This window comes from Metopolophium dirhodum, chromosome 4, assembly GCF_019925205.1.
Source record: "Metopolophium dirhodum isolate CAU chromosome 4, ASM1992520v1, whole genome shotgun sequence".
Taxonomy (NCBI): Eukaryota; Metazoa; Arthropoda; class Insecta; order Hemiptera; family Aphididae; genus Metopolophium; species Metopolophium dirhodum.
Window position 1 is genome coordinate 13,528,535 of NC_083563.1, and position 233,651 is coordinate 13,762,185.

General features: G+C 27.8%; 8 protein-coding genes across 9 annotated transcripts; 5 read left to right on the plus strand and 3 right to left on the minus strand.

Annotated features, from left to right (window-relative positions):
- Window positions 1-7,950: 7,950 nt before the first annotated feature.
- On the plus strand, window positions 7,951-10,139 carry LOC132943427 (RNA-binding protein squid-like). The gene is made up of 3 exons (XM_061012416.1): window positions 7,951-8,238; window positions 8,401-8,688; window positions 9,297-10,139. The coding sequence occupies exons 2-3, from the start codon at window positions 8,407-8,409 to the stop codon at window positions 9,888-9,890; spliced, it is 876 nt and encodes a 291-aa protein (XP_060868399.1). The 5' UTR covers window positions 7,951-8,238; window positions 8,401-8,406; the 3' UTR covers window positions 9,891-10,139.
- A 4,756-nt stretch (window positions 10,140-14,895) lies between these two features.
- On the minus strand, window positions 14,896-18,911 carry LOC132943236 (ADP-ribosylation factor-like protein 4A). Its single transcript, XM_061012124.1, has 3 exons — window positions 18,065-18,911; window positions 15,972-16,275; window positions 14,896-15,884 (listed from the first exon to the last, which is right to left on the minus strand). The coding sequence occupies exons 2-3, from the start codon at window positions 16,247-16,249 to the stop codon at window positions 15,557-15,559; spliced, it is 606 nt and encodes a 201-aa protein (XP_060868107.1). The 5' UTR covers window positions 16,250-16,275; window positions 18,065-18,911; the 3' UTR covers window positions 14,896-15,556.
- A 7,089-nt stretch (window positions 18,912-26,000) lies between these two features.
- On the plus strand, window positions 26,001-31,646 carry LOC132943458 (uncharacterized). 2 transcript variants are annotated; one of them, XM_061012467.1, is made up of 13 exons: window positions 26,001-26,257; window positions 27,027-27,104; window positions 27,274-27,368; window positions 28,203-28,280; window positions 28,402-28,542; window positions 28,731-28,806; window positions 28,910-29,094; window positions 29,191-29,335; window positions 30,405-30,578; window positions 30,653-30,774; window positions 30,852-30,945; window positions 31,008-31,125; window positions 31,406-31,646. In XM_061012467.1, the coding sequence occupies exons 1-13, from the start codon at window positions 26,087-26,089 to the stop codon at window positions 31,570-31,572; spliced, it is 1,644 nt and encodes a 547-aa protein (XP_060868450.1). In that variant the 5' UTR covers window positions 26,001-26,086; the 3' UTR covers window positions 31,573-31,646. The 2 variants fall into 2 exon arrangements, with proteins under 2 accessions (XP_060868450.1, XP_060868451.1); XM_061012468.1 differs by having other exon boundaries at window positions 26,120-26,257; window positions 27,050-27,104.
- A 1,348-nt stretch (window positions 31,647-32,994) lies between these two features.
- On the plus strand, window positions 32,995-37,472 carry LOC132942869 (nucleolar protein 11). Its single transcript, XM_061011545.1, has 7 exons — window positions 32,995-33,330; window positions 33,403-33,567; window positions 35,197-35,412; window positions 35,497-35,638; window positions 35,768-35,938; window positions 36,144-36,432; window positions 36,499-37,472. Exons 1-7 carry the CDS (start codon window positions 33,202-33,204, stop codon window positions 37,025-37,027), a joined length of 1,641 nt encoding a protein of 546 aa, XP_060867528.1. The 5' UTR covers window positions 32,995-33,201; the 3' UTR covers window positions 37,028-37,472.
- A 1,286-nt stretch (window positions 37,473-38,758) lies between these two features.
- On the plus strand, window positions 38,759-40,728 carry LOC132942955 (beta-1,3-galactosyltransferase brn-like). Its single transcript, XM_061011677.1, has 2 exons — window positions 38,759-39,799; window positions 39,882-40,728. Exons 1-2 carry the CDS (start codon window positions 39,030-39,032, stop codon window positions 40,198-40,200), a joined length of 1,089 nt encoding a protein of 362 aa, XP_060867660.1. The 5' UTR covers window positions 38,759-39,029; the 3' UTR covers window positions 40,201-40,728.
- A 7,935-nt stretch (window positions 40,729-48,663) lies between these two features.
- LOC132942593 (ionotropic receptor 25a) lies at window positions 48,664-60,808 on the minus strand. The gene is made up of 17 exons (XM_061011147.1): window positions 60,689-60,808; window positions 60,436-60,588; window positions 58,923-59,082; window positions 58,196-58,338; window positions 56,052-56,278; window positions 54,398-54,579; window positions 53,977-54,094; window positions 53,675-53,902; window positions 53,242-53,383; window positions 53,105-53,160; window positions 52,843-53,042; window positions 52,580-52,718; window positions 52,014-52,264; window positions 51,120-51,319; window positions 50,733-50,993; window positions 48,875-49,094; window positions 48,664-48,787 (listed from the first exon to the last, which is right to left on the minus strand). The coding sequence occupies exons 1-17, from the start codon at window positions 60,789-60,791 to the stop codon at window positions 48,751-48,753; spliced, it is 2,820 nt and encodes a 939-aa protein (XP_060867130.1). The 5' UTR covers window positions 60,792-60,808; the 3' UTR covers window positions 48,664-48,750.
- A 1,928-nt stretch (window positions 60,809-62,736) lies between these two features.
- Window positions 62,737-185,396, plus strand: LOC132942595 (prolactin-releasing peptide receptor). The gene is made up of 8 exons (XM_061011148.1): window positions 62,737-62,853; window positions 69,183-69,585; window positions 133,827-134,006; window positions 134,074-134,168; window positions 143,678-143,788; window positions 176,650-176,808; window positions 183,736-183,870; window positions 185,213-185,396. The coding sequence occupies exons 2-8, from the start codon at window positions 69,199-69,201 to the stop codon at window positions 185,346-185,348; spliced, it is 1,203 nt and encodes a 400-aa protein (XP_060867131.1). The 5' UTR covers window positions 62,737-62,853; window positions 69,183-69,198; the 3' UTR covers window positions 185,349-185,396.
- LOC132942596 (transcription factor SPT20 homolog) lies at window positions 185,366-188,004 on the minus strand. Its single transcript, XM_061011149.1, has 2 exons — window positions 187,664-188,004; window positions 185,366-186,149 (listed from the first exon to the last, which is right to left on the minus strand). Exons 1-2 carry the CDS (start codon window positions 187,691-187,693, stop codon window positions 185,502-185,504), a joined length of 678 nt encoding a protein of 225 aa, XP_060867132.1. The 5' UTR covers window positions 187,694-188,004; the 3' UTR covers window positions 185,366-185,501.
- Window positions 188,005-233,651: the final 45,647 nt, after the last annotated feature.

Genomic DNA, 233,651 nt, shown 5'->3' on the forward strand with positions numbered 1-233,651 from the left:
TAAAATAGTAATTGTCAAAACCTTGCAAATGTGCTCCAACAACATTAATAGATACTTACTATTGCATAATGTATTCATGTGTTTTAATTTTTAGTTTATCAACGAGCCTCGTTGAAGGTTAAACCAGCCACGTTGCACCTACCTATATATAGGTAATATGATAATTGATAGAACAAACAATTTACGTAGGTACCTACTACCTACACCTACCTATTCAATATTTTCTATCATAATATGTATATTTACATAGTTACGTATATAGTATGTACCTAGTATGGCTTAAATTTGGTTTTAAATGGCAAAGGGTAGCGTGATCTCTATTGACTCTATACTGTTTCGACCATTTCATATAAACATAAATTATTATTAATTATAAATTTTGAATTTATTACGTACATTGTGCGACAGTAAATTAATTAACTGATACTACCCCATATTATTAATTTAATAAAATGTACATGCAAATTTCTCATATTTGTTATTATTTTTTAATCTTTTGAAATATTTAACTCTTGAACTCTAGCACCTACTTCTCCAGAATTTAAATTGCGTATTGATTAGATATATAAAAAAAATATTAAATCATAAGTAATAATTAGTTATGTTTTAACTGTACTTATAACTAACTTGTACAATACCAATAAAAGAAAAATGAATTATATTTTCTTTAAGACTTATTTACATTAAATACATTAGATGCGTATGTGTATGTACATATACATGAAATAACAAAATAAAATACAAATATATTTATATATGTTATTATATTAAATACAATAAAAAGTATATGGTTAAACATATGAGATAGTTACATCTTATATATTATATAAAATATATATATTAAATAAGCATATAACTGATAATAGTTAAAAGTTAAAACCATAAATAATTATATATTAATTAAGTATAAAAAAAATGCTGATTATTAAGGATATACCTAGGCTTTTGATGTAGTAATATTTTTGTACACATATTGACATATTGTGTACCTCAAAGGCTTATAATACTTCAGTTCATTAAGTTATATAGTTTATTTTGTTTTGTTTTGAACTGTTTAAAAATTATATTTATTTTATAATTCTTATATGGACTGAATTCGTTAACACTAATGAATAATGTACCTATCTAGTATCTACTATAGTTAGGTATATATAAGTTATAACTATGTATATTTTTTTTATACAAACAAATATTAAATACGAAACAGAACATTAAAAAACTGCAGCGTTACACTTGTAAGCATACAATGTAAAGCATACATTACAAAAACAAAAAAAAAATACAGTAACTGGTGGTTAGTATCCATCAACAGACTAACTGTTATAGCCTTATATAGTTATATAGTTGTATAGGTATGTAGAATACTATCTAGCCTGGTAGTTTTATTTTAATACGGTATAGGACGATTTCACAGATTTTCTTGAAAATGTGACAAGGTGTAGATTTAATCACTATTTGTATATACAAACACGAATCTGCAACCACCGTCCACTCGGTTACCCGACTACACGTGATTTTAAAAATTCAAACTACGTTGCCAATTTGTCATTATATATTTGTTTGCTTTCATAATTATAAATTAATAATTATGAAAAGCTAACTATGTATAAATGTCAAAACTAATTAATTGTATACGTAAACTGATCATTATTTTTTAAATAGAACTTAATGTCTTAATGGTATATCATTGGGTCAATATATTGTATAACACTTAGGTACTAATCGCGGTTCATCTGTAAATGTTAGGACTTGTGAATATTTATTTGGTTTGATAATAATTTTTTCTATAGTACAGTAGAAAACTATAAATAATATTTATAGTTATATATATTTTTATGACGTAATTTGCAGATATCTTATATTCGCATACTTCATCTAAAAAATTAAATGTATCAACTTTTGACATTTGATAATGCTAGCAAGTAGTGGCAACCGTCGTACAAAAAACACGTGATGTTTTGGTATCAACTTAAAGCTTATGAAATTGTTTGCATCGATAATTATGATAACTCCAAAATATAACTCTTTTCATAAGGACATAATATAAGCCATAACTTACTCAGTCATAATATTAAATACGATAACTCCAACTATATAATATTATGTGTTAAGTGTAAATAATGTATTTTCCGAGTTTTTTTGTATGATGCTAGAATGGTATATTGCACTACTCGATACAAAAATATTGGTATTTGTTTATAGGTTTATGTAGCTGGTGTATCTACATGTTTTTCGTTATGGCAATGTTGCATTTAAAACCATGCGGAATTGAGTTTGTATAAATCAAATCTACACGATTCGTCAAATTTGCGGATTCGTATTGCGCAGCCTCCTACGATTCTAATAGGTAGGTACCAATTATTATGGGTAATTATTGGTACCTATTGTAATTTGTAGAATACAGTTACGAAATATATTAATGTAATAGTCCGTTACAAAAAATTATAGTATAAGTTATATTATAAATTAAAATAAAATAAAAATATTTAATATTATATTTAAAATTATATAAACGCGTGCGTTGGGTACCTACTTACTAATTAATTATTTAATTATGTCTATTTTAACATTTGTTTGCATTTTGCAATGAACTAGATAAATGTTTCTTATCGTTTTTATTAACAGAATATTTGTAATATCTATGTTGCGGAATGTCAGACCATTTACGTGTGTTTATATATATTTGTTATACTACGATTTAAAATTATATAGAGATATGTAACCACTATGGCTATTAGCTAATATTTTTATTTAATGAGGTTTTAATTTTCATAAAAGTTAAAGAAGTTTAATAATACGTTTGATGTAGATGTCGCTCTTCAAATCATTCTACATTTTAATACCTATTTTAAATTCAAATTCCAATTTGTTTTTATTTTTACAATCTAGAGGTGATGCAATACACCGCATGCATAATATGTGTTATACGATTGATGATTACGATTGTGGCCAAGAGTGTAGATACACTAAAAATAAAACTGGAAAAATTACATCATAATATTCAAATATTTAAGAGTCGTTTGAACGTGTTTTTATAAAATCATCGGCCACGTGACCGCGATTTCAATGACTTGTGTGAGTACTATTATGCCAGACATATAATATTACCTACCATTATAGTTGTTATATTCTGGTAGATAAGTTGCACAGCCCAAATAAGCACGATTACAAAGTGTTTGATTCCAAACTTTATTCAGACTTTAATTTTCTGTATACTTTTATCAATATTATTGTACACTGTAAATATGCGTATAATACTATAATTAGTTTTGTACCTATATTATTTAAAGTTCTTGCAAGATTTTTGCATTCAAATAATTTCCAGGAATTAATTTATTTTAGGGGGAGTGGGATAATAGGAGCAGCATTACAACTTTAAATACCTACGTTGTTTTCTTAAATCGTGACAAAAGCTTGGCGCGATGTTAGTGAATATCTTCAGAGTGAGTCTGCAACATAAAAGACAAAAAAGTAAGAACAGTGATAAAATGTATAAATGTAAAATGTCTAAAAATTAAAATCAGCATAAACATTAAACATAAAGAATATAGTATATTATACGATGTACCAAACATAATATTATAAATTATAATAGCACGGAATTTAAGCTAATTATAAAAACACTAGTGTTGCAAGACACAAGAAGATATAGTAAAATAATTTGCAAGTTGTTATTAGTAGAGCTAGGATTCGTATACTCTACAAGATCACAAAAACAACTATAAAAAGTATAAGTAAAAATGATTTAAAAATCTAAAAAAAATATGCACTGTATAAGAATGTGTTTAAAAATGTATTTCTTATAGTTATAAAAAATTTATTTTTAATAATATTTCAATTATATTGGGTCTTCTTAATCCGAAATAATTTATAATAATTGGAAATATTGTTTCAGCTTATATACTAATCAGTAATCTTATATTTGTCTTATAGTACTATTATACTATTTGCCTTAATACTAGTACCTTTAGTTATTATACCTTTTCATTTTTATACTTTTTTTAATAAAATAATATTGTCTTCACTAATAAGTTTATTGACAATTTGTTTTAGATTCTGAGCGAAGCGATGGATGTATTGATTTTACAATGATGTGTGTTTTTTTTTTTCATTTTTTTTTTCATTTTTTAATTTTTTTTTAAATTTTTTTTTTTTTTTAGGACAGTAAAAGTGCTTGGATTTTCTTAAACAGTAACTTTTCTGATAGGAAAATGAATCTAGTTGGTACTTTGGGGGTAAATCAAAAGTAAATATTTCCCAGTAGTTTTTAAAAGCGACGTGAAAAACAAAAGAAAAATTAAGGAAAAACGGGAATTTTTACGCAAAATCTGTTTTCAAAAAAATCGATTTTGGTTTTTGGTGTAACTCTAAAACAAATGACCGTAGGGACATGAAATTTTGACCGAATGTTTATAATTGCATTTCATATACACCATAACATTTTCCAAATATTTTGACTTATTTTGTACTGTTTACGGACATTGTCAATTTCCATTTTTTTTAGTTTTTTTTTCTATAAATATCAATAAAATTTTTTCTGTTGAGTAAAAAAGCTGGAAAATTTAATAGAATGCTCCTAGGTTATTGTTTCAAAGGCAGATGAAAAAAATTAAAAATCCTTAGTCACAGTTTTTATTTATAAGCATTTAAAGTTCAAATTTTGACAAAATACGGAAAAATCACGAAAATTAGCAAATTATTTTGAGTTGAGAATTCATAAATATTTTTCTTTTTAAATCTAAGATTTGAAAATGTAATATAAGATTACTCATAAGTTTGTCTACCTTTATCAAAAAAAAAATGTCTACAAGAAACTTAAATTAAATTTTTATGAGCGTCTGAAATTTATATTTTTACAACATTTGATATTCACTCGATATCTTATGTAACGATTTTCTTATTTTGTTGTAATTAAAAAAGAATGACTGTAGATACTTGAAAATTTCACTGAATGTTTATATTAGCATTTTCTATACACCATAAAATTTTGAAAATAATTTGACTCTTTTTGAACTGTTTACGGACATAGTCAGTTTTAAATTTTTTAGTTTTTTTTTCTATAAATATCAATAAAATTTTATTTGTTGTGTAAAAAAGCGTGAAAATTTAATGCAAGGCTCCTGATATAATGTTACAATTTCAGTTGAAAATATTAAAAATACATAGGCAAAATTTTTTTTTTAAGGATTTAAAGTTCAAGTTTTGACAACATTTATCAAATTTATAATTTATTAATTATTTTGTAGTTAAAAATGTATAAAATGTTTAACTTTTATGGCTAAGGACTGAAAATTTAAAACAAGGCTCCACGTAAATAGGTTATATATAAATTACTTTATTCACAATAATATCATCAAATATACTTATTTCATAGGCTGACTGACCGTTTTCGCTCAGAATCGTTTTCTTATACAATGATATTATATCATTGAATTCAAATTTAACACCATCCATTACAGTGACCCACTTGTAACCTACTGTACAGCAGAGCGACATCCACTTATCCACCTTTTTTAGATTCAAAATGTTCGCTGAAACATATTAAAACGTTCAACTACACTTTTCCCAACGGGTTGTTTTTTGTGGTGGCGATAATATTTTTTCGTGGGAAGGTGCTTTTAAAAATATAATATTTATGTAGAAAAAACAAACATAAAATATCAAAAAAAAAAATATTGGGATTTTTTTCCCGGGTAGTTTTTGATTAAATTTTTTATAATACCTTTTAATAATTATGTGTAGATTGGACAGTGATTTCTTAAATTATAGGATCAAATTTAAACATTGTAAACGAGTTCAAATAGTTTTTATATTTGAGAATCATTTCACATTCCCCAGAGAACATACACTACTAAGCTATATTCTTTATTACATTTCCATTATAGCCTTCCAAAAATGATTGGGTTTTTTATTTTATTGAAAAATTTATGAAAATTACTAGTTGTAGATATTTACTAATAGATATATCTACAATTTGTTTTTGTTTAAAAATTATAGTTATTTTTTAGTATTGTAAAATAATTTAACTTTATATAGAAAGCTACCAAGACATGTTAATTATACGCGCGTAGGTGTTAATTAATTTAAATTTAAATTTCGCAATGTTTATATTTTTATGCGTGTAACAAGCAACTTTTGAAGACCGAACTGTATTAAGTACTAAATTAATAAATTAATAAATAATAATATTCAATATTTTCTAAAAATTCAAATTAACGATAACATTTTTGACGGCCAATCAGATAGGCAATTTAGGGGCATTCGTGCGTAGAATGCAAATTGTGTGTTCAATGTTTCATATTATATCATTTTATCTTTTTTACTTTACCAGACACACTTTTTTTGGAAATTTTTTTTTTACGTATTTAGTTAAGGTGTTAAGCCTTAAGTATACTGAAAATCAGAATTTGACACTCGGACTTAGTTTTGAAGTTATAGCTAATTGTAATTGCATATACACCGGGTGTAATCACTCACTCACTGGAACTGTTATATTGTGTATGACGTGTCCTCATTATATTTCACAACAGTACGTTTATTAAAAACAAATATTGGTGTCATAATTAATATATATATATTTATATTTCAAGATCACTCCATATCTTACTATGTGATTTACTTTTTTTTTAACTTCATTAATTTTATTTATATATTATGTTATCCGTATTTTAAAATGTTTTAATAAATATGTATGAATGTTTACACTGTGTCATAAATTATGATTCATAGTATAGGCAACCCAACAGACGGGCAGTTTGTTTAAAATAAAGTTGTTCCTCTCTATTAGCATTGACAAATACATATACAACGTTAGTGTATATAATGTATACATGTAGTGTATATAGTGACTGGTAACACTTTTAATCATACCTATAGGCTATAGCTTTTCTAGACAGTCCTATGTCTGTGTAAAATGAGAAGGAAATTGTTGTTGGTTGAATATCATAATAATTTGAAAAATGAATTTAACATGGTTGTATATTATCATTATGAAAGCTCATCATCGGAATCAATTCGTGTATTACCCTTAGAGAATCTAGGAACCAATTCGTATGTTGCCTGTAGTCAACCCGGGAACCAATCTGATAATTGGGAAGAGGAATCATTAGCCAACTCGTTTAGTCGTCCGATTGAAGGTTACTGAAATCAGAAATACTCGATTCTATAGCAGCATAACCGGATGACCCACCTGCTGTATTTAGAAGCATACTTAAATATTATGGATTATATTATTATGTACCTGTTGAATATTATGGGCAGCTCTACGCAGTACGCACTGTAATATAATATAAATAATGCATAATTATTCATAATATTCACGTATATTTATTATTTTCTAATTATTCGTTTGAATTTATAGTGGGCCAGTTACAATTTGTTTGATATAATTATAATCAAACATTCAAACAAAAAATAACGCAATCGGAATTTCCATTTATATTAATTTATGATTATTCAGACTAAAAAAAAAAATAAAGATTTCAACAAATGCACGTGGATTTATTCAAATCTGTGCACGAGCCTATGGAATTCAATAAATGCATTATATTTAAAAAATATATGTTTAGCTATGTCATATATTACCTTCAATATTTTATATACTGCAGTATAAGAACAGTGCATAGTATAATAATTACCATATAGGTATATAGTTTTCGAATTAATCCATCCGTCATCACACATTCCATCAGTTGAATGGTGTGGAAAAAATCAACACAATCGTCTGTTATTATAATATATTGATATAATTGTATAAACGTATACAAATAATTCAGTATAGTGAAAAAATAAAAATTGCCTATTCAATGTTTATCTATTTTTTTTTTTTTTAATGCGACACCGGTTTGCCGCCAAACGTGGCACGGAACAGTCCGACCAGTTGGCGGCACTGCGCTCATTCCCTCCATTTTGTTTTATTTACTTGCTCTCTTTTTCTCCCGTTGGCAACCAACAGACAACAAACCCGGTTAGAGTGAGAGATAAATGGCGTTTGCCGTTCGCATCTTGTAGCGTCGATGTGTGTGCGCTTGGCGTGTAAATAATAATAAAATCGTTACAATAATTCCCCGTTACGAGAAAAAACTTTGAACACAACACACACACACACACGTCCGCAAATACTCTAGTCACGTTTTACGTTTCTGTTCCCGTCGACGGTAGCAGCTACAACAGCGGCCGCCATCGCCGTACACACTTTCACACGCGGAGCGCGGCGACAGCCGACATCTTAGCAAACTGGTGAGCATATTATTTATTTCTCGAATGACGTATCATCCGGTGGTGGCAAACTGACGGCCGGCGCCGGTCAGCCATCGCCACTGTATAGCTAAGGATTCTCCCGCGAGCGTCGTTTGCAGGCCGATCTTCATATCCGAATTGTTACATTCTTGTGTGTTACAGGAGGACATGACGCAGCAACCGAACGCCAACGGCCGGTCCAATGGGCCCGGCCGGGATGACGACAAGAAACTATTTGTCGGCGGCCTAGGTAGGACCATTAGCGAGAAAGAATTACGCGAGTACTTCACGCAGTATGGCGAGATCGAAAACATCAACATCAAGACCGACCCGTTTTCCGGACAGTCCAGAGGGTTTGCGTTTGTGCAGTTCGTCAACGCCAAGACCGTGGACGATTTGTTGGCCGCTGGTGATCATTTTATTGCGAATAAAAAAGTTGATCCGAAGAGGGTGAGTTGTGTTTATTCATCTGAAGATGTTGGCTATTAATATTACACAATGCGTCATTGAATAAATAAAAACAGTAATTTACTTGACCTAAACTCATAGATACTCATTTTCTTTAGATGTATCTCATTATACATGTTACAAATTAAACATTATGTACTAAACTCCATTCCACGAAAGAAGGAACTCGTTTTTTTTGTCTGTTGCTGTGCATCTCCTACCACTTGAGCTTGTTCGGTAATGATCATCAAATGAACGTCACTGGGCCGTGAAAAATGGGCAAAATTTAACCTCTGTACTATTGACGACGTCAATTGTATGCGCAAATGAGTTCCTTCTCTCGTAGAACAGAATATGTAATATACATTATTAGATAAATCAATTGGATTAATATTTATTTAAAATCTGGAAGTATTTATTTTAGGTCATAATAAATGTATTACCTCATACATTATAATTGTTTTACTTGTTTATTTTTATATATTTTATTGCTTAAAAATGAAAAATAAAACATTATTTTCTATACATAACTTTTTATATCAAGCATATTTTATAACTGTCCATAAATAAATATTGATTTAATAATTGTAATTTATTTTATGTAATTACAGGTAACAAAGAAAGTTAATCCACTGCGTTGTAAAATTTTTGTTGGAGGCTTAACTACTGAAATGACTGAACAAGATGTACGGAATTATTTTGTTCAATTTGGTCAAATATCCGAATATCAACAACCTTTTGATAAAATGAAAAACCAAAAGAAAGGTTTTTGTTTCATAACGTTTGAGGATTCCGAAGTCGTTAATCAAGTTTTGAAAAATCCCAAACAAGTTATTAATGGTAAAGAAGTAGATGTAAAAAAAGTCAAGTTCAACCCTGAAACAATGACCGCTCCTGGAACCAGGACTGGTGGTCCAGTAGGTGCCACTAGAGGAGGAGCACCTGCTACTTTTGGCTTGAGACCAGCATATCCCGGTTATATGGCACCAGCAGCTGCTTCACCCTATGGTACTGCTGCAGATTATGGTTATGCAGCTAATGCTTATGATGCATATGGTGCATATGGTGGATATGACTACTCTGCGATTGGTTATGGAGGAGGAGGTGGTGGTGGCGGCGGCGGTGGTGGTGGTGGTTATCCAGCACAAGCCTATGGAGGTGGCAAATATCGAGAAACAACATATCCTCGACATGCGCCTTACTGAATTTAAGACGCAAGTATAACGTTTGACGAATAATCCTGGTGGACACATTAAGACTGTGTTATTATTATTATTCAATTTTCACCGCATTTCTGTATGATATAAAATACTACCATAAAAACATAACACAAAATTATATGTTATATTATACAATAGTTTGTTATATTTTATAACAAAATTATAAGCCTAATTGAACAGGTCAAATATTAAGGTCTAATAATGATGTAAATAAATATTTATAATTTTTTTGTATATCATTTTAGTAACCTACTATGAGGTACTTTGAAGTTAGTGACTATAAAAGTAACTTCAATTTAAACCTTTACCTAAATGGCATCCTTGACATCTGTAACTTCTGAGTTTCCTTAATATGTTGAATATTTGTATTTTGTTGTTGAATAATTTTGTATAAAGTCATTATATTTCTGGCTTCTACTTAATTCATTCTGGCTTTGTGAATATTAATCTACTATAGTAGATCTAAAATTGTATGGTCATAGACTTACTATTTCCATGTTAGTGTTGAGTGCTAATTGCTTAACAAACATAAATTATATTTTAATAGTCAATTTTTTCGTTTTTTTTTTTTTTGTGTTTATATATATATATATGTCATATATATATACAGAAATAATATATATATTCCAAAAATTGGAGTCTTTCTCGTGTGTTACCACATCTTTAGTATTATATTTTCAAGACTTTCCTATTAAAATATCAGTTAAAAAAATTACAAGGGTTTTATATAATAATTTAATCTGGTCTTCTGAATATATGTCTGTTCATTAGGTTGTATTAGAATTAAGTTTGATTTCAAATCTTTTCTTATAATATTCACGTTTAATTAATTTTTGTGTGCTTTTTCATAAATAATAAAAATATAAAAAATCCTAAACAAAAATAATAATATAATGTTTTTTTTTTTTGTTTTTTTCTTGGTCATGTTACAATTATTTGTCAAACTTTTTCCGTTTGTAAATAATGTATTGTAAATTATTTTTTTATTTTTTTAAACCTATTTTTACTTAAGGTTATTCGTTTTTTTTTTTGATAACTGAAACATTATTGAGTTAATCTCATTGTTTCATTAAATATCAATAAAGCAACTATTATTGATAGACTTATATATCTAGCTTATAATTTTTAAGTATCAAAATGTGAACACTACATAATTATTGCCTACATTGTACGTTATTTTATTTGTACAACAGTATTTCATTTTTCAACTATAAGTGAAAAACAATTGAACTGTCTATTGTTTTTAATTTATAATCTTGTGAAATTGGTTAATTAAATACAAAAAATGTATTGATTATTGTTTGTTAATAGTTAATAGAAATCAAATCAAATAATTTACTAGTATAACTATTTAAAAGAAATGATGTACATATATTTTATATAAAATAGGTAATAATTATTATTGTGATACAATTAAATGTACCTCAGTATTAAACATTATACATACTATGTTCCTCAATTTAATTTTTAAAATTTTGATTTTTTTTATCAAATTAATTATGGGCGATGTAGGTTTTATTTAGTTTAATGTACCTAGTGGCTTTATGTTATGAAACCTTTCAAAGATTGAATACCTTAAGAGAAAAATTAGCTCTAATCTAGGTTTTTTTTTTCAACATTCAATTGGATATTATGTTCCTGTATGTAGAAATAATTTTCCATTTTGAAAGTAGGAATATTATCAAGTGTTGAGGTACATAGGTAATAAGTTACATATATGCAAGACTGTTGATTCATTGAGTTTGTCTAAATTTTAATCATTGGCTGATAAAAAATAACTAGCAATCATGATAATATGTTAAATAATAATTCTGGCATGTATGTGAATATAAGTGTAATTTGTTTGAAAGTTACTGAGTTACTACCATGGTTAGTATCATTTGAAGAAAAAGATAAGTAGTTGTATAAATATATTATGTACAGTTGTAATATTATAATCTGCTGAAATTAAAACCACCAAACCTAATATCTCTGAATTTTTAAAAGATACTACAACTGATTTATGAACATTTTATTCATTCTCACATTTTAAAGGTGTAAAATTAAATTATTCTTATAACATATTATTGTCAACTACTGACATGTGGCCAGCCAAATCTCTAATTAATAACATTACATTTAACCTGAATAAATGTAACTGTAATTTCTAATATGTATTGAAACTAAATAGTCAATATGAATACAATTAGAAATGATTAGATAAATTATTAGCTACACAGCCCTTGAGTCTAGAAATAAAGTAGTTTTGTTAGCCCCCCCCCCAATTTTAATCCTAGTTGCGCCTATGATTACAGGTAAGTCATAATTCTACTAATTTGGTCACTTTAAAAATAAATTATTTTTTTTTGTGAGCTACCTCGGTATTGCTGTGTAGGGATTGTAAAAATGAACTATGAACACCCTCGTAAGTCTCCAGAAATCTATTGATATAACTTTTATTGAACCCCAGGTCCAGTATTTTTTTAGTATCAACTTTGGAGTTTGGATAAACGAACTTGGGTAACAAATATAGTAGCCAAATATCAAAATTAAAATTATTATATCCAATCATAATAATAATAAATTATATTAAACATAACCAGTGGCAACCATTTATATAGAAAAATACAAAGTTGTACTAATTTCTATATTTTAACATGTAACCAATGGCAACAAATTATAGACAAAAATCCCATAGAAAAAAAGGACTTAAAATCTTCCCAATTTTTCTCTGAAAAAATCTCATTTGAATTCCAAGAGATTTAAAAAAAAAAAAGAAGCAATTCAGACAGTTATTTTCAAGTGATGCAGATACCTATGAACAGCATTTCATTTTTATTATATAGATAGGTATACTGTAATAGGCTTTAGTGAAATAATAATAAATCATACCCAAACATCTAATTATTTTTTAACCTTTTAATCAAATTGTATCTAAGTACCTACCAACTATACTCAAAGGTAAATTTGTGTAATTTAATTTTATATATACTTATATTAAACTAAGTTATAGACAGTAAATAGGAATAGTATATTTTAAGAATGACAAAAATGTGTGAAGCTCGCTATGATTTTGTATACAGATATTTTCAAGAGATAAAGTCAAATGAAAAATGACATAAAAATCTCACTATGCAGACACTGCAAGCTAATAGACTGAAATTATTTTTCATATTATATTTATCAGGCTTTCTGGTTTCTAGATGTAAAGAAAAAAAGGTGGGTAAGTAGATGTCACTCTACTGTACAGTAGGTTACAAGTTGGTCACTGTAATGGATGGTGTTAAATTTGAATTCAATGATATAATATCATTGTATAAGAAAAACGATAAAAAGTGATGACAGACACAAAAAAAAAAAATAAAAAAAACATATTGTAAAATCAACACATTCATCGCTTCGCTCAGAATCTAAAATCGCATCAGTTCTAGGAACACCAATCAGCAGTTTGAAGAATGCATAAGGAACACTTGTTGGATTTTTATTTTATTTCATGATTTATTATTTTTTACCAGAAACAATAAATTTAGAAAAAACGTAAAAACAAATTTTAATGGACAAAAGAAATAATATGTATTACAATACTATTATTAACTTTAAACAAAACTAAAATTAGTTTTTGAAGGTGTAAAAAAAAATAATAAATTCACATTTAATAATATATAATATGACCGATTCGCGAATTTCATTCAATTTATATTTTAGGCCAAGACATTAATTTCTGCTAAACAATTTTCTAACATTTATAACATAATATATATAAATAAAAAAACATTAAAAATGATTGTTTCTTAATGTTAATGATAAATACTTACAATAATTGTTAATTAATGACAATTATTAGATTTATACACTTAATCATTTAATTGATGTAAACATAAAAAGTTAATCGATATAACAAAACACATAAACAGTCTCGTTGTTAAGTTATATAAACAAATTTACACATAAACAAAAACTAAAAAGGATTGAAAATACAGTCATTACAACAGAATAGGTCAACAAGGAAAATATTAGAGCATAAAAAAATGTAATAATTCTTCTTATTCATTAGATAATACAAATATAAATGAAAATAATTTAACTATTTTTAAGTAGTATGCTAAAAAAAATTGTAAATGAGTGTAGAAAATATAATAACAAAGCATTAAAAAAAAGGTTACATTAAAACTTATGCTAAAACAATGATAAATATAGAATAAAATATACAAATACATATTCAGAAAGATTCAAAGTTTGGTGAATTAATGAACTTGACCCGTATTCAGATAAAAATAATGATATTATACTCTATTTCAAATGCAAATATTTCAAGTGCGATCTCACTGCATGGTCAGAGGCGGCCAGCAACATGTCCCTACCACAAAATGAATAATTGCAGCTGAAACTGTCAGACCTGCGCGAGTTTCAAAGGGTTTTCGTCTACTGCCTGGCGTGTTCTCATTTGAAATAGAGTATAGGTTAATTGGAAACTAAAATATTTAAGAACTACCCAACTCACTCAAACTATACAATAATATAAAATTATTTTCTTATTAAATATACACTATAAGTAGTATTTGTATATTGTATATGTACAGTTAAGTTGGGCATAATAAACATTAGAACAGTTTTTCCTAACCTAAGAGTATGGGATAAAAGAAAATATAATAAAGATAATCATATCATGGTAACCTGATCGGGTACAGAAGACCCATTAAAAAAAAAATAAAAACGATAATAATTTGGCTAGCGTTGAATAATAATGAAAAACTGTTCTTATGTTTATAAATAAAATAAATGTGTACAAAAAACTGGGCATAACACCAATTTATCAGAATTATTAAACTAAGCAATGATTCATCATGTAAGTTATCAGTTATGGAAACTCAATTCCATATTTGTAACTGATATATATATATATATTGTAATAAATATTTAACATTTAAATTGAAAAAGGGTATAGTCAAAAACATAAACGGTTGAACCTTTCATTGAATACATTTTTTTAGTGCAGCAGTAATGTTAAACAAGTGAAATATTGCACTAAAAAAAAAATAATACAATATAATTTCAAAAATAATAGAGCACCATGGAGTGACAACAAACACATTAAATAACAAACTAATTGCTCATTACAGTAAATCAAATAACATTTAAGTGAAAATAATAAATGTCAAACATCCAGTTTTTTAGCTGCCATATTCAATAAGGCTACCAAAGTCCAAAAGCTACCATTTTTATAATATAAAAATCATACTTACAATCGGTGGGAATATTGTTAAAAATCAAAACATGATTTTAAAATTACATTAACACAGTTAATCACACAAATAAATGTCATATACTAAAAACTGTTCTACAAATGTAAGTAGTTACTGGGAATCAATGAAATAACACAATATTAGATTATTATAACCAGTAAGTTACAATATTTTAAAACAAAACGTCCATAAAGTATATTCATTATGTCATTTAAATAAAAACAAATAGTTAAATAAATGAACTTGGTATAAATATTAGCACATAATATTGTCAATATCAAAGCCAAAATGCATTATGGGTTGTCTATTGTTAAACATGTGTCATGGCAAGTTCATATTACGGTGCAAACAGAATATATTTATGTATTCATTATCCCAATAGCGCAGTAATTGTATATACAATATTAGTTACACTGACATATAACTAATTTATCGAGTTTTCTTTTTCACTTGTTTAGCTAATTTTCTGCGTTTTAATATCATATCATAAAGCGCATCCAAACCTTCTTGAAGACCATCCCCAGTTATAGCACAAGCAGCTTGAATATGCCACAAATGATTAAGTTCATTTAGACCTAAAAGTCTTTCTAATTCTGCTGAGTCTCGTGCTGCTGGCAAATCTTGTTTATTTGCTAATACTAAAATTGGTACGCCTGTGTTTTCTGGAGCTCTCGCTGTGCGGGCTAGTTCCATTTTTGCTTCTTCCATCCGTTCTACATCTACACTGTCCACAACGAATAATATACCATCAGTACACCTGAAAATAATTTGTTGAAGGTAAATAAAGAAGTAGTTTAACTAATTAACTTCAAATCAAAGAAATCAAATTAAAATTAATATTTACCTAGTATAACTTTTCCATAATGGTCGAAGTTTTTCTTGTCCGCCAACGTCCCACACAAGAAATGTTTGACCTCGGGCTCTACCGACAGTTCCTTTTACTTTTTCACAGTTAAACCCAATTGTAGGAACTGTATTCAGGTACTGGTTGAATTTAAGTCTGTAGAGAGCTGTAGTCTTACCAGCACTGTCTAGGCCCAACATGACTACATGCAAATGACTTTGTGGTGTAGGGAGTGCATCCAGCAAAGACGCTGAACTCTTACCCATGTTGGCCCCCATTGTTTTATGCTCAAACGCATAACACCCTGAAAAAATAAATACATTTAGTAAACACTTTAAAAAATTTAAAATAGGTGATTTAATCAATTTAAATATATTTTTTTAATACCTACCTAAATAACAATACAACTAGTACAACTAGTACTTTGTACATACAACTAGGTAATCAAATTCTGATATTTATATTACCTACTAAACTATTTCAAACAGACCAGTATCTAGATAACTCAATAAAATAATTTTAATAACTGAGAAACTACTCATTCAAAGTTTGAATTAGGTGAAATCAAAAATTTCCAAAAAATTATCAACTAAAAAATGTACAGTAAAAAAGTGACGTTTGGATAGCAAAAATTTGTATGACCGCAAAAACGTTTCTTAAGTTGTACTAAAAATTGAAGAATGTGAAAATATGGTCGTTGAGTATATTTAAAATTTCCAAATATCGGGTATTTTAATAATTTTATTATTAAGGCTGTTGGAGCATAGAATATTTTTAGTAAAATTTAGGAAATTGTGCAAAAATATTATTGGCAAATAATAAGTAGTAAATGAACCTTAGTGTGTGTAATCCATTATCTGGGCCATTATTGTATTATCGTAAATAAACCGTTAAAATCCGTTAAAAATAGCTATAAGCAGAAGACTAGTTTATGTACTGCCTGATGTTAGATTATTATTTACAAATATGTATGAACTCATTATCTCGTTTACTGGGTTATGTAGGAAAAATAATTGATGTTTTAAAACTGAATGTAAGTGTATAAAATAAAAATATATTCATAATTTTTTTAAATTTTAACATATTTTTAAGCCTTATTGAATACAAAAATCAAAAATCTGTTTCCTACGTAACCTAGGAGAGGAGATGATGAGTTCATACATATTTTAAAAATAATAATTCTGCTTATTGGTCTAAAATTACAAAAAATACGGTATGCTCTAACAGCCTTAAAGGAAAAATGGTGGTGAGTATCCTTCGTGAATCACCTTATATTTATAGTTGAAAAGTTTTGTAATGATCTAGGATAGTTATTTAAAAATAATAATCAATAAGTTCATATTTTAACAAGTAATCAGGTACCTCCTATATATTAATAATACAATACATAGGTGTCTGTCTACCTGAAATTAGTACTGATAACAAATATTATTATAAATTTAAGTACCTATATGAAATTTGTCTACTAAAATCTACGGGTACACATTCCATAATAAATTTCACAAGATAAACATTTTAATACATAAATATTGATTTAACTACTAGGCTACTTAGGCTACTTAAAAAGAATATCATTATGGCTACACGTTAATTCAAAATTGTATACCTAACAAGTTTTTGGTAAGACAAATGTATTTTGAAAATTTGCCAAATTAAAATAATAACCATGGCATACCTACTTTTATAATATAGAAAATTAACAATATTATTTAAAAATATTACAACACTTGTTGCTGTTCAATTTAAATTTTAAATAATGACAATACTGTTGGATATATTTTTCTTTTATTTTTTTTTCTGTTAACCTTATTGGAAATTTATCTGCACCTTGGTAAATAATTTAATTTCAAAAGGTGCATCGGAACTTGTAATAGAATAGGTGGATATAGGTAGTAGATATTATTTAAGATTGTTTTAAGATTATTTTTGAGAATGTCTTACGGAAAACTGGTATAGTTAGCGTTGTAAGCATTAAGTAATTTAGACGTATCTACGCTTTGCAAGTTAGCTCAGTGGTCGGTGGTCAGTGGATAACTGCACGAAATAGGATCGGACAAGACGAGTAACCGACAAATAAGTCGATTTTTTTTTACCTGAATCAAAATGTTAAATTGCCCGTCACGGGATCGCATAGTTGGCGGCGGCCGCCGAGTTGGACGTCAACTGCATTTGGACGACGGCTGGCCACCATTCGGACGGCGATGACAGTGGTGATGTCGTACGACTGCCGTGGTCGTGGTCGTAGTCGTCGAGTGTAGGCGGCAAACGGTCGGACAGCGACGGCAACAAAACTGGACGCGGCGGCGAGTGGAGACTGGCGAAGTGGCGAGTCCGTTCTTCTCGCTCACGCAAAAACTGGTCCGTTTCCCGTGCGCTGCGATATCCGGTGATCGAGATGCCCACGCGACGGACGGACAAAACAAAATCGATACGGCAAACCCCTTTTTAAAATCGGTTATCGGATTGATCGGTATTATTAAGAAACCGACGTCATACCTACTCCATACGTATGTTGTTTAATCGTTATTATTATTATTATTAATGTTAATTAGTAATTACGGTGGTTAACTCTGCCTTATAACTATAATTCTATCGACCGACGGCGGAGCACGACAACAGACGCACAAACGACGCATTCACACGCACACGCCTCACATCATCGTCATCAACATTCACGTCCCGAAGGCATCTCGAAAATATGTTGTACCTATTTTTTTTTACTTTTTTTTTATGTATATACCTGTTATTTGTTTACCAGCTGATTTCCATAATTTTCTTATCAAAGATTTCTGTAACGGGCGAAAAGATATTGTATGCCAGTGCCACCATGACAATTTTGTATGGACATATTAATGATTTTAGTTTTTATACATAAAAATAAAAGATAACATTGATTTTCAATTGATAGAAACTACATCTTTTTTGAATAGGTGCGTCACAAATTATAACACAGAATAAATTATTCAATAATTATACAATAATAATATATTCACAACAAATTTGGTGATAAGTGTATGATGATAACTGGTTAATTTTTATCCTAGAAAATAAACAATAAACATATGTTTAAATATTACGATTTACCGATTAGTGATAAGTGATAAGTGATAAGAATCTGACTACAACCGTCAACCATAGGGGCATAGGGCATAGACAAGAATACTAACTGACTGAGACGTCGGACGTCTGAGATCACTGACTACTGACTAAAATACTACAGCGCGACTGGCCTCGTTTTAAAATTTTTAATATTAGTTTCTCGTTAGTCGTTAGGTAATCTTTTTTCTATGTGTTACTGCGTTAGTCACTGAGTAGTTGGTCTTGACCATTGCTCCACAGACTTTATGATAATTTCTGATATTTATCATAAGTCATGTCTATGATCGTTAGTAGTCAGTAGACACTCTTAATCCGTGCTTGTTTGTCCGTGTAACCGTGTCTGACTAACATATAGGCTCTGTATAAACACGAGTTCTAAATAATAAATGCAGTAATAAAGTTACAAGTGGTTTTTGTGACGTGATGAAGTTGGTCCCTCCCCCCACCCACTCAACAGCATGGCAAATCTTCCCAATAAAATTGTTAGTTATTTAGTTTTCACTTATAACAATAGCCAGCCATAGCTCATAACTCAAAAGAAAAAATTGGGGAGGCTTGAGGGGAATGAACTCCCTCAAAACAAACAAACAGTGAAATTAGCCCAAAATTCCCCAAACAGCGCTCAAATAGTCAAACATACGGTATATGTATGTTTAGTAACTAAATGGTCACTACTAAACAATAATAACTGTAAAGTTTTTTTTTTTAATACAAACTAGGTATAATATTATGCACAGTAAAATCATTTATAAAATATTCAACATTTTAAACACATTATTTAACAACACATTTTTTTGATCTACTAATAGGGAAACTGAAAAAGAAGACATAGTTTTGATAGTCTATTGTGATCGTTATTTATTATTTGTTGCTGGAATTTGACAAGTTCTTGGTGGTGCATATTTTGAGCTGTTCTGTATACAATTGAGTGTGAAATAATTCTTATTATTCGTTGACATATAGAATTTCAGGTCTCTTCGGGCCTTAAATTGCTAATATTATTAATTTAGATTCTGAGTGTAGCGATGAATCATGAATGTATTATTATATTGTATTTACTATTTATAATGATCTGTTTTATAAATTTTCTTTTCTATCATCAACATTTGGGGTAAAAACAATTGCTCCAATTTTCGATATCAGTATCTTTTCTGATGGATAAACCAAAACAATGGTAATTTTTACGCAAAACCAATTTTTGAAAAAATCGGTAGGTATAGCCCATGATATAAACATGGTATGATCGCAAAAGTCCAGATTTGGTCCAAGTCCACGCAAACGTCACTTGCTTACCCGTATTATCAATATCTGGAATTTGGAGAGTCGAGAACCATCCGAAATCACAACTCATTAAAGGCGGGAAATGGTTGTGCAACTATACCCTACCAAGCACGATGTTCTTCCATTGTTTACCTGAGTTGTTAGGTGGCCGGCATAAAATGTTCGAATACATTTCCAACAATATTATTTTGTATAAATTTATAATTTTTTGAATATACAAACGAAAATTGAATAAAATTAGTTTTATACATTTTTATATTGATTGTCTATAACTCACTTTACCTACTACGTATTATAATTTCCAGTTTTATTTATTTTAAAACTATTTAATTATTTTTTTTTTAATATTTACACATATATTTTAAGGGATCTATACTTAGTGTGGAAAACATTTCATTTTGAGTTGGATCTGTTATGATTTTTTCTATTATACCATAATATTGCGGTTTAATAAAAATGTTGAGTACTTGCATTAATTATTATAATAGCCAACTCCGCTCGAGTTAAAATTTGTCTATTTTTTTATCGTTTTCTGTTTGGCTTCAGTGGAAATATATGATAAATACAAACCTTTATAAACACAATTACAATTTATTTACAATGATTACTTTCATCAAATAATTATCGCAGCTAACAAGCAAACTAGATCCCTTAATTTAATTAACGTGTTGTACTATATTATGAACTGCCTTGATAAATAATATTATAATATAATTGCCACCTACCTATATCGATTTGAAAATCAAAATTACATCGAATTGCAATTGCAATTATTTTCCAATGTTTTTAAATTCTAAAGTTAGACATTTATGTTTTTTAGAACTAAAATTACCTCTCCACGTCAACATGATTTGATAGGTGCGTACTTAAAATTAACAATATTGTATTAAAATATCTCGTAAATATGCTTCTAAATATAGAAATAAACGAAATAATTGTGTAAAAAAAGTTTTGTAGATTTTACTATTTAATCTAAATCATGTATTCATGACACAATGTGGTATGATCCCGTTGCGCTGAAATCGGAATAATTTTAAGAACATTCGTAGGTTTCATTCATAAAAATTATTTTTAAAGTATATTATAATATGATTTAATTTAAACTATTTGCTACTTACTAGCTGGCTTCAAGATAATTATATACTAGCCACAATATAACACTACTACCTTAGTAACTATAAATTATTTAATGTAGGAGACAAACAATTGTTCGAAAACCGTCATTAAGTGTTTAGCTCTTGTCCTGTTCATAGTTTTCTGTTCGCCGTTCGTTCATCACTCGTATATACTGCTGCAGATATGGACGCCACAGTAGGAACTGAACAATCCAAACAGTTGTATGCCAATAACGAGGAACGATCCATAGTTGACGTCCTAGATTTGGCAGTAAACCTCAAGATCGTGGCCGCGGTCGGGTCACCGCTACTGCAGTACCGCGGACACGCTGCAGAGAACAGTTGTAGTACCCGGTGTTCGTCGGAATTGATAATGAACTCTGCAGCCGTATACCTGCAGGACGTGCAGCTTGTGATTGGACCACCGTCGGAGGCATCTTTTTGCGTGACATCCAATACGACCTCGTTGATTGACGCGCTGGATCTAGCCGTGGATCGCAGGGTCACGGCGGCCGTCCTGCAGCAGCGACCGATACGGCGGAGCGAACGTTTCCGGTCCCGGTCGTCTCCCGAACTGCGAATCCAATCACCTGCAGTGTGCGACAGCGTGAAGACAGCTGTCCCACCGGTACCTGCGGAATACCCGGCAGCACGATCTGTCGATCGGCGGAGGTCTGCCTGGAAGAGGACCAAACGATTCGTTTGGAAGTTGTTGGTGAACATGGCACGCAGGGTTTGCTTCTGTCAAACCTTCGTAGACGTAGAGCAATAATATGTCCACCAAGTTTTCTACCTCTCCCCTACCGCCACCGTCCGCCACCCCCCTTAAAGTTTGTAAAATTGTTCGCCCGCCAACCGCCGTCCGTCCGATGTTTTTTGCTCCCGCGTTTGCGCCCGTTGGTGTACGCCGTTTTCCGCTGCACGCGTACTTCCTGTACCGTGCCACCAAAATTACCATAGTTATCTTGTTTTTGTAAATCAGCGTGTTTTATAATGTACCTCGGGGACAGTAGTGTAAACACCTCGTGTTCCTGTCCCGGCTGCAATCAGTGTTTCGATTTATTAGTGAAATCTTCGTTGTCAATACGCATTCGCGCGTATGCAATGTAAACTTGTCCCAATTGTACTTGTACAAAATTTGTATTAGATTTATTATATTTACGGACTCTGGTACGATAGCGCCGTGTAAAACGAAATGTGCAGTTCAACTATCCTATGAGTCGACCAATTATTTATGTTTATTCGACCGGACGGCGGGCGCTAGGTTTATATTATTATTACAATTCACTGGAAATTATGTATTATTATTTGAGACTTTTGTCTAAAAAAGTAAAAACTATGTATCATTGTATGAGACTGTTGTAAATATATATTTAGCCATGTATTTATTATTGCTTTGTAGGTATATGATAACACGCTCAACGTTAAGTATTCACTGAATTTTGTGTAGCTAGGTATATTATACTATTATAAAACGGTACTACCATTGATTTTGTATTGATTTTTATTATTTGATTAACACTAAATTATACACAAAGAGTATTGAAGGGAATAATAAAAATTATCTACGCCTTTAAGCTAAGCAATCTTCAATATTTTGATTACTAAACTCAATAATTCAAATAAAAAAAGTAAAATATCACAAGTTTTAGAGTTAAATATTGGACATTAAAAATTAAAATTCGTTTTAGAAAAAGAAAAATTTTTCAAATTAAAAAAAACCTCACATTCGTCTACAATACACTTATACACAAAAGCAAATTGATCGAGCTTTGACACGCAATCAGTTGTTGAATTCAGTGTAACTGACTACATTTCAGCCAATTTTACATGTAATAAACTGCAGTAGTTCGGTAATAACGATATTATTATAATACAATTCAAGTATACAATTGATTGTGATTTTCGAATAACAAAATAATGTCACATATTGTCTCATACATTATGTGACTATATTTTTGTCATAAAGCTGTTTATAACTTCATAAGTTGATTGTTGTTAATGTATGCGATTGTATATTTGTATCTATTTGTTGCTAATAAATAATAATGAATTAGCCATTTTTATATTATCTATAACGGTTATGCCGGACACTGATTACCAAGACCAAGTACCTACCTATTAAAATGACACCCACCAAACTTTTTGGTGGTTCAATGGATCACAAAATGCATGATCAAGCCGCCTCTGATTATCATATTGTCATTAAATTATTATTACTATACACTACTCTACGTCTCTACGTCACGTGCTTACCGAAGTATCTGACAGTCAAAAAGTTACGATCATACACAGCGTTTGGGATTTGGAGGGGAATGTAGGAAATGTTTGGGTGGCTTTGCCCCTAAAGCCCTCCTATTTGCGCCTATGGATAGGGGGAGTAAAAGTTTTGACAAGCCCAAATGGGTAACCCAAAAAACAACCGCTCGAAAACACATATATAGGTGTTAGGTATAAGTGTATAACATAATATAAATATATTATATGTTCCTTTTCCTTAATATATACATACGTCCACACCGCGAGTATATAAGGTGATTGACCAAGCAACTGCATGCTCACCCGGTCCCCCTTGGTCCTCATATATATACGATATACCTATCATTTAAAAATACATTTTAATATTTTATTCAAATACTGATTTTGGAACTTTTACATACATTTGAAGACCATATTATTTTCGATTTATTTTTCGTCAGTTAAGGGGCACCCAGTGGGATTACAAACTTCTATAAAATAAATGTAATATAGTCAAGTATAGGCACTTATAAAACTCAGTCACTCAGTCGACTCAGACAATTTTTACAAACTTTAATGTAAAATGTTAATAGATTAACATTAATTAGTATTAATTAATATTTACTATATTTATTATTTATTTATTTATAGGGTAAATTCCAATTACAAAAATATTACACAAAAACAAAATACTAAAGAGAGTTGGTCACCTCCAAGGCCATTCATTTTGGAATAAATTCACTTTGGGTACTTTTTTTCAAAAAATAAATATATAAACGAGTTAAGAACGATAGTGGAAAAATCATTATTTCGGAAGTTGTATATCAATCCAAAGTTTGTAATTTTACGTTTACACGCATACGCACGCCACTGTACTTTACTGCCACCCGGCAGCGCCTATAACGAATTTTGATTTTTTTTTATTACGAATTTTAACGAGGTGAAATGATAGTTTTTTTTTTTTTTATATTTATTAAATATAAGACTTTCCTAGCCTAATGCTATCTAAATCTAGGGATATTGAAAGTATACATAATTTTTAACATTATAACATGATAATTAATTTTTAAGTACTATGGATAATTACAATTGGTAATAAAAATATACATAAGTAAGGTGCATAAGTAATGATTACAATAATATTCTGATATTTACATATTTACAATAGTTTAACTATAAGTAGCTGAAGTCGTAGAGTGATCTGGAAGAAGCGCATGTGTGGGTGAAGATTTGAATGTTGGGAGGTGGCTTAGTGTAGGAGGTCGTGGGGACGACCGCGTTTTAATCGACGATGAGTTGGGTGGGTGAGGAGGTTATAGTGAATTGCGCCTGATGAGTTTGGAAGAGAGCAGTGGAAATTTTTTGCTAATGTTTTAATATGAGCTTGGATATCTTGGATTTGAAAGTCTTTGTGGAGATATGCATTTTTGACAAACCACGGAGCATTTGCAATGAAATGATAGTGAAATCATCGGCATATTTCTGTTTTACCGGAACTCCCCCTTTTTTCAATTTTATATGATTATACATTCAATATTTAAATTTCAGTATTATATTAGAGAAATTTAAAATAAATTACAAGAACTATTTATGACATATTTACATTTTAAGAAACTAAAATAAAAATCAACTTTAAACGCTCATATAACATATTATATCGAGTTTAAAAATGATTAATGAATTCTATAATATAATAATTATATAAATACCCAGGTATGTATTTGGTAAAATGTTATGTCTCTGCAGTTATTAATTTTTAATAATTACAACAAAAAAACAAAATCGATTTTGTCGAAAACTGGTTTAAATCATTTTTACTAGGTACTCCAAAAGGTGATGTCAATATTATGCCATTATGATTATATTTTGATAGGTACTTACTACTTACTACTTACTACTTTCATAGATTTCTCATTTGAAAAATAAACATAAAATAACAATACACAAATGTAAACGTTTATCAATTACACAATACCTATACGGCTAATGGCGATACAGTATACAATATATATATACACCATTGATTATAAATAGTATTTATAATCAATGCACACCCGTAAACAAAATGTATTATTTAATATCTTTAAATGTGAATTAAGAAATAATGTATATTAATTTATATTTTATCTATAGTTTTCGGGAAATTCAAAATAATTATCAACTATTATTGAAACAATTTATTAATATAATTTTTATCAGACATTTTGTTCGTAACTTTACTATGGTAGGTCGCTTCAGGTATTGTACAAATTATTTTCGCATAAGTAGTACCATTATTTTTTATACTAAGCTAGTACCTACTTACCTACCGTCCTACCTACCTATATCTAGGTATATTCTACTATTTGAGCAATTCAATTATCCACTTACTAACAAGTAACAATGCCTGGAGCATTGTTTAACATTGTAATTCCTACTAAACAACATGAAATCCATCTTTCTCAACAAATTGCTTGTGATTGTTCAATAAAAACCAAACTACCGACTGATGATACATACCATAAACAACCACCTGACCGTCCCAAATATAGTTTGTCAATAACTATGGAAAAAGTAAGTACCAGCTAGCAGCTAATACCAACTATTTACTATTTTACATGCAAATACCTACTATATATATATTTATAATAAGTGACGCAATTTCAATAAAAAAAACTGTGGATAATGGAGTCCATTACCCATGTTTTTAAGTAGTCCTTCCAAATTATGCATTTTATTTTTATGCTTATAACATAACCATAAGACAATTAGGTAGGTACCTATATAACATTTTATGAAATTTAACATTACAAATTTAACGCCGACCTGTCGATCGCGATCTTAAGAGAAATATTATTGGTTGATATAGATATTATTAAAAATAAATTATACCAATAATATCTGTTGATTACGTGCATTACGTGCATTACGTAACATTTAAGTTAAAAACACTCCTTATTTAGGTAGTCTTTTACGGTTTATATTATACAAAGTAAAGTATTTAAAGCGAAAAAATACATAACATTTTCCGATGAAAAATAATAATGAAAGAAGAATATTATTATAAAATGTATTATAATTTATATTTATTATGCAGTATGCTGCATGTAATAATAAAATAGTGTACCTACCTAAATTAATGATGGTAAATTACCAAATACTTACATAAAGTGTTTAATGTAGCTCACTTGTTGGAAAATCCAAAAGGTGGGCGACCCATGTACTAATGGATATACCTATATATATATATATATATATATATAGTAGGTATGTATACTACACATCTTAATTAGTTATATATTACACCATGAACTATAATTATAAATATTTATAAATGTCTAAGACATTGGAAGCAATTTTATGTAGTTTGCAGATTTCCAATTCCATATGGAATCAAAGCAGGGATAATAGATGTTATTCGGTAATTATATATTATGCTTAATCTCAAAATTTACAATTTACCTGCTTATAAGTTATAACCTTACTAAGAGGTAAAAACTATTGTATTGAAGTATTTTTAACTCTTAGTATATATTGTATACTTTACCCTCAGATCTACAATTATTCAAAATTGTTTCCAATATTTTCAGGTAACCTTTTCAATTGCTTCCAATGAACACTGTGAACATATTTTGAATTTATTGATGGAAAATGGCATTGGAGTAAAATTAAATTCAACAGTAGTGTAACTATATATTTTATAACATTTGTATTATTTATATACTTGTATGCATAGTGCATACATATTAGTTATTACAGAATATATCCTGCAGCGATAAAGCTCGAACTTTGTGATTATTCTGTTTTCCTCATATTGACTTATAAATAATATTATTGTATAGATACCTACAGAAATAGTGTTAGAGGAAATGATTGGTGCAACTAGATGGGTGCACAGGGACAGGGTACTTGTGTACCCAGTGGCTTATCTATAATTTTTTTAGGGGGCCTATGCCTCATTGTCTTTTACTAAAGTTTCACAACAAATATTTAAAAACTGTCCAATTTATTAACCTAGATGCTAGGTCAATGCCCCCCCCCCCCCATATATAGGTCACATATAATCATAATAATATTATATTGTAAATTGACGAAATATAACTTTGAAGTTTGAATACAGGCTAACGACATTTTTCTTTATTAAGTAAACAAATAAATTGGGTTTAAAACATTTTTAAGGTTTTTTTATGAAAATTAAATATTTTAATGTTTATATTACTACCAATATTATCTATTACCTACTTATGTTCTATAATAATTAATAATACTAAACAAGTAATAAGACCTATTGTACATACCAATAGTAATTTTAAAAAAACAAAAAAATACTCAAAAAGATATTTGGAGATCTAGATCTTGCAGTTTCAAGCAGTTCTACTTCCAATTCAAATCAGCCCGAGTTAAACAGTTTCTGTAACTCATCACGCATATTAAACACTCAGTGTGTCATTTGCATATATATATATATTAAGTTTCTTTATAGTCCTATATTAATTATTAATTTAATACATATTACTAGAGTCTTGCCTTGTTCATTGTATTATCAAGATACTGAAACATCAACTCCATCAGTTTTTGAAACCAATCAACATAAAAAGTAAGTATTGTTTTAGTGTAGGTATGTTTAAAATATATTTTTTTTGAACCAATCTGAATATAGATGTAATTTGTTATGGGCACTTATTATGATGTAATCACAATTTTTAATTGTCTTATAGCCCACCCAGTGTGTATGAATCATCTTGGAAGAAATTTCTTCATTCAGTTAAATCTCGATTAACCGTGGCACAAGTTGTTCAAGGGATAGAAACTGGTGCAATGCTAACTTTTGATTTTGTAATTCTTCTAATAATATCCGTGTAAGTATAATGTATATTTGTATTAGTACTAAATACAATGCAGGTATGTATATAATCATTAAATACCATCCTTTCTTATTAAACAAATAAAATATATTTAACTAATAATAAAAATGTATATTTTAAACTTTATTATAAAAGTTATCATAATTTTTTTTTAAGAAGTGATTTTTATTTATAATTCATAGAACGGTTGCCGCTCTTGGTCTGATACAAGGAGAAACTATTATATTTGTCTCTAGTATGCTTCTTTCTCCACTTATGGTTAGTGATTATAAAAATAATATAATATAAAAGATAAATCAGATATTGAACAACCTAAAAATAATTACAGTCTATAGAGTATTACAATTAATTTTATTTTTAGGGACCAGTTAATGCTGCTACATTTGGAACTATGATCAAAAATAAAAAACTGAGAAACATGGGGATTATAAACGAAATGATTGGTTTAATTATTTGCGTTTTAATTGGTTTTGGATATGGATTAATTGCTTCTTATTTTGATAATAGAGATTCTAGTCAGTGGATAACTAATGAAATGGCCTTTATGTTAGTACTCATATAATATATCTAAAATCTAAATTATTTTATCTTGTCTAAACCTAAAGTCATACTTTATCAAATATTAATTTTTTTTTATTTCAGGACAGATATTGGTAGTTTATGGGTTAGTATTGTACTTGCATTTCTTGTTGGAATTGCTGTGCCTATTGCTTTATTAGGAAATAATACATTTTCTTTAGTCGGAGTAGCAATATCTACATCACTTCTACCACCTTCCGTTAATGCTGTATGTATTTCAGTAATTATACAATATCTATTATATATATTATTTTATATATTAATAACTTTATAGTTTAAATCTGAGGTTTGATTAATATACATTGTTCTTTTAAACTGTATATATATGTGCTAGTGGCACAAATACTAAAAGTTTGCATGAAGCCTCCTCGGCTTAAGTCACATTTAAAATTATACCAGTTCATAATAAAGCTTACTGACTAATTAATAATTTTTTTTTATTGAGTATAATTGCATATTATATAGGCTACTGGCCATGTATAAAATACTTATATATATAAATACGAGATTAATTATTAGTTTTGTATTCACTAAAATAATACGTTAAACATTTATTTTTAATAAAATAATATAATATCATTCTATATTGAATGAAAAAAAAACCTTTTTAGTTAGCATATATACATAATGATATTAATATAGGTTAGGTACCCAGTACCTATATTTAACCGTTGGCAGAAATAAATGCATCTTTGGCTTTTAATACAGCAGTTGTGGTTTTCTTCACATATTTTTTATAAGTGTGAAAAATGTTCAAAGATTTTCATTGAAAATGTTACATATTTAAAAAAAAAAAAAAACGGGACAATTAAGTATCCCGAAAGCTTTTGTCGGGACACAGGGACGGACTTTTTAAAATATAGGATTTTCCCGTTTAAAATGGGATATCTGGCCCATTCTAATATTATAATTTATAAAAGTAGTATTATTTCAAAGTTTTCTGAATAAATAAACTGTAAAATTCATAACATTATCTGATTAAAGTCTACAGTAGTATTATTCAATTATTGTCAAGGCTGTATTTTGAATTAATTATTAGATCTTTGATTATAAATACTGTTTAAAATTTTCAAGATTTGATTTTCTACCATTTTTGCTTTTTAGAGCATTTAAAATATATATATACTGTTTCATGGATATTTTGGTAATTAAATACCGTACAATGTGTCAAAACAATATTTTGATTAACTATAATTATTTAAAATATTAGAATTTAAAAATGAATTTATATTTTATTCAATAGTCATTATGCTATAATAGTTACATTCATTTTTAAGGGACTGCTGTGGGCATTTTCAGTAAGGAGTATTAATCAAGATTCTTTAAATACCTTAAATTTACATTATTCATCTATAAGGTCTATTGATTTCGCTATTAAAGGAGCAATGAGCATGTGTGTAACATTCATTAATATAATATGTATATTTGCATGTGGCATTGTCATACTAAAAGTAATATACATATAGTTATTAAATAAAGATACTTGTATGTTTTAAACTTTGAGTCAATGTTATATTTATTATAGATAAAAGCTGTTGCGCCTAAACAAAATCTGCAGTCTACAACATTAATTAATGAATATTTAAATGTGTTGAAGGAAATAAACTTAGAATTTCCTCAAGAAGAAGCTAATTATCTTACACTAAGGTAATAGTATTCATTATTTTAGACAAATATTGACGTATCATCATAGTGCTGCCTTTACATTTAATGACTGATTAAAGGTTAAAAGAAGAATATCCAATTTTTGGGTTGTCTCCAAGTACTGTAAAAGCTAGAGGGTCTTGTAGTATCCCTCCTGGGTATAATCCTTTTGATGTAAGCTTACATATAAAATTAAAAATAATTATTACGTTAATAGCATTATTTGAATCTGACAGCTATCTTTCATTACTTGGTCACCGGGGTATAGAAGACAACATGGCCTGAAATCATTTTCAAATACTCCAACAGATATTAGAACTTCCAAGTTATTGAAGAATAAAATAAAAAATACAGGTAAATTTATTGAGTAGTCAATGTAATTATAAAAAAATGGTAGTTTAAAGAGGACATGATAGTTAATTATAACTTTGTGTATAAATTAATATTTAAAAAACAACTTAAAATTTTTTCTAAACGGGTAAATCTAAATGCAGTGTAGCTTTGTAGCTCAAAATTAATTCAATCTATCAAAAAAAGATCTGTTATAAAATTATCACAGATAAGTTGTGTAATAAAATATAAGTGCTATAGATTATATTTAGAATATTTAAATTATCAAGTTTTTTTTATATAGATCTATTCAATGGTGAAACTACACCAGGTTCACTTAATGCCGTTTTTAAATCTCCAATGGAAAATTATCCAACTACTGTCTCTACAGATAATAATACACCTTCAACAACAAGACGGTTTATTATAACTCCTGTAACGTTGAAAAATACTTCAAATACCAAAGAATAATATTATTTGATAGATTTATGTGTTTTTTGGATTTTCTGACTGTCATATTATTATGGTAGCTATATAAATATAAACAAAACAAGATTATTTACATACATGCATTTTAAATTGTATTTATATTTTATAAATTTAAAATTAATTTAAATTTGTTTTTATTTATATTATTTATATTATTATTGTTGATACAAAGAATAAATATTGTCATGTATGGAATATCTGAATGTATATTTTCTTAATTTAGTTTCAAACAGAAGTTATATCATATAATTTTTATTAACTCATGTACATTACTCATGAACATGCCTATTATACAAACACAGTGGCGTAGCCAGGGGTTGGGTTGGGTGTTTAACCTCCATAATAATAATTATTAAAATATTGACTTTTTGACTGACGCTGTGACATAATGAGTGTTTATCGATACACTATGACTATAGACCGCATAGACCTATAAACTAAAGTAATTAGTATATATTTAAACTTAGTTTATAGGACTATGATCAAAACTGCAAAATGCCAAAATGTAATATTTTATTTTATATGCATATTATCTTTGAGTATATTATGTTATATTATAATATATTAATATATTCTTATATTATCTATGGCAAAATGACGAAGTGATGACTCTCAGATATCTGTACTGTAGTATAGATATTATCTGTGTGATGATCACAGATATATAATAATATATACTATTAATATCACAGATATATACGGGCGCGGACTGGCTGAGATGCTGGGATGCCACAGCAGCCCTTGCCCTAAAATATATTTGCCTAATATTATTTATTATATATTTAAAGACTCTGGACACCTGATGAACAGCAGATTGTTACCAACTTACGATTACTATAATAGTAATCTATAATATTGTACAACTTTGATTGAAAGTCGGTTGTAACTTGGTACTTATTTACGTTTTTAACGTATATTCAATATTTTTTTAAAACAAAATAAAATATATTAATATTTTATAAATAATCTACATATTGTATTAAAATATTCGCCCCAACAATTTTTGTTATTTGCCCTTTAAATTTTGTAGCATCCCGTGCCCTATTTTACCAGTCCGCGTCTATAGTTATTGTATATATCTATGATTAATATTTACTGTTATAATTTATAGTATAATATATCTGTGGCGATGATCAATACCCAATTAGCAGTAATTGGTATAATATTATAAAATATAAATTATACCAAACTAATTAGTAATTATTGTTTAAAAAAACTGTAAAACAGGTAGGTATACTATCTTAAATCGTGGTACTAAAAGCTACCTTTTTTCCATTATTTCCTATACCGTGGTTTTTGAAAAACCAGTGCTGATAGATATTCAATAAGTAAATTACATATTTATTTACTGGTCATGCTGCTTATCATCTAATGCCACCGTATAATGATAACGGATCACACGTGCTTTTCTGTTGTACTTGTAAGTTGTTACTTGTTCTGTCGGACTGGGGTTCGTACTCTGTTGTCTGTACTCTCAACTTTATCCGGTCTTTACTTTTTTTATTGTAATATGGTACCTATTGATTGTTTATTATAGTTTCACTTCTGAAGTTCTGACGTGTAAATTACCACACTTATATTCCAGCAAATGATTTTTAAATTAAATACATCATGATAAAATTAGATACATCGTACAGTTTAGGTTCCATTATTGAATCCAATTTCTTGGGGATTTCAAATGATGCCGAGCCGGATAATGTTATTGTCACCTTATCGAAGAACATGGTTACTTGTTTTCACGTAAGTATACTTGTCAGTTGTCACCTTATATTACACACAGCTTCATCATGGTGATCTATGTTTAATGTTTAGATGCCAAGTCAAAATCAGGTGCATTGTTGGAGCAGTTCCGATAAATTGTCTTCTGGAGTGATATTTGATCCATCAACTAATTGTTATTATGGTGTTTTTAACCATACTAGAATTGGCAAATGGTTACGTAGCTCTTTAATGATGAAAGATATGAAGAAATTTAATGTGAGTTTTTTCATAGTATTTTATAGTAGGTATATTTTGTAAATGTGTCATTTTATCTGTTTTTATAATAGAATAAAAAAAAGAACAAACATTTAGAACAAATTCAATTTCCTAGTATCTAATCACTATGTTAAGTCAATACTTCTAATAATATTGAAATTAAAAAAAAATAAAGAATTGTGGGTATACCTGAGTTTTAGATGTTTTACATACCCACCTAAAAATTAGTTCATCAAACTAGATGAATAATTAACTTTGTATTACTATTAAGTTATATATTTAATAAAGTATCTGTTAGATTGGTTGAACTATTAATTAATTTACTTAAAATTATATATGTATAGTTTGGGTGGGTTGAAAGTAAAACAATCCTTAGTATTTTTCAATAGGTATAATTAGGGAAAACTAAAAACAGTATTATGAAAAAACAGGAGTATTTATGCAACACTAGTTTTTGTTTTTTAGGTGTTATTCAAGAATGAATAACTATTAGATTCTTGACATTTTCACCAAATATTTTGTACAAGAATCATTTAAAAAATATTGTTACTCTTTTTATAGACCTTTTAAATTGTTGACTCTTTTCAATTTATATTGACAAAAAAAATGTTGTAAGACAAAAAGTTTGAAAATGTAATATTATGTTCATAAGTTATAATAGTTTAAAAGTATTAAAAATATATTTGCTTAATTTTTTTTTATTGACGTTTGAAGTTTTAATTTTGACTTAGGTAATAAGACATTTTAACAAAATAAAATCTTTTGTCTTCAAACAATTTTAGTTTTTATGTTGTTATTAAAAAAATATTAACCATAGGGACTCAGAATTTTTTGCCATAACATATATAATTATTTTAAAAACATCTCTAGTAGACCATAGTTTTAACTTTTCAAACAGTTTTACGGTAGGTATATGTTATATAAGTCTTATCTTTTAAGTTAATACTATATTATGGTAATTTTATTACTATATAATAAATTTGATATTTAGGAATAAATTGTGTTCAACCTTTTGAATTACTAACGGAAAGTTGGTAAAAGATAATTTTGGTTGCACATTTATATAACAATTATTAATGCCACTGAATTTTCATCATACCTTGACATAAGTAGTACCTAACTCAGGGTTTGGCAACTTTTTCCTTCAAGCTATATTAAACATTTAAAGTATATAGTGATCAACAACTATTTATTTAGGTATATTATTTATATTATTACATGCAGCATAATATAAAATTGTATAGTGATATTCTTTTATTATTTCTCTTTCGGATAATTGAGTGTTTTTGTACCTACTTTGTTTATAAACCGTAAAAGTGTGTTTAAGATTACACATGTGATATTGGTATAATTTTTTTTTAATACAATCGACTAGTTGATCACAATTCACATGCTGGAAATCCCTGACCTAACCTGTTCGAAAGATACTATATTTCTCTCTTATGATTAATATATTATAGCAGTGCAATACAATTAATCGCAGTTAAAATATAATAAAGTAATTTTTGTCCTTACCAATAGTTATATACTTAGATTTGATTTCATTCATATAATCATATTGGTAATTTTAATCACATTTATGTAAGATAATTAAATTTAATAAATAATCATTCTTTATTTGTTTTACAGTTCACTGCAAAAATTATTAAACTTTTAACCAGATTAGATTATAAAGGAGCAGTTGCGGTTTTTGAAAATGGTCATTGCGAGTGTTTAAAAGAAGCAATTGGTAATAGGAAAAAAACCAGAGATGCTGTCATTAATGATGGCGAAACAATTGAGTTAGCTAAATTATGTATATTCAGGACAAAAGCTATATGTATTATTGTGTCTGTTGATAGCAAGGTAAATATAATTTTTAGCTAATTTTGTACAAATAGTTGTTTACATATTATGTATACTATAACTAATTGAATATTGTGATTTCAGAATATAAAAACATTACGATCTGTGCCATTAGAAGATACTTTTTTGCCAATTAATTTACAAATATCTTTCAAAAACAAAACTGACAAATTACTTGGTTATTGTGTTAGAGAAAATTCTGATTCACTTAATGTTTTAACGTTTTGTAAGTATTGTCATCTGTTATTTTTTCATTAAGAAATGTATGTATATTCATTTATTATTACACATTTTTACTTTGGAATATCACCTTTGTGTCTTGTTTTATTTGTTTATCAATTTTTTATTTGTATAGGGTCTAATGGTTACTTGTATTCTAACGAGCTATACGCCGAAACTAGCAGCAATGATTTTCCTGGTAAACAGTTGACAGAAATAACTTTAGTTAATTCAAACAAACAAGTAACTTTAATTCAACTAAGTTCAGATTGTATTGGTCTTTATGGAGCAGAACCAAAAGGCGATGGTTAGTAAAAAATATTATTACAGTTGTTTATACAGATTTAACATTTTCTTTAATCTCATTTAAAAAAACCAAGTACAAATTTGTGTTGGCTAATTAAAATTAAAGTTTTTCATTTTATATTGTACTTTATATTAAAATAAAATAGATATTAAAGTTCAAAAATATATTTGTTTTTATAAATTTACAATTATTTTTTATTTTTCAGGAGCTGCTTTAGTAATATACAATTTTCATTACAACATGGTAGTTGCCGTACAACATTTTAAAGTCTATACCAACCCTCCCAATTTATGGTGTTTTGGAAATCATTTACTCTTAGTAACGGGTCAAAACTTAGCAGTGATTCCTTTTACATGTGAAAGGAATAATTTATCCTTGTTAATGGATAATAATTTAATTAAAATAAATGATAAATATGAAGAAACTGAATGGGATTCTTATGCAAAACAAAAATGTGTAGATAGAATTTCAACTTCAGCCTTATCACAATCAAAGTAAAAATTATTATTATTATTTATTTATTTTTACAATATTTGACATTATTTATTTATTTATTCCAGATTAAATGAAATGATAATAACTGACCATATTAATAATAAAAAAGATAAATCATTGATTCGGTTACTGGTTGAAAACAACGATATTAGCGATACTTCCTTAGTTGAAATATTGTCGTATTGTAGTTTAAACATAACAAAACATTCAAATCTTTTGTTAAAATTATTTGCATATCCACCTTTAAATAAACCATCTTGTTTACGGCGCCAATTACCGTTTGAGAATATGCTGATAATTATGAATACTTTATATTCACTTATGAAGGAAAAATTAATTGAAGAAAGATTAGTTGATTGGATGACACTGATGATAGACTGCTCATTTCAACAAATATTATTGTCAAATGATCCTAACGTACTTGAACTTATTATAAAAGTTCAAAAAGATATTAATAGCAAATGTGACTATGTGGAATCAGTATATAATATAAACAACACAATGTGTGTTATGAAAAGTAAAAATATTAACAGTAAGAAACGAGATGGACCTGTCAATAATTTATATAAAATTGAAACAATTAATTTATATTGAGTAAATTTGTATTTTAAAAATAATACTTGTTTTTTTTTTACATCTACAAGTTGACCATAATACTATATGCATATATTCCAGTGCATTACTTTGCGTTTATTGCACTTAGTGTGAACTATTAGTCCATCTATTTTTTTTTTTTTTTATTTGAGGTCATAGTTTTTATGAGCCAGATTGAAAGCGTTGATATACAAATAATCGTGTTGTTAGTGAAGAATATTTTCATTGAATATATTTTAATGTTATTGAAAAATTATTTTACAGATATTATTGTTTTATTCCGAAATTTAGAATTTTGTTGTATTATGTACATGTGTTTAAATAACATGGCGAGATATATGTATCATTGATCAGTTAATGAATAATAATATTACCTACAAATAAAAGATTTTTAACTTTGTTATTATTTTTCAACGAGTCATATTAATAAAAATATCATGTCATACTACAGTAGAAATTATTATTGCCTAATAAAATGTTTGACTGATAAATATTTCATGCGATATCTTAGGACTTGTTTAATACTAGCATTTTATACACCTTATTGGAATTTGAACTAAATTTTGATACACAATACATACCTCTTAAATTAGAATTGCATAATTTACTTTTATTCTGCATTTTTTGTTTGTTAGGTACTCTATCTTGAATTATAATCTATATTTTAATTAAAAACTAGATTATGTATATTTATATATGGTTTTGTGGAGTATAGGATTCGTTTCCTCATTATAATATCTTCTCGAGTTCTGGACCATGTTTATATCATGCATAATTAATATGATTCATGATATTTACAACATGCACAACAGTCTGATAATTGAAGAGATCGACGTATGGTCTGAGACATTGCTCTGTGGTGAAATAGACATAATACTGTAACATGAGTACTTAATGTTATATTGTATGGTGAAATTTTCTTAGTGAGTAAATTTAGTTCTTTTTAAGAGATTTTCAACTTTTAAATTTTAATAATATCTTGTAGGCTTTTGGTTTTATATTATAGATTGTGGTGTTAATCACAAACTAAGATTTTAGTCATATATACAATTACATAAACTTATTAAATGGTTTTGATCTCAGAATATATGTTGTATATTGTATAATATTATGTTTATAAATTATACTCTACCCATAGAAGTACAGACTACAGAATACAGAACCATTCAAATTTCAAGTATTGAACCAAACTTTCTAATCATGGCAAAATAGATTCTTTATGACCATATGGGCATATCCACACATGATAATATAATAATAATTTTTAATTATTGTTTATATACTGTATCCAAGGTGGATGTAATGGATTTATATTAGCTTAACTTACAAATGTTAATACATGGTTGCCACTTTAACCTGCGTAGTATAGGGATTATTCGTGTTTTTTTTGGAAAATATATGGATTACTTTGAACCTAGACCCTTTTTAGATTTTATAGCTTGTACGATTACACAATAATACATAATACACATTGTGCATATGTGTATATTTCATAAATATTTTTTCTTATTATTGTGTTAATAGCTTATACAATCCGTCAACACTATACCTAGTTAATGTATACCTATATATCTGTGTACAAACTTCAAAGTATGTCTGAGCTCGATACCGGATACATTAGCGTATTTTCGGGGGTAGGGGGGGGGATCTCTAAAACGTAAAAAACATTAATAATCTCAATATTACGCGGGTTAATGTAGGTACCCTAACGTACGTAGCGCAGCTTGTGGCCGTTTAATCGTGCGACTCATTTCGGGACGTTATCAGCTGGAGTCAGGTTTCGTAATATAATATGATATTGTTCTATGATAATAATATATGAAATATGAATTATGTAGTTGTATTCCAAATTCCCATACCAATACCGTATATTTTGTCCAGTATCGGAGTCGGAAATTCGGCATACCCAATGCCCCGTGATTTTAAATTTTTCATCATGACTATAATAATAATATGAGTTTTAGTAGTTTTAAAATATGTTTTAATAGTTTTAATTTTCATTATGTTAATACAAAATATAATGGCCAACTCCATCTACAATTTGTTCGAATTGAAAAAATATTTTAAGTATTTTTTTATAATTATATTAGGGTTGATGTATTATTTTGGTGTTTTCACTCATTTTTTTGAGTTGGACTATTATTCTCAATTTGTTTATCCACTGGAAATTAACATTTCTAAGTGTGTAGTTAACGCACAGTCTGGTGAAACTGATCAACTACCTTGTATTAATATTAATCCATTAGAATATGATCTACTGTTATCAAATAATACTAAATGTAATAGAAATATTCATTTACTAGTATTGGTGAAATCAGCATTAAATAATTTTGATAGACGAAGGACTATTCGAAAAACTTGGGGATTTGAGAATCGATTTTCTGATGTACCAACTAGAACAGTTTTTATATTGGGAAAATCGTTTGATACAGATTTAGAAAAACGGATTAAAGAAGAACACGAACAGAATGGAGACATTGTACAGTATGATTTTGTTGACGAGTACTACAATAACACCATCAAAACTATGAATGCAATTAAATGGGCGTCAACACATTGTAATAGTTCAAGATTCTATTTTTTCTCAGACGATGACATGTATGTTTCTATGAAAAACGTGTTACGTTATTTGCGAAACCCTATTGAATATCCAGAATATTTAAGTAAAGAAGTTAAAGGAAAGCAATCTAAGCATATCTTGCCATCAGATATAGTATTATTTACTGGGTACGTTTTTAATTCTTCACCACTGAGACATCAAATAAGTAAATGGTATGATAATTTTATTTTTTACTAGTTTTTTATTTCGGTACCAATGTCAAACAATCTAAATTAATGTCTTTATTTGTTACAGGTATGTGTCCCTTTCGGAATATCCATATCATATGTGGCCACCATACGTTACAGCTGGCGCTTATATGTTATCCAAAGCAGCTTTAGTCAAATTTTATTATGGAAGTTCTTATACAAAGCGGTTTAGATTTGATGACATATATTTAGGATTATTATCAAAGAAATTAAATATAAAACCTCTTCATTGTGAACACATATATTTTTATAAGAAAGATTATTCTATGAGTAGTTATAAATATGTTATAGCTAGTCATGGATATGATGATAGTGAAGAGCTACTTAATGTTTGGTTGGAACAAAAAAGTAATGGAAACGCATAAGACTAATTAAAATTAATAAATTATTTTTGATGTTACCAACTTTAGACAATAAAACAAAATATATATTTTTTAAATTTACTTTTATTGTTGAAAAAAAATGTATCGTAGAACATAATTATTATATAAATTTATATAGCTATAAAAAAAATTGTAATATATTTTCAGTTGGAATCAATTACCTGATGTAAATAACCTGATGACTTACATTTTATTATTAAATGTTGTTTAATTGGAATCTTATTTTTGTTTTAAATTGTTAAGTCCCAATTAATCCTAACACATATTAGTCAATAGCAAACTTGTAAATAATTCTTATTTTTACAGATACAAAAGTCATTCTATTTGTTGTTATTTACCAGAAAGTATAATAAATTATAACATAATATAACATAATACATGTATAATTATATAATATATACATAGTATTATAATTGATCTAAGCATAACTGCATAAGACATACAGATAATTATAATTTATATCACTAAAAATGAACAGTACCTCTACTTCTTGGCTAGGCCACAAAGATTAAAAAACCAAGGCTTATTAAACTTTAAGCCTGAGTAATGTGGGGTGTCAATTTTGATTTCAATGATCTAATATTATCAATGTGTACGAAAACGATTCTGAGTGGTGACGGATCATCAGCCAAGAATATTTTATATTATATTTATATTATTATTATTATTATTAATACGGTGGTCGGTTAATTAATATTCTTTGTATATATAGTGTTCTAAAATTTCATGGCATTTATTTTTTTGAAATATTTCATTTTGATGAAAAATAAAAAATAAAATTTTAATTTAAAACTATAGTAGAAAGTGCAGTAACATCTCTACTTAGTAAAATGTTAAAGAAATATTGCTTATACATCGTATATTATATAAATTACATAAAAATTATCTATCTTCTATCTTTATGTCTTAATATTTTTAACTATAACACAAAAGTAAAATCGTTCTTCGTTAAATGTCTAATTTCGTCCAAACTTTAACTAATGGTAACTATATAAAAAAACTATGCTCATATATTATTTATATTTTTTGGTTACAGTATGAACTACTTACGTGGAAGTGTGGAACATTATTTTAAAATCTTAGATATAAAATAAAATATTTCATGAATTACCAAATTCAAAAAAATGTTTGATCCCACTTCTAACTTACAAGGAACTTAACATTCCATTTTCAAGTTTTTTGACCAAGTGAAAATTTCATGTCTATAATTAGCTCAACGTGAGACATAATATTTTGAAAATGTTATGTTGTGTAGAAAATGCTTTTATAAACATAAAATGGAAAATGCTCAACCACGGGAGCATGTCGCATGCCGACTGAACTTGACCAAAGCATTGTGTAATAAAATTTTCTGTACGCCGAATGCCGATTTATATTCCTTGTTATGTTTTTCTACGTTTACAGAATTATAGTAGATACATAATACTATTGATTATAATTATTATAATATTTAAATCAATGATAATAGATTTAGTAATATTACGATACTCACATACCATACCCATACCAGCCATTAATAATAATGATGTAAAACAATTAAAAAAAAACGTAGAAATTATTATGTTTGACTATTTGAGAATAAAATCCTTAAATTTCAGAATCGGAAATCTAGCTACCGAAATTCATCCAATCTGGTTAGAAAGCTGTCAAAGTAGCTCGTAAAACAATTAACAAATAATAACCCTATGACGGAAATACGGAAATACTCATTGACATCCATAGGAATGTTAGTACCTATTGCAACAATTTATGGGAATTCGAATGGCGGCGTACATCAAATAATAAACTCAAAGAAATCAAAAATACTACCATAGGTATATTGGCCTAAATCCCATTAATTTAATTGCAAATACGAAGTAGGTACTGAAGTAGTTATTAACAGACTACGTAAAGGTCAGTCAAAGAACATTAAATAATATTGTCAATATTATTTTGGGTTATATTATGACTCATACATTATTCAATATTACAATTAAAATATACAACTTAAGAAAAAGTGAGCAAAACATATGAAAAAAAGTGGGGAAGTGGGTGTCGTTCTGCTGTACAGTAGGTTACAAGTGGGTCACTGTTTAATGGATGGTATTAAATTTGAATTCAATGATATAATATCATTGTATAAGAAAAACGATTCTGAGCGGAGACGGTATGTCAGTCTAGGTATGAGACATAATATATTATACTTATCTATGGTATTAAAAAAAAAATTGACCTATAGGCTATAATAGGTACCTATAATAAATTCCAATGTGTACCAACCTACCCAATATAAAACCTACCAAACCTACCCAATATAAAACCTACAGTGCCCTCCCCACACCCAATGGCCTATGTTGCCGCGGGTTACCCAATAAAAAAAAAAAAAAAAAAAAAAAAAAAATAAATTCCAAATTAATCATATCACAATATCCATTAGGTAGGTACTTATAACGCATTATACATCAACAACAAACCGTGATACAATCATAGATATTATAGAATAGTATACTTTAGAAGTTTCAAGTACCCACGAATAATATTATACAATCACAACAAAATAACTAAAATAGGTAGTAAGTTATTCTAGGTTTTTTAATATGTAATTTCATCCAAATTTGAACTGAAAATGACTATAAAAATAAACGTATTTTTTAGATTTTTTGGTAACAGAATTAACTACTTACGTGGAATATTAATTCAAATGTTCAACCCTTTGATATAAAAGTTGAACATTTTATACATTTTTAATTACAAAATAATTATTCAATTTTAAATTTGATAAATCTTGTCAAAATTCGATTTTAAATGCTTATAAAAAAAAATTATGCCTATGTACGTAACTGCTATTGTAACAATATATCAGGAGCCTTGTATTAAATTTTCACGCTTTTTTACACAACAGATAACATTTTATTGATATTAATTCGAAAAAAACTAAAAAAATTGAAAACTGACAATGTTCGTAAACACCCCAAAACAAGTGTTTAAAGTTTTGACACGCGAGCGGGGTGGAGTGACAGAGCTATGGGTACCTCGCAAGATTTAAAAACCAAACTAATGACTTATAAAACACTCGTGTCCAAAATTTGATTTTTATATAATAACCCCAAGTACTCGTGCTATATTCTGCATAGGAATTAAAAACGTATGTCGTCATTGGAAAAAGTAAAAACTTAAAAAATTACAACAATAATACGGCAGTAAGCGTAATAAGCAGTACTTATCTCTAATATTGGTCAAATAATAAACAAAAATATTTAAAACCTTATTAAATCAATGCTATGCTATAAAATAAGTGTATGGACGTTTATTTTAGGATTGAGTGTTTATTAGGGGAATTATTGATTCCGCCGAAACTACCTGCTTAGGAAAAAGGTTTTTATTGATTCCGCCGGCTATTAATTCCGCCCGCTACTGTTTATAAAATCTAAATTTAATATTTGATAATTTAAAAAATAAAAATTTGTGATAATAACTTAAGGTAGGTCTCGAACTCTCGACCAACTTTAATTTAAGTATTAATTTTTATTTTCTTAAGCCAAAGTCTTGTTTATGAATGTTATTTGGCCCTAAATTGTATACAATTATATAATAAATTCTATGTAGGTAAAAAATAAAAATGCATAAATGTAAATATTTTTGATCATAATATTTGGTCACATGTCTAAATTGAATAAAATGATAATAATAGTATATCAGTATAAAATAAAAATGTATAAATGTAAATCATTTTTTTCTAATTAATATTATGTATATGATATTTTAAAATGTATAATGTAAATTGAATAAAATTATAATAATAATATATAAGTATAAAATAAAAATATAGGTATAAATCAAACTACTTTTGATAATATTTGGACACATGTTTTAAATAAGTGAACCTAGAAATTTTATTATCGTTCAAATCATTTGATAAATTTTTAATACTTTGTTTTTTTTTGTTAAAAGCACTAATTTTGCTATTTTTCTCGATGTTTATTCCGTTTATATGTATGTAAGTGTCAGTTTGTATTTTTTTATTTAAAACATGGGTGAATAGTTTTGAAGGCCTTTCCAATTCGTCTTCCGATTTTCGTTTGAGTCCATTAGAAAATGATTTTTTTGTTATACTTGATTCAGTTTCTTGGTGATGGTTGACATTATGTGTACTTTCATCTTTTAAAATGTTCTTAACTTGATCTAGATATATTTTCGCAGTACACTTTTTATGTATGCACTGCCATTTAAAAGCATCCAAATATTTCACGTAATCTTTTTTATAATATTTACTATTATTATACAAAATCAAATCATTTTTTCGTTCACTTGATATAATAGTAAAGTTCATTGTAATTAAAAATGTAACAAATTTTAATTAAGATCCTACCTAATACAAATGTGCGAGTGTGTGACACTTTATACTAGTGGAGCAATTTCGTTAGCTAGATGGATACTGTCGACACTGACCAGCAACTATGCGAGAAGTAACAAGGGAAGTCCATATTTTAACAAGCGGAACCGAGCCAACATAAATATACTATTATTATAGTCTTATATTTTATCTTAAAGATAAGATTTCAGTTAGAGTCATAGGTAGGGAATCAGTATAATAAATACGTAGCTTAATACGTTATAGCAATAGGTACGGTTTGAAATAAAATGTATTTACTCGTGCGCTACACGCATAATATTATAAGAAACCTGATGGTTGTAAAAACATTAATTTGGCACAATATCAAAAATAGATTTATAGATTTATAAAATTTATAAATTCACTTATTAACTGTTTCCAAATATTACCAAAAGTAGTTATACACTTTAATTTTGAACTATACAATTTAGACTATATACAATTAACAATATATGTATATTCACATACACATATTAATTAAATACTAATATTTTAATTTATAGTTGTATATATTGTCCAAATTATACTAAATAGACTATACATTTTAAAATACATATACAAAGGGGGGGATGAATAGTGTCCGGCGGAATCGATGTGTAAATATTGTAAACGGTAGCCGGCGGAATCGATATGTAGATATTATAAACAGTTGCCGGCGGAATCAATTGCCGGCGGAATCGATACAAAATCGGCGGAATCGATATGCGCCCGTTAATTATACTTGGTGCACGGATCAGTTTTGTGTCTATACCTGTTCAGTGGATTTCCGAACATTTTGGTTGGATGGAGATACTGTTAATCCACGTAGCACAGCAGAACACATGGTAAAAGATTGAATTTCCTTATTCAAAAATCTCGTTTTGCAACCATTAGACCTTAGGTATAATATATTAATATGTTATTCTGAGTTTAGGCCTTTATGTTTGTAACCGCCTATATGAAGTACCTAATTATATGTCAAAAAAATATTTTCTGAATTGATGTGTGTTGATCGATAGAATATATTATAATCACCAACGGTGTACCAACTATATATTTTATTATTATAACGTAATACAAGTGAGGCGTACCTACCTGCTGTAACTTTTCAGAGTTTATATTATAATATTATTACACATATCATTCGACACCGACGATTCTTATACTATAGTCGAGGCCATGTCTATGACGATTATTATCGGGTTACAAATATTTATGTTTAGAAAAATTTTCCTCCACGCGTCCACTGAAGTGATTGGGAGTAGATTTGGAAAGAGCCAAATCGTCAGCACTAAAGTCATCAGGAAAACTCTCACTTGAAGTTGAGCTTCTTTAAACTAGTGTGGAATAAATAAAATAACTAAAAATATGGAAAAATGACCTAAAAATATAAAAAAAAAATGCAAAAAAAAAAATTAATAATTTAGATTCACATGCTATAGAAACACATTTTGAACTAGCAGCTGAGCTAAGAAAGCATCGTCTAAAAAGTTCCAAAAAAAAAAAGAAAATTCCAAGCCCAAATAATAAGCTTGGATTTGTTTACTTGTTTTAACTGAAGCCTAAAGTCAATACAAAGACAGTCTTCTTATCTTATCGAAAAAGAAGGTATATATTTATAATACCATTAATTTCACTGATGACGACAACATTATGTATATTGAAACCGATATTAAGAAAATCATGACAAAATATTGCCATGAAGAAAATTACGAGCAAGATAAAATTTAAATTTAAAACCCGGAACGGAATGGACAGTTTATTTAATCATGGGACGGTTACCAGACGCAAAACAACGCTATCTTTTTGACGTAAATGAGACGATTTTGACGGGACATTTTCTGTTTGAAATTTGAATGATTATCATCAGATAGCGCCCTTACATTAGAATTTTCTAAATGCGAATGTAAGCTACTGTCTATCGATACTTATGACGACGTGACCGTTTATTTTGTTAAAATTAGATGAACAATAATTTTGAAGTTTGGACGACTGACGTATCACGTATCTATACGTATTATTTTTATTACATAAATATCATAAAAATAAACATATACACGGTTTATAATAATACCAAATATGCCCACACTTTACAATCTACATGGATGACTTAATGAAATACCAGGTAAAATGCATTTTAACCTGATAATTTTTCTCACATTATAGTAGGGATGGCCTAACTTTTTTGATTAAGATCTACAAAGTCCCTCACTGAGGTCTGAGGGTATATATTTTTTCTTTTAGGATCGACTAATGTAAAAAAAATGTTTTATATTAATAATAACATAAAACTGTAAAGTTATTTAAAACGAAGACGCTGCTCTAAATGATCATCAGAAAGTATAGGTCAGTGCCTATATTCAGATTTTATAACTTTCACATATGAGAAAATGCCCTTTCACACGAACCGGTTAATCTAAACTATATATTTAATAACTGTATCTATTAAAAGACAAATTTATAAAAGTAATTAATAAATTCTAACAAGGGGGATCGACTTAGAAATCAATCGTTTAACTACCCCTGCATTATGGGTACTTAAATACCTATAAGATGAGTCATATGAGACAACGAGACATTTTATTCTAGTGAATATATTACAGCAAAATAAGTTTTATGTCTAATTGACAATAAATTGTATTGGCTCCTATATTTGTTCCTCTCATTAATTTTTTTGGGTTTTGCATTACCTACCTAGTACAGCGTAGTACCTAACTTTAAAACACTAAACATAAGGTGGATAATACCTTAAATATTTATGTAAATGGTCCATGTTTTTGTGCATATCATATGAGAATTTAAAAATGATTACAAGTGGTTGAGAATAACATCACAGTCCTTATTTTCAATATTCTATATGCATTACTCATTGTATATTAGCCATTAGGTTGGTACCTACTGATATATACCCTATAGGATAGGTACAATTTTCATTGATAACTATACCTATGTCTATAATCTATATAATTATATGGACTATGGAAAACCTACCTTGGAAAATAAATAGATAGGTAAACTTATGTGTAATATAAAATTGCTCGATAAAAAGTTTATAAGAAATGGTACCTACTTAATAAAATCAATTCCAAAAGTAAACCATCTGAGTCTTATTTCTAATTCCAATGGCGGTCGTATGAAACTTTCAAAGTACACCCAATATCTTATCCAAAAAGGATTTACGTAGGGCGTTATACGTACATAAAAACACATATTATTGTCAAGATGTAGAACCAATTATCCTTATTTCTATCGGAATCTAAAATATATATTTTTAATATAAGTAGCATTTTTATGTTTTTTGATATTATTAATATAAAATAAATTATTTTGTTATAATGACGAACATTTTTTTATTAAAAAATAAACAGGCTAGGAGAGTACTATAAGACGTACCAAATATTGTCTTCTGTATTGTGTATAAATATAGTTTCTTAGCCATGGACTTAGCTTGAATGGCTCATATTTGCGTACCTAATATAAACTCAGGACCAAATAACAAATAAAATTGACGAAGATGTTCAATGTTCATTGCCCAGATGCATTATTCTGTCTATAGGATTGTTGCAACTTATATAGGTACCTACTCTATTCAGGATAAGAAATAAGGATGCTCAAATTTGCGCATGAATACTGATTGCTTACTACTTAGCCGCCGGAAGTTATCTTTATTCTTTAGTAATAGTATGAACAAATAGGTAGGATAGGTAGGTACTAGGTATAATATATATTATGTTATAGTATTTACTAACCTTATCTAAGATAACTAACGGTGGTTCAGTTATCTGTATTCATTCGCGAATTTGGTCATTCTTAATTCTTATCTTGAATAGGTAGTGGTATGAATAGGTAAGTACAATAAAAGAAATTTGAGTTTGAGTAAAACGGTAAGCCTGAAAATTTAATTTGGAGAAGCTACGAAGGAGTATCAACATGCATCAGCCTCCGCAGGAATATATCAGCAATTAGGTAGCCTCAACTTTTTTATCCATTAAGTGGATGATACCAAGCCTATGCGTAGGTAACTGGACAATAGTCGTAGGGCTTGTGGTAAATTTTTAGGATGAAGGAATTTATAAATCGTCTTTCTATTATTAATTTATTGTTCTATGTTATTATATTATGACGTATAATATTGGATTGAATTTCCAATGGCTAATATAGGTAATACATGCATGGTTCCATTATTTTTGTTTAGGCGAAGACTGACCAACAGATTGTCTAGAAATAAAATATTTTTTCTTATTAAAATCAAATTCTTATCTACACAATGGAAAATAATTATTGTAAATATATTATGTTATTTACCTAAAACCATGAATAATGCTTCTTGATCTCATTCCAGAATTTGCATTAAACGTCGGTACCACTGGATATGTAAATTCACCGCTTCTATTCATTGTCATTTGTTTTGGATTCATCGTGTTTGCAACTTTTGAGCTTTTTTTATATTTATACCACCAATATTCGAATGCTAACGTGAAACAAGCTAATCCAATTCCAACAAATATAACAATGAAAACTCCACCTATATATAATAAACAAAAATATCATAATACAATAGATATAAATATTATATAATTTACCTAATTTCGTGTTATTGCATTTTAATAGGTACTAAACCTATTGGCCTATTGGTATAGTGTAATATATTATGTTAATATAATATACAGGATTAAGTGTTATCCGTTGTATGAAGTACGAATGTGAATCCCAAAACTCATATTTACATATCTACGTATAGGTATTATACATAAGTACGAAGGTATTATAATAATCATTGGGTAGGTATATATGAAATCGAATATACCATGTATCTGCGAAAACAGGGTACATTGTATAATTAAATTACCCACACTACTCAGAACCCCATACATATTTCTGAACTCTGTTTGCGGGACATGAAACTAGGCGAATATTGGATCATCAATCTCCCGCAGAAAAAATTCTAAAATATGTATTGGGTAATGAGTAATGTAGGTAACTGTGCTATAGAGTGTACCCAGTTTTTGCGGAGACACAATAGATATATTTGATAATTATTTTTATTATAATTTTTTTTTTAGATGGAACTAAGACTAAAATAACGTATAAGATATTTTCAAGCATGAATAGATTGAATAATACAATAGGTTAAATAAGTTCTGTTGTATGGGATATTGGGATGCTTTAAGCAAAATGTTCATGCTTATCCCGCGCAGCTAGCCTACCCCCAAAAACTATTTATAAAGTTATGTACAGTACTACAATCGGTAGCTGTCTGGAAGTAAATGACTATTATTTCGAGTTTATCCTACTACATAATTAAATTTGCTTTTAGCTTATAATAGGTATAGGTACTACATAATAGTAATATACCATTTATTTACCTACCTACTTATATATTATAAAAGTTACAAATCAGAATATTCATGTATGATATGCAAATAAACATTAGATATAAAATTTAAAATAATTGTTCTATTAGATCGATGGAGTTAATTGAACATTACAGTCGTTAGTATCTACATTTAAGTATATACATATAAGTAATAATTAAATAATGCATAAACTTGTAGTCTGTTTTGTAGTTTTGTTTAGTTCAGTTTAGTACTGGTTAATAATTTTAAATATTAATACATTCGCTGTGCCCGTCAGCTGTAGTAGTCGACATACCGAGCATTTTAACGGTGCACTTGTCGGCTATATATCCGACACCTAGATATTGTAGCGGTGTTGAAAGTGCTTTAAGCGCACGGTGGAGACATTTCTATGTTCATACGTACATTTCTACTGAAAAGACTTATTATTTTCGTCGAATCCATTTATAAATTCCTACCTACTTTTGTTGGGGTTTTTCTTTATTGAATTTATTTGTTTTTTTCAAGACGTAGGTATATGTTGTATATATTTTGAATAGGATATTAATATTATTGGTAGGTGCGTATTTGATGAAAATACTTTTAATTTATTACTTAGTATCATACTGTGCTTTAAATAGTGTTTAGACGTTCCGCGTGATAAAAAAAATGAATTTTAATTATTTTAAGCATAATATAATATGTTTTTATGAAAGGTACTTTTAAAAAAGGGTGCCGATTCTCATCAACTATTTATGACGCGTCAAACGTGCTACCTATAATTTTTTTCTGACGCAGTGAATGTGTTAAGTAAAAAAATGTATGACCTATGTTATGGATACTGATGCCATCAGATTGATTATCTTGTTTTTCACATTGTATTCTTTCTGGGTTCAGATTCCACCACGTCTCTTTCAATTTTTCTAATTTTCGTTTATTGAGTAATAATAAAATTGCGTTATTGAATTGATCTTTTAACGGAGATCCTTGTTGAACAGCAATAGCATATGGTTTTCTAGAGAACTCATCGCCGACCATTTGTAAATGGCAATCGATCATTACTTGATATCTAATATCCGTGGCATCTCCTAAAATAAAAAATATTCTTATTTCAGTGTTAAGATTTCTAATACATTCAATATGACAATATGATATTATTTGACTATAATTTATAAAAATTATAAGCAGTATGTACGTCTTAAAAAACGTAATACCTAAGTAAGCGAATCCTTCACTAGATGATTTAGAACTTTGAACTCTTTCAATGGCCTCCTCTAAAGTGTTCGGTAGTTTAGCTTCTTTCATTGCTTGCCACATTTTTGTGTATTTATCACTTACTGGATAATCCCAAACAGCTAATTTCGCTCGCTCCACTTCACTCAGACTGTCATTTAAACTCATATCTTTCCATATTCTAAAATTATGTAAGTGTTTAATATAGTCAGTATTTTGACGTATAGTGTTTTTTACGTAACATTTTAATACATTTTAAATAGGTATCTATGATCTATCTATCATAGTTATACATATAAAATAATATATTTACACAATATTCAGCGCTAGCACACCTGTATATTATTATTTGAAACAATAATTATAGCGTGGCGCGGTGTCTGGCTTCAGTCACTGATGTGCTCTGAGTGCAGGCACCGGCCGGGTTCTAAACCAACCGTACCCTTCCCCACAGTAATAAACCTACTAAATAATTCAGGCTAATGACCTCAGATGTCGAAGCCATAATATCTTAATTTAAAAAAAAAAAAATATTATAGTGTTTAATACATGCATGGAGCTAAATTATTTCTAGGATATTGAAAAAAATCACTAGAGTACCTCATACCTACTTAATTATTATGTTTTTAATTGATTTGTGCCAACTAAATTGTTTAAAATAATCACTGTTCGTATCAATATATTATTATTTTGTTGGCACGGTCGTGCTCCTACGGAACGGAGATCGGCCCGATGACTCGGGTGGAGAGTAATATTGGGAAATTGGGTAACAACTTAAGCATATGTTTATACGAATTAATGTTCTATAAGTGTATCGGGTATTATAATCAAACAGGTGGATATATTAACATTTTTAAAAACTATTGCTACTCAACTCATAAAATCTTGTTTCGATATCAGCCATTCTTTGAAAATAAGTCATTGCCGATGATCCATTCAGTGGAGCGTATTGTATTTTATATTGCTTAGATAAATCGTCCAATGATTCTACTGGAGTGTCCAATCGAGAAACTGTTAAAAAAGCTGCTAAATTAGCAGTATAAGATGCTATGATTATAAATCCGAAAAGCCACCATGTAGCAGCAACTAGTCTACCCGAAAGATTTTTGGGAGCTTCACCTCCACCCTAAAAAAAATGGTAAAACAAAACAATTCCTTAGTTTTTGTAATTTAATTACAAGTTTCAATGACAAAAATGTTATTTAGACGAAGGTGGTGAGCTAAAAAATGTATAAAATAAAATAATGCTGGTTTTGGATATGATTCTCTGTGGTATACGCTAGCGTTACCGACTGTTCACTAACGAAGTTGTTACTTTACAATTAGATACTGTTTTAGTTTTTACATAATAAATTAGTTTTAAATATTTAAATAGTGATATTAAACTGTAGAAATTAATTTGTTTTACATTTAATTTGTTTATTATTATTGAAAGTATTACCTGTGGAGTCAAAGAAGTCATACAAAACCATAAGCATTCTTTTAAGTTGAATTCTCTTTTTTCTTCGTCATCTTTATATTTATTTCTGTTATTTTGGTAACTATATGGGCTCCAGCGATCAAATACCCACATCAAAAAACTAATATGGAAAATAATCATATCATGAGATCACATTGAAATTGTATGTATATTATATAATATCTACATCTACATATTTAAACATATATACGCGCTTGTAGATTTGTTACATGTGTGTCATTCACCTGGTGAAAAAGTAAGCTCCAAGTATACACATCCATACATCGTTTTCTAGAACTGTAAGAAATTTAAACAACGAAGTGGGCGTTTGTGGTTTTTTCATTAAAATCGTTATTCCGACTAAATCATAATAAGGGACCGTAAAATCGACAACATTTTCTCTCTCAGCCATAACTGATAGAGAGCCCAGTGCAATATCAGCTCTCTGAAAAATTGTATTGCAATAAAAATGAATGGACGTTATTATTTTAAGTTATGTACCTATACCTTTTCGACAAGTTCTTTAACCATTCCGTTCCACTGTCCATTTTCGTCCATATTACCTGAAGGAATAAAATATTTTATATCAATAATGAAATACAATTCTCTCTGGTTATATTATTACGAGATTTTTATAAATTTACCAAAATTGTTGTCTGGCGCTATATAAATTTCGTACTCAAAACCAATTAATTTTCTAATTTCTTCGATTAAATCAATACAATAACCTTTAAATTTTACACCTTTACCATCTTCGTCATCAATTTGTATCATAAATGGATTTTGCTGAAACAATTTATGTATTATAAATTATACCTAATATAAAAATGCAAAATCATATTGTTTTGAAAAATAATATTATTGCTTGAATTAATACTTATTATTGTAATAATAATAATAATAATAATCATAATTAATATATTATAGAAACCTATTTAAGAACCGATTTTGGTCCGGCGCGTTCTTTCCCGGGACAAAGTATAGATCGTATATATATGTATATTATATTCGACTGAATTTACCCTATACAATATAAAATAAATTTATGTATACTGTATAGCTATGAATATTATTTACCAACACAGTGACTACTCTGTATACAGTGACGGCGGAAAAATGTGTCATATTTGCTGCATCTTTTACAACGATCGGTGAATTAAGACTTGCCTTCCACGAGCCCACATTTTCGGCGCTTACTGATTGACTGTTTAATACTGTAACTTTTTCTAGTCTCATTGTAAACTCTTCATAACTGTGTCCATTTGTATCTATTAAAAATGGTGCGTAGGAGGGTGGTTCTGTCATCTAAACGTTATGAACAAAATTTGATTAGTAGGTGAAAACAATTATTATTGAGTTTTTGATTTTTAATCACTCACATCTTTTAAATATCTTCTTAAATCGACATTTCTTCTTGGGAGTGGATTTTCTTCATTGTATTCATCGCATGTAGTGTAAGTTACATTAGTTGGCCATTCACCACTGTTCATCATCGACCTATAAAATATATTAACTAAAATAAAAATAATACATTTTTAAACGTTACCTAACCTAACATTATAATATAGGTACATTTTAGATAATTGTATTAAAACATAAATTATGCTTTAATAGCTGCAATGCGTGTAGACTAAACTAAAAATTAATATATATTCTGTATTACAAACTTATATTAATAGATAATAATCATCAAGATAAAATATTGTACTTATAACAATTATATTATAGATTTAAATTCTGTTAAATTATGTATTAGGTAATGCATTTGAATGTGTATCACGATTGCAAATATTGTTATACCTGATTGCTAACAAGGATCGATAGTAAAAATCGAAGTAAAATGCTGCTTTCAGCTCTGGAGTTGATGTTAAACCATATGTAGTTCTTAAATTTGATAATCTTTCTCGACTTCCAGCATCTGGCTCGGGTTTTACGAACAAAATAGTAGCATTAGAACAGCCACATTTCAGCGATCCTTTATCCTATTCACAAAATAGATATTTGATTTAGCCTTTAGTTTAGTGAAATAGTTATTCAATATTGATACAGTGATCCATCGTAATTTTACACATAAAAAATATTGAATATAATAAATTAAGTAACATAAATTAAGAAACTACAATTAACTACTGTGTATCTTGATTTATTACTGACTATATAACGTTCTATAATATTAATATGTTTTATTGTAAACGTGTATGAACAGTATATGCAGTGTATATTATATAGGTATTGTATGTACCTACGTGTGATATTCCACAGAATTAAATTTTTTATATAGTTTACCAAATTATTAGAATAATAATTAGTCGTAAGTGGCGATCTCCCAACAGTCATTACCAGTTATCACACATGCAAAGTACAAGTGTTAGAATGTATAATATGTATAATTTTTTTTTTTTTTTTTTTATTGAACTTAAGCCCGGCGATTATGGCCATTAGCTGTTGTAGGGGTTATGAACTGTGGTAGGGGTAAGGTTGGTACAGTAGGTTGATTTTACGATTGTTTTAACGGTTGTTACGGTAGGTAGCAAACACGTGTATGTGTGGCAAGGTTTTTAACTACTATGAACCCGGGTGGTCACCCATCCGGGAGCTAGTAGCTGTGGCCGTTACTTACTCCCAGTCGCATTCCGCGACTGGTAGCAGCCAACGCTCCACGCCAAGCCACAATATGTATAATGTATAAGCGTTTATTCGTATATTATATTTTAAACTTAGTTTATCTGCAATAAGGGAAATTTAAACAGATTTGAATTCACGGTGAAGTCTACTCGGGAATCCACCAATAAAATTGTATTAGATATCTTAAGAATTTAAAAATTGTGAAAAAAAAATTAAACAAGTTTCAAAGTCGGTAGATCTTATTAAGTAGATTTCACAAGATATTTTAACCTTTACAAAGTTAATAATATTTTTACTAACTGCATATTATAATAGTTTAATATATTTTATATGTTAACATGAATGTACAAATTAACAACATTGTTAATCTGATAATTATTTATTTTTATATGATATTTAAACGGCTTCAACGTATCAATATAAAATAATGACTGTATAAAATACATTTAAATCATCTGATTTAATGTCTTGATTTTCTTGCCCCCTCCTCTTCGGAAACTGTCGGTTCTCTACCAGGAAAAAAGGAAAAAAAGTCTAAGCAATGAGTGGCATTAATGGACGATTGCTCACTTCAAAGCTATCGCATGTAAATGTCGTATTTTTATTTTTACTTCATTAACGATTAACGTGATTGATAATTAACATAGGCATATAATATACCTGTCCTACCCTTAAACACATATTATACTAACTGTGCTTCCTAAGTATAGATTGCATACCACAAATAAAAAAATTAAATAATAATAAAAAACAAAAAAATCATCTGATTATTTAATAATATGCATTGGAGCATATAAATATTTTTGTTCACAAGTTGTATATTTTTTACCTGTGTGATGACATGCCAGGCATATTTTCGTCCAAACAATTTATTGGAATTCGCGTGGTCCAAAACCGATTTAATGATTGATAATTTTCCCAATACAAAAAAATTGACTATGTCTACATCACGGAATCTAGTCAAGTGTAATTTAATGCTGGTAGTGTCATCGATAGCAGCTATAATATGCCTAGTCGGAATATTTTGTAGTAACGATTTATACTTGTGATCCATTACTAAAATACACAACATTATCAAATGTATTTAAAACATTAATATTTAATTACATTAAATATAACTACAGCTAACTGAGTATTATATTATTATGGGAAATAATAGAAACTATTTTTAAGGTATAAGTACTCCAATATATGTATGTAGAAAATCAGGTAGGTATATTAAATTAAAATAGATAGATACTTGGGTATTTTAACATAAAACGATAGGTAATAAGTATCATTATATTTACGTGTTTATTTTAAAACTATTATAAGTGTCTTAGAGCCTAGAGGTTATATACCTATATTTTTGTTTGATAAAATCAATGTCACCCTATTCTGTAAATCAGTGGCGTATTTAGGTTTTTGTCTAGGGCGGGGGAGGGTATGATTTTATCCAGTAGCCTTTGAAGTTAGGATTCTGAACATTTTTTAATATTATATATAAACTATAGGGGGATTAATACCCTCGATCACCCGTAAATACGCCACTAAATGCAAAATGTATTCAATATTTGCTTAAATTAGTATCTATAATAGTTATAAGTTAGTCTTAAAAAGCATAAATGATATTGTGTCGGGTGGTGCTGCTGAGTGCCTGCCCACAAATGTTAAATTCTGTTACTTTATATTATATTAAATATCCTATTTGCTCATTGTACATAATGTTGTATAGATTGTAAATTACTTAAATAAATGAAAAAAAAAAAAAAATGATATTGCAGTTGCGTACATTTTTCTCTGGTTAGTTTTTACATTAATTGAAATCTTGTGATATCTATAATTCAATTTTTAATTTACATTTCATTAAACATAATTAAATTGTACGATATGTATTTATAAGTGGTCCAAGTATAATAAATATTAAATACTATATTTGATATTACATATATTTTTATTTTTGTAAAACTATTTTAAGGACTATTATCTCTAGTATAAACCTTTTAATAACAGAAAAACTACTCGTTCAAATTTTGAACTAGGTACATACAATTGTAAAAACAATTATCCACTAAATAACTTATAGTAAAAATGAGAGTTATCATTTGAAAAAACAGAAGTTTGCATCTCCACAGGACACTCTTTAAGTTTTTATAAAAATATCTCAAGAATTTGAAAATATGGTTTTACAGTATATTTATAAACTCCAAAAATCAGAATTTGATAATATAAATGAAAAATGGGAGTTGAGCATGCTTGATGATCACACTGTACCTATACACAACATAAGTACTTATATCGAGCGATTCTTTTATCAGTAAACACTCATTATTTCAAATAGTCATCCTTAACTTTTTTTTAAGTTTTTACTTTTTTGGACGACAACATACAGTTTTAATTTTATATTCCAAAGCAGAATATTTTTCTCAGTATTTCGATACATACAAATCAAATTCAGGACGATTAGTTGAGTTATTAGTATTTAACGTTTAGACAAGTGGTGTAGTGGACCAACTTTTAGCGTTGAAGTAACATAAGTTAATACAGAAGTAACCCCACAAAATGTTGGTACACTACTACGTTCATCTAAGCTTTAAATACTTATAACTCATAAACTTATCATCCTAAATTCGATTGTTATGTGTCGAAATACTCAGGAAATTTTTCTGCTGTCGAAGATGAAATTTAAAACTGTGTTATAATTCAAAAAAGTAAAAACTCATAAACTTAATTATAAGGATAAAAAATATATTTAAAATATAATTTTGTAATAAAAACATTGTTTTGTAAAGACTTTTCAATACTTCAATACTTCAAAAACATCAATACTTTTTGAATAATGAGTGTCCTACGTTAAATGAATCACCCGGTATATTTTCTATAATTATGTTAAGACATATTTATTGAAAATAATAATCTAATCATTTCTATTCTTCTTGTACATTATTATATTACGTTTTTATGCAATCCTAATATACTTTTTACATTACATACCAAATGTATCATCAAACATTATGCCAGCATTTGTTATATTTTGTGCTACCACAATACTTCTTACTATTTCTGGTATAAGGTCTGCAGGTGGACTTATTTGTATCAGATATTTTTGTTGTTCTCCGTCTAAATTTCTCCATTGTCTACGAAAAAAAAAACGGGGTAGTTAATATTACTTTCAGAAAATAAATTTGAAATTATATGATCATGAAATATTAGAGACTTTAGTTTGGCTAGGATTGCTATGAAAGTAATGTAATATATTATTGTTAAAAATATTTTAAATTATAAATTTGAGTATCATAATTTTTTTAACAATTTATGTATTAGGTACAAGTTCTTATAACTTAAAAAGAATAAACAACGGATAATGCTATACATTTTTTGATTCCACAATATTATTTTGAAATATTCGTATTTTTCATTTGTTACAAGTTTAAGATATAATTAATTCTCGTGAAATTATCATAATTATATGAATTAAGGAAAATAATTGTTTAAACAACTTATCAAATTGAGAATTTCAAGGTTTCGATATTAGAAATGGACATGTGTATTTTAAATATACATTAAAAGTTATTTTCTTATATGTCCTATAGGCTATAGGTTATATGTACCTATATTGATTATTTTTGGGTAAATCAAGTTCCACTAATGTGGATTTTTTTAATACGATCATTATTGCAGTCACGTATACAATTTTTTATTATTAAAGTTAACTAATTACCTTATATCACCAGTTTGTCCATATGATGCACTGACAGTAGGTAATGCTAAAGCAGCAGTAAACGATTTCACAGCTTCTGATGCAACCCCATTAATTGTTGTGTCAATGACCAGATGTGGTGGTTTATTGTTGCGAATTGATGCATTATAGTTTACACAAACTAGATTTTATAAACAATATTTATACATTTAGAAAGGTTAATCAGTTTCACCAATAGTTAATTTATGTATAACGTTCTTTTGGAAAAAATACAATTTTTTGAAATTTATATTTATAATTTTTACGAAAATTTAAATTATTAAGCACATTATATTTGTACATAAAAGACGGAGTATTGGAGAGCAAGAAAAAAATAACGAGTTGGAGAGACTCTTCCAAATGGAGTGGCCTTCCATAGACCATGGCTAACCTGACTGGGAAACACGAACAGCTTATTGTGAAAATTGGAGGATTTGATAAAACGGTCTTAATGGTAGATAGAAGAAGAAGATAATTTGTACATAAATGGTACCTAGGTCAGGGACGAACGCAGAAAAAAATTTCGGGGAGGGGTTCACAAAAATATACATTGTAGGCCAAGCAATTTGTTTTTACTATTTTTGATGATATTACGATGGAGGGGGTGTGAAACTTGCTTCACCCCTGACCTAGATATTCATTGGCATGGTATTAATTGGTAATGTACAATGTACATTGTACATATTATACATACATGATTGTACCCATGTATATTGTATATTGTGTATTACTAAAGTTGGTTATAATCATATCCCGACCAGGTGGTTGAATTGAAAAAAAAGTACTAAACAGGCGAAATGTGTGTTTCTGAAGGCTTAATGACTCTTATGTAATTATGAAAAATTAGGAAGGGACATTAAAAAAAATAACAGGTAGTCTTTTCTCTTGCGTACCTACCTCTGAAGTATAATCACTAAAAATATGATAGATTCTAAAGTGTGTTTTTTATTTAAATTAAGCGTCTTTATTCTTGTGACTAGGTACTGACTTGTCAATTATGTATTTACGATATAGTTAAGTAAACTTTATTAGTTTCTTTAATTAAACCATATTATTTTTATAGCTATGGCAGTATTTAAATCACTTTTCCTATTAAAAAAATATATCTATTGAATTTTTATACTTTGACATAATATTATGTTATTTTATACAGATCACAATAATTTGATAGACCATAAATGTATTTATGAATAAATTTATATATGAAGGCAAACATTAAACGCACTACAAAATATACTAAACAAACAAATCAAAATTGATTTTTTCAACATTTATATTTTGGTATTAATTTAAGTTGTATACATTTAGTATGAAATAAAGTCAATTTTAGTATTTCGTTTTTGTTATTATTTTATGTTATTTTATAGATAATATCAAATATTATTGTTTTAAAAATAAATGATAATAAATATTATGATAATGATTTGATTTATGGATGTTCAACAATATATTTAACAATATGTAAGTTTAACTATTTTAAAATACAATATCATACGTGTTTCTAATATAGATGAAGCATCGTCTCCGCCAATTTTCACAGAATATAAACCATCAATCATCAGTCCAACCCTTGGATTTCTTCGAATATAATTTAACGCCACATTCAGAGTATCTTCGGCCACTTCGTTAGTTCGGTCATTTATGAAGACTATTGGAATCCCGAAATTAATTTAATATTTTATAGTTTAGTTAGTAGCAAAATACATATTTTTTATATTTACATTTTATGTAATCAAAAATTTACTCACGGATATTAACTGTCTGTACATTTTGTGACGTTCCTATATCAAATAGAGTATTAATCCATAGTAGAATTGTTATTCCTCGAATTGGTCTGTACATGGTTAACATCTTACTACAATTCAGAACTAAATTATTTTCGTTTCAACAATTCATAAAAAAAAACCTTTTTCTTAAGAACCATTGTTAACAGTCGCCCAGGGATACGTTGGTCAAAACACCATTAAACTTAAATGAATGCTTGTCTTGTGAAAATAAATCAAATTAAAACTTCATTTTTACTTTTTAATATAATTAATTTTTTTAGATATAATATTAAAGAAATATAGAATAATACACGACGCTCTAAAAAAATGACTAAATTTTAAACTAAGTATCTTAAAAAAAATTTAATATTTTTATTTGATAAGTTAATTAAAATACTGGGAATCTTAATTAAATACTTGAATCAATGCCGTATTTTTTGGGGGTTTTGGGGGTTTAACCCCCCCCCCCCCCCCCCCCTCCCCAACGAAACTTTTCGTATATAGTTATTGAATTTAATTTCTGAAACTAAAGGAATTATAATAATTTACTATGTTTCCCTAATAGTATGATACCTAACTATATATGATGTTTGTATTGTTATACCACTTATAGTAGGTATAATGGTATAAGCCTTGTACCATTCAACTATGGATAATCGCGAGAATACGAATTTTGTTGGCATTCATTTTGCTATGTATAATAAATATGTCACAATCGATATTTTATCGACGGATGATGATAATAATTGAGATAACTCATATTGAAGACTATACACGTACTACCGTTTTTACTTTTTACCCGAATTCGGTTGTTGAAGCATAAAGTACTAAATGCAATTCTGAACTTTTTCCAAATAAAACTTTTCTTTTCAAACTATTAGCTACATTACCAGTTTTGACTTCCACACCAGAACGCACATTTTCTACAATGAAAAGATTAAACAAATATTTACGAAACTCATCAGACCCAAGTATATAGTATATTGAAGTATATTGCCTTACAGGTCAGACTAGCTCTTTTGAGTGCACAATGTACATAGACAAATTTAAATCAATCCAGGTGATGTGATCGATCGTTTCACAAAAGTAAAAAATAATACTGCCTGACTTAATACTAAACAAATATGTTATTAACAATTTTCTCACATGTAATATTATAAACCTACATTTTTTTTTATAAATTCATTTTTTATATTTCGAAAATATGTAATTTTGTCTAAACCACTCCCAAAAATTTGTTCCAGCAACGGCCTTGCATTGAATGTATTATAAAACTAATAATTAGGTTTCATTAGTAATTTTGATTATACCAAACCTTGTTAAGTTGGTATTAATTTAATTATTGTACACATAGAAAATTTGTATTAATGTAATTTAATTTATGAATAATTCAAAATAAAATAAACATAATTTAAAATCATTGTTATAAAAGATATTTAAATCTTTACGTTTGATAATAGTTATTATAATTAATTATATTTTAAAACATAAGAATTTACATACAAAACTCATAGTGCATTGTTATTTGTTCAACCATTTTGAATAGTTGGTCAAAACTTCAAACTAACTTGTTAAATACATATAGTACCTATAATGTATTATATTATATCAAATATTTAATACAATGTTATGTGTATCGTGTTTTAATTAAATTTGAATATTATGATATATATTATTTATCATTTAAATGATTTCTGGTATTATTGAAATGTAATTATTATTATACCCAACTAAAAATAAAAGCACGTGATCAAATAATAGTTTCTTCACAATCACTTTTATTTTAACGCATATCAATTTAATTTTCAACTAATTACAACAAAATTCAATAATCAATACATACGTAGGTACACAATAGTACATAAATTTACAATTATAAATGTACGTTTGTTTTGAACAAAATGATCATTGATAAAATAATAATATAATAAATGGAATAAATGTTCAGTAAACTCGTCGAGCAAAAGCGCCACAACGCGTTGTACTGATGCCATAGCAACCATTTTCTGTTTGTGTGTGGTACACGACCGAGATGCTAGAGGTTTGCGTCAGCTTCACCTGTCAGTCTTTTCGGAGTGTTTTGCCCAAAATGACCTAAAAGTCAAGACGACCGTAACTTGTACATTTCATCTATTAATTACGTATCAGTAAGTTTATTTATTTATTAATAGATTTAAAACGAGATTATATTTAAAAAATGTATTATTTAATATTTGAATATTATTTAAAATATTATATTCGATCCAAATTATGAGTTTAATTAAATATTTTTTTATCTTAGTATTATTAACTAATTGTTATGGTATGATAAAAATAAAATATAAGTGTGATATTTAATTTGTTTATAAATTAAATATGTATATAACTTTTAACTTCATTTTGAGGATTTAAATAATTTTTAAGTCTACAATTAACATTTTTATTATATTATAGAAAAAGCAATTTTTAGTTATTTTTTCAGTATTTTAATATAAAATATTATGTACAGTAAAATATAATTAAAGGTTCAAATATTTTTTAATATTCAACTAATATAGTAAATCAGTTGAACATATTATACTGATAAAATATCTTTCATGTGATAATGACATAAATCGCATAATATATCCAACTATAGTATTTTTCTAAATTAAAAAATAAAATGACTATTCTGAAGATACAGCTTAAAAAAATTGTCTACAATTTTAAAATGTTGTATTATATAAATAGACATGCAAATTACACATTTATCAATAATCATAATTATTAGTTGGAAAAAAATGGTAAGTAAGTTAAATTGATTTTTATAAAAATAAGTCTAAAGTGTTGTTTTATTTTTTATTTAGTAGTTTTTTCTTTTACTTTTTCGTGAAGTATTCGGGAATATTCCAAAAATAACCTGTTTAAATATATTATCTATACTCTATAGTATAGAGTTTATACAACAATATAAAAAAATAATAAATCTATAGAAAACCGATCTGTTCTAACTTTGCATGGAATGTAAAATTTAGTTTGATTGAAATTTATAGTTTTTATAATATTATTAGTGATTATTATCGGAAATATACATTTATTATATTAAAAAAAGAATACAGAATGTTCTGGAAAATAATTCTGTTTCTATCATTTATAATATTATATGTAGTATACAAGTATACCTACTAATAATAATATGTGGTTAAATGCTTTAAAAGAATTGTTGACTTTCTGGTTATAAAAAACTGTATTTCACTGTGATTGGACTCAAAGATAAAAAATTTAATTTTAATGGATGCGGTGCTCTATGGAGTTCCCTTATCCATGGACATCGTATTTACTGAATATGATAATAATTCCTTTTAAACTTTATTAGATAACTGATAAGTATTAAAATTATATGAAGAGACTTATCTGCATCAGTCATATTTTCCCATGTACCTACAAAAAATCCACATTTTATAAGGAATTCAAACAAGTTTTAGAACTTTGGTTTCGACTATAAAACTCAAATCAGAGTTCGTCGTGATGATAATATTTTTTATTTATTTATGGACTATATTAAATTAGAAAATAATTTCGGAAATATCGTGATAAATGACTACCGATCATCACGATGTGCATAAGAGCTATGTTCGACTTCAATTTGCAGTAGATGAAATATAATAAATGGTATTTTATTTATGTACTTTATGTTTATGGAGTATATTGCTTTATTTTTATTGATACTGTTTATCCATTTTAGCAGGTATTTTAAAATGTTTAACACTAAAAGTACAAATAACTTTCACACAAGATTATAGAATTGATAAAGAGTTAAATATAAATATATTTGTACATCCACAATGTCTAATATTTTTTATTTTAAGAGTTCTTTATTCTCATGTAATAATACGAAACTGTTTTTATAATATGCTTTAATTCTTTAATATTTATATTTGATGTAATTCTAGATTTCATAATTTTACGAAGGAAAATAAATAGTTGAAACAAATAATAAGGATTGAGTTTTATTTTCATTGCACTTTTTTAGAAAAAACTGTTTGGGGTATTGAAAATACTTCTAAGATTTCGTTTAGGGTTTCCTTGTCAAACTATAATAAATGTCATTATTTAGTTCTCAACTTATTTGTATTCATTTCACCAGATTTTGTTTTATTAAAAATAATCTAATGGTGCCATTTAGCTCATTTATCATTTTTATGACGTAAAACGTTGAAAATATGCACTACCTTTAACTTTAAGTCATTATAAATATACAATAAAGGTAACTGCAAGCTAATACAAAAATAACATATAATACTTCTGGAATCAACTATAATATATACATTGATATAACTTATAAAATCGTATAAAGTTTTGTTTATTTTTTTAAATATAATAATTATTATAAACTAATAAGTCTAAAATTGGTCCTGCCTATTATGACATATGCGAACTTTATATTTACTTAGATACAATTTTGTATAATATACATCAATATCAGTTGGGTTACAAAATATATTAATTATATACACACTAGAAATGTAGAATCAATAAGCATACGCATTTAAAATAATTTTTTAACATTTCGTAACAAAGGAAAATACCAGAAAAATATTGGTATTAGTTTATAATTTATGACCCATAAGAAAGAAAACAAATTTTTAGTAGAAATTATTTTATTTTATTTACAATCTTGCTGACACATAATGCTCTAAATACCAATATAATTTATTATAAATTCATTGAAAAAATTCTTTAAAAAATAGGTATTATTGTACATGGTAAAATCAAACTCATAGGTAATATTTTCAATTAGTCAGTGAGAAGCAAAATCCTTAACATATTCAATAACCTACAGGATTGGCAATGTATGAGACATTTCCTACTTGTAATTTACCGAAATTTGAAAAACGTAATCGTAGATATAACTACCTATAATTACACTCGATGTGTTTTACTCTAATTACTAAACGTCGAATTCGGATGATAACATGTTATTGTCTCAAGTCTCAAACCATGATATGGGTGTATTTAGTTTTCACCAAAATAGACCCAAAGAAAAAGAAGGTGGGTAAATGGATAACGCTCTGCTGTACAGTAGGTTACAAGTGTGGGTCACTGTATAATGAATGGTATTAAATTTGAATTCAATGATAATATAATAGTATACATTGTATACGAAAAACGATACTGAGCGGTGACGATCTGTCAGTGTAGATATTTTATTTTATATTTATATTGTTATTACTTTATTATTAATACGGTAGCCGGTAAGTTGAATTAATAATATTATAAAATTACAACAAAATAACTTAAATCGTTATTCTTGGTTATTTGATAAGTAAATCCTCCAGATTTGAGCATAAAATAACTATAAAAAATTTTTGAGATTTTTTGGTTACAGAATAATCTACTTATGTGGAACCTTGTAAGTTTTTAATCCTTAGCTATAAAAGTTGAACATTTTATAAATTTTTAACTACAAAATAATTTTTAAATTTGATAAATGTTGTCAAAAATTGAACTTTAAATGCTTATAAAAAGAATTTTTCAACTGTTATTCAAGCAATATATCAGGAGTCTTATATTCAATTTTGACGTGCTTTTTGACCAAGCAAATAAAAGTTTATTGATATTTATAGAAAAAAAAAATTTTAATTTTAAATTGTCCGCTAATAGCTCACAACAAGGCAAAATATTTTAAAAATATTATCAAGTATAGGAATTGATAAAATAAACATAATTATTATGATATAAATCTCAAATGTTATTCGTTTTTGAATTACAACAAAATAAGAAAATTGCTACGAGTGAATGTCCAATGTCGTAAAAATTTGAACTTCAAACGCTCATAAAAATTTAATTTGACTATTACTATATGGAATCTTGTATTACATTTTAAAATCTTAGATTTAAAAAAATTTTTTTTGGAATTTCTCACTCAAAACAATTTGCACATTTTCGTAATTTTTACGCCTTTTGTCAAAATTTTAACTTTAAATAATTATAAAAAAAAATATTGACTGGATTTTTAATATTTTTCAAATGTCATTGTAACAATATATTAAGATATACCATATACCTATATTGTATTACATTTTCAAGCTTTTTTACCCAACAAATAAACTAAAAAAAAAAATGGAAACTGAAAATGTTCGTAAACAGTTCAAAACAAATCAATATTTTTTAAAATTTTATCGTGTATAGAAAATGCTTATATAAACAATCAGTGAAACTTTCATGTATGTACGGTAATTTGGTTTAGAGTTACACCAAAAACCAAAATATCGATTTTATCGAAAACCTATTTTGCGTAAAAATTCCCGTTTTTTCTTAATTTTTCATTTCATTTTCCTTTCAAAAACTCTAAGTACCAACTATTTTTACTTTCCTATCAGAAAAGATACTATTGAAGAAAATCCAAGCATTTTTACTGTGTTAAAAGGGGATGACAGACACAAAAAAAATTAAAGAGACACGACATAATATTATGTTGATTGTTATAATATTATGTATTTAATTAGGCTACCACTCACGAACGTTTTGCCTGTGACAATAACAATTACAAGGGCAGCATTTTAACGTCATAATATTTCAACTTCGAGAGTAAATCACATACATTGAACGATTGTTGGTATAGTATCAAATTATTCAGTATGACACTTTTGATATTTGGTTAGGTATTTTGTTGTAGACATACTCTATCTTTGGATTTAGGAAGTTTAGGAATCACGTTTACATGTGTATAGAGCGTGGAACATTCTAGTCTAGGTTTACATAGATAGAGGGGACGTAATGCTAACGGAGGGGATGTAATGCTAATTTGAGGGGACGTAATGCTAACTTGAGGAGACGTAATGCTAACCGAGGGGATGTAATGTTAACTTTGAGGAGACGTAATGCTAACGGAGGGGACGTAATGCTAATGCAGTCTCCCCTCCGGTTCTCGATACCACGGGGCAAAAAAAAAGGTTTACATAGATACACTGATAAGCGTGTAACAATAAACTAAAAATTATGGGATTCAACAAGGTTATACATCAATTCCACCGGATAGTATTGAAGTACACCCGTTGACTTATATCAATCGAGCCAGCACTACATTTACGTTTGCTATCTTCATGCGATAAAATAAGAAATTCATCACAACGGAATATCTAGGACCTAGGTACTTGAGTATTGTAATAAACAATTCCACCCGTTCCCGGTGTTTGAACGGGGGAATAAAAGGTAGTACCTACGAAAATCAGGTTTTACTAAAATATGATATCACTTTTTTCCAAAAGATCAGTATGCAGTAATATTTAGTTGTTTGTACAATCGTCTATTAAAATGTAAAGTAACGAAAAACATCGGTGGCTTTTCTTTTATCTAAATATTGTATGATATATTATGTGAATCGTGAATATTTTTGATTTGTCCGGGTTTACATTGATAACACGTTTGAGTTTTCGTAATGGTATTTTCCTGGCACAATTGATGTACCTAAGTAAATTATAAATTTTCAATTTGTAATAAACCTTCCGGCATAAAAGATGTATACAATTCGGCAAACGAACACTTATTAGTTATTACCGTCTACGTCTGTTATTTGGTTTGTGTACCGCGGACAAATTGTACGGTGGAAGTTAATTGGTAATAATTGATCACGGATATTTGTACGGTGATAAAGATAATAATTCATGATCTAGAGCACTTTTATGGTGAAAATAAACTGGGAAATATATTTTAAAAGACGAGATTAAATTGTACAAAACTGTTGATCAATCGCGTGGGATCACGATCAGTATTAGTTTGGTGACATTTGGGAGTACACTGTACACGCTTTAGTCTTACACTACGAACAATTTTAAATCCTCAAAATTAAATTTAATAATTTTTAAAAATAAGTACAAGAGCCTCTACCTATCACTAAAATAAAACAATAACTATAATCAACAATTATTTGAAATACTTTGCCACAATGCCATACATTTGACTTTTAAGTTGGTATAATATTCTGTATTTATAATTGATATGTACACTGTACATAAATACAAATTAGGCATGTAATGATTCTAATGACTATTTATTGATTTACGTTTGAAATCTACAGTCAAATTATATGACTACCGATACATATACCTATTTAAATTTTTAATAATAATATACCTAACCTAACCTATATGTAAACTACAGTCGGTAATATACCTAACCTCGATAGGCCGACAATTTTTTTTGTCCCTTGAAGTTTGTTTAGCTGTGTTTGAGGTAAATTACTCGAATAATACATAAGTGACATTTATTTGTAGTCTCCTTATTGAGATCCTAGTTATCGACTCTCGACTGTATACGTACATTTTTTTCTACCAGAAATATTACAAACGCCATATTGAACGTAGTCACTATACTTCTAATGGTGCGGACCGTTCACGCTTTTTATTTTATCTGTGTGACCGTACAAAGTGTCCATATTACGACCATACGACTAGGTTGTCTTGGGAGCCATTGGCGAACACTGGCTAATTTACGACCGTTATTCTGTTGAGTGTAGGACGGCCAGCACCGCGATGGACGAGCTGAAGTCCGCCAACCAGTTGGACGATTTGCCGCACAAATGGGTGGACGTGGTGGTCGACTACCTGCGGGGCTTCCGGAACGACACGACGGACTTCAACCGGCCACAGCTGCGGCCGTCTGTCCGGCACACTTATCCGGCGTTCGTGTGCGGTTACAGCGCGCTCATCATGGCCGGCGCCCTGTGCAACGCGTACGTGCTGGCCATCGTGGCCAGGAAGCGGCTGTACGCGGCCGACCCGGTTTACGTTTACGTGGCCAACCTGGCCGTCACGGGCATCGTCGAGTGCGTTTCCGTGCTGCCCATATCGCTCATGGTGTTGCTGGTCCAAAACTGGATATTCGGACGGTTCCTGTGCTTTTTCCTGCCAATGCTCCAGGTAGGGTGTCTACAAATATAACATTATTACCTCGTCCGCCGAAATAGACGGGATAACGATCGGCGATTTCACCGTTACATTACAATATTATCAAGTTATAATTTATAAGTCCAGGAGTGTATTATAATTTATAAGTCTATGGCCTCGATTTAAATGTCCAAAAACATTCAACGAATACTCTAAAAATAACCAAAAATGCCCTTTTAACATAATAATGCCCTTAAAAATTGTATAGGCACGCTACTATATGCAACCGATTGGAATACGATGGTGTAACTTCTGAATGTTTTAACACTTTATCTAACTAATCTAACAATAATACCAAAACTAAATACCATACTTGGGCACGCATAATAAATAAACAGTATACTGGAAATAAATAAGATGTATCTCCAACACAGACCAATTAGTTGTTATTTGTCTGAGTAAGACACCACATCCTATAATGGTAGGACATAAATAAATACGTTATCGTTTTCATTTATAGAACGATATTGACATTTGGTATGGATGAAAAAAACCTTAAAACAGTTAGTAAATATATTATGAAAACAATATTTCTTGATATAATATATTGAATTCCCTAATTTACACTAAAAGCTCGTACAGTGTATTATTAAGTATAGGTAAGTTTTACCTTTGATGTATCTGTTACACGAAACGATTTACAATGGTAGGATAATACCTACTTGAAATGTACCTGCTGTCCTTGAACACCTCAAAAATAATGTACTTTGCATTGAAATTCGAACCCTATTAACCGTACACTTTGAACAAGGTGATTCATCGAACATAGCACCCCATTTTATCCCCGAATCGAGGTTTGGTTCGGATTCTGGTTTTCGATTTTTTTAAGTACCTACACTTAAGCGCCCAAATATATCCTATATCAAAATACTTACAGTGGCGTAACTACAAATGTTTTATGGTAGGGATTTGAATATTTTATGACCACCTACTCGTGGACGGCTCTGCCCCTACACCCGCTTTTGGCTTTACTGCCTTACCACAAATTTGTTTTTCAACAAAATGCATTTAGAAAAAAACGGGTAAGTGGGTAGCGCTTTGCTGTACATTAGATGTCTAGAGAGTCACGGTAATGGATGTGTTAAATTTGAATTCAATGATATAAAATCATGGTATACGAACAACGATTCTGAGCGAAGACGATCTGTTAGCCTATAATATTATTGGTTCAATTTTATGATATTATTGTGATTAAAGTAATTTAATTTTACTGTTAGGCATTAGAACTACAGTAGGTTAAATTCATTTTCGCTGAAAAAATTGGATTTTAAAATGTCATTACTCATTATGTGTATAAAATATAATAATATACTCTAAAAGTTTCAATTGTCCACAAACCATTTACGAGTAACCTTAATTTGAATTTCAACCCTTAGCTATAAGAATGTAACATTTTATAATTTCTTAACTACAAAATAATTTGCAAAATTTTGAGATTTCGTCAAAATGTGAACTTTATAAATATTTAAAAAGATTGTCGTGCATATAGATCTTTAGTATTTCTCAACTGCTATTATAATTTATAACAATGTATGAGAAACGTTATATTCAGTTTTCATTCATTTCGACCAATTATAAAATGTCTATTGATATTTGTACAAAAAACTAAGAAAATTGAAAATGTCTATAAATAACTCAAAAAAATTCAAAATAATTTGAACATTTTTTCATGAAAATAAAATGATAAAATAAACAATTAGTGAAACATTTTCATTAGGATTAGGTTGGTAGGTGATAGGAAAAAAAATGTCGTTATCAATTTGACTTTTTTTATTTGAGTTTTCTACTACAGATGAAGTAACGAAAATTCATGATTTGTAAATATTATCCATATTCCTCACATAATTACGCCCCTGTTAAAATATATTTTGATTTTTTATTTCATGACGTTTGGGGAGTAATTATATTAATTTATATGTAAAGTTATGATGGTTTGAAAATTATAGTAGGTAATCAGTATTAATCTATTAGCACATTATTATTATTATTTGTAAAAATTGTCCGATTGATTATTACGATAGTACTACTTGTCTACTTAGTGATAAATATTACATACATGGTTTAACAATTGACTTATGTCTTATATAATATATATATTATAAACCTATTATTATCCTTAGTACATAATATATTATTATAAGAACTTAAAAACTACTTGTTCCAATTTTGATTTAGATACATTAACATTTTCAAAGAAATCATTTCCTTAACAGATTGTAATAGGTAACAATGGTTTTAACCATTTGAAAAATATATACTTTACTCGTTATCTAAATGTTAATATCATTATCAAGAAATATTGTTATTATTACACTTGAAGCACACTGAAGAAAAAGATTTCCTTAAATTTAAATTTAAATTAAAAATTAAATTGTATTGCATTTTATATTAATTCTCAAAACTACAACCTTACTAGTTAATAGTAATAGTCTGACCACTGATTTTTATTTTATTTTTCATTAAGTGTTCAAAACACTATGTCAATGATTGAAATAGTTAATAAACGTTGAATAAAACCTTCAACACTGCATCCCCCAAGGTTCTAACCTACTTTTGGTATAATTGTGAACAAATATATACACCGGCCACCGGTACCCTTGTCAGTCAATTGCTCAACGAAGGCATATGGTTGAGAATTGTACGTACCTTACGTAACACGATGATTAATTATTAAAATCAGTAAATGTTGTTGGTGTCAACGAAGACATTGACGAATTGTCGATCAGTCTATTTCCACCCGGAAAATGTTACACACTCCTGTAAAATAAACTGACAAAAATATCAAAATTCCATTCCATCTCATTCAACAGTGAAACTAAATTATAAAACCCAACTTATAAAACATTTTTACAGAATTTCATTTTTAGGGTGTATTACTTATTCAATGTTTGTCTGTTTACCAAATATCTTTTGTCAAATATAAATGCCAAGACTGTAGACATATTAATATATTATATTTTATGAAAAATGTGCTTATTCTATTTACGAATATTTACAGTTCACAGTATGGTTCATAGCCATTAGTTATACGAGTAATTGAGTTTGTGGTGTGTCCTTAATTTTAAATGGTTTTTTAAAAGTGAGTAGTGGTAGTGGTATTGTCAAAATTTGATTATTATCCATTTAAAAAAAATACAAATGTACCTATTTAAGAATTTAAAAGAAACTAATATTTTTATATTACTTTGAAGTTCTTTTGAGATAATTTAATTTTTCGTAAATTAAATATTTGACACAACAACTAAACATGCATAATGGAATTAAATATAATTTATTATGCATATTGAAATAAGAGTTAGAATGGTAATTTACTAATTTGTATATTTTAATAATATTTAAACACATTTATAACCACCAAAATATAAAACTAAAAGATAAAATTAAAATATGTTTTTCCCATGAGAAATTCTATTAATTTAATGACATTTTATATTCGTTCATAAATTTCTAACTTTTAAATGGTATAAATTATTCCTTTTTTGATTTAGGTAAGTATATTATTATTATACAATTATAATAATTAATAAGTTTATTTTTTAAAGTAACGATACAACTTATTTTTTATTTTAATAACTAAGAATTAGCGGTCTTTAATTAAAATTGTATTTGTTAAATAAAGCATATAGAACTATACTATCAATCAGCGGCGTGGCGAACTTCATTAACTTATGAGGCACAATAATTTATATTAATAATTATAAATATTTATATAAATAATTACGTATTTACTTAAATGATAACTGAGAATGATTGGCTTAGTCTTATTGTGTACTTAATAAATTATTTACTATATGTGAAATGCCCCTAGTCTCCAGGACACCCACCACCCTTTAAGCTGAGGCACGTGCCTCAAATAAAGTCTTTCGTCACGCCACTGCTATCAATAATGTACATAACTAAATTTTTTTTATAAAATATTTATAATTCGCCAAAAATATATATATTATAACTTATAAGTATAAGTGTTATCAAGGAAAAGTGACTTATAAAAGTTTAACATTTTTGCAGTCTGATATTTATGATTAACTTAAAAAATAAATTCTGTTAACTCAACTAGAATAACTAAACTGGCATACAATTAAGTTATTATTTGAGTAAACTTTCTCTAAATAATATTTATTTGAATGATTAAACATAATTTAATTTTAGTTTGGCGAAAGCAACATTTACCAAACGACTTTTAAGTTTAATAATAAAATAAATAATAAAACATAATTTGGTATTGTATACTAAATTATGACACGGTTTAAATAGGTAGTATAAATACAGGGTAATAAGATGTACTCATAACTATTTTGAACAATGCCTTTCTTAAGATTGCTAATCACCTATAGGTATTCAAATTGTTCACATACGTTTTTATTACTTGGTGATGATTTATTATATTATACTTAATACTTATTGTTTGCTCAAAACAGAAATATATTGTATCGTCTAAGATGTGCCTGCACGTACCTATATAGTATATAATATGAAACGGCCATTTGCACACGTATTTTAAGAATAACACGTATTGTACTTATAGCGCGTTAATTTAAAATTTTGACTTGAAAATTGATAGACCGTTTGTAAACTAAACAGATATCAAAAAATATGACAAAATATTAAAATAATAATATTTTTATCAATTGGTTAAAAATAACCCAAAATAATAAAACATGGTATTGCTTGGACATGACAATATGCTATTTTTATAGATTTTAATTTTCGTTGCAATATCAATAACTTTCGGATAGGCATCACCACTAAATAAAGTATGAACCTGACCTGTGACCTAACCTGTAGTATAAAATCAGACAAATTGATTAGGGCGCATTCAGTTCCATTACGGCTACACAAAAGTGCGTGTATTATATTGTGTCATTGGATTATAAATTATTAACGAACTGACAATAATGCATGTAGGATAATTTGTTAATTATCTATTATTATAGTCTATAGAAACCTAATAAAACTCGACATGCGGATTTCACGATTAATTTTTAAAAAAATTTTTCTGATTTTCTTGGCTTATTGGCTTATTGGTTTAAAGATCTTATACTACGAAAAATCAATTATTTAATTTAATTCTAATTTCTTAACTGTTTAAAATGGGCGCATCAAATTGTATATTCCTTCAAGGAACCGGTGGATAATAATGGTACATCCAACCTCGACGTGCTGCTAGAAAGGGCGAATGTAAGTTCATACATTGGTTAGTTCCTACACGATAGAAAAAAGTACATATTATTTCGCAAGTTCTTACGCAAGTATAAAAATGAGATGTGTAAGTCCCTACGTGGTAATAAATGGTGCGTATGTTTGTTCCTACACGGTGGTATAATGGCGGCGTGTGCTGTCGGGTCGGGGGTGATAAGGACTCGTTTTACAACCATAGATATATTCTTTAATATCTATGTTTGCTACGACATAAAAGTATAACCACAGACATACAACACATAACGCACTCAAACGGTGATTATAAAAATGGCAGGATCGATAAGTTTTTTGTGGTCGGGATTTCGTCACACTTTCGGACGTGAAAAAATAAAAACGAGATCGAGAATCGGATGGCGAAGACGGGCGAGGAAAAACCAGTCACGATGACCGTTTCATGCGATTTTCCGGCGACAAATATCGAGTTACCTGATCGTCGCGAGTATACCGTAAACAATATTATGGTCGGCATACTTACTGGATTTCGCAGATACGAATTTCGGCGACAACGCGTTGATCCGTGAATTTCATAGTGAGGTTTGATAAACCCGCAATAAGGCCTGGCTGAGGTGAGTTCCTTCATATACTAGATATTCTCAATCATTTTAAAGTGACAACCACTAAAATTAAAAATTAAATATTTTCCTTATTTACATGCAGCATAGGTTTTATCATGGGCTGACAACCTCCAACGTAGTTGCGACTCCCAGGTTCAGGATAGGTAGTGGTGCAAATCCCCAAGTGCAGGAGGCAGTACTTGCCTAATTACCACCCCCCTCCAAAAAAAAAAACAAAAATGATGGTAGATTTGTGTGTATAATATGTTGGGATCCCTAGTAGCTGGTAAAGGTTATATAAACCTAACCTCACCTAACCTAATCATATTATACATGTAATATTGTATACGATTATCTCATAAAACTCATAATGATTAATGATGGTGGGTGGGTATCATTTATAGGTTTTACCCTGTAAAAAAAAAGATTTGTGCCTCTTATGATGATAATAGGTACTATACTCTCGAGTTTCAGTGCCCCGGTAACTGTGATATTTTTTGTTAGTATTATTATTCATACGAAAACGTCGTCAATGTCCATTTTATCGACGTCAGTCTTGCAACCGTACGATTAACTGAGATTTTCGACTGGATCGTTTTCACACCGTCTGCGAGTATAATATGTTTATATAATATGAAACGTTTAGTCGAGGCAATGAAGAGATTTTTCTTGTAATACTAAAATGTTGAAACTTGGAAGAAAGTTTTGTCTTAGGGGGGGGGGGGGGAGGGCGCTTGTTAACCAAACAAAGTTGCCATTACTCAGAAGTTTTCAAAAGTGTCTTCCATCTTGGATATTTCGTAATAATTTATGGTTTTTCAATATTATTTTCAAAAATATTGACTGACAAAAAAATTGTTAATATAAAAATTGAAGCTTATTAAATTTTTAATAAGAAAGTTTATATTCAATATTAGCGTCAGTGTAATATAGTATATTAGGATATAATCAATGATATAGTTGACAAAATCCATCCGACCTTCGTACATTGTGATGTCACGTCCATTAAATTGGCGAATAGGTAGGCGACAAACGCATTAATAGCCATTAAAGCCGTATTTTTATAAAATCATGTGTGAATCATAAAACAATAATTTGTAATTATCAGATTTGTAGACAATTTTTACTATAAATTACCATTTTTTGTTATTTGTATACATTTATACAACCTTTCTTATCATTTGCATAGTTATTACTTATAACTAATAAGTAGGGCTTGGAAGTTATAGGATCCAAAAATCGAAAAAATATGCATGTAAATATGCACGAAAAAATTGTAAAATATGTAAAAAAGTTTGATAAATATTCATAATAATTTAATACTCGAAAAAAAAAATGATATTGTTATTAATTTGCACTAAAAATAATGGAAAATTTGGAAAAATAAATTTATAATATTTAAAATATGGTGGAAAACTGTATACAGTTTTGATATTTTATTGAACTGAAAAAAATAGTTAAAAAAATATATTCGAAAAGATAGTACATATTATATTAGCGCGATAGAGATTAGATGCAGATCACACAGTTGTCGTTAAATTAATAGTCGACTGCAACAATAAATACTTACCTGTATTAAACAATATTGAGTTATATATTTTCAATATTCTTATTAAAATACACAGCTCAAGAACTGAAAAGATAAATTTTTTTAGTAAATATTAAATAATATGCAAAATATGAGTAGGTATGAAAATCAATATAGGTATATGCACTTTTCCCCTAAAATTGACAAAATATGCAATATGCAAAGTATGCATTTTAAATATCCGATTTTTAAATTGACCATCGTGTAGCTCAGATTTATAGCTAGGTCTGCTATAAATCGAGAGCATATAGAATAATATGCAACTCCTACAACTTCAAAGCCCTACTAATAAGGCTTAAATAAGACTTATTACTTATTAGTCTCTGTAAATGTGTGCATATTAACGTTTGTAAAATATACTGAATAGTCTACATTTTAACTAGTAACTAATTTTTTCGGAAGAACGTTATAAATTAGTTAAATAAAGTAAAATAATTTTGAATTACATAAATATCATAAAATGCATTATTTATATATTTAAATATTTAAAATGATAAACATTAAACATGATTAAGAAATGGAATAAATAAAAAAAATCTATAGGTAAAAATAAAGACAACATACTTATAAATTATGTATATTTAAAATGTTTTTCTACATTTGAACTTTTTACTTTTTTCATTGTTGTGATCATAATTTTAATCACTCAACTCTTCATCTGAAATAAAATTAAACAAAATATTTTTGTGTACAGGCAGTTATACAACATTATTAGGTACCTATATTTTTTTGGTTTTTACGTGGTTTCCTATTCATGTTTAGAATCGGTATCGCTCAACTATTTGTCTGGTTGGACTATACATCATATTGTGCATTTACAAGCATGATTCACTGTAACATGTTTTACATGCAATAGGACATTTCAATTCTCGTTTCCTTCAGTCTTGTGTCCAATCCACAATTTTTTGACACGCAGAAGAAATATTTTCCAAAACACTATTTGGCGCCGGTTCATTATTGGCAAGTATAGGTTGTTATCCGCATTTTGTTAGTTTTCATCTCCAATCCTCTGCATTGATTTCACGTCCGTACCATGTCTGCACCTGATGTTACGTTCAGAATAAATATATTTTAAAGCTTCTCGTGTAAGAGGAAAGCTTGCTAAATTAAATTTTGTTTTGGATGCTTTTCTCGGATAAAGGAAAGGTAGTTGCTAATATAAGTTTCTTGTTCTGCAGGTGTGTCATAAAGTTTAAGTACATATTTTTCACCTGATTTTAAAATGGTAATGAATGTGGATTATTAAAGATGTAGGTGACATTTTGAAGTTCTGGATTTTATTGAATAGTTTAAAATGTTCAAGTTTCCTGATATTCAAAAACATGATACTGTATCGCAACCACTTACAACGCATGTAATTATGCGTGGGTTCTATGTAATCGTATATAAAACAGATTTTTACCGCATACATTTTTTGGAAATCAATTAAATAGAGTATGGAGATAATTCGTACTTAAAACACGTCTCATGTAATCCTTTGAAATAATAATAGTAGATCAATGGGTTTTTATATTTGTCTCTTATTATTCTTATTTTAATACATAAGTATCAATTTGTATGACGGGTGGGTGGATTTTGTCGATTATATATTACACTAACGTTAATATTGAATATAAGCTTTCTAATAAAAATTTTACGAAATTTCATTTTAATATTATAAACAATTTTTTTGCTAAGTCAATATTTTTGAAAGTATTATTATTATTGAACTACCATAAATTGTCACGTAGAATTCAAGATAGTTGGAACTTACGGACTTCGGAGCAATGGTGACTTGTTTTTGGTTAACCAGTGCCTCAAGACGAAACTTTCTGCCAAGTTTCTAAACGTTAGTATTTATTGCAAGCAAACACCATTTTTGGGTCCTTATTGACTGGACTAGTTGTGCAGTACCTACGACGAAATGTTGGCAAAACGAATATCTGGCCCGACGAAAGCACCTCAGAGTTTCTGAGGATTACGTGCCTGATGGCTCGTCAAGGAAGAATGCACATCAGTCACCTATATTATTCACGTTATTGATTAAGTATACATAATTAATATGTATATTTAATCAATATTCACCGGTTCCTTGTTAGAATAGTGACAACTTCGTATGTTACTAAAACGCTTAGAACTTATTGTACCTACCTATATTGTATTTGCATAGGTTTGAAAAATCGCAGTAAAATCTTACTTAGTAAATTTCCGTTTTGTCCAAATACATAGAAACAATATTAAGAGGTTAATATTAAATTATATATTATTAATTATTAAGAGGTATCTATAGTATAAATTATTATTTGTTACTACATTTATTTAATAAGTAACTACAAATTAAAAATTTTTATCTTTTACTAAAAATTATTTACTAAGTTATTACAAAATACTAATTATTTTAACTCTTTGCCTTCGCCACAAGCTCTGCTTAAAGAAGGTAGACCATATTTTATTGTAAAGCTTTTTTTTGTCCCGTTATTATGTTTAATTTCAATAAATAAATTGAAAAATTAAAAGAAATTAAATAGTTTTTTATATGTCCACATGTCATGCTTTTTACAAACCTTTACACAATATACCTATATTGTAATAATTTCACCAGATCTACATGAAATAGACGGTTTTTGTCATATTTTTTGTTTTTTTTTTGGGAGGATTTCTTGAGTTGGTATACGTTTAAGACTGTATGTCATTGCATATTCAATATTTAACCAGCTTATTATTAACAAAGCCATCATTGAATATTGATTATATACAACAACACATGTTTTACTATTCATACAAATATACGGCATGTATATTCATGCACTTATCTGTTATAGTAATATGGTAACTGGTAATTCCTTCATTCAATAATGAGCTGGTGTATTAAAATTTAATAGTGAGCAAGATAAATAAATGTTAGGTATCGGTAAATGTAGCCTTACGAGTTCGTAATAATCTAATAAATAATATCATCGACCATATAACCTTAGATTACTCGTATATGGCAGACGATAAATGTAATATTGTATTTCAACTCCTCATTCGAGTACTTAATACTTTTAAAGATAGTCTTTTGTAGATATTTATTGTGGTACTTAAAAAAAAAAAATTATGAAAATCCAATGAAAAACTTGAAAGGAGTCGCACAATGCAAATTGACGATACTTTCTACTTTTGGTAACTTAAATTTAGAAAAATTACATAAAATGTAATGTAGCCTATAGGTACTCCATAAGGTAAAGTACCCAGTAATAAACCCATAAATTGTACAAGGTAGATAAAAGGTCATTCAAAGGTTCTCAAAATATAATGGGTGTAGCCCATTTGCGCACAAAATAAAAAACTTAACGCCCTGATTTATATCTTAAATGCGCCTTTTCAATATGCAGCGTTGGCGTCAGTTATAATTTAAGAAAAATTCGAAAAAGTTAATCATTTCCGAAACTCTAATCTTTCAACGCGATTTAATACTATTTTTAATAAAAATCCATAATATTAATTAATACAATTAGATACATTTTTATATAAAATAAAAATTAGTAATAAATATTACGCATATCTATCTACAATCTACATAATTATAATTCACTATTTTGGTTTAAATTTGTTTTTTTTTTTTAACATAACTCCAACTAATCCTTCTAAAAACTCCCGCGGTGTTTAAAATAACGAACACATTTTTTTTTACTTGCAATATAATGGTAGGTACTTATTCAATTCCATTATTATTTTGTAGTTCTCACTACTCATGTGCAAATGCAACACAACACAGAAATTACAAATGATTAATTAATCATACAATTATGTTTATCGATTTGGAATTTTGATTAGCATAGGCAACGATAAAATATTATTTTAGATTTTATGGCTGCACCTGATATAGATAAATAAATACCATCTGAGAATTGAAATTTGCAAATAAATTTAGAATATTTTGTTTTCGTCACTGAAAATACCTAAAACGGGGCTTATCATCTTACATTTATATAGTATACCCACGTTAAAAATAAAAACAATAGAAGTCAGTATATTATCCCGTATACCCCCCGTAACCCTATCCACCACCACCATAACAATACACCATTGCTGTTGGCCAGTATTATATATTCTCGTATGGCCTTAAAGTAAATGCAAATACTTTATTACTATTTTCTATAAATTAAGCGGCAATACGTTGTGGTGGTCAGTCACCACGACTGACGTGCTGTTGGAGCGATATCGTGCCATCGACATGATTGCAGACGTGGTAGACACCGGTCCGCGTGGCAAACAACAATATCCGCTGTCGGGAAACCTCGACAGCCGCAAGTCGTGCCGGATACTGACCACGCTGGTATAACGTGATAATATCTCAAACTATTTACTTTAGCTGCCCGTCGTTGGTCTCGTTACATTTCCTTCCTCATATAACTCACCACTTCTGCTATTGATTCTCCCTCTCCTCTTTCACTCGTTAAATGTAAAGTGCCTTCACGTCTTATACAGTTAACGCCATAAACTCCTTTTCATATTCCTATCTGCTCAACAAATCATATGCCGAATGAACCAATTACTCGATTAATGAAATTAGCAAATGAGGACCACTCTTCCAGTCTTCCCTTAATAAATTAATATTGCTATATTTTTTGGATTAAGGCTTTGATGACTGAGGTATTAGCCTTTAAGGTTGGTACGGTTGAAAACACGTGTACGTGTGGCAAGGTTTTTGTGCACTACGAACCCGGGTACCACCCATCCGGGAACTAGTGGCAGCGGCTATTCCTTACTCTTAGTCACGTTGCGCGACTACTATTGCAAGCCAAGCCACTTTTGTTATATTGTTATAGGTACTGTATAATAGTATGTTATGTTTTAAATACCTACCTTATATACTTGGGTGAAAGCCCATTTTGTATACAAAATATAATAAAATATCAATATTGTAGTCACGTCGGCAGCGCGACCAGACATAACTTTTTTGAGGGGGAATGTTTTTGTTTCGTGCCAATAGTGTCATATTAACATAGTTAAATAACATTATTTTCACAATATTTATAATAAGACGTCATGGGGTGTACTGGTGTATGTGAGTCTAATCTGAAGATATTTTCGTCGCCCGGTCGAATGAATGGATTATCGGCGCACATGACAAAACACTTATGTATGCACAGAGACGTTTCAAAAAATATTATAGGCCATGGTGGTCAGTAGTCTGTCTCTATTATTTTTCGATCCACTCAAAATGACTTGAAAGTGTATAATAATGTCGGCTGACAAAACTCAGTCTCGGTGGATTTTGATTTTAAAACAAATTTCGATTCATTAACAAGATTACAATGTTTTTACAAGAGCAAATTTCAATGTTTGTTATTTCACCTAAAAAATAATAAATCAATTTTTATTTGTCAATTGTTTACAAATAAACATAGTGTAGTATTACATATAATTCTGAACAGTATAAAACGCTTTGATAAAAACTAAAAACATAGTAAACTAAAAATGAATCAATTTACGTTTTCAAAAATAAAATCTGTCCAATCTAATCTTACAGTCTTATCAGGTGATATTATATAATATAACAATGTATGGGTTGAAGATAATGACCACAATATTATTATAATAACAATATATTGGCATATGATTGCCGGCACGGAATGTTAAAAGTTAAAACCATTCATTCATTCGGGCGATAACAATTTTAGATCAGATTCTCACATATATACGAAATTGTTTTTTTTGGGTGAGGGCCATGCACCCTCATAATTCATCCAGTTTGTGAAACATGAAAAATTATTAAATATTGATCCAAAATCAAAAAACTAATTGAAAAAATAGGACGTTTTAGCACTCCAGTTTTTGATTGGAATTGTGAAGATATTATGCTCACAGACATTAACTTATAACGTTCATTTACTTATCACAAAAAGTCACCTAAATATACCGTCACATAAATTTACCTTTATTTGTCTCTTTAAGATAACAGTTTCCTAAAGTATTATTTTGTATTATCGTCGTTTCGTATTATTAAGTATTATTTTACAAATGTACAGTTAGGTCTTAGGTCATATAAAATATCATATATTGTATTTATTATAGTTTATTGATCGCATAATACACTAGATTTTAAACTGTGTTATTCCTATTGCTTATTATATTGTGACTGACATCGATAAGTAGGGTCGGTTACAAATTTTGTGAGCTGAAAAAAAGCACCACAAAACAGGAAGTTTTCACCTTTCTTTTTTTTTTATTTTTATTTTTATTTATTCATCAAGAAGATAATGGGCTCCACTGAACATGTTCGTGTGGGGACCCATACATATACCTTTAGCCAAACAGTTCTTGTATAGGTACCATCAAAATAATAATAAAATAATAATACGCAGTCAAGTATATACTTTGACAGAATGCTCCGATCAACCAAATGGCTTTTTTTTACTATAGTAATATTGTAAAAAATAAATCGTAGTCTGTGTTTAACCGTACTTAAACACTATACACCAATACTATTTTAATATTTGATGACCTAAGAATAAATAATAAAAACTATAAAAATTGATTAAATATTATAAATTTATACTTGTATTATTGTTATAGTTTTGAGTATTTTGAGTCCAATTTTTTATTTGAATAAATAAATAAACAATTTCATAAAAACGATCTTTTTCCTAAAAAAAAAAATTTGAAATACTTTTATCGAATTTAAATATTTTTAGGGGTAGAAATAAATTCAAAATATCGACAAAAAATTGGTATAGTGATTAGTTGTCAGTAAACAAACTACTAGGTTCATATAAGTATTTTTAATTAAATAATGCATCATGATTTATGATTCATAATTTCCTTCCAGTATCGATATTACTATAATAGGTATGCCAATGAGTCCCTAAAAAAAATCACTAATCAGTTTTTTAGCTTAATTGTCTTTTTTTTAATGTTTATTAAATATTTTAAGTAAAAGGAGAATGAATATTATATTTATTATTTTGTACAAGTAACATTTGAGTTAAAAATTTTGAAAAAAATCAAAGATAGTATTTTATTTTAAATTAAATTTGTTCTTTAGAAATTACTATCCAAAGAACTAAGTATTAAATATTTTAATAGTTTGGAAGACTTGTGTATGAATATTGTATTTAGAATATAATTATAAGACATGCGAGAAAGATAAATATTATAAAAGCCATACCAATTAACAATTTTAAAGCATATATATGCAAAATTACAGTAGAAACTTTTGAGATTGTTTATTAATAATTGTTTTATATTATAATATCAAACGTTATAACAATATTGACTAAATCAATTCATACTTTTTATTTATGTTCTAAAATAATGCAACTCGGAATATTATTTTAATAAAAATATGTATAAACTTTATAAAATTTTGAAATTACAATATGCTTTGTACTATTTCTAGTTGCATATAAACAGTAATCCACCTAATATGAAGATAATAATAAATATTAACTAAATAGTTTGAGGCTTTCATTGTAATTGAGTCTGATGGGTGTAAGTTGTAGATATTATGAAAGTGATAATATTATACTAACTATAGTTATTTCAATTACTTAAAATAACAAAATGTTGTTTTACTTTGTATCTTTGCAATTATAATATAGTAGATATAATCATTAAAAAATATAAAAAACGACAAATGTAGACTACAAGTATTAGTATTTGGTTTTGTATGCAAAATAAATCATATATTTTCTTTTAAAATGTAGATTTTGTAGGTAATTAAAAAAAAAACATTAAGAAGCATTTAAAAATGTCCGTATTTAACCAGCGAATCAATAACTGTAAAGGGTTCCAAAAAGTATCACGTCTTTATAAAATGTACAAGCAATAAATACTTGTTTACACTAAGTAGTTAGTCTGCTAAGAAATATAATATGTGCGCAACGTATTTTAAAGTCGATTGAAATGCCAAATATTTGTTGGTTCTTATCCAATTGCTTTCACTAAAAATAAGGTATAGAAAGGACATAGGTACCTATACTATCAAATTTTAATTTATTACTAGTAATAGAAAATTATTTTTTTAAATTATATGAGCACAATTTAATTTCTATAAGTTTATTGTTGAGGTAAAAAAAAATATTTATTATTTGGTACTCAACTCAATGATTATGATTATGTTTTGTATTAAAATGATAATGAATACATTTTTACACTATTACGGCCCATTGTAAAACAGAAAACCGGAGGAATTTTTTTTTTAATATTCCCATTAAGAATATTTGTACTTATTAGTTACTCAGTTATTCGTTATTGAATTATATTTCACTGATTGCATTAGTTTGCTTTGTACGACTAGGTAGTAGGTACTCACGTTTATGAAGTCATCTTTGATCCAACTAATTCCTTGGTTACGCACCACTTATTTATTTCATAACTTGGCTCATTTTAATGATTTGGGCATAATATTAGCATTCCTTCTTCTTAAATATTCTATTTAAAGTAACAGTATGCCAAGGAATAGGTTTATTATATAGGCACAGTTTATTGTTCTGCCTTTTCGACAAATTACGTATTTACATAATATTATTTTGTTCAAAATTGCGTGTTGTAGCCAATTTATGAATTTAATGATATTTAATTATGTTTTAGTTAACTTAATATTTAATTAGTTATCTGCAATTTTATAGTAATAAAAATTATATTATGAAGGCATAACTTTGAGTATTTAACTTTTGATGTGGTTATACATTTACAATTTTTTAATATAGAATGAATTGTTGTGATATATTATTATTTTTATTTTATTTTTATGGTTTTATAATAAGCAATCTTTTGTTTATTTTATTTTTGCATTGATGAAATCATAAAATCAAATGCAATGAATTTTTGTATTATTTCCATTTTCGAAAAATAAGATGGCTCTTTTAAATATTGTGTCATTCCTACTTTAAGATTTCTTTAACTTAATAACCATACGTAATTTTTTATTACTAAAAAAAAAATGAGGTATTTACTTATATTATTATTTATAAATATATTTTAGAACAAATTACAATTTATAGTGGTTGTGGTTTTAAATCTTAATAATATTTAGATAATATTATCTTCTAATAAGGCTAATTTAATTTTCCTTGAATGCTGAATTCAATTTAATATATTTGAGAAACGTATACACCCAGTTGATCATAATTTACACATTAATTTCTTCTTTGGAGTGCTCTTGTAGGTTATTGATTATTTATGTTTTAAGTAAATTCAAAATATGAAGCGACCCACCTAACCTTTTTTTTTTTGTAAAGTAGTAGAAGGTAGTGCATAATAATTTAATCACACACTATTACAAGTTAGTATGGTACGTTTACTACTACAAAATACAGGTTCCATTAAATCCTCTTTACGCTGTACGATAAAATTATAATCATCTCTTAGAGTTTATAGTCTAAGTTTATAATGTTTGTATGAAACATTGTTCTTTATGAATGAGATTATCCAGTACCTACTCATACAAATATTCGTTTATAGTATTGGGAGACTAACTGCAATGTAACTCGTAGACTATGTTCAGTTCTTAAACTTACACAGTCAATCATTATCTTAACAAATGTATAAATATTAAAATATTTTTTTTAGGTCAATTACAATCATAATCCCAGACAGCAATTTTATGATTAATAATATTATTATAACATTGTAATAACGAATATTATTAGTATAACTTTATTATAATACCATAATAATATTATCATTACAAAATGCTGTCTGGGATATGACGTAAAATAAATACACTATCGTCGGAAGTTTGCTCTGACTGAAAACAATAAACATTTTTAGTTATAGCGTATAATACTATCTTCAAGATTTATTATTTGAAATAATAATATGTTGTTTGTATAAATGAAAAAACACAGTTAATGAACAGTTTAAAACCGACATCAATAAGGTAAATTAATAGGTATAGTGAAATGAACAAAAACGGCTGAACAATTATTACTCGTTTCATATTTCTTTGAAATATGGGATCAGACGAAAAAGAGATATTATCAGGGATTAGATCTCATTTTTTATTTTTTTAATAATGGACGTGTGTGGAAGACCAATGTATGATCGAACTGTTGAATAAAAAGAGATAAGAAAAACACGATGAGTTATAGTTACACAGTCAACTCACGTAAAAGTTAGCCATTGTTTTCCCATTTTTTTTCTATCACAGTCACAATTCTGTAGGATTTTTTTTAACTCGTGCAATCTTAGGAACTGTTGGGATGTAAATTAGAAGTAATTCAATACAGACGAATTCTGTGAATATTTTCGTTTGATTTTTTTTCTCTACCCTATAGTTACAGTCCTGGTATTACGGCTATATTGCAGTGAGTTACGTATAACGTCCATGTCCCATCGTTCTTCTTCGAGTTTTACTGCATAAAATAAGGGATTCGCGACGTGCGTTTGACATATCGTTAATTGAGTTAACTTACCGTATGCAGTTTGTTTAATTTATAGTGTAAGTTTTTGGACGGGAACAATATAATATTGTATATAGGTATAAAAACAAAACGGTGGCTGTGGTCGGACAGCATAATATCGACCATTTTCAAAAACATCGACATAATCGACATTCGACAACTTGACTTAGTTACCGCCTATCAAAGACTACTTTGAACACATCAACCAGAAACTTAAACTTAAAAACTATCTATGTACAGACTTGTTGTTGCCAACATTTTTTTCACCTATGTTTTAAAATAAGTGTTTGCTCTCATATGGTTTACGACTCTAAGTTAAGGATTCAAATTGTTCGACTCTTTGATTCATGTGGTATGGATTTATGTACTAGTTTTTATTTACAGAAGTAATCAATAAGATAAAATGTCAATGTATTTAAATGTACATTTTATCATATTAACCAAAATTACAATTACAACATTTTTATTCAATTGATTCATAAAAAATATAGGCAGGGGTATATATGAATCTGATGAGAATTTATATTCCAATTGATTTAAAAACTAAAAAAAAGTTCGCACAATTTGTCATATTGTCATCCGAATATTGTCTGGATTGTAAATTTAAGACGATTAAAAAAAAAACTTTCCATTAAATCCTTTATATTTATATTTATTATACATAGTTAAATAATTTATGCATAGACGTTTTTAAAAAAACTTTTATGGGCAATAATTTAAAATTTACATCAATAATATTTACAATAACAGAGATTATAAAAAACCAAAAAAAAAATAATAACTATATTAAATAAATATATTAGTAATTAAGTGCCCAGTTTCCTAGTAATATATCTTTAACAATTTATATTTCAAAAATGTACCCAGTTTATTAATTATTATTGTTCACCGTGATTATTTGGGTGGCACACGATTCCGCACAATATACCTTATTACCTACCCAATTTCGCACATTTTCGTAATACAAAAGATTTTTTTTATTTAACCCAAATTTAACACGATTTAGCATAAAAATTGTTGCGACGTTGCCAGTTATGAGGAAAAGTAATTATATTAATAATATTATATTATAAAACAATTAATAATTAAAAATATATATACTCTATTGTTGAAATAAAAATAAAATAATACAAAAATAGTCAAATTAGTTAAAATAAATAATTAAAATAAGTAATTAATTCCAAAATTTTCCTTTGATATTGAAGACCAACTTGTGATAAAAATTGATTAATAATTATAATAAAAATATTTATAACACAAAGCGATAACAATATATACGTATGAACGGGTATCGAACAGGTAACTGATGAGTCCAGATAAAACATATAATATGTAATACACTGTAGACTATTCAGATAAGTTAGTATTTGAGGAAAAACCAAAATAATGTTATAATCTTAAATGACTTATACGTAATATTAATATCAACTATTGTTATGTTTAAAGTCATTTTTATAATACAATCGGCAACGTCGCAAATTAGTTTTGTGCGGAATCGTGCAAATGAAAAGGTATATGCGGAATCGTGTGATGCGGAATCGTGTATTGCCGGATTATTTTGTGTACCTTTATGCATTTGGTATATTCATTTTGATGTTATTATTTTTGTTAGTCAACCATAACGGGTTGGAAATATAATGCTTATTGATATCGAGTTATTAACTTGGCACATGAAAGCAGTTACTAGATGGTATTTAATGGTTTTTATAATATCAAACAAAATATAAGTGTTAATATTGAGCAGTGGCCAGTAGCCCAAATACTTTATATTAAAATCTATAAGTAGTATTGTAAAAATTTATATTTATCGCTTATATTATAGACTTGTTATATCATAATTTTTACCCCTTGTTTAGAACTTTTCTCTAAAACGTTTATTTGTTTACTTGAACGTTTTTCAGTATTCGGTACATTTTTCATTGTCAAGAATGAAATAAAAATATGACATTTTTCTCCACAAATCCTGAACTTTTAAAAAACCAAATTAATTTATATTACTAATCGGAAGTACATAGTTTTTCAAAGTCTGAAGCTTATCCATTCCCGTGAAACCAAAAAAAGTTTTAAGACTGAATGTTATATCGATAATATTTTTAGTTTAAAAGAGCAGATGATTGAACAATATAGGAAGGTACACTCCATAACCAATACATTAGAGTTATTCGGAGTTATTTCGGACTATAAAATACAATCCAGAAACATTTAAAAAATGTTCTTATGTCGATAGTATTTTAAATGTTTTAAAAACATTATCATTTCACAAATGCAATCTGGGACAAATAAACAATTTATTTTTGTTTGAATACACACAATATAACAATTTATTTTAAATATTAAACACATTGAAACCCAGTATAGAAAATAAATAAACAAGTATGATAAATATGAAACTTAATTTTACTAGTTGACATTTACTATATAATACATTTTGTTTCTATACCTACATAGGTGAATATCCCATGAGAATTTATGTTATTTATGTTAATAGTTTAACGTGTTGTAGTGGCGACTGGTTAGGTAATATAGTTCCCTTAACTATTTATTTTAATTATGAAATGTTATAGTTGGGCTTGGGAATATATATGTAAATAATAAATATAAATCTATTTATTTATAATAATTTATTACTTGATAATAATATTAAGTGCATACCAACTATATTTTCAATAAATCGTACTTAAAATAATCATAGTTAGGTATATGTTTTCTTTTAAATTAACCATATTCATATAAGACGATGTGAATTTATAATCTAATACTCGCACGTACATCATTAATTTATATTTTGAACATTTATTTGAATTAAGTAAAATATGAATTAAGTAAATTCAATCTGCAATAATGATTATAATGCATTTAAAATAATATTTTTGATTAAAGTAATAATTCTTAAATGATACATCTAATAAAAAAAGTATTTTAACATATGAATCAGAACTTTAATAACCATTTATTATTTATGTGAACTCTAAGAGTTATATTTTACACTGGTACAAAACTATGTTAAGTATAAAAGCTTTAATCAAACATTTAGACATTGGTTAAATTTTAAGTACCTACATATTCATATACTTATTTAGCTGAGTAAAATATACGATTATTTACATTAATCTTAATCAAATTAGATGTGTTTTTTATTACTTAGAAATACTTTGTAAGTAACTTTTGAATAATGTCATACATAAATTACAACGGAATTTTTCATTACGGATGAAAACTTATATAATGCTATTTGCTTTATAACGCAAAAATGTATTATTACTAAAATAGTTTGCTAATATTACGGGAATATATAGAATCCTAAATAGATAACTGAATCGTTGTTCAAAATCATAGTTAGGTATATATAATCGTATTTAGTAGAGTAAGAATTTTTTATATTTTATAATTTATTATATTAAACTCTCTGTAGAAAGTGTTCATAATTTTAGCTTCTGTTTGACCATTTACCGAGGCACTATTGTGTACAGACCAACACACATCAGAGTATATCGCTCCCATTTCTACTTCTACATATATATAAAAGGGCGTACCGTAAATTTAAATTTAATTCATTCCGGAAAGAAACGAATAAAAAAGTTCATTTGAATTATAGGTAACGACTGACCCGGGTCGTTACTGAATTCATATTTCGTACTTGGAAAACATGCTGATTTTTTCAAACTCGTTTTATTTCATTTTTGTTTATGGGATTTGTAATATTACTTTGGGAATTTAATCATTACATTTTGGATAGATATTGTTTTTCACTTTACGGAAACGGTAATGATTATTCATTATTGGATAATGGATATATTTAAGTTCATTATTGAGATTTAAATAGTATACGCTGCACAAATATTACTCACATCACGTAAATAAATAATTTAAGTTATAACAATTAGTTAGGTGAAAGTTTTGTTTTAAAAATTAATTTTCACTGTTAGTACACATTTTTTCTCATTTCATATTTGATTTTCACTTACTCAAAAGTTATAAACATTTCTATATTATGTTATTATTATTCTTAAAAATAAATTTCCTCTATGTTTAATTAAGTTATTTAAATTAGTCTATGTAATATTTTCGTAATACTATAATGGTAATAAATATATTAGAATTATTTTACGATATTATGGTCCTGGGTATACGTATATCTATGTATGTAATATAAAGCTAAACTATGTGTAGGTACCTATATTACTTTTTAGGACGTAGGTAAAGAACCTAAAATCCCTAAGTTTTACCCTCATTTACATAGTCACGAATTTCAAAGGCAACCACAGGTGGCCATATACAAAGATTCATATAATTTTAAAATTGTGTATTTCATTCGCATGCACGTATCTTCCTAGTAAAATATTATTATTAAGATGAACTTAGCATAATATATAATAGGTAATGCCGCAAAAAGTTGAAAATAATTAATACCCTGAGGTAAAAACATTAAAAACATTTAACTATACATATCTATTATATAACCTCCTATAAATGCATCCGTGCTGTAACTTGTAATTTATTATATATTTTATGATAATATTATGAAACATAATTTAAAAACAAGAACTTAAAATAACAGAAATTTTATAATTTAACTTAAATTTGTCAAAAGGACGTGGTACCCGCATGTGTTGTCTCCGTCTTACAAGTGAGTAACATAGCCAATTTTACGCTCAGCAGATCACGTTTAACTCCGTTAGATTAAAAATTAGTGTGAACTGACCTCTTATAAAATTTAAAGGTAAGATTATTATCTAGACAACCTGATTGGTTTTTTTTTATATTTTAATTTTAAAGCGAGTTATGAGAATTTTAAAATTGTAAATTGTCTGTACGTATTAAAATACTCATAACTCGCTTTAAAATAAAAATATAATAAATACCCTATGAGATTGCCTAAATAATAATAATCTTATCTTTAAGTTTTATAAGAGGTCAATTCACTCTAATTTTTAAACTAACAGAGCTAAACGTGATCTGATGAACTTAAAATGTGTTATGTGATACGCACTTGTAGACGGAGACAACACGTGCGGGTACCACGTCCTCTAGCATTTATGTTTGAGAAAGTAAGAAGAAATATGTAAGGAAGGTATATAGGTAGTATACTTTGTTATTTTTAATTTTTGGTGCACTAAATTTATTTGATAGAAGGAGACCCCCAAAAATGTCATATGATTCATCATAGATCAGAAATTGGATACATATCATGGTACATTAAGTAAGTAACTCAGTTTTAGAATTTCTTTTGTCCGGAAAAAATGAAAACGTAAGCCTAACAAGGACCTGGTTCTAACTTAACACCATCCGGGTTAACCATCCGTTAAACACAGCTTTTGAGTAAAACATATTTGTCTTATTTTATATACAATTTTAGATTCTAAGGGAAACAGCAAATGTCTTACTATAATGTTTTATATGTAACAACTTGAAAATTCGAATTATCCTGTACAATTTTCAAGAATAAATTTATTGTCAGTTTAATATTTGAATGACAACTATATGAATTAATCTATTAATTTAGTTTTCATTAATTTGTCTTTTCTATTATGCTATTTTTTGTTTGTTATTCGCTAATTGAAATGAAATTTTAACTTTGTTCAATAATATTATAATGAATTTATAAAAAACTGTCTAATGAGATATTTAAGTTGGATGGTCCTTTAATTTGTTAGCTATAAGATAAGTCATTGAATTTGAAAAACAATTGTCTATTAATCTTGATTGAACATTCCTAAGTCAACAAAATGTAATTGACATTTTTCGTCTAAAATATCCAAAAAAAAATATTTAATTCAAAATAAAATAAAAAAGTTATAACTTGTCGTGATTTAAAAATAAATTTAAAACATGGATAAATTATTTTTTATTATTATATTATAAATACGAATAATTTTGACAAATAATTACACTACCTATAAAAAGGATTGTATAATTAATTTCTAACGGAACTGGAAATATTTACTTATTTTTACGATTTTTGAACAATAATTAGAATGAGATGGATGAAAATTGTGTCTAATTTAAGATAATTTGAAAATAAAATGCCTAATTTATTAAATTGTAGTCAGCTATGAAAAATCTAAATATTTGAAGTCAAATAAGTTTCATACTGGGGTCGGAAACTGGTGGAACACGATCCGAATTTGGACCGTGAAAGGCAGAGATCCGGACAAAATTATTTAAAAACTCCGATAGGTACCTATTGTAATTTTAAAATAACGTGTCCTATTAGAGGTCATCAGGGTTAAAATTCCATATTATAAATTGCTAATACATTTTTATAACAAAAAGTTAAGATTTAAGTTTTGGATACAAAAATAAATCATTGGTATTATGATGACAGAATTTTTTTTGGATCTCGTTTATTTTAATTATTCGGACTCTAATAGAAATTACTTGTCAACTAATAGTTTGACACGTTGACAGTTTGAATTATACGTCAGTATTAAGACTAGAATTTAAATGCTGCTGCCTGCTAAACAATTGTATCATCAATAAGAATAATAAGGATATAAACATTAAACAATCTAAAATATTGTTCCTTCGATGTTAAAAACTTGAAAATAAATACAGTGAATTGAAAACAAAGAATAAAATAGAAATTATAAATAAACATCATTAGATATTAGAAATGTATGGAATAAATAAACAATATTAGTATTGTCTACTAAAAGTTAAAGTAAAATTATCGATAGTTTTGATTTCATAGCCATTAAAAATATTCGAAAACATGTTGAATATAATATCCAATCGACATTTTTAAAATTTGATTTGTATCTTATTGATTTTTCTATTAGCAAAATTAAAAGCCGGTCAAAATTCAGAGAATGCATTGGCTATGGGAATTTAAGGATTTTACTTATATCACTTGTGAAAAATGTAACATAATTTCTGAATCCTTCTTAAGAGAACTCATACTCATTTAGTTTTTTCAAAATTGTCTGATGGTTATCTGTAATTTTTTATTCACGCGAAATTTTCATTAGAAAATTTAAAAAGGTTTTCTGTAAATTACAAACTTGATTAAAACCAATACATTTTACATAGCTCAGCTTTTTTCCTATTAGGCACAAAAAGCTTCTTTATATACGTTTTAACAAAATTGTTTAATACGGACATGGTTTTAAATAAAAATCTATGAAAATATTGTAACCACTTATTTTATAAAATAAATCTTTAGGTAATACCTGTAATACTATTGAGGTTATACCTGTTATAGATAATTATCATTTATTTTAAATTTATATCGTCCATTATGAGTACAGTTAATATTATATACTTCGTTTCATATACATTGGACATTTTCTACAGACGTCGGAATAAGAGAGATTATTGAACGACATACATTTTGGTGGTGGCCACGTGAACTTTTTGAGTGTTTGGGGATAGAAAAGTTGTTGGTTAACCGCCAAAATCGAACTGCAGATTTATTACAGAAAAACTTTTGCAATGAACACATATACTTGCGTTTATATTGTTACTGTGTCGTTTATTAATAACCCCTTCGGGCTGACAAATATCATTGCTGCTTCAGTGATTTATGTGGGTAGATGTATACTTAGAAAAAAAAAAATCGAAAAACTAAAAAGTTCCAACAGCTGTAGCCAGAGACCTGCCGTAGGTACTTTTTTTTCGATCTCTAAAAGGTTTGTGAAAAAAAATATGTATACTAAACCCAAATATTTCTCATTGTATTCAGACACATATTATATTAGTATAACATAATATTATTATGTGTTTTGGGTAATTTCCGTTCAGATGTATGGCGGACTTCATCAAAGTTTTTAAATTGCTTAAGATTGTATGACATATTTTAATTATTTGTACAAAGTTAATAAGTTCTAAGTTTACAATTACTATTGTATTTTATGTATAATTTTACAATAAAATAATAGAGTTTTGAGAGTATAAAACTCATTACAGATACATGATATATAGGTGACGTTATAACTTCATAATAATGTTCATTAAAATTGTTTTATTTATTTTTAATTAACTGAAATTTCTGTTTAATATAGGTAGGTAATAAACTACTAATGTACCTATTATTATCAAATTGACAAAATATAGTACCAAATAATAAACTAGTAGTTTTTTGTAGGTATACTACTGTTAAAGTATCAATTCTGTATAATTTGTTACATTAATAAATTCAATCATTTAGATATAACTGATTGGAACGGTAAAAGTTATTAATTAAATTTTTTTTAATTATATATTAAATAAACTTGTTTATGGTAAAGTTATTTTAATATCGATAGTCGATAGAAATTTCAATGAGAAATTGCTTTGAGTTATTTATATGTAATTAATATTTAATATACACATAAATATCAATAACTTCTGTGAGATTAATATAAAATACTGCCAAATGTACGATAAAGCCTACATAACTCAATCATGATTTATGGTATTTATTGTATTAATTAAAATACTTACTATGGTTACACAAAATTTAGTATTATAAATGCAAGTTGCCAAGTTAATACTTGAAATTATTGAAACGGTGTGCTTAAAAATTATAATTAAAATACCATCCAGAAGGATACAGAAACCAGGTTTCGTTTACCTCGTCAAAAGATAGTTAGTGTGGCGGTGCATTATTTATTGTGAAATTGAAAGCCAAGATAATTTATTCAATTCGAAAAAAGATTCTTAGCAATGCTCGGTTTATCAACGTTTTTATAAATTATAAGTTTTTTAATTTTCAGTTAAATATACTTAAAAAATAATTTATGACTAATAATATATTATCAAAACATATTAAATATAAAAAATATAGGTACCATTGATTATAACTTTTAAGTTATCACATTGTATTAAAATCCTTATCCGTATACAAAACAATATATCTAATTGTAATAAAATTAACAAACTTCCCATAGTCCAAATTTTAAATATTCTTAATTATATTGTTTGTTATCTACGCAATTGTTGACATTGTTTTAAATATATAGTTAGAATGCAGAAAAATTACGACCAAGATAAAGTCTTCAAACTCATAAAAAATATGAAAATGATACTAAAATTATTACTTTTAATTAACAATTAAAATTTTAAAGTCACCATACATTAGGCTTCTTAAAATGTCTACTTGTGTACCTAACACATTTAATAAAGATTAAGTACAACAATCCGTGTTAATACGTATTAAATAAAAGAAAAATGTTTGATCAAACCGTATGAAATTGTTTATTAAAAAGTTTTATATTGGTATTGGTTGACAACTATAAAATACGATAGTTGATAACAATTGATTTGAAATTAAAAAATACACGCAGCTACTAAACATAAAGTGCTATATCATGTAAAATAGAATTACTTTTTTAGCTTTTTTTTTTTTTTTTTTGAAATATCAGTTTTGAATAAATATACTCGTTTGTTTTCTTTTTAATTTTTTCAGATTAATGGTAAATGTAAATTTTGAAAGAGAATTATATTATTGTTTATGTTATTTATGTTAAATAAGTTGTTGGGAAATGTTAATTTCATTTTATTTGAAAGTAAAAATACAAATAAAAGATGTAAGCAAATATTTATTATTTTAAGTGCCAGAAAATAATTATTTTCTAGTCAAAACTACTTTATTTGTGACATACCTACGTATTTTTAGATTTGATCATATACTTAATATTGGCAATAATGACTTATTGTTACTGATAACTAAAATACGTTGATAGTATTAAATGTATGAAGTAATCAGAATTTGATTCAACGTAACTGAATATATTATATTTTAATTTATTGATAAATATTCAAAAATACTTTATTTCATTTATTGCTAATGAACAAAATATAATATATGTAAAAATAATTTAAATAATATTCACTTCTTTAATAACTTTTGTTGGGTACTAAAATTCCATTTATTTGTTTAAGTGAGTAGTGTCCAACACTCATTAGCTGAAACTGAATTTGTAGAAATACGAAATGGCCGATAAACTAAATTGGCTGACATAAAAAAAAATTGATTTGATTTTGATAAATGATAATAAGTAACTATATTTTTAAAAAATTAAAATAAAAGTTAATAGTGTTATAATATTATGTTACATATTATGAATATTATATATAAAAAAAATGTTTAGTTAAAAATAATATATTATACTGAATTAAATTTTACTTAAAAAAAATTGTAAAAACAAACATTTTGTTGAAACAATTATATTTAATAAATGGAAAAAAAAATAAAAATTTTACTTAGGTACTAAAGTAGTCCAATGTGACCTTCAAAAATCTGTTAAATTCTGTAATTTCAATGATTCATATTCATAGTAAGACACAAGTTTCGATTGCTGCAATCAGATCAATTTAATCCATACTAAAACTTCGAAAATGGTTTCAGCCTTTCAAGTACTATTATAGGTACTTACTACACTATTCCGGGTATTTTAGGGAGGAAGAGCAGCTCCACCAAAGTAAAATAATTTTGTAGTTTGGTGTTAATTTATACGTCGTGTAACAGTAACACGTATTTAATTGCATGTATTTTATTAAAATTGCTGTTGTTATCAAGAATCACGATGTCATGGGCAAGCACTTCAAACAATTTCAGAGGAGGGAGAGTAAACACTTAATTTATTCCTGGATATGTGTCTCACCTCTCATGATTGCATATAATACTAATGGATAATAGGGCGCAATTTGATATTTGTAATTTTTTCCAACTTTCGATGTCATAGGCAATGTATGCAACGCGAAGTGGCGAATCGACTGAAAAAGTATCTTTATCAGGTGTAAACCTTTAAAAGTATACATCAGAGGCACCTCATTATAAAGTAGATTACAATTTTATTTACAGGTTACAATGTAGTTTAATGGTACAACCACTCGTAAAAGAAACACCGCGGGCTAGTTATAGCATAAACATTTAAAATAATTTTGAAGAGGAAAATTTAATCGAATTGATAATATTTATATCTATTGTTAGCTTTTCGTCATGTCAACCTTTTGACCTTTTTAGCTAGAATATCTTTTACATTCATTTGACTGACAGCCTTATATGTGATTTGGATTCGGTCATATTTTCCCGTATTCCTATACCATTAAGTGTGGTTAAAGGTTACGGCATTGACCAAAGAAGTCAACAATTGTATAGTCAAACGAAGGGATAAAACATATATTTCATTTCATTTTGGCTAACATTACCTACATAGTAAACTATAATTTATCGTTACACCCATGACATTTCACAAACTTAAAAAAAATTTGAAATTTTCCATACGTGTAGCCTTTTTTATCATAAAACTGAAAAATAAAAATAAATTCACACATAAACAAAAATATATTATTAACTACAATAATGATTTGTATTCGTTATTGATAAGATGCTTCATCTCTGTGTACTTAGGTTAAATCCAAACGAATTATTGAATAAGTTTGTATAGCTGTGTTAGAATTATAATTAATTTGATATTCCATGGTTTAATCGAATTAAAACAAGGATTTACTTTATTTAAGTTGGTATCTCGGGAATGTAAACTTATATTTATTTATGCGATTTATAAACTTTGTTGTTCAGTTAGGTATAGCCATACAGGTACTCAAATTAATTTTATTTGAATAATGACCATAACTTTTTTAAACAGGCTAACACTTCTCTAATCAGTTTTTGACTTGCGGACAACATTTAAATTTAAATTTAACTTCACCTTCCCCAGCGTCCTCTAAAATTTGGTATATTCAACATGGTTAATTTATTGTGTCCCTTCAATTAAATTGCGATAAATTAACTTTATTTATGCATATTCTAGTTTGTTAAATACAAAGTTTGAACTTCACATATTATATTTATTATTTTGCACTATTAAAATGCCACGGTTGAACCATTATAGGTATTATATAAATTAATAATTAAATAAGTGAATATGAATGTTTTTTTTTGTTTTATATAAAGGTATAAATATTATTTAAATTAAAGAAAATATCATGATGACCTTAATACCTAATTGTTTAACTTATGTATTGTGTGCCATTGTTATGTATACACAAATATTATAAAGAAAAAGAAAATTTTTTTAAACGTTTATTGACTAATATTAATACTTTTAGTCCCTAATCGTTTTAAAGATAATGCTGTTTTATACCTACAAAATGTTTGCAAAAGAACGAATTCTTAGTATAAATTCAAAGTTCAGAAAAAACCTCAAACTTCTTAAACTTTTAGCTCTATAGCTTAACCTAATAAAATTGATTTAAATTTTTAAAGCAAAAAAATACGATTTTTGCTTTATTTACAATTTATATTATATTTGATTCAACTAATCAACTTGAATCACTTTTCAAATATACTCATAGTATAAGTAAACGAAGTACATATGTATAATTTAATGAATGTATTGTACCATTATTTTAAACTACATATTATCGTTTGCTAATTTGCTATACATAATAATATAATGTTAAACAGGAACTATTCAATTTGCAATAAAACGGTTTAAAATAATGATATAATTATAACCTGGTCGTACACATATTATATGTATCCATTCAAAGTACTATTTTTGTATAGTCTTCAATGACTAATAAACGAGTTGAAGAATAATCTAACCTCCATTAGATGATTGTCAGGAATATCGCCCACCATATATAAATATTACTAACATGCAACATCTGAATTACAAGTATATGATGCTTCAAGGAACTACATTATTAAATTATTTTTAGTACGAAAATATTATTTGGTACAGCCAAATTTACTCTATTTTGTGAGTGTGTGTTAAACCTTAAACAATAATAATATTATACGATACGTCTAAACATACTTACAGCATGTCTATAAATTTTAATTTAATGGTGTGATGCTTTGTACGACATGACGTATAAACAATTCAATAATTTATGAATAAATATCAAAATAATTTAATCTATCCTAATTTAGACTACTAGCCCTAGGGTTATATTATATAAGTACCTAAATTAAATTATAATCAACAATTGAATTATTTCAACTGTGTTAAAAGTTTCAGTTATAATATCCATTCAATAGCCATCCCGGAATAACGTGTATTCAATTTCACTGTTTACCAAGCACGAACTTTTCAAAATGATCTGATAATAATACACTTGTCATTTATACACTATTTAGATAACATTAAATTTACAATGTTAACATTTGTATTAGAAGTATACTACGCGGAGTATATCTTCTGTAGGTTTGAAGTTGGCTTTGTATTGTTTGAACAATTTAATAGTTGAGGGTTTCTTTTAAGACCGCACACTGGATTATCATTTTATGAAATTAAAATTTATGTTACGATAGTAATTATAAAGTGTTGTCTTAAATATATACATATACCAAAATTCGACTTCTATGAATCGTATAATAAACCACTGCACTCTACGCACAAGCAAATAAATTATAATATAAGGAAATTTAAAGCACTAGAAAATTGTAAACACCTGCCTACCTAACCTATATGTGAATAGTTTTATAGCTGAAATATATGATAATAATATTTTAGTGCTTTAGAACTGATGTATAATGGATGCGTATTTTTTATATAGCCCAAATACGAAATAACCAAACTGATATTTATATTATATAAATTTATTCTCATAAGGGCATTGTAAAATATTTTACTTGTGAAATCAATTCATATTGAATATTTTGGTATTTTGTTTGTTACACATAACTTGAAATTATAATAATTCAACTGTACTTTTACCGTTTGAAAACCAAACTATAGAACCACACTTTGACTTTACTCGTCCCCCGAAGTGACATAATTTACATGTATTTATCAATGAAGGTTGGAATGTATATATTTAAAAAAATCTATTTTTTCGATAAGACCCAAAATATCCCAAATAATCTCACCATAAAAATTGTTACGATAAGAGAAAATATTATGGATTTAAATTTTTATTAGATTTCTTTATAAAAATATTTTACTCAAAAGTTAAAGTTGAAAAAAATATAGGCTAAATCGATCCTTATATTTACATTACCTATACAGGATTTTACGTACACATCAATTTAAATAAAATTATTTATTTCTTATTTATTTTCTGATCTCCACAATTTAATATTTATTGAAATTATCTAAACTTACGAACCATTACAGAGCGTTTCCTTAAAATATAAATTGATGAAAATTATAGAGGTATAAATTAAAAAAAAATTTAACAAAATTATTTCAAAAGATCTTCTAGTATAGAACAATGTTTATTAAGATTTAACGATAAAAATAATTTCATCTTTTACTGATTAAGTAAGTACCTATCATTATGATATTATAAACTTATCTAATAGTTTTTATAAATACAAATGCATACGATATTTATTATTTATTATTAAGAATCATTTATTTTTATACAGTTATGTACAAACAATTATATTCAATAAGAACACGATTTTCCTTTATAGATAATATTTGAGGTACACACCACATTTCCTGATTTATTTTCTTTAAAAACACGGTCCTTAAGACGTATTGATTTACATCATCACTGTTTCGTATTATTGTATATAATTTAATATTTTAATGTATAGTTGTATACGCATCCATCTTTAGGATTTATCTATCAATTTATTCAACAAACTTTGGATAAATAGTGCATCTTTTGACAGAAGCAGAAAAAACGATGTAATCTTTGAATTACACAAAAAATGTTTTAAAAACTGCTGGTATGAACGATGCCATACTTTCAAGAAGCAAATTAAGGATGTGAGCAAACAAAAAAGTGTTAGGATTTCCTGAAAATAAAACTTACAGTTCCTCATAATTTTGACGTCATACCATGTTTGCCCCATTATTATCATATATGTTGGGCCATGACAGTTCTTCTTTTTACATACCTTATCGCTACTTTATTTCTAAGAAATCTCTTCGTTATTTCACCATGAAACATACAATTTTAACTTCTATGAAATAATATAATTTTTTTAACTGATTTTCCAATTTTTTTTTTTGAACACGAGGTTATTAATCTAAGTAAAAATCGCGAGACCTTGGACCTGGACCATATCCACCTCACTCAGGATGGCCCTGGTCATATATTTCATATAATAAATACATTAATGATTATGGATCGTTACACTATCCTGACCGACATCGGTATGATAGGGTAGGTTACGAATTAAGTGGGGTGAAAAATAAAATCACCACAAAACAGGAAGTTTTTGTCTTTAGACAAACGGTGCATGTATACCACCTAAATAATAATATATATTTTGATGGAGTACTCTGATCGAGCACATATCTTTTTCATAGTAAAATTGTAATATAATATTTCGGTATTTGTGCTTTATTGCACTTTATACCAATATTATTTATTACCTTGGTATACAAAAATATAATCTACGTGGAAAAAAAAATTAAAAATATGATAATTTCTCTTATTTAATTTTATTCTCCTTCATCTTAAATATAAATGATTCTTCTTAAACGAAATGCCAATACGCATTTATTCTTTGACATAATTTACTATATAAAAATAATAAAATCAAAATTACTAGTACCTACTAGTTAAAAAAAATACAAAATAATACACTTAAGTAAAAAAAACACTTCGCGCACGATAATCTTTTGACAAATTATGACAGGTGACTAAAGTGAATTTCCCCACTTTTTTTTTGTTTATGAATATCGTATATTATACTATATTTTATAACGTACCTGTACGCTTTCGTTTTTGTATGAATTTCATTTAATATTACAATACGTGAGTTATTGTATTAAACAACTGGATACTGTCTCGAGTCTTTGGGTCTTGGTGGAAAGCTCGCCGCTTCATTTTGGAAAACGGTATTCCTAGAATTCGAGTGACTTGGGGCCGTAGAGCAATAATTGTCATGTGCCGCAAGTAGTTAGAATTACAAACAAGTCGGTCTGGTTTCGCATATCGCGTCAGTTGCTTAACGAAAACAGTTAAAAACACTCCAAATCTGAGCCTTATAGTGATGATAATTTAGGTACTATCAATTTGCCGTCCACAGTTATATTTTCATTATTATTATTCAAACGTCTTTTTTCCATTTGTAAAAATGTAATACCTATTACGATGGTAATTCTGTGTTTTTTACACTTGAATTTGATATTTGACCAAAACAATCCAAATAACAGTGTTAAAAAACTGTGCAGCTTGCATCTAACACAGTTTAAAAGGGATGAGTTCACGGACATTAAATTTGTCACAGGTAACGCTATGCAGGATCAGTTAGCATAATATATATATATATGCATGGTATATAACCCTTGTGTGATTTTACATTCGTACATTTTTGATTACTTTACAAAATGTATAGTGACAATCCTCGGGCCTGCTACATAATAATATACATGTGTCAAAGTAGTCTCGTTTCACCGCTTGCCCGAGTTTTGCTACCAGTTCATCGGTAAAGTAAAATAATATATTATGTTGACATTTTATTTCGATATTGTTCTCGGCGGAACAAAATGTCTTGTCAAATTATTAACATCAAAATCCTCTCGTATTCCTCCGTTTGGTATTAATCTGTATTCTGCCATTTATACACCGTATCATAAATATATGATATTATATGATATAAAACGATTTTTAGTTACTACCACGTAACAATAAATTGTATTATGCAAATTTGTTATGTTATATTTAAAAACAATAAGTCCGATGAGAGTTGGTTTTGGGAAATTCAGTTAAGTGAAATTCTTCAAACGGTAATTATTCTGCTAAGTAGCTACGAATTAGTTTGGGTCGATTCATATAATCATATCGCTGCCCCACACGGTTCGGTCATTACGGTGTTTTCGTGGGCAAATCGAAGCTGGCAGAGAAATCTGCGATAGTGCCTTACTAATTACTTTATACACACACTAAACATAAAAATATATCAAATCGTTAAGACTTGTCATACACTCTTAACCATATAATATGTAAACTGTAATTCCGTGCAGCGTATAAGCTGTAACGAAAAACCCATGTGGGTAGGTACACAAAGAAAGAATGGTATCTACATATTAAACCTAATTTAAATGATTATAGATAATACAACACAAACATTATGTCTATTTAACCAAAGTTGAGGAAGATAGTGAAAATAGTTAACTTGACCTAGCTAAGTTAAGTCAACGTTGAGAATGTTAAACTACAAGGTAATAGTTAATGATTGAAGTTAATTTGAGAAAATATTAGCTTACTCAGTTAAATAAAAGTTCATTCATTTATTTTATTTTAAAAACACCAGAGTTACACGTCATACGTATAGTGATGACTGATGATATATCAAAAAAGAAAGAAAGTAAGATATTTTAATAGTTGAAAAAAGGCATAAATGCATGATAGAATTATTTTCTAGTTACATTCGCGTTTCAGCACTTTCCATAATAATGACTCGGTTATTCTAAGAAAATAGTAATAACGAGAATAAAAAGTTTGAATTTTGAATGTAAAAATTATGTGCCCAGTATCCATATGGAATATTAAAAGAATAACACCCCCTCCTCCTCCGACAATTTTTCAGTTACAGCCTTGATTCAGTATTATGTGTGTTAGGATGATGGGTGTGACGTTTATGAAACTAAATTAATTATTATAATTTACAATATTATGTTTGTACGTCTTATATCTTACACATAATATATTACATTATATATAAATATATAATAATGCGAATATAAATTTTGTTGGCATTTGCTATGCCTATATATATAATATAAAAGTAACGAACGATTTATCGACGGATGGCGATAACTTATTGAACAGTATTGTCCATATCCGTATTGCCGTTTTTACCGAATTCGGCTATAAAGCATAAGATTATACATTATTGTAATATGATTACATTTAAATTATGAATTTTTTTCAATTATATATTTTCTTTTGAAACTATGAGCTACATTACCAGTTACATCATCACCAGAACGTAGGTACATCTTCTACCATGAAAAGATTAAATAAAACTATTTAAGAAACTCGTCAGACCAAGTAGGTACATCGGAGTGATCTCGGAAAACTCAGACTGGATTCAGATCGGATGAGTATGAATTAAATGAACTGCAATAAGTTCGTATTTCCTAGTACACAGATGCCCTGACGGATCGGATGCGTGTGTGACACTGTAACAGGGCCTTTACCCGTCTAGCTCTTTTGAGTGTACATAAAAGTTTATATAGACAAATTTATATCAATCCAGATGATGTGATCGATTGTTTCGAAAAAAAAAGACTGCTAGACTTTATACCTACTTTAAAAATATTTTATTTAAAATACACATTTCATCACACACGTAGGTAATCCGTAAAAAACCTTATTTAGATATTTATTATAGTGTACACATTTCTTTTTAGTTGGTTTTTATATTATGAAAATATATGATTTATTTTTAAACCCCTCCCGAAAATTTGTTCCAACTGCGGCCTTGAAGATAATATCAAAATGCCATGAATAACACACAAAAAGTGTATAATATTCAATTAGGATGAAGTCAAAAAGGTGACACAAATATAATATTATCAGTTATATATTATTCAACTTAACAAACAAACTAACTTTAAGATTCTGAGCGGCTAAGCCTAAAAGTATAAATCGAGTTACAGAATAATACAAATCGTAATACTAGAGTATTAGGTACCTACGTATACTATATCAATAATAAAATGGTCTTTAGAATAATTAACGTGCTCGAAAATGTAATGCTGTGGGCCAATGAACGATGAACGTACTATTTGGCTATATCATAATATATAGGTACTCTTCGTCGCCTGGGAGATTTTCGAATTGAACGGTCTCTGTGTTGGAAGACTTGTATTTAGCTCATTAGCAATTCTCAATTAAAACTGATACATATTATATCTACGTTCAAATCAAACATGGCTGTCAACAATAACAGCAACTATATACAGGACGCATTATTCGAAATTCTCGAACTAATTGTAGTTGGTATAATGGATCGCCGTTATGAAGATGAAAGCGACGACGAAGACCTCCGTTGTTATGGGTACGGCTTCCAGTGGCGACGTGCAGTCCCCAGGATCAGAGCCTGAAGAAACCACTTCGATTCCGGACGACGCTCCACTAGAAGACGCAACCGGAAAGGACGACGAAAACGAAGACTATTTTGAGGAGTCAAGTGTCTTGCACAGTGAATTTCCGAGTGGCGATGCGTTGTCTCTCGCAGAGTCTGAGCCTGCAGCTCCGATCCCCGAGACAGCACCACTCGGCTACACGGTCCAAGAAAACGACGGTTCCAAAGATTCATCTACTGTTCAAGACGAATTCATTGTATCAGCCTGTAGTTATGCGCAGTCGGATGGTGACGCGCCTACCTCGGAGTTGGGGACTGTCGACCCAACTCCGACTTCCGAGGGAGGACCTCTCGACGACGTAGTGATGCTTGCTGCAGAAGACGTATTATGTTCAGACATTGAGCTGCCGGCCAAGGAATTAGCTGTGAGGGATAGTATCGGTGAGGTAATAGTAGAGGGAACTTAGGCTAGTTAGTTTAGGTTAGGTTAGTTAACTGTTTCATGGTCCGGCGGCGGTCATTGGACGAAGGGACGACGCCAGGACGAAAATTACCGGGAGTCAAGGATCCGATGACCCTCGCCTTTTCGTCCCGCGGTAATCCCACATCGGCCGCGTCGCAGCACAAAATCTCTGTTCACTCTCTCCACGTGTCTATTGCGGTCTTCGCCGTCTGTCGTCAGAGTCGTCACCGTCAACCGTCGACGCGCACGACATCGCGCACTATAGCCGCCGCTCGTCGCCGTCAACCGTAGTCGCTCCCGTGGCCGTCTCGGTCTGGCCTCGCCAGCTGGGCAAGGTCGTCACGCGTCCGAGCAAACGCGCCCGTGACACTCGTCAACCTGAGGGACCGGTCGTGGGAACGCGCAGAGGTGACCAGTGGCCACATCATTGCATATCCGCACCAAATAGCCATCTCGTATCCTCCCCTCCTTGTGTATCCTGTCTGTCGTATTTTTTTTTTCCCATTAAATTTTCTTTACTTATCTCAAATAATATTCACTTTATAAATTTTGGCTTTTTCTTTTTTGTTCTACTATTTTTTGGAACATACAAAATTGTATAACAACGGCAACGGTTTCCAACATTGTTTCCGTTTTTGAAATATTATTATATTCAATATATTCAATATATATATATTTCATATTGTTTTTGTTCGATAAATAAAAAAATGTTGTTAACACAAAATCTATTGTTGTTTTTTTCGTATTGTCGAGTGTATATATCAATTTTTACAGATTTAACGACTATATAATTATTGACTTGAATTGTAATATCCTAATCTGAATAAATCTTGTAACAGGTATATATTTATTGCTGTACTTGGAAATCACTTTTCGACGGTATGTTTGTTTTGACAGTTGCACAATAATATAATTATAGGCATAACCGCACAATAGGTGGTACGACCTTTGCCGAGTACCGAGTGGAAAGTGTAATACATTTGCGTAGCACGTAGGTATAAAACATAATACTATGAATAAAGCGTCTACGTGATGTGTCAATAATGATTGTGTATAAGTATAATCATTGAATCATTCATTGAGTATAAGTAGTATACTTGTATACTCATTGATTATTAGTATATAATATAGTTTTTGATAAAAATTGTGAATATATGATTATATAGATCGGTATTAGGTAAGTACTTGAAAATACATTATTTTCCGTATATTTTCACATAAAGTCGACTGCACACAAGTGCGCAGCTGCCGGAAAGTAAAAGACGTGACTATATTATAATATATTATGAATATATGGTAATAAATGCGCCAAATGTTCGGAAAATCGTTCGTCTTACACGTCTTGCAAATAGTTCATATTATTTAAAATCAACCGTATTAATATTATAATTTGTTCTACGTATAGAAACTTTTTTTTATATTTATTTTTATTTTGTTTTCTGCAGCAGGTTGCTTTCGCCTTGCAACCTTTGAATAATTTATTCAATACAAAAACTATAGTTTTCTTCAATAATAATATGTGTGGTCAAAATTATTGGAACCAAATAAAATACTGTCGATAAAATCGCACATAGCTTAATCCTAATTATATTATTTTTGAATACATATTATAAGGTTTTAGATTAAAATATTGAAAAGCGGAGTCCGATATGGCGATATGGATTATTATACAATATTATTCTTATTAGTAATATTACAATAAGCTAAATATATAACTATAATGATTGTTGTATTTGCAACTGTAATTATTATTGTAGCAGTGTTTTCACACGGCAAACATCTTAGCTCTGTTCCCTCACCAAGGCTTTAGTCATACTGTGGTTTACTAGCCATATATATCCAAGAACTCGCAAACCGAGGACACAACATCACTACTATTAGTAACTATCCGCTAGAACATCCAAACATAAATAATATGTGTGGTCAAAATTATTGGAACCAAATAAAATATTATCGGTAAAATCACACTTAGCTTAATACTAATTTATTTATTTTTGAATACATATCAATATAAGGTTTTAGATTAAACCTTCGTGTCAACTAAACGATTAAATCAAGGATTATTATGAAATGCATATTTAACGAAATATTTAGTTAAAATTAGTTATTTGAAGTTGGAAATTTTACAAAATTTAATATTTTTGCTTCGACGAGCTTACTAAATTTGTTGTACTTAATTCAAAAATTACTAACTCTATATGACTCAAACTTTGTTCAATTCGTTATTTAATATTCGGTGTATGGTGTTCAAAATTAATATTAACTTTTCCGTTGCCCAGAATAAAAATTCTGATTCGCAGCAGTATATTATCAGGTAGGCAAGTTACCTGCGGTAGATCGCGGACACCGTGATGTTTGCACGTAGGTGTATGATTTAACTCTTAAGTATAAAAGTTATACCAAGTTTGTCATATTCTACCTATGATGGATTAATATAATCAATTAATACAAAATCCTAACCTAACCATACTAAAATCAGATTAATACAAAAAACCAAATTTTAAATTAGCCTATCTTCTTCCCAGATATCTAATCTACACACAAACATTCAATTATATATATTGACAAAAAATAATAATACAAATCAACAAACATGCCTGTTACCAATAGCAAGCAGTATACAATACACTATTATTATTTTAATCTGCAACTAAATTATTTAGTTTCTTTTTTTCTGGACAGATGACGCCACTGTTGTTGCTTTTTAATGATATTTCCTACTTTCCCGGTTAAGTTTCCTAACATTTTATTACATAAGAACCTTCTACTGACAATTACGAACACAACAAAAAAAAAAATTAGCAAAATCGGTCCAGCCGTTCACGCGTGATGCGATGACCAAGGAATAGACGTTGTTGTTGTTTTTGGCCATGTCACCAGGTGTGCACTTAAGAGGACATAACTCCGGAACCACTTATTGCACAGTGTAGCAACTTCACAGAAACTATTTACACATCAATCTTAATATGCCCTGAATTTTTTTATCGAAATCGGTTTGGTGGATCTTGAGTTATAAAATGTATTCAAAATGTACACTTATTTTTATATATATAGATTTTATACACACACAACAATTTTCAAAATATTTAGACTAAATTTCCATTATGAATCTATTTACAAAATTCTACCATGGTACGTTAGTATTTTCGAATAGTTAATAACAATAATAATAATATTATTTATTATTATAATATTTAGGTTGTTTTTGGAAAAAAATAGTTCAACCTTTATCGTAGCACTAATTGTAATATAAATACATAATAATATATCCTTCGAAATAGAGGCTATTAATTAGTAGCATTTATTAACATTTGATCATTTGATTCAAATTTAAAACTACAATTACAATGAATTATTCAATTAAGAGGTACCTAAACTATACATTAAACAGACTTTTTTTAAAAATTATTGAAGTAAGATTAAAGCTTAATTTAACAAGTATGTTATAAATCATCATCCGAAATCCACAAAGAATTTTTGTTTTTACTTTTATAGTTTATACTTGAATTTAATAAATATATTTTAATTTTATATATTGCCATTTGCTACTTTACTTTTTACACAGATTGGAATTGATGTTTTTTATGTTTCTAAGTACACATTTTATTGACTGTAGTTAATTTTTCTGGATTATCATTAACATATTATGATTTATCACATTTTAACAAATTTTACTGGTTTATTCTTACAATGTTTATTTATTCTCAAGGCGTTTGTCTACAGTAAACATTTGTACTATAATATACATAATAATGTGCAGTTAAGATAATATTGGATAAATAATATTTTTATGTTTAAATTTGATAATAAATCAGTTAAATATAATACTAAAGACAACACAGTTAAATGGATTATTCAGAACTTAAAATTTGCATGACGTCTTCTTAATGGAAAAATAACACACCATTGAGTGCGTAACCGAAGGTTCAGGTAAATAAATCATTTTTGAATATATCAAATGAAGTTCTTGTTTATTAATCGTATCATTACAAACTACGAAGACGAGTATATTTTAAATCAATATATACGTATAGTATGAGGTTTCATAATTTATTTTAAATACATATTTTAGTTTTACAAACAAAACTCAACTTTTATAAATGGAAGTATCTTCTTATTGCCCACTAAATATGGGAAGTACTTACAAGTTACAACCTACCCATAATGTTGTTGAAAGGAAACTGTAACTTGTGCGTATTAGTGTATTCTATACTTTACAACTATTTTCAAATGTATAAATTTCAGTCAGTTTGTTATTCAATATCATGTAGTCTATACATTTTATTATTATTCAGTAAATATTTGAACTTTGATTAACTGTTTCTAAGAGTCTGAAAATAATATGTTCAAATAATGATGGCGAATAAAATTGTTATTTTTTTCTTTCGCTGTATAAGTCATTTCCCCAGATTCATATATATATATAATATAGTATATACATGATATATATATATATATATATATATATAATATAGTATATACATGAGATATATATACATTTATTGTACTCGCACTAAACAGGACGGTAAACGCATTAATCATCTTTACACAGTGCATAATGTACGCTGACACATTAAGCTTATAAGAAGTTTAATACCCAAGACAAATGCTTTGCTTGCGTTCAACTCGTTTAAGTAAAAACTCTTTTGTGTCTATTCTTATTTTCAAACGAATTAAAATTCACCACCCTTTCTTTAATCTACAATTTATAGAATACGCGTATAATAATATGAATCCTAAGTAATGTTGAATAATTAAGGTAACTTAATAATTATACTTTAGTAGTTTCGAATTCGTCGGATTTTAAATTAGTCATGGATTTTATTACGTTAAAAACAAAGTGAAATCGAGGGACAAATTAAGTAAGTTTTCTTAAAATATTTAATGCATTTTAGATTTTCAGCAAAGCGATAGTTACATTGAAGCATTCGATAGTCTAACTTCGGTAATGACGGTGTAAGCAGTTTATTTTTAGAATTTTTCAGTAATGGTCTATACAATTACTTAAAACTACCAACAAAATGTATTACAGGAGATTGAGATGTTAGAACAACTTTTTGATTTATTTTGCCATGTTAAATGCTTTAAATATGCTAGATATTATTAGTATTTTTTGTTTTTAATTGTATAAATTACCTATGAACATTTGAATTGAATATTAGTTTATACCTATGTTTTTTTACGAAACATTTATTATTATAACTTTTTATTTCAATAGGTAATTCTATTATTATTATATAAGTGCATTTATTCGTTATAAATTGTTTTTTGTTTACTATAGAATTATTTTTTGTTTTTTTTTATTGATCCATATAACACCGGCATCCAAGGCCATTAGTTTAAATTATATTTAAATCGAATTTACAATATAATATGGTAAGCTTAAATTATTTGTATAATATATAGTTAGTAATTCCTTTAGGAAGTTTATAATATTTATGTTTGATATAGAGTTGTAATATTGTAATGCTTTTCCTATCTCTTGTGGTATGTGCGGTGCTATTGTTTCTTATGTCTTCATATATTTGGCATTCTGTTAAAATAATATATATTATACTTAACGGTGTATATTATCCACTCTGTAGGTTTTACATATTCGGGCGAATCGTTTATGGTCAAGAGATGGTTATGTGTTGTGGATGTATATTGTATATGCCTTATTCGATGGTGATTTATAATAGTTTCGTCTTTCCTTTTCGGACCAGTGTTTTGACATGTTTGAATGTAGTTTTTTATTGTATTACGTATGATGTTTTATTTTATCCAATGTTTTTGCCATTTATTGTATTTGTTTGTTTTTTTTGTGTAACTATGTAAGTGATTAGGATTGGAGTGTCAGAAGAAGTGGAGTAATATAGAAAGTGACACAATTTGAGTTTTACAATAGGGGTGCCAACTTTTAAGCAGGCTACTTTTCATCACAGTAAGTAAATGTGTTTTATGTACGTATGTATGCATGTATGTATGAATGTATGTATGCATATATACTCGATTTCTAATATAGTGAATTTCTATACTTGATAACATTTTCAAAATATTTTGACTCGTTTTGAGCTGTTTACGGATAATTTCAAATTTCAATTTTTTAGCTTTTTTTCATAAGTGTCAATAAAATTGTATTTGTTGGGTAAAAAAACGTGAAAATATAATACAAGGCGCCTGATATATTGCTGCAATAGCAGTTGAAAAATATTAAAAATACGTATGCACAATTTTTTTTAATAAGCGTTTAAAGTTCGAATTTTATCGAAAATTATCAATTATTGTAATAACAAAAAATTATAAAATGTTCAATTTTTTTAACTCCCTATGGATTGAAAATTTAACAAAGATTCTCATAAATATGTCATACTATAACCAAAAAATCTAAATAATATATAAACACATTTTAAATTCAAATTTGGACGAAATCACAAATTAAAACCAAGAATAACGATTTTAGTTATTTTGTTGTAATTTAAAAATACTATTCGTGGATATATGAACGTTTTAGAGTATATTATTACATTTTGTACCTACACACAATGACATTTTCAAATGTAATTTTTTGGCAAAAATTAATTTAATCTACTGTATTCGATATACTATTGCCTAATACTAAAATGAATTACTTAAATCACAATAATATCATAAAATATACCTACTTAATAATATTATGGCTGACAATACGTCTTCACTCAGTAACATCTACTTATTTTTTAAAATTTAAAATTTATATTTAACAATAATTTATAATAAACTAATATTTATACTCCCGATACAAAAACTATAAAAAATCTTGTCAGCATAGGCATAGTGTTTGAAATATATATTATTCGTTTCTGCAGTATTATCTCAGTATTATTGTTACCACGAACACTACGAATAATTTATTCTATTCTTATAATGTCATAACAAACTTTCCTTAAAATATATTAACGTATCGAAGTACAGATGTCGTTGGAAGCCGATATTCGCCCGCCGTCCGCCGACTCGATGCACAAGGTTTTAACCGAGCTTAAAAATGGTTTGATCAAAAGCGCGTTTGCAAGTCGTGATTTCGCGGATCGCCTGTCCTGCAGGCAATAAAGTTCAATGCCAAATATCGTGGTGCAGATGACTTCTGCAAGTGATACACTCCAGTCTCGTAAAAAAAAAAAATACTTTTTTAAGTATTCAAGTACAGATATAGATACTTATTTTGGAAAGCATTTTACAATTTAAATACAGATACTTTGAAACAGTATTTAAAACACTTTGTTCAAGTACTTTTTTCAAAATTGTTTGAATACTTTTACTCAAGTACTTTACAACACTGGATGCACTCGATATCGAGTTGGAACCTGCAGCCGCTTCGATGCAGGATCAGATCGATTCAACGTCCGCCAACGACGACGATTCGCGGATGCAAAAGGTTTCGGTGGAATCGTCGAATGACCGACCAAAGTCTTCTTGAGAAATTACGCCAGTTCAATGTTTCGATATTATAATATTTCGTCGGTGAACACGGCAGCAATGACACCTGTTGCCGCGGAAGTCAAGACGGAGACGCCGTCCATCTCGCCAATACCGCAGGTTCGGCCGATTGAAGTGGGCGTCCAGCGATATCGCGTGTCCACCGAGAAGACGACGTTCCAGTTCAACGTCAAACATTTCAGTGCGTTTTAGTTCGGTCGAGATTGAGTGTAGTGCAGCCCTGGTGCGGGTTTTGACCTAGTTTGAAAACGGCCCGGTGAATTCCCACAGGCAGACAGCAATCGTCTACGCTCGTTTACAGGATTGGTAACCCGCCTCAGTTAAATGCGGGTTTCCTATATACACGTTGGCCGTGTACGCGAAAAATGTTCAGCTATGTCCAACAACACGGTATCGTGTGGTAACTAAACCTAAGCGACCAATCGCAGCAAAGGATTTTCAAGCACGTGCACGTGTACGTGTATAGTGGAAACCCGTCTTAAGCCGCGGATTCACAGCTACGTCGTTTGACGTGTCGTGCGAGGGCGTGGTTACTATGGTTACAACTTACAGCTTACAACTGGTAACCAAATTGGTTTAAAAGTTGAACTGTAGTCAATTCTGGGTATGTTTGGTTGCAACTTGGTCATTACATGATACTAAAAAAGTAGTATCCAATTACACTACGATTTGACACACAACGAAGTTGTGAATCCGGCCTTATAGAACATTGGAACGGACCCGATAACCGAGGTTAAACCTAAAAACCGCTCGTCGTAGAACCGAAATTCATCCGGAGCATGTTTCGTTACGATTGATATAGTCTGTTATATATTTTAGAGGTTATAATGTTCTAACGTGAGTTGAAATAAAAATCCATATCTATATAGATGGCTGTAATGCAAATCCTATTGATTTACAGTATTTACACAAATAAACGTTTTTGTTTTGTTATTTAATTGGTTTTTAATTAATAAATTACATTATTATTATTAATAAATGCGTTAAGTGGCTAGTTAACATTTTTAATTTTAAATATTAAGGAGAAGTATCTTCAATAGACTTCTTCAATTAAGTTGTTCAAGTTTTCTTTAAGTTTTACTTAAACTTTTTACCATACTCTTATTGTGCCCGCTGGTGCAGATTTTGTATTAATAATCAAAAATAAAAATATTAAGGATAATAGACTATTAAGTAATAAATATAAATTATGTATAGAAACACACTAACCAATACCATTATACGATTTAGTCTTAAATAGAATCACAAACACTAGCTCACCTACACATTCGTATTTTTACATTTTCTATAAATTGATGTCCTTTAGAAAATACTACAAATATTCACATCTATTTGGTGTGCTCAACCCACAGAAATACAGAATATCATATTTTTCCCTTTTATGTAAGAAGAGTTCAAAAAAAAAAAAAATAATAATTCCACGATATCTCTTGTTCCTGTTTCTTCCTGTTTATTTAAAACCACATTCAGATAATGAATATATTTTACTTTGAGACGAGGTTGAGGGAAATTAATTATGTTTTTAATCGTATTAAAAATGTAGTATAATATTATTCTGGACAATATTATGTTGAACATAAAATGTTTTTGCACTAAATAAACTAGTGATGAAAAACTGTTGAAAAATGTCTGTAAATATATGTTTTTATAAAAATTGAAAATAATTGTAAAATCAATTCAATGTTTTAATGGTGTTTGGAAAAATTTAAAAATAAAGCATAACGTGTCCGAATAACGGTTCATTATAGTAACTGATTTACCGACTAAATGTTTTTAATTAATCATGTTTTATTTTATAATTTATTAGTACCTAGTTATCAAAAAAATATTTTTTATTTATCTCAGAAAATTGTGAACTTGTATTATTTAAAATAATATTCAGGGAAATACGTTGTAGTGTAGGTACAACTATCATGGTTGTACGTTTACAGACTCAACTATCGGTCAAGTGTATATAATTTCCATGGAAACTACATAGAAATTGGTTGTACCTACTGTGAGGGGAATAGTAATAAATAAATAAATAAATAATATACGTTGTGCTTTATCTTTTTTCATGACTGCTTGGTGGCCGATTTGAAAGCTTTTTGATCGGATTTTTCATTGCCTATTCCTATTTGGTGAACTTATAATATTTATTGTTTTATTATGAATCGCCAATAGTGTCACTGATGTGACATTGATGATAAAATATGACAACAGTTCTAGTCGATTTTTTTTTCGTGTAATATATTATGTATTTATGTATTATTTAAATCTCTACCAATTATATTCATTAATCAGTAACACTTTATAGTTATAAGTTATTGGTGTGTATATGATACGCACTAACTGGCTTAATACGTATATTTTATTTATATGTTTTTAGGATAATATTGTACACGTCATATATTCGTAGATAACAATAATATTTTAGTGTCAACCGCCGAAGTTATATTTTAGAATCTAAACTTTACAGTTTAATGGAGAGAGTATTGCTTTAGTAAGTAGACATTTATATTGCATGGAGATTGTGATTGAGTGGCTTGAGTTCATATATATATTGTACCTATATAATAAGATTATGATACAAAGATGTTTTCTTATAATATTAAATATTTTATCATTTTTCAGTTGATGTATTTTTCTAAATAAACTATATATTGTATATTTGTATGATACGAACATATTATTTTCATTGCATATTACAAAACCTCGATTTTTATTGTTGTTCTTAAATGTTTTATGTATCAAATGATTTACAAGCATTAATTTTCCAACATAATATAATTTAGCAAAATAAAAAATAGTCAATATTTTAACATCTTTAAAAATTGATAGTCTGTGTGTAAACAAATATAAATCTAATAATCCAATAAGAAAATATTATGCAAACGTAAAAATAAGAAAGATTCAAAGACACATATTTTCATCTGAATATGTGGTTATTTAATTTCCTAAGATTTTCCATTTGATATTCGTAATCGTTTTCTTAAGGATTGGCTAAAAAAAATCCAAAATAAAATAAAATAAAATTATTGCGTAAATACATTCAAAAAACTATTAATTATGTTTGAATCTTCCAATTCAATGATAGGCGTTTTGAAGTAGCTAAAGGAATATCAATAGGGAATACATTTTTCATTTTTTTTTTGAAAATATTATTGATAAATAATTTTACATTGAATATTTCCTCAATAATTTAAATGTGCATTGTGAAATATACCTACACTTCAATAAAATGAACATAATATTGTAAAAACGATGTCGAAAGGAAGATTATCCTTCTTAAGTTTATATATCAAAAGATTGAATGAAAATGTATTCTTTTGAAATATACAAGAGAAAACACACTAATATTAACTTAAATCATTGTTTCAAATATACAATGGTTTTAGAATAATATTGGTTGGTAATTTTCATACCACTAATTTTAAATGAAATGTTTGTTTTATTTATTTACCCATATACATTAGTTTAACCAGTACTGAATAATATTCTCTCCAAGTACTTGTTAATTAATAAATTGTATATTCAAACTTAGATAATTTGTTTGTAATTGGAACTAAATTTATACATAATTTATCATCATTCAATACCTATACTTTCTGTTTGTTATCCAAATATTTCTATTTAACTGAAAACAAATTTAAATTAATTTCGGAGTTAATGAATTTATACTTTCCCACTTTCTCAAAAATACACAAATATAGAAGTTCTCCTTATTTGTAGTCTAAAATTATATAAGGGTTTTCAGATGTTGATTGAATTCAGTGAACCGAGTGGAAAACAGATTTTAGTTAAACCATAGATTTATTGATTAATTTAATCTCATCACTTAATCGATCGGTACTCTCGGTATAGTAATAGTTCTCATAGCAAAACATAAAACTCGTTAAAATGGGTACCTACCGAGTGTTGGTACCGTACGTCATGTAGCAAAATTAATAAAAATAAGGGTACAGATTGTAGTATTTTAAAACTCATAGTTAACGTTATATTATTATACTAAGGTACCTACTTAGGTTAGTTTATTCGAAAAATTAATTTCATTGTTTTAGAAGATCTAGGCTATTGCTGTTATTTTATTTTTTTTTACCACACAGAGTCTTAACAGTAGGATAATAGGTAATCTAATTTTAAGTCATGTGTTATAAATTCAAAAATTATTTTCAATAAATGCCGTGTGTTTTTGGAAATAGAGGATAATACATTTTCTGATTAAAAATGTTGAGTATTTTAATCACGTCGTGTGGAGATTTTCAGTTTTCCAACCACTGTTGGCTCTCTCGGCTTAGTATAATAAAAACAGCTAACAATATAGTAATAATAGAAACATAATTCCGAACAAAAGTTTTACTTTTTTTCATTTTGAATTTGGAAAATACTTATAAATTCAGTTTGGATTGAGGTATAATAACAAATATCTTATATGTTTTATACGTAGGTTATATATTATAACAATTCGGGTGACCGTATCTCCCTCCTCAAAGACAGCGGGCTGGACAAGCAAATTTAGCAATTATATTCTTCCAAGTTCCAATGTACATATTATAATAATTAATATTTTATATAAACAAATAGTAAAAAATAATTGATATTATCTAATGTTATACATAAACATTGTATAAAAATGTGGAAAAACTAATGGGCTTGGCTGAAGTTGTAAATCTATAAAAAAAAATTTTTTTTATGATGTTTCTAAAATTATGTTGGTATACCTATAGTTTCATAATTTTTTAACTCTGTTGCACTCATTCTCATAATTAATTAATTATTGTATTATGTCATATTATTTAAGTGTTATAGCTTGTTGCGTTCGCTATAAATCTGTTTATCAAATTATTAGTTGCTGGCTATTAAGCCGTGTTCAGATCAAAGATACATTTGTCACTAACATTGTTTTTGATGTACAAGCGGTAACGTAGGTAGGTATTGGAATGTTGGTCTGAACGTGACGTCAGACATTTTTGTTATGTTATCCAAATTATGTAAATTTTTTTTATACCTATAAATACTTCCTTTGCATATCCCTGACCTCTTGTCACCATTGAATTCTGCATTTTACATTCTACGGTTTACAGTGACGAGTGACAATTAATGACAATCGTATTGCATTTTGTAAATTTAATTCACCGGGTTTGTGGGAATCATCCATGTTAACTGGTAATTTGTTGGCTGTTATAGTTGTATTATGTTATGCATTATTAAACAAGTAAAAGTCAGTCGCTGCTAGACATGTTGCACAGAAGAATATGTTAATGAATAACCAATAGGTATTGATTACTGACTTTCAACTACAAGTGATATTGATTATACACACAAAGTTTGTTTTATTCATGGGAAATGGGTACCTATTGTTCATATTATCATTATTTATATTCGCATTTTAAACAAGTAATAAGGTACATAAAAATGCAGCTTTAAGTATTTATTTTATTATTAATAATTTGTGATTGCTTTGAATATTGTATTATAAATAAGTTGCGTGTGTAGGTATAGATTTTTGGGGGTGAGACCACCACTTCCATTTTACTTTTGGGCTCAAGCATTTGAGGTCTTGAGGAACGTAAAACATATTTAGGTACGTCTGTGGATACCACGTTATTACGTGCCACGCCCTAGTTGCACGTTTGATTAAAATATTAAATTATGAAAGATATATTGAAGTGGTTAAAATGATAAAATATATTTTCCTCTTGAATGAGAATTATTGGATCGCATTAAATATTGATACATTTTCATCAAAGAAAAGAAGTCAGAACATCAGATAATAATTTACAATTCTATATTTCTATGCATTCGTTAACCGTTCAGTCAATAATTTCCCCAAAGACATAAAATAAGATCATTTGGGACGAAGAGCGCGATTGCATTTTCCAACATAAATATTAAAATATAAAATAGAAGAAGATCAAAAAGTAGTGTTTTCACTGGCTTTATTGGTAGGTATATACTATTTTATTCTATATAATATAATATAATATTATTATCTATATTGACAGACTATCCGGTCTAGTAGGTGGAACCTACTTTTATTTTTAACTTTTAAATTCAAAAATTTTTAACAATTTACTGATTTTGCTGAATTTGTTTGCATTTAGTAATTTATATTTATTTAAATTCTGAAAACTTATATTATAATTTACAATGTAAATAATGAAGATAATATCATAAAAAACTCCATAGATATTTTTGCAATAAATCGTAAGATACCTTCTTACTTTCAAATTTACAATCAAAAAATACATTAGTGCTTTTGTTTGGAAATTATGGAATTCTTTTTATTTCTTAAAGGATTATTATTATGTCAATGATAATAATTGATATGATTTGTTAATGTTCACGATAAAAGTCGTTATGTGAAAATAATGGATATGTCCCTTCATTTTGATAATACTACTATGTATTTTCTGTGAAAAACAAATCAATAAAGTATGTGGCTTATGTATGCGTATGTAAAGTTTGAATAGTGCTTGGAATTTATTTTTAAACATTATAGATGTGTGTTTATAGTTAGAGTGTTATAAATCAGTAATCACATATGAATAATAAGTGTACATGAACGAAAGTAAACATGACAGTGATTGAAGGCTACGAAAATACAACTAGAACATTTAGTTATACTAATACCAACAACATATTATTATAAAAAATATTTTTTCATTTTAGCAAGTTAAATTTTTATTTTTTTTTTATTTTTACAAGAAATATACAATCTATACAATTAAGCACAATAAGTATATGTGAGATTAGGGTAACAAGTTAAATTTAAAAAAAAATTTAAATCGACAGCTTATTTAAACCATTTATATAATTTACCTAGTTTAAATATGAATAAAGTTTAAATTTAAATTTTCTGACACACTTTGGGTTAAAACAGGATTTTAAACGATTGCAAAATAATTGATTGGTAGTTACTTAAAATTTATTGTAATTCAATTTTCAAATAGTACCTATCTAAATACCTACATTTCACAATTGGAATTTTGACTATCAAAGTTGAAAATAATACGTAACATTATATTGAGTAAGTACTTAATACTTATGTAAATATATTAATAATTATAATTTATTAAAAAATGTATTTAATCAGTATTTTAATAACGACTGTCAAACAGTGACAATATATTATAGTGTTAAAATGAAATGAATAGCATATTTGTACAATTTTTTTTACATTAAATTTGTACATAAACATTATTATTATTCTTATTATTATGCATGTGAACAAACCCATACAAACATTGTACGTATTAAACATTTAAACTCTATACGAATTTGTAAACAGTTTATGGTCGCTTATCTTTACATATTATACCATACTAGCAGTACGTGAACCGCAAGCTTTCAAATATTTTAACTACAAGTTTAATACCACTAATCGTGGTTTTTTTCTGCATTGTTTCGGTTTGAACAATTGGTCTCCCGTGTAGGATAAGAATAATATTATGACATTTTTAGTGAAATGGTGAAATGGATAAATTATATTTTAACATTTATTTGCTTCGTTAAAACAACGAAAATACAAAAATAAGTATATTATGTAAATAATATGCTATATTTTTAATTCAAAATTAAAAAATGTATTCCTTTTTTTTTAATTATTATCTTTTATAAATATATATTGTGACAAAATGCTTTATAAAATTATCAGCTTTAATTTGTATTCAATGGCGTGTACGAAAATGAAATATCTTTACACAGTTGTTTAGTTTGTTGAGTTACTATTAAGTATACACTTATTAATATTATAATTCATAATATATATTTGATTTTATTCAAAATATTCTTAAAATAATAACTAATAAAAATCAATTAATAACACTTCGTCGAGGGTGGGCGTGGGGATACTACTGGTCATTATTATATTAAACCGAATAAAACTATCTTCAGTAAATGACAAATTGGAGAAACCAATTTCATTGGATAGGTGTATTCATGGAATATGTCGGCAATACATCTTCGATGACAGTGTGACAGTGCTAGGTAGCATTTTCGTTGGCAAATAGAATATTTTCTACCTCTTCTTCTTTTATATAATAAATATGGGACCACTTAAATTACGACAAGATTTTATGTTATATAGTGTACGCCAAATGGAATTATGAACATCAGTAAAATGTAGTTTTGACGAAAGTAGTAGAATTTTTGAAATATTGTCAATTTTATTTTACTGATAATGCGCTATGGATGAGGGTTATTGTCGAATTATATTATTTAGAATATATTTTTATTTAAAATTGAATTGATAATATTGGTATATATCTAATTGAAAAATAATATTCATCTTAATGATTTTAAATTAATACCTTGATTTGTTCGGCGCGTATATTTTGTAATCGGAACAACAATTTTATGCAACGAATCAAATTTTCAGTAATTTAACGATTTGATTTAAGAATTTAACACATTTTGGGCAACGTTTTTTCTTTTATAATATGTTTGTATGATGACGTATTTTAGTTACGAAGTATGGAAATTATGTAATCAAACGAATTGTATAGCGTAGGTATTTCAATGAAAGGAAACAATAATACCTATGAGTCTGAAAATAATAATAACTAGTTAGACCTATTTACGGAATTGGTTATTTAATACTTAAACCAATGCTGGAATCAATAGTTGTTATTTATTATTAATTGGTTCCTTGTGAGTTTTAAAACAATTCCGAATAGTTTGATATGAACATTTTGAATTCTATTATATATTTATATTTCTGTGCATTGCGCTAATTGAATAGGTGGTTTAACTTATATACTGAATGAGAAATCTAGATAATACCAAAAAAAAGAACATAAGTTAGTGTGACAATTATCTTTTTGCTATTTAGACAACAAGATTTTTGTCAAAATAACATAATATTATGTTTAATACTGTAATAGGTACTGTAAATTGTAACTGATTTAATAATACATATTAAAGCTGGAATAATACGATAAGACGAATTGTCTACATTAAAAGAAATTACCTCTATCCGTTGAACGTTGCTTATAGTTTCTTAAAAACATAATCAAAATATATATACCTAATAGATTTAAACTAAGCAGTAGGTACCTACCAATATAAAATTATCGTATGATTATAATAATAATTTATTATTATATTATAATGATGCTATACATTTTTATAATATTTTCAAAATATTTTGACTTGTTTTGAACTGTTTACGGACAATTTCAAACTTCAATTTTTTTTCTATAAATATCAATAAAATTGTATTTGTTGGGCCAAATGATTCAAAATTTAATACAATTTCCTGATATATTGCTTAAATAGCAGTTGAAAAATATTAAAAATATATCATTTAAAGTTCGATTTTTGACAACATTTATCAAATTTAAAATTTAAAAACGATTTTGCATTTAAAAATGTATAAAACGTTCAAATTTTATAGCTAAGGATTGAAAACTTACAACAAGGTAAGCAGGTTATTCTGTAACCAATAAATCTCAAAAATATAAAAACACAGTTTTTTTTAGTCATTTTATGTTTTTTTAATTTTAGGAAATTACATATTAAATAACTAAGAATAACGATTTTAGCTAAATATTGTTGTAATTTTGTAATATTAATTCAACTTAACGGCTACCGTATTAATAATAAGTCAGTGACGTAGCCAGGGAGCCAGGGGAGGGGCTGAGAGGGCTGCAGCTGACCCAGAAATGTTATGAAAATATGTGTAAAATTGTAAAAGCCCCCCTCCCCCGAAAAATATCCTGGCTACGCCACTGTAATAAGTAATAACAATATGAATATAATATAAAATATCTACACTGACAAATATCGTCACCGCTCAGAAAGAATCGTTTTTCGTATACAATGATGTTATATCATTGAATTTAAATTTAATACCATCCATTACACACTACACTGCAGTGACCTACTTGTAAGTTGTAACCTAATGTAGAGCAGAGAGACATCCACTTACCCACCTTTTTTTATTTTGAATTTCAATAATTTTAATTTTTTAAGGACAAACGCTTAATACGTGCTATTATAATATACACTTATAAATATTACAATATGACTATAACTTTCATTGAAAATGAATTATCGCGCCTATAGTAATTTTCTTTTGTATTGAAAATTGTCTCTACCTTAATTTACGTTATTTAGATTGTTTGTTTATTTATTACGTAATATTATATTATATTTAATTAACAACTATGATGGATACGTTCTGTTCTTCAATTGTATTATTGTTTATATAAATTAAAATTATTTCCTATGGAATCGTTAATAACTCGAACCATACAATGTATATTTTGTGTATACACCTAAAACAATACATGTCAAAGCAAAATAATAGTCGACCTTTGTTTGGCGTTTTGCTTAGATCTATTGTTTCGAAGTCGACTTTTGTCGACCGTATAATATGAGTGTGTACACGTATAGGTATCTACTATACGTGCGAGGGATAGGTATACGTATATATATTTATATATATTATGTTCTAGACATCTATCATTGATGGATTTGGGTATTGTGCTTTCTATCAGAATGTCCAGGTTAAATCGTATTAGTAACAAAGAAAATCGTAAACAAAGGTCTTTTCACAAACATCCGTTTAATAGAAACTAGGAACATTTAAGTATTGTTAAAGAGATACACTTATATATCTATCTGAAATCCAATCGCGTATGTCCAATCATTTTGTTTCAGTATAAAACATCTTATTGAATTTTGGTTCTTACAAATCATCGTTTTTGTAATTTATGTATTTTTTATGTGATCTCAGTAGATACATAATATATTATAATAAATATGTCTTTATTATTAATAGCAACTAAGGCCCGATTTCACCAACACAGTTAATCACGGTTAACGCTTAATCGGCTGATAACAGATATTTAACCAGCCAAATTCGGCCGATTAAAACTCCGGTTAACGTTAACCGTGATTAACTGTGTTGGTGAAATCGGGCCTAAATGTGACACAAGTACATAAGTTTTATAAATATTATATTTTTGTAGTTTTTATCTTGGGTGTAATATTTTTGTTGTGGATAAAATGCTTTCTCTCTAAAACAGTTAAATATTCATTTTTTTTTCTAAGTCTAAAATAAATGTTATATTTTCGAATTATTTTTTTGATTATCCACTTGCGAATATTATATTATATTAAGAAAATATACAATTTATGAATTATTATAAAGATTTTACGAATTCCCAAAGATTTAGGTATTGAGAAAATGTGTAAGTCACACTGTTTTTTTAGCTACGATTTCAAACAGAGGCACATTTTTCTCTAATGTCTAGTAAAACTTCTATACCCAGAACAACGTTACTCAAAATGAAATTTTTCATATTGTTCGGGGAAAAATAACCGTAAGAAGTTTAGATTTGTCACATTATTACTACTTACTATTTACAATTGCATTTTTTCAACTGGAATTTTCACTCTATATTACTGTAATAGTTATTAATATAACGATTAATTGATATTTATTTGTATCATTTGTGTCGTTGTCAGTTTGTAAAGCATAATATACCTATTTAGTATTTTAAATGTACTGGAATGATACATATTCAACGTTTGTTTTATCGTGCATAATATTATAGATGTGCAAATTGTATCATTACCAACTCTGTATTGTGTGTCATAATTGTACCCCCAGGGTATATTCATCACTATTGTCATAAATTCTTTAAACGTCGGCAGTGTGAGGAAATTATACCCGAGTAATCACCGTCAACCATTTCGGAACACATGTTACGTTTATTGCGAATAGTGTAATGAAAAAAAAAACCATTTTATTTGCATAATATAATTGTTTTATACAAAACCTAAGTAATCCGAACTATTAATATTTTTTTTTCAACATTAGAATAATACATTTTTCTTCATTATAGCCAATATTCATCAAATAATATTATACGCAAGGCGCGTCACAGCTGTTCGTTATAAGCCTGTAATATATTTTAATGTGATATTCTATTAACCCGTTGGTTGTTGCGTGGTAACATGTTATACGCAATAATAATATATGTTTAACAATTGATAACCTAATCTAATAAATAATATTGCTATTATATAATATATAGTATGGTAGATATCCATAACCAATGAGTAAATATTGTTGAATTAAAATTATTATTCAGTTACAAAAAAAAAGAAAGACTGGTCATCGATTAAATCGTAGTATGCACCTATGTATTAAATTTGAATTCAATGATAAATCATTGTATTCGAAAAATGATTCTGAACGAGACTGTTAGCCTCTGTTACTAAGTATATTTCATGATATTGCTATAATATATTAAATTACCTAATTGAGTTAACTGTTTGTATTACAGTAGGTTGATTCAATAATTTTTTTTTTTAAATGCCAAAAACATGGCACATTATTAATATATATTTTTATTCGTTAGATTTTAAAATGTTTTAACTGCATACCGTTTAATGTTATTACAAGTTTCGTAACACATAGGTACATATTTATAATAGATATTAGTAGTTTTAGAAAAGGCGTGTTCGATAAGTTACAATAGAGTATAAAATATTCGATTAAATAATATAAATTAGATAAAGTTTGTGGGTAAGTGTTACTCGTCGTCATAAGAGTTATGAGTGTCGTCTGATTGGACTAGGAGTAGATACGCCAGTTTTGGCAGCCGGGGTTGTAAGCGTCTGATTTTTGTTTTACACCCAAATCCATGGATGCTTTTATTTGAAGTGTTTATTTGTAGCTTACTAATAGATGGAGAGTCTTTATTCTGATATAGCCTTGCACGAGTATGTTTTTGTTGATATGGACTGTCTGGGTAAGTTTTTCGTCTAGAAAAACACCAAGGTACTTTACTGAGTAAATCTTTTTTATTCCATTCTAGTGCTTGGTTTTCTATATAAATTCGTTGGAGATCATTGTATCTTTTTAAGGGGAACATTTTATAGCAGTTTTAGTTGGGTTAATGTTTAGTTTTTATTTTTTGAACCAGGTGGTGACATTTAAGATGAGTTTTTGTTTTGATAATTCTAGGTAGTTGTCTTGGGTGAGGTCGTGAGGATGGTTCTGTAGTCAGCAAACAATGACTGTAAATAGTAAGGGGATTCGGGGATGTCATGACAGTATATTATATTTAAGAAGGTTGGTTATAGGACTTATCCTATGGGGGAACTCAAGCTTATATTTTATGGGGTTGGGATAGGTCCATCGCTACTCTAACTTGAACCGTTTGATTTGTTATAAAATATTGGATCGTTTTGAATAAGTAATTTGAAAGTTAAGTGATCTCAGTTTGAGTTCGGGACCACTAACCACGATGCTAGTCAAAGGTTAGTGTTATAGATATAGGAAGGCGGCCTTGGTATATTATTATTTTTCAATTCCACGTACAATTATTTATTAATATATTTTAATTATTATAATAGTAGGTATATCTTCATATGTTTTTGACTTATAAAAAAAAAAAAGTTTACCGGAAATTAATATAATTTTTTTATGAACGTTTGAAATTAAAATTTTCACGACAGTGGATATTTACCCGCCAACTAACGAATTTTCATCAATCGATTTTTACGTTTATTGTACCAACGGGAATTATTTGTTAATTTGTTATACTTACATATCACCATGCGAGACATCCTGTTGAAATTTATTTTATCTAAATAATAAATAAAATACATAATTATAGGTACATATTATGCATAAAAATAAAATATTGAATTTAAGAATTTACGAATAATTTTTAATAGAAGTACTACTTATAAAACTTAATTACAGACTGGATCGATATCTGTAGACAATTTTTGGAAAATTATTCCAGGATAATATGTAAAGTTTTTTGTGCCAAAATGAGTTCAAGCTACCTAGTATTACTGAAACGACCAAATTATTATAAAGTACACTAGGATGACACACCGCTCAGAATTGTCTTTCGTGAACAATGATTTATCATTGAATTCAAATTTAACACATTAATTACAATGACATACTCGAAAACTCCTGTACAACAGATCGGTACCACTTGTCCATCTTTCTAAAAAATATTAAAGTAATTAATTTTGACTGAGTTTTGAGTCTATATAGCCTTGCCGATAATGATGTGAACAGGGTATAATTAATATGAAATATAGCTTAAAAATTAAAATTAATCTAAAAGTTTAGAAAATATTTTTGTGTCTTTATCCACGTAATGTATAACCAAGGGGGTAATAACATCTTTAGGTCATGTTGTAAAAAAAAACTTGTATAAAAATTTAAAACCTATATTTATATAAATAGCTCAATGTTTTGAAAAATATACCGTGTATAGATAAATATGCTAAATTAATAATTTTGTGATAATTTCAAGTATCTGTGGCAATTTTTTTTTAAATAACAATAAAATAATAAAATTTATTTTGTTAAAAACTGGTTTTGCGTTGAACATCCTGGTTTTTCCAATTATTAAGTTAAGTACAGGGATTTGTTCATTTAGACCTCCCAAATGTATTAACTAAATTAACTTCCTACAAAATAAGATATTGTGGTATATTATATTAGTTTTAAACTATATTATAGGTGGATGAGACGTACAAGGAAAAAACACTGAGACACGCAGTATAATTTTATTATATTAATATATTTATTTTTGTTACATTTATGTGTTTAGCTTTTACCTGTAGCATTTTTAAGTAATTAAATGCGATATTCTGATTTCTTAGCAGAGTTCGTAATGTAAGTATATATCGTTATATAAAAAAATATATGTTTTGTAACCTCGTTGAAAAATGTAGGGGAAAAAATATAGTGAAAAATAAATGAATGCATTAAATGCAGTTAATGGATTGCTATTCGATGGGAATATGACAGGGTGTACTTATAGGCAGGATATTAAAATTTTCTTCTGATTTTGATTGACACTTTGTCGGTGTCTTGAGGAAAAATACGTTTTTAAACTTAATTACCTCTAGTGTCGACCAAATAGTAAGATACAGTTTGTGGTGCTAAATTCAATTTGATAAGCTTCGTGCATACTACAGATAACTGAAATGGCACGTGCTTGAACACCATAAATTAAATTGGCCTGGTTAAAAGAAAACATTATATTATAATATAACAAAATATGTCATGTTATAGTCTTATAATTATATTATCTATTTAATATTTTGAGTAGAGATCAGATTTAGAACAGCACATCTACATTTGATACACATGATTTAATATCTAATTTAATATTTAATAATTAGAACTAAAGTTAACTAAGTATAATAGGTATATGCGCGTACCAATAAATGTAATGACAATATACTTGAAATATTGTTTCAAATAATTAACTAATTAATTCTTATTCTTAATAATTCAATATAATTATGCAATAGTTTGTACTAAAATTAGGAAATAGAATAGTGAATAATAACCTAACCTAACCTTATGGTAATATTCTATATATTATATTATTACCTAATCATAAAATCGACACTTTTTGACATAGGTATCTTTATTTTAGATGGCGCAAGGTAAATTGTTTATTAATAATTATATTTTTAATAATTATTATTAATAATTAATAGATTTAAATTGAGTTTTGTTTTTACATAATATTTGGAATTTTTAAACTTCTAATTTTACTTTCACTCAAGTATCTTGCTGAAAATGTAGTAATATTTGTTTTTGTATTTATTTTATGTTCTGAAGGGAACGAAAAAAGTTACCTATTGCTATGAATCATAAAGCAGGAAGTTTTTTTTGTAAGCCCGTTAGCTTATTTTTGGGTAAATTAAGTTCTCCAAAACATCTATAAAATTGCGAGGTTGCATTGTTTTATGGCATGCGCGTACTACGAATAGCCTCCAAATGTATAAACATATAATTTGCATAATTATTTTGTTCAAAGAAAGTACTATCATGGTTCATGTGGATAGCTCAAATATGGGTATATATAAATATATAATATGCATACACCAACCATAGTACCATATTATACAATATTCAAGGGTTTTAAACTTAAATCATAAAACTGTCAATCACAGAGAAAACTTTGCAGACCCAAAGGTACTTATTTCGATCAGCTTCATGTCCATATATTTATGTTTTATATAATATTATGTGCACGCATGAAATTTTGAACGTCTGATGTTCTCCGAAAAATGACGTTTTAGTAAATTAAATCAAGCTCCACCATTAAAATAATGCACAAAAGCTATAAACTAAAATAAATTAGGTCTTTTGACAATAATTATAACATGTCATCGTTGATTTTATAGCATCGAAATATTTAATGTACATTGATAAATAAAATTTTTTCTCATAGAGCTTTATTATTGTTTCAAAACTTTAAAACAAATATCTTTGAAACGGTTCCGTGAGCGAATTGTTCGTTCTTTCTAATTTATGATGGGTATGTAACATGTATAATACAGTACATTGTATATTATTAGGCACGCGTATAATTACGTGAAAATTAAAATAATAATTTGTATTAAGTTAGGAAAATTTCTATTACGTCAATTTATCGTATGCGAATCGCCATATAAATAACCCTGTGGTCATAACGATAAAACAATTGTCCGTATATTGTGTATCATATGACACGGTTCACTTGAAACTTTCAATTATTGACCTTTGTAGACTTGTAGTAAATGCTCTAGAGCAGTCATTCTCAAAGTGGGCGATAGCGCCCCCTAATGGGCGTTGGTGGTCTTCAGGGGGGCGGTAGGATGCCCGAAGGAATTTTGGGGGCGTTGAGTTAGGTTTAGGGGGCGATACAAAAAATTATATATATAAATATTATAATTATATTATATTAAAAAAGTCTCATTTATATATTTATACATATATTAATACAAAATGTTATATAGTAAATCTATATTTATTAAAACAAAATCCTTTTTCAATTTATAAATTTTATATTTTGAATTCATAACTTTTTTAGCATGATTTTAATAAAAATAATTTTAATGTGAATAATTTTAATTATAAATGTTTCGTTTTAATAAAAATACTTTTAAGTATGAAAAAGTATGCGTTTTAATTGCTGTCATCCAAAAAGCTAATTTAAAATGTATGTTAGAACTCAGAAATTAGATATAGCATATTTATATATTATAAATTGTAATATCTATTTTTAAAAGACATAACAGATGCTAAGTTAATTTTTTTTTTTTTTGGGGGGGGGGGGCGCTAGAAAATTTTTGATTCTCAAAGTGGGCGTTGGATGAAATAAGTTTGAAAACCTATGCTCTAGAGCTTGAGTCTCTACCGATGATTTTTTTTTAATTTTACTGTATAGAATCTTAAAGACTACTGAAATATTACCTTAGTAGCTACTAGCTATAGGTACCTAAATTTTAGTTATTACGCTACTAAAAAAAATTTAAGATTAGCGAGTCACTCAATATTAACAACGGTAAACAATTTTTACCGGGTAAAAAAACTTTCGTAATAATATGTTCGTACATTTTACTTTTACCCGTAACATTTACGGAACATTTGCCATTTATCACTATCTGTATTGTCCCATTGACAATTTAATGCAATGTTTAATTTATAATAATACTATTAATCTCTCTAGATTTGTCATTTCGCCAGCTTTGAGTGTTTCTACCCAATCGCGGTCTGTTCCACTAGCTCGTGAATCAGAGCTGCTTTAGTCAGGTTTATATTGATTGAGCTATGATATAATATCTACCTATACATTATAAATAATAATTTAATATTATTTTAATGAAAATATTGATTACGTAATATCAAATTATCATATAAATTTCAAAAAATTCAATAGGAAATTATATTATTGTAATAAAATAATTTACATTAAATAATGACATGGCGTAATTTGATTTTAATCTGATAATGACAATTTTGCCTTGGTCTTTTACAATGATGTATATTTTTCTTGCAACGCTATTTTTGGTTGTAAAAAAACTCTACGTTTTTAATGTAACACATTTATAGATAAAAAATGTATGGTATCTTCACTGGCGATGTAATTTCTCTCAACAACTGTGAAAAATGTAAACAAATGTGTTTCTACAAAATCGATGTGGCCATGTGGGATATTTTATTGTATAGTTAAGAAAATATTAGTAATTTTAAGATAGTTGTATGAACACTACGCATATAATATAACAAATCAAGCTCTGTTAGGAATTGTTTTTCAATGCGATGATTTATGATTATTTTATAAATCTATATTAATAACATAGATATGGTACTATTCAACACAATATCAGCAAAGAATGATAATTTGTTAGTGTAGTTTTGAAATTTGTACAAATATTAAACCAGTAAAGAAGTTTAAAAAGTAATTGTTTTATAAAAAAAAAAGAAAATAATAATTGGAATCTAGAACAAATGTTACCCGTCAATTGTTTGGTGCACTGGAGATGTTTGCTATCCAATCTTATTTATGACCCTTATTTTTGTCAACTGCAGTCCATATAAATTTTATTTTTTGTTATATTGCTGTGAATTATTATACTGACCTTTAGTGTTATAATATACTGCACATTATTTACGAGTAATTTCTCAACTTTGTCGTCGTGCAATTTTGTCCCTTTTGAATTTCATATATTTATAACAAGTATTATTTGATTATTTCAAAATATTAAACACAGCTTAGCTAGGTTACCATAAATAATTCCTTAATGGTTAAAAATTATACCCATATGATAATATTTTGATGTTTGGATTAGGACATTTTAATGTTTAAAGTTAAAATTAAGATTGCAACAAAGTATACAATATAAAGACCTAAAATAAAATACTATTATTTCATTAATATTTATTAGAGCTTATCCTTGGTCAACATTTTTCGTTTACAGTTTACTGAATAAATTTGGTAAAAATATGTATATTCAAATAAAATAAGTTTTCAGTGAAGCCAATGTTTTTACTTTTCTGAAATGTTAGTACTGAGAAATTAAAAAAAATGACTCAGTGTTAAATTTACCATTTATTCAGGTGAAATATAGAACTTTTGAAGTAATCCTTATTTCAATAAAATTGTACAAACGAACTAAAAAAAATTCATAATTTTTAGACCAAATAATATTTATCCTCTCTCCAACCCCCTACTAAAATATAATATATATCTTAGCACATTATTTATTATTTTTATCGAATCAGACATGTGTAAAATTGGATATTTTTATAATATCAAGTATCAAACTTTTTTTGTGAAAATAAATAACAATAATTTGTACTCAATATTATAACAAAGATTGTAAAATTGGATTAAATAGATTACTAGTTATATCCTTTTTTTAATGTTCTTATATCATTTTTGGTATGGGCCATTAGCTTATACTTATTGTCTAGTTAGATACCTAGTTATATAAATAGACAAAGATTCATATTATAGAAATTGGAAAATAATATTGAGTATTGACACAGATGTTGAAATTGGGATTTTACATATTGATATATTTCTTAAGAATGATGAATATGATTATTATTTACTGCGAATAATAAACACACTGACAACTATTTATACTTTCTTGTTTTTGAGAATGATTAACAGGGGTTTGATGTTTATCTATGCATAAAAACTCTAATTTATTGATTAAATAAGAAGCTATATCAGAGGCTATTTTATATTTATTAAAATTCTCAATGTACAATACCTATATTTATATATTTAAAATATTGGTTAAGAAAAGAAAAATTATGTGAATAATAATATTATATTATCTACCTATTTATTGCTACATATTAATGTACCTAATTTATTTATATATTTTTTTGTAACAGGATGTCCCAACTCATGTGATAATGCTGACCTTTCTTCTAATGGCTATTGACCGTTATAAACATCTTAAACATCCAAATAAAATGAGACTCCCGCCTTTAGCCTGCACATTTGGATGTTGGATAGTGGCGTTTTGCATTGTATTGCCATATCCCGTTTACACTGCTTATTTGGATTTGGGTGTAAGTGATAAGACATTTAAATAGTTCTACAAAAGACATTTCGTTAAATATTCATTGTGTTTTATAGATATACATAAAAGTACAATTTGAAGGAGTTGGTATTTGTGCGGTGAACATGGCCGATGATATGCAAGACTATCTCCGGAGCTTGTTCGTTCTGACGTAAGTACTTATCCAATTCAGTTTTGAATCAGTTTATTTTTATTTGTATTGAGTAATTTTACCCAATACCATATGTCATCAATCTTTATTATTCATCAATTAGCCAACCTATATTATATCAATGTAAGGGAGAGGGAATCTTCATATATGGAATGATCATAAATAATTAATTTTTTTAAATAACTATAAGCTAGGTACGTTTAATTAATTCCGATAAGAGATTTATCATTTATATTGGTAAGAATCCCACTGAACATGCCCGTGGCATAAGGCTATAAGGCATTGGCCTACGGGCTACAAGTTATTGGATATGGTTTTAATTAATATATGTCGATGTGACGTACACTTCGTACCTACGTATAAAGTCATGTAACTCGTTAAACATTCATTCAACCGCGTGCACATATTTGTCATTATTTGTCAATGGTTATTATACTCATCGTCACTGTAGTATACATAATACTTTAGAATCCTTGCATTCATAATATAAGTTATTATAAAATGATTAATATGCCACGTTTAGTAAATACATAAAAACATATTTATACATTATTTATGCGTACAATATACATATTCTGTTGATTGAAGAACCTTGCCATTATATTTTTTTAAACAATTTAATTCGATAACACGCTACACTCAGTGAAAAGCAACAAACGTCAAATCAATACGGAGATCCAATTGTTTAGGTCTAATTACGGATTAAATTAGGATTGTTCACAAATTAATTATTTTCTTCGTTAATGAATATTGTTTTGTTTAAGTATTTTGTTGTGGAAGATAATGATACATAGGCATACATATGTCGTATACAAAAAAAATATAATAATACAAATAGTTAAAAACAAATATTTGACGTTTCTGTTTCATAAATATAACGTAAATCACATAGTTATTTTTAAACCAAGAAACTTTATACATAAAACTTCTAGTGCTTATAATAAATTATATTATTATTATAATATCATATGAAAATTAAATATAAAAAAAATTAAAACTTTTTATGCAAGTAGATGTTATTGAGAAATAAATATATAGGATGATATATCTATATTATAAATTATAATAATACAATTTTTATTTATAATCCATACATACTTGTAAATAATAAATGTATTATTTAAGTTATACTTAGTAGTCAATACATAGATAGTATTAAATTCTCGATTCTCGTTTACATTATATAATATAAGGTATTACGTACAGCGAGACAGTATAGTAACCCAGTTGTACGAAATACATATGATTTTCATTCAGTTGAGTATAATGTACTGGCAATAAACGTAATGCATACAATATTATGTTTATATAAATGACAGATATTAGTTGCCAACAAATGGTTTTGGTTCATCATTCGACCCTGCTATGTACAATTTAAAATAAGTGTTAGCTAGTCGTTTCCTCATAAAAGTTTTCAAGTAACCACTTGATGGTCACTTATATTTTATAGCTCATTCTTTATAGGTATCGTTATTGCCTTATTGGATTCATTTCACAAAACATAACTATAATTTATAAGGATAGGTAAGTAAAAACAAAAAAGTAATATAACTTATAAATCATCATTGCATTCGACTTAAACTAAAATAGCGTGATAGTTCACAGAATAGCGTAATAGCAACTATGATGGACATTCATTTTTATACAATAGAATAAAAATATCATTGTTAAAATTATTTACGTTTTCCGAATACCGAATACATTTGAAACTGATCTAACTAAAGCTTAATAAAACTCTGATAACACTTTAATAGGATGCATGGGCGTAGAAACAGGGAGGATACAGAAGATGGATCCCGGCATGACCTTGATTTTATGTTAATAAATTTCTAAATTTACTTATCTAGACACCTATTGTACAACAGATCAGAACCTATTTGCCAGCTTTTTTTATACATAATATTTGTGCGGGGGATATGCCTTGTGATTTATCTTAATAATTATGAATTTATAAATCCCCCTCTCCCGATGAAAATTCTTGTCAGGGTGAAGGATGTGCTTTTTCAAAGAAAAACTAGGTAAAACGCTCCATATAATAATATGTCATTGTATATTTGTATGGTCAAATGACATTTTAGCAGTTTTTGTAAAATAACATAATATTATGATGGTTAAAAAAATACCTACTTATCTTAATGATTAATTACTATACTGCTGTTTATCATAATTTCACTAAATAATGTAATATATTTCATGGAAAACTTTTCTGGAAAACACGTACCTAATATTTTTTTTTACGAAAACAGTTATTTCAATTAATGTGGTAAGTCATTATACATAATACATATCTACTCGTATAGTTATGTAAATTACACATAATATTATGTGATAAATGATAAATGTTTTGTTTGTAGTATTTCATTTTTTTATACTCCCGTTAATTTTTAATTTATTTTGGACATATATTATTATGAAATATATTTAACATCATCAGCCATGATATTATGTGGTGTACCAAGAGTTATAAACTACAAGCATTTAGTAGTGTAACACGGGTGGCTTGTGATTTTTTTGAATTTTCCCATCATACTCCAACCTTGATGTATTTTTTTATTTTACATAGATTGTTAAAAAAAAAATCAACATATAATATTTATTATCATGCATAAACTGTATATTTTAAAAGTTCCAAACTACGAAAAAAGTTAATTTTATCATACATCATGAAAAATATCTGATTTAAATGGGTCATCAAGTGTGAACGTTTTAATTTCAATCGTTACAATAGTTGAACACTGACCTATTGATCAATTCAAGTAAGTTTTAAGTGGATGTTACATCAAATGATAAATAAATTAGATAGTGCTGATTAAGTTAGGAATTAGGATTAGGCTTGTGATCAATAATTGTCATGATATCGAATATAATATGCAGTACTTAAAAGTAGTTAAAATATATTATTTAGGAAGTAGGTATGTAGGTATACTCAACGTCGCTGTATTTATCGTCGCTGCTCAGTGTATTTCAGCTGATTTATTTGTAACATAAATAAATTATCCAATTAGTAGAGCTTTAATTATAAATACACAAAAAAAAATTTGTTTTGGTTGAAATTTGAAATTGTATTAAGCTATATTATAACATGTTACTAGTTACTGTGAATACGAAATGGAAATTAATTATGTTATTTTAAATTGTTATGTGGAAAAGTCAAATTTAAGGTTTAGGTAGCTACTGAACATGTTTGTACAACATAAATGAAAATTTAATAGAAATAATAAACGATAATACGTGGGTTTCTGGGTTTTATCACTGAATAGCCTCATTTGGCTCACCTCATTGTATACCATCGTATCCATTGTTCATCTGTACCTATGCATATTGTATATGTTTATTAAAACAGTTATTTTATTTGCTTATTGTGCTGTAAAAGCTCAGATTGTAAATATTATTTCACTAAATAAAAAAATTTTAAATATATATATAATATTATAGATGTACAACATAGTAAGTAACTTTCTCAAAAATTATATTTAGATTAAAAAAATTAGTTATATTACCAATTTTTATTTGTGTATTTTTAGTTAGTAATTTAAGTTGGCATAATTAGGAAGTCTAGTAGTTAAATTAAATAAGTTAAGTAAGTACATGTAACATACTATTATAAATGTATAGTTCATGTTGAAAAATAATAAAAAAATGTTATTTCTTAAAATTATAGGTAATCCATTTTAAATTATGTATAGGTACCTACAAAATGGGCAAAGAAACAATTTTTTTAAAAGGTTTAAAAATACCATTAGACCGAAATCAGTGTACTTACCAACTTACCTAACCAGAATTTTGCATGTGAATGAAATATTTAGGTCAATGGAAATATTATTGAAATATTTACATTCATCATAGGTAAATGGGATCTGATGAAATCTAAAAGACGTTGGCCAAATCCCAAATACGTTAAGGAATTTCGTGTGAATAAACAAAATTCAAATCCATATGTATAATTTTAAAAGTAATAAAGAAGAATATTGAATTTTGAGTTGTATAATTCGGTTGTTGTAAGAATTATAAAATTAATACATGTAATACCTTACTAATTAAACTCAGACAAGTACTTGCATAAAATTCAATTTTTTTTTTAATATCCATCAAATGACCAAATATTATACTTGTTTTGCATTGATTATTTTCTGTCTACATTACATAATAACAAATAAAAACTATTTTTCAAGTTTTTGTTTCGATATATTATGATTTTGCAACAAAATCGTTTAGTACAAAAGTAAATAGCTTAAAAACTAAATAAGCTCAAGATAAACTAATTGAAATTATGAGATATGCGAATAATATTATGTCGTGCCACTGAAGCGAATGAATGTGTATATTTGAGCAATGATAATTAATTAATATATTGTTGTTCAAATGTAAACAACAATTCATTCCGTGGTGGATATTGCAGCGAATGCTACAATATTTACGGGTTAAATATTAAGTGAACATAAAATAGTAAATAAAATAGTATATAGGTCAAAATTTAAAAAATAAAAATTATATACATAGACGATTAAAAAAAAATTCAAAACTCCGAACAAGACCTATACATAATTTTAAAGGACCCTTTAATTTTATAAACTCTGAATGTTGTTTTTGTTTCTTTTTTTTCAATGACGGTAAAATAATCTCGAATAACCGTAATTAAAATTTGTTTTGTTTTAATTAGTATGTGAAAGCTTGATATCCTTAACTGGAACATTCAAAAACCCATTTAAACGTAATGCTTTTTAGTCTTTGAAATTATTTTAGTCTGTCTATTTTTTATTGGTCAACACATACAACTTTAATCAGACATTAAACACGGTACGAATAACTTTAATGGTCACCATGACTTTCATCTCTTCCTCTTGACATTAATAATGCATTTCTATACCTACCTAGTCGTAATCGAAAGAAGGATGTCCGGATAGGATGTTTTTTTTTAAAGACAAAGTAACTATTTTTTTTCGAAACCTCTGAAGAAGATCCGATTAATGTGTTCTATATTGATAGATTTCCATAGTTGTTCTATAATCTTAGATCTATGTTTTTGAGCTGGATATAGAACATATTTTTTTCTGACCGTTACAGTTGCCATATAGAATTATAGAAACCTGAAAAAATACAAACAATTTATCACATCGATTAATCGTTATTCGATTATATCCATTATAGTCGTAACAATTTTGCTTCGCTTACTTCGTATAACAGTTGCAAGGCAATCAGACATTAGCAAATGAATGAATATTATTTTGTTAACCAATTTTGCGCTATAGTTGCTAAATTTCAACCTTTTAATAAACAAAGCCTAATTCATCAAACTATTTATTCATAATAATATTATGTTTATTTTTAAACTCAAACATTTCAGTGATAGTCAAACAATCAACTTTCTTTTGCTTAAAGTAACATTTCTGTTTTTTAAGATATTATGGGCATAGTGTTTATGATACAATTGTTATACAATTCTTCAGCTCTTATTCATAAAGTTGTTCTTACAACAATGGATATTAGTGTAATGTTATTGATTTATATTATTCGTATACAAAAATCACTATAGAATACTATAATATAATGCATTTATACAACAAAACATCTACAAATTCCTTAAGTACACAAATTATTTTTTTTACCATTTAGATGATGGACGTTTAAGTTCTAAAGCAAATTCCATTTAATTTGCAATCGATTTGCGTGAATGCGTTTCCACTATTGTACACATAAACCTACCTATTAAATACGAAAAAAAATTAAAAATTAACCACATGTAGTGCACACTATTCTACCTTAAATTACCTAAATGTAAAAAAAAAGCAGTAGACAGAACACGCTTTCCGAGTATGGGCCGTAGCGTTTTGATTGTGTAGAAACGCAATTTTATGACAAAATAATTTGATTATAATACCTTTGTCCACAAAAGTGATTTTAGAGGATTTAAGACACTCTGTATACCAAAATATTAAATCAATTTTAAATGTGTAGTCTAGATGCAACATAACGAAGTTAAAAAAAGATTTTTATTTATATTTCAGTGTACCGTGTTCTTTTATATATTTCTAAATGTGCGTATGGTTATTGGTTGATTGTCTATTTATAGACATTTTTTTTTTGTAAAGTTAGAGTGAAGTACTTTTTTTTAGCACTTTACGTGCGTTTATCGGCGTGACTCACAAAGCACTCTTTAAGGCCCAAGTCTGATACACTTTCGCATTCAACATCTACATTTATGTACCATGGTTTGAGCCTAATAGGATACCCACTAAAATCGTTTTTTTAATGTAGATTTTTAAAATATTATTAGTTACTACTCATATACGTAAATCTGTGAGAAATTACCGGTGGCTTAAATTATTCTAAAACTATCGACTTATGCAGAAAGGTTATAACGATTTATTATTAATCCAGGCAAAGGTAATTGTATTGAAATTATAATTTATATTATTGTGACATTAAGTTTAAATGTTTTTAAGTTAGTTATACAGATCAAAGTTAATTTTACTCACTTTTAATTAGATTTATTTCCTTTTTGAATTATTGCGTTTAACTATTTTTATTTACTTATTACAAATCAAAATGTTTCAGCACACTGAGTGCTGTTACAAGTGTTTGTACAATTTTAATAATAATTTTATAATATAAATAATATTTTGATTATTAGAATATAGAAGGGCATCAATAATGAGTACAGTTTGAAAATTATAAATAAAATTAATGAGGCTATAACAGATAGGTAGTAATAGCGGATAAGATTTCATATTTATAATAATGCCTTTAGGCAATTTATATTGTACAATAATAATTACTATTGAGATATAATACCTTTAGTGATAAGTGCGTTTATGACTGGGGAAAGAAGGGAATAGGTTTAAGAGGACGTTTCACCCGCATTTGTTGTCTCCGTCTTACACACGTACGGCAAAGCAAAAACTATTTTGCGGGGGAAAGAACCGAGACGACTACATTCATAACTAAGAAACGAAATGTTCACCACTTATAAAGGAGAACTTTGGCTGTGCAATATCTTTTTTATTTCTTTGATATCACTTGTACGAAAAAAGTTCTTAATAATTTTTTTTGAAGTTCCGATAACGAAAAAATTAAAACCACATGCGTTGTATCTATCTTACAAACGCACAATATAGAAAATTATAATCTATTTTACTTTAAAGCCCGATTCAAACTGTTACAACACGACACAAACCGTCACAGCACGTAACGGCATGACAAACCGTCTAACAATTCACACTTGGGTATTAATATTGGAGCGAATTGACCTATCATAAAATTTAGAAGGAAGTATACTTAGTAGACATCGTTTTGTAATGATTATAATATTTTTAAACAGCAAATCGCTGTCTGCATAATATTATATCATCTAATGCACCTCATAGGTTAAATTTTTTTATTAAAACAAGTTATGAGTATTTTAAAATTCACTAACAATTTTCAATTTTAAAATACTCATGACTTGCTTTACAATTAAAATATAAATCAAAACCTACGAGATTCACTAGATAATATTCCTACTTCTAAATTTGATAATATGTCAATTCGGTCCAATATTAATCATACCAGAGTTAAATGGATTATTTAGAACGTACGATTTGTAATGTTACGCGTTTGTAAGAGGGACATAGCGCAGCGAATCCGTGATGCATTCCAGTCTTCGTAATATAGGAAGTACCTATATGTATTTGTATTGTTTAATTATTCTATAGACCAGTGTCACAACTTACTTTTTGTCGGCCTTAATGTAAGACAATATTATAGTAGTTATTAAGTGTTGGTAATGTTAAGTGCATCATATTTTTAACTCCCTTCTCCGACCACACATCAGTTGACAAATATTATAAAACAAATAATAAATGTTTGAAAATTTGATAATTTTTTTCCAATTTTAACTAAAAATATTACCTACATCTAAATATTAATAACAAAAGATAAATAGTTAAAATAAATTTCTTTAATTATACAGCTGTTTTGTTTTAATATGTCCTTCTTACTACATTTCAAATCTGTGGTCTTTTAGTCATATTATATTAATTTGTTAAGATCTAGTTAATTCGTTCTTAATTTTTCAATGTTACGTACACCAGTTAATATTTCTAAAGAAATGTATCGATACAGCTTGTATTAAATTCATATAACATATAATTTACTTCTTGGTGATAATTCTTGACAATTAAACCATTATTATGTTAGTTACGAATTTACAACAAAAGTTTATGTTTAATTAATATTTTATAAACTGTTTTAGTCTTTTTAATAAATGTAGGTAACTATTTATGTATCAATTATAAAACGAAAATATCTATTTTACACTAAATATTAATAATGCATTCATGTATGTACGAATTCGGGATAATTTAATAGGTGTCGAAAACAGAGTTCGTCCTAAAATTCGGAATACATATAATGCATTAATCATTTTCTAGAATGATAGTGTACCACCGTAAACGCGTTTACTGGATTTTACAGATATCTCATCCACGGTTGACTAACTATGTTGTAATAATATTATATTGATGAGGGCAACTTACGCCCGCAACTTGAAAATAAATAAATTGTTGTTTAGTGTGTCACAACAAGCATCATACCAATCGGGGGTTAATATTATCAAGTACTGTTGTAGATAAATTGAATTTTACACGCGGTGTTGTTATATTTTAATGGCGTTAGCGCCCGATCAACGTGCAACCCTCTAGTGGTGATTGATGCATCAAATATTATATATACCCAATAATAATTTTAAATTGGGCTTACAAAATTAAAAAGTAAATAAAAAAATTCTATTCAATTGTTATGTTATAGTAATATATTAAATAGTGTATTATAATGTATTATAAGACGTATTTTTTTTACAACGATAAAAAGTCAAAAGTTTTTTATTAAATACCAAGTCTGCAGTATTAAATATCTGAAAAATAAGTTAGTAACTTAAATGGACAGCGTTAGTTTTATATAGTTTGACAAATTCCAAGCAGTATAAAGTGGAATAAAATAAACATAAACACGTCTAATATGGGTACATTGCAATTGAGTATGATATAATTTCATTGTCTCTATATACTTCTATTGATACATAAATTAATTTGATTAGTATATATTTATTTATTAAATCTTTAACAAAACTGTACCTACTTGCAAAAAGTTTTAAGCAACGTAAATAAAGTTATACTATTTATATGCTCGTATTTACCAAAATATTTTATTAAAATTCTATCCACACGCAAAATGAAAAATGGAATTAAAATTGTTTTCATATCCTAAATTAAATGTGCGTATTATTTTCAATCCTATTTATAAGTATAAATTAATCATAGCTGTTGTAGTTTTGTTCAATATAGAACAAGTGCATTCATATCTGTGCTATTTCCACTCATCGAGTATATTAATTATACTTGAAGATTAAATATTTTCTTGTAAATGTATTACATTAGTACATTACATGCACGCTGTATCTAGTGCAGAGTGAAGAAAATTGTACACAATTTGATTTTTAAGGTTATTTATTTATTTTGAATATCTGTTTCCAGATACTTGTTTCCGTTAGTGTCTATGGGCTACCTTTACTCAAAAATGTCAGATATTCTGCGTGACTTGATGAACGTTCCCGCTGTATTTTACTCTCAAGAAATAACACCAAGGTTAGTAATATTAATATATTTTATAAATAGGTAACTACAGTGAAACTTCCCAATAACGATCTTCCATTTAATAACATTTTCCGTTTAACGAAATATTTTTGAGAACCAAACCAAATTAGAACCAAATTTATTCAATTCTGTTTAACAAAATTCTCTATAACACGAATTTTTTATGCACTATATTAGACTTTGTTATATGGAAGTTTCACTGTATTATTATAGTGCTAGTTTGTGTTAATTTCTGTGATACATTTTTGTTCACATGATGAATGTGACTGGGAAATTAAGAAGAATAACTAATAGGTTTTAAGTTATTGGTTAAACATCTTATTATTATATTATCATACACCAACAATTTTTTAAAACTCAATATTTTAACAATATTGAAAACTTTAAGTAGGTGTCTAGTGCTTATAGTTTATAATATTCAATAACATTTGGTTCAACATTAATTTAATGTTTGTCAATTTAGTGTATTAGATAATACATAACTGATATATATGTATATGTATACATGATTACTAATCGTACATATTATTTGTTATGTTACCGAAAATGTGAATAATCAAGGCATTGTGTATGTGTTTAATGAATTATAATGTGTAGGTAATAGTATGTATGATGTTAGATGATAGATATTATAATAACCAGTATGAATTACATTTTTTTTTATATTGGTAAGATGATACGTAAAATTACAAGGTATTTTTTATACGACCCCTAAATAATATTATAGATATTATCTTATTCTAATTATTTTTCTGATTTTTATAACGCATAATTCTGAAATATGCCATCTCTAATAGCATTTTTGAACATTTGTTTGTGAAATTCATCTTTAAAAATCTTAAGTTTGTAATTGCTCCGTTTATATTCCTCTGAATTACAAATGTACTGCTATAGAGTCCTATCTTACTGCTCAATCAATTCTCTTATTTGATGGAATCCTTGCAGTCGTCCTTTGATCTTTTGTGGTTATTTTAAGATTACTGATTATCTTGGTAAGAAATTTGGGCTTTCTTACTTTTATACCCCCAGTCCAACAATTCTAAATTACATTAAGTTGGACAATATGGCGAACTAACTTAACTAACTTTTCGATAGGTTATCAGCTTTAGTTATAACCCATAAATCGATACCTTGCGATCCTTACCACACTGTGTTGTCATTGACGTTTTTAACGAACAATGGTGTTCCAACAATGGATTCTTCACAAAAGTTTTTGATTTCTGCCTCGCTTCTTACCCAAATATCTATAATTTATTAACATTTTTCAACTGCGCCTATAACTTTCGCGATACTTTCATGTCGACTCAGGCACTCAGGTACGTTTTACGATGCCCTGTACTCTTGCGTGCTCAAATTTGTACCAGAAATTAATAATCATTCCGAAAAATTTTTCGTTTTTTATAGTTATTTAAAAATATCAAAAATATACATATAAGCACAAATGTGTTTATTAGATAAAGATATAAGTTCAAATTTTGACAAAATGGTGTACTTTAACGATCAATCGCGATATTTCCCATTGGTGTATAACGGTTTTTAGTTATTTGGTTGCAATTCAAAAAACGTATTGTTGCTTCACTTTATTGCTCGTATTGTTATTTTCTATACACAAGGAATTTTCAAAATATTTAGACTTACTTTAAGCTATTTGTATCACAAACCTATGCATTCTTTTATATGGTATCTGCGTCGATATCTTGATAGTAAACCTATATTAACCTATTTTAAATGAATTTATTAAATCTATAAGAGAAATTCGACGATAGTAAACAATTATAGAATTCAAACGTAAAAATCCTGAAAAATGCATAGACCTTATACTCATAAACGGAGCATTACAAGTTGGAGGGGTTGGGTGGAGCGGTCACAGCCATCATCATTGGCAGAGTTGTTATTTCTGACAACACAAAATATGTTTATTCGCATATTATTAAAATACAAAACTAAAAATGCATATTTTGAAAAAAGCATAATAACCACAGTAAATAATAAATAATAAATCATATATTCAATAAACGAATATATTATTCATTCAGAAAAAATATAATTTTTGTGTATTATTCATGAATCCATTATTGTTCTATGCCATTATCATACAATAATTGTTAAGACTCAATAACCGATCAGTCCTAACCTGAAATTCTATTGCGCATGTGCGTAGTAATTGAGTAATAATCGAACCACGCACTCACGTGGGCCCGCTGAATCTAAGCCCATGCTCTGTCTATTAGTATAAGGGCTATGGAAAAATTGTACTTTTTGCTAAAATATAAAATAAAATAAAAATTGTTCATCTTTATACGTGATCGATAAGAGTAATGCCGATTTATATTATGATACATTATAATGGTTTCTATAGTTAAAACAATACCTGGATTACTTTTGAGAAAAAAACTATTTTGACGTTTATATTTGTGTTGAATAAAATGTGTTAACTGGAAATGTCTGTAAATAATTCTTGAAACAAATTTGTGTATTTCGCTTTAAATTAAATTATCAATGATAAAGAACTGCAGTCGCTAAATTGTTTTGTATGAAAAAAATATATAAAACATTAAATCACGTTGTTTGTTTCTAAAGTGAATTACTGTAAGGATTTGAACATTTTTATTCGTTTTCATTTTTTTATACCCAAATAAAATTCTCTATTGTATATTAAAATAGTAAAATGGTACAAATTTTTGGTTACACCACGTTTTAGTGTTTTACTATATTTTTGTATACAGGTTTATCCACCAATTATCCTCAGTACTCACCCTATTTTTCTTCAATAAGGCAATTATTTAAAATCTGATTTTCGCAATTTTTAAATATACTTAAAGACTATATTTTCAAATTCTTGAGATTTGTTATAATGCATATTAAGAAGTGTCCTGTGGAGGTACAAACTTCTGTTATTCAAACGAGAACTCCTGTTGCCCTTATTATGCTGTAAATTATTTAGTGGATAATTGTTCTGAAAATGTTGACGTTCTGACGTAGGTAAAAAATCAAAATTAAAATGAGTCATTTTTGAGTTATTTTATTTTGTGTACCTTTTTTCTTTTATCCCCATGGTATCGACGACGCTGTCCGGACAGCTTGCGCATTACTCGGATAGGCAGAATATTAAGAAATAATTATTAGCCCATAATAATGTGTTTGTAATATATGGGGAACATAGTTATTATAGAAAATGTTAGTGATTAACAGGGCTCGGGACTTTATGTGCTTAAAATCTTAAAAATATGCGCATACATATGCACCAAAAAATATCAAAATATGCGCTTTAATATGCATTTATTTTTAATTAAAAAATACATACTTATTCAAATTTAATTTTTAAAAAAACATATCTTGTACATATTACTAAAAATGTATATTTTAAACATACTATATTACTAAAAAAAAATGTCTAACTGTTGAATGGGAGGTCTTTTGATTTTTCAACACTCAGCATCTTCTATACCTAGCAATTCAAACTTTTATGTATTAAAAAATAATCATTTTATATAATTCTAATTATGTACTTACTTGCGTTACACTGGATTATCAAATGTTTTTTTATGTTATCGACTTTGAATGACTTTCTATTATTTGTAAGTAAAGTTTTATAGGCGGAAAATGATCTTTCTACGTTTACCGATGTGATGGGAGCATATTTAAAATATGTCAGATCATTAATATCTAAGTCTTCTGGTAAGTCTTTCATGTCAATTAATTCACCGTTAAGAATGTTTTTAATTTTCTTTAGCATAGCAAGACCAACATTTTTCTTCAATACATTTTCCATCTTTGTACAGATATTTTTCCTAGTTGTCCCAGTAAGACTTTTCATTGCAACACTTACATTGTCAATAATTTCGATTGAATCAGCTAAAGAAACACCTTCAGTTTGCAATTTTGTAATTGATGTAGTAAGAGAACTAAAATTTGATTTTATGTATACTAAATCATTTTTAATGTGAGGTGTTGCCAAGTATTTTTTTGCATTTTTTATACTCAAAGCATCCTCTGAATCTAATTTATTAACAATATTGAAAATTATCTCAAAGTGTTCACAGTAATATATGGCTGCATTTATCCAGGTGCCCCATCGTGTTATAACTGGCTCTGGAGGTAAAGGTAAATCCGGTGCCTCAGTTTTAAAAAAAGCATACGAGATGGAGCTTTTCTAAATATTTTTTTTGATATTTGAAATCAGCTGATCAACAGATTCATATTGGCTTCGTACTTGTTCAGCCACCCTGTGTAGCCCATGTGCAGTGCATGTAACGTGTATCATTTTGGAATATAAAGCATTTAACGTTTGACCACATTTCACCATGTAAGGTGCTGCGTCCGATAAAAACAATAAAACATTGTCATGTTTTATACCATCTGGCCATAATATAGAAAGAGATTTGTCAAATAGCTTACTAACTGTAGAATAATTAACTTTTTCCAGTTCTTCAGTGTTCAATAGAAATATTTTTCCAGATTTTTCAGCTTCCAAAGTACCAATAATCACGTTTGCGATAAATCGACCTTTTCGATTCGTCGAATATAAATAAATATAAATAAATCGGTCGTTTCGTCGATCGATATCCAAATTTTATGATCAGAAATATATGCTCTTATTTTTTGCATAGTTTCAATAAAACAATCATCAATATAGCCTTTTCTTAAAGTTGTTTCGTATGGTATCTCTTTCCCTGTGTAAGATTCCAAAAAATTTCAAAATACTTGGTTCGATAATTTACTCAGTGGAATGTTAGCCGATAGCAATGCTTAAATAAGTCCATATTGAAAGTAGACTTTTTAGTTGTATTAGTTTGTGTAATCATTTGTTGGGTTCTTGTATTGAACATTTCCCTCCGTTTTATCATGTTCACATGTTTAACTGTTTGTATATGTTGTATTACACTAGATCGCCGTTCATATTCTACTTTAATTTCACATATTTTGCAAAATAAAACTCTTCCATCTGCGGAAAATACATTATCCCCAAATTCCAGAATGAAACTTTTCAACCAACTAATTTGTGTTTTTTTTTCTTTTGGCATATTATACTACAAATACGAGCACTAATAAATACAAAATAACGAATACAAATACGAACACGAGAACGATTGACGATTTATAAATTGACACGATAACGATCGTAGTCCGTCGATCACTGTGTACTGGCAAACAAAATAATACTGTAAAAGACAGATTAAATAAAAATAATATTGTCTTCAGAGCGAAAAATAAAATGGGTTCCCCGTAACACTATTGATTATCACCTCATCGGTATTATTGCTGACAAAATCATGTAGATAAAATTGATTACCTAATTTACTAAAAATATGATTTAAGAGTAATTAATAATCAAAGATTATTTTAAAATATGCAATAAAAATCAATAAATCTTAAAAATATGTATTTGTAGAAAAAAATTCCAAAATATGCAAACATAATATGCACAATAAACTTTTAAACTTGAACTCCAAACACCACCACACAAATTTGTACCGGATCAGATTTATTCTATTTACTTCCCGAACAAATATGCAAATGCATAAAGTCCCGAGCCCAGGTGATTAATATTAATCAATCAACATTAATAATTTGTAAAAATTTTTTAGGACTTTATATCCTTAATTTAAACATTTTAATAACTGAAAAACTAGTAGTTCAAATTTTGAATTAGGTACATCAAAATTTTCCAAAAATTCACCCACTAAAATAATCGACAGTAAAAAATTGGGTTCTCATTTGAAAAACAGAAGTTTGGTTCACCACAAAATACTTCAGCAGTACAAAAAAATTTAAACATTTAAAAAAAATTGTCTTTGAGTAGGTTAATTTAATTTAATTCCAAAAATCAAAATTTGAATATATTTATTATTAATGAAAAAATGGGGGTGAGCGTGCTTGGTGAATCACTCTGTATATTGTGTATAATTTACAATTTTAGTGATGGTAAATATAATAATATTATATTAAGTAATATTTTAACTTATAGGCATTTTAATTAGTTTAACGTATATCTCTGTGTAATATGTATAATATCGTACCAAATCGAATGAAAAGTTTAAATGTTCAATCAAATATTTTTTAAAGCTCGCTGTTTTTAGTTGCATTCATAATTTTTAGCCGTTATATCATATATTAATCTTTTACCGGGGAACGGAGTGGCCGAGTGGACTAAGGCCTCGGTTGTGACGCACACCGGCGCTGGTTCAAACCTCGGTTCACGGGCGGCATTTTCCTTTAGGCAAGTCACGGTGTCCGGAGAACAAGTGCCGCCATCCCCCCGGGCATGGCAGATACCTACGGGTGCCCACTTGAAAATCTGCCAAAACTACACACACGTTTTTACCAACCAACAGTATCCTCCCCTACAAACAAACAAACAGCTAATGGCCATAGTTGCCGGGCTCAATGAGCAATAAAAAAAAAATAATAATAATCTTTTACCGATTAATGTTTACTTAATGGTTTGTACAAATTGTAGGATTGTAATTAATTTGTAATTTAAATGATATTTTGTTTTTATTTTTGTTTTTTAATTGGGTTTTAATCTAGTCTTGTAGATAGCCCCCCCCTCCGTATCATTGTAGATTTGGATAATTGCAATGTTAAATAACTATACATGACGTGTTACAACTCGAAATGTATTACCTATATACTGCTTCAAAAGCAGCCCATTCCTGCAAAAGATTATTTTATGGACATTTTTTTATACCGACGTATGATAGTATACTTGGAAATATATTTATTATGTATGGTACAACAAGCACTGTTGTTTGCTAATTATTATTGTTAATCGTAACAATTAACATTTTTAACGTCTTACGTCATATTTATACACCAGTGACCACTGATCAGTACAACACCCCCATTCACTTTCACAACCAGCTAAATCACTTTATATTTCTTATGATATAGACTTCGCTGTGCATGATAACATATTTAGTTCCTATTAAACTATGTAACCCTTTCATAGAAACAGCAATGATGTATCAAACAGTACGATTTTATTATATATTATTAATATTCGATCGTTATAAAACCATATTTTAAGAATCGTCATCCACTCATCTAATCCTCATCAAATAATTTAATATAATATAATTTTGAATAATGTAAATGATTTAATTGTATCAGCTAATAACCTTGTAGTTGGTACTTAAAATATTACGTAAATAGCTAAAAACCGTATTTATACGCAAAATAATTAATGTATGACTAAATGTCAAACTTTCGAGCAATACGATTGTTTTATATTTTGTTTATTCATCATAATAATAATTTGTTTTCATTAAATTAAACCAACCTCAGACCTTACGGCTCTATTGTTACCGAGCCATTATAATATTAAAAAATACAAATAGTTTTAAATTTTTATTAGCTTAGGTATTAGAACAATTCAATAAACAAACAATATGGTCACTCATTTTAAAATATAATGCAGTTTTTCGTATTCTAGTCACGTTTAAATGATAAGTACGGATACTTAAGTTAATAAGTCAATAATAATAATATTATCAGTTTTCCAAACAAAAATGTATTATAATACATTTATAAGGTCACATAATATTATATATTAGGTTATAACTTATAATATTATGATATATAACCAATATATTTATGAGTATTTAGTGTACTAAAAAAAATTATAGAAAATCATTAATCATACTATCATATATTTCCGCATTCGTCATTCATATTTCGATTTCAACTGAAAATTATTATTCCTAATTTCATTTATTCTATTGAATATTCATTGAAAACTCTGTTGAAGTATAAATGCACAGCATTTCATTGTAAACCGAACTAGTAATTGTTCAATAAAAGGAACAAGCTATTGAATGTTTTCCATTTTATTTTACCATCCTATCGAGGTTTTTTTGGCTATGGTTACAGGCTACAGCTTACACTAATATTGTAAGGTAGTTCATTGAAGTTATGCAATTATAATATTTCAGCGGGTCTAGCTGTAATACGTGTCGTCAAATATTTGAGTTAAATAATGTCTATGTCTAACATTAATTTCTTTATTTAAATGTTATCATCATCTCTGTCTCATTTTAAAACGTATGAATTATCAAATGCAATTATAAAACAACTTAACCGTTTGTTTTAATGTATATCTATCTAGTGAAGCGTCTCTCATTAAGTTATATAAACAAACATGTGTTATGTATCTACTTGTGAGTTTCATATTCATGTTTTCGTCGGAACTTCTGACGTGCCTATCTACATTAAATTTTAATATAGTCCCTTTAGTTGTTACAGAAACTATAACTATTTGGATTGTTATTACTATTACTATTAGGTACTGTTATTATAATTATTATAATTATCCATGCCTAACCCCATTTTTTTAATAATGCACTTATTCCAATTCTGATTCCTGGGGTATTTAATTAAGCTTGAAGACCAAATTTTCAGATATTCAGAATTTTCATACCATTTAAGAAGACGTGTACTGTGGGCTGTAGGCTTAAATTGTAAAGCTGATGATTTTTTAAAAATATTTATGCATCTAAAACGAAATACGAATGATTATTTTCTGAGATATGAAACTTTTTACACCAAAGATAATAATCCTAAATAATGGTTTTATATAAGATACATAAAATATGACCTATGTAATGTGTATTGTGTAGTGTACTAGTGTACCTAATAGGTACTTATTGTTCTCCCACTATTTTTATAAATTATAAAATGATAATATATTAAAGTATTAATTATAATTGCTGTTTGCTATAATTTTAAAACCCTTATGGCTCGATGGATCCTCTAGAAATAAATCTATTATAGTGGACTAAAGTATAGAAATAATTCTTTAAAGAGAGTAAAATGTACGCCTTAGTAAATAAAGTCTAAAAACACAGAAATTACTTGATCGTATTTCGATTTATATTCATCAATATTTTCAAAAAAAATTATCTGCCTTCTTAACCCTTTATAGGAAAAAAATATGTTCTCATTTGAAAAATAAATTTATATCACTACAGGACACTTTTTAATTAGCATTAAAGTTCTAAGTATTTAAAAAGTGAACTAATTAAAAATTCCAAAAATCTAAATTTTAATAACTATTAATTATTCAAGGAAAAAACTGGGGTAAGCATGCACGGCGAAGTGGTGAATCTCCCTGTGTACGTAATATTGTTCATAATATTAAGTTTATTCATTTTATTTTTCATTATTATTTACAATGTCTAACTATATACGCAAAATAAATATAAATATAAATATGTAGTAACAACAATGTACATTTATTTTATGACTTGTGCTTAGGGTTAGGTCACACTGAAGCGGAATAAATATTAATTAAAAAAAAAATATAGTTTCTTTGATAGTCACCTATATACGTAATATACAATTTATTATGATATTGTACCTTGTAAGAAATGTTAGTTGATTTTTAAAATTTAAATTGTCACTATTATTTTTTATTGTATATAATATATTTGCTATTCTTGATTTATAATACAGTTCTGAGAGTAATAAATTATTATAAAAGTGCAAAAATAGTAAATAATAATAACAGTAAATAAATTTGTTTTATACAGATGTAATTGCATTTTTTTCTCACTATTTTTAAGTTATCATTACAAAAAATGTAATTTAATAGAATAAGAAAATGTTTAAGTCAAATGCACCTACATTTTACCAATAATTTGTGTTTTAGTTATCAGCATGTTATTATTACACCTAACTCGTTAACTGTATTTTCAATAAAATTGAATTAATTAGATAATCTTCATAATAGTATTGTGTCACATTTACTCTCAAGTTCCTACCAAATGCTTTTTTTTTATTTATCATATTTTTATAACTACTCTAAAAACGGAAGTGGATATAAACTACAAAGACTTGAGAATTTAAGTTGAAAGTTTTTTTGCCTATATTTTATAGACGTCATTTTAACTCAAAAAGTACCTTCTTAAATTCTTTTGTGTTTTTTTTTAACTTTTTGTTATTTAGGTAAACCTATTATGACGCATTATTTAAGCTGAGTATCAAATTGTTTTTTCTCTTTAGTCACTATTAATACAATAACTTTTAATTCAGCAGGAAGTTTGCGTTTGGGCGGGTTTGTAAAAATTGCAATGTGTTTGGGCAATTTAACATAATGCTTTTGGGCAAGTGATTTTAAAGCATTATAATGTGTTTGGGTGACCCTTTTTAATATCTTAATTCCTTCAACCGAAATCGTTAATATATCGTTTATAAATTACTAAGTATTAGTAAAAAAGTTCGTTTTGTTCTTAAAAATGTTTTAATTTTAAGATCCACATTTGGTACACTATACGTAATAAGTAATAACTAACACTAACACTACACTTTAACGGGTTCACGTTTCCAATTTTCGATATTATTATAATTTTTTTTTTTTTTAATTGATCATGAAGCCCGGCAACTAAGGCCATTAGCTGTTTATTTTTTTATTTTTAGGGGAGAAATCGTAGGTTTGTAAACACGTGTGTTTTTGGTTTGGCAGATTTTTTAGTGGGCACCCGTAGGTGGGGGATGGCGGCACTTCTCTTCGGACACCGTGACTTTCCCGAAGAAAAATGCCACCTGCGACCGGGTTCGAACCGGCGCCGGTGTGCGTCATAACCGTCGCCATAATCCGCTCGGCCACTTCGTCCCCTAAAACTGATATTAATTTTGACATAATTATTAGGTTTAGGTTAAATATAGTACAATATGATATTTTATGCTAATATTTAGGATTTTATCATTTATATTGTATCATACTCGCTCAAACACAGTAAAAAGAAATCTCTCTAAGATATTGTTTTATTATTAGATGGGTAAAAAGGTAATTCGCCCAAACGCATGACGCCCAATTCAGCAGCAATAGTATCTATATTTATCACTTATCAGGACCGCGTGCATATCGCATAATATGTAATGTGTTACCATACGTAGTACGTACGTTATGTTTGTGATAAACACACTACATCCACACGTTTCCGTAATGGCGTAATACATAATATACATATTTAATATATCGGTTAATACCAATATGGACCAATAATACCATTCGGATTTTCCAAAAGGGTTTAAAAGTAATTTATTCCCATAATATATGTCTTATTTCTATTGAGGGTTTTATAGCAAACTATTTGAATGTTTACGACGTACAGGGTGGATTACGAGAACTGTATTACTTCGCGGCATTGTTTATGTTGTACAAATAATACATATTATATAAACTATATAGATTTGAATATTTCTCTAGATATTTTCGTATAGTTATATAAAAATAAAGGCATGTTATTAACGTCAACTCTGTGAAAATAATATAACTTAAGTTCTATAGACTTATTCTTCTATATAATGCGCCACGAAATAAAAAAAGTCCTTGTAAATTATTATTATAATTCCTTCTGAGTTTTTCGGCACTGACCCTTTTTAGGTTCTACCACATGCCTTTTTGGCATTCTTTATGGGTGAAATTCCCATCACTAACATGTTTTATTCATAGTATTATTTAAGATGTTCAACATACATTTCTAAAATACGACTTGGAATTACTTAAATACCTACTTCAAATGATAGCTGGAATTATTGTGGTAAAACGTCTTTAATATTTAAATCTTAATCGTATATAATTGAATCACCGTTTAAAATATTTGCATGCAACATTATGGTCGGTATACAACCAAATAATATGTTTACTGATCTTATAAATAGGCACCTATTAAAATTAATATAAAAACGAGAATTTAACTTTTACATTGTAGTATTATAGTTTTTATCTAATATAACAGAAAGTAATTAATATTGTGAATATTTTATATTTATTAATCTTATGCTTACCTATTAATTAGTTATATTATGTACAAACAATCAGAGTTTGTCGTTTGCGCATCATCAATCTTACCTGTACATTACCATAATAATATGTTTCTAAAACATGGTACACATTATGAATTATGATATTATATATTACTGTATATTATAGTATACAGAGTGATTAGCCAAGTATGCTCAGTCTCATTTTTTCATTTAATAATTAATTAATTTAAATTTTGGTTTTTGAAGTTCTTAAATATAGGTAGGTTAGTAACTTTAAGACCATATTTTTAAATTCTTGAGATTTTTATTCTGCTTAAATGGTTTTCTTACTTAGGTTTATTAAATGAAAACACCGCCTCCTCCTCTCTTTTTATACTGTAAATTATTAAGTGGATAATTATTTTAAATATGTTGATGTACCTAAATCAAAATGTTAACGAGTAGTTTCCAAGCAATTAAATTGTTAATATTAGGAATAATAGTGCTAAAAAATGGTTTTACAAAAATGGTCTAATAAAAATATAAAAAGATATTATACTTACTAGATCTAATAAATATTATCCCCGGATCATTTTTAAAAATTATACATTTTTATAGATTCATTTACTGAAATTTCCAAATTTCCATACCTCCCATATCTAATAGAACCTTATCATGTACCTACTTATTACCCTAAAGTTAAATAATTAAAATTTAGATTCGTCAAAACTTTCAGAAAAATTATTTGATACATAATCTATAGTAGATAGGACCTTCTCCTTTCTACTGTGGAACCCCCGTTATCATTTGAAAATCAGAAGTTTTTAGCACTATAATATGACACTTCTTAATAATAGTAAATTAAAGTAGAATAAATTAAAATAGATATGAGCCTGAACCACAAATTAAATATTATCACGGATAATTATATTTTTTTTATTTCCTACTGAAACATGTAGTTATTATTCCTATTGAAATGGAAATAATTATAATATGTATTGAAAATTACTTTTGTGAGTGATTGAATGTATGAAATGTTATTGGGAAAAATGTTGAAAAATAAGGTGAATATAAAATATAAATCCATAATCACTTACATGTTACATAGTTAAATATATTATATAATATAATAAAGCTAAAATTTTATAACTAAGCTGCTATGTAGTTTTAAAAAATTAGGAATGTTGGGATGTGTGGGTGGCAAAGCCCCAAACGAGTCAGTATTAAATAATTTTGCACTCGGAACGCAGTTTTTAAATTGTTAGATTAAGATCCTCCACTTAATAATTTCCAATTAAAGCATTGTTTAAAAGGATTGAAAATGTTTAGAGAATCACCCTGTGTACTAGGTAACATATTATATACATATGGTGCGTATCGTACTTTATACCATTTAATATAATATTATAGTCATCACAAACTATATTTTATGTTTTGTAAACGTTTTAATTTAAAGAAAAAAAATTATTTTGAAGAATAATTAAACTTTACGTAAATGAATCATACGATTTTACACTTCTACTGATTAAATATTTAACATTTTTAAACTGTAAATAATTATGTTTTTTATTTTATATACCTAATTATTGATTATTGACGTATATTCATTACAAAGTTGAATACATTGCATTATGATTCAATGTAATGTTGAATCTACTTTTACATTATTTTAAGTTTCAACATTTTTCACCCTGTGAATAAAATCGCTTAAATCAAAAATTTACTTGAAATTCGTTTTATGAACCTGCAGGTGTGTAAAATAACTTGATCATAAACATCATTATAACCTTAATAAATAGTAATATCCTAACTATTAAAATAAATATGTAGGTATACAATTATAAAGTTTAAATTTAAATAATTTTATTTATGGCGTTCACATCGTATAATATCTATGTAAAATGTTCATCTCAATATTCTCTTCGTAACCTGCAGTCAAGGTAAGATAAACAACGAATTTTATTTAGAAGATATCTTTTTATAACAGTTTAAAAATTAACAGTTGGTACTTTATGTTATCGTATAAACCAAAAATAACATCGTAAAATTATACAGTTTTATCACTTATTTTTATATTACTATTAGCTATTAACATAATATTGTAAACATTTATTAAATCAAGTATCGGAAATTATATACCTATTTGAACGTCTTTACACAAGTAAAAGTATACATTTGTCATCAGACACATACCTCATATTATGTATTTTGAATGTATACGCTTTAGTATTTAATATTTTTTAAGCACGATACCAAATTGTTAACTTCAATAATTGTCGACATCGTGACAGCAGTGTTATCAGTGCTTGTCGAAACAAAGTTCGTTAAACCTCTGTCTATATAGTTGACATTAACGTCGACAACATTGTTTCATAAAATTGTCTATGAATATTTTGTGTGTACAAGTATAGGAACATATATAATATGGTATATACGCGTGTTACCATTAAATTATTTTATGATTGCACAACTTAGAATTAGTATTTTCATTAAAAAAAAAAAGATTAAAAATTAATCTTTACAGCATTTTAGCTGCAGTTATTAATTTTATAATATTACGCATTTACTTTTTACAATGATAAATACGTCTTCCAGCTTATGAACTAAATTTTTTACTATAATAAATAAAATATACATTGTATCTAACCTCTAAAAACTTATTAACTATCTATCCTTTTCATAATTATTTTATTTGAATTTTATAAATGATTATTTAGAAAGCGTCGTGACATGATCGTCGTATTATCCCAAGACTAGCAACTAGGTACTTAATACATAGTTGGCTTATTAATGTAGTATACAAAATAATAATAAGTGTGTGGATAACAATTTTAATCTCAATAAAATTAAATTATTTCAAAAGTAATTCACTCGATCAAATTGTCCTAATGATCCATCTTTAATATCTAATCTTACTCTCTCTCATATAACAAAACAATTATTAGTGATGAAGCTTATAACTTTTTATAATAGATTTCATGCCAAACTTACAAGCCTAACCCTTATTAACTTATGAAAAATGTACTCCCCCCCCTACACAACAATTCTGGAAATTCTTGTCATAGATTAAAGACAGCGTGGCCTCCTTTAGTATTGTTTGTAATCATGTTAGTTTTGTAAATCAACATTGAAGTGTCGCTAATGAGTAATGGGTGGCTTCTTGAACCATGTCAATCAACATTCTCTATTCTCTGATTAAATATTCTTATGATGCATTGTATGTGTGGAGATGGTTTAAACTGTGTATCTTAAATTTAAATAAAATAGTATACAAAATAATAGAACAAATTTAAAATAATAAAAACAAAAGTTTTTTGTTGATAAAATTTATTTTGTATAGTTAATAACAATTAAAACTATTTTTACCTTAATACAAATATTAACACAATAGTGTATAGAATAATTTCCTAAATTAAATCCCATAGGTACTTACACAATGGTATTGTATTTCTATTAAATAATGTATTATTTTGCTGATCTTTGGAGTTTTCAGCCATCGACCGTCGAAGAATAAAACAAACAACTGTAGTATAAATCGTCTAAATCAACGATCGTTATTTCTTACAAAAGACGAAAAATAAATACATCCCTTATGTGTGTTGTAAATGTCTGTATATCTACCTATCAATAGTATAATCGTCGACACAAGTGTCACTATAGTATGACTACGCATAATCTACCCTAATAAATACGAATCGTTTAGAACGTGGTTTTCAGATAAGTCACGCGTTGACTAAGATGCTACAGTTTTATTTCGTCCTGTTCGTAATTTGTAAAATTTCGATTCGATCCATTGCATACTACCGTAGTCCCTTTTATTTGCTTTAGACCTTCCCACCTCACTCTTTGCATTAACTTAATAAAAATAAACCTTTTATTCGATTAAATCAGCAACATCCTTTATTCCTACTACCCAAAACAAGTAGAATTCGCAATTGTTTTTGTATTTGAACTTGTAGACTGGCTATCAACAATGTCACGGGAATAAACGATATTATTGCGATAAAATTTACACATTAACCCGAAACAGTTCATGTTCAAAACAACATTAGTAGATTCTAAAACTGTTTTATTTTTATTTCCTATTATCCGGTGGCTTACGGGATTTATTAATATTGTATTAATATATTATGTAAATATGTTCTAGTTTACAACCTACTATAATAGTACATATTGCATTATAGACAGTAACGAAATATTATGACCTTAATCATAAAATAGTAATTTATAACCAGTTAATTATTATAATTAAATCATAATCAATACAACACAATATTATCTAAATAAAAGTTAAAAAGTTCTTAGAAATCATGTAGGTACATAATATTAACACTTGAACTAATTGATATTTGGGGACTGTAACAGAGCAATACTATGTAACTTTATCAAGGGAGATAAAAGGAAATAAATTTATTAACACATTTTTTATCCTAGAATATCAAAAATCAGGAATCTTATAATGGCCAGTTTTTGGTGTCGATTGTGTAATAATCATTGTAACGATTAAGGGATATGTTGAACTTGGATCTAATGCAAAATCATCGTACCTAATTATATCAAGAAAAACGATTCTGACTTTTTGAGCAGTCTGTTTGCCTATATTTCTATAGACATTCAATATTATTAGTTATATATTTATATTACTGATGGTAATTACTAATTACTAAGTAACAATGGGACTATTGTAGTAATTATTATAATAATATTACTTTAATATATTATATATTTCTTCCCGTGTGTAAGTATTCAAACTCCTCCTAAACGGCTGCACCGATTTTGATAAATTTTTTTGTGTGTGCTTGTGTGGGTGCTTGAATGGTTTAGATTCATAATTGAACACGGTAGGCCCAATCCGGAGAGGTGCTCGAACAGGGATTTTGAGATTTACGATGGACATTTTTGTTCATAAATGTAAAATGGTTGCTATTTTATAAACTGCACTTTTATATAACTATAACTATGACATTTTATGACCCTATGCCAGCTGGCTATATAGTTAGATAGAACACTGAAGTAACCGAACATATCACTCAGGTGCAATAGAGGTGATGGTAATGAGTTGTTTCCCCACTTACGACCATCTGTATTACTACAATAATATGTTGTTATCTCATTTATTTATTACGGTTCGTGTATAGATTGTATATAATATTCAATATTATAAAAATTATATCCAATTTCGACAAAATTTGAACTCAAAATCCAAAAAAAATTTGCTAATTGTAATTTATAAGATTTATTTTTATTTTTCTTAGATTTTGATTTCAAATTTTGTTGGAATTGGATATTATTATTTTTCCTGTAAGAACTACTTATGATTAACCTTGTATCAAATTTTCAAGCTACAGCACATCAATTTTAAAATTTTATTAATTTTTAACTACAAAATAATTTTCATGATTTTTAGGAAATTCATAAATTTGGAACTTTAAAAGCTTAAAAAAACTGTGTCTTTGACTTTTGCTATTTTTCAGTTTATGTAAGAATATTTTATTAGAATCTTTGTAATATATCCTTAGGCATTTCTCAAAAACAGTAATTTTACCATACATAATATTATGTAGAAAAAAAACGAAAAAATATCCAAAATTTCAAATGTTTATAAATAGCACAAAAGAGCCAAAATATTTTAAAAGGAAAGTCCTTTACCTTATTTAAAAGTTATATCATGTAAGTTATATCATGTTATATTATATCATAGTAAATGGTCATATGAATATTTGATAATTATTTTAAGTCTACATTATTCGTTTACCACTTATCAGTTACAATTTACAACAAATAAACTACCCATATTGATTTGTTCAAAAATTGGTTCAGCGTAAAAAATAAAAATCCCCATTTTCCATCATATTTTACCGATTATTTTTAAAAACACTGGGCATTTTTTTTTTTTTGACCACCCTTAAGCACCAACTAGATACATTGGTTGTATATTCATCGCTCCACTTGGAAACTTAAGTAAAGTAATGCCAGTGGTGTTGGTTTTGAAAATGATATATTATATAATATTATAATAAATTATCTAAATACTAATTTATTTTATAAGTTTAAGGACATGTTTGTTGGTCGTCTACTCTTGTTCTAGTGATTGATGGAACTGGGGGGATATTGTTTTCATTTCTGGCTGTTCCTTTTTATCAGAATTTAACAAGGATATGCTTGACGGTTAATTTATTGTACTACACAGACCGCACCCAACTTTTAAAATATTTTTTACCAAAATTCAATGTGTTGTATTAAATTACTGTCGTAATATTGCATAGGAAATTTCCTTAAAAAATTTAGAAAATTCTAAGAATTTTAAAATCGCTAAGTATAAGAACTAGTTTTATGTTGACCATATTATCTTGTTTAATGTATTTAACGTAACATTATTAGTAATCATATTAGTTATTACTTATTTGCCGTAATAATGTATAAGAATGAACTTTAAAAACTTTAAATTATATTTGCACCGTTGTATCTTCAATTACTAATGTTAACCGTTTACTGTACGAGATCCATAAACTATATCTTGCTAACTATAGTAAAGAAAAATATCATAACTGGGTAGTGGCTTTACGTTTGGGGAGAAATGTCTGGATAGTTGGGATTTATTTCTTGAAAATATTAATTACTTATTTTAATGAAAATTGATACAGTAAAAAGTAAATACCTGATGTACATCATTTTTGCTGCTATTTCAATTTCTTAAAGTTTATTTGTAGCTTTTGATAATTATTGTTTTATTTGTGCTTATTAATTTACGTTAAATCTGGGGTTTTTAAAACTATTTTTAATTATGTATAATGCGTTTGTTAATTTTTCTGTTCATTGATTATTTGTGATAAATTGTCATTAAAAATATATTCTTAATTTAAAATGCGTATAATTACATTTTTTTTTATTTATAGAGTTTTATAATCTTATATATTAGAATAAGAAAACATTTATAAACATTTATATCTCTCATGGTAAGGAAACTATCCAAATGACACCTCGTTATTGGATATTATCAATGGTATATGGTATCAGTGGTTTGGTTGGCTAGATCGTTTCTGGACTCTAGTCCAGTTTGATTTTAATGTAAACTAATCCTCTTATTAGGATTATCAGGGATGGGTTTGGAGGTCACATTGATGAGAATTGTGAATATTTGTAAGTTGGAAAAAGTGTGATGAAAATGCTTTGAGATTATTCATATTCAGGCAGTTAGATGAGTGGCTAGGACTATAACGTTGCACGGAGTCGTGTTGTAAGTTATTACTTATTTATATGTGGTTGATGTTTGTTTTAAATGTTGGGTGGTTTCAGCTTATGATTATTGATGGCCTGTTTCTTTTATATTAGTGGTGGTTTTTGGCGATTCCTTTTGATTTTGATAAGTGTAGTATTCCTTGGGTATGGTTCAATGAACACGACGGAGCAATATCAATAACTAGAAAATTGGTTAGCGTAGGCCACACAGAGCACATTTTAGATTCTCACTGCATTTGACGTTGATCATTTCACTCTTCTACACCGTCGTTTATTGGAAACACACATTACATTCATATGACTGGTGGCTAATCACAGAAAGCATAGGCATCGCATGGGAGGGGGGGGGGGGGGTCAAGCACTGTTCGGCAGCTCAGTCTGCATGCGCGAAAGCGGTCCAATCTTATTCTGAATAGAGTATGGACTAACTTATTCAACGATTCTTGTAATAAAACACCATAATTTTTAGATTTTTGATCGGCCTCAAATAAAATGTTAACTTTTATTACGTACCTACCGATTTAATATTTTCATTACTTTTTTATCTATATTAAAATTATATTTATATAGATACAGTATATTGTACTATATTTTAATAATGCTTTTAGTAGGTATGAATCATTATTATATTAGTTTATTTTGTTTTCGGGGCGTTATTATAATTAATAAATGGAATTAAAATACAAAATAAAATACATAGGACAAAAAAGCTAAATTTTTTTTAATAAGTATATAAAAACCATTTTATAGTTAATATAGCATTTTTGAGTACCCATAGAGCTAAAAACAATCAAGAAATTTATTACCTGATCAAATATTTTTGACTTGCTAAGTTATCATCTTTTTGGTACAGATTTTTTTGGGTATAGCGTATATTATAATCTCGTAGTTTTTTGTTTAATACTCAAGCATTAAAACTACCGTAGACAGATATTTCAAGAATATTATTATATAAAAGTCAATAGTGTTATATTTATGTAAAAATGCATTTATTGTACATCCTAAAAAAAGTATCATAAACTATAATATAGAGTACCACTGTGTGTTTTTTTTCCTTTTTATTCGTTTAACACTCTAACTTATTTGTTTGCGTTTTCGTTTTTAAAATCCATTATCTTTTTTAATGGTCGAGTATTTATTATTTATGGCATTTAACTAACCCTCTCCCACCATCCAAAAATGTATTTTGTATTTTACAAAAACTTGTTATAAAGACTATGCAAAAAATATACTCGTAAGAGGTGGTTATAGTATCAAATAAAAATAGACATCGAAGGTTTAAAATTAAATTAATTGTAAACAAATATTGTAATCGTAATATTATATATGGGTTCAAAACTCTTTCCTGCAAAAAGATATTTAGATTGTATTAAAAATCCAATCATAGTTTAAAGTAAACAAAATGTGTGTGGTGGTTTAAACTTATATAAATTATACATTTAAACATACAGTTATAAGCATATTATATGGGTATGTCGACAATATTATAAATATGAACAAAAATGTCAAGCTGCATCGTTGTTGTCTCTCAGATAAAATATTATATAACTTCTCTCACATAACGAAAAACATAGAAAAAACAAATAGCATAACTGCATAAGCCTTTATAAAAACCACTCCCAAGGACAAAAATATATTAGTTGTATATATTATTATATATTATATTTTTGGTTCGGATAGTTTCGGACTGGAAAAAATAATCTTAATAAGATTATAGTTTTTAACGTCGCAATATTATGGTAGACACAGGAAAGTACAGGGTTCCGCGTTTCTCGAGGGGCTAATAAAGTCATGGATATACGCTTAAATTTGGATTTCCAGAAGCCATGACGATAATAATCGAAAAAATTAAATTAATTAGAAGATAAAGTAGGTATAATCGTTTCGCATAAACACGTAATTTAGGCATTAAACGTTAATTGTAAAAAATATTGTTTTAATACTGCACTAACCAAAATAAAACGAGTTTTATTAAATTCACCAACTAATTACATTTAATCTACAACAAACATTCACAATATTATAATATAGATTTTAGAGTAATTCCAGATTTGGTTAAGACAAAGTTTGGAAGAGGGTGTTTATGTTCAAAAGTAAATTGATAAGTAAAATTCTGATCTTGATCAACCCAAATAAAGGTTCTATGATAAAAACTAAAAATATTTAAATATTTACAATTTTATTTTATTTACAAGGATAAATTATAATGAAACCATTAGATTTATTTGGTATCACATTAAAATTATAACTATAAAGAAGCTATAATAATAATAAATTAGTTGTAATTTAAAAACTAATACGGTGAAACATAGGTGTTTTGTGGTTTTAAAGTATTATTAACTAATCTAGTAAATTACATTATAATATGTTTAAACTATAATAATATTTTAAATTGTATATTAATTTTCAGCTTTAAAACAATCTTGTTATAATCAATCGTATTTATCGTATTTAATTCGATATTCGAAATTAAAAATGATATTTAAAAATCTAACAACAAAAGCAAAGAGTTAAATAATTTATAAATTAATTTTTTTTTCTAGGTACAAATTAAGTAACCTATCTAATTTTTGATATAACATTTTAAAATCAGGTTAACGAAAACATATTATACATTACATTTATTAATTTATAAAATAAGTACGTATTTAAAATAATAAGCAATGGACATAATATACCATAATATAAATATGATAAATAGAAGGAACTATACTATAATAGTATTATCGTTATAGTATCGTTATAATATAACATAATAAACCTTAAAAACCAATAAAGAATTATGTAATGAACGGTAAATTATTTCCATAATAATATAATGTATAAATATAAAACATTATACCTATATATCTCCATCAAAGTACATTGTTCACTACAGACAGTATACCTATCTTTATTGTATAATAATAATTATTATTGTTGTACCGTATGGTTACTAAAATATTATATTTTAATAGCACATTGTGTCGAAACCACTGAAATGTCCCTTTAGCATAATATTGTGGTCTATGTTTTACGGCCGAGTAACTACATAAATAACACTATATACAACAGGCTCGTTATATCTAACAAACCAAACGAATGTTCCTATTATCACAATACGCTTCAGGAATTTGGGATAGTTGGATTATATTTTTTTTTCTACAGGAAATACACGTTCGATAAAAAAATTCTATTTTGAGTATCTAATTTCCTTTCCGTAAAAATGTTTTAAAAAAATGCACAACCATTCTCTATTTTACTGGTCACGATATGATATATTTTTTACTCGCAAATACAAAACCTTCCCAATAAAATTGGAGAAAAAATCTAAAACCGTAAAAACAATCTTTGAAAAAAACTTAAATAGTTTAGTGAAGTAAAGATGTAAAGAATTGGCTTCATTATTTCCATGTAGCTTTTCTTTCGTTTCATAAATTGGTATAAATAGATGAATCGTTTCGAATAGTTTTGTGATTTATTTTCTATAATATATTAAATAGTTGATCAATTCAGCAGGTAAGACTGCGTGCAGTAAAATACCATAAAAATACACGTAGACATTACAAATAGATAATAATGAATAAATTATTCCAGTGATCCATATTTTGGTGAAAAGTATTCTTAAAGATTCTTAATGCAAAACCCACATAGGTATACGTCATACTTGGCGTATTGTAAAAGAAAAGTTTTTGTGTTATCGCATGATTCAACCGAAATTGTTTGAGCCTGAAGTATAACTCGAGTCAACATCTGTTTCGGGTTTTTTTTTCATTTGATAATAATGTGTAGTTCCGTTATAGTCGATATACCTTATACGACTTATGTACATCAGTAGCAACTTTAGCAGTGTAACGTTTCGGGTCGGGCAATTAGTGCTAATTGAATAGTCTTTATACTTCCACTAAGGGAAGGCTTTCAGAACTCAAACGAACGCGAATCCTACCACATAGTAACACCCAAAGACGCCCTTAAAAATCCTAAACTCAAAAATACAATACATAATATATAAGTACCTGCATATGGGCTTAAGTCCCGAGTAAAACCACTGAAAAATGACCGTTTTAAGCTGAATTAAGTATTGGTTAACATAAGAGTAATATTAATTTACCTACCCGAAAACCGATATTGCCAAAACAAAACAACAATAAGACGTTTTTATTATTATGTATTGTCATAACGACGACAAAAATTAGTTTTTTTTTTATAGTTTCATCATTAAAAATAAAATTATTTATTCAAATATTTGTTAAAATTTTTCAGATTTTTTCATCTGTGAAGAATACGTTCATGTTCGTATAGGTTCTTCTTAACAAAAAAAAGCGATAGTGTTTATTTGTACCTATGTTATGTTATAGTTTCAATAATAATACATTTTTCCTCTTGAATTATCCGTATACAACTTTGGTAATACTCACTACCCACTATTCTTGTTTTTATCGTGTTTATTGCAGTGTACAGTATTTACTATATATGTATACGTATACTGTTCACACAATTTAACACAAATAATAACAGTTTTGAATATCAAAATAATATTTTTATTTTCTTTCCATAACATCGAGAATCCGTATAAATAATTTGGGAGCAAAGCCTTTCGTAAAGGGTATTTTATTAAATTCAACAGGTCAAAGAATTCATCCAACTACTCTATGTCCATCTCTTACTTTACGCACATAACATATTTACCAACTAGCTTTTAAAATGTTCTCAATCGTTTTATATCCTGAACGAAGCATTGGTAAGGAATATTTTTATATATAAATAAATTAATACATTTAAAAATGGTACTACTTTGGTACTTTAAAGAGATCATTTATTTAGCCTTATAGTTTCCCTAAATATTGAATAAATCTAATTATGTGTGTTTTTCTCAGAATCGTGAATGAATTCGATGATATACCATAAACTTAAAATGTGGGTAGTAGCTGGTACCTAATATAATAATCACTTCTCCACATAGGTAGCAAAATAAATTGGGTATCCTTTAGATATCTAGGTACGCAGATCCGCTTAATTATCATTATTTTGGTGTTTCAAATAATTAATAAAAAAAACGAATAAATATTAAAAGATTGCATACATAATTAAAAAAAAAACATAACGGAATTCCAAAAGGCAGTTGATAAAAATCATTTTGATTTTTTAACGAAAAGATTAACTATTTAATATCAAAATCTAAAAAACGATAAAAATTTAACATCGGAACGGGAAAATTGTAAAATAAAAAATGAATAAAATCTTCTTGGAAATAATATTAGATAGTGTTTTGTTGGGACGAACTAGAATGAGGCCAAGTTTTTGTTTTAAAATAACCAAATTTATAAAAACACCTGGACTCTACAGCAGCTGCATAGTATTTTCTTAAAATTAAATTAAACATTACGTATATTGTTTTAGCTTACACGTTATTTATGAAATGAATGTATTATACTTTTATGTAAATAATCTTATCGGTTTTTAAATGTTACGTAATAAACTATGAATAATTTGAACACTAATGCTTCTAAAATACAAAGTATAAGACTTAAATCAAGTTAAAAAAAACATTTAAAGTTAATGAACTAAATTAGTTTAATAGACGCCATTATGATAACTTCTAAACATTTTTCCTTGACAACAATAAACGTATTTTTTTATTTCAGCTCATTGGTAGGTTATAAAAGTTTGTAACTCGTAAATTAAAGAATTACTGAAATATGAATCCTACCCATCTATTTTTACTATTAATGATACCTAATTATATCATATTACTGTTATTTTAACAACATAATATCATTTTGTACATTTTATATATTTTATTCTTTGAAGATAACGGCAAAACAAAATATATACTTAAAAATGATTTTCGTTTTAGCGATTATTCTCAATTACCCTAGATAAAGCTGAAATTCTTACGATTAAATCAAAATCAAATACTGTCAAATATTAGAATTAACTTAAGAATAAATGTTAGTCAATATAGAATGTCCGAAAATTTTAAATAATTTAGAACTGATCATTATATTTATCTTGTTCTTTCCGTAGGAAGAATGTTGACATTTTTTTTTCTAATGAAATGAATAAATTAATTTACATGTGTAATGCATTTTGTTTGAATTAATAGTTTCTGAATAGGGAGTTTTCTATAAGTTTATATGCTTAGTATATTATGTTTCATTGGGCCTAATATAAATATTTGAGTTAATATATGTATAGTAGCAAGTGTCATCAATAGGTGGCTCTTTTAATTAAAATAATGTTACCTGTCATATTTGTTACTTTAAGCCTATATTCTTATTGTACCTAATTATACAAATTATATATTGCTTGTAAAAATAAAAACAATAAACAATTGTGTATAAGATTATAAATGATATACCAGATACCTACGTATTTACAAGAAATGTATGTTTTAATTTATAATATTAAAAACAATCGTTTAACAATTTCATTTAAATTTTTTCAATAATACAATTTAGAGTTACATAATATTTGTTGTTTTGATAGACTTTAGAATTTTCGACTTTTGAAATATAATATACATGTAATTCAAGCATAAAATATGCACAGTTTAATTTTATACAAATTCATATATAAAAACCAGGAAAAACCACTCCACTGTATAGTAGATGTCGAATGTACCTCGTCAGTCGTCTAGACTCTAAAGTCTAAGTTACTGCAATAAGTGTGTTCAGGTGTGAACGGTTTGAACAGGTTCATGTTACAAATAATATATTTAATTGCTTAAAATGCATCTAAATATTGAACATTTTGTTCTGTACAGTAAACAATAATGTCCGTGATCATTTAAAAGTCCCTACCAGTAATATTTATTATTTTAGAATTAAAAAAATATCATAAATTAAAACTTAAATCGTTGTTATTCGGTTAAATATTCAGTTTCTTCTAAATTTAAACTTCAAATGTCCATACAAAAAATTATGCATGTGAATTAATGAGTTTTTAAGTTTCTGCAAGAATAACTATTTACATTTTATAAATTTTAAACCACAAAATAATTTTAAAAATGTTCAAATATTTTTACTTACAATTTACAAACCAATTGTATTATTAGAGTGTTATATAAAGTAATACTCCTAAAGTACCAACTAGTACCACATCCAAATAAATTACAAAAACCATCCTCTGCTCTTACTGATTGCATAAACAAAAAACACTTCATTGTAAAACCAACGCATTCATTGTCTATTAAGAATCTAAAATTCAAATTAAAAAAATACTTGATTTAGAACCGTTAACTACTTAGATGCTAAACGGAGTAATGTCCTAATTTGAATATTGGAATTTAAATAAAATATTTGTTGGTACAACAAATATAATTAAAAACGGATATAATGAAAAAAAAATCATTAGTTATCTACTTCAAATAAACCGAGATTCTTTCATTTCATAGCCCACCTCTAAAGTAAAGATAGTACGAACGTCGTCGACCGCCTTCTGTGCTTTATAATCTCTTAACACATACATTACACAAACCTTTTCAGACTATGGTAGAACGATTTTTTCGTCAGTGGTGGCCGAGAACCCCCCTGGTGATTTTTTTCCTCGTCGTCCTGTTACATTTTAATTACTCGACGCGACCATTTCAACTTAAGCCTACAGAACAAATTTAAAAAAAAAATAACATACCTAAATCACCAAGGGCAAAAAACCATTGTCAGTTGGTTTTTTTTAATATTAGTTGAAAAATTCTAGGAGCTTGGCCTTTTGAAAATAACACAGTGAATGTTTCTGATCTGTAAAACATACGAATAAATAACTATACTATTTTACTATAATACTCAGTGTTTTATTTCCTACATTTTATTTTCAAATTTATATCCTTTGTTTATTAAAAACAATGTAAGAAGAACCGTTATATATACACTATCGTTAAGTTTGGTTAAATTAACCTCTTAATTATTAACTATTATTCCACCTTTCCATATTGAGCTCTCGCTTTTTATTATTTTTATCAAGACCGTCATCCTATTTTAATTTACTTGAATTGTATGGTATTATAAATACTGAACACTGTCTTCAAAATTATGATTTACTTACGGAATACCTACAGGAATGTATTACCTATATGAGTATAATTAAATAAAATGTACAATGTATTATAATGCATTGTAATTATTTTTTTAAAAGCTTAATTTAAAAATAATAATATTTTACTATAGGTACAGGTTACCAATTATTAATTATTTACTGGAATTATATCCTTATCCAAATAACTGTTTCTCTGTAGTCTGTAATCATTAGGTTTTTGAAATACAATCATTGCGTGTTTTAAGTTTTCATAGTACAACATTATTACATTGTCATTTTAATTAGATACTGGTTGTAACATTTCTCCGCTATTGGTTTTTTTTTCTGAGGCCTTCTTTAAAAACATTCTCAAATTTGGTCTGATGTGACTGTGGCGTATCACATTGGTACCTATATTATTTATTTTTATTTTACTTCCCATGAAAACTTATTTTTGTTTTTAATGAAATCTCCTGTAGACTTAAGTGTTTGCTTCAGCTCACAGCTGACTTAAACTTTTGACATTTTAAGTTAGATGTTGACATGGGCATTGAACATTACTATACTAACTAATGGTTTTTATGATATTCATTATTTCATTAATAATAATAAAGGAAAAAAATTATCGAGTAACTAATAGTATTGGCTGGTGATTAAATGAATTTAGGTAACTTTATTTTTTATGCAACATATTATGAAAATATTCTGTACACACTACACGACTGTTTTTATAAGTGAAAATACCTACTCTATACTATCACGCACATTTTTTATGAACTTTAATTATTAAAAAATTCTCTCATTATTTTGAGAAATTATTTATACCTATTCCAATTATATAAGTCGATTTATAATGAGCTTTTATAGGATCAAATAGTTAAATACTTCAAATTATAAATCGAAAGTAGATATAGATCGCAATAAATTTTCTATAGGTACCTACAGTTATAATATAGTCACCGATTATAGACCGGTGTAAATGCAATTTTGTTTTAAGAAGGATATTTACTATCCTTACAATGAAAAATTAGTAAATTAGATCATATTGGTGAATTTATTTTAATATTTACACGAAAGGGGAAAACCTATCCATTGATAGAACCAAATGTGATTATAAATTGAAGATAGACAATTAAATTTAAACATAAATAACCATAAACAATAATCATTTTTAGATTCTGAGCGCTCCGCTAAACTGGATATTTTTATGAGCGTCTGAAATTTATATTTTTACAACATTTGATATTCACTTGATTTCTCATGTAACAATTTTCTTATTTTATTTTAATTGAAAAACGAATGACTGTAGATACTTGAAAATTTCACTGAATGTTTATATTAGCATTTTCTATACACCATGAAATTTTGAAAATATTTTGACTCTTTTTGAGCGGTTTACGGACATTGTCAGTTTTCAATTTTTTTAGCTTTTTTTTTCTATAAATATCAATAAAATGTTATTTGTTGGGTAAAAAAGCGTGAAAATTTAATATAAGGCTCCTGATATATCGTTCTAATAACAGTTGAAAAATATAAAAATACATAGGCACAATTTTTTTTTATAAGCATTTAAAGTTCAAATTTTGACAACATTTATCAAATTTATAATTTATTAATTATTTTGTAGTTAAAAATGTATAATATGTTTAACTTTTACGGCTAAGGATTGAAAATTTAAAACAAGGCTCCACGTAAATAGGTTGTATATAAATTACTTTATTCACAATAATATCATCAAATATACTTGGTAATATACTTGGTAGGCTGACTGACCGTTTTCGCTCAGAATCGTTTTTCTAATACAATTATATTATATCATTGAATTCAAATTTAACACCATCCATTACAGTGACCCACTTGTAACCTACTGTACAGCAGAGCGACATCCACTTACCCACCTTTTTATAGTATTGAAAGTGATGAACTGCAGATCATGGTTTAATTTATTCAATATGAGAAGGAAGTCATAAACAATATTTATCATGTTTTCCTCGGGTATAAAGCATTTCTTTTGTATACCTATCATAATTTTTCAATTTTAAATATTATTATTTATATTGCTATAAACAGAAAAATAAATAATAATAGCTTTTGTTAAAATATTGCAACAATTTTAATTATCATTTGATATGATTTGTTCCTGCAATGTGTAGTTTTGAATATTGTTATGTAAATTTTTCATCCATTTTTTTCTTGAAAAACGTATACTAATTGTTATTTTAACTTTAAACAGTCAACAAAATAAACTGTTAAAAATGTAATTTATTAATTTTCCATGAATTGATTCATAAATATCAAAGTATGGAACTTTGGAACGCATTTGCCGTGTAGAACTGTAGAATATTATGTGTATATTTCTTCATTTATCAGATCATAATATCTACGGATTATCGTTTAAAATTTTGATAGGCGATGATTAAGTAATTTTTAAACAGCCCTAAACTCAAAACATATTTTACACTATCGTTCTAAAATGTATCAGAAAAAAAATGAACAGTTTCGTTAGTAGGTACTAAGTAATAGGTATATGTAGTAAGGTTATAGGTTCTAATGTACAACCTAAAAGACTATCCTGAAAACCACGAATTACATTTCTTCCCTTTCGTTTGACGTTTGTCGGCACTAGGTTTCACAATTTTATATGTATCGGTGTCACTCATTAATTATTTCAATATACTATTCTGCAACAGCATTAAGTGAAAATTATACTTAAATGCACGACGTCGGAAAATTGTTTGGCCTTATGTGACTCTGTGACAAAGTTTCAATCCTTGACGTCATTCTTTTGAGTGGTTGCGTTTCGAGCGTCATAAATAATGATTTATCAACGTGCACCTAGAGTCTTGACGAATAACGTTTAGTAAATAAAATATACGTTTATATATAGGTCCACTATTTAAGAGTCTAAACTCATTATTTCAAAAAGTTCAAACTTTTTAAAAAATATAATTGTAGTTACTCATTTTAATAAATATAATGCATATTATTATTACGCAGTGTATTAGGTGAAACAAAATAATCGTATAAATGTTTAATGTTGATTGCAAACAATATAAACTGCCAATATACTCACATTCAACGACTGACAGTTGACAATGAAATACATGTGAAACGGAACATCCATTCAATAGTTGCTAATACCTACCTATATAGTTAATAACCGTTGTCCTTTGGGGCACTCTAAAATATACAATATTGAATAGGTACATATTATGCTACAGATAGCTGATAATATTCCTAAATAGAATTCATACATTATATTATAATATGGAGTTTATGTTAATAGCTATGTGGCTATATCTGTATGCAGTCTAATTTATTTAGTTTATTTTAAACAACGAGTCTACAGTTGTCTGCATTACGTAATCCGGATATACATTTTATTATTATTTCTGAAGATTTAGATCAAAATTATGATAAAAGTATGCAAATTTCGATTTTTAATTTGTATACATATTTGTATAAATGTATGGAGAATAATTATTAGGTAACGGAGAATATAAATGCATAAATATAATAAGAATACTGGTTTAATTTTAACTAATGGTGTTCACGAGTGAACGTTCCAATTATCTATTGTAAAAAATGTTGTTTTACTTACTTAAACTTAAAAGCATTTCATGCTTAAAGGTTGAAAGTTTTTTATTTTTAAATCTTTACAGTTTTCTTTGTGGTTGTTATTTTGTTTTTTAACATGACAACTTTTTATAAAATACTGTTTCCATTTAATTCCGATGGCAATTTTCGATTTCCTGGAAAGTTATGCGTTTAGTATTTTAATAATCGGTTTCAATACATGGGAGGAACATTAGTGAAAACTTTCGTATTGAAACTTCTGTATGCCTTAGAAATATGTATTATTATATGTTAACTTAAAATACGGCAACGCGTATTGGGAACTATATACGACCAAATCCTTGACATAAATTATTTTACATAACTAGAAAATATGGACTTTAGAAATATAAAAATATAGATAGGTACATCATAGGTTAAATTTTCATTTTTGGTACAACACTGTAGTTGTATTGCTGTATCTCAAGTATTACAAGTGAAAAACATGACAATTTCTGATACTAATTACATAGGCACTAAACCCTAAACATAATATTATTATTATCTTTTATGTTTTGAATGTATTTATTGCTTCATTATATAATGTATGGCTTACCATGATCATTTTTATTAAAATTTAACTGCGTTTAATTAGTTCAATAATTTACTTTTTTATCTTCATTTATATTCCTAAAATTACATTTTTCATTATAATGACTGTCATTATCATTAAATAGTCATTTTCTACGTTAGGATGAACATTTGGATTTAATTTAAATTATTAATATTTAATGCATAAAACAACCACGCTGACTTACATGATGTAAGTATACATCGATGAGTGCGTATCATTCATTGTATAATATAATATGCGGTGACCAAAACATAAATATTATTATAATAAATTCTAAAACATAGATATAAATCAAAATTTAAGTTTCTAATAATTTAAATTCAAAAAATTACAATGAATGTCTTGTGATAACTTTATTGACTTAAATGTCCCTAAATACGTCTTGCATTTAAAATTAAATAGTAATGATGATATTTCAATTAAAATATAATAATTATTAATATATATTTGATTGACGATAGTATACGAGTTGAAAGTTAATTTTAATGACATTTTTAAATTATTAATATTATTTATTAAATATGTATCTTGCAATAATTATCCTGCTGCGTTATATAATTCTATAATTTGATAGTTAGAAATAAATTATTAATGAATAGTTAAAAATATAAAATCATCTTTCTATTAAACTAATTTATATTAACTTTACATTTACATATTTTGTTTGTTTATTAAACAAATTGGTTTAGTTATTTTAAGTAATTTTGAGATTACCAAATTTTACCGATAAGTATAAATATTTGTATAAATGTTTTAGTAATAATAACTTCATAACTAACAACTACAGTGAACTACCATAATGTATTAATTATGTTTACCATATATTTAAATAATATGATTGTGCTTATATTATGAAGAATAGTCTGTTTATAGTTTCAATCTTATCTTCTGAAATTTATAAATTAATAATTGGATTACCTTACCTCAACATTATACGTTTGACAGTTTTTTTCTAAATATATGCTCCCTTTTTGAGGGGAGAAAGTAAATCGATTAAGCTTTCAAGACATAATTATTTGTCAGGTAAATAAATTTTAAAATATGTAAACACTGTAAACGCTGGATAAATGAGATTATTAAAGGATTTTATGTACTTACTGTTAAAGTAGCACTAAACCGTTAATGGTTTATGTATTACTGTTTTTAATGTTCTGAATATTCCAAGCACATAGGACTATAATATAATTGTTTACATCAGAAAAAGTGATGGCCGTAGAATAAAATTGTCGACGATATCATATTCTATCAAAATATTCATTAAATTATCATTTTTTGATAATATTTTAATCTAATTGTATACTGGCTTAAATATTTTTAATAAAACCTTCCAATATAATTTCAGATAAAAAATAGATCTCAATACCAGTTTTTTCTGGAATTTTTAATAACGTAAGAAAAAATATGAATAACCCTGCACCAACGATTCGATGTAGTTAGCTGATATTAAAATGTATTTTAAAATAAGATGATAAAAAAATAATATAAACGAGTATAGTATCTTTTTATAAGCGAATAAATTTAAAATGATTAATAATTCTATACAATATAATGTTAAGGTTGATTGTACAAATAATGTATATATTATCGTTTAAACTCCAAACGCGGTATTACTTGTTCATGAACTTGACTATTCGAGAAATGCTGCTCACTTAACAAGTATTGATAATATATACGTTTTTTTCAGTAGCGGTGGAATGCCATCGCGTTTGAACGAAGTGCAATCTCCGGTTAGCGACTCTGATGACGAGGAAATCGACGGTTACAAGGAGTCGAAGACGCAAAAATATTTAATATCAATGATCATCTCGTATGCTGTGTGTTTGTGTCCACTGATGATTTTGAGGTAATTAAAAGTGGCGGCCCCTATGGGTTTTTTTAAGGATTGATGGAGACTTCAGTATACATCATAGAAATAAATTGAAATAAGACAAATTTGTATTGGACTATTTAATAAGATGTTGATTTATGGGAAATAATCATGTACACTCAACCATACACTATTTTAGTCTTGTAGGCATAAAAATAAATATAATTTAAAAACCCCCATGCATAAATTATTATTATTATTTCTCACCAAATGTAATTTTATTTTACCAACACTTATTTCCCATTCAAATACCGAGGTCACATGAAATAAATAATTCATAGAAGTATCCCCACCAGCATTGTTTGGAAACAATAGTATCGGGCGTTTAAAACTTTAATATGTGTATAGCTTTCTGCGAGTTAAATAACTAAATAATAATAGTTTTGTATACCTACTATAATAATTCCATCGATAACAAATGGGCAAAGCTCCTGAGACTCTGAGAGCGCCAACAGTCACGTTGGAACCACAGGCAACTGTAATATGAAGGATAATCACCTAGCTTATTTGACAAATATATGATTTTAAAAATCATGCGTTAAAATCGTATGTTTCTATTTTGTTATAATTCTTCCAGTTTTTATCTCAAAACGTTCTCTAACATAATATCCGGATAAAAAAATGTGCATGCACGCTCGTTTCCAATAATTGGTCAGCTCCGAAATAAAATCATTAATTTTAGATTCTGAGCAGAGCGATAAATGTTTTCATTTTAGAATGATTTGTGTTTTTTTTATAATTTTTGTTGTTGTTGTGTGTGTGCGTCTGCTATCAACTTTCGGAGCAGTAAAAAAATGTATAAGCAGATCTTCTTTTTCAGAAAACCAGTTTTTGACCGAATTAATTTTGTTTTAGATTTTGAGTGAAGCGATGAATGTATTGCTTTTATAATGATGTGTATAATTTCCCAGTAGTTTTCAAAAGCTACGTGAAAAACAAAAACTAAGGAAAAACGGGAATTTTTACGCAAAATCTGTTTTCGAGAAAATCGATTTTGGTTTTTAGTGTAACTCTAAAACAAATGAACAAATTTCATATCATGAATTAATCATATAAATTACTTTATTCACAATAATATCATCAAATATACTTGGTAATATCATAGGCTGACTGACCGTTTTCGCTCAGAATCGTTTTTCTAATACAAATTATTTTATATCATTGAATTCAAATTTAACACCATCCATTACAGTGACCCACTTGTAACCTACTGTACAGCAGAGCGACATCCACTTACCTTTTTTTTCTATTGTAGTTTAATGATGATCAATTTAAGATACTTGAACTTTTCACTGAAAATTATAATTTTCAAATTATTTTAGATTTTTTTAGATTCTGAGCGAAGCGATGAATGTATTGATTTTACAATGATGTGTGTTTTTTTTTATTATTTTTTTTATTTTTTTATTTTTGTGTCTGTCGTCACCTTTTAGGACAGTAAAAGTGCTTGGATTTTCTTCAACAGTAACTTTTCTGATAGGAAAGTGAATCTAGTTGATACTTTGGGGGGTCAAAAGTAAAAATTTCCCAGTAGTTTTCAAAAGCGACGTGAAAAACAAAAGAAATACTGTACAGCAGAGCGACATCCACTTATCCACCTTTTTTTCATTGGATTTGTTATAATTGGTTTGGATAATTATATGAATGACAGGAGACAAAAGATTACATAAGTGCAGTTTAAGTCTTTTTCAATATTTTGACCGATTAAAGGTGTAGAAACTATTAAATGTTATATACCTAATTTATCACATTTTGTATGCTACTATTAATACACGTATGCAGCCTATAAGATATTACATAAACCATACATAGAATAGTAGAATCTGAACAGAAATATGAATTTAATTATGTGTTTTTAGATTCTGAGTGGAGCGATAAATGTATATGTATTGATTTACAATGTGTTTTTATTTTAAATTTGAAAAAAAAAATGTTATGTCTGTACATGATAAATAGTCGAAATAATTCTTCGATTTTCAACTTCAGTATTTATTCCGTAATGGAAGTGAATCTAGTTGGTGCATTCGAGAAGTCAAAATATATAATTCCCAGAAGTTTTCAAAAGCGCCGAGAAAAAAAAAAGATTTTAAATTTTAAATTTTTTTAGTTTCTTTTTCCATAAATTTCAATTAAATTTCATTCGTTGGGTCAAAAAGCTAACAGAAAATTTAATACAAGGCTCCTCACACATAATATTATTGATAATATTATAATATCAGTAAAAATATATATTAAGCAAATTATTTTTATTTTTAAACTATCATTTATTATAATATAACATTTTATAAAGGTGGATGTCGCTCTGCTGTACAGTATGTTACAAGTGGGTCACTGTAATGGATGGTGTTAATTCTGAATTCAATGATATAATATCATTGTATAAGAAAAACGATTCTGAGCGAAAACGGATCGTCAGCCTATGATATTACGAAGTATATTTGATGATATTATTGTGAATAAAGTAATTTATATATACCTAACCTATTTACGTGGAACCTTATTTTAAATTTTTAATCCTTAGCTACAAAAGTTGAACATTTTATACATTTTTAACTACAAAATAATTATTACATTTTAAATTTGATAAATTTTGTCAAAATTTGAACTTTAAATGCATATAAAAAAAAATTGTACCTATATATTTTCAATATTTTTCAGCTGCTATTGTAACAATATATCAGGAGACATTTTTTTTTTGATAAAGGTAGACAAACTTATGAGTAATCTTATATTACATTTTTAAATCTTAGATTTAAAAAGAAAATTTTTATGAATTCTCAACTCAAAATAATTTGCTAATTTTCGTGAATTTTCCGTATTTTGTCAAAATTTGAACTTTAAATGCTTACAAATATAAACTGTGACTAAGGATTTTAATTTTTTTCATCTGCCTTTGAAACAATAACCTAGGAGCCTTCTATTAAATTGTCAAGCTTTTTTACTCAACAGATAAAATTTTATTGATATTTATAGAAAAAGAAACTAAAAAAAATGAAAATTGACAATGTCCGTAAACAGTCAAAATATTTGGAAAATGTTATGGTGTATAGGAAATGCAATTATAAACATTCAATCAAAATTTCATGTTCCTACGGTCATTTGTTTTAGAGTTATACCAAAAACCAAAATCGATTTTCTCAAAAACAGATTTTGCGTAAAAATTCCCGTTTTTCCTTAATTTTTCTTTTGTTTTTCACGTCGCTTTTGAAAACTACTGAGAAATTTTTACTTTTGACTCCCCAAAGTACCAACTAAATTCATTTTCCTATCAGAAAAGTTACTGTTGAAGAAAATCCAAGCACTTTTACTGTCCTAAAAGGTGATAACAGACACAAAAAATTTAAAAAAATTAAAAAATTAAAATAAAATAAAAAATAAAATAAATAAAAAAATAAAAAAAACACACTTCATTGTAAAATCAATACATTCATCGCTTCGCTCAGAATTTAAAATATGGAAACTAATGTAGTAAACCCAAAGCTATCTATAATATTATATTAAATAATGTAACATAGAATAAATTATACATTTAGTATAATTTATGAATGGTAATGTAGGTATTAATATGCAATGTAAAATAAGCCTAAATAGCAGGAAACGTGGAGCAAAGGTGAAAACAACAAGTTGTTGTACCTAGTCACACAATAATGCAATTCGACAATATTAGGGAAGTAAAATTAGAATATAGAGATCACGCCACCAATACGTCATTGTTAGAACCCGCATAAATACGGGTAGAGCAACTACTATTACTTAGAAGATAGTCAGCCTTCGTCGTAGGTCTAACAAGCTTACGACAGTTATTTTGTATTTGAACTTGGTTGTATTATTGTCATATTTAAAAGTCTAAAAAGTGCTTATAATTATTTACCTATCTGTCTCAACATCAACGACTCAAGACAACAACGAACGTGCGACGTCATTAAATAACTATTGTATTAGTGTTCAACGTGTCCTTCGCGGCGATCACTACACTAATTTTGAGCTGTTTATAGATATAAATAATTTTATAATTAAAAAAAAATGTTACTAGTGTAGGTAAAAAGTCTAGGCTCGGTTAAAAAGTTTTAAAATGTAATTACAGATCTAATTATATAAGTTTTTCTTATTGCAATTGCATAGGCACAATATCTTTTAAATGTGTAAAACTCTAATTTTTTGTAAAATTGATCAAAATCTCGAAAATTTTAATTAAAATATTAAAAAATAATAATTTGAATAGCTTAAAAAATCAATACAAGGTCACTTATAAGTTGTTTTTACAGAATCCTAAATATTTCAATAATACATACGCACAACTCTCTTTTTATACACATTTCAAGTTACAATTGTTTTATATAATAAAGATTTTATATTTATTATACCTACATATAATTTTATGTTGGTACATTTTAGGCATCTTTCATACAAATCGTAAGTAACATAAAATGGAAATGCCACACCAATATTATTTTAACGTAATGTATGAGTATTAAAGCTTATTTGTTTTGACTGGTAAAAAAAATAACCATATTTAATGACTACCTATATTTGATAATAATTGAAACAGTCAATGTTGTCTCCGGTTTTTCCTTTTTTTTTTTTTTAATAAACTAATAAATAAAACTATTTTATTTAAATATATGAATGTATTTAAAAAATAAACACAAAATAATTATGGTCATTGTACCTATTATTTTAGTTATATCAAAAAAAAAAAAAATTTGTACCTACTTAAAAAAATTAATATTTTTTGATTTTTCTAATTTTTTTTTGATTTTTAATAAAATGCGTCAATTATTTAATATTTTAAGTTTTAATGTTTAAATGAAAAAAAATCAACAAATATACCAAGCCAGTGTTAAAATGTTATTACACAGAGAACGAAAATGTTGCTTTAAAATTTGAGACTTTTATTCGTGACGCAATAAATAGGTACCAGTTGAACCATACGATGAAAATTCAATCATTATTACTAGAATAATTTTCACTCAAGACCATTCAACCATTTATTTTTTGTTCATTTATGGTTTCCAATCTTTCCGTAATATTAAGTATAATTTGTTATTGTTCACACGCGTACAATTCCGATATAACAAATTGATTCAAATTTGAAAGAAATATAAATAGTTTTGCATAGCATTGCAATTGCTTGCAATAAGTTTTTTTATAATAATTGATTGAAACTAATGAAAAAAAGAAAAAGGAGAACTCAATCTCTGTTATAGGTATAGTAGCTTTTGATTGTACCAAGGTCATTATTACATTGGGTATGTGTTAAATTTGAACATGGCGTGAGTAGTTTCAATAATTACAATAAATATTTTAACAGTTTATTTTAATTGTTTATATATTATGGTAATATAATTAATAGTGAAATATTTCAAGTATCCACGATTAATATCTTTTTGATTTACGGCAAAATAACTAATCGTTTGAGGTGGAAAACAATATTTTACGTTTGAATATCCAATTTTGTTTAAGTTTGAAGTTTAAGTGATTAACAAACAAATATGTGGCTATATATTTTATTTTTAATATATTTTATTAGTTGCAATAAAAACAACATATTATGAGAGGATCTTGTTTTTTACATAGAAACAAAAATGATATTAATACAATAAAAAAAAAAAAAATGTTAAAAGTAGACAATTTCAAACTTCAATAAATAGTTCAATAAGAACCTAAATATTTTGAAAATTTAATCATGTATAGAAAATGCAAATACGAATCTTGGTGAAAATATTAAATCCATAGTGGATTATAACTTTATGGATTACAATAATAAAACAAAATCAATTTTGTAGAAAACTGGCGCTCCGTAAATATTCACATTTTCCGTTTACTTTTGTTATTATTTTCAAATTGTATCCAGGCATACAAACAAAAGTTCCGGGAATTTTTACTTTTGGCTTCCTTTTCCTCATCCTCTCATGCATTACCAAAGTAACAACTATATTCAATTTTCAATTTTTTTTTTACTAAAAGCCACCTTAAGAGTTTCAGATTGCATTTTTTCTACCTAAATACGTGATGACAGACACAACAATATAAATTTAAAAAAGATGCACATCATTGTAATACCAATACGTTTATTGCTCCGCACTCACAATTTAAAACGATGTAAATAGTAAATGTAGATATGTACCTACAAAAAAGCAACAACACAAAATATATTATTGGAGGATTTTCGTAATGCACGTACTGTATTAATAAAGTAATAGGTACCTATATTTGAATTTATTGAACAATGTTCAACGCACTTTTGGTCGTCGGAAATACCATAAAAATAAAACAACCTTGATATAATATTATTATACACTCGTATTATATTAACGTCTAGCATTCAAACGGTCGTAATACATATTATTTTATATTCAAATGATAGCACCGATAATAATAATAATGTTTTGAGAAGAGAGAAATTCACCATAAAAAAGTATATGAAGCGTTTAGTAAGCGATACAGTTATGTGGTCGGCCGTAAAACAAATCGACGACAGTTTCCGTACGTACAATGGTCAACGGCCATACGTTGCATACATAATATTATATAGACTTAAATCCGTCGCAGAAAGTTTATCGGTGCACACGAATTGCATCTCAATTCTCAAATCTAGATAGGTTGCTTTTTTCTTTCCGAACACCCAAAACATTATAAATTAATATATAGTTGTATTTGATCGTATATTACAAAGATATCGCGGGTTATTCTTTGATGGTATTATCCGATTCACAATATTATGTACATACGACAAGAACTTTTCACTTTTAAACAACAATTTTTTTTTCCAAAGAATTCTTGAACGATGTTGCAAGTATACTGAAAATTATTTAAAAATTAATATTGTAATATTATATTATTATTTCATACGACGTATTATTACTGAAATAGTAAATCGCGAAACTTAAAAAACCATTTCAGATTGGCGAAACTTGAAGTATCTGAAACTTACGAGAACAGCAGACACTTTGATTTGACGTTCATGATATGCGTTTGGCTGGCGTTTGTGCCGACGGTCACCACTCCGCTGCTGTTTGTCGCATGGAATTCGGACAGGTAAGTTCGCGGGTCGAGCATTCAAAACCGCTAACTTTTCGTAATTCCAATCCACGCGTATTATTTCTTTGTTTCGAATTTATGGTTTAAGATCCGTTCGGTAAAAGTCCCATTACATATTCGATTGATGAATTACAATTAAAATTTAAAATAAATCTAAACGAACTTTATGGTTATGTAAAAAATTGTAGTAATAATATTAACAACAAACAAACAAACAATCAGTGGAACGAAATTTCCATAGTATAAAATCTTGATATAGGTAATCAAATCAATTTCATTATTAACAAATCTAAAAGTCTATATTTATCCAACTCTATGTTTACCAGTAAACCTGTTCTACAGATCTTCAAAAGTTATTTTATTCCCACGGCATTCATATCTTGTCAATTTGTTGAGAGATTACTTATGACAGACAGTTGTACACACACGTGAGAACTTTCATATTTTATATTATATTAAAAATATAGAAGTCTTATTAAAAATTATTACTAATGGCTCTATACCGACAGCTAAGGAGTTTCTGTCGTGCACGGTTCGATGAACTGGTCTTCATGTCTGTTTCAAATTTAGCCACCCTAGATAAATTTCGATAAATTTGCATAGTCTACCTCTGAGCGTTATAATATATCATTCGCCCTGAGAATATATTATTTCTTTCTAAACTTTTATTCAATGTCCTCTACTCCTTTCACAAATCAATTTTAAAGTTGCCCCTCGTAATATTATATTTACTTGTCCCTTTGTTATTACATTTTCCATTTCTATTTATATTCTTAACTCCCCTCTATCGTATTATGCGTCTGTCCAAAGAAGACCCAGCTTCAATTAGGTATTTTATTATTATAACTGTTACTATTATTATTCTAATTAAAATATTTGTAAAAATTGTTTATATTATCCAATGTATATCATTTTATATTTTAGGGCTTCGGCCTGTATTGTTATAAAAATGTTTATATAATATGTTCGCGAAGATTGGTTCTTGAATTTCGTAATTTATTAAGTCTTATATAACATTATTAGAAAGTCGAATGACATATTATTTCAAAATGTCGTAATCTTCAAATGGTAAAGTTATGTTTCAGTTGTTTCTTAGCTCCAATTTTAAGTATGAAGATTTTTTTCTAAAAACCATAACGATCTACCTAAGTTGGTCCCTACAGTATCATCAGTGGCACATGAAAAGGTTAAAAACAGGTTAATAAACTAGTGGACCCCTTGGCCCCCGTTGCTCATTAGAACTAACATCAACGTTTGTCCTATATAATACACGCGGACCCGATCTGCCCTCATCTCGTCCTCCTCCACACTAATTAAACATTGTGTATTGTTTTTGCAGTAGTACCAAGGACCGGATCAGGAGTTATTTCAAAAGGACAAAAGTCACAGCGGAACAAGCGACCAGGACCGTGTCGACGGAGGGTCTCGCGGCCCGCAATTCGATTTACACGGTGCAGGAGAGCATCCCGGCTTAAATGCTTCGGCGGACGGATTTGGTTTAAACATTAATTTATTACGGAAATAATATAACAAACAATAAAATTAGTATTAATGAAATAATAATAATAATGACAAAAAAAAAACAAAACAAAACAAAAAAAAGCATAACAAAATCCACATAATATTATTCAATACGAATAGTTAACGCCGTTTCCGGAAAATTGAAATTTCGAAACGTCGGCGGCCGATGAGTAGTACACTCCCAGCGGGTTTTGTGGCAATTGCTGATTGGCTGATTGCTGCTGGTACAAGCTGTTCGGTTTCTGTTGCTGCGGGCCCTCGGCGGGCGTCTCGTTTACCGGTATGGTCGCAGGCCTGAACAGTGGTTTCTCCACGGTTTGGTAATACTGCTGCTGCGATTGCTGTTGCTGTGGTTGCTGTGGTTGCTGCTGCTGCTGCTGCTGTAGTTGCTGCAATTGCTGTTGGTAGTCATTGCCGTATTGCTGCTGCGGCGACGCGGCCGGTTGGTAGTAGCCCCAGGACGACTGGAGCTGCTGCAACTGCTGGAGCTGGAGCCGCTGTTGCTCCAACCTAGTCTGTTGCTGCTTCTCCAAGATTTGTTTTTGTTGTGACGGATAGTAATACGGCTGTGTCGGGTAGTTGTACTGCTGTTCCGGATATTGTTGGTAAACGTCACCCGCAGTGGCCGACTGCATGGCCGCGTCGTTCGCGTATTGCTGCTGGCTGACTGCGATCTGCCTGTCCGCGGTGATCGGTCCCCGGTACACCGGACTGAACTTTTGGCACATGCACATCGCCGTCAGTTGCAACAAAACCTGCGCGTATTTAGAGACGAAACAAAATACATTTTTAATATTATATTATATTACTCGTATTGATTTAATTTGAGTTTACTTCGTCCCTAATCCCTCAGAAATTAAAAAAAAGTTTCGAAACTCATCGCCCGGTTTTGTAACCAAGCGAAATGTATTCAGTTCACGCGAAAAGTTTTTCCACTGACAGTTTATGTCCAAGCGTAAACGTTTGCTGCTGCAGTGCTGCAGATGACAAGATGAGTGACACTGTGTCATGTTTGCTATTGCAAATCGTTATTGTCATTAGTTATAATAATATTGTTGTTATTATTGCTAAATTAGAGGCCGTCGGCGTGTTTCAAAGAGTGTGTGGAATTTAATTGTCCACAATCGATCGTTGCGCAATCATAATATCACATGCGCAACATAAAAAAAGGGCCGCGTAGTATAGTTTTAGTATTATTTTAGGTATAGCTTAGGTATGTGTTATGAATAATACCTATTTGGGTTGCTTATGAAAAAAAATTTTAAATAGGTAGTGTGACTTATGGATTTTCTCGATTTAAAATTCAAATTATTTTAATAGATAATGTAAAATATGTTAATTTTGTATGTTCCATAATAATAAAATTAGATAAAATTATTACATTTATATACCTAATATAATCGTACATTTTAGGGATATTGTTGAAATGTATTTAAAACAAAATAAAAATTGTTTATAATATTATAGTTTATAGATGTAAGATTAAATTAATTTCTACACACTATATATTATATATTATTATACATAATAAGTACTTATTTATATTTTAATAAACTTAGGTACATATTTTTGATTATACAACTGCATAAAGGATTGTCATTAAAGAGTAATTCGAACAAACGCTTTTCGATCGATTCTCGATGTAAGAACCGTGGACTTCTGTAAAAAATGTTATGTCAACTTAAATAAGATTATACAACTATATAGTTTTTTTTTTTCATATAAATGAAAATAGTTGAAAGAACTTGAATAAATGTTAATATTATATTATTATTTTTTTGATTTGCAATGTAGTCGAATAATATGGCGAGTTATTTTCGTGAACGAAAAAAAATACCGGAAGTGACAACGGAATTGTACAATGGTACCGTGTACATGATTTACAAGAGTTCGTTAAATTAAAAACGTCGCGAATAAAAATTGTTTACTGCGCAATATGGGCAACTCATTATTAAGAGTGCGTTGATTTTGTAATTTAATTGAAACGATTTTTCACTCGGAAAACATAAATGTTACATTTATATAATACGTAACAGTCTGCAGAGTTGTTTTCGGCGTAAACGACCCTGGAGGAAGTGAACAATGAACATTATCGGTCAAACGCGAATATAGGTACCTAGGTACAATTATTTGGTATTATATTATCCTTGGTTATTTTCACGCTCAAATATTATAATATTTAAAATTCGGGAAAGAAAATGGTAGTAAAAAAAAAAAATACCTACTCATATAAAATTATTTTTATTATTGAAATAACGGTTTTACTCACCAAAGCGATGTTCAACTTGGTCGAATCCATAGTAGGTATAGGTATAGTAGGTATACTAAGACTCGATGAATACTACGATTGGTGCACGCGTTCTCGCTGCTGATGTTCCGTCTAAATAATATAATATAATATTATATTATTATAAAAACGATTGTATCACAACTGTTTCGCGGCGTAAACAGCTAACTATTATCAATATAATATACTGTAACAATAATAATAATGATTTGATTTCGAGACCCAAACGAGACGACGGGTTCGATATATGTGGCTAATATGTCTTATGATTGCACCTGTATAACGACGTGTTTGGACGTTAAATCGAAAGTGTGCTGGTGACGTCGGTGTACCAAACATTTATAACGGACTAACACACACACACACACACACACACACACACACACACACACACAGAGCTATGGGACACACAGTATTGTCGTCGCCAACTCAATAAATCTGATCACGTTTTATCCAAAGACCCGTTTACGCGCGGCAAGTTTGTAATAAAAATAATTCACACGTATGTACCTACCTATATATACGCCTATTTGCCTATTTGCGAGTACAATTATTATATTATTATTATTATTATTATTATGATGACGACATTATAATTATAATTATTATTATTATTATTACTGTAGCTGATATTGTTATGTGATTTCACTCGGAAATCAATTAACTCATTCCGGTCTCGTGCCCTCGCACTCAGCCGTGGTACTCCTTTACATCATCCAAAAGTCCCCCTCACACCCCCGTACACCCACACGAGCGAATGTATACATTTTATGTATTATATTTATACGATTGGCTCGAACGAAATCGATTGTTTTCGCCACTTTCTGGTTTGTGCTTTTTTCTTTATTTCTTTTCCGCCACCCATGGTGATAGATTCGCGAGATTTCACTTTTGGAACGTATGCGAAAACTAATCACCCACGACGACCGAAATCGGATTGGGCACGATCCCAAAGTTTGGGAAATATATTATATACCGGGTGATCCATATAACGGCAGGCACTCTAAAAAATGTTTTTTTTTTACATAATTTTACGTCTAAAAACAATATTTTTATCATTTTTTATTGTTATTGGTAGTATTGAATTTTTAATTTTTTCAACGACAACATGCTATTTTCATTTCTTATTCCAAAGCGGAATATTTTTATTTTTGAAGCACCTACTTCTGTATGTATAAAAATCAAATTTTGGAAGAGTAGTTTATGAGTTGTAAGTATTTAAAATTTTGATGAGCGGAACGGAGTGGTACATGCGGGTACCCCATAAAATACTGGTCCACTAATTCACTTATCTAAACTCACAAATAGGTACCTACTTATAAATAATTATAAGTTATGAGTTATAACTAATAAACTACTTGTCTGAAATTTGATTTTTATAGATCGAAATACTACAAGTAATAATTTTTTTAACTGAAAATGAAACAAATAAAATGTAACTTGTTATTTAAAAAAGTAAAAACTCAAAAATTATAACAATAAAAATAGTCATAAAAATATAATTTTTTTTTCCAAAAATATTGTTTTATAACGACTTAAACTTATTTAAAAGAAATATTTTCAAAAACGTTAGTGTTCTTAGAAAAAATATTGTCTTTTGTCAAATGGATCACCCCGTATAGGTATATATATATCTTTTTGTACGTTTTTACGAGCACTGAGAAATCGTATTAATTAATTGGACTACATGTCACCGGATGCATTTGTGTATGACATTGCAAATTTCTAACGAGGGCCTTTTTTCTATTTCTTTTTTTATTAGGAAATGGAGGAGAAAACAAGGAATAATTATTAATTACCAATATTTAATTAAATTGTTCGCTCGTCTATCACGTAATTACATGCAATTAATTCAATTTCAATAAAAAAGGATAATTATTCGCGATTCCCGAGCCAACAAAAAATCATCCGTTGTCCGATACCTATAATATTGTATATTATCACCGAGGACTGGCGAGTTTAAGTTATCTTTCCGTTCATTATTTATCTGTTGACCGTACAGTTAGAGTGTTGTGTAACTCGCGTTGAGACTACAGAGTTTGTCTGTTAAAATTTTTAAAATGTATCTTATATACAGTAATACCAATCGTAACTATAAAAATACACAAACCTATTTCAAAGATTATGGTTCATGTATTTCAATTTTGTGAAAACTAAAAGCAAACGTTTTGGATCGCTTTCGTTTTTGGAAAGTTGGAATAAAAATTAATTTGTTTGTAAATCACAATAAATATTTATTTACCAATAACACACGCGTGCACTGTTATTGCACAATAGTCGGAACAATAAAATCTACAAACGGACTATAATACTTCGGTCAAACTGACATGCATACTGATATCGCTGTGATTATAACCGAACGACGATGGTTTTGGGCAGCAATGCGTAATAGTGATATTGTGTAAAGTATTAATGGTAGGTATATACGAATAATAATACAATTATTAAATACAATTATTACATACAATTATTGTATTATTATATTTTTGTTTCTGCAAAGTTTCGTTCGTTTCTAAATAAGATTTACCGCCGCGATAGGGTACGAACGAATTCGCGTTTTGATACATTAATTTAATCATCTTAATTTTAAATTCCAGTTGTAAGGATATTTTTAACGGCTTACTTGGGTAAAATCCAACTATGTACCTACCTATATATTGTATACAACTACACAATCAAAAATCAGATCAGCAACGGTTGATAAATTTAAAAACGGTTTAGTTGAGAGTATTTTGATTCACGCAAAATTAACATTCTTCGTCGATCTTTAGTCCAAGTTCTATCTGACATTATATAATGCACTTAACGCCGATAAGGTATTGTTTCGATAAACAACAGAACACATATTTCAGGGACTTATATTCGTGCGAAATTAGGAATCCGAAATCCTTCAATACATCATCACTGACGTATTTTAGAGTACCTAGGATTTTTGGTCAAAATAAATACGTCCGAGTATTAGTTGGAAAAAAAACGTAAATAAAAATAAATGAAAAAATATCGATTCTTACGTAACTATAAATCACCCTTAATAGCGAGCGTGACTACGGTTAACAGATATACAACGGCAACGACGGTTCTTTTAGTCTTATTTATATTTTTTGCGCTACCACAATATAATATAGGTTAAATTCCTTGACCTTCAGTTAAACCTAAAATAGATCACTCATCTACAATAGGTAAGGTATGGATATGGACAGTATTTTCATTATTGGTATACATTGTTTCAGGCTGTTCGTCGACAGATTCCGCGTTTATCTGCTGTCTGGTAAAAGATATTCTTTAAAATTCTTCTGGTACAAATATAAATAATGACTTTGGAAAGAATTTAAAATACATATTATTTGATTACTCGGTAAATATTAAATTAATAAATCGTGTACAAATACAGATAAGTACTTAAAAAATTATTTCTAGATACCATTAAGTATCAAATACTTAAATTTGTTTTTATGCAAAGTTTTAACTAACTTTAAACCAATTATAAACGGAGCTTTTTTTGGCATTTTCTTGTTATACATTAGTTTGTAAAGAGTTTACACTGCATCGTTTTATATAACTGTAAGGTTCCCATCTATCTTCCTTATTTGAAAGTTCAGTTGCATGAGTATATGTCACACGCAAAAAAAAAATATATGTACATTTATATATTTCGATTGTGGGAAAGAGCCTTAGACATCTTTACCTCCACGATAACTGTATTTTCAGTTTTATTATAAAATCGATAGGCAACAGTACCTATTTAGTTATACGACTATTATCTATAGTATACCTATACCACTATTGTACTTGATATTCAGAATTAAATGTATGGTTTGTGCCATTGAAAATTACCATCGGTAAATTTGAGGATAATATGTTTAAATAAAAATTATGCTTCTATAGATATTTGGTAATATTTTACGTACATTTTATTTTATGGCTTATATGCGCATCTGTTTATAATTTATTTTATTTTTCATGAGGCGAAAAAAAAGTATTTGATAATACAATTATTTTATTACAGATAGGTACTTTGAAAAAATATTTAAAATACTGCGTTCGTGTACTTGTTTTGAAAGGTTTTAAAATACTATGTATTTATTTTGTAGACTACCTGTTTAAAAAGTATCTGAATATTTTTACTCAAATACATTACAAAACTGAGGTACCTCTAAACGTTTACCCAGTATAATATGGTCGATAAAATAAAAGAAATATCACGCCAACACAATTTAAAAAATGTCTTTGTCATAATATAAATAAAAACCAATCACTTTTCGGCTTCAATCACTATATTGGTGATACTTTGGTCCAATGATGGAAATCCATTGCACCACACCTTCCTTCATTTCAATTCACTCTGAGTCGACAACCGAAAATGGACTATTTATCTAATCACCCGATTCGCTTTCAGTGGTGAATATTCAAGTTTACATTAAATTAAGTTTAGCCACCAAATAGTAATCTGCAATATTGCACAGTGATTGCTACATGTATATTGTACATTGTACATCGCTATTATATATTTAGGTGCGTAGATAGATAGGATAAATACAGACATCATCAATTCACACGAGAGCACAATATTGTGCGATATCATTTGAAACTGTTATAGATTTATATTATGAATAGGAACCTCATGCCGAGAATAATTAAATTAATGCCACCGATGATTTGCGTCGTGTCGAATATAATTGATTTTTATGTTTATTAATTTATTACTATAAATAAGTGTTACATAGTGTATTTAATGTGATCAAGTAGACATTAAAAACAAAATATTATAGTGTATTTTATTATTTATTTTGTACACCTTATGTGAATTTTGATGTAATATATTGATAATATTTACTTGGTTTTCATAATGTTCATTATTTTCTGGTATCCTAACAATTTTTATAATTTTGCGGTATAATTACGTCATATATTATAAACGTCCTGAGGGGAGCCACGGAGTTACTGATTTGTGAGTTTGTTTTAGGTGGCTTTTTAGGATAGAAAAAAATTTAAAAGCTTAACAGTATAATATTATGCTATACTTACTTTATAATTAGAATATAGAACCTCGCCAATATTTGCTCTTTGACACAATATTTTCGAATTGTCATGTAAGTTTAAAAAAACCGTTATAACTAGCAAAAAAACAGTGAAACTTAGGAAGCAACTGTATTTAGCAAATATTATCAAAACATTTAAACTAATAATACACCATTCATTTGCGAGGAAATTATAGTTATATAACATATACTGATATACTATAGCTATTACTTATTAGTTATCATATTTTATTATATTAGTCGAATATGTTTGCAATAAGGTACAGTGTAAATATACAACTTGTTTAAAATTACCACTCATTTGTGGTATTCCATGATTCAAAATGATTATGGCATAGTACCTCTTTTAAACTCATAATTTTTAAGGTATGTATTTTTTTATTTTTTTATTTCAGAATCAATAACAGTCAATATTGGTCAATTAAATTATAATATTAAATAACAAAGCTAAAACTTTTTGAAATACCAAAAAATAAAAAAACATTCGTTTTAAAAAGTAAAATACCAGTTTTTAAATAAATTTGAGTCACTTTTTAAATCACTTTCGATATCACTTCATAAACGTGTAGGGATATAATATTCATTTAAAATGTCTAGGTCTGGGTAGGCCTGTCTAGGTTCGTATGATTTAGTATAACTTGTGATGTCCATTTGTGTATATACCAATAATCCAATTACATAAAGATCTTTCACTCTTTATCACGAAAAAAGGCATATTGGGATTATTATTATTATTTATTTCTTTCGTATACATTTACGGTATCCATAGCTAGGGTTATCACTTATCACTTATTAGCCAACGTAATAACAGGTATTTTATCATAACAGAGTGATAATATGTACAATGTTTGATTTGCTAATAAGCTTACAGTATTAAAGTTTTTTTAAATAGTTTACATTTAGAAATAAATGTGATCGTTTGTCAGAATTCCAATTGTTAAAAATTATAATATACCTACTACTGATAATCTTTTTCACCATTAAAGAAAATTAATTAGGAAACGTGTCATCAGGGACGATATCGGTGAAACCAATGAACATATTCGTAAACAAATTAATGTAAAATAATGATTTTAGATTCTGGGCGGAACGATGAATGTATTGATTTTACAATGATGTGTGTTTTTTTTTAAATTTTTTTTTTGTGTCTGTCATCACTTATTAGGACAGTAAAAGTGCTTGGATTTTCTTCAACAGTATCTTTTCTGATAGGAAAGTGAATTTAGTTGGTATTTTGGGGGGTCAAAAGTAAAAATCTCCTATTAGTTTTCAAAAGCGACGTGAAAAACAAAAGAAAAATTAAGGAAAAACAGGAATTTTTAAGCAAAATCTATTTTTGAGAAAATCAACTTTGGTTTTTGGTGTAACTCTAAAACAAATGATGTATATACATGAAATTTTCACTGGTTGTTTATATTTGCAATTTCTATACACGATAAAATTTTAAAAATATTTTGATTTGTTTTGAACTGTTTAGGAACATTTTCAGTTTTCAATTTTTTTAGTTTTTTTCTAAAATATCAATAAAATTTTATTTGTTGGGTAAAAAATCGTGAAAATTGTATACAAGGCTTCTGATATATCGTTCCAATAGTAGTTGAAAAATATTAAAAATACATAGGCACAATTTTTTTTTATAAGCATTTAAAGTTCAAATTTTGACAACATTTATCAAATTTATAATTTATTAATTATTTTGTAGTTAAAAATGTATAAAATGTTTAACTTTTATGGCTAAGGATTGAAAATTTAAAACCAGGCTCCACGTAAATAGGTTATATATAAATTACTTTATTCACAATAATATCATCAAATATACTTGGTAATGTCATAGGCTGACTGACCGTTTTTGCTCAGAATCGTTTTTCTTATACAATGATATTATATCATTGAATTCAAAATTAACACCATCCATTACAGTAACCCACTTGTAACCTACTGTACAGTAAAGCGACATCCACTTACCCACATTTTTCTTTTGTTAAAAATATAATATGGACGGTTCTATCAAACCTGTAACTTTAAAATTAATAATTTAATAATATTGCACTTATATAATTATTATTAAAATTAAAGTTATACGTTTGACAGAAGTTGTTAACACTCGATTTAAAAATATTAAGTACTAATCAATATAATATAATATAATAATACCAAACAATTTAAATTCAATACCTGCAAGTGTCTTGCTCGTCGGTTATAGATTTTAAATCAATATATCAGACTATCGTATAGTTTTATAATATTATGTAACAATATGTTTTCATGGAGTTCTCACAAATACGCTTTCGGAAGTAGTGTTACAAATTGGCTCTTGTCAAACTTTAGGAACAATTCGAGTGCCTACATTATTTCCTCTACGATTTTATATGTAGAGTAAATCGGCGTGAATCGATTTATATACTTATTTAAGTCTTGATTACCTAACCACGAACTCTTGCGGTTCCTTTGAGGATACTGATTTATTTATTAGTATCGGAAATTATTTAATTTATTAATGTATTTATTTATACATACATAAATGCTTTCGTTAAACCACGTTTTTTCACCAAATCCAAATTAATGTAATGAATTCGGGATTTATCAAATAAATATTGAAATATCATTATCTTTTCACTTTTACTGATATTATTATTGTTATTCCTAATATTTCAGTCATATGAAAATTTAAACGTTTTATTCGGTTATATATTATTATCATTATAGTACTTCTTAATTTTAACTTTTACAGTTAAATTATTATGTAACTTTCTAGCATCAACTCGAGTATCAGTATTAATAGTATGTATAGTAACATAATATTATTTTAATAGGTATATAATATAATCTCAGTATATCAGCTATTTCAGCTAGATTTACCAAGTGAACGGTATATAATGATTGTCAATACAATATGTTTATAATACCGTATTTTATACTCATATAATATGTAATACTCAAACACCGTGTAAAATCTCGACAGTTCAAAGCCCAGGGGAACGAAAATACGAAATAAAGTTATCGGAAAACAAGTACGAGAAGCGTACTTAACATAAATTTAATTGTATACCTACAGTACATTTTAAGATTTATTTTCGTTTGAATGATCGAGAATGTAGTTTCAAGAAGATGCTATATAATAATTTAACTTTATTTAAATTGTACTTTAATTAGGTAGTTACCTACAATAATATAATTAGTCCATAGCCAGATTAAGTTATTAAGTGTCCAAATTGATAATTCACATTCCATAAAATGTGTTATACCTGTAGGTATATTAACTTTTTTGAATTTCAAAATAAATGATTTTCAGATATAGTAATATTATATTTCATACTTTTCAGAACACGTACGAAATGTTTTGTTGTATTATTCAATTAAGAAAGTAATAAGACGTGACTGGTGGCAGTACAGTTTGTGCTTTAGTGTCGAATAAATATTACGACGAAAACCACAGCCACAAAGTGTATTATTATTAGATTTTAATTGATGTACAAAAGCTGCCAATTCTGACGACAAGATCTCCAAATCAAATGAAGTCCTATACGTGCAGTGCTCGGTCGTTTGCATTACATTATAATATATTGATATATACACATATATATATACACAATATTGTTGACGAACTACACACAAAACATAATATGTATTACATCTATACATTACAATAATAATGTACCGTATACGGTTGTTGTTTGCATAAGCGAACATATTTTGGTCGTAAAATAATTGGTTACTATTGTGATTTTAAATAAGCTTTTCGAATCCACACCATGTTATATGCATCCTCTATTCATTACGTGCACAATTATACACACGATTCTGAGTGTGTGTGTGTGTGTGTGTAGTATGTACTCGGCACGAACAACGTAGAGTATCTTTGTAGATCACGCCGATGAATTAATAACAGGCCAGTCTATAGTGTGATAAATAATTATTTGCATTATTATTATTATTGTTGCTATAATTGTATTATAATATTATTATTATTATTATTATTATTGTTATATTTTTCGTACACGGAATATTCACGTGGAGAAAGCCATCCCGTGGTCGTACAATCAGAAATTGTGCCGCGCGCGTTTAAACGTATGCAAGCCGAACCAAAATCCTATTTTTATTTTAACAAACCAATACGCAACGTCGGCTAATATACTATACGTATAAAATTATGACGTATACTGCTGCTGCACACGTCAGACAATGCACTATTACGACTAATGGTGATAGTAAATAATATTCCACGTCTCCACAATTATAATGATCTGTGTCGACGTGATGATTTTGTGTGTGGGTGTCCCTAATTACTATTTAAATACGTTTATAGCGAGGTATCGATCAAAATTTTAACCTTTCACGTCGTGTTCTTATACTACTCGGTGAAATAGGCCACAAAGGATAGATAAAAAAAATTATGTTAATAGATATTTTATATAATATGTCTTCTATGAGATGAAATGACGATAATGTGTGATAAAACACATTATATATGCTCAGTATACTAAAACAATATTATTTTGATTGGCTCGAATCAGGAAGATTTTAGCGGTCGTACCACGAAATAACATGTTCAGCCATTAATTTCGAAGCAAGTGTCTGCTAAATAAATGGAGCAATCCGACAAACAACATCGCGTGTCCGTAACTTACCTTGCTATATTCTTGGGAAACTTGGTCTTGGTCTAGTAAATCATGTTCTGGGAAGTTTGCCTTTACGCACTCTTGGCCTCGTAGCCCATAAATCATCTCCAATAAATTTCGAGTCAATATGGTCTTGTCTTAGAATTTATTTTTGAATTATTTAAAATGCGTGCGTTGGTACTGTGACACGAGAGTGACGTGACAAATTACATTAGACTCAAATCAACTTGAAGACTGAAAATTCCCAAAAATTCTAAGTGGAAGTGATGAACGTATTAATTTTACTATGATGAGTAATTTATTTATGTTTTTTTTTTTTATTTTTTTGTATGCCATCACGTTTTGGAGCAGTAATATAAAAAAAATTCAATCTTCAATATTAAGCATGATTACTGGAAAATTTAAAACTCCCACTACTTTTCTAAACAATCTGGAAAAACTAAAAAAAAAAAAATTTTTTTATTGAAAAATGGGAATATACAAACCTGCAGGTTTCTTCTAAATCGATACTGTTTTGTTTATTGTAATTCAAAAAGATAAACCCGTATAAATTTGATAAAATATTTAAATAAGCATTTTCTAGACATGATATAATTTTCAAAATATTTTGACATTTTTTAATTTACTTAAAAATGATTGACATGTTGTAAAAGTTTAGTTTTATTTCAATATACTATGTTGATAACATTTTATTTTAGTGATATAGCTTGAAAATGTAATAGAAAGTTCCTTAGAAGTTGACCTGACAGAAATTTAAAATTGACGTTGTTCAGAAATTTAAAAGTATCTACATTACACATATTCACTATTTTTTTCTATAATTGTCAGATGTTCAAACATTGAATAAATCCATCTAAATCACAAAATATGTCAATTGTTTTGTAGTTTTAAATTTCGGGGTGTCGCCAATGGGCAACTTCCCCCTCCCGTAAATCAATTTCCATCACATTTACTTATTGTATAACTTGTAAATACAGATTGTGAATATTATGTTCTGTTCAATAAAAAAAAAAAAAAGTTTTAAATTTATAAAATTTTATTTTATCATCTAAGGCTTGAAAATTTAGTAAAGGATTCTTCATAAGTTTAAAAGTATAGAAAAATGTATATATTAGTTCATTTGTAATATATAATATTAATATTTAATTTTAAAATATCAAAAAAATTAGAAAACAAATTTTTATAGACATTATTGATCTTAAAATGTTAATGAAATTGAATATTTAAGCAAAAACAACGATTTTTACTTTAACTATTTCAATTTTATTTTAAAAGCTAAACACAAAATATTAACTGCAGGGACTTGCGACTTTTCCCCATTATGTATGTTATTATTATATTATTATTATTACGTATATTATTTACATTTCAATTTTCAAATTATTTCAACCATGTATGATGCATCGATCTCAGTCGTAAATGGTACTCGGTATTGAGAATTAACAGCAATTTATTCTATTTTATATAATGTTACAATATACATACGAGTTTTTTGGCAAGTTTTTAGTTCAACGAATTTGTTAATTTTTTTAGGTAAAAATAGTAAAGTTAGAGTTTGCAGACCAAAAAACGTATCAGTGGAATTTAAAATTACCCATACATTTTTTAGGTTTATATGTCATTAAAATAAATATTAATGTTATAGATTTGTTAATTGTTAGAGTATAATATATTTAAATGTTGCTACCAATAGAGGCATAGGATACAATTACTAAACGTAAAGTATACATAAACAATGTTAATGTATAAATTGGTAACGATGTAGTGATAGTGTCAAGCAAGTAAGTATGAAATGAAAAAAAAGTGTATATATCATCTGAATATCTTAAAATCATAACGGCAATGTATAATTCGGGAGTATACATTAAAAGCTGTCAAAATATGGGTTTGTTTTTTCCCTAAAAAATAAAAACGTGAAACAAAATTTGTATTAAATACATTTTAACTTTTATATTTTATAATTTCCTAACATATTATTATTATAAAATAATTATTGAATAGAAGTGTATTTTTCACCATGGCATAATTTTCAAAGTAAGTAACGATTTAATGAAAAGGTTATACACGTTGAGAAGACATTTTTTTATGTTCTTTCGTATGTGTATGCTAATTCCTAGTTGTCGGAAAATCAGAAAACTACCAAGTACGTATAATTATATAAAAAAACACATAACGTCTCTTACACGAAACACGTCGAGAAATAGGCAGGAACCACCACCTTTATAATAGTACCTTTAGAAATGTTATCAAAGATATAATGAAAATATGAAATACTTCAAAATTATAATGATTGTATCCAACTGAGTCCAAAAGTTACAACGTCTTACAAGACTTAGTAAATATACTGATTACTGATATTAAAAAATAAAAACAATAAGACTAAGTCTGATATTTATAATTATTGTACTTTTACTATACAAATATTAATAGCCAATAGGATACTATACACATAGGACGGCGTTTTGGATAGGCAATCGAGGGTCATGTCATTATATTATTTTGTTTAAAATGCGTATTATAATATTTTTTATAATATTTCAGTTATTCGTTTTTATTATAAGATATTTAATTATTTTTTCATTAAAAACTGTTTAATTTTAGCATTTATGGGAACTTTCAAAATATGTATAATAACTTATATACATTTTTATATGAACTGTTTCAGTTAGTGTTTAATCGTTCTTTGACATTTATTCACTGTCAAAACTTATAAAAATAGAATATACCTAGTATGTATCTCAAATTGCAACGATATGATATCGATATCGAAATACGATCGTTGTGCATTACTAATATTGAATATTCACTCGATTTCTCATGTGGAAATTTTTTTTATTTTCAAGTACTTAAAAAACAAATAACCCCAGATAATTTATTGAAATGTACACCATGTGTTTATTTTATCAACTGTACTTCATACAATTTTCAATATATTATGACTCGTTTTGAGCTGTTTACAAACATTTTCAATCATCAATTTGTCTAGTTTTCTTTTCTATAAATATCAATAAAATTGCATTTGTTGGGTCAAAAAGCATTGAAATTAAATACAACGCTCCTGATAAATTTTCCAATAGCTGTTGAAAAATATTAAAAATACATAGGCACAATTTTCATTTATAAGCATTTAAAATTTAAATTTTTATGTATAGTTCTAAAAATAGATACTCTCAAAGGCTAAAGCCCCAACTGATACAAATCATATTAATCGGAATTCAGAACTGATGACACGAACACATTTTTATTATTATTTTATCAATTAAGCTCATTGTTCAGCTCTGTAACAGACAGCTTAAAAAAAAATGTTGTTAAATATTATATTTTCGGCACATAATTACATAAACCAAAGTATGAACCTTCACCCTCGAAAACATTCTGGTTCCACTAATCATACAGTGTATACTGACTTCTTTAGTTGTTTACGTGAGCATATAGCTATATGGTCCAGCATAGTCAGCATACCTATTATAATTTTCAGTGACGTGTTAAAAATATTCAATTATTTGCAATTTTCAATTCTCAGATGACACTTCGTAGATGGTTATCAAAAAGTTCTTGTCTTTTTACAGTTTGCACAAAGTATTGACATACTATAATATTATATCATACTCGGGACAAAAAGGAAAATAGCACATTTAGTCTCAAGATATCGTGGTACAGAATAATCGTCGTTGTGTATATATTAAACAGACGATTATAGAGCGGAAATGCGGAGTCGATTTAAATTTTAAAACACAAAGTTGCTCAAAAAAAAACGGGAAAACAAACAATCATAATATCGTTAAGTTGTCTTGTTAACTACCTATAGCTGTTAATGAATAGTGGCGATATTTTTTTTTAGAGTAAGTGCGATTTCGATGTTTCGGCGTCAGGTGTAAAAAAAAGACATTTGGATTATACCTATTTATTACATAAGATTGTAGAATAAGAGTAAAAATAATAGATCAAAAACAATTGTTTTCTTAATTTAAGAGTCGACATTTTTGAAATTTTGTACAGTAATATTTTCAGAATGATATTTCATAGATTTAAAATTTAAACTCTACAGCAATTCCAGTAGTCTTACATTTTTAATAAATTTAATAAAATATATTGGCCTACTATTCAGACCTAATAGTGTTTTTCATAACGTAATATGAACACTTTGTCTGCTACTGTCAAATGACAAACGCTTCTAATTATAACTTTTTTTAAAACACATACAATTTCCATATTTCACTAGCTAGGATTCCATCTTATATCATTTAGAAGTAAATACATTTTTCTATTAAATTCGTCTTTAAAATGTAGACGATTTAAACGATATTTTTTACTCCCATTTAATGTGGATACGCAAATAAACTTCTACACTCGAACAAATGTAGTGTGCTCACGTGCATTGGTAAATTGTACATGAACCAATGACTGCGGAAATGTACCGAGCACACACGAACTGCGTTATTCACGACGTGAATAGTGAGAGTACAATTTGTTAAGAGTGGCCTTTGTGTGTTCCAAGTGCACTCTACCTTAAATACATAGTTACTGTGGAGCTTTTGTTTATTGGTAACTATAAGCTGCTAAATTAGTTTTCAACATGCGTGAAACCGGATTTTTATATTAATAATAAAATGGCAATGCATTTCGAATTCTGTATAGTCAAAATGTAACTTTCGTGCACTTTTCCGGGGACATAAAAAAAATTAAATATGAAAATAAATATATTTTATATTGAACATAAAGGTATACCACATTACACGTTACCTTACACGTGGGTATGTGTCGTCGTAACTTCCACTGATACACATTTAAGATTAAACCTACCTACTCGTATATTATACAGAACTACAGAAGACAGAAACAACAGAATAAATACATAAAATTATTAATATATTTTAGGATTATCTGCCAAATGAAAAATTAATATCGTTCATATCATATAAGTACATCTTGAAATAGTCATATAGAATTTATAACTTAAAAATCTTTGCTTTAAGAGGGGGGGGGGGGATAAGACATAAATCGGAAAAATCAATGTCTTAACTTAAATTTTGAATCATGTGCAGGTTTTTTTTTAAATAAAAAGCTACATAATATCTTGTACAGGTACGAGGTATAATATATAATCGTTATTTATGGGATTTACCAATATTTTAATCTTCCAAAACGAAAAACAGTTCATTGCAGATCGTAGTAAGTAGGTACTTATATTATCACATGAAAATAAAATATAATTAGGTTAATGTGTTGGAAACCATTTGTTTCGTTATATGACAAGACTTACCCATGACAAAAAACGTGAACTCGAATGATTACAACCTGCACTTTGCTGGATATATAGCGTTAGAACATATGGTGGTATTTGGTATGAGTTCTACCGCCGTGAAGTTGGCCCTTACACTTTTTCAAAAAAAGTTTTGCACATTGCCAATATTTTGCAAGTAATTAGCAAGAATTTGCAAGTCCAATCCCAGAATTTGCAAGTCAAAAATAAAGGAGTTATAAGGGGTGGAACCGAGGAAGGGCTAACTTCACGCAGTCCTGACTTGTTGTCAGAAACTTTTAAAACTGGTGTCGAAACACTCGTTATAATTAGCAAGAATTTGCAAGTCCACTCCCGAAATTTGCAAGTCAAAATTCCTGCCCTTACGATTTTTCAAAGTATTTTTCCCAGCCCTGACATTTTGTCAGAAACTTTCAAAACTGGTGTCAAAACACTCGTTATAATTAGCAAGAATTCGCAAGTCCATTCCCGAAATTTACAAGTCAAAAATCTCAACCCTACGATTTTTCAAAGTAATTTTCCCAGCCCTGACATGTTGTCAGAAACTTTCAAAACTGGTGTCAAAACACTCGTTATAATTAGCAAGAATTTGCAAGTCAAAAATCATATATTTTTTTTAGTATTATCATTCTCTTATTTTAGAAGTTATAGGGGGGGGGACACAAATTTTACCACTTTGGAAGTGACTCTCACGCAAACTATTCAGTTTAAAAAAAATGATATTAAAAACCTCAATATCATTTTTGAAGACCTATCCATAGATACCCCCACGTATGGGTTGGATGAAAAAAAAATGTTGAGTTTCAGTATGGGCAACCCCTAAAATGTATTTTTTTTCTTTTTTTGTGTGAAAATCTTAATGTGGTTAATATAATACATCTACTTACCAAGTTTTAACTTTTAACAGTATAGCTCTCATAGTTTCGAAGAAAAGTGGCAGTGACACTATGACGGACAGACAGACAGACAGACATGACGAATCTATAAAGGTTCCGTTTTTTGCTACAGAACCCTAAAAAAACAGAATTTTAAACTTAATATTAAGATTTTGAAGATTTTTTAACCATAACTTCCAAAGAAAATTTAACCGACTTTTTTTAAAAGTGCCATTATTATGATTATAAAAACACACATTTTAAAAAACAAAATTCACAAAAATCGCTTTAGAGCTAAACAAACTGGTATGGTTTCAATAATTCATATTTTCATGTATACCTTATCCCTTAAATCTCTAAAAAACAAGTGTTAAATAAACATTATAATTTATAATATTACATTTGACATATTAAAAATGAATACATTGATAACTTTAGAAGCATTTAATTTTTTTTTCTTATTATCAAAATAAATTACTGTACATATTAATTAAATAGATATCAAACTGAAACTCATAACTATGTTAATATCAATGTTAATTTGTTACAAACCTAATGGTTCTAAGTAATTATTTGTGGTGGACTAGTTTTGAAAGTGTCTGACAACAAGTCAGGGCTGGTGTGGAAAAATTTGAAAAATCGTAGTGGTCGGAATTTTGACTTGCAAATTTCGGGAGTGGACTTGCAAATTCTTGCTAATTATAACGAGTGTTTTGACACCAGTTTTGAAAGCCTAACCTATATGAGTATATGAGTAGGTATATTATTCATAAGTGCGCACACGTCAGGATAGGCAGTTAACCATTCCGTGAATATACTTTTATGTGTACATGGTTATACATCCCTAATCCCTATGATATAGAATATAGATATTAGGTGAACAATAGAAGTTAAGTATGTGACACTAAATTAATAGCTACCTATAACTTATAACGTTGTATTTGGAAAAAAAAGTTATTAATTAAAATTGTATCTTATGACTATTATCAGTTATAAGTTATAACATATATTTCTATAAATTAAACCAAAACACATATATATATTTATATATATTGAGTACCCTATAAAGGTATGCACCTATTAATTATAATTATTCTACGAACAGGGACTGGAAAAACGACGACGACGTTTATATCTCGCGTATTTTATATATTTCTCTCCCGGAACTAAAATATGCGCCTACAACACTTGGATAGCACATTTTTCAAGTCTTAAAAGTAAATTTAAGCCCCAAAAGAATATAAAAACAAACTTACTTTAATTATCGACTCCTTCGGCGGAATCCGTGACGTGTGTGAACTGCCCATGAGGAAACGCTCCAGAATACAGCCAGAACTTAGAATATTGAATATTGAAGAATATTGAAAAATATTTATGAAAAATAAAATTATACGAAACGCAGTTAGTTTTTTGCTCATATCTTCTTTGCTTATTGAAATTTTAGAATTTTTAATCGACTGTGTCTTCTGCAACGACTTTGAGATTTGCCATAGATTAAATAAATAAATGATAGATATTACATACTAGGTACGTAAATATGACGAATCCACGGATATAATATAATGCAACTTTTTATATCAAAGAGTTCTGTGTTAAGGAACAATTTGTTCATTGAAATTTGATATGACAATAAACCAAAATAGTTTATAATTTTGAACTTGAATTATAATAATATGATTTAGGTATTATTTAAATTACTATTTTCGTTTATCAATTTAATTATTGATTAAGGTGGTGAATAGATATCAGAAGCACAAGAATATTTTTATAAGAGCATATTGTATTTTATGAATTATTAAATAAAAATGTGATTACTGGATTTTAGAGTTAACATAAAGCCATAAACGTATACAGTAAATTCATCAAAATATACTATAATACTAACTATATTTCTAAAATTCCAAGTCTATAATTTTAGATTCTGAGCGGATCGATGACTGTATTCATTTTACAATGATATGTGTGTGTTTTTTTTTTTAATATTTTTAATTATTTTTTCTTGTGGTCTGAGTAAACGATAAGTATTCGTAATAAAGATTCAATTTTCATATATAATATTATATCATAGGCACTCAGTATGTAATCATATGTTTATTTTTAGTTTAATTTAATTGTAGGTATTTAGTAAATAATAATAGGTATACGAAATTGTGTTTTCGAATAGAAATGTATTGTTTGTATTACTACCTACACCATAATAGGGAACTTAAATTTTGTAAATGATGTACAAATGTATTCTTGGTGTTTTAAGGCTGCTGTAAGATTAATTTATGAGAATCCTTGCATTAAATTGTTAGGATTATTTGATATGAATAATTATTTTATTACATATAGGTTTATTACATATTGGTAAGTCCATCAGAAACTATATTTACACTGAATGTTAATAGTAAAAAGCTATTAAAATATCTATTATTTGTATTTATTTGTTAATAATAATTAAGACTTAAATATTAGCAGTAATCTTGTTCCTTTCACAAAATGTTTTTTAATTATTTTTAATTTAATTTACATTTATCCCAAAGTGATCTCTGAATAATAATTCAATGACGAATTTAATAGTTACATTCTCGGTTACATTAATTGGATTATAAATTAAAATAAACTACAGTTTCCAGCTTCTACTACAACATTATTTTATATTTTATTTTATGTTTTTAATTTTTTAAATGCAGTCTGCACCTTGTGTTGGTGATTTTACACGTAATATAATAAAATTGATACTAGTGATGAGTAGGTACCTGATTGATTAATCAAATTATTTACACGATTATTAACTAAAAAAATATCTATGAAGTATAAACATCCGCATTTCCATTAACTATAAATTCATAATTGTATGAGCTATACATGTTACATATATTTTTCGAAAAAACTATTTAAAAAAACAAGAATAATTCCTATTTGATGTCACACGGGTTGATATAGAAACTGACTGCTATACGACAACTGTGCAATTTTTTTTTAGCATAATACGTTTTGAAAACGTCCAGAAAAGAGTTTGTTTTAAGACTGTCTGTCTTGATAACAACTAATTTAATTTAAAGTGTATTGTTATATTATATTATAATGAAATTAATAATTATAGTAAAATATATAATTGCAAGACATTTAATACCTATATCTATAGCCATCTAGGGTATAAACTACACTAAAAACGGTGTAAGTATGCTAATAAAATATATGAGGTGTATAATGTATTTATGTATATAAAAATATAAAATAAAAAGATTAATAACATTATATTGTTTTAAATACTTCGCGCAAACCTATAAGGTGATACCCGGCGTATAGTATAACATGCAAAAAGGTGCGTATTAAACTTGACGTGGTGAAACGAAGACGGTCTCGCGTATTTTATACATTGCGCTATTGGGATTAAACTTATAAATGCTTCTACGTCACCTAGTTAACAGATTGTCCGTGGCAATAAATATTTAACTTAAGTCTAAAAAGTAAATGTAAAATAGTAGGTAATAATATGAAAACAAACTTACTCGTAAACATCTACTCTTCCGGTGAAACGTAGCTAGAGTGCCGCCATCGCCGAAGAAACAGCTATCTACATCCATCTTTATCTAATTATCTCACTCCGATGAGCTGAAACTTGAAAGTATCGAAATATTTTATGAAAATAACCTGATCAAACGAAATTTGCGAGTTTGTGTTACAACTTATCCGGTTTAACGAACTGTCCGTTTATATTAGTGGCTTATTATTTTTTTGTTCACTGAAATCAAAATATACAATATATTATATTTATAATACAATAGTATTGCTGAAATTATTAGAATTGTTAACCGTCGCCGACGAATTTCGACAATTGACAATTGCCATAGATATCATAAAATATATTATTTACTATGATAAATCCAAAGAACTTATATATTATTGTATAAGTACTCAGTATACCTATACGGTATATTTATAAATCGTATTTACAGAAATCTTTGTGATCTGCAATGCACCTATTCTGGTTTTCTATTTCAATTATAGTTCGCATGCCAAATTTAACTATACAAACTGGTCCGCAAGTTTATAGACATTCTAATACATTCTCCCGCCAGTGCCAATAGACACGGTGTTTGAGAAGTTATATTTTTTTGGTACCTAATTAATTTACAATATGAATTATTATAAGTTACCTATGTAGGTACTTGTCTAAAACTCGACTACCTGCAAATCATTGGTTTTTATGGTATAGCCTTACGAAGTTCACGATTTTCGGTGTTTTACGCACCCGTACAACGCTTAAAGTTGGCCAACTGGTTTCATGTATTACTTATCTCTTAAATCTCTAGAAAAACAAGTATTAATTAAACATTATAATTTATAATATTACATTTGACATATTAAAAATGAATACATTGATATCTTTAGAAGCATTTAATTTTTTTTTCTTATCATCAAAATAAATTACTGTACAAATTAATTAAATAGCTATCAAACTGAAACTCATAACTATGTTAATACCAATGTTAATTTGTTACAAACCTAATGATTCTAAGTAATTATTTGTGGTGGACCAGTTTTGAAAGTTTCTGACAACAAGTCAGGGCTGGGGTGGAAATCTTTGAAAAATCGTAGGGGTGAGATTTTTGACTTGCAAATTTTGGGAGTGGATTTGCATATTCTTGCTAATTATAACGAGTGTTTTGACACTAGTTTCATAAGTTTTGGAGAACAAGTAAGGGCTACGTGAAGTTAGTCCTTCCTCGGTTCCACCCCTTATAATTCCTTTATTTTTGACTTGCAAATTCTGGGATTGAACTTGCAAATTCTTGCTAATTACTTGCAAAATATTGGCACTGTGCAAAACTTTTTTTGAAAAAGTGTAAGGGCCAACTTCATGACGTATGAGTTCTTATGCTTAAATAAGATCGTATTATAAGACAACAGAAATGTAAGGGAGTGTATGAGTATATCAGTACGTTAAAATATTGTATAGACTGATACACGACTTATTTCATCGAAATTCTTGTATATACAATACAATAATAATATTACACTATGGAAATCAGTCGTTATCAAAATATGGTTTTATTGAAGTAGGTCAAAATCGTAAAATTTAGATGTAAAAACGTTAGTCTTAAAAGAAGAGTGACATAAAATCGTATTTTAAAGAAAAGAAAAAAAGATAATCTTTTACAACACTAAGTTTTCGGTGGCTACCCTATTCCATTATATCAGAAATACAGAGTAAAAGAATACTATAGATATATTTTGGGGTGCTGTTTTCAGAGTTTCGTTGTTTCGTAACAAAAAATACGAGTTTTAATAGTTTGATCCATTAGGCGATGGGGACATTTATTTGAAATAACTGTCAATTTCTCAACGCATATAGGCATTAGTTAACTTTACAGTCTACATAATATGTTTTTATAAATCAGTTGGGTTTTTTCAATATAAAAAAATATTCACTTTGTAAAATAGAAAAGTACTAAAATTTTTGTAATTCGAAAAACTGTTGCTGAATTAAGTTAAGTTAAGCTAAATAATCTTAAGAATTATGCAAAATTCACATGGAACAACTAAAGTTACAATAGTCTGATAACTTATGATTTACGTATATTACAAATAAATTATAAATTATTTTGTTGATTTTTTTTTTTTATATGAATATTACAACCGAGTCTCGATAACTCGAAAATGGTAATAAAATTTGATTTATTTTTCTAGCCCCTTGAAGTGTTTTTAAATTGTGTTTGAGGTGTACAAGGTGTAACAGAAATACCTGACAAATAAAAATAAAAAATGTATGCTGGGTAGTAAAACGTATCAAATCAATAACAAAACTGCATTAAATACTACTCTATATACATAATTTGTCAAGGCTGTATAATAAGGAGTCAAAATATATATATTTATAAGGCGATATTTTACAACAACATCGTTTGATATAATGAAAATAATAAATATCTATAAAGTAAATACTATGGGAATTCGAATATTAATAAAAACGTTTTTAAGAAGAAAATTGCAACAGATTTCTGTAAAAACAATCTTTCCATAGTATTATACGTTTTACACTAAAATATTACGAAATAATAAATGACGAAATTGGCAGTAGATTTTATTGGTCACGCCAACATATTTTTAAGCCATTTGTTCTGAAACAAGTATGTATATGCGCTATGAATATCTGTATATAGTTTGTTAAATTGTTTGCATAGTATGGTAATTTTATTAAGTAGATAAAATACACATTTGTATTATTTTTTTTAAAAATCTTTATTTAAATAAGTTAAGATTTGATTTGTAGTACAAAATAATATATTGAATGTCTTGGCATTGTTAATTTTTAAGTGTCATTAATATCAAAACATATTATACAAAGTGGATCAACTTCAGTCAAATATAAAACGTATATTATAATATATAATATATTACAATTAATCATTTTTCACTCAAATAAGTACAAAATTGAAAATATAATATGGGGATTGTTTTGAGTTAATAATTATGAGCTAATACAAATTATAAATTTATTTCACCGGGTTATAAATTACAAACCTGAATTTTACCCAACACAACAAGGCGAATAAATAAATTATGTATCTGTATTTTATATCTTATAATCTATTTATATCTTTCATATTTCTGCATTGACCATATTAATTAGGTAAATAAAGATGCATACAGATAAGACTGATTCGATTATAAAACATTTTAACATGTTCAATGTTCATCAATTTATGCATTAAGAGATATAATATTTAAAAGCTCAAAGTGTGCCATATTATAATATTTTGAACGGTTTCCGTCATAATTAGATTCAAATATTCACAGTTCACGTACAAATACAAATTATATACAAAATTATTTATAGCTCGTAAGTTATATGTGTGAATTATTTTCTTTTATCAAAAGAAAAAAAAATATTCTATAAAACTAACCACACATTTTTTTATTTATTTATGAATAAAGAATAAAAAAAAAAAAATCTTTAACAATTAAAAAGACATACCCTAGTTATTTTACATTTTTGAACAACAATCCTTATGCTTAAAAAAAACTGTATCCTAAGTTGTATATATATATATATATATATATATATAAGATTTTTTTAATATTTTTTCCACAACTATTAATGGCTCTTCCTGACTAAAACAGTAAATTTGGCTGCAGAAGAAACAAGAACGGAACATCTGAATATCTATGTATAGGTATTTGTAAATGAGCACGTACACATTAGTATATTTTTTTGCCACTGTAGCTTCTCCCTCATTTAAATACGTGTTCAGAGCGGTTTCTCTATACCTTCGTTATTACCATTTCCAGTTTGCATTTAAAACTGCTAAAGAGGTAAAAAAAAATCCCCGTTTACAGTATTTTAAAATATATAACTTTGATTTAATAAGATAATTAGAAACAAAAAAAATAATGACAACAATTTAACTATAACATTATAAATGTGTAACAATATTATGCACACTCAGTGGTAATAATGCTTCAACTTTTATGATGAAGTACCTGATCAATATTGATTATTGAGGGGTTTTCACCGTTTTATTTTCTTGTAATTTTAGACTCTTAGTGAAGTGGTGAATGTATTTGTTTTACAATGATGTGTGTCTTTTAAGTTTTATAAATTATTTAGTTTCTGAACGGAGCGATGGATGTATTGATTTTACAATGATGTGTGTTTTTTTTTCTGTGACTATCATCACCGTTTGAGGAAATAACACTGTTTCGATAATCTTCAACAGTATCTTGTTCGATGGGAAAGTGAATTTAGTTGGTGCATTCGGGAGGTAAAAATTTCAAATTCTCAATAGTTTTTTAAAAGCGCGGGAAATCCAAAACAAAACTTAAGAAAAAAAGGTGATTTTTAAGCAAAATCGGTTTTTGACAAAATCAATTTTAGTTTTTAGTGTAACTCTAAAAACAATTAACCGTAGATACTTAAAATTTACACCATAATGACATAAAACAAAGTATGAACCTCCACCCTTGAAAAAATTCTGGTTGCACTACTCACTTCTTAAGTTGTTTACGTGGGCATATAGCCCAGCATACCTATTATAATTTTCAGCGACGTATTAAAAATATTCTATAACTATTTGCAATTTTCAATTCTTAGATGACACTTAGACACTTAGTAGATGATTATCAAAAAATATTTTGAGAATCAATGAGTAATGACCAAACCAAAGTTGAAAATCCGTAACCTCGATAATTACTATAAACTACTAATATGTCTACCCATTTAAAAAAAATATACCTATCATTACATGCATTTAATCTAAAAATCTTTTCAATGTAAAATTTCAGTGTATATTTTTTAGCATCAGATAATTCAAATTAGCCTCGGATAACATAACATTTCTATGGTTTATTTTAACGAAAAGTACTTCAAAAAATGAGCTTCTCAAAGTACAAATTATGCTTGTATTTAATTTACATAATAATAAGGGCTTAGAGGAAATTTTTTTTTATGAGATTCTTATTTTTTTACCATTGTCACTTACTCGCGTGAAAAAGGTGTCCTCCCACGACCTTTTTTAGCATTACATCAACGTGTATACTATAGTAAAAAACGCAAAATAGCTAAAAACTAATACCTACAATAATATAAAAATATAAACCCTAAAACTGGCCCAAGTTAGTCACTCAAATTTTTTCCGGCGGGCAACCGCCAGGCACCTGCAGAAGTATAATAATATAGTTTAGTATTATATCACCCGTTGACACGAAAAAATAATATCAACACCGTATACAAAATACCTATTATTTAAAACCCCATCGCCTGACAAAATATAAAAGTATTTATAGACTTACCAGACACGACAATCAGACGCACATCTTACTAATCCCCACCACTAAAGATCTCAACTTTAAGAGCAAGGATAACTTTCTAACACCACTAAGCATATATATATGATATAAGCTAGACGACTGACGACCCACCAAAGACTCTCCCTCTCAGTGGTTTCTTGACATATTCCATTCCAAAATAAAATCTTTTTTTGTAGAACTATATTATATTCATAATGTCCAGGTTAGTTTGTACAAAACAGTTTTTATTTAAAATGAAAAAGTATCACTTTGTCTATTTCTTCGATTTGTGGCTAAAGGATATCTGTTACACTTATTTTGATGACATTCACTTAATAATAATATGTACGTTTTATTGTAATTAGTTGTGTTTCACGTGTTAAATATGAGGGAATTCATTTTTGGCAGTTAAACTTGCAAGATTTCTAAATCATAATTTATACAAAATAATAAAAACTAAAAATCTTTTTGTTTATTTAACTTAAAATTTGAAAAATTGATTGTAAATGGTTAATAAAATACAACTCATAATCAGTATATAATATTTATTTTAATTCATATTTGATGAATAAATAAAATTAAATTTGTTTACTTGTTTTATTAATTTACGTTTATGATATGTAGGTAACATTAAAATAGCTAACACATATAGGTGGCCAGGTGAGTGCATAAAATAAAATAAAATCATACATTTAAAATAGTTTTACCTGTATTTGACGGCTAAAATAGGAGTAATTTGTCCACACCAAAATATAGTGTTGTAAATTGAAATTTTAACAATAATAATTTGGAGTTTTAAATTTAGATGTACTTATAATAGACTACTTATTTTTTCTACGATGGATATATTATTATATCAATGGCCGTGTATCATTAACATCCCTAAATTTACAATATTCATGAATTATTATTTACCTTTTAACATTATTGGTTTTCACTATTGAAGAAATTAATTAGTCAGCGTCCGATCAGCTATTGTTCATAAGTCATAACCAACTCACCTTTGCTCATATATCGGCGTAATCTAACGATATGATATTTTTATTAATATTTGAAAGTAATAATAAATTATTTAAAACTACATTCAAAAAATATATTCTGCGTGCTTTACAATTTATTAAGGTCAACATTTATTTTTAAATACACACTTAAAAATACCACCTGTAACTAATGACTTACACAAAAGTTTTGGAACACTTGTTACTTACACCGTTTCATTTCCCGAAAAAATAATGTTTTATAATAAAAAAACCAAAATAACTCAGTAGGTACCTAATGTGTATAGAAGCTTAATTGCTACGCTCAAATTCTTATACCGAACCATACTGTTGTCTGTTGGATATACCTAGATACTGAAGTACCAAATTCCCCGAGGCTGCAATACGTTACTAGGTTCTCATTGTGCGTTTAAAATAATTTAAACATTATAATATAGTGCAATGTAAAAAATCGTTAGCCATGATTTCTCAACATACCTGTATTAAACATGCCTATTTATAGATTTAAACGGCTCCTGTGCCGAATGTCTAATTTTAAAGAAATTTACTATAATATAGGTACATTATACCTAGGTACATAATATTATGGTGGAGGATGAACAAGATAAATAATTCGTTTACCCTTTACATGCGTTTTCATCCGTGGCTAGGGGAGTCTTCGCAGTAATTATTTGTTTATACATAATATAGTTCTGACTAAGTACAATAATCTTAGCGACTTACTACAGGAATCACGCTTAACCGATTTTACATTAATTGAATAGTAGGATAGCTGAGCAGTAGGTCTATCTAGTTCTAAAGCGAAGTTTGATAGTTTCAGATGGTATAACCGTTGGTATCTCTTACACGGTGTGCGTGGGTCGCATAATATACTTAACAAATTTGAATCTACCTATACGGCAGTGTTTAAGTGAATTCAGTGTTTAATTATAGTATTGTGTATGTGAGCATATACCAATATGGCAATGTACCATTGTATCATAGCGTAAATAATGGTACATTAAACTGTAACACTAATTCATTCGTTATAAAATATAATATAATATTTGTTATTTTATTTAGTGTGTACACTCATAACGTATTTGCGTAGAACATTATGATCATTAATAATAAAATATATTTATAATTGGTACGAAGCAAAAACTAGAAAAACTCGATTATTATGCATATTAGTGCATCAAATCTGTAACTTTCATATTTTAATATTTAATATTAATTGTTGTTTTAAAATATTTTTTTATTAGTTTTTAATATTAAAATTAATAGACTATTAAACTACTAAACTACTAAAAATTAAAATATATATTTTCTTGAAACATTGTGTTTATGATGTAGTTTTTAATTATTTTGAGTTTAAAGACGCTGAAAATCTAAGCAGTTTTTCATCATAGAAATCATAGGTATCATTAGATACCTATTGCTTGGGTTTTACTATAATGTTGTACAGACTGCCAAAATTATCGTTGTAGATTTGAGCTTGTATAAATCTTTAAAGATAAAGCTTAGTCAGGTTAGGTTTTAGTCATTACATTAAGATAAGGTCTGGAAATGATTTTTGGAATTATCATTTGAATCATCGTAGCTTTCACAGCTGCTTTTTTCTTCCAATTTCGTTTATTTTTAAATGTTTAATCAATAACACTCGCAATTTCATTACCTTTAATTTTTGATGATTCGTAACCACGAAGGTGAAATAATGTTGAAAACTTCAAAAGACCATTTTTAAGGTCATTGCTAGATTATAAATGACGTGTATTATTGTCTTGCAAAGAGCTCGTAGGTATAGTACTAGTAGCCATCCGAGCCTGTTTATAAATTGATCTCAAGGGTTAACAAATTCGTAGTTTTATCAGTTGACACCCATAACCTACCCACGCCCCCCCCCCCCCCCCCCACACACACATACACACACATTCATGCATATATACAAACATTTAGTTTTTTTTATATATTTGTGTGGAACAAACTCCTGTGATGCGTACCTGCAAAACGGTATTATCCTTATTGTATACCGAACACCATTAACTCATGGCAACCAGCGAAATAATACACGGTTACACGTTTGAACACGTAATATTATATTATTGAAAACCATGTCGATTATAAATTCGTCAGTAAAAACCCACACACGTTTTCCACCAGAATACACTCATATGCGTAGTACAGACGACCAACTGTAAAGCATGTACACAGTACACACGTGCAAAATTATTGAACTATGGAATAAACCGAGCTTACTATCAAAACGGCAATAACGATGTACACATTTTTCATTTTTTTTCATTCGTTCTATATAGAGTTACTCACCAACACGCTCCTAACCCCTTTTCACCCTTTTTATCCTTTAATAATGAATTCATTCAAACTACGATATTTATAGAATTTTTAAGTATAGGTGATATTGAATATAGTATTTTTTGAAAATATATTTAATATATTTGAAATATTTTTGTACTATTTGAGAAGTGTCTTGTGGCGGTACAAAATTCTAAATTTTTTTAAATAAGAACCATATGACTCTTAAAATTCGAAATACGGACGAAATTTAAACATGTTATCATCATTTTTTGTCATTTGAAATTGTATTTCAGAGTGTTAACCTTAGCTTAATAACTAAAAAGGTGGATAAGTGGATGTCGCTCTGCTGTACAGTAGGTTACAAGTGGGTCACTGTAATGGATGGTGTTAAATTTGAATTCAATGATATAATATCATTGTATAAGAAAAACGATTCTGAGCGAAAACGGTCAGTCAGCCTATGATATTACCAAGTATATTTGATGATATTATTGTGAATAAAGTAATTTATATATAACCTATTTACGTGGAGCCTTGTTTTAAATTTCCAATCCTTAGCCATAAAAGTTAAACATTTTATACATTTTTAACTACAAAACAATTAATAAATTATAAATTTGATAAATGTTGTCAACATTTGAACTTTAAATGCTTATAAAAAAAAATTGTGCCTATGTATTTTTAATATTTTTCAACTGCTATTAGAACGATAAATCAGGAGCCTTATATTAAATTTTCACGCTTTTTTACCCAACAAAAAAATTTTTATTGATATTTATAGAAAAAAAAACTAAAAAAATAAAAAACTTACAATGTCCGTAAACCGCTCAAAAAGAGTCAAAATATTTTCAAAATTGTATGGTGTATAGAAAATGCTAATATAAACATTCAGTCAAAATGTCATGTCCCTACTATCATTTGTTTTAGAGTTACACCAAAAACCAAAATCGATTTTCTCAAAAACAGATTTTGTGTAAAAATTCCCGTTTTTTCCTTAATTTTTCTTTTGTTTTTCACGTCGCTTAGCGTAAAACTACTGGGAAATTTTTACTACCCCCCAAAGTACCAAATAGATTCACTTTCCTATCAGAAAAGTTACTGTTGAAGAAAATCCAAGCACTTTTACTGTCCTAAAAGGTGATGACAGTCACAAAAATAAAAAAATAAAAAAAAACAAACATCATTGTAGAATCAATACATTCATCGCTTCGCTCAGAATCTAAAAACTACTGTTTAGATTTTAATATAAGATTTAAAGGTTAGGTATACAACTATACACAACAAAATGTTCAAATAAAACACCTTCTTGATAATTTATAATAAAAAGACGGTTCTTATTTGAAAAAAGGCTGTATTGTCACAACCATTGACAAGACACTTAAAAAATTGCATAAAAAATCTTGGAATAATCTTAAGTATCGAAACATTGTCACTAAGTAATTATACTTAAAAGTTTCAAAAATTTCAAAAATAGGAATATTTGAATTTCTATTAGAGGAAAACATTTTTGGATACACCTGTATACATATTATGTTTTAAATATTTAATATACAATATACATTCCAATTTAATATATTTTATAGATTTTACCCGTATTCCGAACTATCCAAAAAAAGACTTAAGAGAGATGATTTGGAAATTAGATAATATTGTTAATGGGCCTAACTTAGGTCACTACTATCGGTGTTATGGAAACGTTAAATTATTAATTTAATTCAACGATAAATCATGATTGTACACGCTAAAAACCAATTCTTAGTGGAGTCAATTTATCAGCCTAATTTCCAAGGGTATTTTGTAAACGGTGTACCTCGTCTGGAAGATCTGCTTGCGGTCTACGTAGTGGCGTATTTACGGGGGGCGCTGTACCTATGTTATATCACTACCTAAAACAATTTTTCTTTTCTTTTCTTTTTTATTCAATTTCAGTGTATTTTCATTTTATGTTCAGTGTTCACTTTTATATTCGTAGACGACATTAACATTCTACTCCTTATCCCTCGTTAGAATTCTCGTCCCACCATAATTTATACTATCACTCAGGTTGGTTTTATTGTTTTCAATTCAGAATAGGCTAAATGGTTCGACAATACTAAGTATCCATTGCAATATCCATGTGTATATAGAAGAAGAAGTATTTGATGAAATGGCCCGTTAACACCGAAAAATGGATATTATTTTGTAATGCAACAAATTAAATAAATAATTTTAAAATTAAATCGTCGTTAAATCCGTCGTCTGTCGAACTTTAGTACATAGTGTACAGTGATGAAAGAACTGTAATATCACGCGTCTCTAAATACATTTATTTTGGTCACTAATGATATTATTATTAATTTCGTTAATCCATAATAACATTTTTTAATTGTTTTATACGCCTACGGTTACATCTTATATTATACTATAATTTATTTCTTCTTACTTAATAAGAGTTTCTTATTTCGCATGAACAAAAAACTGCTGCAATAGTAGGTATAACAATAAATTACAACAAATTAGTCATATATTTATAAATCTTAAATTACGATCTAACTATAAATAAGATAAATATGAAAACTATGATAGTATAATTAATAAAGATTTTTAATACTTTTCTCTTTAATTCTAAAATTTAAAAATAAAGTTTTCTTATAATTATAAATAAGTCTTTAAACATGATTCAAAAAAAAATTTGAAATTAATTATATTCTGTGAATACACATTACAAACTTCAAACTAAAATGTCCAGAATCTCAAACAGAAAAAACTATTCAAAATATTTAGTTCGTTAAAGAAGGATTATTCGTATGGCACCAGGTTATCAATGTTTAAAAAATTTGGCTAGAGTTAAAATCATAAAAAAAATTTGAAGGGAGGTGTTGGCGCCCTCAGGCAAATGCATTTTAGAAAACAAAAAAAAATTTAAAAAAAAAATATTATTGTAGGAATACACATTACTAAGTCTATACAAAAAATTCAACTAGAGTTACATAACAAAAAAAAAAAATTGAAGGAGGGTGTTGGCGCCCGCAGGCAAATGAATTTTAGAAAACAAAAAAAAATGGAAATTAAAAACTTCAAACTAAAATGTCCAGAATCTTAAACAGAAAAAAACTATTCAAAATATTTAGTTCATTAATGATGGATTATCAAAGTGCACCAGGTTATCAATGTTCAAAAAGTATATACAAAAAATTCAACTAGAGTTACATAACAAAAAAAAAAATTGAAAGAGGGTGTTGGCGCCCGCAGGCAAATGCATTTTAGAAAACAAAAAAAAAATTTAAATAAATATATTATTGTAGGAATACACATTACAAAGTCTATACAAAAAATTCAACTAGTCACATAACTAAAAAAAAATTGAAGGAGGGTGTTGGCGCCCGCAGGCGAATGCATTTTAGAAAACAAAAAAAAATGGAAATTAAAAACTTCAAACTAAAATGTCCAGAATCTTAAACAGAAAAAAACTATTCAAAATATTTAGTTCATTAATGATGGATTATCAAAGTGCACCAGGTTATCAATGTTCAAAAAGTCTATACAAAAACTTCAACTAGAGTTACATAACAAAAAAAAAAATTGAAGGATGGTGTTGGCGCCCGCAGGCAAATGCATTTTAGAAAACAAAAAAAAAAAAATATTATTGTAGGAATACACATTACAAAGTCTATACAAAAAATTCAACTAGAGTTATATAACAAAAAAAAAATTGAAGGAGGGTGTTGGCGCCCGCAGGCGAATGCATTTTAGAAAACAAAAAAAAAATTTAAATAAATATATTATTGTAGGAATACACATAACAAAGTCTATACAAAAATTCAACTAGTCACACAACTAAAAAAAAAATTGAAGGAGGGTGTTGGCGCCCGCAGGCAAAAGCATTTTAGAAAACAAATAAAAATTTAAATTAAAAACTTCAAACTAAAATGTCCTGAATCTTAAACAGAAAAAACTATTCAAAATATTTATTTCATTAAAGAAGGATTTTTCATAGAGCACCAGGTTGCCAATGTTTAAAAAATGTATGCAATTTCATTACCTAAAGATAAATTCATAAAAAAAAATTGAAAAGAAGATGTGGTTGCCAGCAGGCAAATGCATTTTAGAAGGCAAAAAAAAATTTAGATGGCACTGGCTTGTCAGTGTTTAAAATATCTATATAATAAGATCAACATAATATTTATACAAAAAAATCTACTAGAGTTCAATGATTAAAAAATAAAATTGTTTGAGAAACCTGGTTGAAATAACACTAACCAAAAAAATACGATGGAAGCTAAATACTGAAATAAATGTTAACTACAATCCAAAAACTAGGTATTGTTTACATTATAATAATACGAACATTTATTATGATCAGAGGTGTATCACCGTAATATATGTATAAGAAAATGTATAAAAATGATTGTAATTTATAAAGGATGCAAAGAAATTAAATGAGAAAAAGGTCCTGTACGGACTCTACTATGTGATTGTTATTTATGAAGGACATAAAATAATGTTAAATTTAAAATAATATTGTACGTGGCTAGGTCCACAGTCAGTGTTAAATTACGAACTATTAAGTCTAAATGCAAATAAAAACATAGTCAAATATCTATCTACATTTTATAATTTGTTGTGGTAAAAAAATCATTAATTAATGTTGGCTGTATTCAAGTTTTTAATAACTATACTGGTACAACTCTAGCTGACAGTCTTTAAGACATATAGTTTCCTGTCCTATCCTCACCTTACCTCACCTAACCAAATTAATAATATTTAAATATTTTCTTTCATTGTTATGTTTACAATATCGAATACCTTGTTAGTAGGAAAAGATCATGGCAAAGCTCACGACCAGTGATGATAGTCGTCTATCATCACCATAGCTTCAACTAACCATAGGTTTACCTAACTAACCTTCGTATGACTTATTAGGAAACATTGAATAAAAAGACCCTGAGTTGCAGATGCTGAACTTAAGTGTTTGATTATCAAGTTGATCCTTTGATTGTTGACACCTTAATCCATGCTATGGATGGAGCCCATAGATAATAAAGATATGGATAGGCCACGCTTATGCTCAATACATTTGAGGCCGCGTTCCCAGAGGGGAAGGCAATTGAGGCTCCTATATATTGATAGTCGATACTCGATATTGGTATACTTTATTTGGCCTCAATTGTTCCCCTCGAAGACCGCTGATAAGACCATTATGTTATATCTCTATTATCTATGATGGAGCCATACCCAGCTCACTCGTGTAAACAGTGTGGGTCTGGGCCCAATACTCTGATATTAAAAGCCCAGCCCACCTTCATATTATTCTCTATGCAAAAAGTAAATTTAAGACAAATTTGTAAATCAATGCACAGTCTCTCTATTGTACTAATATTTGTGATTTCATTAATTTGCAGTTTTTGTATTATTAGATTGGGAAAACATAAAACAATATAATTTATACAAGACTGTGGCTAACACAATCATACTTTGATAAAAGTATATGATATAAGTACCTTCTATATTTGAATTAATCGTTTTTTTTTCGGGTACTTTATTGGTGGACGGCACTTTAACTACGGTCCCTCAACTTACTGACGCAACCTTGAGTCATTTCCTTTTAGGAAATTAATTAAATCCTCAAACATAACTCTTATTTCAAGAGTTTGTAACTAATACAATCATAATATAATATGAGTATAGTACATTTTGTAATATTTTTTTATAATATTTACTGTTAGTGAAATATTAAGTTTGTATTTCTAATATAATATATGTTATGATATTTATGGACGACACTTGCACCATGGCCCCTCGATATAATAATGTGGCGACCCGGCTCATCTCTTTTAGATAAATGATTAAATACTTAATCAAATCTTCCAATTTACTAAACATTTATATTTTGTAGATAATTTGAAGAAAAATTTAAAATTGAAGAGAGACTGTGTGAATTAACAAAATTTTTGGTATAAAATGTTTATTTGAACACCTGTTATAATGTATTATATTGAACTTAAGTTAATTTTTTATAATGTACTATAGTAAACATTTGAACATTTATTACAATATACGTATATTATACATAGATTTCAAGTAAGATTTTTTTAGTTTTTTTTTTTGAAAGTTACCTACCTACTACAATACAAGACACATAATTTTTATATTTTTAAGCAAATATATAGGTAAATACCTATATTATGTCACGGTCCATGGTTCATAGTTTTGTTTCATTTATAATAATAATGCTTTTTAATATACTTTTTCATAAATTAATATTTATTACAGTTGGCTTTTATGATTTGTTTGAACTATTAGTACGTATTTTTTTTGGGAGATCCCTATTATTACAACACCGTTACCAATATGCGTTTTTTTGGGGTTAGTTAATAGAATTGCATGTTTTCATGATTTCTTCGTATTTATGCTTATTTTCTTAAAATGTTTTTATATTTTCGGTTCATCTGTTACCTACCTACATACCTACCTACCAAGTGTGTAAATAGAGAATTTTTTTTGTTAACCAATTTGAATTATAATTTATTAATTTAAAAAAATTTTAATAAAAACGTTTTCATTAGTATTTTTTTGAATTTTAAGTGCATATTTTTGAATATTTCAGTGCATATATTTGCCTGTTTTTAGTGCATACATGCAGGCAAATATTTAACACTTTTTCATTGCATTAAATTCACAGCCCTGCTAATTACTTTTACTTCCAATCATAATACCTACCACAGTTAATGTTAAATGTCAAATTGTCAACAATCAACTGCTTCTTCAACTTGATAACACTAAGAGGATGTCAGATTTTTAGTGCACCATTTATTTCTCTCTCTGACCCAATAATTTTAGTGTTTTCTTAATCGTACATTTGGTATGCTACGCGTGGGTCAAAGATGGAAAGCAAAAAGTGCGCTGACATCCCAACCGGCAACAAGTTTACACGAGTGAGCTGGGTATGGCTCCATCATAGATAATTGTTTGTTTCCCTCGAAGACCGCTGATAAGACCATTATGTCCTATCCATATCTTTATATGGATAGGACATAATGGTCTTATCAGCGGTCTTCGAGGGGAACAATAAATTGAGGCCAAATAAAGTAACATAGGCGTGGACTATCCATATCTTTATTATCTATGAGCTTCATCCATAGCATGGATTAAGGTGTCAACAATCAAAGAATCAACTTGATAATCAAACACTTAAGTTCGGCAACCTGCAACTCAGGATCTTTTTATTCAAAGTGTCCTAATGAGCCATAAGAAGGTTAGGTAAACCTATGGTTAGTTGAAGCCAAAGAGTCAATAGGGCCTTTGCAATTCAAGATCTTTTCCTACGTATTCGGCATTGTTAACATAACTATTCTACCTTTACACTTTTTCTTCCCCCGTCTCTAACAGCTATATACACTATACAGGTTCAGCCACTCACATTCCACACCTCCATATGATCGGTATTCTGTCTATCCATCTCTTCTTCAGTCTTCTCGTCCATCATTTCTCCCCTAAATTAACTTCTATAGCCACTCTCACTATCTCTTATCATACAGTGACCGAACCACCTAAACCTATTCTCTCTTGTTTTCACTACAATATGTACACTACCCTACACTACCCTTAATTAATTTCTTATTCTATCCTCTTTTGTACCTTAACACCTTACTTATTTTTCTCATATCTGCTACTCTTACTCCACTTACCTACCCAAACCTTACATTTCTTTTTCGTCTTTCCTTTTCATACACCAAACATTCTGAAATCCTGTTGACCCATTTCCTTATCTTCGCCATATCACACACTTCCTAATTCCTATTCACTCAGTCTCTAGTTACCTACAAGTCATCGTACTTGATTATCGGAGAAAATATTTAAATATCATTGAGCGAATTCCCTACTCGAAACAATTGTTTAAAAAAATATCATACCTCACCAATTTTCTAATTTTGAACACGACTTTATTGATAGCCCGAATAGTGTTATACCAGTATAGTTACAATACAAATATTGAAAATTTTCGGGCAATACATCCCCTGATCAATTAACTATAATAAAAAAAACCTACTGAGAAATAAGAAAATACATACCCCGTGACGGAATCGAAATCTGCTACGAAACTTAGTCTTCGAAACACTGAAACGTTCACACATTTCAATCTGCTTATGATATATTATTCCCAGTTTGAAAATGTTCACTGACGAACACCATTTCTGAAATAACACGCATCTTATGCAGTAAAATGTTCTACAATATTCTAATGACCTAGTTACAGTCTATAGATATTATATAAACCTACCAATAAATACCTAATATTAATTTTTATTACACAGAGTTTGTATTTTTAAATATTGTATTCAAGGATTTATTAGTTTTATTTTTATACCTAACAAAAATTATATTTATTCACAAGTCAGTTATCAACTAGAACTCGACTACGAATAAGACAGCGTTTGGATTGTTTGGACTGGCGTATAATGTATTATTATTATACATTGCGCCTTTGGTGGGTGGTAGTAAACGTATATGCTTCTACGTTACTGGGTTAACAGTATTTCCGTGACAATAAATATTTAATTCAAGTCTAAAAAGTAAATGTAAGCCCCAAAATAATATGAAAACAAACTTACGCATAAACATCGACTCTTCCAGTGAAACCTAGCCGTACTGCAGCACTCGCTGTCGTCGAAGAAACAGCTATCTTCATCCGTCTACATCTCGCTCCATCTCCATCTCTCTCTACATCTCGCTAATTAAAACTTATTTAGTATACAATACTAGTATCTTTATGATCTGTAATATATTCTGGTGTTCGATGAAAAAGATTGAAATAAGATAAAAATACATATTTTTTTGGTTTTGAATATGAAAGCTGTGTGATGATCGATATGAATTTTGTGAGAAATCTAGAGGTACTAGAAAACTGAGACGAGTGTGTTGAATGAAATAAATTAAAAAATTGATGAACACAACAATCGGTTAAAAATTAATTTAATTCAAATAATGAGATAAACCTTATTAGATCATTTAAATTGTCCAGAACAAGCCCCCAGTTGTTGGTCGCATGCCAATTTTAACCATATACTAGTATACGGTATACCATATACAACAAGTTTATAGACATTCTGTAATGTATTATCCTGCCGGTGACACTGTTGGGGAAAATATATTTTTTTAGTAATTAAATTACGATACGAATTATAAATTACGTAGGTACTTGTCCAATACTCGACTACCAAAATTAAAATTAAAGAATGTGATATACCTAGGTAACCTATCGATCGATTCTAAAACAGAAACTAAACCTAGGCACAAATAATATCACAATATCAAATAGTGAAATGTGAAAAATTGATGAAAATTTCCCTTCGGTATATCCCGTAAACCCCCCCCCCCAAAAAAAAAAACATATGGTTGAGGTGTTCTCTAGGTATGATCTGCTATGTATTTACAAATCATATTAAATAACATTAATCATTATGTATTTTCTTATTTTATTAGGTAGGTATAAAAACCTACCTTCCTACTTATAAAAGTATTGCCTAATCATTGATTTCAAATTTTAAAAATTATTCTTCTATAACAATAAATTAACAGTTGTAGGCAAAGTATTATAATTTAAGGTATTTTTCATAATTTTTGCACACCTATAAAAACTGGATTTTAAAAATTACTCCACGTCTAGCGGTTATATAAGTTTGTCTGACAATAAATATTTACATTAGGTCTACCGCCTCAACAGAATAGAAGGACAAGACTTACGTAATTATTTATTCTTCCGGCGAAACGCGTTTCCTTCGAGTGTATAATATTGTCTAGTGTAAGAGCTGTGCATCTCCGCCAAGGAAAATGCAGCGCGCGTCTTCATATCTCCGATCCAAAAGTTCAGTCTGGAAGTATTGAGATTAATGACATTTATAAAAATAGGCACCTAGTTTAATAACCAGAATGGAAAGAAATATGTGAGTACGTATTGGAATTGCTGTTCGTCTCAGACGATTGTCATTTGCCATAGATTATTTATAATTATAACCTCACCGTCCTAATCATAGAAAATATATATATGGTCCTAACCGATGGATGATGGATATTTTTACATTATCTTCAAAAAAACATTTATTTGTTTCTACTAGACGCAAATGCGGTAAATTGAATTCAAATTTATAATATAGATAACGGTTAGGTTTTACTTGGTAACCATTCATTTATTACTTGGTTTATTAACAAATTCTAATTGATATAAAATAGTAATTGAATAAAAATAGTTTTATTGATCCCAATATTTAAAAATAATGTTTCAAATAAAATAATAAAAAAATTTAAGAAATACCTATTAATTAATATGTATTACCTAAATAACAAAATAACTAAATAAATTCGTAGCTTAATAAAATGTCCAGAAAAATTAAAAGTCCAATTTAAATGAATATAAAATATAATTTAGATAGGTGTATAGGTAGTGTATTCGTTATATTTTGAGTTTCATTATAGCACATCAGTCAATCAGATGCTATTTAATATTTTAAAATAAAAAAATTCGACAGTAATTCCATATTGGCAAGTGTTGTTTTCTATAACTGAAGACTGAAGTTATAGTATCGAACATAATGGGTACGTAAAAAAATAGAAATATAAGAAAAAAAATTACCTTTATTTAATTGTATTTAATTTTTTTCTAATACATTTTTATAAAATTGACTTTATCCCATATAAATGTTCTAATTTCATTTTTCAATTCGTTGATTATATAAAGAGAAATCTTTGCTTGGAAAGCAATGTTTTAGAAAATTCAGAAAATGCAGTTTATATTTAAATATTTTAAATAATAATTTCTGATGCATTGATGCTGAAGAGTGAGGGGGTGGACAATCAGCCGAACCGAAATCTAACATCTTAAACACTTAATATAAACAATTTTTCACACACGCGTCATGGTATGAAAATAAAAATATTTATATTTCATATTTATACCGATTTTATACCGATTTATACCGATCTTCTATATTAATAATAATTATAAATATATAGCAATAACAAATCATTTTTGAGTAGCGGCCCACCGGGAAAGTTCCCAGTATCCCGCCGGCCCAGTCCGCCCCTGGTTCATATTGTAACCAAAAAATCTAAACAATCTATTATAAACACAGTTACTTATTACAGATATTATAAGTTAAAGTTTGGACGAAATTACATATTAAAACCAAAAATAACGATTTTAGTTATTTTGTTGTAATTTAAAAATAGTAAGTATTCGCGGATTTATGAAACTTTTAGAGTATATTATTATAATTTATAGACACGATGACACTTTCAAATGTTATTATTTGGGCAAAAATGACTTTAACCTACTATTGTAGGTGCTAATGTCTAATAGTAAAATAAATTACTTTAATCTCAATATTATTTATTAGTTAACGATGTCTTTGCTCAGAATCGTTTTTCGTTTGTTCGTTTTGTATTTTAATAATTTAATTAATTAATTTAATACTATACCAATAAATTATACATTAATTAATAATTTTTGAAACATTGTGTTCGAAAAAATAAAAATAAATGTGATTTTAATTAGTCTTGTAATATACCTACCTATATGTAAAAAATAAATAAATATAATAATAACTGTTGAACTTTTAGGGACATAATAAGTAACACATTCGTGTATGTAGTATTACACTATTTATATACCTATACGAGTATATGAGTAGGTATGTTAATCATAAGTGCGCACACGTCAGGTTAGGCAGTTGACCATTCCGTGAATATTACTTTTATGTGTGCATGGTTATACTGCCCTAATCCCTATGATATAGAAAATAGATATTAGGTGAACAATAGAAGTTAAGTATGTGACACTAAATTAATAGCTACCTATAACTTATAACGTTGTATTTGGAAAAAAAAATACCAGTTATTCATTAAAATTGTATCTTATGACTATTATCAGTTATAAGTTATAACATATATTTCTATAAATTAAACCAAAACACATATATATATTTATATATATTGAGTACCCTATAAAGGTATGCACCTATTAATTATAATTATTCTACGAACAGGGACTGGAAAAACGACGACGACGTTTATATCTCACGTATTTTATACATTTCTAGTTCGGAACTAAAATATGCGCCTACAACACTTGGATAGCACATTTTTCGGGACATTAAATATTTATTTTAAGTCTTAAAAGTAAATTTAAGCCCCAAAAGAATATAAAAACAAACTTGCTTGAATTATCGACTCTTTTGGCGGTATCCGTGACGTGTGTGAACTGCGACGCCGATGAGGAAACGCTCCAGAATACAGAACTTAGAATATCTTCTTTGCTTATTGAAATTTTAGAATTTTTAGTCGAATGTGTCTTCTGCAACGACTCTGAGATTTGCCATAGATAAATAAATAAATGATAGATATTATACTAGGTACATCAATATGATGAATCCACGGATATAATATAATGCAACTTTTTGTATCAAAGAGTTCCGTGTTAAGGAAGAATTTGTTCATTGAAATTTGATATGACAATAAACCAAAATAGTTTATAATTTTGATTATAATAATATGATATGGGTATTATTTAAATTATTATTTTCGTTTATCAATTTAATTATTGATTAAGGTGGTGAATAGATATCAGAAGCACAAGCATATTTTTTTAAGAGCATATTGTATTTTATGAATTATTAAATAAAAATGTGATTACTGGATTTTAGAGGTACAGTAAATTCATCAAATACTATAATACCAACTAGATTTCTAAAACTCCAAGTCCATAATTCTAGATTCTGAGCGGATCGATGACTGTATTAATTTTACAATGATGTGTTCTTTATTTTTTAATATTTTTAATTATCTTACTTTAATTAACTTACTTTAATTATCGACTCCTTCGGCGGAATCCGTGACGTGTGTGAACTGCGACGCCCATGAGGAAACGCTCCAGAATACAGCCAGAAATTAGAATATTGAATATTGAAGAATATTGAAAAATATTTATGAAAAATAAAATTATACGAAACGCAGTTAGTTTTTTGCTCATATCGTCTTTGCTTATTGAAATTTTAGAATTTTTAATCGACTGTGTCTTCTGCAACGACTTTGAGATTTGCCATAGATTAAATAAATAAATGATAGATATTACATACTAGGTACGTAAATATGACGAATCCACGGATATAATATAATGCAACTTTTTATATCAAAGAGTTCTGTGTTAAGGAACAATTTGTTCATTGAAATTTGATATTACAATAAACCAAAATAGTTTATAATTTTGAACTTGAATTATAATAATATGATTTAGGTATTATTTAAATTACTATTTTCGTTTATCAATTTAATTATTGATTAAGGTGGTGAATAGATATCAGAAGCACAAGAATATTTTTATAAGAGCATATTGTATTTTATGAATTATTAAATAAAAATGTGATTACTGGATTTTAGAGTTAACATAAAGCCATAAACGTATACAGTAAATTCATCAAAATATACTATAATACCAACTATATTTCTAAAATTCCAAGTCTATAATTTTAGATTCTGAGCGGATCGATGACTGTATTCATTTTACAATGATATGTGTGTGTTTTTTTTTTAAATATTTTTAATTGTTTTTTCTTGTGGTCTGTGTAAACGATAAGTATTCGTAATAAAGATTCAATTTTCATATATAATATTATATCATAGGCACTCAGTATGTAATCATATGTTTATTTTTAGTTTAATTTAATTGTAGGTATTTAGTAAATAATAATAGGTATACGAAATTGTGTTTTCGAATAGAAATTTATTGTTTGTATTAATACCTACACCATAATAGGGAACTTAAATTTTGTAAATGATGTACAAATGTATTTTCGGTGTTTTAAGGCTGCTGTAAGATTAATTTATGAGAATCCTTGCATTGAATTGTTAGGATTATTTGATATGAATAATTATTTTATTACATATAGGTTTATTACATATTGGTAAGTCGATCAGAAACTATATTTACACTGAATGTTAATAGTAAAAAGCTATTAAAATATCTATTATTTGTATTTATTTGTTAATAATAATTAAGACTTAAATATTAGCAGTAATCTTGTTCCTTTCACAAAATGTTTTTTAATTATTTTTAATTTAATTTACATTTATACGTTTGTCATTTATCCCAAAGTTATCTCTGAATAATAATTCAATGATTCAATTTAATAGTTACATTATATTGATTATAAAAACTACAGTTTCTTGCTTCTACTACAACATTGTTTTATGTTTTTAATTTTTTTAATTCAGTCTGCACCTTGTGTCGGTGATTTTACACGTAATATAATAAAATTAATACTAGTGATGAGTAGGTACCTGATTGTTTAATCAAATTATTTACACGATTTCAATAAAAAAAATATGTATGAAGTATAAACATCCGCATTTCTAATAAATTCATAATTGTATGAGCTATACATGTTACATATATTTTTCGAAAAAATTATTTTAAAAAAACAAGAATAATTCCTATTTTATGCCTAATTTAAGTCTAAAAAGTAAATGTAAAATAGTAGGTAATAATATGAAAACAAACTTACTCGTAAACATCTACTCTTCCGGTGAAACGTAGCTAGAGTGCCACCATCGCCGAAGAAACAGCTATCTTCATCCATCTTTATCTAATCATCTCACTCCGATAAGCTGAAACTTGAAAGTATCGAAATATTTTATGAAAATAACCTGATCAAACGAAATTTGCGAGTTTGTGTTACAACTTATCCGGTTTAACGAACTGTCCGTTTATATTAGTGGCTTATTATTTTTTTGTTCACTGAAATCAAAATATACAATATATTATATTTATAATACAAAGTATTGCTGAAATTATTAGAATTGTTAACCGTCGCCGACGAATTTCGACAATTGACGATTGCCATAGATATCATAAAATATATTATTTACTATGATAAATCCATAGAACTTATATATTATAGTATTATCTAGTACTATCAGTATTATCAGTACCTATACGGTATATTGATAAATCGTATGTTCTTTTACAGAAATCTTTGTCATCTGCAATGCACCTATTCTGGTTTTCTATTTCAATTATAATTCGCATGCCAAATTTAACTATACAAACTGGTCCGCAAGTTTATAGACATTCTAATACATTCTCCCGCCAGTGTCAATAGACACAGTGTTTTTTGGTACCTTATTAATTTACAATATGAATTATTATAAGTTACCTATGTAGGTACTTGTCCAAAACTCGACTACCTGCAAATCATTGGTTTTTATGGTATAAACCTTACGAAGTTCACGATTTTCGGTGTTTTACGCACCCTTACAACGCTTAAAGTTTACCGAGCTTAAGTATTACAAATTAATTTTTTTTTAATCTAGGTAAATCAACGTTTTAAAATTGATGATGCAAAAATAATTCTGACACCCACCCATGGTGGTTTTACATAACTAGTCGAGGGATGTTTTTGATTTTAATTGTTCGAGCAAGCGCAGTGTGGTACACCGGGTACATATTTTAAAAATATTATTCGTGGGTAATTGAAACGTCCAAAATGTATTATTATATACAAATATGATGATAAACAAATAATAATAACTCAACTTAACCGGCTACGGTATTAATAATATTTAATAATATCAATATAAGTATAGTATACAATATCCTAGGCTGTCAAATCGTCTCCACTTGGAATCGTTTTTCGTATACAATGATATTATATCATTGAATTCAAATGTAACACTATCCATAACAGTCACCCACTGGCTGTCGATAATATTTGTCAGTTGACGAATTAATATTGTAGTTTTTTAAATAAATTCAAAAGATTTGTATTGTTCTGTCGAGCAAATGAAAAAACCGCTGTGGCATTTCTACGAGATCACGACTCAGTTAGTTGACCCGTATAACAAATGTGATAGTGATATACATGAATAAATTGAACAATTTCAAATGAAAATAAGTAACTTAAAATTAGTCTGAATATTTATTCTCATCAAAATATTGCTACAATTGAAAAAGTACTTCGACCGATGCAAAGTAAACTCGTATAGCAATTCAAACATCTTTTCATTTTTTAAATTGAACAACTAGAAGTGCCTTCATTTTTGTCAATCGCTTAGGTCGTTATTCCTATGTTCAACGTGTGTTAGACAAAGACAGAAAATCACTGCATCCAACGCCCCAACGCCCTTAACGGAGTTTATGACAGGGTAGTTAAAATCAAAGGAATTCAACGGACAACCCTTATGCAAATCCACAGTTTGCTACTGATTTTCATAACATTTTCGTCAACATATTCTGCAAATACAGTTATTATGATTGGATATAATTTTAGACCTATGATTATTATAATACATGGTCAAAACAACACATCTAACTGTGTTATGAATCTGTACAGCTTACATTTACGAAGCTTAAGAAGGGGTAGGTTAATCTATGGGTGTAGTCTTGTTACGGGCATTCAGGATCAGCTAGTGTACATAATATGATAATGACTACCACTACCTAATGACCTCCCATATACCATGATATAAGAAATATATATAATTACTAGCTGTCCCTCCCGGCGTTGCCCGAGCATAAGTCACATTTGCTACTTTCGTAACCCGTTAAATGTACAAACTGTATACGACTCAAACTTTGTTCAATGCCCTATTTAATATTCGGTATATGATGTTCTGGATTTATCTTAACTTTTCTGTGGCCTGGAATAAAAATTCTTATTCGCAGCAGTATATTATCTGGTAGGCAATCTACCTGCGGTAGATCGCGGACCCCGTGCTGATTGTACGTAAGTGTATTAACTCTTAAGTATAAAAATTATACCAAGTTTGTCGTATTCTACCTATGGTGGATTGATATAATCAATTAATACAAAATCCTAACCTAACCTAACCGTACTAAAATCCGATGAATAAAAAAAAACCAAATTTAACCCTTTTTAAATTAGCCAATATTCTTTCCAGAGGTCTAATCTACACACAAACATTAATTTATATATATATATATATATCAGTCCTTTCATTCGCAATGTTTCGAATCCTAGTTGCATTACGGCTTTGATATGTGAAGTATTTGATCGTCTTGGCATGGTATTGTTAATGAGAATATCGGCACAATAAAACAAAGTCGTACGTAGAAAATGCGTGATTGTGTAATTATAATACATTTATTTTATTTTGTTTTTTGTTTATTTTAATGGTTGCTATTGATTACAAAAAAATATTATAATCGTGGACAATTTGCGACAACATATCAAGTAGGCAATCCACCTGCTATACGTGCGACTCAGTCACCTTTGTAGACAATGTACGAAAATTTGATTTAATGCATTCTTGTCCGAATAACGTATGGCCACCAACAATTAATAAATAGGTACTAATTAGTCATTTCTACTAATTATTTCTCCTATAACCAATAGCAACCATTTATAAACAACAATTTCCATCGTAAACCTCAAAATCCCTGTTTGAGCACCTCCCCGGGTTGGGCTTAATGGGTCCAATTTTGAATCTAAACTATTCAATGACCTACTCAAACACACAACAAATTTCATTCAAATCGGTCCAGCCGTTTAGAAGGAGTTCAGTGACATACACACGCACAGTAGAATTATATATATAAACTATAAAGTCTAATTAGTATATTATACATATATATTTAATACTTCATGGATAATATTTTTAAAAAATATTCACTAAAATATTTGCAATATTACAATATCATGGATTGACATCAGTCACTGACCGGAAAATCAATTAACATATTATATTCTGAATACACTTCATGTAGGTTAGACATCAACAGGTACGTATTCCATTAAATTTCACATTAATTATTCTGAAATAGTTAAAGTTGATTAGACAGCAGTTTTCTCTATCGTTGTAATTCATCCAGTAAATCGACTAAATAGCGTTTTATTTGCTTTTCGAATCCAATGTTTTCTGGCAATCAATTCTAAAGTAAGATATTTACAATTTAATCAGACATATTTTTCAGGAAATATTCAGGAAACAATTTTAATACCAAAATATCATTACGGAAAAATAGGTTCATGTTTCGAAACAATCGAAAAAATAATAACTTTACTATTTCACTCAATATCTAAAATAAAAAAACATATCAATTCGTGAGCGA

What these genes read in the sequence shown, in the direction of transcription:
- LOC132943236 (XM_061012124.1), bottom strand. Translation starts at nt 16,249, where the DNA reads ATGGGGGCCAACATGGGTAAGAGTTCAGCGTCTTTGCTGGATGCACTC. An exon ending in TTATGGAAAAGTTATACTAG is followed by an intron (nt 15,885 to 15,971) that starts GTAAATATTAAT and finishes AATTATTTTCAG; the next exon opens with GTGTACTGATGGTATATTAT.
- LOC132943458 (XM_061012467.1), top strand. Translation starts at nt 26,087, where the DNA reads ATGCCTGGAGCATTGTTTAACATTGTAATTCCTACTAAACAACATGAA. An exon ending in CTGGGTATAATCCTTTTGAT is followed by an intron (nt 30,946 to 31,007) that starts GTAAGCTTACAT and finishes TGAATCTGACAG; the next exon opens with CTATCTTTCATTACTTGGTC. An exon ending in GAATAAAATAAAAAATACAG is followed by an intron (nt 31,126 to 31,405) that starts GTAAATTTATTG and finishes TTTTTTATATAG; the next exon opens with ATCTATTCAATGGTGAAACT.
- LOC132942596 (XM_061011149.1), bottom strand. Translation starts at nt 187,693, where the DNA reads ATGGATTCGACCAAGTTGAACATCGCTTTG. An exon ending in CCAAGTTGAACATCGCTTTG is followed by an intron (nt 186,150 to 187,663) that starts GTGAGTAAAACC and finishes AAATACGCGCAG; the next exon opens with GTTTTGTTGCAACTGACGGC.
- LOC132942593 (XM_061011147.1), bottom strand. Translation starts at nt 60,791, where the DNA reads ATGTTAACCATGTACAGACCAATTCGAGGAATAACAATTCTACTATGG. An exon ending in GGAGCTTACTTTTTCACCAG is followed by an intron (nt 52,719 to 52,842) that starts GTGAATGACACA and finishes TTTCCATATTAG; the next exon opens with TTTTTTGATGTGGGTATTTG. An exon ending in TGAAGGATTCGCTTACTTAG is followed by an intron (nt 50,994 to 51,119) that starts GTATTACGTTTT and finishes TTTTTATTTTAG; the next exon opens with GAGATGCCACGGATATTAGA.
- LOC132942955 (XM_061011677.1), top strand. Translation starts at nt 39,030, where the DNA reads ATGTTAATACAAAATATAATGGCCAACTCCATCTACAATTTGTTCGAA. An exon ending in AGACATCAAATAAGTAAATG is followed by an intron (nt 39,800 to 39,881) that starts GTATGATAATTT and finishes TATTTGTTACAG; the next exon opens with GTATGTGTCCCTTTCGGAAT.
- LOC132942869 (XM_061011545.1), top strand. Translation starts at nt 33,202, where the DNA reads ATGATAAAATTAGATACATCGTACAGTTTAGGTTCCATTATTGAATCC. An exon ending in AAGATATGAAGAAATTTAAT is followed by an intron (nt 33,568 to 35,196) that starts GTGAGTTTTTTC and finishes TTTGTTTTACAG; the next exon opens with TTCACTGCAAAAATTATTAA. An exon ending in AGCAGAACCAAAAGGCGATG is followed by an intron (nt 35,939 to 36,143) that starts GTTAGTAAAAAA and finishes TTTATTTTTCAG; the next exon opens with GAGCTGCTTTAGTAATATAC.
- LOC132942595 (XM_061011148.1), top strand. Translation starts at nt 69,199, where the DNA reads ATGGACGAGCTGAAGTCCGCCAACCAGTTGGACGATTTGCCGCACAAA. An exon ending in TTTTCCTGCCAATGCTCCAG is followed by an intron (nt 69,586 to 133,826) that starts GTAGGGTGTCTA and finishes TTTTTGTAACAG; the next exon opens with GATGTCCCAACTCATGTGAT. An exon ending in GTCGCATGGAATTCGGACAG is followed by an intron (nt 183,871 to 185,212) that starts GTAAGTTCGCGG and finishes TTGTTTTTGCAG; the next exon opens with TAGTACCAAGGACCGGATCA.
- LOC132943427 (XM_061012416.1), top strand. Translation starts at nt 8,407, where the DNA reads ATGACGCAGCAACCGAACGCCAACGGCCGGTCCAATGGGCCCGGCCGG. An exon ending in AAAAAGTTGATCCGAAGAGG is followed by an intron (nt 8,689 to 9,296) that starts GTGAGTTGTGTT and finishes ATGTAATTACAG; the next exon opens with GTAACAAAGAAAGTTAATCC.